Raw genomic sequence first — 277,675 nt, 5'->3', positions numbered from 1 at the left:
ATCTGCATAGGCACCTGCAGAGCGCTCTTGGTTTGTCTGACCTGTGGTACCCAGAAAAAGGGAAATATGCCCTACTTGTCAGCTTTTCTCCTTTCTTCCCATCTTTGTTTTGTCCTGAAATGACCAAGAAATGAAAGGCTTCCTGTGCCCACACACATTTCCCAAGGAAACAGATTCATATTGTTAATCCATGTCCTTGCCATTCCCCACCACCACTGGTAACTGGAGCCCAGCGAATCGATAATGCACAGGTTTTTTGGTTTTTAAAGATTTATTCATTTTCATCGTAAAGTCAAAATTTACAGACGAGAGAGAGAGTGAAAGATCTTCCATCCACTGGTTCAATCTCCAAGTGGCTGCCTTGTGGCCAGAACTGAGCCAGTCTGAAGCCAGGAGCCAGGAACTTCTGGGTCTCCCACATGGCTGCAGGGTCCCAGGGTTTTGGGCTTTTCATCTACTGCTTTCCCAGGCCACAAGCAGGGAGCTGGATGGGAAGTGGAGCAGCTGGGACATGAGCTGGCACCCGTACGGGATCCCAGGGTGTGCAAGGCGAGGACTTTAACCAATAGGCTACCGCCCCGGGCACCTGATAATACACAGGCTTAACACATTTTTTCTGTCAGATCAACTGTCTACCAGGTAGAAATACCACCAGTGTTATTTTTGTTGTATTTTCTAAGCAGCTGGAAGTGAAAAGGTTAGGAAAACCCTTTACTCTAACTTTGGTTAACAAGCTAGCTCTTCCTACCTTAAAAACCAAGCCGGATGGTACTAACCTTAACTATACTGTGAAGGACTTCTGTTACAAGTAGCCCCAACAGTTACATCATAGTGGGAAAACTCCAGATGCAAGAAAAAGCTGTCACTGTGGGCTTTCCTGGGAGGCCAGTCTTGCACCTGCCCTAATGAGCACCTGAGGAGCTGATGGTTCTTGCTTCGTGGACTGCACCTGTAACGGCCTCTCGGGGAGCAGTCCTAGGCATTTATCCCAGCCAGTTTACACTGACAGAGCTGTTGAGTAGGAAAATGCCTGTCATTTAAGGTAAGTGCCTGGGGGTCAAAAACAGACGTGGGAATCCTGTAAGACACAGACCTGGAATGTCGCTGTGAAGACAGCACAAACACACGGGCAAACACTGGTGGGAAGGTGAGAGGGGCAGGGAGTGGGTAGTCCTACCTGAGCAGGGGGGTGAAGCAGAGGAGCGCCCGTAGCCCCATCTCCAAGGACATAACATTAGCCATCAGCTACTGGAAGGACCCACGTTTTTGCCAGGCTTGCCGCCCAGCAGGGAGAGCCACCTGTGATACACTGCAGTTTGCTGTTTTCCCCTCACCCTCGGGTCACGGGCTGAGGGCAGGCTTCTCCAGATTTGTGCCTGGTTCCACAGCTACACGGTCGTGGAGAGCAGCACACACCTGACTTTCCCAGACTTGGGCCACGTACTGCCATGACCTTGACTGATGTCCGCAGGCGCTAGATCCACCTGCTGGCACTGAAGGAGCCTCCTTTGCTGGTGTGGCTCCCTGCCACCGATCCCAGATGATACTTGAGCATCCAACCAGAACTCACGCCAAGGGAGCCTACAGAGACAACTCCGGGGAAAAACCCACTTCTCGAAAGAAGAACTGACTCAGCAGTTAGCAATTCTGTGAGTTGATTATAGGGAAGTAAGCCAGTACATGACAGTTCCCCACCTTCATTAACGGACAAGGTACCAAAACACCCACCCTCACCGACAGACACATCAGAATTCAACTAGAGACCAGATGGACCGTGGAGACCCACAGAGCACGGCGGCCAGCAGCGGCAGGGTGCACATCCTCTTTGCCCTCGCGGGACACTCCAGGACAGAGCACATAGTAGGCCACCAAACGATTCTCACATTACACTAGCAATCTAGTGCCCTCCTTTCTCATAACATGCTTCTAATCATCTATGATGAGAAAAACTGAAACCGTGTCAGCAGTGATGCACCGTAGAGTAAATATGCTGTATTAAAGGTGCCACCACAACGGTCAGAACGATAAAACCTAAACAAGCCAAATAAAAAACAAAAAACACGTTTGATACTGGTCTGTTCAGTGAAACTTGAAAAATTCATATTCAAAAATCAGCAATGTTTATATGCATCAATAATAAGCTCGCAGAAAACTTTTTTTAAAAAGATTTATTTATTTTTATTGGAAAGGCAGATATACAGAGAGAAGGCGACTCAGAGAGAAAGATCTTCGGCCCACTGGTTCACTCCCCAAATGGCCACAACAGACGGGGCTGAGCCATTCAGGAGCCAGGAGCTCTTCTGGGTCTCCCACGCGGGTGCAGGGTCCCAAGGCTTTGGGCCGTCCTCGACTGCTTTCCCAGGCCACAGGCAGGGAGCTGGACGGGAATTGGGGCTGCTGGGACTAGAACTGGCACCCATACGGAATCCCAGCACGTTCAAGGCGAGGACCCCAAACACCACATTATTACGTTGGGCACTAAAGACTAATTTAGTATTAAAATGTCCAAAGTATCCAAAGTGATTTAGATATTCAATGTAATCACCATCAAAATGCCAACACTTCTCACACAAGCACAAAAAACACAATCCTAAAATTCATGTGGAAGCACAGAGATTCCAAAAGCTATAGCAATATTCAACAAACATAATAAAGTGTAGGCAACACAATACCAGGTTTCAAGACATATTACAGAGTTATAATAACCAAAACAGCATGGTAATCATGAAAACACATATTTAATAGTGAAACACAGTACACATCCCAGAAATTAATCCATGCATCTAAAGTCAACATATTTGACAAAGATGCCAAAAATACACCCTGGAGAAAGACGAAGCAAAAGAAAATGAAATTACAATATTAAAGAGGTACCTTCACTGTTACATTAAGGGCAGTACTAGTCACAATAACCAAAATAGTAGATAAAATTAGTTGTCCTTCCATCAATGGGCAAACTGATAAAATGTAGTGTATCTCTACAATGGAATATTATCCAGCCAAAAAAAATATGAAATCATGGTAAGTGCAGAGAAAGATGGAAACAAAAATCATGTCACGTGAAATAAGCCAAAGAACTGCATGTCCTCTTTTATACCAGTTTAAAAGTCAGTCTAAAGTTATAATAATGTTTACTAAGGATTGCCAAAGCTGGAGAAAGCAGTGACGGAAACAATTTGGAGAACAGGTACCAAAACAGAGCTTAAAAAATGCTACTGTTCCAGAGAGGACATTCACAAAACTGTGTCACAGTCCACAAAGATGTGGCAGAGGGGAACTATTAAGTAAGCTACAACCATAGAAACAGGAATATAGAAAGGCTACTTGCCTGGTTTAATCTGTGTATGGTAAGCACAGCTGTAAACACTGTACGACATTCCAGGCCCAGCACAGTGGCCTAGCGGCCAAAGTCCTCACCTTGAATGGGCTGGGATCCCATATGGACACTGGTTCTAATCCCGGCAGCCGCACTTCCCATGAAGCTCCCTGCTTGTGGTCTGGGAAAGCAGTCGAGGAAGACCCAAAGCCTTGGGACCCTGCACCCACGTAGGGGGGTTGCACTCACTTGGGGAGTGAATCATCCTATGGGAGATCTTCCTCTCTGTCTCTCTTCCTCTATATATCTGCCTTTCCAATAAAAATCAATCTTTAAAAACAAACAAACAAAAAACCACTGCACTACATTCCATAAAAAGTACGAATATTTCATGTTGAACTTTTTTGTAAGTTATTTTTCATGTTTTGTAAATTATTTTTCAAGATGTTTACATAGTTGAAAAGGATGTATGCCCATGTAAACCACTATACCTATGTGCTTAGGGCAGGGAGGGTCCAGGTATGGAGAAAAGCCAATGAAAAAATTGCTTCTAAATTTTTTTCTGCTGTCTGGGGGAGAGGGACAAGAGAAGGGGAAAGGGCCACTCCCGGCAGCCTAGCTTCCGGATGAGGAGTGTGCTCTGAGGGCACTGGCTAAGTGGTTTCAATAGTTCTGAGATGCTGTTGGTTTTGCAGCTCCAAGAAGGAGAAAATCCTTCCAAAGTTCATTGGCTGACAGTCTACTTTAGAGTCTCCATTTGCCCAGATACTTGCTGTCAAAACTTGGCTAGAGTTGTTCAGTGCTCTGTCTTCCATCCTCTGCCATGGTGCTGTCACATCCCCCATGTGCACCTGGACATGCCCTCCACTGCACGGGCTTCAGCAACCGAGGAGGCCCAGTTCTGATACATGCATTCCAAGGTTAGAACACAGATTCTCTATTTTCCTCTTGGCCAGAGTTTTTAGTCCAGTGGTCTAGTTGGGGGTTCCCCAAAGAAACTTCATCTGTGGTGAACCCTGATCTGACTCTCGTGTGTGCCAGACAGTGAGAGATCTAGCTCAGTTCATCACCCACATCAGCCTACAAACACACTGCAGCTTATACTTGGCTGGTCAGTTCTGTCACCAGCCTCATCTCAAACACCTGCTCCCAGCCACAGATCTTGCATAGGCAGTGGCTGCTCTGACCCAGCCCGGCATGACCCATCCTGTCTTCCTTCTGCCACTGGATGCTGCACCCTGGCCTGGCCCAGCCCACTCCCTGTCCCAACACTTGCTGGTGGATGCTGTAGCCTAGCCCTGCCCAGTCAGCCCCCAATCCCCAGTTCTCATGTAAATAGTCAGGCACAGAAGCCTAGCACAGCCTGACTGGCACCCTGTCCTGGCTCCCATGCAAGCCAATGTGTGCTATGATTTGGTCTGGTCTTGCCTGGTCTGCCCCCCAACCACCCTTCCTCTCCCCAGAGCCAGCCCACACACATGCTGAGACGTGGGACAGACCTTCCTGGTCTAGTCCACATCCAGCCCCAACTTAAGTGCTCACCAGCAGGAGCTATAGGCTAGTAGGGGAGTTCCCCACGTTCCCCCACCAGGCCCACTCCCAGACCTGGATGTCAGGTGTCATTAGGTGCTAGGATCCTGCCCAGCATAGTCCACATCCCAGCCTAGGCCTTTGAATGTTGGTGGATGCTGCATCCCTGCTGGCCTCCACCCCCAATTCTTGGGTACACCTGCGGGTACTCCAGCTTGAGCCAATCTGGCCTGCTCAGACTTCTGGTTCCCATGAGCATTGGTTAGTTCTTTCGTCCTGCCTAGCTTGGCCTTCAAAACTCCAGCTCTTGTACAAACCAGTGGGTATTGTAGTCCCACAGGGATGAGACCACAAATTCCCCTCAAATCTCTTCTCCCAGAGCCAGTTCTCATTACAGGCCAGTGTCATGGCTCACCACCTGCCCTCACACTTACTGGCAGGACTGTGGCCTCATCCTACCAGGCAGATGCTCCAGCTCTAGTTTTCATGTGTGCCAGAGAGCTGTGACCAATGCCAGTTAGCCCAGTTCTGGACTTCCACGCAGGTAGGTTTCCTTATGTCAGACATGTCCTCTGGCTTCTCCCTGTCCAGGCCACCCAGTCTCAGGCCCCTTGTTTACCTGCAGCTGCAGCAGCCCCGTCTGTTTCAGTCCCCCAGAAGTCATTCCTCACCTGTACTGTACTTCCTCACTGCTTCACGCACACATCCCTTAACTCCCCTCCTAGGACACCACATCCACAGCCAAGTTGGCATGGGTCCTGGGCCTGTATTTTGGGAGGCAAGGGCCACAATGGCCTGGAGCACTGCCCAAAATGTGTCTCCATGTGTGTGTGAGAGAGATAGAGAGTTTAATAAGGGAAAACTTATAGTGACATCGATGACCTTTAGTTTTTGAACAGCTTTAACTGCTAAACATTAGCAAACACCTAAACACTCTTCCAAAGGCAGTGCAATAGACGGGTATACTGACAAAACACTATCAGTGCCAGAAAGCAATAATCATTCAGAATAAAGTATTCTCAAAACATTCCAAACCCCTTACCTCTTCTCAACTGATCACCGTGTATGACTGTTAACACACACGAATCTGCACAAAGAACACTCAGAGTTTATGCTATGCTGTGGGGGTGCAGTCTGTGCTGTGGGGGTACAGTCTGTGCTGTGGGGGTAGTCTATGCTGTGGGGGTACAGTCTGTGCTGTGGGGGTGCAGTCTGTGCTGTGGGGGTGCAGTCTATGCTGTGGGGGTACAGTCTGTGCTGTGGGGGTACAGTCTATGCTGTGGGGGTACAGTCTGTGCTGTGGGGGTACAGTCTGTGCTGTGTGGGTACAGTCTGTGCTGTGGGGGTACAGTCTGTGCTGTGGGGGTACAGTCTGTGCTGTGGGGGTGCAGTCTATGCTGTGGGGGTACAGTCTGTGCTGTGGGGGTGCAGTCTGTGCTGTGGGGGTACAGTCTATGCTGTGGGGGTACAGTCTGTGCTGTGGGGGTACAGTCTGTGCTGTGGGGGTACAGTCTGTGCTGTGGGGGTACAGTCTGTGCTGTGTGGGTACAGTCTGTGCTGTGGGGGTACAGTCTGTGCTGTGGGGGTACAGTCTGTGCTGTGGGGGTGCAGTCTATGCTGTGGGGGTACAGTCTGTGCTGTGGGGGTGCAGTCTGTGCTGTGGGGGTACAGTCTATGCTGTGGGGGTACAGTCTGTGCTGTGGGGGTGCAGTCTATGCTGTGGGGGTGCAGTCTATGCTGTGGGGGTGCAGTCTATGCTGTGGGGGTGCAGTCTATGCTGTGGGGGTGCAGTCTATGCTGTGGGGGTGCAGTCTATGCTGTGGGGGTACAGTTGCCATCTACAATGACTGCCTCCCTTGTGCACTGCTTCATGTCCTAGCTATTCCACTTCCATTCCAGTTTTTTTTTAAGTGGGTTTGTCTTTTTGGTATGTCCACTTTTTAAAAAGACTTATTTATTTTTATTGCAAAGTCAGATATATGGAGAGGAGGAGAGAAAGAAAGGAAGAACTTCCATCTGATGACCACAATGGCCAGAGCTACGTTGATCCAAAGCCAGGAGCCAGGAGCCTCTTCCAGGTCCCCCACGCGGGTACAGGGTCCCAAGGCTTTGGGCCGTCCTTGACTGCTTTCCCAGGCCACAGGCAGGAAGCTGGATGGGAAGTGGGGCTGCCAGGATTAGAACCAGCACCAATATGGGATCCTGTTGCATTTCCAAGGCTAGTACATAAGCTGCTAGGCCACTGCACCAGGCACTCCAATCCACTTTTGAAGACCTGGGGAAAGCAAGAGAGTTGAAGTGCTTGAGCTGGTCGTGACTCCTGGGGAGACCTGAGGAAGCACCAGGTTCCTGGCTTCGACCCAGCCCAGCCCTGGCTACTGTAGCCATCCAGGGAGCAGCAGGTGGAAGACTGATCTCTCTGCCTCTTTTCCCCAATAACTTTGACTTTCAAATAAATCCTAAAAAAAGTCACTCTAAAAAAGTGACAATGAGAACAAAATAAAATTATTAAATATCCTAATATGGGGCCCAGCACATTAGTGTAGTGCTTCAAGTCCTCACCTTGCATGGGCCGAAATCCCATATGAGCGCCAGTTCTAATCCCGGCAGCCCCACTTCCCATCCAGCTCCCTGCCTGTGGCCTAGGAAAGCAGTCGAGGACGGCCCAAAGCTTTGGGATCCTGCACCCGCGTGGGAGACTCGGAAGAGGCTCCTGGCTTCGGATTGGTTCAGTTCCAGCCGTTGTAGCCACTTGGTGAGTGAACAATTGGATGGAAGATCTTCCTCTCTGATTCTCCTCCTCTCTGTATATCTGACTTTCCAATAAAAATAAATAAATCTTTAAATAAAATTTTTTTAATCCTAATATGAATTACATAATTATTGATATTAAAAAATCCAAACAGAACTGAAAAATTCAGAACAGAATGAACCCAGAATAGAATTTCTGACAGGAAATTGAATCAAAGAGAAAAACATCTCTGAAATGAAGATAATCACAAAACAATGAAGAAACAGACACTCTAGCTTCCTGCTAACACAAGCCCGGGAGGCCACGGTGACAGGTCACTGGGCTTCTGTCACCCAGGTGGGAGAACTGCACTGAGTTCAGAGCTTGCAGCTCTCCCCTGACCCTGACCAGAACTGGCTGTCCCACGTTTAGGGGGCCAGTATTTAGGGTGAGAGTGCAGGTGGGATGGAGTTCTCACTTTCAAAAAGAAAAAGCCACAACATTGAAAGAACTGAGAAAAAAACCATAGGAGGCTGGTGGTTAAATGCTACCTTTATAAATTCAATGAAAAGGTGGTATTTATTAGGTATTTTACATATCGTCTTCTCTCAAAAGTTATCATCCATCTTGTCACAAGCCTGTAAGCAACTGTGCAGCTTCCGTCTGTACCTAAAGTGGAAAAATACTTGTTAAATAAACCACACAGACTAACTTGTGAAATTTGTTAGTTTGCAAAAACCAGAACAGAGGAACAGAGTACTTCAGAACTGCCTGACAGTGACAGAATACTCGTACTTTAGTACGCATTCTAGATACACATGTCACACAAGAACAACTCCATAGCACTGCTGGCGACTCAACACATACACTGGGACAGATACTAAAGTCTATCTCAAAATAAATAGGTCAGTGAATTCCCATATGAAATGGAATGCATCTATACAAGCACACTGATTAAAAAATCCTAAATTCAGGGCCAAGCACAGTAGCCTAGCAGCTGAAGCCCTCACCTTGCATGAGCCGGGATCCCATATGAATACCGGTTCTAATCCTGGCAGCTCCACTTCCCATCCAGCTCCCTGCCTGTGGCTTGGGAAAGCAGTCGAGGACGGCCCAAAGCCTTGGGACCCTGCACCCGCGTGGGGGACCTGGAAGAGGTTTCTGGTTCCTGGCTTCAAATCAGTGCAGCTCTGGCCGTTGCGGCCACTTGGAGAGTGAACCATCAGGTGGAAGATCTTCCTGTCTCTCCTCCTCTCTGTTTATCTGACTTTGCAATAAAAGTAAAATCAATATATATATTTTTTAAAAATTCACCTTTATTTAAATTCACCTTTATTTGCTAGTGCTTCGCTGACAGTCCCTCTGCCTGACTTTGCGGGTGATGGTTTACCTGCTTGTCTTCCTCTGTGTGCGCTGGGTAGTCCTTGGCCTTCAGGAGCCACAGGGCAGCAAGCTTTTTGTTGTGTAACTTCAAGTATGTTTTTCCTAAAAGCAGCAAGTTTTTGCTGTAGAAGTTTGGGTCCACTGTATAAAAGAAAAAAACAAAGTAACTCAGATGAAATAGTGCCGCTTTTATTTAGGAAAGTGTTTACTTACTGATCTAAATTCTAGTAATAAATGTGGCTTGTCAGTAAGGAAAAAGGCCAACTGGAATTTTCTTTTGTTTGGCGACTCACACCTCAGACATCTGTGAAATATGTACAACCGGAAGTCTACTCTATGCAAAGCATCATACCACATATTTCTTATTCCACAATTCCATAAAACATGTACCTCTATTTTACAGAGGAGAGGCTGAGCCTGCCAACAGTATATAAGCATAGCAACAATGACTTCGTTTTAGTTCTCTGGTCTCCTACTGTAACCCCAAGTGCCTAAAACAGTGCCTGGGACAAAATCACTCCGCTTCACACACACAGGCTTGTTCTTCGTGCTTTGCCCGAAACAAAGAATGTTCCCCGTCTTTTCTCTTAACATCCTGCTCGCTCACTGACTTGGGCCAGGTAGAGTCTCCCACTGGGAGTCTCTTTTTCTTCTGCTTTCTCATGGGATTACGAAGTTTATACATTTACTGAGACATTCTCTTCATCCTTGTGTTACGCTTGTGTTCATGTTCTTTCCTTTCCACTAGAAATTCCCACAGAGCAGAAGCTGTTTCATCCTCTCTCGCTGTGGTTAAGCAGAACCTGACACCCAGTAAATAACCAGATTTATATAAGCATACACCAACAGGATACATTCCTTCATCCGCAAATTCACTCCGTGCCCTGCATTTCCAGGCATCGTGGAACAGACTGGCAGGCAGCAGCCAGGGACAGGGGCACGAGGGGCGGGGATGAAGGCAGGTGGGATCACTATGCCAGCAGCTAGGAGGAGGAAGTCCTAGTGCTGTACGGCACACCAGGAGGGCTACGGCTGCAACAATTCATTACATGAAAGACCTGCCGGTGTTCAAAGGTTCCGAACACAAGGAGATGACAAACAAGGAAATGGGGGCGATGTTCTCAAGTTACCAAACACTGCATTCCAGAAATAAATACAACCATTTCAAATAAATCCTAAAAAATTATTTCGTGTCAAAATTGTTAAAAATTAGAAGTCTACGAATGAAAGCCTAGAACTCTCTCACTAGCTTCCATTCTTCCACAGCTTCCTCTGAACAATCTGAACTCTCCCAGCATATGTTTCCATGGATAAAATTTACTCCATTTGCTGTAACCCTCATTACGCTATCTCTTTATGTGAACGCACTTTTACAACGTCTTGTAGACACACTTAGGCTCCCCTGGGTTCAGTTTGTTCATGCACGCCTCCATTGCTCTGTTTACTCTGCGCATGCGTTTGTCCAGCTCTGAGTGAGGCATTAAGCATGCATCTGTGAGCCACCTTCCCTGAGCTGACATGTTGAACCCGAGCAAATACTGAGAGTACAAAGTGATGAAGTCATAGCAGGAGAAGTAAAAATACTAAGACGAGGGATTTGCATTTCAATCACATTTGTCCCAGAAGAAAAAGCTCCCTTAAAAGAAGAGCCTGCTGAGTTAGCACCTGAATGACTGCAGAACCAGAACCTCCTTTCTCATCACAGGACAACACCTCATCAGCACCCCAATCCTCACATCTCTCAGATCCATGTCTCTCTGACATGACAATGGCATTATGAATCCCATAGAAAAATTAACTCCTAGATTTATATCCATGGCATACTAAACAGTATGATAATGACAGGATATCAAGTAAGGCAATGCCAGAGTAAATCAGAATTTAGAATGGCAGATATAGTTCCTTTAGAGAACACGTTTAGAAACAAACTTGCCTTGTTACCATTAAAGTATGTGAAGAAGTGATTATGTATAGTACCTCCAATATATAAACACTCCCTAATCTTTGTTGAATTTCATAAAAACATGTGCACAGTATTTTTTATTGTGCATTTGACAGCATGCTTGTCTCTTATTCCCCACTAAGTGTCACTAATCTTAAGTAGAACAAGTTCAAGGTAGGCCAACAATAGTTCCTCAGGGTTGGTCATTATGTTTTCCAAACAAGAAAAACAAGAAATACTTTCTCATAAATGATAGTTATCTGCAACAGAACAAAAATTAATCTGGTTTAAGACCATGATTCCCATTTACATGCCTCTAATTAGCTGTGTAATCCTAAATAGGCAGTCAAGATTCCAGAAACTCCTCTCAAAAATGAAGTCCAACTACAGCAAATGAAAGTCCACTCTACAATTAAAATGTTATTTCTGTAGTGGCCCCTTCCTTCCTTTATCCCTCCCTTCCTTCCTTTTCTTTCTTTCTTTTAATGATTTTTTTTTTAAATTGGAAAGTCAGATCCATAGGAGAGGCAGAGAGGAAGATCTTCCATCTGCTGATTCACTCCCCAAGTGAGTGCAACGAAGCCAATCTGAAGGCAGGAGCCAGGAGCTTCCTCTGGGTCTCGCACGTGGATGCAGGGTTCCAAGATCTGGGGCATCTTCCACTGCTTTTCCAGGCCACAACAGCTGGGAGCTGGATAGGAAGTGGGGCTGCCAGGATTAGAACTGGAGCCCACATGGGATTCCCTGGGCAGGCAAGACGAGGACATTAGACACTAGGCTACTGTGCAGGGACCCATGCCTTATTTCTTATTCAGAATATCTTAACTAAAAGAGAGCACTGCTTTAAAAATTCTTAATACATTGGAGCCAGCGCTGTGGTGTAGTGGGATAAGCCACCATGTGTGATGCTGGCATCCCACAAGGGTGTCAGTTTTTTTTCCAGCTGCTCCACTTTTCATCCACCTCCACGTTTATGGCCTGGGAACGCAGCAAAGGATGGCCCAAGTCCTTCCAAGTCCTTGGACCCCTGCACCCTTATGGGAAACCTACAGAAGCTCCTAATTCCTGGCCGCGGACTGGTTCGGTTCCAGCAGCTGCAGCCACTTTGGGAATGAACCAGCAGATGAAGATCTGCCTCTCTGTATACCCTTCCTTCTATAAATCTGCATGTCCAATAAAAAATAAATAAATATTTTTTTAAAAAAAGAAGGAAGCAAAGATGGAAAGGAAAAGGAAAAGGAAAGGAAAGGAGGAAGGAAGGGAGGGAGGGAGGGAGGGAGGGAAGACCCTGCCACCCACTTGAGGGATGCAGACATTCCTGGCTTCAGCCTGAACCAGCCCTGGCCAGTGAGGTCATCTGAGGGATGACCCAGTGGATGGAAGATCTCTCCTAGCTCTGTAACTCTGCCTTGCAAATATGTCAATTCTTTAAATTTTTTTTATTATAAAAAATTCTTATTATATAGGTAGCATTTATGCAATTTTAACTTATTAGTAAGTGAAACAAAAAATGTTACCTTGTTCTGCCCTGTGAAAATAGCCTAATGCCTGTAAAAAAAACAAAAAAAACAAAACAAACAAAAAACAGACACCAAGCATTATGAAAAGGATTACAATTGACTCAATATTTTAAAATATAAAATCTTTTTATATATTAAATATATGCAGAAGTATTCTCACTTAAACTATGTTATAACATCACTGAACGACGTATTTTAGTCTATAAATTTGTTACAGTAGAGATGACTGTATTCTTTTCTCCTTGGACTGCATTCTTTAACAATATTATCAATTATATTATTATTAACTTTATTACATTACTAATAATAACATAGGTGGTCATTTCGCACAGGGATTAAGGAAGGGCTTATGATACTCACAACCCTTTTGAGTGAAAGGTTCTGCTTCTACTCCAGTTGCTTCCTAAGCTGGCACTCTGTGGGGCTGGGATGGGGCAGAGGATGGGGGTGGCAGGTCGGGGGGGTTGGTGAGCAGCAGGTAATGGCTCAAATCACTGGGATCATTGATATTAAGTTTCTAACCAATGACTTTCATATGGTCTAGCCCAGGAAACTATATGCATTTGGGGAATAAATCAGTAGATGAAAGATTTCTCTGCCTCTCTGCATTTCAAATACATTTTTAAAGATTGATTTATTTTCATTGGAAAGTCAGATTTACACAGAGAAGGAGAGACAAAGATCTTCCATCCACTGATTCACACCGTAAGTGCTGCAATGGCTGGAGCTGAGCCAATCCGAAGCCAGGAGCTTCTTCCAGGTCTCCCATGCGGGTGCAGGGTCCCATGGCTTTGGTCCGTCCTTGACTGCTTTCCCAGGCCACAAGCAGGGAGCTGGATGGGAAGCGCAACAGCTGAGATGCAAAGCAGTGCCCATGTGGGCTCCTGGTGCATGCAAGGTGAGGACTTTAGACACTAGGCTACCATGCCAGGCATTCAAGTAAAATTTTAAAAATCTACATTAAAAATATTATCCAACTGTATTCTAAAAGATGCTGAACATTAAATTCTATACTACAGTTTCCTAGAGAGCAGGGAGGCTAGGAATTCGTTTATGATACAAGTATTGGGGATTTGTTTCATTACCTATGTCCTTACTCAGAAAACCTGCTAACCCAGAAATCCTTTTTGATCTTTATTATTTTTCTTTGAGAAGCAGGGGTGGGAGGGAGGACTCTCTCTCATTGTTGGCTCATTCCTCAAACATCCACAGTAGCTCTTGGAGGAAACAGTGAAGATCTGGGAACAAAATGCAGGTTTTCCTGGTGGGCAGAAACCTAACCACATGAGCTTTCCAGGGTCAATATTAGCAAGAACCCAGAATGAAAGGCAGAGCCTGGCATGGAAACTAGGCACTCTAGGATGCGGTATAACTAGTATCTTAACCATGAAGATAAACACCTGCTCCTCAATTTTATTCTTTGGCCAGCACCATGGCAGTTAGGCTATTCCTTTGCCTGTGCTACCAGCATCCTCTATGGCCACTAGTTCGTGTCCCGGCTGCTTGACTTCTGATCTAACTCCCTGCTTACAACCTGGAAAAGCAGTGAAGGATGACCCAAGTGCTTGGAACCTGTACCTGTGCAGCAGACTTGGAAAAAGCTCCTGGTTCCACACGTCAGATCAGCTCAGCTCCAACCACTGTGGCCATTTAGGAAGCGAACCAGTGCATGGAAGATCTTTTTGTCTCTCCTCTTTGTTAACTCTGCCTTTCAAATGAAAACAAATAAATCTGTTTTTAAAATGCATTCTAAAATATGGAACATGAGCTTTTACTGTTCTTATTTAAACAGCTGCTTCCTTTTTCTAAGTAACTGTATCATTGTGTGGAACACACTTAAAACATGCTGAGTCCCAAGAGCTGCTATGTTTCTTCTACCTTTTTGTTTTTATGGTATCAACTTCAAACACAAAGTTAAAATAGATCTCAGCCATGAGTTATTTTAGCTGATTATGTACTAGAATTATTAGTCACTCACCTAAAGGAAAAACAAGGAACACTCACCAGTCATGGACATAAAGCATTAATTCTCTGGATTAGCTCATTAGAAACTTGCACAAGTCCCTCACTGAATCAGCTCCCTGTGTGGACACTGGAGAATGGAGCGGAAGTTAAGAAACCGGCACTAATTTAACAAAGGACATCACAGTACCTCCTCATAGGTGGAACTAGGAGGAGTTGCAAATAGCATTTTAGCAATTCTTCTTTGATACCAAGGCATTTCAGCAAATGTATAGCACCTATAGGGAAACAAAAGAACATTATACACTCAAAATTACGCCTTCTTTTATCCGAAGACTGATATCCATCAGCAAGGGTATCTTCCAGGTTTCCCATTGAGGGCAAGGGCCCAAGGACCTGGAGCTATCCTCTGCTGCTCTCCCAAATCACAGGCAGGGACCTGGGTAGAGCAAGGCGCAGCCAGGATTCAAAACACTGCCAAATGTGGCCCCAGTGCTGCAGACGAAGGCTTAGCCTACTCTGTGGTGGCGCCTGCCCCAGCTGCTCCACTTTTCATTTAGCTCCCTGCTATTGCACCTGGGAAAGCACTAGAGCTGTTCCAAGTGCTTGGCCCCTGCAGCCACTGGGAAACCTGGAGGAAGCTCCTGAGTCCTGGCCTGGGACTGGCCCAGGTCTGGCTGTTCTGGCAGTCTCTCGCTCTCTTAACCACCCGGGGGAGGGGCGGTAGAAAAAATAAACTAAAAACAGTTTTAAAAAAACTTCAGAAAAATGTCAAAACTAGACAAGATATGCATAAATAACAATAGCACCCAATAATTTAAGCTCACATTTTAAAGGGGTAAAGCAAGGGATTAACACCCATAGATCTTTACACCTCGCGGAATGAAGTGTAGGAGAAGGCTTAGATCTTTGCCTAGTCTCTGAACTCTGAGGCAGACTGCTTCTCCCACGTGTGGACTTACTGATTTAGTGACTGCTGCTCAGTTAAGGTCAATCCTCAGCAAGCATTGGTTAGGTTACCAAGTCCTTTCTCCTCTCCGGAAAGATACCTAACTTCTCTTATACTGGACAGTTCATATTCACGTTTGTAGGTGACAATAAATATTTAGCTCTATTATCTAAACTAAAAGGAAATAGTGGCCAACTCATCTCCAAAAAGACTAATAAGCCAGCAAGATTAACACACTAATGTATTGACATATCGACAAAATAATGCTCTATATTGGACACAGGAACATATGAAAATGGAAAGATACTGAAAAATCAATTATATTGTTTCTCAGAGGAATCAACACTGTATTTGATATGCTTCAGACATGAAGACCTGGGGGCACCTCAACACTTTACAAAGACTAATCCACCTGCATTTAGCATGGCAAATGAAAACAGTCTTGTCCAAAAAGTGTGAAGGCCATTTGAGGCTAAGTACAAGTTCTAAATGGCCTCAGTAACAATGTTTAACATAGTCCCAAATTTAGTATATACACACATTAACTGCTTCTTTAAAATATATATAATTATTTCTTTTCTTTTTTCCCCTGGATAGAGTTATACGCCTAGGGGAACATGCCACTCTCTTTCCCTTCCTCTCGTCCCTACACCCCCTCTTAACATCCGTCCCCAATGCCACAGACTTGATTGCTGGTATATAAATTTATTATAAATGTAGCAGAATAAAGTAACATAAAAGTATAATTAAAATGATTAAAATTCTCTTATTCAAGAGTAAAGACACATGCTGCATGCTTTATTCCTGTTTTTTAACAGTATGCTAATCTCCCTAGTAGAGTTTACAGTTTTTATACATGTATAAATGTAAGTTAATATTTAAACTCTAAACTATTGATTATTTTTAAACATTTCATTTTGTTTTTATACATCACAAAGCATTTACATGTACCCAAAACATGATCATAGTAAAGACCTCTTAAATAAAAGTTCTCTTACCAAATCCCCATAAGATGAATTGAAGTAGCATCCTTAGGATTCAGTGCAATTGCTTTCTATCAAGAAATGAGAGGAATCAATCACTTCTTTTTTTTTTTGTAACATCTGGAAGTGTTTTATTGTATTTGTTAAAGAACCCAGGATTATAAAAAAAAAAAAATCCCAGTCCTATGTTTCAATTTTTCTGGTAAGGAGTATAAACTTTCTTCCTCCTGTTTCTTTACTGATTACATTTATCTCAATACAATAATAATGATTGGTACTAAGGTTGGTGTTCTAAGGGACAGAAACAGATGGCAAGGCCTAAGAGGGTGAGGAAAAAAAACAGACTCATTTTGAAAAAAGCAATTAAAAAAAAGCTCCTGGCTCTTGACTTCAGATCAGCTCAGCTCTGACCACTGTGGCCACTTGGGGAGTGAACCAGTGGATGGAAGATCTTTCTGTCTTTCCTTTTCTCTGTAAACCTGATTTTCCAATAAAAATAAATAAATCTTTAAAAATGCATTTAAAGTGTACATTGATAGCTAAAACACTAAGCAACCTTGCCAAATTACAGTTCTGCAATACTTCTTTTCTCCCTTCTAAGAATGAGACTAGAGTCAGCAGCTCTCCAGATGCGCGGGAGAAAGTTAATCTGTCACATAATGAGTGTCTTAGGGTCCAAGGGTTGGATGTCCTTATGAGAAGGTTTTGAGAAGGGGAACTTAAAAAAAAAACTTCCATCATAAGCTGCTCCCTTTCAATATGTCTTTCCAAAAACGTAAATCCCTACAAGTAACAGCTGCATTCAAAATACAAATGTTACAATCTTTATATCAAATATTATAGTATATAAATACAAAACATAATATTTAGCATACTTTGCCATATTGATTTAAAAGCACATAAAAATACTATTGCTGTTTCATATAATCAATAGCCTACACATTAGTTTCCTATAATTTTTCATTATTCACATTCCATATCCTGAAATAATTAAGCTATTTACCTAGTGAACTGCAGTATTTCAACCTAAATTTTAAAAGTGGTGTTTCACACCATTATTGCATGAACTAATAAAAAGAAAAATGCCACTTATAATATAAGGGATCAATTTCTGATTTCAAAATCTGAACATGTAAAATATGTAAATTACAAAATATAAAAAATGTACATATATTTCTATTGGTGCTTAAGTAAGAATTAGACCCACAAACTCCAAATACCCCTTTTTACCAATTGTTACATAAACTAGAAATTCAGACTATAAGAATAACATTCTTGCAAAGTCAGCATATTCAGAACTATATCCGCAGCTTCCCATTCATTGCTTTCTCTTTGTATTTTTGGATGAGTTCCAATACGAAGGAGAAACAGAAATGCTGGTTTCATTGTGGCAGTGTGTATTAAGGATGAGTAGCATGGATAGTATAAAATCAAGACTCCTACACAATTTTTAGCAGCTTAAGGGAGAACTTGCTGTGAAACAGCAAATGAACTTCAGGGAAAAATATTAGCATACAGTACATACACAGAATATAAAAACAGATCATAATGTGAAGTTATCTGGACTGGTAGGTGAAATGTAACATAAAACTGTACAAAATCCTGTACAACTGAATCCTTCCAAAAGAAACTGGGCTAGCCCCATGACTGTTTAGGGCAATGCTGTGTTATCAAGTGTGATGCCGTAGACGGTGGGTGGAAGCTGCACACTGGACTTTTCAAATGTTCATTCTGAAAAACCAGTTAACACGCTGTGATGAAGCCAGAGGACTGAGTGGAAAACAACAGCTGGGAGAGCAAAGGCCGTTTGAACATCTAGGCTCACTTAAGGATCCAGGTGAATGCAACCGTCAGAATGCTCAAAAGCAGAAGCGCTACTGTGCTATCAACACACAGAATGCTCAGCAACAATGACTGGCACCGCTCTAGGCCGCTAAGTGCCCGCTGGTTTGTTAAGCAGTAACGGATAATTAAAATCTGTTCAGAAAAACATCCTTCAAAATTCACAATCTTTAATCATTCAGTAGTACCTCAAAATGCTCCTTGATGATGTAGGCATTTGCAATTTTAGCCTTGATGCCTTCGTAATCTCCAACATCACTAATGCAGATGGCATACCACTAAAAGAAAGAAAAGGCCGAAGATAATTCACTCTTTCAAGTTCCATGCAATATAAGAAAACAGTGTCCACTCTTCAAAAGTCATTCTCACTCAATAAAAAGACTCTGCCATTGTCCATGCCTGCAATGATGGACATATGACGGTGTTTGAAGAACTATACTCTGGTAATGATATAGAAGAACTAGGTGGGGGGATTGGGGAGGGGATAAGGGAAATGCCAGGAGCCTATGGAACTATATCATTAAGTGATGATAATAATAATAAATAAAAATAGATAAATTTTTTTTTAAATTTACTTAACATAAAAGGCCACATGAAATGCAGCGGATAATATAAAGCAAGACGAGCACGGTCCTTCCGCCTCTCAGGAACATAACCTGCTTATGCAGAGGAAGTAATGTAAGATGGAGGGGAGTGAATCACCCCAACTACCAGCATCGTGAGATAATGAACTATTTTATGATCTTAGTAAAAAATGTAGACAAAACCTGGACTGAGTATTATTTAACCTTCCAGGCTCTGTTATAGGAACTCCCTAACTTTCCGCGGCTGCTTTGTTACAGTAGAAACAACCACATCGGGTGACTGTGACCTTGTCCTCAGAGCCACGTTTGGACAGCAGGCACAGATTTAGACAATCTGAGCTTAATTCCCAGACACTAAATTTAGGTTTAATTTTTATCACTTTGCATTTCTGCTTACATTCACGTAGAAGTAACAGTTTACAATACATACTGACAACGAAGACACGGAGGTATATGATTTTTCCCATGCAACTCAGTTTCTGGGATTTCTAAAGGATTTAGAACAATGTTCTGGGCTGGTGTGGCACAGCCAGATAAACCTCCACCTGTGATGCTGGCATCCCTTGTGGGCACAGATTCAAGTCCTGGCTGCTTTACTTCCAACCCAGCTTCCTGCCAATGTGCCTAGGAAGGCAGTGGAAGACAGATTACTATCTGTAGTAAGATGCTTCAAACCCCCTGGTGCTGTGGGAGAGCACTAGAACAGAAGGGAGGAAAGAGTTTGCTGTGACAAAGATCCGCAGCTGACAACAGAAAGAACAATGATGAGGCCTCTTCACAAGTAAATCAATGCACCTTTGAGGTCTACGACATGCAACAGGTGCTCCAAATAAATGTCCCCTCCTAAATGTCTGAGTTGTTCCTGGCAGAATTCTAGTAAACATAGCCAGAATGACCTTAACAAACACAGTTTTTGTTTAAATCCACTGTCCACCAAAGTCTTTTTCATGGATAGGATCACTGGAAATAAGTAGTTCCACTGTTTTCTTCATGATTTCTTATTTTCTTTTTTTTTCCTTCAGCAACACATTCATCATTCAGTAACATGTTATTAACTTCATGTTGTTCATTTTCTATTTTCCTGTGGTTGGTTTTATATTATGGCTTTTCATGTAAGTGGATATATAGTGACTGTGTAATAGAGACTATCATATCCAGATGTGAAGATACACGCAGAGTGCATCTCTACTTCCATATCAAAGATGGACTCCCAATGAAATTGTTAAATATGTCTTGAAAATAGGAATTTGGACTCTGCCATTGTCCACATCTACAATGTCAGGAGACCCTTCAATAGCAGGATGAAGGACTTAGCACTGCTTAGGAAGCACTATGCTACTGTAATAATACAGAGAAGATTAGTGGAGGGGAGGGGCTTTGGAGAGAGGGAAGGGACACCCAATAGTCCAGGGAACTGTATCATAAAATATTAAAAATAAATAAATAGTCTCCCCCTTGCCTCTTTTTCACACACACACACACACACACACACACACACACACACACACACACAAACTGCAAACTATACACTCGTTTACACTGCACTGACAGTTTGCAGTTACACAGCACAGTTGACTTACGGGGTTACATGGCGTTTCCAACTTGGTATTGTGATCTCATTCAATGTACTAGAGCTCGGGATAAAATCATCCCTTAGACATGAACTGCTATATACACACCAAAAGAAACCCAAGGTCTCAGACCATACAAGAGTACTACAAAACACGGGGAGGGGACGAGGGCACAAATGGTGTGAAAGGGGAAATCACAGCATCATGAAAAAAAAACTACTTCAAAAAGTTCATGAAAGATGTAGTTGACAGATTTTGGTACGCGGTCAAGCACGGTAGCCTAGTGGCTAAAGTCCTCACCTTGCACTGGTTTAAAAATAAGTGTGAGCAAAAATAATTTCATCAAATACTAAGGATGCCAAATTAAGCTTAAGAATGCAAAAGAATTCTTTTGAAAGATATTATAAAAAGAAATCTTTCCTTCTTTTTAAAAATAGAACAATTTTCTTCCTCACACATATTGCAGACCATGTACCTCTGAGTGCACGATAGCTAAGTTCCTTTAAGAAGCTCACCTTATGAGCTGCAGAACTAGACTGGTTCTTGTCTAGTGCTCTCCGTGCATACTCCAGGGCTCCATACACCAACAGCTTTTTCTCCTCCTCGGAGGTTCCGCTGAGCTGAGCCACGTCACGTGACGCCCGTGCCAAACGCCAGAGTAACTCTGCGTCTTCACTAGTTGGAAATAAAAAAGCAACCACTTTAGCTGGGCTCTAAAGATTAGTAAATGACATCTCACTAATATATCCAGCAGGAACTCTGAGCTTAGCTCTGAAACAACAGGCAGCAGGGTATCCAAAATCATTACACACGATGCTAAATTTTTTTTTCATATACAACTTTTCTTTGGGAAAATAAGTTATTCACAAACATGAACTTAATCTATAGTATCCAAAATGCACATGTCTTAGAAGGTATCTCTGCGCCTGGCCTCTGAATGCCTGAATGCTTGTCCTTGCAAATCCGTACGTAATCTCAAGGTTGTCCTGGCACAGCTCACTTACCCTTCATAGAACACCATTACATACAGACTCTATAACAAACCCCGATCCTAAACAAACAAATCACCCAAACTACTGGCACAGAACAGGTTAATGATAAACATTAGCTAATCAGTGGATGAATGAATATAACATAATCTCCAAGGAAATCCTGGGAGTGAACGCCACTGTCCTGACGCATGGCTTATTTCAAGAAACAGCACTGCACACACTTTAAATATAATTACATAAATATATTTACATAATTAAATATAATTACATAAAAATGTCAACAAAATAGTAATCAAAATTGAACATTTTTAAAAACGAATCTTGTATTCCTTTGTACTATACGTTTTTAGCCTGCTTTATATTTTTTTTACAAATATTTTGCATCTAAAGATTCTGATAATATACCTATTATTTAATGTAAAACTGAAAGTACTGTAAAATGTCAAGTCTTTTCAAGTTCCTAAGGGGAAAATGCAGAGGGAAACACTGTCTTTTACATAACTGTGAAGTAAAATTGAGTCTTGAGAAAAACCTAGTTTCAGGAATAGAAGAAAATTAGCTAGAAACAATCCAACATTTTTCGTTTAAAAGATAAGGCAGATTAGTGATTTGGCAATGCCACTTAACCTGATTTAAAATAAACATACAGCTGAGTTTGCCATGAACCCATGCTCAAAACAAAAACAAAACCACACACACAAAAAAATAGCATTATTCATTATGCTTATACCGCACTCAGCATGGACTCTACTATCTAAAATAGAAAGACAGTTCCGGTTTATCTGAAACATTACACTTCTTAGGTGACAGTTCCCATCCAAAAGGCACATATTCACTTTCTCTTCTTTTTTTAAGATTTATTTTATTTTCATTACAAAGTCAGATATACAGACAGGAGAGACAGAGAGGAAGATCTTCCTTCCGATGATTCACTCTCCAAGCGGCCACAATGGCCGGAGCTGTGCTGATCCGAAGCCAGGAGCCAGGAGCTTCCTCCAGGTCCCCTACAAGGGTACAGGGTCCCAAGGCTTTGGGCTGTCCTCGACTGCCTTCCCAGGCCACAAGCAGGGAGCTGGATGGGAAGTGGAGCTGCCGGGATTAGAACCGTCGCCCATATGGGATCCCAGCACATTCAAGGCGAAGACTTTAGCCACTAGGCCATGGCGCCAGGCCCACATGTTCACTTTCTAACCCAAGTGAATTCATTTAAATCTCATATGAAAAGGAAGTTACTTTAAAAGGACTAAGGAATTTACATTACACACAGTTGGGATAGACATAGCCAGTGACTACTTGTATGAAGCAATGCAAATGGAAACTAAAAAATGCAACATTCCACTAGATTGGGAACCACTTTTTTTCTCTATCAATGATACCTTTAGCACTTCCCATTTGTTTAATCCAAAAAAGAAATAGCATACTATGAATAAAATGCTAACAAGTAATAGTTTTGGAAATAAAAATTAAAATGACCCATTACGAAAACCTCAAGAACCAAGGATGATTCTAATTATTAATAACACAGAAGTTAAGGAGACTCCCAAGTCAGGTCTGCCTACCTTTCCTTGTACTGCGTTAACAACTGGTAAAGTTTTTCCGTTTCTCCACTTTCATACAGGTAGTCTGCTTGTTCAAGAATATCCTCAACTTCAAAGATCATGAAAGAAAAATAACAATAAAGTAAGTCACTCCAAGTCAGATGGATTCACTGCTAAAAAAACACTTTCATATATAAACAAATGAAGTCAGAAAAATCAAGAGTAAAACCTCCGAGCAATCGAAATGAAAGTATAGTAAAAATGAGTATAAAGCTAACACGAAAAATGATTTATTGAAACCATGAAAAACAAAAAATCATAAAATGTATTCTAAATGTGTCAGACTTTTCAATTTAAAAAAAAAAAAACAACTGCCTTGCTGTGAGAACTGCACCGCCGACCAATGCCCTGGCAGATGAAATCTCTGCTGGTGCTGGAGTACCATGCATTACCGACACGCACGACTCAGCACGGACCAAAACACGGGGCGCTGCTAGACTGTTATGACGTCACCTGTATGCACAGCCACTGTGAAGACAATGACGAGCTGGCATCAAGCACTGAGGGCAAGTTAACCACACCAAGAATCAGGTACCCAAGTCTCACTGGCATTACAATTCACCCAACTCAGTACTTATGTGACTATAAAACTCACAAGCCGGGTCCAGCATGGTAGCCTGGCGGCTAAAGTCCTTGCCTTGTACGCCCCAGGATCTCATATGGGCGCCAGTTCTAATCCCGGCATTCCCACTTCCCATCCAGCTCCCTGCTGGTAGCCTGGGAAAGCAGTCAAGGATGGCCCAAAGCTTTAGGATCCTGCACCCACATCGGAGACCCTGAAAAGGCTCCAGGCTCCTGGCTTCGGATTTAAAAAAAAAAAAAAATTTAAGATTTATTTTTATTTTTATTGGAAAGGCGGATATACAGAGAGGAGAGACAGAGAGGAAGATCCTCTGTCCGATGATTCACTCCCCAAGTGAGCGCAACAGCTGATGCTACGCTGATCCGAAGCCAGAAGCCTCTTCCGGGTCTCCCATGCGGATGCAGGGTCCCAAAGCTTTGGGCCGTCCTCGACTGCCTTCCCAGGCCACAGGCAGGGAGCTGGATGGGAAGCGGGGCTGCTGGGATTAGAACCGGCGCCCATATGGCGTGCAAGGCAAGGACCTTAACCACTGCGCCATCGTGCCGGGCCCTAAAAAAATTAAAACCTAGTTCAGCCAAAAGAAAACAATACTTGAAAATAGAAATGACCATATACGTGAAGTATCTTTTAAACTTTTTTTTGAAGATTTATTTATTTTTATTGGAAAGATTTACAAAGAGAAGGAGAGACAGAGAGAAAGATCTTCCATCTGCTGATTCACTCCCCAGTTGGCTGCAACAACTAGAGCTGAGCCAATCCGAAGCCACGAGCCAGGAGTTTCTTCTGGGTCTCCATTTCCCAGGCCACACAGAGGGAGCTGGATAGGAAGCGGGGCAGCCAGGACACGAACCAGAACCCACACAGGAGACCAGCACAAGCAAAGTGAGGACTTTAGCCTCTAGGCTACTCTGCCAGGAGCAGTATTTTTTAAATTTATAACACAAAAATGATAGTAGCCAAAAAATAAATATTTTTCTCCTCTTAATGCTACTTGAATGTGATCAGGTACTGCGGAGCTCAGTAATACTCAAAGCAGCTAGTTTTCTAAAGATTGCTTCAATGGATTAATTGTATATTTTTGTATTTTGGCTGATTCTCCCAAGTTTGTATTTTAACAACTCAAGACTGTTACAAAGAATTAGCAGTAGCTTTAGCATCCCTTGTAGGTATTTGTGACAAGCCAACAACGGCCCCCAGAGATGTCCACAGTAAATTATCCTGGATTTTCCAAGACAAATCCAAGAGGAAGAGAAGCTATGACAAAGCAAACAAGCTCAGGAGGAGCCGGCTGGCACTGAACACGGGGCGAGGAACAGGACTCTCACCCAGGATGGTGGGAGAGGTGTTCAGTGACCCGATCAACACCCTGATTCGGCTCCCGACCCATTCCACACTGCTGACCTACACAACTGCCAGTGTAACACGGGCTGTGTCAGCACGCCGACTCAGCGTACAGGAGACACTGGCTCCTCCGAATGCGGATCACGCTGTACGCACTCTGACTCCCTATGACTGACTACTACTTGTAGTGGAAACTCTACTCACACTCACATCATTGAAACTAGAAATTTAGTGGGTCTTTTGTATATGTTATTTTATTTTTAAAGATTTATTTAGTTTATTGGGAAGGCAGATGTACAGAGAGCAGGAGAGACAGAGGAAGATCTTCCGTTTGATGATTCACTCCCCAAGTGGCCGCAGCGGCCGGTGCTGCGTCGATCTGAAGCCAGGAGCCAGGAACTTTTTCCAGGTCTCCCACGCAGGTACAGGGTCCCAAAGCTTTGGGCCGTCCTTGACTGCTTTCCCAGACCAGGCAGGGAGCTGGATGGGAAGTGGAACTGCCGGGATTAGAACCGGTGCCCATATGGGATCCTGGTGCGTTCAAGGCAAGGATCTTAACCATTATGCTATCGCACCAGGCCCTGTATATATTCTTTTATAGCATCTCAAGTTATTAAGCTTTTACAATGCCTTTATTCTGCAGCATAGCACTATACAGTATCTAGGCCGTGTGCATTTATGTAAATATAGATAGAAATAATTTATTTTCCTGATCCCAAATTTTATAAACCATACAACGTGCAACTTTTTAATAGGAAAAAAAATACACTTGCTATGGTACTACAGACTTAACAGGCACTACATGGGAACACGCAGAACTCCACAGACCTGCAGGTTGGCTCATGTTTCACTTAAGACTCTGCACTTTTTTTATTATCATTATTTCATTTTATGACACAGTTTCACAGGCTCTGGGATTTCCCCAACCCCTCCCCAAGCCTTCTCCCCATATTGAATTCCTTCATATTGTTACAGTAGCACAGTTCATAACCAAGAGTCTGAACTTTTTTTTTTTTCATCTTTTGGCCATTAAAAATCAGGTTTATTCACACTTGTAAATGAATTAATTTTGATATGCACATCAATTGTACAAAAAAGAAAAAAATGTTCAATATCTTCTTTTTGAGGCTAAGGAGTTTTTTTTTCTTTTTTGATTACATTGCATTATGTGACACAGTTTTATAGGCACTGGGATTCTCCCCTCCCCTCCCCAAAACCCTCTACCCCCCATGGTGGATTCCTCCACCTTGTTGCATTACCACAGGTCAAATTCAGTTGAAATTCTTTCCTTGCAAGCATCTACAAAGCATAGAGTCCAGTATCTTATTGTCCAGATAAGTTCAACAGTTTCATGGGGAGACAGTCTCTGGTCTGAAGGTAGAGCCAACAGAGTATCATCCCAATCAATTAAAAGCCCTAACATTACATCAGTAACGATTTATAACATAATGGAATTAGTTGACATGGTATTGTGTAACCAGCATGTTACAAGAGAAAGAAAAAAAAAAGAGAGTGCAAGTTCTGAACCACATCCTATGACTTCTACATTGACATTACAATTATTTGTTTATATACAACTGGCTTCCATACACCTTAAAATGGCTATACATTACTATTCAGCTGTCTCATGTCTATTTTAATTTTAGTATTTAGCAGTTTATAGCGTAAGCAGGATTTTGCAGAACCTGGATATTTTTCGGGTAGTCTAACTCTTTAACTCTAACAAGACATATGTCAACAGTTTAGGTGAACAGTTTTAGGAGGGGTTGCACTTTTTAGAAATCATTTTAAAAATAAGCTGTTACTGACATAAAGAGATACACTATATAAAATGGATGGTAGTTTCAACTAGAATAATGAATAAATAAATGAATAGCTGTTTCTAAGGTAACTTAGCCTTTACAGTAAACTGCAACTTCACATTAACAGCTTCAATTTAACCTAAAATGAGTGTCTATAAGATGATAATTCTCAAGAATACAGGAAAGAAACGCTGATGATGTCATAACTTACTGTTTGTTCACCAGCCTTGGGTGGTTTTTTTAGTAATTTTTTTTTTAACTTTACTCAGCCAAGGGAGAAGCATCAGAAAAAACAAAATTCCCCTTAGACATTCCTGTGACAAGCAGAACTCTTCTTAAATTTTTCTAAACAGGATTTGAAAACGAGAAAATTCACAGGACCTAGATGTTAAGTAGCAGCAACATTATCCAACACAAAGCACACCCTTCACGCCAGCCCAGACGTGTGCCGCAGGACCACAAACGAGCACGCGGGAAGGAGCACGCAGGCCAGGCCTGCAGGTCGGCAGCAGGTGGATTTTTAAAGAAGTAAATGAAAAACAAGACAACTCAAGTGATGCAGGATCCTCTTTGCTCAGGTTTGGCACATCTAAGTTAACTAATCCTTTTTAAAAAGTATTAATTTATGTATTTACTTATGCAGAAATTCAGACTTAAAGAGAGAAAGAAAAACAGAAAGATCTTCCATTTGCTGGTCTACCTCCCAAGTGGCTGCAACAGTTGGAGGTGAGCCAATCTGAAGCCAGGAGCCTGGAGCTCTTCCAGGTCTCCCACATGGATGTAGGGTTCCAAGGCCCTGGGCCGTCCTTGATTGTTTTTTCAAGCCACAAACAGGGAGCTGGATAGGAAGTGGAGCAGCTAGGACACAAACCGGCAACCATATGGGATTCCAGAGCATGTAAAGCAAGGACTTCAGCCACTGGGCTACTGCACCAGACCCAAATTAACTAATCTTTTAAACAGTTTACAAGGAAACACACACACACACACACACACACACAATGAGTTACAGTAAATGAATCCACATATAAGGTTTTTTTTTCTGAAGATTTATTGTTATTGAAATTCAGATTCACAGAGAGGAGAGATAGAAAGATCTTCTGTCCACTGGTTCACCCGCCAAGTGACCACAAGAATTGGAGCTACGACCATGGATTTAATGTTCACCTGTTTTGAAAAAGTAGTAAAATAATTCCTAAGGTTCTGGGGCTGGCGCGATAACATAAAGGTTAAGGTTCTTGCCTTGAACGTGCCGGGATCCTATATGGGCACTGATTCTAATCCCGGCAGTTCTGCTTCCCATCCAGCTCCCTGCCTGTAGCCTGGGAAGGCAGTCGAGGACAGCCCAAAGCCTTGGGACCCTGCACCCACGTGGGATACCCGGAAATAGTCCCAGGATCCTGGCTTCAGATCGACGCAGCACCTGCCACTGTGGCCACTTCAAGAGTGAATCATCAGACACAAGATCTTCCTCTCTGTCTCTCCTGCTCTCTGTACATCTGCCTTTCCAATAAACTAAATAAATCTTTTAAAAAAAACAGTAATAATAATAGTTTATAAGGTTCCTTTAGTTATTGCTAATAAGTGGGTATGTGACACCATCTTGTGGTCACTACAGATATTACTAGCTAAACAACTGCATAATACCATTTAGTTGGAATGGTATTATACATTCATTTCAGTTAATTTTTTTTTTTTAACTTGCAGTTTAGGGGTTGGCACGGTAGCCTGGTGGCAAAAGTCCTCACCTTGCACCTACCAGGATCCCATATGGGCGCTGGTTCTAATCCCAGCAATCCTGCATCCCATCCAGTTCGCACTTGTGGCCTGGGAAAGCAGTCAAGGATAGGCAGCCCAAAGCCTTGGGACCTGTACCTGCATGGGAGAGCCAGAAGAGGTTCCTGGCTCCTGGCTTCGGATCAGCTCAGCCCTGGCCATCGAGGTCACTTGGGGAGTGAATCACCAGATGGAAGATCTTGCTCTCTGTCTCCTCCTCTCTGTGTATCTGACTTTGCAATAAAAATAATAAATAAATAAATACACTTGCATTTCAAAATGCAATCTAGTGCCAGGAGGAAAATGTTTTACGCCAGTTTAAATGAACATGAGACAAATTTAACGACAGACTACGGAGCTTTTGATGAGTGAAACTGAAGAACAACTCATTAATTACACAGCAAACGGGAAGAGAATCATACACAAAAGCAAAATTTATCAGGACAAATAAAGTTATATTTTGGAAGAAATGTCAGCTATTTTCTAAATTTAAAAAGAATGTGGGGCCAGCATTGTACCGCAGTGGATGAAGCTATCGTTTGTGACACTGGCATCCCACGGGGCACTAGTTAGGACCCAGATGCCCCATGCCCAGTCTGGCTCCCTATAAAAAGCAGTGCAAGATGACCAAAGCACTTGGGCCCCTGCACCCACGTAAAACAGAGGAGAAGCTCCAGGCCCCTGGCTTTGTCTTGGCCCAGTCCTGTCTTCCCATCCAGCTTCCTGCCTGTGGCCTGGGAAAGCAGTGGAGGACGGCCCAAAGCCTTGGGACTCTGCATCCACATGTGAGACCTGGAGGAGGCTCCTGGCTCCTGATCGGCTCAGTTCCGGCCATTGTGGACTCTTTGGGAGTGAACCAGAGCATGGAACATCTTTCTGTATCTCCTCTCTGTGCAGCTGCCTTTCCAATAAAAATAAATATTAAAAGTAAATTAAATTCTACCACTTACAACAAATGGTATCAACTAGAAACCATTATATGCTCAGTGAAATAAGTCAATTCAAAATAACAAATATCATATATTTTTTCTGATACAACATAACTTTCATGCAAAATACAAATCAACCGATATAGAGGAGAACATTTATAAGCACACATTGTCATAAATGAACCGCGTGATGGAGACCAGCACACCAGGGAGCGAAGACACACTGCAGTGTGCATCTCTACTCCCAATAAAACTGCTACACATACTGCGAAATAGTATAAAACTCAGCCCTCAGCTTTGTCCTTCTTCGTGAAAATGATGTAATTGAAAAAAAGTAGCTTTCATTTATGTGCATAATATTTGTCAAGCTGGTGCTTTGGCATAGCAAGTTAAGCTGCTGACTGCGGTGCTGACACCCAATATGGTTGTCGTCCTGGCTGTTCCACTTCCAATCCAGCTCCCTGTTAATGCAGCTGGGAAAGCAGCTCCCAGACGAACTAAGGTTCTGGGCTCCTGCCACCCACGCGAGACACCCATGAGAGACATGGCTGATGCTCCCGGACTCAGCCTGGCCCAGTCCCCATCACTGTACCATTTGGGGAGTGAACTGGCAGATGAAAGATCTGTACTTCACATTCCTTCCCTCCCTCTCTCTGTAACTGCCTTTCAAATCAGTAAATATTAAAAACATAAGTTGTGGAAAAAATAAATCAGACACGTAGCTAGTAATTCTTAATAATATCCTTAAATTCTTCTTCGAGTAAAACTTTAAAAAGACTAAGCATTCAAAATAAAATTTCTCCTTCTTTTCACAATCACCTTCTCCTTTATATTGAAAAAAGACTGGGAAATCAATAAAGATTAACCAATATATTTAAATGGTCTCTTTACAGTCTACTGAAATTTTGGTTCTGTTTCCTAGACAACTGGCTTAATTACGTTCTTTTTGCTTTTAACCAAATTGACAAGTTTTAACATGTTAACTTATCTGTATAATGCCAAATAAAATATCCAAAGGAACTTTTTTTTCAATTTTCAACCAATGTTTTGATATCAAGCTGCATTCTGTTTGCAAATTAAACCTAATATCTCAGAGTACTCTTTTTTTTCACTGTATCACATAGAAATAAAATCCCCATTTTACAATTATGAAGCAGATTTCTTCTACAAACGGTAGTCTAATCACTAAAGTCATTGCCATGTATGCACCAGGATCCCATAAGGGCGCTGGTTCATATTCCAGCTGCTCCACTTCCCATCCAGCTCCCTGCCTGTGGCCTGGGAAAGCAGTCAAGGACAGCCCAAAGCCTTGGGACCCTGCACGCACGTGGGAGACCCAGAAGAGACACCTGGCTCCTGGCTCCTGTCTTCAGATGAGCTGAACTCTAGTCAGTGCAGCTACTTGGGGAGTGAATCACGGGAGAGATCTTTCTGTCTTCCTCTCTGTATATCTGCCTTTCCAATAAAAATAAATAAATCTTTAAAGAAAAGAGTATTGAAAGAACAAGTCTTTTTTTCTTTGTAATTACAATCTCTCAATTTCAAGTTTTTAAAACATAAAAAAACATTTTTAGCTTATGGGTGCCATAATGAACTAATAGAGTATTTTATCATTAAAGCAGTCCTAGTTTCTAGAAAGTACTATGAATATGTACATGTGTATAATGTGTGTGTGTATATATACACACAAACACAGAATAACAAGTAGAAAAAAGGCAAATACAATCTAGACCACAGCAATCTTAATTTCTTCACTCTGTGAAAAACAATCAAGTTATTCACAAAATAATGAACAAAACCAGTTTTCTAGACGTTTAGTTCAGGCTTACCTTTAGCTGTGGCATGAACCACAGCAGTCTGAGAGAGAACTTGATATGTTTCAAAACCCAAGACAGACAAGACAGAGAAGAAAGGGCCTCTTTTTAAAAATCCTGGATTCCACGCAACCTACAGAAGCAATATGATCAGAATAAAAATCAGACAGAGACCATTTTAACAAAGTGCTACACAAATATTACACCAACTCCTCCCACGCCCAAAGCAATCGACTATAATACTGGAAGTGCACAAAAATCACCATCATGCTAGCAAGATCTGGTTGGAAACTCTACAGTTGACATGCAGAGGCCTGCACGATGCAAGCTGTACGGAACAGGAGCTGGTGGGTGTCTGAACACTGGGATGACCATGCACCCCAAGAAGGGCTTGGCTCCAGGCCAGCTTGCTCCTGGTATGGGAGATACTACTGTAACTTCTGCCTTCACTCTGGCACAGCCTGGCTGCTGTGGGAATTTGGCAATGAGTTACTGGACAGGAGATCCCTTGTCCTTTTCTCCACCACATAATTATATTTTAAAATATACACGGTTTCAAGTAAAGATATCTTCTAAGGTCACCCAGGAAACTCAGGGTTTTTAAGCAAATAACATAAAAAGTACATCCAAACAGATCTGGAAGTTAACTTTTATAATTCTGGGAGAGGGAAATCGATGGAGAGAATCTCCCTTCTTATACAATTTTTCTTACATGGCATCGCTTCTCCCTGTTGATGCACTCATATCAGCATAAAAACAAGCCATTCTATCTTTGCTGGAAAACAAGCTGTACTGTATCCCTTCAGAACAAATAAAAACATTTCCACTTGACCTCATAGCTCCTCCAATCTTATTTCCCAACTTTGGTTTCCCACAAAATCCTACTCGTTTTTTCTAGGCTGTAACATCCTCTTTCACATTATCTCTTGAACCCTCCCAAGTCATGCTTTATTCCCATGACTCCACAAATGGTGTTCATTAATGTTAACAAATTTGTTGCTACGTATTGGGAATCCCTTCTAAAATGCTTTGGACTGGAAGTGTTTGAGATTTTTTTTTTCAGATTCGGGAATTTATGAATATGACATATTTTAACATTCCCAAGTATAAACAAAATTAACTCACATGTCACATATACCTTAGGCTACAGTAATTCTGTGAAGCCTGAATTTAGCCTATTAGTCATTATGAGATTGGACATATGAATTTCCTGCAGTGCTAAAATTGTGCGCCAACATTTTAAGGCTTTGGAGCTTTTTGAATTGTCACATTATGATGCTCCATCTATGGTCCATTCTGACCTACCATTTGACAACTGACTACTTTTTAAAATAAAACAAGGAGAGGATGTTTAATTATTTTTAAAGATTTACTCATTTTTATTGGGAAGTCAGATATACAGACAGGAGAGACAGAAGGATCTTCTGTCTGATGATTAACTCCTTCCCAAGAGGCCACAAATGGCTGGAGCTGCGCCAATCTGAAGTCAGGAGCCAGGAGCTTCCTGCAGGTCTCCAACACAGGTGCAGGGTCCCAAGGCTTTGGGCAGTCCTCCACTGCTTTCCCAGGCTACAAACAGGGAGCTGGATGGGAAGCAGGGCCACTGAGATTAGAATTGGTGCCCATATAGACCCTGGGGCATGCAAGGTAAAGGCTTTAGCAGCTAGGCTACCACACTCGGTCCATGTGTAATTTTTTAAAAACAGTATGAGATAGGGCCCAGTGTGGTGGCGCAGTGGTTAAGGTCCTTGCCTTGCATGCCCGGGATCCCATATGGGCACCGGTTCTAATCCAAGCAGCCCCGCTTCCCATCCAACTCCCTGCCTGCAGCCGGGGAAAGCAGTTAAGGACAGCCCAAAGCTTTGGCACTCTGCACCCTTGTGGGATACTAGGAAGAGGCTCCTGGCTTCAGATTGGCTCAGCTCCAGCTGTTGCGGCCGCCTGGGGAATGAATCATCGGACGGAAGATCTTCCTATCTGTCTCTCCTTTCTGTATATCCGTCTTTCAAATAAAATAAATCTTTAAAAAAAAAGTATGAAATAAAAGGCACTATGTGAATCTATAAAACCATCATGAGCACCACAGTCATGATCATACACTTTATCAACCCCGCACTCTTCCTCTCTATGAAGCCCTTGCCCCAGCACTTAGAAATATTCCTCTCTTTGCTTCCACAATGTCACTCTGCCAGATTTCTGTCTGACTAGAGACAGAACTCTACTGGTTCCTCGCTTTGAATATCTCATTTTCCTGGTTGTGTTCTGGGCTAGTTCAGACCTTTTTTCTACTGGTCACATTTCATTTTATGGTTTGAAACTCTATCAACACCCCCAAACACCCAATCTCTAGTCTAGATGGTTCCTCTAAACATCACATCCAACCATCTACAGTGGCTAAATGGAGTCTATTACTACCTCAGGTTTAACAGTCAACAAAGTTCTTTCCCCCAAACCCACTCCTCCCAGCTTTCCACAACACAGCCAAACAGCAACTCTGTTCTTCCAGTTATTCAGATTAAAACAATAAACAACCTTGGAGAGGCCAGCCCTTGGCACAGCCGGTGAAGCCTCCCACTGCCACCCCGGCACCCCGTAAGGGCTTGGTCCACCCACCTCCCTGTGAACGCGCCTAGCAAAACGCCGGCTGAGGATGATCAAAGTGCTTGGGGTCCTGCACCCATGGGGGCGGCGTGCTGGAAGCTCACTGAGGACACACCAGGCATTCTTTCCATTTCCTATGCTTGTGTCATCTATAAAGTCTCACTCAGCTATGACAGAAATAACGCCTTATGATCCTTCATATCTCCTGCCCCAGAACAACTCTAAAATGTCTTAACTGAGCGGGCAGTTAAAGTGTAATTTAGAGCTACAGGAAAGAAGGACGTAGTTCAAGTGAAATATATCAGATGTCGTTGCCCATGCTCACCCCCAAACCCCTTTCAAGTGGCCCAGGGAGAAAAGTGCTTTTTAAACATGATGCAGATTTTACAAGCAACTAGAATATAATAATCATCATCATCTAAAGTCGCTGGGACCTTCAAAGTCACACCAGCACCTTCCCTGACAGCCTCAAGTGCAGCTGCTGGGCACAGCGGAGCTGATTCCCCGGCCCCGCAGGCTGCGCCCCACGCCGGCTCGCCAGGTTTCGGGGAGCCCCAACCCCGGGCTTCGTGCGGAGACGCGGTGCAGGGGAGCCCCGCGGCACCGCCGGCCGGGGTCCATGCCTCAACTCCCTCTCGGCAGCGGAGGCGCGGAGAGCAGCGGGGCGCGGGGGTCGGGCAGGCCGGGGTACCTCGACACCGCGGGCCCGCCAGCGGCCGCACCGCGCGCAGCTCCCCGAAGTCCTGGTCAGCAGGCGAAGCCCGCAGGCCGCTGCCCGTCCCCAAGTCACAGAGCGCCCAAGGCGAGCGGCCAGCGCCATGGCCGACACCTTCCCGCCCCCTCAGCCCGATCCCGGCGACCCGGGCGGCCACTTCCGGCTCGGCGCGTCTCGGCTCGGCGCGTCTCGGCCCGGCCTTCCGGTCCTCGGTGAAGCGGGCGGATGGGGCGGCCGTAAGGCGCATGCGCCCTGACACCCGGCCGGGAGGCGCTCTCTGTTATTGCGCTCCGGCTCCCGGGGACCCTCGAGTTACCACAACAGAACGGAAAGCTCAGAAATAGACCCAAGGAAGCATGTATGCAAGAGAAGATTTGCTATTTGTGATGGTGTGCTTCCTTCCAAAGTATGGGGAAACCTGGCGCTAGAGGCGCCCTTTTGGAAGTAAGTAAGAGACCGAGACTGGAGGCCGAGAGGAGCCAGAGACTAAACCAACCTGTCCTAGCAAAGCTAGTGGGAAATGGCCTTTCAAGAAGTGGATTCGTTTATTAACGTTGTGTGTTCCCCCTCACTATCTTCCTATGGTCATAAAGTTCTTGTCAGAGTAGTTTCTTCCAGAGGGAATGAAAAGGCTTTCACTCCCTCTTCGGGACTGAAGTCTGCAAATGAAGTACTTGCTATAGAGACTACAGTATGTCATTTTTAATGAGCATTCGGGGAAAGTAGACAGTGTTAAACAAGTCATTTTCATTTATCTGGTACTTTTAATAGCGCATAATGAATTCACACATGCTTGTATTTCCCACTACCTTTTGAGGGAAAAAAAATGTTTTCCCAGGGTTCCAGACAAATTCGCCACATTGCAACTCAAATATTGTTGATTTAAGCACACGCAGCCAGGAAATACGACTATTGTTAGAATATTGGAATATATGTCTTCTGACACCGAGCGAAAGCAGCCGCCTTCCTGCAGGGTTATGTCAGTGAAGGCTCTGTTTGTACTTCTTCAGAACGCTAGCTGAGCCTGAATTTTTTCCCAAGACTGGCTTCTCTGATCCAAAAGATTCACATTTCCTCACTTGCTAGACTCAGGAAGTTTCTCTATGCCACTATTTAAGATTTCTCTGTTCTCTGCAGTCACCTTTATGTAAAAAGCATAAAAATCAATGAAACTCTGCTAGGTTTCCTGAGAGAGTATGAACTGTGTATCTTACTGTAATTATGACTAGTTTACTTTTTTGGTCATTCACAATATGATTCTCAAAAAATATTATTTATGTCTGTTAATGAAGCATTGTTGGCCACAGATGTAGGCAGCTACATTGTACATAGGCAAGTGTTACTAGGAGAAAAGCAGCCTTTAGCTGGTGGGCATTCTGAATCCGGTTAATGCCAAAAACGTGTTAACTATACCAGTGTGCCAGCACAGTTGGTTACTGAACTATGGGGAAGGCGAGGAATTCTGGGCCAGAATGTGCCACCCTGACCTCCAGGTTGGGGGAACTGCAGATTGCCTGAGAAGGTCTTGGGATGTATTGGAATGGAAGTAACTGAGGGCATATTTGACCAGGAAGGAATAACTTCTAGAAGTTTCCATGGACTGGGCCACTGCACTCACAGATAGGCAAGGAAGCAGAGACAGAAAAGGGGGAAAACTGGAGGGCATATCTGGGTCAGGCCGAGGCATCCATCTGCAGTGTCTCCCCCACAGATTCCTTTAGTACCCTGTTACTGGAGGGGATGAGCCTGCTGCCCACCACCCAGCCTCCAGGCCCCACGAAAGACAAACAGATGGACAGGGGTTCTGTCTAAGCAGTTCTGATTTATTGGGGGAATTCAATTTCTTCTATAGGGTAAGGAATAGCTTCAGGCCAGGAATTTCAGGAATTCCAGGAGGAGAGAAACTAGGAGCCAATTACTAGGAGAATGACTGCGGAAGCCACCTCCCATAGGCCAGGGGTAGGTGAGCGAGATGGCCCTGGTCAATCAGTATTTCCTTGGAGCTAAGTGACTCCTGCCTGGTTCATGCCCAGGGCTCTGTCCTTGGCCGCCATCTTGCCCGCCAGTGACCTGGATTGTTAGTCGCCAACTTGTTGACTCAGTGACCTCTTTGCCCCTGAGCCCCACAACTGTCCATGTGGGAGACCTGGGCTGGGCTTGGTAGCATTGCCCACCACCCTCAGCAAAAGCTGTGACTGTGTGGGCCATGCCTGTGCTAGGTCACAGTAGCCACCTGTGATTTTTGGGGAAGGGGGTGGACCATGTCAGGCAGGGCCTCAGAACCCACAAGAATGCAAAAGAACCAGATTTGGGGGGAAAATTCTATAGGAGAATTATGGCCTTGCCTCTAGAGGACTGAAGCACATATTGGCTTACATAGAGAGCTGGGATTGGTGATGGGTCAAGCCAGGCTGGACCACCGAACTCACCTGAGAGGAACCCACCTGATACTCACCGGGGCTGGGAGAAGGCCAGACAAGGTCTGGCTATAGTACCCACTGGCACATGCAAGGGCCAGGACTGAGGGCAGATCATGCCAAGTAGAGCTGCTGTTGCCACCAGCATACATGGGATCTGGGTATGGGAGCAGACCTGGAAGGGGATCCCGGGGAATTGCCATATTAGTTTATAGCTCCCGCTAGGGAGCATAAGAGCTGGGACTGGGGACAGACCAGGCCAGGCCAGGCAAATCTGAAGCACTCATCAGCATTTTTGTGGGCTGGGTCTGGGAACAGGCTGGGCTAGACCAGGCTCAGCATCTACTGGCATGTAGGAGACCAGGACAGGATGTAGACCATGTGTGCCTGGGATAAGCTGCAATGCCCACCAGGTAGAGCTGAGACAGCAGGTAGGCCATGTAATGCTATATGAAAGCACTCAGCATGCAAAAGACTTGGGGCTGAGAACAGACCTGATAGAGGAACTCTGGAGAATACCCTACTGAGCTGCAGCTCCCATTGGTGAATGCAAGAGTTGGAGCTATGGACTGACAAAGCTGAGCAAGGCTGCAATACCCATCAGCATGTCTGTGGGCTGGGTCTCAGGTTAGCTAGCCTGGACTAGACTCCAGCATATGCTGGTGGCAATTGTGAGAGCCAAAGTGGGTGTGGGGTATCATGGGCTAAGCTGTAGTGCCCATCAGTGCCAGGACAGTGGGCTGATCATGTCAGGCCGGGTAACAGCACTTGCTGGCACACATGAGATCTGTTTCTGAGTACAGGCCTGAGTCTAGTTCATGTCTTTGCAGCCCTGCTTCCCAACTAGCTCCCTGCTAGTGGCCTGAGCTTGTCAAGGACAGCCCAAAGCTTTGGGACCCTGCACCCACATGGAAGGCCCAGAAGAAGCACCTGTCTCTTGGCTTCAGATTAGCTCAGTTCCAGTCGTTGTTGTCACTTGGAGAATGAACCAGCAGATGAAAGATCTTCCTTTCTGTCACTGCTTCTCTCTGAATATCTGACTTTCCAATAAATAAATAAATCTTTTTTTTTTTTTAAGGTAGCTGAGTTACCTAATTCTTTATCTTTTTATTCTTTGGTGTATTTGAATTTAACTGTCCCAAGTGATGGGTTCGTATGCTGCTATCACTTGCTAGCCTGACTTAGGTCACAGCATTTTATGTGTCTCGGGGACGTCTCATGTGCTTTCTGTTGCCTTTATTGATTCAATTGATTTAAAAATCTGAGTCTTAAAGGAGAGCAAACTTCATTTAGTTAGATCCGGCCCACATCTTTGGTTGAAAAGTTCAAATCTAACTTTTGTATTAACCAAAATGGTTTAAATCTGACAATTCTTTGACATCTAAAGCTCTAAAATGGAGTTCTTTACCTTGAGGCTTCTTGCTGGATCCTTGGAAGTCTCAAGTGAGGAAGCTCTCAATTAAGAGAAATAATAGTTGTTGAAGTTCATTTAAATTGCGTAAAATATATTGTTGTGTTCTAAAACAATGCCAAATTTATGCTGTGCTTACATAAAATTCTGATGTTTTACACAGTGGTGTTAATGGGACACAGTTTGGAAGGGACCGGTCCTGCATGGCCTTCTACCACACAAACTTGTCCTATGTGTTGTGGTGATTATGTGAGGGTCTGGGGCTACTCTTGATCCTAGCTTCTGTGACTGTGTTGAGGGACAGCCCCCCAAAACCAGACCACCAAATGTCTGAGGACCCCGAATCTCAAACATTTTTGACAGAAGACTAAAAATTTTGCAGGAAGAAAACTTTCTACTGAGGTTACGGGTCACCTTGTTGAAAAAGCGCACCTCGATAGGTGTGAGGCATCTTCATTGTCATCTTCTTTCTGTTATGGCCTGAACTTAGCTGATTACTAAGTTTTGTTAGATTCCTTTCCTAGTTTGATCTGTTTGTTTACGGTATTTGTTCCTGTAACTCCGATTTACTTATCCTGTTGCCTGAGATTTGGTGATTGTTTTCCAAATTCCTTATGATCTATCATTGGAGTAGCTTGCATGCTATTGTTTAATTAACTAGTAACTTTTATGTATCTGCTTGGCCTGCAAAAAATTGGTATAAGTTGCCCCAGAAAAATTCAATAAAGTGTGCATTGGTTCATCTCACCTTTGCATACCCTGTATCCCAAATTTTTGTTCAGCACAGATGTCACACCTCAAGTCCAGGTCCCCACTGGAGGGACCCCTAAGAGACTGGGTTGGCACTGGAATGTGAAGCTGGCTACACTTCCTAGCAACATTCTAACCCACAACCCTGTTCTGTTTATCCTCTTTTTAGTCAGCCAAAGCTAGTAGAGGGAAAATGTGCTGGTAGAGAGTGGTGAGGGATGGGGTGGGATTACATTTTTTTGTCCTACCTCAACCTGCCAGCCGTTCTTTCTGTTTGAATCAGCCCTCATCCCGGTACATAAAAGTAGTACCCTAAAATTAGATAGATGTGCAAAAGGAAAAAAGTGACTGACATGTTTGATTCTATTATCTGAAAGTATTAATAGATTTTTAGTTGGTAATTTACTACCCAAGAGACCCAACTATATGGAAGAACCTAGATGTTTTCTGCTTTTCTGATTTCTGCCTTACTTGCTTGGCTGGGGGCTGTGTGAACTCCTGGCCTGACAGTGCAGGACACCTGGCAGGTCATGTAGGCAGAGCACTCCTCAGGAAGGAGGTACCTGGTGTTTGACAAGATTCACTGCCCTATAGATCATCAATTTGTACTTTTTGAAAGTTGCTTGCTTCAAACCTACCAGTAGAAGCCTGCCACTTGCTCTTTTTGAAAGTTAACAGTTAAACTGACCAATCATGTCTATAATTTTTAGTCTGAAATGTATAAGAACCCTGTGCTGTTCAACCTCGCTCTCTTTTCTCCGCCCTGTTGTTCCTGCTGGGCTGGCAGGGATGGCTGGGAGACCTAGGTTAACCTGAATAAACTGCCCTTTATGTGTTAGCACTGACTTCAGACTCGATATTTTGGGGATCTCAAACTATAGCACAGCAATACCAGTCCACTATCAAAATTGTTTTGGGGCGAAAGAAAGCCAGGGCAATGTACAGTACAAACAGCTGCCAAGATAAACCCATCCACTGCCAAAAACCTGGCCACTGGAAGTGAGACTGCACTGGAGGTCTCAGGAACCACAGATCAGAATCACAAAGCCCATGGGTCTTGCTGAAGAAGCTCTTCATGGTCTGGGGTCCTTGTGGGCATGACAGGTAGCACTTCAGTCCTATTGGAATGAACCCTATTGAGTCATTTTAGCTACCGTCACTGTTAAACTCTCAGGCTCTCCTGCATAGATTTATTTGTCCAGATCAAAACACCTTGATTCAAGAAGGCGACTGGAGCGCATGCTACTCCTATCCCTTGGCTTTATGATGCTGTTCCAGAAGACTCAGAAGACTGCTTGCAACACCATGAGATCCCCTTCCCATGTCTGATCTTGGACATTCCATGGATCTTGCCCTGGCCACTCAAAGCTGCCAACCCTCCCCATATCCAGTCAAAACAGAATGTTTTGTTTTCCTGTGAGATTATTTCTTACAAGACATTTCATTGAGTGTATTCGTGAATGTCTCTCCTCCCCCACTTTAGGTCGTTCTACTTATTCTGGGCCCTAATGGCCAGAAGTGATTGTCATGCTATTTGTCCTCACTACTGTCCAGCCTCCCTCCTGTGCAGATCCCCCTTGCTCACCTTCTCACTTTTAAATAACACAAGCACCATCTCATAAAGGGTTGCTGGCTACGTCTCTCTCTCTTACTCTCTCTCTCTGTTTACATCGCAGTCCTTATCCTACAGTTAGCCAGGATTAACACCATAGCATAATAGTTGCTAAGACAGAAAAAGGGACAGTATTTTCAGATCTAACAAGGTTTCTTTTTTTTTTTTTTTTTCAAAAATTATCCTGCAGCCCAAGCCGACTGAGCCAGGAGACTGTGTTGTGGGTAATCACAGTCAGGTCTCTACCTGTTCCCTGGTGGGTGTAGCTTAGAGCTCACCTGCCCTGGCCTGAGGCACAGCTTCCAGCCCTGCATTGTGGAACTTGACCTCTGACATGACTGGAAAGTTAAGGGGAATAGACATACCCTCTAGCCAATCCCAATGTCATTATTGGGCAGTAGAGGGAGGGGAACTGCCCGGAAGCCCTCTTGCCCCTCTTCCTTTATCTTTAAAACTTGTAGCTTGTGCATAATAAAGCAGACATTCCTCACTAGCTTATCTCTGTGCATCCTAAGGCCAAAGAACACCATGGCCTCACCCTAAGTGACTTGGGGTATGCTAGCAGATTTACACCCCGAGATTGTGTGTGCTGTATCACAAAATTTCCTTATTTCAAAATCTCCATGGCCCAAAAGATCTGTAATCTTATATTTGCAGCAGCACAATCTACAGTAGCAAAGACATGGAAACAATCCAGATGTGTGTCCAAGGAAGAGTGGTTAAAGAAACTGTGGTACATTTATTCCATGGAATATTACTCAGCTAATAAGAAGAATAAAATTATATCATTTGCAACCAGATGGTCCCAACTAGAGGCAATTAGGCTCAGTGAAATAAGTCAATCCCAAAAGAACAAATACCATATGTTGTCGCTAATATAAGGAAACCATCATTCAAAGTGTAATTTCAATAACCCATTCCATAAATTTTTTTTTTTTGCTGCATCCCATGTGTTTTGATTTTTTTAAATTTCAGTCTCATTTCTTCCAAATACTTTCTCTCTCTTGTCGAATTAATTGCTGGCTCATGCATTACACACTGGCATCATTTTTCCCAAGAGACTTTTGTGTTTCCTTTTGGTCACCCATGTGTCAGTTATACAGTGGCACGTTTTTCCGAATCCATGGTGCTGTAATTTTATTCTTGTTGTTGTTGCTGCTGCTGTTGTTCTAATTCATACCAGTTGTTGACCTTATTTCATGACTTCTCATTTAAGGGAATGTATAGTGATGGAGTATTAGAGACTATCACATCCAGATGTGGGGATACAATGCAACATGCATCCCTGCTTTCAAATCAGAGATGGACTCCCAATGAAACTGTTGGAAATGTGTAGACAATGGAATGCTAGAGAGTCTGACATTGTCTGTACCAGCAATGTTGGGTCACACTTAAATAACAGACTGACAGAATTTTGACTCCTTATGAAGCACTATACTATTGTAGCAACGTGGGGAAAATATTTCGGGGATGGGAGTTTGTGGGGGGGAATCCCAGTCTATATGAAATTGTACCATGAAATTCAAAAATTCAAGATAAAATTTCACAACAACAACAAAAAAGTGGTGGAATTCCATCTGGGTACTTGATTGTGTCCCAGATGCTCTGTTCCCCATTCAGATCCCTGCTTATGGCCTGGGATAAAGGATGGTCCAAAGTCTTGGTTACCTGTATCTATATAGAAGACCTATTAAAAACTCCTGGCTGCTGGCTTCAGATGGGCTCAGCTTCAGCCATTGCAGCCATTTTGGGAGTGAACCAGAAGATGGAAGATTTTTATGTCTCTTCTTGTCTCTGTAAATCTGGTCAGCCTTTCTAATAAAAATAAGTAACACCTAAAAAAAATAAAGAACGGGCCCTGCGGCGTGGCCTAGCGGCTAAAGTCCTAGCCTTGAACGCTCCGGGATCCCATAGGGACGCCGGTTCTAATCCCGGTAGCTCCACTTCCCATCCAAGTTCCCTGCTTGTGGCCTGGGAAAGCAGTTGAGGACGGCCCAAAGCTTTGGGACCCTGCACCCGTGTGGGTTACCCGGAAGAAGTTCCTGGATCCTGGCTTCGAATCGGAGTGAATCAATGAACAGAAGATCTTCCTCTCTGTCTCTCCTCCTCTCTGTATAGCTGACTTTCCAATTAATAATAATAATAATAATAAATAAAAAAAAATAAAATAAAACCTTCCATCCTTGGCCAGTTATTAACTAACTCATTCTTAGCCAAGGACCCCTTTTGCACAAGAGCCCCCTCCTGAATCTGTTGTACAAACATTATCCTGTCTCTTCACTATGTAAATTTACCTTTCAAATAAAAATAAATAAGCTTTTTTTAAAGAAAAAAAAAAAGATGTGTGTTTGTTAGAACATCACGCCTGAACCCCCAGGCCTAATGAAATTGGGTGCAGATAGCCAATCTGAAAGGCTAATGAAATGTTTACTGCTCTGGAAAGCTCCACACCTGGGGGGATTCCAAACTGCTGAGACAATGCCTTGTGAACTTCACAAAGGAGCCATTCCCTACATTTCCTACTCAGCTTATCAGGGTCCAGTGGTACTCCGCACTTGTTCTCACAAGTTGCTTAAGAAGGGACTCTGCTGCCTGCTAAAGTAGAATGAAGCCTACTTTCTAACTCCTTGTTTTTTGTCCAGGCAGGATAAACCCCTATTCTCTCTTTACTTCCCTTTCTAAAATTTCTTAATGTAGAGAAAACTCACTAACCTTTGAATCCTGAAATCCTGAAAGCTAACATTATACTTCAATTCTTTTTTTTCTTCCTACTGTTATCTATTTTGAGTGTAGATTATAGATATCATGACTATTTGTTGTTAGAAATAGTTCTCAGGCCAAGATGGAGGAGCAGGCTATGTGGGGCCAGGGCCTAGCATCTGCTGGCATAAGTGAAATCTGGGTCTGGGAGTGGGCTGAGTGGGGGAACCTTCCGAGTAGGGGAAACTTCCCTAGTGGGTCATAGCTCCCACTGATGAGCATGTGTTCCAGGCCTGGATGTTGGGCAGGCTGGGTAAGGTAGCTCCAATTGTTGGCTAATGTGTGGGTTGGTTTTGGAGTGGGGACAGACTGGACAGGCTGAGCACACCTTAGCTCAGTGGCAAGTGCAGAGACCAGGCTGGAGCATAGGTCATGCTGGGCTAGGGTGTCACACCTGCCAGCTTGCGTGAGGCAGGATGGGAGCAGACTGAGCAGTTCCAGGTTGCAGCATCTGCCAGTGAGAGTTGGGACTTGAGGCAGGCTAGGTCAGGCCAGGCTACAGCATCCAAAGGCAAAGACCATGACAGATGAGGGACTATGCCAAGCTGGGTTAAAGTGACCATTGGCACATGTAAGATCTATAGCTGGGAGAAACTTGGTTGGGGAGCTAAGGGGACGCCTTGGCTGAGTTGTTGGAATGAGAGCCGGGTTCTGGTCTGGGCATGGCTTCGGTGTCCCTTGGTACAAGTGTGGACTGGGGCTGAGTGTGCAGGACTGTGCTAGACTCCAGCACACACTGATGTTTGTGAGAACGAGGGTAGATGTAGGAAGGGCTAGGCTAGGTCTCTGCCCCTGCTGAGCCATGTGTGAGCTGTGTCTGGGTGTAGACCAGGCTAGGCTAGTTTGTAACTCCCAACAGTAAAAACCAGAATGGGTGAAGGCCAGTCAGGAAACGGCACTGTTCCTGCTAGGACAGGAAGTAGACTAAGTAGGGCTGGTCCATGGACCCACTGATGTATAAGATATACGGCAATGGGAGAGATTCTAATGGAGGAGCTTGGGGAACTCCTGTGTTAAGACACAGTCCTTCCAGGTGAGTGCAAAGCCCACGATAGAGAGCAGCCCAGACCAGGCCAGGGAATAGTACCTACCAGCATATATTTGGCCCAGGTCAGGGGTGAATCAGGTTGGGCCAGTTCACATTACCTGCTGGTGAATCTGAGCACCAGAATGGAGTATGGGTTGGGCCAGGTTCAGTTGCATCACATGCCAGTTCACATGAGGGCCAGGACTGAGGGCCAGCTGGTCTGGGCTAGGCTGTAGTCCCCATCATCATGACCTAGAATTGGGGGTGGACTGGTCTGGGCTAGGCTACACCATCCACTGGCAAAAGCTGAGGTGAGGCAGGTCATGCCCAACTGGGTCACAACACCCAAGCAGCAAGGGCAAGGGGGCAAAGCTGGTAGTAGGGCTGCATGGGGTTTGCCTGCTGGACCACCATTACCACTGGAGAGTGTGAGCTGGGATGAGGGCAGATCAGACTGGGCAGATCTACAACACCTGTTGATCTCATGTGGGCTGGATCAGGGGCAAGCCAGGCTGGGTTGATTGTTCCTATTGGTGCAAGCATAAGTCAGAGTAAATGTGGGTTGGTTGGGCTTTGCTGCAGCATCAGCTGCTAGCTGGCATGGAGGGCAAATTCTATTAAGTTACACAACCACCTGGAGACTGTATGATCCAGCAGTGGGAGTGGGCCCAGTAGGGAAACAGTGGGTATCTCCCTCTTGGTTTGCCACTCCCACCAGTGAGCATGAAACCAGAACTGGGGCAGGCATAGCTAGACAGAGAGTGGCACCTGTTGGCAGGTGTGTGGGCTAGAGTGGGGCTGGTTGGGTTGAACTAGGCTTCAGTGCCCATTGATATGTATGAAAGCTGAATGGGATGTGGGACAGACTGGACTAGTCTGCTGTATGTACTGGCAGGCATAGGAACTAGGACGGGGGCAGGCCTGGTGTGGGTTTTTGTGGGTCTCTGATTAGGCTGCAATTCCCACTGGTTTGCATGAGGGCCGGGTGTGTGCTTGGCAGAATCCGGCTGGGCTCCATCACCCATTGTTTTGTGTAGAAGATGGGGCTGGAGGTAGAACTGACACAGCAATTGCAACCACCAGCATATGCATAGGGTAATTGGGGAGATGTAGTATGCCAGAGCCGGTACTGGCGAGCACATGCAAGAATCAGGCCTGGGATCACCTCAGATGAACTTTCTATGGGGATCCCCCTAACTGAACTGCTGAATGCAGAACCCCAATCATGAAGAGAAGTGCAGGTTCCATGGTCTAACCGTGAAGTACATGTGTCAAAGCTGAGCTTCCTCAGAGGCTCAGACAGAGCAGTGCACAGCATATCCAGATGCATATGGAAGATATGGCAGTCCATCAGAACCTGCAGAGGACACCTGGTACCACAAAAGAGGACAGAGGACAGAACAAATCAACTACCCTAGCCAAGTGTTGGCAGTGGAAATCTGGGCAAGTGGAGACGCTAAAGTGGACTATGTCAGCCAGTGGATTCTGAAGAGATTTCATCATGCTTGGAATGGCAAGATCGGCAGCAATTCGAAATCGTTGAACTATCGAAACCACTAGAGCAGTGCTCTCGGAGCATGCCCCACATCAGGGACCTGGGATTGTTTAGAGATTGGGTGTGGTTTCTCCCTTCGCCTCTCCGTTTCCCAAAGTACCTGTAGGAAAAAAGAGAATGTGGAAACAATGGTGTTATTCATTTTCCTGTATCCCTTGACCCCTTGAGCCCCTTGCTAATCAACTATGTAAAGATCATCAAAATTAAAAAATGTGCACGTGAAAAAAATCAATTGACATATAAAGGAGTGCCAATTAAATTGACAGGAGACCTCTCATAGGAAATTCTACAGGATAGAAGAGAATGGAGCCACATATTCCAGATTGTAAAAGCAAAAAATTGTTGGCCCAGGATAACGTGCCCAGCAATGTTTTCCTCTGTCTTTGAAAATGAAATAATATTCTTCCACAGTAAAGAAAAGTTAAAATATGTCTCTTAAAAACCTGTCCTACGAAGGATATTTACAGATATTCTTTTAACAGAGAAGAGGACTAGCACCCACTAAAACCAAAGGCAAATGTGAAGAACATCCCAGTAAAATAGCAACAGAAGACTAAATTAATGAACAACCTATTGCTAAAATGACAGGAATAAATTACCACCCATTCATATTAACCCTGAATGTAAATGGATTAAAATCATCAATTATAGATTAGTAGATTGAATTAAATAAACAAAACCCATCTATCAGTTGCCTACAGAAGACATCTCTCTCTTTTTTTGTAATTATTTTATTTTGACAATCTTTACATTGTTGATTAGGGCACAAAGGGTCAAGGGCTACAAGAAAGTGGGTAAGACCTTTGTTTCTACGTTATTACTATTGTTATTATTTTTTTTCTGTGTGTAGAGTAAGGAGAAAGAAAAAGGGAGAAGCCCCACCCAGCTTCTAACCCATCCCAGGTCCCCGATGTGGGGCATGCTCCGAGAGCACTGCTCTAGTGGTTTCGATAGTTCAACGATTTCGAATTGCTGCCGATCTTGCCATTCCAAGCATGATGAAATCTCTTCAGAATCCACTGGCTGACATAGTCCACTTTAGCGTCTCCACTTGCCCAGATTTCCACTGCCAACACTTGGCTAGGGTAGTTGATTTGTTCTGTCCTCTGTCCTCTTTTGTGGTACCAGGTGTCCTCTGCAGGTTCTGATGGACTGCCATATCTTCCATATGCATCTGGATATGCTGTGCACTGCTCTGTCTGAGCCTCTGAGGAAGCTCAGCTTTGACACATGTACTCCACAGTTAGACCATGGAACCTGCATGAAACCTTCTCTTTATGGTTGGGGTTCTGAGTGTGGCAGTTCAATTGGAGGGATCCCCATAGAAAGAATCTTCGTCTGAAGTGATCCCAGACCTGACTCTTATGCTTGCCTGTACAGCATCCGGCAGAGTCATTGCCTCAATCAGCTTATGTACATGCTGGTGGTTGTAATTGCTGGGTCAGTACAGAAGACATATCTTACCAACAAAGATCAGTGGAAACTATATCTTACAGATTTTGATTTTTTTTTTTTTTGTTACTTTCACCTCTTCAAAACATTTGCTTCTGATTAATTTTTTCAGTGACTCATAGTTCATACAGTAGCATCATTTTTTCAAGAAGGTTCTTGATTTTTTTTTCATTTCTTCAGTGACACATTAGTCATTCAGTAGAGTCATTTTTTTTTAAAAGATTTATTTATTTATTGGAAAGTCAGATATACAGAGAGGAGGAGAGACAGAGAGGAAGATCTTCCGTCCAATGATTCACTCCCCAAGTGAGCGCAACGGCTGATGCTATGCCGATCCGAAGCCAGGATCCAAGAACTTCTTCCGGGTATCCCACATGGGTGCAGGGACCCAAGGCTTTGGGCTGTCCTCGACTGCTTTCCCAGACCTCAGGCAAGGAGCTGGATGGGAAGTGGGGTCGCTGGGATCAGAACTAGCATCCATATGGGGTCGTGGCGCGTTCAAGGTGAGGACCTTAGCTGCTATGCCATAGCGCCGGGCCCAGTACCATGTTATTTAACATCATGGTGTTTCAATTTCTTTTTTCTTCCTGTTGTTGATTTTCTTCTGTGGCTTTTTATTTAAGGATGTACAGTAACTGTGTAATGGAGACTGTCACACCCACTAGCATGCTATTTAACTTCATGGCATTGTAAATTTCTATTTTTCTTCTTGTTGTTGAATTTGTATTGTGGCTTTTCATTTAAGGGGATGCATAGTAACTGTGTAATGGAGACTATCATATCCAGATGTGAGGATACAATGCAATATGCATCTCTACTTCCAAACCAAAGATGGAGTCACAATGAAACTTTACTATATCTTGACAATATGATGTTGTACTCTTTGCCATTGTGCATGCCTTCAATGATGGGCATATGACTGTGTGAAGAACTATACTATAGTAGTGATATAGAGGAACTCAGAAGGGGGGAAACTTGGAGTGGGGGTAAGGGAAATCCCAGGGCCTATGGAACTGTATCATAAAATGACAATAAAATAATAAAAGGTCTATAAAAAGTAAAAATTGAAAGAAGAAAAAAGTTCTGAAGGTCAGGTATAGACTATGCATTCTTTAATTTTGAAACATGGAATCAAATTAGTGGTGCCAGAGAAACTTCATTTGAATATAAAAATGGCATACAAGTAAAATCATCCATTTCAGCAAAATAAAAAGTAAAATATCCTCTCACCTTCCAATATGCTCACCCTCATGCAGGTTTTGTTTCTCTAGTTCAAATTATTAAATTTCTTCTTGCCTTTGTCCCTGCTATCATTCTCCTGCTCCCATATCTTTGCACGATTGGTTCCTTAGTTTTTATGTCACAGATGAACTATTACTACTCTAGGGGCCTGTGGTGACTTCTGATCCAAACAGACCCCATTACTCATAGCTCTCCATCTCCTCACTGTGTGCCAATTTCCTTATGGACTTAGGACAGCTTGAATCCCCTTTTGTCTATAGTAATTCGTGTACTATTTCCTCCTCCCCTTGGATACAAGTCACTTTCTATTTTGCTCACTGATTTATTATAAGCCTGGAACAGTGCTTGTCCCGTAGTTGGTACTCAGGATCTATTTGTAGGATTACTGAATAAATCCTCAATTTGCAGCAATATAGGTGTTTTTAAAAAGGATAGTTTGGGGGCCTGCATGGTGGCTCAACAGGCTAATCCTCTGCCTGATAGTGCCAGCATTGCACATGGGTACTGGCTTGTGTCCAGCTTGTTCTACTTCTGTTCTGCTCCCTGCTTCTGTTCCGGGGTAAGGCAGGTGATAACAGCCCAAGTCTTTGGGACCTAGAACCCATGCAGGGGCCCGGCAGCGTGGCTTAGTGGCTAAAGTCCTTGCCTTGAACTCACCAGGATCCCATATGGGTGCTGGTTCTAATTCCAGCAGCTCCACTTCCCATCCAGCTCCTTGCCTGTGGCCTGGGAAAGCAGTCGAGGATGGCCTAAAGCCTTGGGACCCTGCACCTGTGTGGGAGACCTAGAAGTTCCTGGATCTTGTCTTCGGATCGGCATAGCATCGATCGACCTTGGTGCTCACTTGGGGAGTGAATCATTGGACAGAAGATCTTCCTCTCTGTCTCTCCTCCTCTCTGTATATCTGACTTTCCAATAGAAATAAAATAAATCTTTTTTTTAAAAAAAAAAGAACCCATGCAGGAGACCCAGAAGTTCCTGTCTCCTGGTTTGGGGTTTCCTGAGCTGCAGCTGTTGTGGCATTTGGAAGTGTAAATTTGCCTTTCCAAAAATAAATAAATCTTTAAAAAAGGAAGTTTCCCATTTTAAAAATAAAATAATTTAAAAAGTTTAGTTTGCAGTTTTTGGAATATGAGTGGTTTTTTTTTTAATTTTTTTTAAGATTTATTTGCTTTTATTGCAAAGTCAGATATATAGAGAGGAGGAGAGACAGAGAGGAAGATCTTCCATTTGATGATTCATTCCCCAAGTGAGCGCAATGGCCGGCAGGATCTGAGTCGATCCGAAGTCAGGAGCCCAGGGGCTTCGGTTAGGGCCAGTGCTGCACGGGCGGGGGTGGGGGGAGAGGCTGGACATGGAGCCGCTATCACTATTTTCATGTTGAGAGGTTCTCTTGGTTCAGATACAGTATGAATGTCCTCTGTTATTTAAACCACTTTATATCGGCATTGTTGTAGTGCAGTGAATTAAAGCTCTGACTGCAATCTCTCTCTCTTTTTTAATTATATGATAGCTGATTAGGGTGATTAGGGTCAAGGGCTACAGGAAGGTGGATGAGATCACCATCTCCACATTCTCATTTTTCCCCCTTTCTGTATCTGGGGGAAGTGGGGAGACAAGGAGAAAAGCCAAACTCAGCCTCCCAAATGCCTCTGCACCCTGGGATGGACAGCTACCTAACAGCACCCCAGGGCCCGATGTGGGGCATTCTCTGAGGGTCCTGCTCATGAGATTTCCATAGTTCAGCACTTCTGGAGTACTGCCAATCTTGCCATTCCAAGCACGATGAAATGTCTCCAGAATCCACTGGTTGACATAGTCCACCCTAGAGTCTACGTTTGCCCAGATATTCACTGCAATGTCCTCATCCTATGTGGGCACCGGTTTAAGTGTCTGCTACTCTGCTTTACATGCAGCTCCCTGCTCATGACTGGGAAAACAGAGAAAAATGTTCAAATGAGTTGATTCTCTGCCACGCGAGAGGGAGTCCGGGAAGGAGTCTCTGAATCTACAGTGTGATCATTTGGAAAGTGAACCAGCTGGTGGAAGAGCTTTTGCTCTGTCATTCACTCTCTTTGTAAATCTGCCTTTAAGCTATAAAAATTACTTTATGCTTGGCTCATTTTCGTGTTTTTCCCCCAAACCGATATTAATGTCTGAAGTCAAGTTCTAGTTTTCGGTAAGCGAGTGACCCCTACTGCATCCCTGAAGCATTCCCAAGCCTCTGCCTGGCTGAGGCTAGGGTGGGCGCAGCTCCGCGCGCCCGGAGCGGGCTGTGCGCTGCAGCCCCTGGCCCTGCACCCCGTCCCTGGCCTGCCCGGTCCCAGCACCCCGCCCCTTGCTCTCCCAGTCCCCAGCACCCCGCCCCTGGCCCTCCCAGTCCCTAGAACCCCGCCCCAGCATTCCGCCCCTGGCCCGCCCAGCCCCTTGGCCCCGACTGCCCCAGGTTCCTGAGGATTCCGGTCGGCTCCGACGACCCTGGGAACGCTGGCGGCTTCGTCCCCACCCTCGCTGGCCCTACATCGGAAGGCTGGCAGGTGAGTGCACGACTCGGCCTGCCCCGTGAGATGTGGCGCGGCCTGGGCACCCGACTGATTGCCCCGGGGCTGGAATGCAGTCCCGGCTGGGAGAATCTGGGCCCGGCGGCTTGGTTCGGGCTGGTGCTTCACGAGCGATGGTGGGGCGGCTGGACGTGCGGCCGCCGCCCCGCATGGCCGAGGCCTGGTGAGGCCTCCAGGAGCAGCGGCGGCCCGGAGCCCGAGGTGGGCCGCGGCAACGCCCGGGCCTGGCGCTCCTGCACCTGGGCTGGGGGTGCCCTGACTCGCCGGCCTCCCCGGGGTGGGGACCGGGGATGCAACGGCGCGCTGCGGGGGAAGTGAGTGCTGGAGGGCGCGCGAGGAGGAGCCGCAGGTAGGCTGAGAAAGGGTGACTTCCGAGTAGACCGAGAGCTTGAGAGAAGGCGTGCCCTCGCAGCTCCTGTTCCGGCTCCAGCTGCCAAATTCTTCTGCCCAGCGTTTTGGGGTGTTGCGTTAGTTTTGCATGCCAGCACCTCCCGGACGTATTTAAACCACCGTTAATGTTGCGCTTGGTAATCACTGGCAAAATTTGCTCTTCTTTATTGCCGTTTCGGGGCTGCCCTTGTATCTGCTCATCAAATGGAGGGAAGGGTAGCACTGAACACAGTGGTTACTAAGTACAACGCACCTCAGCAACTGGCCTAGACAGTTTTTGTATATTAGCGCACTTAAGACAAAATCACACACTTCAGAGGTTCTGTTATTGCGTGTTCTGACTCAGGAAGCCAGACTGAATAGTTTATCGTATCAACAAGTGGTCGGGATAAGGTTAGAGTTAGAATTCAGGTCTGTATGATTTTAGGGGACAGGCTTTATGGATTAATGTAAAAGACCATTATTCTTAGGTGTAAGGTGGAGAGCTAGGTTTCCAATTGGTGCTTGGAAGTTGATGGGTTGTGTGACTTTCAGACCACATCTAATCCTTTCAGAGTCTTGTTCTGCGTTTGTGAACTGAACATAAAAATTGGATGTCATGGGCCCGGCGCCATGGCCTAGCGGCTAAAGTCCTCTCCTTGAATGCTCTGGGATCCCATATGGGCGCTGGTTCTAATCCCGGCAGCTCCACTTCCCATCTAGCTCCTTGCTTGTGGCCTGGGAAAGCAGTTGAGGATGGCCCAAAGCTTTGGGACTCTGTACCCGGTGTGGGATACCCGGAAGAGGTTCCTGGTTCCTGGCTTCGGATCGGCGCAGTACCAACCGTTGCGCTCACTTGGGGAGTGAATCATTGGACGGAAGATCTTCCTCTCTGACTTTCCTCCTCTCTGTATATCTGACTTTGTAATAATAGTAAAAAAATTTTTTTTTAAAATTGGATGTCACAGGGCTGTGAGGAGGATTAAATAAGTTCATGTTTGTAAATCGCTTAGCAAGGCACCTGGCGCCTAGTGGCCAGCTGCGTCTAGCTACATGCTTTGTGCTGTGGTCATTAATTGGGGGTCAGCTGGCTTCAGCTGTGGAGTGCTGCCAGGCAGAGCCAAACAGAACCAAGGCTGACCTAACACATAGGTAGAGGGAAGTGGCAGAGGACAGAGAACATATGCTGGCACTTGGAGGGATGCAAAGTCTGACTACTTTTTGCCTTTGTGAAAAATTTTGTGGAAAGGCAGTTCCTTTTGACTGGTGAGCTGGGAAAGTGCAGCCCAGCCACTCTGATGAACTTCATAAAGACAGGTCTCTGGCCCTAGACCCCAATGAGGCTCCTTGAAGGTGAAGGGAAACTGAGTTTCTGAATCTTGCAGCTTGAAAGGTGCCTGAGAGAAACTTCACACTGGACTGTGTAGTTTTCTTGCAGGGTTTCTCCTCTCAGGTCTGGCCCCTGAAGTAGAGATTTCATGAAGGGGAAAATAATTTTTTGCCTAATGACCAGACAGCTCTCGTGATTCCACCTGCCGCTGTGAGCACTTTATAGAAAATCACCTCCGTTCCACATACGCTTAAAGCAACTTCACTGTTATGCATTTAAAAGATGTTTCTGTAAGCCACAAGGCTGTCATGACTGCCCTATTTTGCTTGTGGTGCCTGTTAAGATACCCCATTCTTACTGTAACCAGGCTCTGTCAATTGTTGCTCCAGCATTATCCTTGTTTTTCTTGGCCTTTTGTTTAGGTGTCATTATTAGGGCTTTTTTTCCCCCAACTATTAGAATTTTTCTCTTCTTTTGTACATATTCTTTAGTCAGTGAATGTAGGCCTGTCAGCAAAACTAAGAACATTAATTTATATGTACAATGTGATTACATGACATTTTGACCTTCTGAGATTGACAATGAGCCACCCCACCGAAGTGCATCACAGCGTGGTATTTCAGGTAGCTCTTGGCAAGGATTAATGCCACTCTAGGTAGTTCTCAACAAGCATGGGCATTCCTTTAGCACACCCACTAGTGTCTTTACCCTGAAGTTGGATCTCCTTCTCACCAATATTTTTCTTTCATGTTCTTGCTTCTGTTGATTGCTAACCAGATTAAAATACAAAAAAACAGGTGGCATCCTAGTTGAATATTTGTCAGGAGATTGGTTGGGAAGGAGGTTTAAATTGTCACTTGAAAGTACAGTATCATAGATTCTATTTACCTACATTATATAAGTTTGATAATGATAATCAAAAGCTGATTATATATATATACATTTTGATAAGAGTCTGATGACCACATTTAGCTGATTATAATGTCTTAAATATATTTGAAGAAGGTTGGAGAGGAAATGTTATTGATGTTTTTGGAGATGCAATTAATTCTTTTAATATTTAACAAATACCAGTATGCAATCATAACTTTAAAATCATTAAAATTAGTCTGTGTAATTATCAAATTTGCCAATATGCCTTAGGTAGATAGCATTTTCATATACTCTTGCAAAATAGCAGGAAATACTATGTAATCTATTTAGTCAATAATTTTGAAATACACTTTTCCTAAATGGGTGTGTTATTTCTGGTTCCTGTGAGAATTGCTAAAGCAACACTGTGGTTGCAATATGCACTGTCATCAAACAACCTTAAGTTTTTTGAGCTTTTATGGTCTACATTCTCCAAGCCTGTGAACTTGAAGGTGGCAGGTCATAAGCGTTAAAACGGATATCTGCAACCGGAAAGAGGAACTTGCTTGTCCACATTGTCATCTGTTTAGGAGTCAAAATTTTTAAACAAGAAGTGAAAATCAAAAACTTGTTTCCTGATGGTGTTGTCAAAGTTTCTAAGTATCTAAACTTACATCCAACTTCACAATTTTTGGCTTCCTTGTGCTGCTTTACTTTTCTCTTTAGCCCTCACTACCACCTAGCATGTTATGCTTCGCTTCTCTGTTTTTCTTGCTGTTGATCTTCCCTCGGTGTAACCTGGAGAAGGCAGGGATGTTTATTTGCTTCATGGTTCACTCTTGAGAACTTTAGAGTAGTCCTCGGCCCCTAGTGCATGATCTCTAAGTATTTATTGCATTGATGTGGCAAGTGAATAAACACTGCCAGTAAACTGTTCATGATTGGGAAGAGGGTTTGTCAGAAAAGTAAAGCAGTTGAAATATATGAATTTAATAACCATGAAATAAATACTCTTGAAATCAGAAGATGTCCCAGCTTCCCATAGTCTTTGCTCAATATGTAATCTGCAAATCCTGAGAACAAGTTGCAGCTCAAGAGAATTGTTCATCATGAGCTAGAGAGGGGCAGAGTACCAACATGTGAAATGATTGTCTTGCCCAGTTGAGTAGTGTAAGAGAAGAAAGGGAGCCCTGTTTTGGAAAGCATGTGGTTAGAGTTGGGTCATAGCAGATACTAAGTCAGGTGAGACGTTCTGAAGACACATGCAGTTCATTCTCTGAAAGGGCCTTGAAGGGGTCCGAAGGGTGTGAGACCCCTGAGGGACTTCAGTCACAGCAGGCTGATGTGCTTGAATGGACAGTCCAGCCCGCTGCCTGTACATGGTCAGCAGCTTTACTGACTGCTTTTCAATAGAGCATCCTGAGACTTCCCCTTATGGGATGCAGCTCTGGTTTTAATTGAAGGTAAAAGATGCTTCATTTGGAGATGTATTTTATAGCCAGCTTGGCCAAATGCATGTGTGTTGATACACATTACCAAGCCTTTTGGAGAATTTAATAAGAATTCCAAGCAAAGGTACCCAACTAGTGAAAAATATTTTTTCTTGATACTGGGAAAGAGGTACTGAATTTGGAAAGATCCTTTTATTGTCTGTTAAGTATTTTAAGCCTGCTTTCCAAGGCACTCCAGCAGGAACTGAATCAGAAGTAGACCAACCAGGCACTGAACCAGTGCTCTTATGGGATGCTGGTGTTGCAAGCAGAGGCCTGACTCGCTGAATCACAACTCAAACCCTTAGCACCACTTTTTTTTAAATTCCACATACAATATAAGTAAATTAGAGTCACAGAACCTTAATTTGGAAGAGGTTTCAGGAGATTCTTAAAAGGATTGACCCAAAGCTTAGATTGAAGTATTAAAGAAACCTTAGAGAAGTTATAAAATTTGTCCACATGCCCACCCTTGTTCTGTGTCTAATGCAGAACCAGAGTCTATTTAAAAATTTTTAAAGTTATTATTATTACTTTTTGAGAGTCAGAAATAGAGAAAGGGCTGCCATCCATGGGCTGTTACCAGATGCCTGCAGTGGGCAGGGTTCGGAGAGGGTCCATGCCGGGAGCTAGGAAGCAAGCCAGGTGTCCTATGCAGTGGCAGAAACCCAACCACTGAGCCAACACTGTGCCTGCATGCGTTCTCAGGAAGCTGGAATCATGAACCAGACCCATCAAACCAAGTCTTCTGACACACAATGTGGGCATCCCAATCACCTTTCTAAACTATCCCAGCGCCCAGTCAACTCCTGATTCTTCCTTTCACATAAAAAAAAAAGGTGATGGGCCCGGTGCGATGGCGCAGTGGTTAAGGTCCTCACCTAGCACGCCCGGGATCCCATATGGGCGCCGGTTCTAATCCCGGCAGCCCCGCTTCCCTTCCAGCTCCCTGCCTGTGGCCCGGGAAAGCAGTCGAGGACGGCCCAAGGCTTTGGGACCCTGCAACCCGCGTGGGAGACCCGGAAGAGGCTCCTGGCTTCGGATCGGCATAGTATCGGCCCGTTGCGCTCACTTGGGGAGTGAATCATCGGACGGAAGATCTTCCTCTCTGTCTCTCCTCTCTGTATATCTGCCTTTCCAATAAACAAATAATAAAAATAAATCTTTAAAAAAAAAAAAAAAAAAAAAAAGAATATTGTCCTCAGTGAATTAAACCAGTTCCCAGAAGATGAATATGCTTTAAAAAAAAAAAAAAAAGGTGTTTTCTGTTTTCTGTGCTGTTTTTTTTCCTTCTTTACCTAAGTCACTGCCTCTATTTCTAATATCTAAGAAAAAAAGAAGAAAATCTCCATTCTCGAGGTCATTTTCTTGCCAAGTACAGGACAAGATCGATTGAAATCCCTTTAATGTGTTTGTTTTGGTTTCAGAACCTGGCTGCTCAGTGCAGTATGTTCCTAAGAGTGAATGTTAGGACTTAAAGATGGTCCTAAACTAATCACAGGTTGATCTGTGTTTGGAGACATTCCAGCAAAGAGAAGATGCTATCTTCTCCTTTAGTAATTTACCACCTAATGGGCTACAGTGCAGGAGGAGCTGCTACGAGGTAAACAGAAACTATTCCACCTCTTCCACTTCCATGACAAACTCCTCTCATTCTGCTTCTGATGGATTACCATGTGCGGCCTCAAATTGTAAAAGTCCCATTTGATTATTGATTTATGTCAGACTGAATATTACGTTTGATACACTAGGGAACAAGCCCAAGAAGATCAGCTAGACAATGTTTCTGTTATATACTAATTGTTACTTACAGTGTTTAGCATCCTCAGGGCACATTGATACAAAGCAACAAACCTGGTCTCTTGCCTAACACTGCCATTTACTAGCTTGATGATGTTGGGTAAGTAATTGTTTTTTGAAACACTCTTTTTCTCTCTCCTAATTGACACCATTCGTTGTTTTTTGATAAATTAGCAATGTACCAATATTATCTATAAATTTTTGGGCAATCAAAGCAGATACTCGAGTGTTTAACATTAGAGTCATACTTAGGACATGAAACAACATATTGTAATCCTTGTCTTGCCCAACTCTCAGGATTTTTGTAATTTTCAGAGATAATCTTAATTAGGAACTGCAAAAATTGTAAAGAAAAACATCACAGGTGTAAATTTAATAAAAATACAAATTTATTTCAAAGAGTTACAGGGAGAGAGAGAGAGAGGGAGAGACAAAGACAGAGAAGGAGAGAAAGATAGCGTTCATCCACTGGTCCATTTCCCAAATGACTGATTGCCAGGGCTATGCCAGCCAAAGCCAGGAATCTATGCACTCGGACCATCTTTTGCTGCTTTCCCAGGTGCATTAGTAGGGAACTGGACAGGAAATGGATCAGCTGAGTGTCAAGGTACCTGGGTGAGATGCCTGTATCGCAGGTAGTGGCTTAAGTTACTATGACACAATGCTGGTCCTGTAGAAACTGTCTTTTCTTTTTCCCTATTTTTCCCACTCCTCCTACTTCCTTAAGGACAAAAACAAAGCCACCAGTCAGTGGCGACATGGATATGAATCTTTTATGATGAAGTATAATCTTAATCTTCAGTAACAGTACAATTCTGTTCCAGGAAACTCTTCTGCCTATAAATGTAATTTTATATGATTATTTATTTGAATGTATGCACCGATAGCTGAACATTTGTTTTGCTTTTGCTTCCCGTGCTCTATTTTCTTTTTTAATACCTAAAAGGTAGTCATTAATAATTATTCAATGAATGGATCGTCCCAATATGATGACATTGAGCACCAAGGTGTTTTATGGCTCTACTAACCTTCCATAATAATGGGTACACAGTAAGACATACGCTGTGCACTTGACTTCAGACCTTTCAGTACATGGCAGCTCTTGGCTTTGGGGCACATTGTTTTTGGAAGGGCAGGTCTGTCATTGTTCTGAGAATACTGTTTGGGAAATCCTGCATATTGTGTTGACTGCTGCTGTTGCTGGGCCTACTCCAGCTGCCCCAAGGTTGCCCGGGCTGACTTTCAGCTGAGGCCATGCAGGATGTGCTGTGAAACAGCAGCTGGTGAGTCATGCTGTAAGAACCAAAAGGAACCTCAAAACGTGTTTATAAATGTAGACCAGCTATCTCGTTTGGTTGCTGAAGACCAGGAAATTTACTAAAGGTAGTACTAGGTGGAAGTAAATTTTTCCTCTCAAGTGTCTTAGCATAAACAATGAATCACAGACACTAGTGTCATCAACCTTTCCTTTTGCATTAATGACACCAACCAGAAAGATAAACAAGGGGCCTGTGTTGTGGTTGTGGTGAGTTAAACCTTGCCTGCATGCCTGAATCCCATAAGAGAGCTGGTTTGGGTCCTAGCTGCTCCGCTTCCTATCTAGTTCCTTGCTAATATTGTTGAGCCCAAGTCCTTGAACCCCATACCCACATAAGATACCCAGAGGAATTTCCTTGCTTCTGCCTGGCCCAGCTCTAGCCATTCTGGCCCTTTAAGGGAGTAATGCAGTCCTGGGTGATCTCTTTCTCCTTGTCTATCTCTGTAAGTCTTCCTTTCAAACAAATAAATAAAACCTTCAAAAAGGGGAGAAAGATAAAAACAAGCCTTTGTAAAGGAATTTAGGAGATTTTCTGTAGTCTAGGCAGACTATTTTGCTGAGTTAATTTTGTGTAAATCCAAAGAAAAGTACTTTATTTTTTACTGCTTAAAAATAATCTATTCTGAGACAGACAGTTGTTCAAGCCCCTGGATTATACAATGGATGGGGAGTATGTGACACACAGACACTTGTCAGGTACCTTTGTGCTCCCCATTGTATAGATGAGGAAATTAGTTTTTGTGTCATATGTTTTTCCAGGGAGGCTAGGGGTAAGTTTGAGTGTTCCTATGACTTCTAGGCTTAGCTTATTGCATTATCCTAGGCCCTGGGGAAGCGGTAATTTGTTTACTGCTTAAATTTGATAAAATCATGATGTGATTAGAGAAGGAATAATAGGAATGGAAAGACCCATTAAGGGATTATGAAAATAGCAAGTGGGAGATGGGAAGGCCTAATGCGCAGTAATGACTCTGAGTGTAAGGGAGGGTCTGCACCTCCAAGTTTGAGAATTGAGGGTATAGTAGGCAGAATCTCTGTGACAGATTTACTGAATAAATCTTAGAGCAGGTTGAGTGTTTAGAGGATGATGGAAAAAGAGGAAGGAGACCTGTAGGATTTTCAACTAAGGTGACCCTTGTTCTTCAGTTTTGTACATCAGACCCCCCACTTCATATATTGTATTGATTTTCAATTTCTTTGAATTGTTGATATTATAATGTTGGCTCAGAAAAGTTAGGGCGATTAATTTGAGCCCAAGGTTCTTCAGCCAGTCATCTACACTCTAAGGAAACTGCTGCCTAATCTAAGGACCATTTCTATCCTTTCCTACTGTTAACCTAATCTTTATTATTTTTTGTATTTGGGAGAGGGAGAACACTCCCATATTCTGGCTCACTTCACAAAAACAGCAATGGAGTGGACTGATACAATCCAGCTCTCCTTCATGGATACAGGGGCTCAAGCACTTGAACCATCACCGCTGCCTCCTCTGGTTTGGGTTAACAGACCTGAGTTAGTATCTAACCCAGGCACTTCCAAGTCAGACTTGGGCATCTTGAGAGCTTGTTTGGAGGTTCTAGCAGGGGAGTACAGCTACTCATATACCCTTGACCCAAAACCGATCCTCCTCCTCTAGTGGGGATGGTGGTCCTCTTTCAACTGAGCGCACAGCTTCGGGATGGAAGCACATGTAGCAGTGAGGGAGGAAGGGGATCCCTGAGTGGCCAGCCAGATCAGCTAAATCAATCCTGCCGATCAATGGAGTGACAGATGTTCCAGCCAGATCTCCCTCACATCCAAGACTTGGGCATCTTAATCCAGGTCTTAACTGGCATGTTAAGTATCTATCCTGCTTCCTACCTTTGGGGGACCAAAATACATAGAATTATTTTTTAAGATTTATTTATTTTTATTGCAAAGTCAGATATACAGAGAGGAGGAGAGACAGAGGGGAAGATCTTATGTCCAATGATTCACTCCCCAAGTGATTTTAATGGCCAGAGCTGAGCTGATCTGAAGCTAGGGACCAAGAGCCTCTTCCAGGTCTCCCATGTGGGTGCAGGGTGCCAAGGCTTTGGGTCGTCCTCAACTGCTTTCCCAGGCCACAAGAAGGAACTTGGATGGGAACTGGGGCTGCTGGGACATGAACTGGTGCCCATATGGGATCCTGGTGCATGCAAGGCAAGGACCTTAGCCTCCAGACTGCCACACTGGGCCCTAGAATCATTCTTTCGGCCTCATGCATTCACTCCTGCCCCTGGTCACTCATTCTAGTAAAACTTATTTCTTATTTAAAAGCATACAAACATGTTTTATTTCTCCCTTCTAATTTGTGGATAAGATATTCTTTTGCTCATTTTTTAAAGGAAAAATTGCATGTCATGCACTGGAAGATTACATAGAGAATGAAAAGAGCAGCTTCACAAATGTTGCTTTTGACAGGGTTCCAAACTTGGATGTTTATGTAATTTCTTCTTGCATTCATGCATAAAGGGTTTCTAGAGAAAAATGAGGCTGTAGTCAGAGTCATCTTCAGGGAGGAATGCGATTAATAGAATTTATTTCTTGGCAGCAATGTAGTAGTATAATTATAAACAATTTGCTGTGTAATCTGCTCTGCCTGGCACATTGTTTTGGTAGCTTTTGCATGAGCATTTTTAGGCAAAAATAATGCTTTTGTGGTACTTTATGTCTCTTTGCTATGAGAGTGATTTTGCACGTAAAGATCTACATTCATTCTTTAATTCCCCTCATCGTTGGAAATGTAAAGATTGCTGGTTGCAGGTAGAGAATTCTTGACATCTCATTCGGCAGGAACTTCAGCAATCCTTACTCAATCGGAGTTGTTTGCTGGTGCTCTGTCATGGTTGCTGCTGCTGACATGCAACGTAAGAGAGTTTAAACTACCTTATGCAAATGAAAAAAAAGCACAACTCAATATGTATTCTACTGATTATCTGTATTAGATACAAAAAGTAAGATACCTGACACATAATAGCTGTAAAGATTTACTTACAGTATCTCTACTTGTACTAATGAAGAAATCAAGGCTTGGGACATTGAAGTTGTTGATATGTGGTCACATGCAGGATTCAACCCAGATTGAATCACTATTCAGAAATTGATCTTGTTCTTCTACTGTGGTATCTGTTAATGTTAGCAGAAATACCAAGGAACTGCTTGGTATAGGAAATTAGGAAAGTTGCCTTGGGGTAGATTAGTAAGAAATATGAAACAGGGATAGATAAAGGGAGATCAGACTCTTAAGGCTGGTAGCTTGTAAACAGTCATTAGGGGGAGTCCAGGTAAGTCTGCTCAGAGGTGCGGGTGTCTGAATCTCCCAGCCACGTGGCTGTGGCTGGGAGAACCTGTGCTTCCCCAGACTTCCTGCTGCGGATCCTAGCTCCCCGTCCGCTGCTGCCAAGCAATGGGCAAATCCTGGCCTTGGAGGCAGGCTTCACCTGCTGGCCACCTGGCAGCGAGCTTTGGGGTATTGGTGGTCTGGACATCTATGGATAAGGACACCAGTGGATAAGGCCACAGTACGCCTAGGTGAGGAATGAATCCTGAGGAACACTCAATGACAGAGCCACTATACTTGCAGGGAAGTGAGTGAAGTTAGGCCTGGTTTGGAGGGGAGAGACTGGAAGATCTGTATGAATCAGACTCATGTACCAGTCCACATGGAAATCCAGAGTAGGGCTTGTTAGCATGGAACATTGCTGACCATTACATGCCAGCCCATGTGAAAGCTGGGGCTGTGGCCCTTTCTAGCAGGACTAGATCCTAGTACCTGATTAAAGGTCAGAATAGGGAAATGGATCACATTAGGCTGGGCCATGATACTAACCAGGATGCGTGAGAACCAGGTCTGTGGGGGATTTGTGGGCCCAACCCTGTGAAAATGTAAGTCCTGCTGGTTAGCTCAAGAGTTGGGGTGGTAATAGGGCTGAGCTAGGGGTGACCATGGAATGCACCAACACTCATGGATATAGGGACCGAGAATACTCTGGGCAAGTCCAGGCTGCAGCACTCACATGTGCATCCTAAAACAAGGTGTGAGGTGGACCAGGCTGCAGTATTCACCAGTTCATAAACAGGCCAAGATGGAGGAGCAGGCTATGTAGGGCAAGGGCCTAGCACCTGCTGGCATGTGTGAAATCTGGGTCTGGGAGTGGGCCGAGTAGGCGAACCTGGGGAACTTCCCTAGTGGGTCATAGCTCCTGCTGGTGAGCATGTGTTCCAAGCCTGGATGTTGGGCAGGCTGGGTAAGGTAGCTCCAGATGTTGGCTAATGTGTGGGTTGGTTTTGGAGTGGGGCAGACTGGGCAGACTGAGCACACCTTAGCTCAGTGGCAAGTGCAGAGACCGGGCTGGAGCACAGGTCATGCTGGGCTAGGGTGTCACACCTGCCAGCTTGCATGAGGCAGGATGGGAGCAGACTGAGCAGTTCCAGGTTGCAGCATCTGCCAGTGAGAGTTGGGACTTGAGGCAGGCTAGGTCAGGCCAGACTACAGCATTCTAGAGAGATTTCATCATGCTTGTAGTGGCAAGATCGGCAGTAATTTGGAACTGTTGAAGTATGTCACCCACTTTCCTGTAGCCCTTGACCTTAATCACCCTAATCAACTATGTAAAAATAATGAAAAATAAAAATAATAATAGTTAAAAAATAAAATAGTCATCAGGGCCAGTGCTGTGCTATAGCATGTTCAATTGTTCCCCCCATTTGCTAGCATCTCCTATGGAGCTCTTACTAATGCGCCTGGGAAAGCAGTGAAAGATGGGCCAATTGCTGGGCTCCTTAAGCCATGTGAGAGACTGCATGCAGTTCCTGGATTCTGCCTTTGGCCAGGACAGACCTGGCTATTGAGGGGGGTAAACCATTTAGGGGGGTAAGCCATAGGGTGAAAGATCTCCCTCAGCCACAGTCTGTCTACCTCTGCCTTAATAAGAATAAATGCATCTTTATAAAAAGGATCATTTTTATAAGTGATAGTGGTTTTGATACATATTGGAACTGTTACTGTGCACCAGACTCTGTTTAACTCTGTTATTTGTTGCAATCCTCACAGTCAGTTTTTGAGGGAGGTGGAAACCCTTCATGTTGTGAAAGGAGCCCCAGAGGAAGCAGGGAGGTGGAGGAGCTTACCTGAGCAATACAATCTCGAAGAGAACGCAGGCTGTTGCATCCAACAGCCTGTGATATGGGGCAGTTCATAAGAAGGAGCAAGTCCAGAGGGCCAGGATGGAGTTGCTGGGGCTAAGTAGATGTGAAAGAGGGGAAAAAAAGTGATTGCATACAAAAGGTTTGGGGGTGAGAGATCTGGAGATAAGGATTTGAGGAGTATTAGCTTTCTATCAGATAACTAAGGCCTAGAGCTTGAAGTCAGAGAAGAAGTGAAAGTGGTGACAGAGCCTTCAGAATGCTCTTAGGTTTTCAAATGGAATGGGTGATCTAAGGAAGAAGGGATTGAGAAGGAGGTTCTGGTATCACTAGGGTAGTGATCCCACGAACACTGGCAGCTTCTGATTTACTGTCTTTTCCGTGCTTCTGTGTTTTATGTTCATCTTTTCTTTGTTTCCTTTTTTGTTTCTTTCTTTCTTTTTCTCTTTCTCTCTCTCTTTTCTTTCTTTAGATTTATTTATTTGAAAGGCAAACTACAGAGAGAGGGAAAGAATCTTCCATCCCTTGGTTCACTCCCCACATGGGCACAGGGGCTAGAGCTGGGCCAGGTGAAAGCCCGGAGCCTGGCTCTCCCATGTGGCTGGCGGGATTCTAGTGCTCAGGTCATCCTCCACGGCTTCCCCAGGTGCTTTAGGAAGGAGCCGCATCTGCAAGGGAGAAGCTGAGCTCCTAGGGAAGTTGGCCTTGTAGACACCGACTTAACAGCCACATCTTAGTGCCAGAGCTCGAATGGATTCCTCTTTTCCTGCCCTTTTTTTTTTTTTTTTTTAAATTGCGTCTTATTTGGTTTTTGGCACTCTAGTAACACAAATTCTCTCTGATATTGTATGTATGTACCTCAGAAAAGTAATAGCTTTTTTTTTTTTGTTTGGATGCTTTGCAGACCTGACTTTTTAAAGTTATCTGTAGCTCTTGTATATTGATAAGAGAACTTTTAGATATGTCTTACAATGTTCTAACTTGTAAAGCATTATAGAATTAGAAGAGGTTTTATAGGTGATTTTTAAATCTTAAATATTTATTTATTTGAAAGGTAGAATGATAGATGGAGAAGGAGAGAGAGAGACCTTCCATCCCGAAATGGGGGATCTTCACTCCCTAGATGGCTGCGATAGCCAGAGCCAGGCCAGGCTGAAGCCTGTTCCATGTGGGTAGAAGTCTCAAATATTTGGGCCATCATCTGCTGAGTTGCAGGTACATTAGCGGAGTGCTAGCCCAGACACAGAAAAACCAGGACTCGCGCTGGTGCTCCAACATGGGATGCTAGCATCATAAGCAATAGCTTATTCCACTGTGCTAGAGTGCCCCTCCTGGGAGGGTGACATTTAAGAAAAATTGTTTTTTTAATTTCAGTTATTAATTTTTTTAACATTTATTTATTTTTATTGGAAAGTCTGATATACAGAGAGAAGGAGAGAGAGGAAGATCCTATGTCTGCTGATTCACTCCCCAAGTGATTGCAATGGTTGGTGCTGAGCTGATCCAAAATCAGGAGGAGGAGCCTCCTCCAGGTCTTCCACGTGGGTGCAGGGTCCCAAGGCCCTGGGCTGTCCTTGACTGCTTTTCCAGGTCACAAGCAGGGAGCTGGATTAGAACTGGAGCCCATATGGGATCCCAGCGTGTGCAAGACAAGAACTTCAGCCGCTAGGCTGCTGTGCTGAGCCTAAGAGGTGACCCTTTAAAGTGAGCCACTTCATCTTATTATCCCTAACTTGATCACTCACCATAGCACTGCGTTATCTACCTGTAAAGTCCTTCTGGCTTGCTATCCACATATGCTAAATTTGTCTCCACCACATGTCCACTGTGATGCATGGGGGGGAGCTTGTCTCTCCTCCTCTATGTATATCTGACTTTGTAATAAAAATAAGTCTTAAAAAAATAAAATAAAAATGTATTTCTACATACTGCTCAGTCCTGCTTTATTATTCTCAGTCTCCATTCATTTAAGAATCTTAAACACTAGCATTGATTTTGTTTGCTTGTTTATTTATTTGTTCATAGTTTTTGTTTGTTTTCTTTTTTTTTAAAGGTTTATTTTTAATTTTTGTTGGAAAGGCGGATATACAGAGAGGAGGAGAGACAGAGAGGAAGATCTTCCATTTGATGATTCACTCCCCAGGTGGCCGCAACGGCTGGAGCTGAGCCAATCTGAAGCCAGGAGCCTCTTCCGGGTTTCCCACATGGGTGCAGGGTCCCAAGGCTTTGGGCTGTCCTCAACTGCTTTCCCGGACCACAGGCAGGGAGCTGGATGGGAAAGAGGGCGGCTGGGATTAGAACCTGCGCCCATATGGGATCCCGGGGCGTGCAAGGCGAGGCCCTTAACCACTGTGCCATCGCACTGGGCCCTGTTTGTTTGGTTTTTTTTACAAAGTAATTTTATTTTTTTTAGAAAGATTTATTTATTTTTGATTAGAAAGTCAGATATACAGAGAGGAGGAGAGACAGAGAGGAAGATCTTAGATCTCATGGTTCACTCCCCAAGGGGCCACAATGGCTGGAGCTGAGCCAATCCAAAGCCAGGGGGCAGGAGCCTCTTCTGGGTCTCCCACGTGGATGCAGGGTCCCGAGGCTTTGGGCCAAACTCGACTGCTTTCCCAGGCCACAAGCAGGGAGCTGGATGGGAAGTGGGGTCTGCCAGGATTAGAACTGGCACCCACATAGAATCATGGTGCATTCAAGGCGAGGACTTTGGCCACTAGGTCAGCACAGGGCCCTTTATTTTTAATTTTTTTGATTATTTTTTTAATCTACTATTGATTTTTGACATAGATGATTGTTACTATTTTGAAAGAGTAATTAAAAGAGGTTCTGTGATAGGCGTTTTTTTGGACATTGCCAGGTCACAATTGTACTGCCGTGTACAGGATGGATTTTGGATATTTTCCTGTTGTCCTAGAATTTCAAGTATATCTCAGTGGAGCACGTGATTCAATATTGCACATTTAAGGAGGTAGTGACTACCTGCACAGTCTGTTCTACCACTCTGCTTGCATTTACCTGTGCTTCTAGAAGCAAGCTAAGTGGGCATCCAGCTGCAACACAATGCCCTATGTCAGTTTCTGGTGGTATCTGTACTCCCTTCTGTTTCGTTAGGTTTCGGAGAGGAAAGCAGCGTGGCCTCAGTGCTGAGTGCTTTTACGAGGAGGCAGCCTCCATGAGGAGCCCATCCCTAACCTCAGCCCTTTTCATGCAGTGATTAGAAGTTGGAGAAGTGTGGGTCTTGGAAGTGAGGTTTACCGTAGCAAGTCGTGAGAGAGGATGGATACACTTGTTTGCAGGGTATTCTCTTCAAAAGAGTGACTTTGGCAATTTTGTCATCATAGAGAATCTTCCAAGGAGTTGATGCCCAATTTGCATGCTAAACCAGTTAAATTCAATCTCTAGTTGGGAGTACAACAGTAGATTTGAATCTTCCCCAGGATGAGCCCCAATGAGCTGGGCAGACTGAGAACCACAGATTGAGAAGACTGAGGTGCAGAATTAGAGGGAGCCAACCCAACAAGGGGGCATTTGGGGAGCCTTCATTATCCAGGTTTGAGTCTTTACCACAGTTATTGGGGGAAAAAATCATATTTGTTATTAAGTAAATGAGTAAAGAAGGTAATGCTTCAATGTTTTGTTTTGCCTCATAATGCACCTTTTAGTGAAGAATCAATATTATACCTGGGGTTTTTCTAAATGGTACAATGTATGGCCAACTTAAAACTGGTGTGTCTCAGCTGTCGCCTTAAAAAAGTCATTGTGTTGTCATTTAATGAAGGAGTTTTATTGAAATAAGAGTATTTGACTAAAGCAGTATCACCAAGATAAGCTACACGCATGTCCCCAGGAGACAGAGCAGTGTCATTCCAGCAAGTTTTCACTGTCTTTTGTGGCACTTTAAGTATCCAGCTACTTCCATTAGGAACAAGTGTGCTGCTGCTTTTTGTGTCAGAGGGAGGGAGAGATAGAGAGAGAAAATATGAGAGGGAGAAAAGCCACTTCCATCCATTTGTTCAGTTCCCATAAGCCTTAGTGTCCTGGGCTATCATTGAGGTCTAGGCTGGAAACTCAGAACTGCTGCCTCCCGGAGTCTGCATTGGCAGGAAGCTGGAGTTGTGAACTGAAGGTGGAAAACCAAACTCTGATGTGGGTATATGGGGATCTTAACTGCTACGCTAAGTCCTGCTCAGAAGGTACTTCTTAAAGACACAATTTCACTTGCTTTGTTTTCTTGGTTTTCTCACAGCTCCAAAGATGGCTGCCCAGTGTGTCACGAAAGTAGAGCTGAATATTTCCTGTGACAACCTTCTGGATACAGATATAGGGTCCAAGTCGGACCCTTTGTGTGCGCTGTTTTTGAATACAAGTGGTCAACAGTGGTATGAGGTAATATTAAATACCTTAGGTGAAGAATGAGCTGACTTGTTTTAACAATGTGAGGAATTTATTAAAATAGTAAAAATAACAACATCCTTTCTTCTACTACTGTAACTTTTCTAGCAAGTTTACCTTTGCTTGTAGCATTTTTTATGCAGGTAGATGCTGCCTTTAGTTTTCATATCTATACTTAATTGCATTTAGTATAAAGATGTTCAAGTTCAAGCATACCCTTGATCTGAGGAAATTTCTTTTTCTTTGTTTTGGGGTCTGAGTACAGGTTGAACGCACGGAAAAAGTTAAGAATTGCTTGAATCCTAAGTTTTCTAAGACATTTATTATTGATTACTACTTTGAAGTGGTTCAGAAACTGAAATTTGGAATTTATGATATTGACAACAAAACGGTTGAGCTGAGCGATGATGATTTCTTAGGAGAATGCGAATGTACTCTCGGACAAGTGAGTATAAACAGCTGCTGTATTTGTTTGTTTCTTTGTTTGATAGTAAAAGTTGAAAGGCATGTGATCACCTCAAAGTCTGAGTTCATCTATTGGAATAGCTGGCGTGAATTTGTTTCCCTTGTTCTTCATTAGGACAAGGACTATGCTTATGACAACTCCTGTTAACTCTTTTGAGTTAGGGGTATTTAATGGGATGTTTCCATAAACAGTGCTGCTGCTGTAGCTCCCAGAGTTCAATAGAACTTTGTCTTTATGGTAAAGTCATAAATTTTGTTGAAATAACAGCAACTTCTCTGATATTTTAAGTGTGATGACTTGCAGCCCTTGGCCCCCAATACCCCATACCACCCACCACCCCTCTACTTGGCTTGCTGTTGGTCAAGCTGAGGTGTGCTGATTTCAACCTTATTCCTCCTGTAAGCCTTCTCAGGTCCCCTAGGCTAGTTTGGAGCTCTTTCTTGAACTCATTTAATTCTCTGTACCACTGTAGAAACACGTGGTGAAATATGCTCATTGTAGTCTTCACTTCTCGGGGTAGGTGTGTAATGGCTCACCATTTTGTTCCTAGTTCAATATGATCTATAAGCAGATAGCATGAGCATGTATAAAGATTAGGAAGGCTTCGTGAAGGAGGGTAATTTCTTTTTCAGTGTGTAGCATTTATCACTAAAATATGACCTTTATAGCTTTAATTTTCACTTGAACCCATTTTAAGATCAGGACGTTTGCTGTATCTCAAGGGCAATATGGAATGCCTAAAACTTTGATAAATGATATCAAACAGAAATTTATGCAATTATTTATCCTTTAAAAAAAATCAGCACAGCAAATTCTAAATAATTTGAGATTTGCCATAGACCGATCTGTTTGAAAGTCTCTAGAGGGGCCCAGCACTGTGGCCTAGTGGCCAAAGTCCTCACTATGAGCATGCCGGGATCCCATGTGGGCGCCGGTTCTAATCCTGGTGGCCCCACTTCCCATCCAGCTCTCTGCTTGTGGCCTGGGGAAGCAGTCGAGGATGGCTCAAAGCCTTGGGACCCTGCATCCGCATGGGAGACCTGGAAGAGGCTCTTGGCCCCTGGCTTCAGTTCAGCTCATCTCTGGCTATTGAGATCACTCAGGGAGTGAATCATGAGATGGAAGATCTTCCCCTCTGTCTCTCCTCCTCTCTGTATATCTGACTTTGCAATAAAAATAAATAAATGTTAAGAAAAAAAAAGTCTCTAGGGGAACTGGCCCTGTGGTGTGAGGGTTAAGCTCCCAACTGTCATACTGGCCACTTTTGTGAGCTCCAGGTTAAACCCCAGATCTCCTCTTCTGGTCCAGTCTCCTGCTGATGCGCCCGGGAAAACAATGGCAGATGGTCCTAGTGTTTATGCATCTGCATCTGGTGGCAGACCTGGGTGGAATTCCAGGTGCCCGGCTTTAGCTTGGCCATTGTGGTCATTTGGGGAGATGTCCAACAGATACAAGATTCCTCCCTCCTTCTCTCTGCGATTCTCCCTTTCAAATAAATAAATACATAATAGAAAAAAATATCTAGGTGTACTTTATAAGGACGCATAAAAAAGTCCTTGGAAAATTTATATTATGTAAATATTGCGTAGATTGGAGATTTTTACATCAAAATTGTCCTTTAGTTCATTTTTCATGAACTATTTGAACGTATTTCATGAACTCCATTTTAAGCAAAATCATATTTTGTAGGAGTTGGGTATTGAAGTTGTACGTCAGTTGGAAAGTTGAATCCTGCTGAACAACTGTTCAGTGCTCCACGTTTTATTTACAGGGTTTCAGCTCAGTGGTTTGCGCATTTGATGAAAATCTTCTCTTTCTATTATTAGGAAGAAGTTAAACTTTGAGGTAGTTCATAAGGAACTAATAGGTATGAAGACTGTAGGTATAGAGGCATGGGCCTCTTGGAAATCTTTTGCAATGAGTTTAAATGTATAGATGCACTTTGAGGGTCTTTGTAATCTCTTTGTCTCTTTTTTAAAGATGAATTTATTTTTTATCGGAAAGTCAGACATACAGAGAGGAGAGACAAAAAGGAAGATCTGTTCATTTCTTCACTCCCCAAGTGACTGCCACGCCGGAGCTGCACTGATTTTAAGCCAGGAGTTTTTCTGCGTCTCCCAAGCAGGTGCAGAGTTCCAAGGCTTTGGGCCGTCCTCAACTGCTTTCCCAGGCCACAAGCAGGGAGCTGGATGGGAAAGAGGGCTGCCTGGATTGGAACCAGCACCCATATGGGATCAAGCCACTTTCAAGGGAATGACTTAGCCTCAAAGCTACTGTGCTGGGTCTTATAATCTCTATATCTTTAAGGCATGGACTTAATGTTTCTATTTCTGATGACTTTAAGTGAACTTTATTTTCCTTTTTTGAAATTATGCAGTTAAAAAATTTGCATGTTGAAGTAAAGTCGCCGTTTTTTATTACTTCCCAATTTTAACAGATTGTATCCAGTAAGAGACTCACCCGACCACTGGTGCTTAAGAATGGCAAGCCTGCAGGAAAAGGGAGCATTACGGTAAGGATAGGATAATTGCCTTTTGTCTCAGAGATGAACAAAATAGGATATGCTGAAATTGTACATATCAGTTGCTTTATCATTTGATATCAAATGTTCCATTTCATCTCCTCTTACCTTATAGGAATCATACCATAGAGTTCATGTGGACAATGAGTGGGGTCAAACAGGAGAACAATGCATGTGACAATTGCTTCTTTCAGTTTAAGTTGCCTATAGTAGTCAGGTGTAGTTTTTACAATACTTGCCCCTCCTCCATGGAAGTGACAATTCTCAAGTTAGAAATTATGTAATATTCTGGATGGATCACTTTGGCACTCAAACTGACAAGCACTTTTCACAGTGGATTTCTTTTTTTTTAATTATTAAAGATTTATTTATTTATTGGAAAGTCAGATATACAGAGAGGAGGAGAGACAGAGAGGAAGATCTTCTGTCCGATGATTCACTCCCCAAGTGAGTGCAACGGCCGATGCTATGCCTATCCGAAGCCAGGATCCAGAAACTTCTTCTGGGTATCCCACACGGGTGCAGTGTCCCAAGGCTTTGGGCCATCCTCGACTGCTTTTCCAAGCCACAAGCAGGGAGCTGGATGGGAAGTGGAGCTGCTGGGATTAGAACTGGTGCCCATGTGGGATCCTGGCGTGTTCAAGGAGAGGACTTTAGCTGCTAGACCACGTTGCCGGGCCTCTCACAGTGGATTTCATTCCAGGTGGAGGTTGTATTATGGCATGATCTTCAAGTCTATAAACTCTTTAGCCATCATTTTTGTTTGTGTATGTTTGCATTTTGCTGCTCATCTTCCCACAGATTTTTAAATTTCTGACTTCCTGGCATGGGCAAACAAATACATGTCCTATCCTGGTTTACATTTCTAGTTATTTAATGCTAAGTTTTTCAACACCTCGTGTTCTAAAATTCCTGTGTAGGTAACCATTGCCTCGAGTGGTCATTTTCTAACTTTAGCTCTCTCCTGAAGAGATACCTTCTTGAGATGTCATGTTTGAGGTTCTTGTGAGGATCCTTTTCTCTGAACAGCCCAAGAATATTGGCATTGTTGCTGACTTGGAGGGCAGAGAGCTTTATCAGTAATTAGCTTGATTGCTCTTGGAACATGATAATCTGGAATTTAAAGTGCATTGAGTCTTTCCTTGGATGAAAAATGTTGATCTGATGTTTCAACTTGTATATTTCCGTAGATCTGATTAACTCAGACTTCCCGGTGTTTGGGAGCTGTGATGCTCATCTTGGGAAGTGAGCTTCCATCCCTCCTCCAGGGCTTTGATTTTTCTCTGGAATGGAAAAGATAGAGTTTGGGCAATTTCATTTAAAAACAATTGTATAACACAGACGTGGTATACTTTGGGGACATATTTTTTTCATATGTAAAAGAAATGCTAGTAAGTCTTTTTTAGTGGCACTGTTTTCTTAGTGAGCCTTTTAGTATACATTGATGTTGGGATACACTTTATATTCTGTTAAGTACTTACTTCCTAAATTATATCAGAATCCCTAACATGTATTTCCTTTTGTTTCCCTTATCTGTTTATAGATTTCAGCTGAAGAAATAAAAGATAACAGGGTGGTTTTATTTGAAATGGAAGCCAGAAAACTGGATAATAAGGTGAGTAGATCATGCCAATGTCAAGAAGTATGTCATTTTACTTCACATTTTCCTTTTTGAGAAGATAAAACGATATTGTGAATGTCATCATCTGCACATCACAGAAAGGTTTAATTACCTCTAAATTCTACTATTTCTCTGTGTGTATATGACAGTGTGTATGTATGTCCATTTTTAAGTGGATAAGCAGAGCCTTTTCTCTTTACTTCTCTCAACACAGGGGTGGGGATTATCTCAACACAGGGGTGGGGATTATCTAGCCAGCAGCCTGTGGAATCATTTGGTGTGACTCTGCCAAGGCATCTGCAGGTGGTACTTGAAATTAGTACATCACGGGGTCAGCATAGTGACATAGCAAGCTAATTATCCACCTGCATGTACTAGCATCATGTATGGGTGCTGGTTTGTGTTCTGGCTGCTCCATTTACGATCCAGCTCCCTGCTTGTGGCCTGGAAGGGCAGTAGAGGATGGCCCAAAGCAGAGAGGAGGAGAGACAGTGAGATCTTTTGTTTGCTGGTTCACTTTCCAACTGGCTGCAATGGCTAGAGCTGAACTGATCGTAAGCCAGGAACTAGGGACCTCTTCTGTGTCTCCCACATGGGTACAGGGACTTCCACTGATTTCCTAAACCATAAGCAGGGAGCTGGATGAGAAACAGAGCAGCTGGGACTCAAACCAGTGTCCATATGGGATGCCAGTGCTGGAGACAGAGGTGTCTCTCTAAATGCATTTTTGAACAGTTAATTTTTCTATCTGCAATAGTGTTGTTAGTTATTAGTGTGCTAAAAAGAGAAGCTTATTTTACTTAGCAATATTTTTCTAAGAAACATAGTTATTCATAGTCTTCATGTTTCAACTATACCAAATGTGCGATTTCCTTGACATTAAGCTTTATACCCAAAAGGAAAATAATGCTATGTTAGTTCTTAATATTGAGGTGAATTTAGGACTAAATCTAGTAAGTTAGGGCTGTTTAGTATATCTGCATATACTATTGTAGGATAATAATTTAATGTATCTTCACAATTTAGTGTATCTTCATATATTATTGTAGAATTCATATATATACTTTCATTTTAAAATGTAGGAAGTAATGTGAGGAAGTATGTAAGTCAAAATGAAGGTAAATAAAAATAAGAACATCAAATAAGAAAATCAAACAATCTATAATCTTACCTGAGTCTAGCCTCTGTGTAAATCCTTCCAGAATTTTTTCTCTATGTGAACGTGTCTGTGTGTGTGTGTGTGTGTGTGTGTGTGTGTGTGTGTGCACAGAGGATAGTAATGAGGCTATTTTTGGGGACTAACCATACTTGAACTTTGTAAGAAGTGCTATGTTACACACAGGCAATAGAAGGTACAGCTTGTGTTTAAGTATTTGTGAAATTTGCTCCATTTATCTATTTCCATTCCTTTGTATGCGTAAAGAAATGCATGGTATTAGTGGAAGGGTGTTAACTATAAGAGTAAGTATGAATTCAAGGCCTAGGCCCATCAATTGATTAAATACTGGACTTAGGGAAAGTTATTTGATTCCTTTAAATCCATTGTCTCTCTGCTAACTGCCTTATTTTAGAGTCAGTATGGTTAATATTTGGGATATAATTTATATAAAACTATTATTGCTATGTAAATGAAAACTATCAACAGTGAAAAACAGTTGAAAACATATTTTATGGTCCATTTGATCATTGTACTTTAACACCATGTTGTACTTGAGAAGTAAAGATATGACATTCTGGATTAGCAGCATTCAACACAAATGCCTTCAATAGCTAGCTCTTAGTAAGACAGCGTGTTATAAGGCGGTGAGGACAGCGGTGGCATTTGTGCGCACTACATTTGCACTTACGGGGTAAACTTGAGGTAGTTGTTCACATGTGTAAAGTATGGTAATGCATGGTTTCACAGGCCTTGTGCTTTTCCTTTGCTTGCTTACTTTACCTAGGATCTATTTGGAAAGTCAGACCCGTATCTGGAATTCCACAAACAGACATCTGATGGAAACTGGCTGATGGTTCATCGAACAGAGGTAAGTATCTAAATCTAAAATGTAGGGTGCAAGTTTCCTTGGTGGTGGGGGGGGGTGCAATCTGAATCTTAAAAAGTTACAAATTTATAAAAATATTTATATGAGTTAGGACCTAAGGCTAACATATACCCATTTATACTGTCATGTCCAGTTATTTTCATTTTGATAAAATTTAAGCCCCCTAAAGAACTACATATGTATCCTTTGCCTGATTTCATCGCCTCATCACATCTATACACACTTGTGTTCTGCCATTCACGCACATGCATATGAATTTAGGCATGCATACACCCCTTTTGCTAAACCATCCTGATGTGGGATGCAGATACAGGCTCTTTAGCTTTCACTGCTGGAGCAGGAATTTCTCAAGAACAGGGACATCCTAAACAGCCACACCTAAGAAGACTACCATTGATTTAGCACCAGCTTTAATATGCCATTCAGCTTTAGATCTTCTCAGGTGCCCCCTACATGTTTTAGATTGGTTTTGTTTTCCGATCATCTGGCTGTTATATTTCAGGTAGCATATATGTTCTCCCTGCCTCTCGTGCTTTATGCCATTGAATCTGTTGGTCAGCATGGCCAGATTTCTATTTCTCACCACTGGGTCCAGATTAAACCTACATTTCTGTCAAGAACATCATCAGGGAGTATATGGAGTCAGCCTGCTCAATATGGAGATGGCAGATCTCACTATCAGAAAGTCCATTTTTTTCCCCAATTGTAATTAATAGATAATATATATTATGATATTTTGAGGTTGAATGTGTTACCCGTTCTGTGGCATTTTACATATTGGTTTTAGGATCAGTTGATTATTTCCTAAATCAGTTACTATAGTGGAAGCTGTGAAATAGTGATCCCTCCCCCAAGTCTTTCATCCCTATTACTCAGATTAATAGGAATTCCTTGTCTCTTCTCTCACTATTTCCCTTTTGATATGTACTATCGTTGTAAACTCAGGCATTGTTGGAACAGTGTATAATAACACAGTAATTATTCATTATTGTCATTCTTCATGTTCAGTTTAATTTGTTTAGTTCAAGGACACCTCCTTCAAGTGACTCTAGGGTTATTTTTTAACATAATCTTACCAGTATTCAAGCATTCTTTTTTCCTATGATAACAGATATCCTCAGTTTAGCTTTACTTTAACTTTCCTTGTCTCAAAACTGGAATATGTTATTTTCCTCAAAGCACCCATTACTATAAATTGGAGGAGTAAAATTTAGACACTAAGATACAAATATTAGACGTGTCCATTGCTACTATGATGTCATTGCTTTTAGGCTATTTCAAGGGACACAAGTGGAACTGTGTCTATTTTTGTCCTTCCATTTATTATGTGTGTGTATATATTTATGATTTTCAATCACAAATTTAGGTTTATTTTTCCAATTCAGATCTAACGTAACAAGATTCTTCCTTACTCTTTTCCAGTCCATATTTAAATCAAATATACTGTGTCCTACAGTGAAACCTCAAGTTCTAAAACACAACAAGACAAGAGTAAACCCCATAATCTGTAGTGTGTAAATGCCCTTTATGATAGTTTTATGGATTTTACACATAGTTTTTCTCTTTCATCAGAATATTCCAGAGTTGGACAATGCATTATATTTTTCATGTGACAGTTGTACAATGTTATCTTAGCTTTTCATTGGAATATCTGATTAAGAAAAGAAATGAGAGATGACTGGGGAGAACGTAGCAAGAACAAGGAAGGGCAAGTACAAAGTGTTGTGAACTGAAAATTTTTCTAACAAGCCTTTGAACCTTTCTTTTTATAGGTTATTAAAAACAACTTAAATCCTGTTTGGAGACCTTTTAAAATCTCTCTTAATTCCTTATGCTATGGAGATATGGACAAAATCATCAAGGTAATTTGGAATTATATACAGGCTCAGCAATTTACAATGGGGTTACACTCTGAAAAATTCATCCTACATTGAAAGCGTCCTGAGTCGAAGTACCTTTAGTACACCTCACCTTCCACGTAGCTCAATTCCAGCAATGTAGTATATTGAATAGAGTGTAGTTGTTTCTCCTGATCGTGTGGCTGTCTGGGAGCTGTGGTTCACGGTCACTGCCAAGCACTGTGAAAGTATCCAAGTTTATATTAATAGCCTAGAAAAAGATCCAAATTTCATACTCAAATAGCAGTTTCTACTAAAATATATACTGTTTCCTCACTATCATAGAGTTGAAAAATCATTAAATCAAACCATCATAGATCAGAAATTGTCTTAATATGCAAACATACACATACAAAATGCATGTGTTGACCTATTTTAAAAGATTGCTTATTACTTATTTATTTACTTACTTATTTGAAAGTTGGGAAGAGGAAAAGTGAGAGATCTCCTATCTGTTACTCCCATCACTCCTTAATGTCTGCGACAGTTGAGCCTTTATCAAACCCAACCTAGGAGCTAGAAATTCTTCCACATGGGTGGCAGGGTCCCAAAAAACTTGGGTCATTGTCCAATGACTTGCCACGCGTATTAGCAGGATGCTGGATTGGAAATAGAGCAGCCAGGACTCCATCTGGCATTTAGATATGGATTGCCAGCATTGCAAGTGGTGGTTTAATCTGCTGGACAGCAGTGCTGGCTCCTGGAATTGAGCTTTGTATGTCTTAATGTACTAAAATAAAAAAAAAGTTTCTGGCAAAAAATTGTCATTTTTTTATTAATAGGCATAAGTGGTTAATATGTCTCTCTAAAATTTAATCAGTTGTATAATATATTTCATATCGAACTAAAATAGTTTTCCTTTTGATAAGGTTTCTTTGCTCTGTGGATAGGAGACTGTAACTATGATCTCTACCTTTAGTGTGTTTCTTGCAAGTAAAGTTAACATTACCTGATGGGAAGGCAGGGAGCCCTCTGACCCTTAGCAGAGGAGCCTAGTGGTGACATTTCTGTTCTAATTTTACAAGATGTAATTCTTTGAAAACTTTTAGAGATTTTAGTTTTAGAGAGCTAGGGAGGTGGAGTAGGAACAGGGAAAATCAGAAGTGCCTTTTAAAACAAAATGTTTTTTAATTATAGGCATTTACAAACTTCTAACTCCCATACCCAAACACGCAGCCATACACATGCAAATACTTGTGTAGTCAAGACACTTTTGTTGTAGAATCGTTGTCTTTACTTGATCTCTGTCTTTCTCCCCTTCCTTCCTTGCTTCAGTTGTACCTTCCTCCCTTTTATCCTCTTCATTTTGTATATAATTGCTGTGGTTAAAGCAAGAAGGCAGGTGGTGCTCTGCAGTAAGCATGGGAGTTGTAGTCAGACCACAGTGCAACTCGAAGTTCAGCTGATGTAGGATGTGTGATCACCCTGTTTCTTCAAATGTAATGGAAATACTATGTTCTATCTTAGAACAGTAAAAATAAGATGAATGAAAGTGAAAAGCTTATAAACTATTTAACACAGCAGAGATGGTATTATTATTGAAAACTGACTTATTTCTTAGATCCGTAGAATTATTTTTAGTTTGTAGAGATTACCTTAAAAATTAATATAAGTATGATTTTTATGGTGTTTCAGCAGTGAAAATCTAGGTACAAGATTATTGCTGCATAGTAGCTATAAACATTGCTTGCTTTTTTTGTGTGTGTGAAGACAAATCCAGAACGTCCACTTTTCACATTAAAACTAGGACACATTATTAGAGTTGAGAAGTCACAAAATCCTGGGCATAATGTGGCCCTAACTATTTAATTGTTGTAATTGTGTATTAACAAGCAAACAATGTTTTTACATTTTTTTACTCACAGTGGCATGCCTACAGAGCTATTTTATTATAGTAAGTAAACTGAGTTTTTGAGAACTCTCTGGTGAATGCCTTCCATTCTTCAAAGTTTCTTGATTTCTCCCTAATGTTACATACCTTGGTTTGCCACGTCATCATTCACTTCATTTCTTCAGTTCTGCATCTCTTTGTGATATCAGAAACTCATGCATCTGTGATTCTTGTGCTGTTTGAAATTGGTTTGATATACTGTAAATAGTTGTGGAACAGAGTACAAAGTAAGCATCTTAGTAGTTTCCTGGCTGCAATGTGTTGTCACTCTGGCGTGTGTCATTTCCATAAGATGGAATGAGTCAGAAGTAATGCTGCATGCTGCCACCTGACTTCAAATGGGAATGTCTAACTGGATGTAGTATTGCCTGATGTGTGTGTTCTTTTACATATATACAGATGGATATATGTATGAAATTTAAAGATATGCATTGTACATATGCATATCTTTAAATTTCACTAGCACTGTGATAATATTGTTTAGACATCCCAGGGCACTAATTTTCTGTTCCTTAACAAGAAAGAAATTAAAACATGCCATTCATCTTACCTCAAACTGTATTTGAGCACATGCTGGTATTATCAGTGTAATGTCCGTCTCCAAACAAGACAAAGCTTTTAACCATGTATTCGTTTCAGTGAGTCTAAACATAGTTATAGGGATTTTTTATTTTTTAAATTTAAGGATTTGTTTATTTCAAAGGCAGAGTTACAGAGTGGAGAGAATGAGTTTTCATTCATTGGTTCACTCCCCAAATGGCCACAAAGGGAAGGACTGCGCCATGCTAAAAACCAGGGGCCTGGGACTGCACTGTGGTCTCCCATGGGCAGCAGGGATCCAGACGCTTGAAGCATCTTTCACTGTAGTCATGGCTGCTAGTAGGCAGCTGGATTAGAAAGAGAACCACCAGGACTCCAGCTGGTGCTCCTGTGGGATGGTGGCATCCCAGGAAGCAGTTTGACTTGTGCCACAATGCCAGCTGTGCAGTTACCCTTTTAATTTTTCAAAAAATTTCTAAAAACAAAATCTTGATGTTTTCTTTTTTTTTTTTTATTGTTATTAACATTGTATTATGTGATACAGTTTTATAGGCACTGGGGATTCCCCCCCCCCCTCCCATACCCCCCCCCCAGGGTGGAGTCCTCCACCTTGCTGCAAAACCACAGTTCAAGTTCAGTTGAATTCCTACCTTGTAAGCATATACCAGCATAAAGTCCAGCGTTAATTGTCCAATAAGAACAATCCTGAAAGAATAAAGAATTAGCAGGGAATCACAATTTCCCACCTCTGACACAGATAGACAGTGTTAGCAAAACAGCCGGTACTGCACAAAGACAAAGGAAGATCACTGAATAGAAAGAAACACCAAAAGAACCACACAGAACACGCCAATTAATCTTGACAAAAGACACTATATTGAAGAAAAAAAAATAAAAATAAAACTCAGTCCAACAAGTGGAAGGCCTCTTTAGTAAAATGTCTGTTGGGACAACTGCAGATACCTGTAGAAACAAAAAGATAGACCCACATCCTATCACCATACACTAAGATTCCAATCTACATGGATAAAAAGCTAACCTACAGTCCTAAACCTTCAAACTCTTGCCAAAAATGTAGGAAATACCCAGCAAACCTAGAGTAGTCCCACTTTCTAAGAAGGACAACCAAAAAGTCAATAGCATTGAGAACAGAATATACAAAGGGACCTCATCAAACTAAATGCCTCTGTACAGCAAGGGAACCAATCAACAAAGTAAAAAGCACCCCCAAAGTGGGAAAGATCTTGCCCACTATATAGGCGATAGGGGGCTAATTTCCAGGATATACAAAGAACTTAAACAACCAAAAAACCAAAACAAACAAGCCACTCAAGAAATGGGCACAGGAAATGGGCAAACATTTCACAAAGGAACAAGTCCAAATGGCAAATCTTGACGTTTTCAAAGCATGACTTATTTTAGATGTAAACTGAATACACATTTTAAATATCAAGTTGTTTCCCATGATTCAAAGATGTCTCCTAAAATCCATGCATTTATTACAATATTAAGGGAGGTATATATATATATTTTTTTTTAACCTTAATAGGGCTTATTTTTCCTTGGGAAAAAAATCATTGAAAGTTTAAATTCTATTTTTCTTTGACACATGAGAGTCAGCTGAGTCACTTTTGATTTTCTTTCTCTCTCCTCTCTCTTTAAAAAGATTTATTTATTTCTATTGGAAAGGCAGATATACAGAGAGAAGGTGAGACAGAAAAAAATCTTCCATCTGCTGGTTCACTCACCAACTGGCCATAATGGCTAGAGCTGAACTGATCCAAAGCCAGGGGCCAGAAGCATCTTCTGAGTCTCCCACATGGGTGCAGGGTCCCAAGGGCATCCTCTCCTGCTTTCCCTGGCCACAAGGAAGGAATTGGCTGGGAAGTGGGTCTGTCAGGATTAGAACTGGTGCACATATGGGATCCCGGCGCTTGCAGGAGGATTAGCCAGCTAAGCCATTATGCTAGGCCCATGGCCTTTGGGTGTAAAATTGGGTATTTTATATGTAAGTCAGGAGTCAAAACTGTCAGACTTAGTGATTAGAATGCCTGAAAATAATTTCTTTAAAGAAATAAAATTCTTGTTCTTACTTAAAATTCATTTTTAGATCTTGCCTGGTTTTATCAACTGATTGATTCTTTTGGAATTCAGTTGTGATAATAATTGAATTCAGAGAACTGAAAAGAAAAATACTCCTTTGTCACGCAAACATGTAAACTACCAAGCATTTTGCTTGGTGATGCACACAACGTTGTGAAGGATAATAGCAAATTATTTTCCACGTACAGGCTTCTGTTTTAAAGAACAGGCTCTAGAAAGTGTCTGTAACAGAGCTTGCTTTACCTGTGTTGGTTGCTACACAAGGTATATTGTCTAACTTTTGATTTAATTTCTCCACATTTTAGGTCTGTAAAATGGAGATAATGATGTGATTTCAATGCTGTGTGCCTCACAAAACTGATGTGCATGTAGTGCACATAGTAGGTCTTTTCAGGAATGAATGATTGTTGTGACTGCAAAGCACTAAAATCATTGCTTTTGAATGTTCACAATCATTGTGTAGCTTCCCTTGGATAACTCTGCTAAGAGTTGATGCCACCTTGGTTGATTCCCCTTTGGAAACAATATTCTAGTATTATGGTGATTATTTATTCTTTGACTACCTCTGTCAAGTTGGCAGAAAACCACATGCAAATCAAACATGCTCCCACCTTGTCTTCTCTCTGAGAGAGAAGGCATTTAATAAGAACCAGATTCAAGACTCACCTTATCTTTTTAAAATTTTTTTAAATTTTGATAATCTTTACATAGTTGATTAGGGACAAAGGGTCAAGGGTTCCAGAAAAGGGGTAAGACCATTGTCTCCATATTTTTTTGTGAATATATCTGGGGTAAGGAGGGAGGTAAAGTGTGAAGCCTCACCCAGTTTCCCACCCTATCCCAGGATCCCCCATGTGGGGCATACTCCAAGGGCACTGCTCAAGTGGTTTTGATAGTTCAACAGTTCTGAATTGCTGCCAATCTCGCCATTCCAAGCACGATGAAATCTCTCCAGAATCCTCTGGCTGACATAAGACTCACCTTATCTTACATGGAAACAGCAAGGAATATGACGCAGGATATAGAATCTTTCTTAGTAGAAAAAGAAGTCTTTGCCCTGGAATTTTTCTTTCTATTTTAAGAACTGGATCTTCATAATATGGCAGTCTTGACTTAAGTATGCCTAAGCCTTAGCACAAGCCCAGCCTCGGCACATAGCCACTAAGAGCATACATTTCCCAATTCTAAATATTCAGGATTTACTGATACTATCATCAGCTGCCTATGGTACGCACTTCCTTTCGTTTTCCAGATAATGTTTTTTTAGCCATTGATAATAAGATCAAAAGATGGACGAGAGAGTAATACAATTCCAGTTGGCTTGTGCTCAGAGCACTTATGCTGGTCCTCATAGAGTATCTGTGAACTGCTTAAAGTGGAATTTAACAATATTTTTGTTTTTTATTTCGCTGTGATAGGTCTTAATGTCAAATTTCTTTTTAAAAAAAATTTTATTTATTTTTATTGTGAAATCAGATATACAGAGGAGGAGAGACAGAGAGGAAAGATCTTCCGTCTGCCAACTCACCCCCCAAGCTGCAGCAATGGCTGGAGTTGAGCTGATCTGAAGCCAGGAGCTAGGAGCTCTTCTGGGTATCCCACGCGAGAGCAGGTTCCCAAGGCTTTGGTTCATCCCTGACTGCTTTCCCAGGACACAAGCAAGGAGCTGGATGGGAAGTGGAGCAGCTGGGATTAGAACCGGCATCCATATGAGATCCTGGCATGTGCGATGCGAGAACCGCAGCCACCAGGCTACCATGCCGGGCCTTTTAGTGTCCAATTTCAAGGATAGCTGGGGTTTAAAAGGTTTCAGAATTGCTTCTCTAGGAAGTATAGATTATCTATTAAACGTGTTCATATATTCTAACTAAAACAGCAATTCTCAGAAGAACACATTTATTGCAGCCAGTGCTTTTAAATAAAGTTATATTTATTATTATATTAATTACAGGTAGAGTGTTACGATTATGATAATGATGGGTCACATGATCTCATTGGAACATTTCAAACCACCATGACAAAACTAAAAGAAGCCTCTAGGAACTCACCTGTAAGTTACATCTTTGTGTTTATGTATACTTGTAGTTTAGATAGGAGTTAATTCTTTTTCCCATTGACATGGTAAATAGTTTGTTGTGATTTTACTGTACATTGAAATCTATGTGTTTGACTTGTGTTGTGATCAAGTAATCCAAACTTTGTTAAGTTTTGTTGAGCAGAACAACATGTCATAGTGACCAACGTCAGGTAAGGCCTCCAACAGCGTACAAGAAAGCAAAGATTGTAACAGTGAGGAGAGACAGAAGGCTGACTCCATTATAGGCCTCAGTCCCCTGGGCCAGTTCTCTGTTAGCTGACCCAGGGCAGTTGCTCTAAGTGCAACCAGCTGGTGCTGTGGTACCAAGACCCCGCCTCTCCCCAGAGGATCTGATACACTAAAGGGGTGGGACTAAGGACTAGTGGCGTGCAGACTTATTAGAATCTTCATCGAATCTGAAACTGGGACAGATAACTCCATGCAGAAAATAATCCTGACACAGACTTGTGGTCGGCTGGTGTTCTGGGGCCAGGTGTCCCTTGTGGCCAAGCCATGTCAAAGACGGTAAATGTGAGAAATTCTTTCTCAGAAATTTACATTTAATTTGAAATTTTGGTTTACTTTGGCTTAAGATAACATGTGGTTTTACAGAAAGAAAGCCAAAAGATTTATCCTTTATCACTTTCAGCGTTTTTTGGGGGGTTATAATGTCAATGACACTAGGAAGATATGTGGACTTTAATTTTGCATACTTTTGTTTACTTTTGGGTGGATTTTCATAACCTGTTCTCTACCTCTTCTCTCTGACTTATCCTTTCCCAAAGTTAGAACAAAAACTTAGTCCACAGAACTTCAAATTATGCAATATTAAGCTGCCATCTAGTGGCACTTATTAACATCATTTGACTGCTGTAAATACATTCAGTTAGTTACTCAGCATCCAAACATATTTCTTCTTCTTCTTCTTTTTTTTTTTAAGATTTATTTGTCTTTATTGGAAAGCCAGATTTACAGAGAGAGGGAAAGACAGAGAGAAAGATATTGCATCCACTTGTTCACTCTCCAAATGACCACCATGGCTGGAGCTGCACTGATCTGAAGCCAGGAGCCAGAAGCTTCTTCCAGGTCTTCCATGCGAGTGCAGGGTCCCAAGGCTTTGGGCCATCCTTGACTGCTTTCCCAGGAACAAGCAGGGAGCTGGATGGGAAGTGGAGCTGCTGGGATTAGAACCGGCGCCCATATGGGATCCCAGCGCGTTCAACGCGAGGACTTTAACTGCTAGGCCACAGCGCCGGGCCCCAGCCACAATTTTTTTTATAAGACTTATCTATTTTTATTGGAAAGTCAGATTTACAGAGAGGAGAGATAGAGAGAAAGATGTTCCATCTGCTTCTTCATTCCCCATGTGGCTACAACAGTCAGAGCTGAGCTGATCTGAAGGCAGGAGCCAGAAGCTTCTTTCAGGCCTCCCACGTGGGTGCAGGGTCCCAAGGCTTTGGGCAATCTTCGACTGCTTTCCCAGGCCACAAGCAGGGAGCTGGAAAGGAAGTGGAGTAGCCAGGATATGAAACAGCTCCCATATGGAGCATGCAAGGTGAGGACTTTAGCCACTAAGCTCCTGTGCTGGGCTCCCAACCACAGATCTTGCACATGCTAGTGGTTACTCTGACCCAGCTTGGCATAGCCCATCCCTTCTCTTGGCCTTTGCCTTTGGATGCTGCAGCCTGACCTGTCCCAACCTTCCCCCAGTCCCAACTCTGGCTGGCAGTTCCTGCAGCCTCGCCTTGTCCAGTCTGCTCGCATTTCTGGCTCAAGCAAACTGGTAAGTGTAATAGCCTAGCCTGGCATGATCCACACTCGAGCTTGCTCCTGCACATGCCAGTGAGTCCAGCCCAACCCAGTCTGTCCTGCTCCAGAACCAACCCTCACACTGGCCAATGGGTGGAGCAGCCTTGCCTGGCCTGACCAACACTCAGTCCTGAATCACAAGCTCATCAGTGGGAACTAAGGCCCAGTGAGGGGGTTTCCCAAGTTCCCCCACCAGGCCTATTCCCAAACCCAGATATCACATGTAGGTGATAGGCTGTTATAGTCTGCCCCTGTCCGAGCCTTTGTATGAGCTCCTAGATGTTGTGGCCTTAGCTGCCTCTACACCCTGATTTTGGGTGTGCCCTCAGGGTCTGTGGCATGGATCTGCCTGGCCTGCTCCAAACACCAGTACCCATGAGTGTTGGAGAGTACCATGGTCGTGCTTGCTCAGTCAATCACCACCACCCCCCAATCCCTGCTCTTGAGCACACCAGCAGAAATTGCAATTTCACATGGGTGGGCCCACGTATCCTCCACAGAACCTGCTTTCCCCGACCTGGTTCTTTGGTGTGCTGGTTAGTGTCAATGGCCAAGCCTAATGTGAACTGTTCCCTGTTCTGACACCCACTGACAGGTACTATGATCTAGCACTGCCAGATGGGCCCCCAGCCCTAGCTTTTGTGTGCACTCAGTGTGAGGTGGTGGTCAGTGTGGTTGATGTGAACTAGCCCAAATCTATTCTCTCACTTGAGCAGGTGCATCAGTGTGACCATGAAAGGTCCTCTGGCGTCCCCCCTCCAAACCGCTCATGTCAGCAGTCTTGTTTACCTGCAAGTACAGTGGTCTTGCTGGTGGAAGTCCTCCAGATGTCATTCCTCACCTGCAACATACTCCCTCCTTCCTCACATCCCCATACCCCTTTCCCTGAGCAATCCAAAGTATCTGTTGCTGGGAGCATATGAGTTCCCCAGGGCAGCTTTCCCAAGCCCAGTCTGCTGGTGCGGTGGGTGGAATGCTGGTGTGGAGCTCTGCCTGCTCACCAGAGACCCAAGATCATAGATGGGTTCCCAGACCTGCTCCTGTGGCATACGTACAGGTCTGGGACGTTATCTCTCCACTCACCTGGGACACAAGTGCATGAGAGATTCCAGGCCTGCCCCATAGGCTATGGGGCCTTTCCCTCCCATCTCCCAGGACTGAAACGTGTGTGATATTAGACCCGCTTCCATAGCCCGCATTGTGGGTTTCAAACTCTAGAGCTCATGGAAGAGAGAGAGAAGATGACAGTGCCTTTGGCTCCACGTTTCTTATGTATTTCTAATATGTCTTCCCTATGGAAAGTGATGATCTTTGGATTCGTAGGTTTTGGTTTCATATATTTCCACACTGTCACATTGAGTATTCTCCATCTTTTCTAAGTAGCGTATTTTTGCTTTGGTAAACAGCTGAAAGTAATGTTTTATCTCCTTTATCATAAACAGGAAAGATTGTTACTGAGGACATATGTAAGGAAATTACTTATAGAAAAAATTTGTACTTAGAAACCATTTTAAGAGGAATACCATTTTTAGAGTATCTTAATTGATGGAAATTTAGCTGGTAAATATTTAACATAAGGTGGTATTGTACAGTTGTTTTGGAGTTGCCTTTTGTAATAGAATTTTAACAGTAGTTTTCTGGTACAATGTCATTTAAACTGACATCAGCATTTCTGATATTATTAGTGAAAATTAACATTTTCTGTTCTCTTCCTACAGATTGAATTTGAATGTATAAATGAAAAAAAGAGGCAAAAGAAAAAAAGCTACAAGAATTCAGGTGTTATCAGTGTGAAACAGTGTGAGGTCAGTGAACCTTGGATGCTTATCATGTGATGAAATGACATTTTGAGTTCTTCTATTAATATGAATTACTGCCAACAAATGTATGAATTTTAGGCAGTTGAAAAACCATATGAACATCTGGTCACCTATATGGAAAAGGGAATAGCAAGCAATAAAGAAATCTTTCAAGTAACTTGGCTTCCAAGGCTTGAAAATTTTTATGTTGCATGTATAGTTTTGAAAAGTATTTGAAAGAGTGGCTGGAAAGAGAGAAAGAGAATGAACTTCAAATCACAGGATTATTCCTCAAATGCTCATGACAGCTAGGCCTGGGCTAGGCCAAGCCAGGAGCCTGGAACCCCGCACAGGTCTCCCAAGAGGGTGGCAGGGATTTGAGTCCTTGAGCTGTGACCTCATGCTTGCCAGCAATGTGTTAATGGGAAACTCTGGGTAGCAGGGTAGCCGGGACTTGAACCAGGGACTCCAATTTGGATGTGAGCATTGCAAGTGGCAGCTTAAAACTGCCATGCCACGTGCCTGACCCAGCTTGAAAACTTTGTAACAAAGGAATATCTGTAAGAAATATTACTGTTTTTATTAACTGAGGAGCTATGGGACATCACGGTATTTTCCCGGCTTATTTATATAAATGGCGTGACTTGGCACACTTGTTCTGTCATACTCCGAGACAGGATGTCACAAGGATAGGGAACAACTGGAATTTTATTTTGACATTTTGATTATTATGGCTGTTAAATATAAATGTTAGACAAAACTTAAAATGTGCAATTGACTGTATGTCCTCTTTGGCTATTAATATTCTAATCTTAAAATTTCTACAATTCTTTTTGAAGATTTATTTGATTTGGTTTTACTTGAAAAAAGTTATGGACAGAGGGGGAGAGATAGGGAGCTGGATAGGAAGTGGAGCAGCCTGGACTTGAACCAGCACGCAGGCAGCAGACTTACACATAGTAGCAACCCTCTAATTTTTTTGATGTCAAATATTACTGATTTATGCCAGGTAGACGGTATAGGAGCACCTTGAACTCAAATGCAGTAGTGATTTCCACCTGTTTTTAACATGTGCTGTTCAACTCACAACTCTTAAAAAAACATACCTAGAAAAAGAGCTTGTTGTTGGTTGTCTGCAAGGAGAATTTAGGTTTTAATGGCTTGATATTTACTTTTAGATTACAGTAGAGTGCACATTCCTTGACTATATCATGGGAGGATGTCAGCTGAATTTTACTGTAAGTAAAAATATCTTCCATGTTACAGTATTCTTTCTTTTACTGCTAAGCTGACTTTGTGATAAAATTTGTAGTCTGTTGAATATGGGCTCCTCCGAGACCTTGGATGAGTTGTTGAGGTTCATCATGAAGTTTTGGCTTTATTCATGTAATCTTGTTCTTCTAAAGAAAAGCTGATACTTACAGACTGTGGTTATCCTATGGTGATTTAAGGGATAAGAAGTGATAGTTAAATACATTTGCAAGAAGTTATACTGAAGTCATGTGTATAATAACTCATGACTAAAGAAAGCTATAATAATAGGGACAGGAGGTTGTTTTATATTGAAACTGTGCTTGTTTAATTGTTGGGGGAAATACTGGTAGATAATGTGTAAGAAATGGCAGTAGCAGGCTTGAGGATGAATGCATCCCCTGCTATAATTTTCTTGGGTATCAGGGCTGTCATCGTTATTTGGCAGGTGGGAGTGGACTTCACCGGCTCCAATGGTGACCCAAGGTCTCCGGACTCCTTGCATTATATCAGCCCCAATGGTGTTAATGAATATTTGACTGCTATCTGGTCTGTTGGACTGGTCGTTCAGGATTATGATGCGTGAGTATGACTTAGGGAAAACTAAAATGCTCCTTTTCCTAAATGTCCAGAAAAGGCCTTTTCTGTTCTTTGCTAGTACTCTGCTGTAGGTGGTGGGATAAGAGTGTTTTAGTTATTTATTTCTTTATAAGAGAAGCCTTTACGTTTTGATAGCTTTTCATAGCATCTAAGCACAGTTTTCAGGCAAATGCAAATGAAGCCGAAGCAATGGGGTCCTTTGTAGTAGCAGGCAATAATTGCTAAATATATTGAAAAGTTACTGTGTAGAATATTTTGTTACATGATTCAGAATTATTTTAATACTCTGTTATTTAAGAGACCCAAATCATTTTCAATAAAAATAACTGTAAATGTAATAAACATTTCAAAGTATAACAGTAATGGGTTTCCTTTATAAAAATAATATTTGTAAAATTACTGTCCCAGACTGCCACTTACAGTTAATAACGAAGGAATAATGAAAGAAAATTAATGGTGCCAGCATGGTGGTTTATAGGTTAAACCTTTGCTTGAGTCTCTGGCATCCGATATGGACACCACTTGAATCCCAGCTGCTCAGTTTCCTGTTTAGTTCCCTGTTGGAGGATGACCCAAGTGGTTGGGCTTCTGTGCCCATGTAGGAGATCTTAAAGAACCTCCTGTTTCTGGCTTCAGACCAGCCCAGCTCTGGCCATTGCAGCCATTTGGAGAGTGACCTAGAGAACTGAAGATTTTTCTCTTGTTCTCTGTCTCTCTGTCTCTGTCTCTCTCTTTAAGATTTATTTATTTTTATTGCAAGGTCAGATATACATAGGAGGGAGAGACAGAGAGAAAGATCTTCCATCTGCTGGTTCATTCCCCAAATGACAGCAATGCCCAGAGCTGAGTCAGTCCGAAGCCAGGAGTCTGGAGACTCTTCTGGACCTCCCACATGGGTGCAGAGTCTCAAAGGCTTTGGGCCATCCTTGACTGCCTTTCCAAGCCACAAGCAGGGAGCTGGATGGGAAGTGGAGAAGCTGGGATTAGAACTGGCGCCCCTATGGGATCCTGGCGCATGCAAGGTGAGGACTTTAGCTTCTAGGCTACTGTGCTGGGACCTCTCTTTTACTTCCTTTCCATCTCTCCCTCTTCTCTGGAATTCTACCTTTCAAATGGAAATAAATAAATCTTTAAAAAAAAAGGAAAAGAAGAAAGTTAACTGTATGGAAATCAAAGTACTCCTAAGTATCCCTTAGATCTAAAAAGAAATCACACTGCAGTAAAGGACCATCTATAAATAAAGAACAAAGAGAAGACTGTATGAGGTTCTGGCAGCTTAGTTGCCAAATTAATCCAAGAAATGTTTCTTTGCTAGTTCAATAAAACTTAGACAAGCTTTTGTCCACACTGGCCTCCGTGGAAAGGAAAAAAACATATACAGAGTTCTAGTTAAGAGAGAGCGACTATAAGCACAGATTCAGGGATAAATAATTATAAAAACCATGCTACTACTTTGTAAACTTTTATGCTTTTATATTTGGAAAATCGAAATGAAAGGATTATATTTTAGGAAGCAGTAAATTACAAAGCTAACTCAAGGGCAAAAGACCAGAACAGAACAGGAACACAGAAGGAATGGAGCAGGAACTCAAATGACCATTCTTCACTGAGCCACCAGGCCGGGACAGTTTCAAACAGAAGTTAACAAGCCTAAAAGGAGTGGGTTGAAATCTGAATGTATCAATGGGAAAAAAGCAGAAAATTGTGAAAGTTTAGAAAGGTGGATAGAAAATAAGAAAACACAAAATAAGAAAGTCAGCTTCCCACTAACCAAAAAAGCTGGTATTCAGAAAGATTATAGTGAAGTCAAAATTAGAAATGGAATAAAATTAAAATGAATTTAGTAAAAAATGTAGGATCTTTTGTAAGTAAGACTTGAAAACTGTACAAAAAGACAAGGAAGAAAGCCTGTTTAAATGGAGAGATACACCACCATTTCCAGACTGGTAGATGCCATGATAATGCTGTAAAATGTAGAAAGTTTTCCTGGACACAATAGCCTGTTAACTAAAGTTCTCGTCTTGTATGCACTGGGATCTCATACGGGAGCTGGTTTCGATCCCGGTGTCCCCGCTTCCCATCCAGCTCCCTGCTTGTGGCCTGGGAAAGCAGTTGAGAACAGTCCAAAGCCTTGGGACCCTGCCCCCATCTGGGAGACCTGGAGGAGGCTCCTGGCTCCTGGCTTCGGATCAGCTCAGCTCTGGCCATGTGGCCAGTTGGGGAGTGAACCAGCAGATGGAAGAGCATTCCCTCTGTTTCTCCTCCACTCTGTATATCTGAATTTCCAATAAAAATAAAATAAAGATTTAAAAAACAATAATTGGAATTAAAATTGCTATACTCCTGCAAGATGATCTAGAAATGATCTAGAATGAACAATGAATGTGCCTAGTTTAAAAATTTTTAAGAGAAAAAAAGGGTCTGCATTGTGGCATAGTGGATTATGCTGCTGCCTGTGACACCAGCGTCCCATCCATACACTGATTCAAGAACTGGGTTCTCCATGTCAGTCCAGCTCCCAACAAATGTGCCAGGGAAAGTTGCAGAGTAGGGCCCAAGTGCTTGGGTCTCTTCACCCTAAGGTGATGCAAAAAATCTGTTTTCTGGTTTCTGCCTGGCACAGTCTTGCCGTCCTAGCCATTTGGGGAGTGGGCCAGTGGATAAAAGAGTCTCCCCCCTTCTCTCTCTCTCTCTCTCTCTCTTTCTCTCCTCTAATACTGCCTTTCAGATAAATAAAAACTTTTTTTTTTGGGGGGGGGGAAAGGAAGGGAAATTGTTCTAGCAAATATTGACACAAACTTATTTAAAGCTAGAGCATGGGGCTAGTCCATGTCTGAGGAAATCAATCAAGTTGTCTTTTTTTGTTGTTGTTGTTGAAAATCAAGCTGTTTTGAAGTAGAGATACATGGGGGAAGGAAAGAATGGATGCTGGCAGAGAGCAGCACTTTCTGCCTCGCTCATTAGTCCAAAGCATTATCCAGATGAATTTACAGTCATTAATGCTGAAAACAGTGGAAGAAGAGATACGTTAAAGACAGGCTACATAGCAAAAAGTATTTCTGACATGAGGTCGGGTTTAGCTTCAGTAAGATTTAATACACAGGAGCAGGCATTTGGCCTGGTGGTTAAGATGTCTACATCATGTTTTGGTGTGCTTAGGTTTGGGTCCTGGCTGTGCTGTTGGTCTCACTTCTTGCTAGTGCGTGTCCTGGGAGATAGTAACTGATGGCTTAGGAAGTTGGGTCCCTGCTTCTGTCCCATCCTGGGCTATCTGCCTTTCAAATAATAATAATAATATACTCGGAAAGAATTAACAAAGAATATCCCTAGTAGAGAAAACTACTTTTGGTGTGTCATAATAATGGACCGTTGGGGGAGAAAATACCTATAGGTAATACTTAGCAGCCATTCCTATGATGTCACGTTGCGTATTAGGGTCCTTAGTCCTTATCCTTAAACCCTTAGATCAAACATTCATATGTTTTGCTACACAGTTAACACAGTTGTCCAATCAGATGATGTGCATCATTTAAAAATGTAGGATAGGAAAACATGAATATAAATTCTGTTTTTATAAAAATACGTCTGGAGAAGGACGTTTTTCTCAGTGTACAGAAAAGTGATTAGAATGAATGTTGTCAACCAGTAAGATTGGGTCTGTGGCAGTTACCATGGGTAATCTTTTTTTCTCTTAATACTCTTCTAGAATTTGAGACTTGGACAGAAAGGAATTCACAGTGATTTATTATGAGTGAAGATAAAGCTGTTTTCTATTTAAACAAAAAATAACGTTTTCCCATTTTTCCTTTCAGTGATAAGATGTTTCCAGCTTTTGGATTTGGTGCTCAGGTGCCTCCGCAGTGGCAGGTAAGAGACGAGCTCGTTTGATAGCTTGGCGTCCTGGAAGAGCAGAACTGGTCTCACGTGTGCTTCTTTTGTGACAGGTATCGCATGAGTTTCCAATGAACTTCAATCCAGCCAATCCTTATTGTAATGGTAAGAAGCATGAGGAGTTTAAACTGAAAGCCTTGCTGGTCATGGTTATTTATTTATTTATTTTCATGATTTGAAATCATTCAAATGCAAGCTTCCTTTTGTGAAGTATTTAACTTTCTGTCATAAAAGAAGTTGTATGAAGTTGGTGCTTAGGGTGACAATGACAGTTGATTGTGACAGAATCCAGTGCCGAAATATTGAAGGTTAGAGGCCAGGTTCTTTAGCTCCTGAAGTTTAATAGAAAAACAGTTCTGTTTGGGTGTATATCAATACAAATATTCATATATTGAAAGTGTTTTCAGGTATAAGTAGATGTAAAAATAAGCCTTCATTAAAATGAGTAATTCAATACACAGATCTTTTAGAAGTTTTGTTAGATTCTCACTCTGCAAAGGAGAAGTGTGCAGCATTTAATTGCTTGTTGCTCATGCAGTGTTCTGTAAATGGTGTGAGCAGCCTTGCTCTGGGTGGAGGGGATTCGTATGCCTTGTTACTTTTCTTCTTTAACCTCAAATACCCGATTGCTCCCCCCTTCTTTACGATGTTGAACAATCAACCTGACATGCCAAGTCTCCCACCATAGCATGTGAGACTGAGAGGTCTGGAGGAGGGAAGGTAAATGTGGAGGCAGAGGTAATTGAAGATTCCAGACAGTAAGCGCGTTGTCTGTGAAGGGCCCTTTTGAGCTTTACACAACGTATAGTTTGCTATCAGAAGCTGCTCTTTTCTCCTCTTGCTAGGCAGTATGCATTCAGCAGCAGAGCCTGGGGCAGTGTGCACTGGCCTGCTCTCCCTGAGGCCCCGTACTTTGTGCATACGATGCAGCAGTCTCCTGAGACACTTCCACTGGCTGGTACCAGCTCCTTTTCCTGGCCCTTGGACCCTGAGCATACTGTTCATTTCAGAGAAAGGTGCTTTGTGCTTTTGGTGAACTTGGAATAACTTTTGGGATGTAGTTTGATTAGCTTTTATTTACATAGATGGCATAGTTTATGTGATAATTCGTCTCAGAGGTTCAGTTACCTTCCGAGTAATATGTACATGATTTTGGGCTGCTCATTAAGTGTGATTTTTAACTTTTGATTTATAGTCTTGGGCTGCTCATTAAGTGTGGTTTTTAACTTTTGATTTATAGTCTAAAAAAAGATCCACTTTAGATTGTAAAAAATGAAGAGAGACTACAGAAAAATGTTGCAGCTTTATTTTAAAGCACGGAATTTTGATCCCCATTTCTTAATTATTTATTGAAATTAGTTACCTAGAGATAATAAGTCTCACATGCTCGTTTAATTCTAAGGGAAGATTTCAGCATAATGCAGTCTTTTTTTTTCTCTTTTTATTTTAATTTTTTTTGGTAATCTTTCTCCACATTTTATTATTATTGCAATCATTTTACGATACAGTTCCATATTCCCTTATCCCCTCCCCAATTACCTCCCCCCCCCCAGTTCCTCCACATCATCACTAACACATAGCTCTTCATACTCAGTCATATGTTCATCTTTGCGGGCAAGGACAATGGCAGAGAGTCCAGAATCCTATTGTCAAAATATAATATAAACAATTTCACTATAAGTCCATCTTTGTCTGGAAATAGAAATGCGTACCACCCTGCATCCTCACATCTGGTTATTAGTCTCCATTACATAACTACTGTACATTCCCTTAAATGAAAAGTCATGATACAAAATCAACAACCGAAAGAAAAATAGAAATTCACAGTGCCATGAAGTTAAATGACATGTTACTAGATATGACAATCTCCACTACACTACTACTTTACCTTCCCTTAAATGAAGAGCCACAAAACAAAATCAACTTCCGGAAGAAAAAAGAAATTAACAACACCAAGAAATTAAACAACATGCTGTTAAATGTCCAACGTGTAGCTGAAGAAGTGAAAATCAAGAACCTTCTTGAAGAAAATGATGCCACTGTATGATCTACGAGTCATTGAATGATCCAGTCAGAAGAAGGTGTCCCGAAGAGATGAAATCAACAGAAAACAACAAAACCCATGTGATAGAGTTTCCGCTGATCTTTGTCGAAGGTGTCTCCTCCAGACAATAAACAAATGGGTTTTGTTTTTTAATCCAGTCTACTATTCTATGATGTTTGATTGTGCTTAAGCAATTTATATTCAGAGTTTAATACACATAGGTGGTACTTTGGTCCTGTCATTTTAGCAATGGGTTGTTCATTGGTTTAGTCTTCTGTTGTCATTGTACTGGGATGTTCTTCCCATTTGCCTTTGGTTTTGGTAGGTGCTATTCCTTTTCTCTCTCAAGAGAACATCTTGAAGTATCATTTGTAGGGCAGGTTTGGAAGAGGCAAATTCTTTTAGCTTTTCTTTACTATGGAAGAATTTTATTTCATTTTCAAAGATGAAAGAAAGCTTTGCTGGGTATGTTATCCTAGACACACAATTTTTTTCTTTTAGAATCTGGAATATGTCACTCCATTCTCTTCTTGCCTATAGAGTTTCCTGTGAGAGATCTCCTGTGAGCTTAATTGGCCTTCCTTTATATGTCAATTGATGTTTTTCACGTGCACATTTAAGGATCTTTTCCTTATGTTCAATTGAAGAGAGCTTGATAATCATGTGTCTTGGTGAAGATCGCTTTTGATCAAGCCTGTTAGGAGTTCTGTGTCCCTCCTGGATCTTGTTTCCCAATTCTTTCTTCAGATTAGGGAAATTTTCCTTGATTATTTTATTAAATACATCTGCAAACTCAGCTTCTCTTTCTGCACCTTCCGGGACTCCCATAACTCTTCTATTTGGCCTCTTAATAGTGTCTTTCAATTCTTGAATACTCTTTTTGGTCTGATCCAGCTCTGCTTCCAGCTTTTTGTTTGCTTTCCCCTGGTGACAGGAGATATCTGCCAATTCTGAGATTTTTTCTTCTGCTTGCTTCATTCTATTTTGGAGACTCTCCACTGTACTTGTAATTTGCGCTACTGTGTTCTTAATTTCTGATATACCAGCCTTGATTTCCTTTACTGCTTCCTTAAATTCTTTGAACTCTTGCATGAGCTTCTCATTTTTGACCAGAATCTTCAAAATGAGTCTTATGGATTCTGTGTCCCCCATTTTCTCGATGTCTTCCTCAGTTAACTCTGAGGTTGGCATAGGGTTTTGCTCCTTTGCAGGGGAGTGCTCAGTAATATTCATTGTGCCTTTGTCTCTTCTTTTGCTCTTGATCATTGTACTTCTGGTTAGCAGAGTCTTCTTCCTGGGGCAGGTTTCTAAGCTGTGTCACCCACAGGTGTACAATGCGATTTTACTTATTGCAGTTGGCACACAACTTTTTGCTTGCAGCCACTTGTGCCACAACCTCCAGCAAGTTTCAGGTCTTGGTTCTTATGTCAGATATCCACCGTGGTCTCCACAGCCACAGCTCTTGGCTTACCACTCTCCACCTCTTGTGATACCATGCTGAGGCTGCACTGTTGTCTCTGCAACCTTTCTCCCACTTCTGGTTGGAGTGGGTCCCAGGATTAGAGAGACACCAAGTGTCCTATCTAGTTAGGTTGTTGGTTGTTGGTGGTGCTGATCTTGTCGGAACCTGTTGGACGTTAGGTCTGGGTGCCACACAGACCTGTTTTGACCGGTACAATGTCACAGTCAATATTATTTTCCTGTGAGACCTCAGCAGTTCACTGTTGTCCCCTGCAGTCCCAAAGCTATTGCCACAGTGCACAAAATGGCACCCAACGTGCTATCACAACAGTTCTTGATCTGCTGGTCGTCAGATCCGAGGGCTACCCAGACCTGCCCCGGATGGAACCCGTAGAATGCCACGTCGTTGCAGTTCGCTGAGTCAGAAATGAGCTCACTTCCTCTCAGAGCATGCTCAGTCCTTTCCCTTGCTCTTTCCTCCTTAGGCAAAATGGCGCCCAACTCAGCTCTTGGGGACTGACTGGGCTATGAAATTCACTCTGTTCTCACACAGCCTGAGATTTACTGCTCTGTCTCTGCTCCTGGTCAAATCAAATGGACCAGCAGGACAGACAGTTCTCCATCTGGGTTCACCTCCCAAGCTCCCAGTGACAGTCCTTTCCCACCTGGTTGCTGGTGGAGTTCCAGCTGCTATTGGAGTTCAGATTGCCGTGCTGGAGTATCGTTCACTGCAATTCCACACTGCTGTGCCCTCTGCTTTCCTGTGTCTGTCAGTCTGCAGGTACCTCTCTGCTGTTGTTCTGTCCTTTCCTATTTCCTGAAATATGTCCTCTCTGCTTCATCCTGATTAAATGTTTCTCCATCTGATTAAACGTGTCCTTACCCTATTCTGCCATCTTCGTAACACAGCATAATGCAGTCTTAATTGAGGAATTGAAGGCTAATTCTATTTGTGAAGAAATCTATTTGAACTTTCAGATTAAAAAATAAGTTAACATGAAGAAAAAAAATAAGTTAACATGATAGAAAGGAAGAAAGTATTTCTGTGAGTTTGGGCTTCACTTAGGACACATTTCACTGCTGGCCAATGCTGTTGTGGCTAGTTGTGATGCTGTTGGACCGACTGCTGGTTCAGCATCACCTGCTGAGCAGCACAGCACCTGTACATGCATTAGGCATGTTCTCCAAGGTTGTTCATATAAGTGCATGTTCCTAAGTCTTAAGTGACTAGTGGGAGTTGATTGGAACTTAAGAGAATTGTATGAAGCTAATACCAAATATGTGCTGCTCTTTCTTATTCTGTGTTTTCTATTGGGTGTTTTTGATATGAGTGACCTATTCTAATTCATGCCGAATTGGTGTGTGTGTGTGTGTGGTGTGTGTGTGTGCGGTAGACATCTCTGCTGATCTCACACAGTGTGATGAGGAACCCACCTTCTTCCTAAACATGTGTTATTAAGGCTGCGCTTCAACGAGCGTGTATAGGGACATGCATTTCATCAGCAGTGCTTACCTGCAATGATCATCAGCTTTCACTAGGTTGTGCTGTTGTAATGAACAATTTCTTGTTCTCAATGGTTGATCATGAAAACAGTTACTTCTTGCCCACTTTACATGGAACGCTTGCCCACTCTTATGTAGAACAAACATGGAGTGTTCTGCTTCAATGGCAGAGGGAAGGAACAAGAAAGTTGGAGAAATAGATTTTTTTAATATCTGTTCCCACCTGGCTGTCATATCCATTGTCATGCCTAGGTTACAGCTGGTCAAAAGGCCCTATCTTTGTCAGGAAGCACTTCAGCTGATCCAGGGGCAGCACCCCATAAACAAGCACATTAGTGATTCTGTAGTAAAATGCAGTATCTGGGAGCGAATATTTGAAACGAATACAGCTTACCAGTTGAATATGACACAGTTCATGTCAGGCTTAACTTTTCTGTTACTGAATTAACATTTAAATCAATTAATTAGAATTCAGATTAGGTTTATAGCCAAGCAGTTTTTATAGACATGCTGGATTTATACACAAATACTGTGTTATTTTATCAGCAGCTTTTTCATTCACTGTATCATCGATTCTATAATGCAGTACTTTTTTCATGGTTCTTTTTCCATTCGTATCACATTCAGAGTCACATCAGAATTAAGCAGAAATCTTAACAACCCTGCTGTGACAGGGTAATCACTTGATTGAGAAGAAATGCCTTCTCCTGCAAGAGGGCAGAGTTTATACGTTTCTGCAATGAAGCATAGTAATGGAATTTTTTAGTATAAAGCTTAGAAGAACTGCCACAATGGGTTGTTTGATTACTTAAAGCACTAGATACTGATATGGGGTATTTAATTAGCCAATATTTTTAACACTACCTTTTCTGATTTAGGAATCCAAGGCATTATAGAGGCATATCGGGCATGTCTTCCCCAGATCAAACTCTATGGACCAACTAATTTTTCTCCAATCATCAATCACGTGGCCAGGTTTGCTGCTGCAGCCACCCAACAGCAGACGGCTTCTGTAAGTGCTCCATGGCCAGGGGACAGGAAGAATGGGGATTGGTGATTGCTTCTGGGACCATTTTCTTTGTTAGTTGGTCTGTTGGAATATCATGGGAAAAAAATCATTCTTGGTTTGAGCATTAGAATAAGACATAAAAACAGTGCGTGTATTCATAAGTCTTTCTGTCTTGAATAAATTTTTTTAGGGAGGTTCTACCAAAAATGATAATCATGTATCTTCTTTTGAAAGCAAGCTTAAAAAATGAAGGTTTGATAAGATGTGCACTGATTCTTGTTGCAAGATAAGTTACCATGCTAAAGAGACTTGAATTAGCTGCCCATTGTCTAATAGACCTACAATATCAACTCTCCTTCAACTTGTGTGCACTCAGAAGCAGTAAGGACTAAACTACCTCACACAACAAAGTTCAATCAGGTGATTCATGTAAAGTGTGCAGTGCCTGTGTCAGACTTAATACTCAACACACAAAATTACAAAATTGATTCCTGTTCTAGGCTTAAATGGCCCAGTAGATGGTTGTAACAACTCTATGGAATATTTTTCTATTTTCTAAAACATTTTATCAGAGATTACAGAATTTACAGGAAGATTTCCCTCTTTAAACCATGTCCATTTTTAAAAAAGTTTATTTTACTTCTGTATTTTTTTTAAGATTTATTTATTTATTTATTTATTTTTATTGGAAAGTCAGGTATACAGAGAGGAGGAGAGGCAGAGAGGAAGATCTTCAAGCCCTGGTTCACTCCCCAAGCGGCCACAATGGCTGGAGCTGTGCCAATCTGAAGCCAGGAGCCCAGAGCCTTTTCTGGGTCTCCCATGTAGGTGCAGGGTCCCGAGGCCTTGGGTCATCCTTAACTGCTTTCTCAGGCCACAAGCAGGGAGCTAGATGGGAAGTGGAGCTGCCAGGATTAGAACCGGCGTCCCTATGGGATCCTGGCACGTGCAAGGCGAGGACTTTAGCTTCTAGGCTATCCTGCTGGGCCCACTTCCATACTTATTGGATCATTTGTGTGGATTAATTGATTGATTGCTTAATTAGTGATTTAAGGGGACTAGAGAGAGAGACCTCTCTTGTTGCTTTACTCCCTAAATGCCTGTGATGGGATTTGGACTGTGTCACAGACGGGAATGGGACTGAATAAAGGTCTCCCACGTAGGTGACGGGGACCCAAGCAGTTCATGCCATCATTACTGCTCCCAGGTTCTTCATTAGCAGAGAGCTCGAGTTAGAGCTAGAGCCAGGTATCAACCTCAGGTACTCCAATAAAGGGGAAGATACCTTAATTGGCTTCTTAATTACTAGACCAAGTACACACCTTGCCTGATCTTTTGAGAGTGGAGTTGTCACTCTCTGCCTTGATCTGTGTTTCGTCATACTTACTGTTTCAACTACTTAAGTGCTTATTCCTTCGTGTAGTAAAAGATAAATTTTCTTTAGGCATTTAGATGCCTTGTTTCCAAGTTATTTTGCCAACCCTATTCTGTGGTGTCTGCACTTTTAATGAACCTTCAATTTTTCTAAGAGCCAATTTCCTCGGCAACAGAGAGCCTTAGCATCATTTACGCAGATGGTATCCTGGGTGAAGACTGGCAAGAAAATGAGCCAGAAAGATGCTGAACGACTCATCAAGCTGGAGATGTCATTAATCATATCTTATTGTTTGGAATGTTTGACCTGCTTAGTGGATGTATCTTTTTTTTGTTTGTTTTGGCAGCAATATTTCGTGCTCTTGATCATCACTGATGGTGTCATCACAGACCTTGATGAAACCAGACAAGCCATAGTCAATGCTGCCAAATTGCCCATGTCCATCATCATTGTGGGTGTGGGAGGAGCTGACTTCAGTGCCATGGAGTTTCTGGACGGTGATGGTGGAAGTCTCCGCTCCCCATCGGGGGAGGTCGCCATCAGAGATATTGTCCAGTTCGTGCCTTTCAGACAGTTCCAGAACGTGAGTACCAGTCCTCGTGTGTCTTTTGCAAGCGAGAGCTCTGATTGGATTTGACATTGCCGTATCAGCATGTGCGCCTGTGTGCTTTCTACAGTCTACATGATGAGTTGTTAATTTGATATTGGTGTAGAGGTGTATTTGTTACCTTAGTGATAACAGGGAAAAAATCAATGCAAGATATGTTGAACTTTGCAAGCTGCACATTGGTTTGATGAAAATCTCTCTGAGGAGTTTTTAAAACTAGTTTTCTCCAGTGGTAACATTCTATAAAAACTGTAGTGCAAAATCACCACCAAGGTATTTACATGGATGGGCTCAGGGTACAACACAACAGCAGTAGCTCAAGCTATCCTCCTGTAGCCACACTCACCTTCCTTCTACCTATATCCTTCCTTTAGTGCCTGTAGACCACTAATCTCTTCACTTCTATGCTTTTCTGATTTCAAGAATGTTCTAGAAGTGGAATAATAATATGTAACTTTGGAGGTCTGGCCCTTTTTTCGCTTGGCATAATTCTGAGTCACCCAAGTCTTTGCCGGTATTCCAAGGTTTGGATGTATCACAGCTCAATCAACTCCGCCACTGAAGGGGAGCTAGGCTGTTCCCAATTTTTGTCCATGACACATGACAATGCTGTAAGCCTTGAAGTGGGAGTTTTTGTGTGAACATGTGTTTTTATTCCTGTGGGATAACTACCAGGGCAATTGTCAGATCATATGCAATCGCATGTTTAACTACTAAAGTAACTGTTAAGCTTTCCCAGGGTGGTTATACCATTTTATAGTCCCATCTTCACTGAGAGGGAGGGAGAGTGTGTGTCTTCGCAGTGATGTAATAGTTGTGTATCTTCCTTATTGTGATGGTCACACAGGTGAAGTTGCATAGGCATGCACAAATGACTGAAATCTGAATAAGATCTGTGAGTCTGTTTCAGTGTCAATTTTCCAGTTTTGATATTGTCCTGTAGATATATAAGATGTTACATTTGGAGGAAACTGCTGAAGGGTACTTGAGACTTCTTGGTGTTATTTTTGTAACTTTCAATGTATAATCCTCTCAAAATCGAATGTTTTTCTTTTTAAAAAAGTTATTAAACAAAAGGAAGGAAGGCTCTATATTTGAAAGCTAAAGAATAAAGCAAAATCATCAAACGCCAAAAAAGGTCTTGGTAAGACTTAGCAGGGAAAAATATAGCAGTCACAAAGAGCATCGGTTACTTCTCTTCTTCCATATTTGGTGGACTTTTCTGAAGGAATGACATAAACCTAAAAATAAGGAATTACTGCTTTTTAAATGGCAAGTGGATTACCACCTCCCCCCCAAGTCTCAGCAAAAAAGCCAGTAGAGATTCAGTTGCTAATGGTGATTTTGGTTTTGTTTCTCACAAGGCTCCAAAGGAAGCGCTTGCTCAGTGTGTCTTGGCAGAGATTCCCCAGCAGGTGGTGGGCTACTTCAACACATACAAGCTCCTTCCTCCCAAGAAGCAAGCTGCAGCATAAAAGGAGCTGTGCCTACCTCAACAGAATCCTTGCGCTATGTGGAGCAAGGGCATCTCTCACCCAACATCGTAATCTGCTGTGCTGCATGCATATCACATGTTACGCTCTCAGCATTTGCAGTTCTCTGTATCGTGTCTGTTACATAAATTTTGTGCTTTCTGGGGGGACGGTGCGAAATCCACCTTTGCTGTGAATTTAATGGTTGCTAATGATTTATGGTAATTGCAGTGAGACTATTTGAATGAGAAATTAGTGTGGGGAAAGCTGATTTTGTTGCTGTTGACTTTCATAGGATGAAAATGTTGGTTTAAGATGTTTCCTAGTAGAAAGAATGCAATTCCTGGGATGGTGTTATTTGCCACATGTTATTTGCAGCGAATGTTTTATGTGCTGATGTCCATACCTGATTGTGAGAGCTTAACATTGATGCCATTTAACTTGTTCTTTAATCTTGAGTCTAGTCCTTTTGTTTTGGGGGCAGAAATTGCTCTTATATGGTACTTGTTTGGTTGCCACAATTTAATCACTGCACAGTTTATAAAATGATATGTACTCAGTTGAGATCTCATGAAAAAGAAAGGCGCAGGCAGACTTTAAAACACATAGTCAACAAGTAAAAAGCACCTCATTTGAGGAAGCCGCTTTCTATTGCCTTTCTTGATCTTTCATTTTTATTACGATTCATTTAATTGGCTGAACGCAACTCTTGGTTTTCTGTAGATGAGTGTATCATACATAGGTTGTCATGAATTCCACATTATTAGATTATTTTAATTGCAGTTTGTTAAAGTGGTTCAGACTGCTTTATCCAAGAAAGCTGCAAGAAATGAATTTCCGAGTTCCATTTCCTTCTAATAATGAAAGATTTACTTATAAAATAAACAGTTTCTATCCATTCCTTGCTAATGTGCCATACAAATTTAAATATGTTCTCCTTTATAGAAGAGCAGGGTTTTTTTTTTTTTCTGATTTTAAGCTCATAATACAGGTAATCTACTAATAAAAGTGATATTTTATATTTTGATAATGTATTGCTTTCTACATGCAGATGTATTCTAATAAGCATACCTGGTGTAACTACAAAAAAAAAAAAAAAAAGAAAAAAAGAAAGAAAGAAAAGAAAAAGCTAACAAAGATCAAGACCAAAAACCCTTTTCCAGCTGTTACGGTAGGATACAGTGGCTTCATTATGCTTTTTTTTTTTTAATTTTTTCCTTCTTATTGTCTAGGACATATTACTAAGTGAACATTGTAGATTTCATAACAGATTTTGTAACATTTTATTGGCCACCTGTGGGAGCCAACCCTGTGCATATGCATATTTTGCTCAATTCTCATTAACAATTTAGCAGGACGATTGAGTGTTTTATCGCGTTTTCTGGAGTGAATGCACACAAAAACCCGCATTATAACCCACGCCTCTTGGTCTCTGCTATGACCAAAGGAAGTGAGCTGTGACCCATGAGCAGCTTTCATTCTCCAGAAGCAGCTGGTTGCCAAAGTTTGACTCAGGAGGGATCTCCCTGCCACCCTGGCTGCTTGGCCCGGGGGAGCAGTTGCCACTTCCCCAGTGGACCATTTAGCCTCTGAACGTATGCTGTCCGACTAAAGACACCTAACTAGCAGTCTGCTCCTGCAGAGCGTGGCTTGCTAGTCATTGTAATAGTGTCAGTAGAGGGGTAGAACACTGAGCAGTCCTGCCATTGTTTGGAGCTGATGCAGTCCCAGACGTGCCCATTTGATGCCCTGAATGCCTGGAAGCAGCTTGAGTAGGTTGCTGTGATTTTCCCAGTTCTCTTTTTATATACCCCTAACATTTAAGAAAATGGCTTACGCATGTTCTCAAGGTGTGATGCAACAGATTAGACGCGGAGTTCTTTCTTTGCTGCTGGGGCAGGTGTCGCTTTGCCTGACCCTGTTTATGCAGCTCCTCTGTAGCACTCCTGACTCCTGCACAGGGCCTTGGGAACTGCTGCTCATGAGCTGTTGTTTTCTCTTGGCCCCATATGCACCTTGGTGGGCTTGGTTTTGCCTTCATAATTGTATGTTCTGATTTTGCCCAATTCTTCCCTTTTGAAAAGGCGTTTTGTAAAAAAAAAAATTTATTCAGCCTTGATCAGGTTCATAACTAGATGTTATTATTCATAAGAGCTGTGATTCTAGGAAATTAGGATAATTGTTGCCCTTTCCTCAGTTTTGAATGAAAGCATTTATAATTTCTAAATCATCATTTAAAAAAATTCTTAGAATTTCAACACTTGACCTTATCACATCCTGATCTGTTTTTAAATTAAAATAATCTTTTGCCACCATTCATTCAACTGCCATTTATTTTTTTAAAAACACTTAAAGGAAGTTTAACCAAATTGACTTTCACGTCTCATGTAATGAGATGTATTACAAATATATATTGGAGTGACTATACCCTGGAAACATGTAATGTTCTCACATAACCTGTACTGAAAAAGTGGCACACCAGCTAGTTCAGTTCTCAACTTATGGTTAGATCTGAAATTGTAAGACCATGAAAAATGTTAAGTGTGATTGGGGATTGACACCTGTCTGTTTTGGCAGTACCTTGGGCAAGGCAGCTTTCTGAGGTGCTTTAATCCCACTGCTGCTTATGATATATTATGACTGCACTTTGCCTCTGAATTTGCAAATTTCCTGGACCGTCGTATTAGGTAGGTCTCACCTAGTCTCAGTAAGTGCATAGTTGACCATTGTGGAAGGGACACACAAGCAAAACCATAAATTTGATGAAATCATGAAACTCCTGTGTCTAAATGAATATCATACTTGACAATACATGCATGTGTTACTAATATATGAACTTATATTACATATATCTCCCATTTGAATTCCCTCTGTATAAAGTGATTTCTTGATATGACACAGTTGTCTCTTGGTTGTATTTTCATTCTTTCTTTACATATTATTGGAAAAATGGAAAAATTAAAAATAAAGTGTCTTAATTTGTTTTTTGCCTCTGTAACAGGATACCGCACACTGGGTAATTTATAAGCAAGAATTTGGGTTACAGTTTGGGGACTGAAAAGTACAAGCGCATAGCTCTGGCATCCAGTGAGGGCCTCTGTGCTGTTAGAGCATTGTGACACGCCAAGTGAGCATGATTAAGACAGAAGAAATTGGGCTGAACTTGACTTCTTTTTAAATCAGGAACCTGCTCCCCCAATAACTAACCCTTTCTAATGATAGAGTATTAATCCATTCCAAAGGCCTCTGCCTAATTACTTCTTAAAGGTCCCAGCTCTTAAAACAGTTACACAGTGGTTACGTTTCAGTGGGAGTTTTGGAGAGGATAGTCAAACCATGGTGTAAAGTACATATGGTATCTTAGGAGGTCCACATTCCTTATTTTGCTAAGTCAAATCATTTAGGTGATATTATTTTGGGGGGGGTATTTGTTTAAAATCTACTGAAAGTTTCAAAATTATTTTCTGTGCATAGTAAAGGAGAAATTCTCAGGTATAACTTGAATAGCCTGAGATATACAACATTTACATTTGGTTGGTTATGTGATGCAGGACAATATATCTATGTAATTTTAAGAACATTGCTAGAACTGCTTTTGTTAGATTCTGGTCGTGGAGTAGGACCTTGGAAATCAAGGCAGTCATGGTTACTGCTTTCATAGAAATAATGGGCTAAGGGGGGAAAGGGAATATTAAAGAGGGAATTACAAGGAATGGGGCAGTGGCCTAGTGGCTAACGTTCTCACCTTGTATGTGCTGGAATCCCATATGGGCGCTGGTTTGTGTCCCAGCTGCTCTACTTCCCATCCAGCTCCCTGCATGTGGGCTGAGAAAGCAGTCGAGGACAGCCCAGAGCTTTGGGACCCTGCACCCGTGTGGGAGACCTGAAAGAAGCTCCTGGCTCCTGGCTCAGCTCTGGAGGTTGTGACCACTTGGAGAATGACCCAGTGGATGGGAGCTCTTTCTCTCTGTCTCTTCTTCTCTGTATATCTGCCTTCCCAATAAAAATAAATAATTTTTTAAAAGATTTATTTATTTTTATTACAAAGTCAGATTTACAGAGAGGAGGAGAGACAGAGAGGAAAATCTTCCATCTGATGATTTTACTCCCCAAATGACCGCAATGACCGTTGCTGCACTTATCCGAAGCAAGGAGCCGGGAACTTCCTCCAGGTCTCCCACATCGGTGCAGGATCCCAAGGTGTTGGGCCATCCTCAACTGCTTTCCCAGGCCACAAGCAGGGAGCTGGATGGGAAGTGGAGCTGCCAGGACTAAAATCGGTACCCTTATGGGATCCTGGCTCGTTCAAGGGGGTGGGACTTTAGCTGCTAGGCCATGCTGCCGGGCCCTATTTTTTTTTTTTTTTTTAAGAAAGAATTACAGAGATGTGAGCTGGGTATGAGAATCAGCATACATTTAATTCATTGAGAAGCAAAGAATACTTTTCTGAGTAAGTGCTGTTTAGGTTAAGATTTTAGAGTATGCTGGTGGAGAAGTTTAACAGCACTTCTGAAGTTGTCGGGGCAACAGTGGCTGTGAATATTCTGGGAATGAAAAGAAGTCTGAATTTGTTAGAATATAAAGAGTTGGAGGGAAAGTAGTGAAAGAAAGGAAGGAGAAGTGGTGGAAAGGTTGTTTGATTTACATCTGAGGAGATTCAGGGATCAGGGTAAGGAGAACAGTATGGCACAAATGGCTTTAAGCAAAGGAACTGTGTGATTAGATTTGCGTTTTTGAAAAAAAACTGAAGGGCATTAACATTTTTAGGCAGACTGATGGGCTCAGAAACTTTCTGAGTCACCAACTTTCAGTCTAGCCACAGTGGGTTTGGCTTGGTAAGGTCCAGATGGTAGAGTTGATGGTGGTCACATCTGATAAGGACCAATTGTTTGGTCACACACTTGCTAAATATCTGATTCCAAAACTGTTTCCAAGTTTAACGATTTCCTTACCACAATCCTACCTCCCTATCAAATCTATTAGTTCCATGTCGTTAACTCCTAGGAGTACACAGGCCAGCTCGCACCTGGTGCTAACATTGATTTCTAAGACTGCCAAGTTTTTGCTTATAAGCAAGACAATCACTTTCGTCACCTGTTCACAAGCTCTGAGATGTTTGGCAGATCCCTCCCTCCCATCCAAAACATAGCAGGTGTGCTTGGAAAATGACACTCTGGCTTGTTGTTTGGATTCTTTCCTTCTCCAGAAAAATATCATGCAGTCCAGGAAGGGCTTTGGTCTTTCCAGCAATCTTGCCAAATGACAGCTTTCTGTGAACAGCACTCTGTTTTCTAAAACGAGACTTAGAAAAACTGTAGAAGTTGGGTAGCTCAACAGGTTTCCTCAAAGACTGAGTAGTGAATAATTGCTCTTTAGGAATCACTTCTTCTAGCTAGCAAGAAATATTCAATTGTTCTTTACACAAATACTTACTGAGTAACGTAAAACTGGCCACCAACAGGCAGTTTCAAAAGACCATGATTTGTAACTCCAGAGCTCATGATCTAATATGGAAAAGAAGACAGTATAGGGTGCTGACATGAAACTGGAATGAGCAAGGTGAAGAAATCCTCTATGGTTGTAGTACCACTGTCCCATCTCATTTTGGAATCCATCATCATGAGTAAAGAGGGGCTCTGAACATTGCTTCTGGAAACATGTCTTCCTGCGCCTCCTTCCAGCATCTGTCGCTCTCCACCACTGTGCCCTGAGCGTCAGAACTATCTGTGGTGGTCCTCACCAGAAGCTCAGATCGTTGGCTTCCTCTAATTGTCAAAAGACACTTCTACTCAGTCCGTTACTGATGGCATACCCCATCTCTCTCCACTAGCAAAATCCCAAGTATCTGTGCTTTTCCTGAACAACTTCTTCTCCATTGTAATCAAGTTAAGAGAGAGAAAGAGAGAGAGCTTTCATCTGTTGGTTTGCTGCCCAGATAGCTGCAATAGCTGGAGATGTGCTGGTCCAAAACCTTGAGTAAGGAGCTTCTGGATCCTCCCATGTTAGGTGTGGGGTCCAACGTCATGAGCCACCTTTTCTACTATCCCAGACATTTTAGCAGAGAGACCGATTGGAAGTGGAGCAACAGGAACTGGATCTGGCACCCTTATTGGAATGCAATACTAACTGGAACTTAATATATTTGCGAAGATACCAACCCTTCCTTGGGCATTTAAAAAAAACTGTGCCTCTTTAGCGGGATATTGCTTTGGTGCTGCAGGTTAAGCATCTTCTTGCAATGCCAGCATTCTGCATCACAGTGCAGGTTCAAGTCCTAGCTACTCTGGTTTTGATCCAGCTCCCTGCTGATGTGCCCGGGAAAGCAGCAGAAGTTAGCTCAAATGCTTGTGCCCCTGTATCCATACCACATGCTCAGATGGAGTTCAATGTTCTTGTCTTAGGCCTGGCTCAGTCCTGGGCATTATGGCCATTTGAGCAGTGAACCAGTAGACAGAAGATTCTGTTGCTCATTATCTGTCTTCTGTATACCATTCCGCCTTTCAAATAAATAATATTAAAGCACACACACCCCCACCCCCCCCAGGAGCCTGCACTGAGGTGTGATAAGTAAAACCTCTGTCTACAATTCCAACATCCCATTTTGGGGTCAGTTTGAGTTCCAGTTGCTCCACTTTAAAAAAGTCTATATTTTTGATGATGTTTACATAGTTGATTAGGATGGGAAGGGCCAGGGATTAGGGGAACGTGAGTGAGACCATTGTTTCTAAATTTTCTTTTTCTTCTTGTATCTAGAGAAAGAGGGGAGGTAAGGGGAGAAGCCATACCCAGCCCCTCAATCACTTGTCCCCTAGGATGGGGAATGGCCACCCAATGTCATCCCAGGGTCCCCGATGTGAAGTATGCTCCAGGGCTTTGCTCAAGTAGTTTTGATAGTACCGAGATGCTGTCAATCTTGTCAATCCAAGGATCAGAAAATCCTTTCAAAGTCCACTGGCTGACATGGTGCACCTTAGAGTCTCCATTCGCCTGGATATTTGACTGTCAGTGCTTGACTGGAGTAGTTGGCCAATTTGTTCTGCCCTCCTTCCTCTGCTGTGGTACCAGATGTCCTTTGCAGGTCCCAGTAGACTGCCATATCTTCCATGTCCATCTGGGTATGCTGATCACTGCTCCACCTAAGGCTCTGAGGGGGCCCAGTTCTGACACCTGCACTCTATGGTCAGACCACAGATCCTGCGATTCTGCCTCTGGTTGGAGTTCTGTGTCCAGAAGTTTAGTCAGGAGGATCCCCAAAGAAGCTTTATTTGAAGTGATCCCAGAACTGACTTTTGAGACTTTTGAGTGTATTTGCCAATATGGGGTCTGCATCTGTCTGTTACCCACATCAGCCTGTGCACACACTGGTAATTGCAGTTACTGAGTCAGCTGTGATTCCATCCTTGTCTCTTATGTAAGCCAATGAATGCTGTGTCACAGCTCAACCCTGCCCACCACATATTTGGCCCTCATGTACACCAGCAGGAACTGCAGCCTAGTTGGGAATACCCTAAAAACACCCACTACGTTTGCCCGCTGCCATGGTTCCTGTGCTTCCCAGTATGTGCAATGGACTGATGCAGTCTGTTCCACATCCCAAGCAGCTCTTGTGCTCATAAATGGACATTGACGCCTAGCTCCACTAAACCAACCCCACTATCCAGCACATACCCAAGCCTTCGGTGTCACTGTCTGTCTAGCTAGGCCCATCCCCAGTCCTGGTTCTCATGCTCACCAGTGGGAGTTGAAACACATCAAAGAAGTGCCCACAGTTTTCTTACTGGTTTTACTCCCAGTCCTGTATCTTGTACTTTCCAGATGGTTCTGCAGCTTAGCTTGACAGGACTTGTCCCCAGTCCCAGCACCTTTTGTCAAATCTAATGAGTTTACCTGTGAATTCTACTTTACTGCACCTCCTAGTTGTTTGTACCTGTTGCAATAAGACCTTGCAATGTAACCCATTAATCAATCATCCATAAGAGACTGATTGCTCATAATCACCTGAGATTGTTATTGTCCTTTCCATCACTGTTTTTGCTATTGCCCAGAAGTAACGAGGATCTAGTCCTCGTTGTACCTTCATTAGTGCCTTGGGACACATGCTGACATTTACTCCTACATGAAGATGCTGGACACTTTTTCACTGCCCTAGTGTCACATTGATACCTTTGTTATATGTTCGTTAACTTCATGTGGATGAAGGTTCACTATTTTTTTTCTCCCTGTGGTGGACTGTACTCAAGGGAATGCATAATGGAAATGTAGTGGAAATTAATATGTTCAAATGTAAAAACAGAAAGAAGTAAGTCCTCATGCATGCACTACAAGGATGGACTCACAACGAAATGACTGATAATTTCCTGCATTGTTGGGAGACACATCAGTGGCAGCATGATGGACTTCTGAAAATTCATGAAAGAACCCATTGTAAGACTGGAGGGGCAGATAGAGGGGAGGAGAGGGAACTTGGAGAGAGGGAAGAGAGAACCCAGTGCCTATTAAACTGTATCATAAAATAATTTTTATTTTAAATTTTTTAATTTTTGAAAAAGATTTTTTTTTTTTTATTACAAAGTCAGATATACAGAGAGGAGGAGAGACAGAGGGGAAGATCTTCCGTCCGATGATTCACTTCCTAAGTGAGCGCAACGGCTGATGCTATGCCGATCTGAAGCCGGGAACCAGGAGCCTCTTCGGGGTATCCCACACGGGTGCAGGGTCCCAAAGCTTTGGGCTGTCCTCGACTGCTTTCCCAAGCCACAAGCAGGGAGCTGGATGAGAAGTGGAGCTGCCGGGATTAGAACTGGCGCCCATATGGGATCCCGGGGCGTTCAAGGGGAGGACTTTAGCCACTAGGTCATGCCGCCAGGCCCCCATAAAACAATTTTTAAAAAAGCTTTACAAAATCATACACACACACACACAAAAAAAAAAAAATAAAGAAGAAATACAGGTATGTGGAGGGAACTGCTGCTGGTCTCTATATGGCAAACACAGCATGTTTCTATATGTTCCCAATTAAAATGAAATAAAAATAAAACCACATGTATTTGATTGAAATGAAACAAATAGACAAACAAATAAGAAGTCAAAAAACCAACCAGCCTGCACTTACTCTGGCCTATGCAAGCTCCAGTGGGTACAGCTGGTTGCAGACCAATAGATGTTGTAGCTCTGCCCAGCCTGGTCTGTCCCCATCCCAGTTCTTACACTTACCAGTGGGAGCAGAGACCCAGTAGGAGAGCCCCCCCCTGCAATCTCCCTACCAGGCTTACATCTTCCCCTGTCCCTGTCAGTCTAATGTGTCTGTATGGTCCTCCTCACCTTGGCATTTGCCATTGGGTGCTGTAGCCTAGCCCAGCCTGGTCTGCCCCCAGTTTCAGCTCACGCTGGTGGGTGCTGCAGTCTAGCCCAGCCTAGGCAGTCCCCAGTCCCGGCCCTAATGTGAATTGGCTGGTGTTATGGCTTGACCCGGCCTGTCCTGCACCCCATTCTGGTTATCAGATATGACAGTTTGTGTTATGAGCTTGCCCAGCCTGGCCTGTCCCCAGATCTGAGCCACATGTATGCCAATGGGTACTACAACCTGGCCTGGTCTAGGCTGCTCCCAGTCTTGGCTCTTGGGCTTACCTGCAGACACTGCACCCTGATAGAGGAATTTTCCAAGTTCCTCTATCAGATCTCCTCCCAGTGGCAGATCCTATGCACATTGGTGAATCCTTGGCCCAGACTTAGTCCACTTCTTGTCCTGCTGGGAACAGTGCTCTTGCTCAATCGACCCACACCCACTCCTCTTTTTACTGTTGGGTGCTATAGCCCAGCCACACCCGATCGACGCCCTGACACAGCTCATACGTGGTTTAGCAGGTATTGAGATCTAGCCTAGCCCATCCTACACCTTCTCTGGCTCTCATGAGCACCAGTGAGTGCTGGAGTCTAGCCCAGTTTGGTTTACCCCAGACCCTGTACTTACCAATGACAAGGGACACTGCAGCCATGTCAAGCCCGACCACCACCCCAATCAGGCTCTTGTACTCACCAGTGGGAGCCATGGCCCAGCTTGGGTGTCCCCTTAGCTTTCTAACCAGGCCTTCTCCCAACTACAGATCTTGCATGTGCTAGTGGTTGCTCTAACCCAGCTCAGCATAGTCTATCCCCCATCTTGGCCTTTGCCTTTGGATGTTGCAGCCTGTCCTGCCCTGACCCTCCCCCAGTTCCAACTCTCACTGATGGGTGCTGCAGTCTAGCCCTGCCCAATCTGCTCTCATCTTTGGGTCATATAAAGTAATAGGTGTGATAGTCTAGTCGGCATAATCCACACACTGCAGCCTAGCTCCTACACATGCCAGTGACCTAAGGTTGGCCCAGCCCTACATAGTTGGCGCCCCTTCAGAACTAACCCTCTCACTTGCCCTGTCTGGCCTGCATAGTTGGCGCCCCTTCAGAACTAACCCTCTCACTTGCCCTGTCTGGCCTGAACAATACCCAAGCCTGAATCACATGCTCACTAATGGGAACTATGGCATACCAGGGGAGTTTCCCACGTTCCCCCATCAGACCCACTCCCAAACCCAGACTTTACATGTGCTGATGGGTGCTAGACCCTTACCCAGCATAGTTTGCCCCTTCTGTCCAGGCCTTTTTATGAGCTGGTGGATGTTCTGGCCTGGCTAGCCCTATACCCTGTTTTGGGGTACACCTGTGGGTTCTGCAGCCTGGACCAGCCTGGCCTGTTGCCAACTCCCATAGCCATGAGTGTTGGAGAGTTCCATGGTTATGCCTAGCTCAGCATGTCACCACCCCTAACTCTTAAGCATCCAGTGGAAATTATAGTTCCATAGGGGTGGGCCTCTATATTACCCATGGAATCTGCTCCCCCCACCGTTGCTCAACTTCTAATCCAGCTCTCTACTAATGGCTGTAAAAGTAGCTGGAAGATGGCTTAAGTGTGTGGGTACCTACACTCATGCAAGACCAGATGAAACTCCTGACTCTTAGTTTTGTTATGGCACAGCTCCTGCCACTATGACCATATGTGAATATTTATGATGTCTCTATACAATTATGTGTGCCAAATAAATAGATCTTTTAAAAAAACTATGAAAAGGTTGTACTACTTTGTCAACACTTTAATTTTTTTTATTAGTAGAATGTCTACATTTTGAATCCCTCTTTTTAATTTAGATTTTATGTATTTCATTTTGTGTCCTCTTTTATTGAGTAGAAGTTACAAGCAATCAAGGAGTTTTGTCTGTTCACTGTTTCATGACCCTAGTACAGAAGATATTTGATACTTAAGATTCAGAAAGAATAAATGAAAATAAAATTTATTCTACATGGGAAAATATTGAAGTTTATAGTAGGATGATTTTTTATTCAATGCAAGGAGCAGATAAAGCAGTGGAATGATATAGAAGAGCTTCATGGACGGCTTGGTATCTCATCTGAGATATTAGGGATGACAGAGTTTTATGCCACATAAAAAGCCTTGCAGACAAAATACCATTGTCAATAATGTAACGTCGGTAAGTAGCTTAGGATGAGCAACAATGTTGGCACAAGGAAGTGAATGTGTTTGTGTTAATTTTTTGCTCCATAAAAGAATCTTACAAAGAATGTTATCAGAATTCAGACTACATAAATCTTTCACTGAAATCTGGCTAGTCATTCTGTAACAGACAATTCTGAATCTTTAAGATTTAGAATGTAAATAGGTTACGAATATGGCATATTTGATCATCACATAACCCTATGAAATGTTACAAGATGTACTTATTTAGCTGAAAAAAAAATTCTTTGGATGGATGCTACTTTTATCAAGTTAGGCTGTGTGTTGTCTTTGATCTTGAACTCTGCCATGCTGTGGTGTGATCTTAGGAAAAGGATCTTGTTCAGTGTTTTGTAACAACTAAAATTCTGCTTTTAACAGCAGTGCTAGATTTATTTAAAGCTGGATTTATGGAACTGTAGCATGAATCTGGCTAATTACCCTTAGTATGCCAGTGCACTGAATTTTGTAATACTTGGGCTTCCAGGAGAGAGGGTTTTCATAAAACTGTGGCATAAAATCTTTGTGTGCAACGGGCAGAGCTGACTAGATGTGCAAAGGGACAAGAAGAGGGGCTGTGATCTTTAGGTATCACTCCCTTTCCGCATCCAAGGGAGTTATTATCTGGAAATGTCAGGTTGTATTGCTTAATGGTGCACATTTATTTGACCTTTGCACCATCACTCCTAGTCACAAAAGTTATGGTGGGGAAAAAAATACAGCCAGTCATGAAAACTCATAGAGAAAAAAAATCAAATTGTCCCACTGTGGAGGGGAAAGATACTTAAAACACGAATTTCAAATATCTTTGGTCTGATTAGGTACAATAAATTCTAGAACAGCATAATGATTAACATCTCCTGAAAAATTTAAAAATTCCTCAAAGGAATGTAAATATAGAATAGATCCACGTTATGGAAAGTACAGACTCTTCTCTTATTGGCATTCTGTGTGACGGTTTTTTCACCTAATAAATGAAATGGAACTGTCTGATACATATGATATATATATTTGTCTGAGATATAAAGCTAGAGGCAGAAAGAGGTACATACAAAGTGAGATGGAGATACAGAGAGACAGGGAGAATGGAGCGTAGATCTCCCAGCCATTCGGGCTGAGCTGGGACCAGAGATGGGAGCCTGAGATGCGAGCTAGGTACCCCATGTAAGTGGCAAGGACTCAGTTACTTGAGGCATCCCTGCTGAAGTGAAGGTTCTACTTGGGTGGAAAACTGGAGTCAGGAGCTAGAATCCAGACTGATGTGGGATGTGGGTGTTTTACCTGCTAGGCTAAATGTCCATTTCCAGTCTCCAATATATTATTATAGAGATTTTTTTTATTATTATTACCAGTTGTAAACCAGAAACAGTCCTTAGAATTGTGAAATGGGGGAATTTACTCTGTCCTTGATGCACTTAGAACTTTTGTATCATTCTAACACATTTGATGAAGTTGTGTACTTTAAAAGCAATTTCTAGATCAAAACTTCTATTTTAGATAAATAGAGATTTTAGTTATTTATAACATGGTCTGTGTGTGGGATTATGAGATTTAACCAGCAAAATTCAGGACCTCAAGTTATAGTTGAGGTTAAGAAAAACAGCAGTTTTTAGTATATGGGAATTGCCCCAAATATGGCACAGGGCATATCTGTACTCAAAAATTATTTATTTACTTTGTTTCCCCATAATTTCTATAACTGCTCTCTTTGGGTGATAGATTACAAAAGGGGTCATGATTCTTCCCTTCTCTCTAGATCTACACCTTTTGCAATGAGACTTTATTGTCTTTCTTTAAGAAGTAGATTTTATTTCTTATCCTTTTTCCATGGTTTGGTCATGATTTGGTTCCCAAACTCATGAAAGAGTTTAAATTCTTAGACCATAAATTACCACGAGGGTAGAAATGGATTCTAATTAAGGTATTGAAGAGGTGGGCCTAGTGGGGGATCCCTTGCTCACTGGGGATATGACATGACCCCTGAAGGTAATTCACCCGAGAGGACTGGTTATCAAAGCTGAGTTGGACTCACCCCCGCTCTGCTTCCTGGCTCATTTTATGATCAGTCTGCCACAAATGTACCATCATGACCTTCTGCTGACCTCATCAGAGGTCAAAACAATGGAGCCTGCCCAATTTTGGGCAATGTCCAAAGTCCAAAGTCTTGAGCTAAATAAGCTCTTCCTCTTTACCAGTTTGCTGTTTGAGGTATTTCATTTAGAGTCATGGAACGCTGACTACTAAACTTTTGAATTTGGCTGGTTTTATTAGCCATGGCTAATAAAATGTGCTGAAAAGAATGGGGTGCAAATTCTGAGCTGTTTTTGTCAGCTGGAATCCTGTAAAGACATCAAGCTCAGGCTAATATTTGGGAGGATGGAAGATCACAAAGATAAGAAACTGTTTCACTTGAGACTGTTCTGGAACAGCCAGCCTGCAAACAACCCAGTGGCTGAGTTTATGGCAAATATTGGCTGATGTTTTTTATATCAAATATGAACTGCTAATATCAAACCAAACTGACAACGTAGGGAATGAATGACCCACATTTTAAGTCATTAGCTAGCAAAGGCAAAATGATACAGTCCGGCCATTACAGGGGAGCTGGGCATTTGGGGGGCATTCTTTAAGAATAGTGACCAGTTTCTATGTTGTGCTGTATTTTGACGGCCACAGATGAAAGCAGAGGGAGAGGTAATTTTTGTAATCAATTTTGAGCAAATAACACTTGGAGATTGCGTCAGTGAATCAGAGGAAATTGCTTGTTGAAATAAATGCTTGTGCCCACAGAAAGAATTTACTTCTATAAAAAGATGTTGTTTTGTTAACCATTCGCTGTTTAGAGGGTAGATCCCCTTTCACAACACTGCTTTCTTTTTCCGTTGATTATACCTGGGACACAGCCTTTTAGTCTGCAGCGTATTGCTGATGATTTGTTACTGAGGTCAGATCTGGATTCCCTCTGTGCATTATCCAGTAGTCAGTTGAGCCAAGGGATTAATGAACAGACTTTAAAGTCCAGAGGAGAGATATGGGAGTGAACAGTAGCAGGCAGGACCTGGCACAATGCCTCAATGGTAAATCCTCCCTTGCAAGCACAGGATCCTGGACAGGGGTGCTGGTTCATGTCCTGGCTGCTCCACTTCCTATCCAGCTCCCTGCCTGTGGCCTGGGAAAGCAGTCAAGGACGGCCCAATGCCTTCGGACCCTGCACCCATATGGGAGACCCGGAAGAAGCTCCTGGCTCCTGGCTTCAGATCAGCTCAGCTCTAGCTGTCCTGGCCATTTGGTGAGTGGATCAGCAACTGGAAGATCATTCTTTTCGTCTCTTCTTCTCTCCATAAATCTGATCTGCCTTTCCAATAAAAATAAAGAAATCTTAAAAAAAAAAAAAGTAGCATGCAAAAAAGGTTTAACAAGGACAATCCTAGACTTTCTCTCTTGTGGACCCTGGCTACCTCCCTGCTTGGCTTGGCTACAAGGGCAGGATTTTTGATGTAGTGTGTTTTTTTGTTTATTTGTTTTTGCGTGTGTGTGTATTTTAGATTCGTTTTATTTTTATTACAAAGTCAGATATATAGAGTGGAGGAGAAACAGAGAGGAAGGTCATCTGTCTGATGATTCACTCCTCAAGTGACTGCAACGGCCGGAGCTGAGCTGAACCAATCCGAAGCCAGGAGCCAGGAGCCTCATCCAGGCCTCCTACGCAGTGCTGGGTCCCAAGGCTTTGGGGCATCTTAAACTGCTTTCCCAGGCCACAAACAGGGAGCTAGATGGGAAGCAGGGCTGTTGGAATTAGAACCAGTGCCCATATGGGATCCTGGCGTGTGCAAGGCGAGGACTTTAGCCACTAGGCTACTGTGCTCGGCTCTAGTGATATTTAAAAGCTAAACTGTGGCGACTTGCAAAGTCACTTTCTTTTTTCTCTCTCTCTTTTAAAAATATTTATTTATTCCAGTTAATAAAGCATATTTGCAGAGAGAAGGAGAGATAAAGATCTCAATCTACTGCTATCTACTGTCCTTCCCCAAATGACCCAATGGGCAGAACTGAGCTGATCTGAAGGCAGGAACTTGTGCTGGATCTCCTATGTGGGTGCAAGGTCCCAAAGCTTTGGGATATACCTTGGCTGCTTTCCCAGGGCATTAACAGGGAGTTGGATAGCAAGTGGAGCAGCCGGGACACAAACTGGCACTCGTACGAGATCCTGGTGCTTTTACGAAGAGGATTAGCTGGTTGAGCCATAGCACTGGCTCCCCATCACTTTCTTTTCTGAAGGTTTTATAACGGCATCACTAGTTATCTCGCCTTCATTACAGGCTTAGAGTTTCTAACTGGGAACTTCTCTGAGTTCTCCGGAGGAGAAATTCCTTACCCACATCTTGATAGTTTGATTTCGAGACAGAAGGTGGTCAGATCATCGTTACAGACAGGGGAGCTGGCCCGTGGGAGAACAGATGAAACCTGTTTGCCTGCACTCTATTTTCAACTACTTTTCTTCGCTGTAGCTAGGTTGCTGAGAACTTGCTGTTGGCGATACACTTAACAAAAGAGCTGATAAAAGTTGATACAACTTAAGGCTCTAATTCTGTTCCCATAGAGTTGCTGTTCCGACAGCAATTATCTTAGGATCTCTCATTACTGCCTCTTGAATCCTCATGGCTACTCCTTGTCTCCTTTTGCCCTCCCTTCTCTGCAACTTCTCACTCAACAACGGAAACACATGCGTCACGGAAGGAAGTTTACCAGTCTACTGGGATCCCAATGACGAAATGACCGTAAAGGCGCATCACTTCACCCACTGAGAGCGAGGTAGGTGCTGCAAGGGTCGGTTCCAGCTCTTGCCTCTCATCCTGGCTCGAAGACAGTAGTCTTCTTGCAGTGTGGAAACATTGCTTTTGCTCTGTGCATGATCATTTGTGATCTCCCTCTTCCTATAAGCAACACGTCTTCTGGAATTAGCATCCTACCCTTAGCTACCTCCGTAATTATACTGGGGCTTAGGGTTTCCTTACGAGACTTTCAGAGTGGGATAATTGAGCCCATCCTACCAACCATTTTCAGTAGTCTTTGCAATGGTCAAGTGGAGAGTTGTCTGCCTGCAAAAGAAAGGCCTCTTGGGCAGGCTAGGCTTTAGTTAGGTCTCTCTGTGCCCCAGGGACTGCCTCTGTGATTGGGGAAACCCAGAGGGAAAGGATAGATCCAGGTGCTGCTAGAGTTCTCACTTCTCTACTAGTTTGTTAGGAAAGGCAGCACCTGAAAACCCAAGTGCAGGCTATTGAGTCATGTACTTCTCAATTCCTGGCGCTCTATCAGGCCTGGTTGCTGTTGCTGTTTCATTTTTTCTCAGGTCAATTATTTCAGGTGTCACTTACATTTTCCTCTCTACCCTCCTGTCCTTGATCATTATCTCTAATTTATCTAACATAGTTCCTTAGACACGTGTATACTTCTGAAAGGCATGTGATACTTTGTGTTTTAAAGCCTGGAGTCTTTTAAACTGCTGTTGTTAATCAACCAAAGGCTATAGCACTGGGAAAACTTGTTCTCTAGAATCATGGATTGCCAGAAACCATGCAGTTTGAAATTTTTTCAGTAAGACTGAAACATGCCACATTTATTTGGAGGGTCTGGGTCATTTTCGCCCAGAAAATTTGCAGGCAGGTGCACCACTTCAAATAAGAGTCACAGCATTCTCCTTATTTTAACGTAGTAGTTTCTTAGAAAATAGAATCCTGGGTCTACTTGGCCCAGACCTGATGCTAACCCCTTTACATCTGGTCTTGCTTTAATCTGAGGATTACATCAAAGGATCACATTGTTTAAACCAGACGTTATCACCACCCTTTCCCAATATCTTATAAGAGCTTAGTTCTTTCCTGTGCTTTCTGAGGCACCCTTAGTTCAACAAGTTAATTAACTTGGTTGATCGAACTGTAGTTTCCTTCCTAATGTCTTTCCCCAAAAAATATATACATGGTTGGTATAACTGAATATTTCATTACTTTTTCTTTTTCAAAAATTTATACCAGTATTTTAAATATTTATTTACTTGAAAGGTGGATGTATCTTCCATCCTTTGATTCACTTCTAAGTGGCTGCAATGGCTGAGGCTGAGCCAGGCTGAAAGCCACAGCCAGGAACTCTAGGTTGGTCTCCCACACAGTTGGCAGAGACCCACTATCTAGGTGATCTTCCCCTGCCTTCCCAGGTGCATTACCAGGGACCAGGATCAGAAATGGAGCTGCCAGGGGCAGCTGAAGCCTGTACCTGTGACTCTGGCATCCAATGTGGGCACCTGTTCACATCCTTTTCACTTCAGATCCAGCTCCTTGCTAAAGTGCCTGAGAGAGCAGCAGAAGATGGCCCAAGAACGGGGATATCCGTCATGCACAGCGGAGACCCGTGTGGAGTTCTTCGCTTCTACTTTTGGCCTGACCCAGCCCTGGCTGTTGTTGCCATTTGTGGGTTGAACTCATGGATGGAAGACAGCTCTTTCTGTCCTTCTCTCTCTGTAAGTCTGTCTTTTAAATCAATGAATAAATGCATTTTAAAAAATAAAAAGGAAGAAGTGATATAACCTACACTGAAAACAATGTGCCAATAAGGCACACTGGTGTTGGAAGCAGCTGCTTAACTTGCTGTGCCACAATGCAGGCCCCAACACAAATATTTTTTAAAAGTCTATCTATTTTGCTGTATGTTAGCTTAATTCATTACTTTCAACTACAGGATAGAGCATCATCCTTACAAACACATCCATACTCTCACATAACGTATTTTTGTAATCTTTTCTCCTAGAGGTTGTCTCTAGTTTCCTTTGTGTTACAAACAATACTGTTATGCCCTCAAGCATTTGCTTTTATGGATCTGCTTGAAGAATGGTTTTGGAATATGATATACTCTAAAATGACACTGCTGAGTCAAGACATGATTCCAGAATTTTGTTAAGTATTGCCATAAAAGAAGCTCCAATTTACATACTTCCCAGCAATGGTATAATATATTATCTGCTTTCAAATGCTTTCTGATTTAGCAAGTATAAGGTGGTGCATCATTTTTGGTCTGATTTTTTTTTAGCACAAGGGAATTAAAATCTTTTAACATGCATGGCTCATTTTATAGAATATAGTACAATGTTTTAGCATATATACAGTGCAAACTGTCAGTCACCTTTTCCATCTCAGTTACCTATTTGTTTTGTTTCTCTAAGTAGTCTTCTCATATGTCTCTCACATGTTAATATAGCCTTCATTTTTAGATAATTGAAGTATGAGAGCCAGTCTTGCCTATTATAATAAGCACAGCTAGTTTACAACTGAATGAATGAGAGAACAATAAAGTGTTGTATTCATGGTTCCTCCTGAGAGGGCAAAGCCCTATTCCTTGGGATGGTTCTGTCCCGGGTAGATGCTTTCACAGCACTTGAGTGTGGTAAAGCTTGAGGGACACTCTTCGGACTACCACAAAGACTAGAGAAGGGCAGGGGGCACTAGTGAAAAACAAAGGGCCAGGCTGAATAGAAGCTGTGTTTGAGGTGGTGTTAATTACATCTGCATAAACACAATTTCATTGGTATGGGGACTAGTCCGTTCCTGTGACGGTTCATTTTATTCGTGGACATGGCAGAGCTGTGGGATGCCCAGACAGTTGGTAAAACATGATTGCTGGGCTTGTCATTGAGGATGGTCTTGATGAAATTAGCAGTCAGATGGACTGACTGAACAAAGTGGATTGCTGTCAGGATGATTGGGTTTGTGGGTGAGCATGAATGAAGCTGTTGAGGGATTGAATGCAATGCAAAAATAGCAGAAGGAAGGATTTGTTCTCTCCTTCCTCTGAAGTAGGGCACTAGACTTCTTTTGTTTCAGATTGGAATGTATTCCATTGACTTCTTTGCTCCTTAAGCCTTCGACTGACACACAGATTATTATACCAGCGTTCCTGGGTCTCTAGCTTGGAGGCTGTAGATTATGGGACTTCTTGGGCTTTATAAGTGTATGAGTGTTTCCTGATAAATCTCTTATGTGTAGTAATACATAAAAATATAATGAGTATATAATAAAACTCCTTAATATGTATTATTTATTTTAAGCCATTGATTCATGAAGGTTCAGAAAGCAAGTCAGAGACCAAAGGAAGCCAATTCAAGTTCTGAGTTCAAAGTCTTGAGAACCAAAAGAATTTTTGGTGAGAGTTTTAGTCTGAGCCGATGTCTGTTAGTTTTGTTTCTTGGAAGAATTCAGAAGAAAACTGTTTCTGAGTGGAGAAATAACATGATCAAGTGTGCTATGGTTGGGAGAGCTAATTTTCTTATAGCAGAGAGATTGAAAAGTAGACCAATGATTAGAAAGACTGACGGTAAAATGGCATGTTCATTTCGACTGAACGGAAAACATGTACTTAGTGTTAGCATTGAGACTGAGGAAGGAACAATAATTGGACTAAAAATGAAGCAGGATTTGATGGTACTATATAGGCAATGAGAAAATTATTACTTTAGGCATTTTGTTCTATAGATGGGAAATAAGAGAATGATAATTGAACTAACTGCGAAGGAGAAATAAGAAGCAGGGAAAGAGCATTAGTTGGAATGCTGTTACATTGTAATTTTATTTAATAAGTTACTGGATGTAAGTAGAGAACATATTTTTTTGCACGTTTAGGATATCCATCCCTACCACCTCTCCCCCTTTTCCGGTTAGATTCTTTTCAGGCCCTATTTCTGTCTTTTCTTTCTGAAATTTTCTAGTCATTCTTTATACTGTAAACCCACATTTATCAAGTAAGTGCTGTTTAACTTTTAGCTTAAATCCTGAAAAAAAAAAAAAACGCCAACCAACCTTTTGTAAAGCTTGCCAGGTTTTGTCATAAAGCATATAATAAAAAATGGTGACTTTGCACAATGATATATTATGTTATAGTGGCGGATCAGTCTATGGGTTGCTGAATGCCTCTACATCATGGGCTTTTTTAGTTAATGCAATTTGTTGAAATCCTCTCAGCAAAGGGTTGTTGCAGCGACTGTCATCTGGGACCTGGAAATAGCCTTGTTATACAGAGCCCTGTGTTACACACTGATGGCACTTATTAGAACGGCATGCTATATGTTTTATTACTTCCGACATCAGCCTGGCTTTTTTAGCTTCCTCACAGCATGCTACTTTGGTAATTATGCTAATGCTAGCTGATTCATGAGGACAACTTCCTAAAGTGCACTTAATTAACTAGGAGATTTTGTAAACAGCTGTACATGTAGGTTCCACAAATTGTGGGAATATGTCAATCTGACAAGTGTACAGTCTGCCTTCCTAACTTTATCACTTTTTAACTAAAGCTTCAAAGAACAAGGAAAGGGCAGGCATTTGGTGTGGTGGGTAAGATGCTCTCTGGGGTGCCCTCATTTCATACAGCAGTGCCTGGGCGTGAGTCATGGCTCCGCTTTGGATTCCAGCTTCCTCCTAATGCATGCCCTGGATGGCAGCAGATGATGGGCTCAGGGAGATAAGTTAGGCCCCTGCCACTCTCTTGGAGTCCATGACTGAGTTCTGGATAGGAATGATCTGACTATTCCAGTCTGTTGATGCAGATGGGTTAGAAAGATTGTTTGCTTGTTGGCCCTTAAGTTGATGTAAGAGAAAATATTAAGACTTTATTTTCAGAGGATAGCATTTTTCTGAAATGTTGCTGCCATGTGTTTTTGCTTGCTTGTGAATCCTGCTGACTAACATGGTTCTTCAGGGATCTGTTTTGAAAATCAGATTTCCCATGCCAAGGGATCTCCAGTTTCTGTTTCACTTCAGGCCCAAGCTGCTGGGTTGGTTCCATACCTCGGTGACTCAATAACTTTGGCTGAATGGGAAGCAACTCACTAGTGAGCTATGGATCTATTTTACTAATAATCTTGTTGTCTCTATACTTGTAAGTGGTAAGAGTCATGCAGTTGGGAGGTGGAGCCAAAACCAAGCTAGTCAAAATGGAAGGAAGACACATCATCAGGAAAGAAATGAGAAGAGAATATATGATTGATATATATATGTATGTATGCATATGATACTGAATTATAAAACAAAAGTAACAACTGCACAAAACTAATAACAATGGAAAATAGGGATTTTTAAAATTATCTTATTATTACTGTATAAAGATACACACTTGGATAAGTCCTAAAATTTAAGCTAGGGATTACTTCTGGTTTCTCAAGGAGACTGGTGAGGTCATTTCCCTCATTAATTTAAGCTGCAACCCTGGGTACCAGGTCTTTGGGAACTAGCTAGATTACACCTAAAGATATCAAACATTTATTGCTTAGCCTTTTCCTTGACTTCAATAGTCAGAATCTCTTCCCCGACCTCAGCAGAATGAGCCATGCTGATGATGAGTGACCGGCCGCTAGTTCCTCGGGATAAGACCGCCTTTCTCATTGATGGGGGTGTTTCCTCTGCTGAGCTTGAACTTGCCCTACTTTTGGATCTGTCTGGGGATTTCTCTGCCAGCTTGATTTCTTTATTTTCATCCTCATTTTCTTTATCTTCATGCTCTTTTCCAGCACCCTCTTCTCTTCCGAGGTTTTCATCTTTTTTCTGAAAGAAGCAGTCACAACAATTCATATTGAAATCAGAGTCACAGAGATTAGACTCTTTTAATTAGCATGCAGTGGGTAAAATGACTGCCAAGGCAAAATGAGCTGAGTATGGAATCGGGTCTGCCGTGCCTCCCGCTGTCGTTGGGCAGGATTTGCTGCAGAACGGCACTGTGACTTTGGCTCACTGGATCAATCTGGATTAAATTTTTTTTTTTGTCCCTTTCTATGGGTCCTCATCTATTTTTATCTCGGTCTAAACATCTCTAATTGTTCATGGGAGCTGGTGCTGTCATTTTCGTAAAAGAAAACATTTTGTGTTTTATATTATCTATAGAAATGTCTGTAATAAAAAATATACTCTGTTCTTTCCTGGTGATGCTTAACACGAACCTGAGAGAGGCTTTGCCCGAGGTACAAAGGTGCACAGATAAAGAAGGTAGAACCTTCTTCTACCCACTGACTCCTAGCTTCTGAAGACTTCATATTTTTTTTCTGTAAATCATTCATTTGTTGATGTAAATGAAGTATTTTGCTTTACGCTATATCCCGAGGATTGTGTGTGCTGAAAAGGGACAATCAAGTCTCAGTCTCTTGCGTGCGATTGATTTTATAAGGCTTTGTGTACTTATTTTACGAAAGGTGTAGTTATTCATTTGTTGCAGTTTCTGAGAGAATGTACTGATTAGGTTCAGACAGCAGAAATTTCTGTTTATTTTGTTTGTCAATGTCTTATGACAATCTAAGTACCATAGACCTCTCCTACATCAGGAAAAAAATGTCTCCAAAAAACAGAAAGGAGAGAGAAACAATGATATCTTGAGTTTCTAGCTGGGTATAGGCCTGACGTCTGAACACCTGAGCAGCAGGTTTTCTTGTCCTGTGACTGTGATCTTATATAAATTCCTGAATTTGGGTCTCAGTCTGTTCTTCTGTAACATAAAGAACCTGGATGTTATCTGTAAGGCTATGTGTAATATACATGGGTTAAATTAAAAAGAAATGTTTCTTACTGACATGTTGGTGAAATCAGGAAATCTTTACAGGTTATCCATAACCCTGGCATATACAGCAAATGCTGAGGCATTGCTCCAGGGGGAGGACAGGGTTGGATGCTTATATGCCTGTATCACATCTTTGTTAACTGATCAATATATAACTTTGCCACATTTTTGTTTAGACACACCTTGTTTAATTTGGCGTGTTACTTAATTTGAAGAATTAGTGGCTGATTACATTGGAACCAGGGATAAAAATACTGTAACCAATGGCTGAATGAAGCTTATCTAACATATTCATCTATTTATTTTTGTGAGGCACATCACACACTTTTCTGCTTATGAACATGAGATTGTATGTCAGCATTATGGTTGGGGGCCATTTTAAACAATACCGTCACTTAGGCAAAATAAATAAATAAATAAATAAGGCTACAAAGGATCATTTGTTTACAGGTGAGATCTGAAGCAACTGTCCTTTGTCCAACCTTCGCTGCAAATGTATGCATCAGCCAACTTAAATGTTTTGTCCGTCATCATGTGCTTGTTCTTGAATGACCACCACGGCTCCATGAGTATTAATTTGGGGGTTACAAAAAAACTGCATTGATTAGGTTGATTTGTAAATACAGAATCCACTAATAATCATGGAGTATAGTTTATAGTAAGAAATTATATTTATAAGGATATATGTATATATATATATATGCCATCTGTAATAGACCTGGAGGATTAAATGTGATAATACATAATGATTCAGTTCACATGAGAAATGTTATGTAGAAAGCAGTAGTTATGAGCACCAGATTAATCTAGATTCTGCCAGTGTCTACAGCAGAATTAGAACAGGAGACTGTCTGCTAAAGCCAGGGCTCTGTCCATTACGATTTTCCATTAGCCCTTCCTTGTTACCTGAGCTTGTTCGATTTTCAGTTTGAGTAGTCTTGCAAGATCTGCTGTTCCAGAGCCTCCCAGGAGAGCTTTGAACATTTTGGGTGTTTGTTGTTTTGGCGGGAAGAGAAAGGCAAGTCCTTTTCTTGGGGGGCTTGGCTCTGTGGTCCTCCCCGCCTGCTTTAAAAGCACTCTGTGAACAGGAAAGAAAAGCAGTGTTAGGCAGCTCAGGGAGATGTCCTGCAAGATCTGTGATGTGACAGTGACACCTGCATCGATGATTCTTTAGGCAGTGTATCTCATGGAGGGATTGCCATCGTGGTGCAGAACGTTAAGCTGCTGCTCACAATGCCAAGTTCCCACGAGTCCAGTTTGAGTTTTTGCTGCTCTGTCTCCAATCCAGCTCCCTGTCATGCATCTGAGAAAGTAGAAGGTATTCCAATGATTAGGTCCTTTACTACCCATTGGTAGACCCAGAGAGTGTTCCAGGCTCCTGCCCTTGGCCTGGCCCAGCGCAGGCCACCTCAGCCAGTTGGGAATGAATCAGTGGATGGAAGGGGTTGGTCTCTCTGTCCTCTCTCATTTTCTCTATCACTTCATCTCTGTAACTCCTTTTCAAAAAATGCATCTTTTTAAAAAAGTGTATCTCATGGAGAAAATGATTATGATTGAGCTGCTCTCAGATTTTATAGGATAAAATCAACTTGTTTCATCTCTTATGGGGTTTTAAGGGTTATACCTGGCTTTCTTCATGAGAAGCTTTTCAGAATCTGGATAATTCACTAGAATTGATTGCAGAGTCTTTTTGTCCAGAGTTAAGAGATTGGCAAACCCGTGGGCCACCACATTGGCAGTTCGGCGGTTTCCACCTCCTGCTGCTAGAAGGCTGTGTGAGAGAAAAGTGAGTCATTGCCACAGCTTCACCTTTCATCATGGAAACCCTTAAAACAACAGATAGCAAATGTGAGCATTTGTGAGGCCTCCGAGATGGTTCAGTGACAATGAGGATTTGGGTGTTCATTCAGAGCATTACGGCAGTAATGGACATGGCAACTATTGCAGCATGTTTGTTTCTTTTATTATTATTATTATTAATTACATTGCATTATGTGACAGTTTTATAGGCACTGGGATTCCCCCTACCTCTCCCCAAACCCTCCCCCCATGGTGGATTCCTCCACCTTGTTGCATTACCACAATTCAAGTTCAGTTGAGAGTCTTTCATTGCAAGCATATACCAAGCATAGAGTCCAGCATCTTATTGTCCAGATACATTCAACGGTTTCTTGGGGAGACCATCTCTGGTCTGAAGGTAGAGCCGGCAGAGTATCATCCCAATCAATTAAAAGCCCCAACATAGGGCCTGGCGGTGTGGCCTAGCAGCAAAAGTCCTCGCCTTGAACACACCGGGATCCCATATGGGTGCTGGTTCTAATCCCGGCAGTTCCACTTCCCATCCAGCTCCCTGTTTGTGGCCTGAGAAAGCAGTGGAGGACGGCCCAAAGCCTTGGGACCCTGCACCCATGTGGGAGACCTGGAGGAGGTTCCTGGCTCCTGGTTTTGGATTGGTGCAGCACTGGCCATTGTGGTTACTTGAGGAGTGAATCATCCGATGGAAGATCTTCCTCTCTGTCTCTCCTCCTCTCTGTGTATCTGACTTTCCAATAAGTAAATAAATCTTAAAAAAAAATAAAAGCCCCAACATAACATCAGCAACAATTTATAATGTTATGGAATTAATTGACATAGTATTGAGTAACCAATATGTTAAAAAAGAAATGCAAGTTCTTAACCACATCCTGTGACTTCTTCATTGACATTTCAATTTTAGTTTATATGCAACCTGGTTCTATACACCTTAAAATGGCTACAGGTTACTATTCAGCTGTCTCATGTCTATTTAATTTTAGTATTTAGCAGTTTTTAGTGTTGAAACATGATTTTGCTGAACCTGGCTGTTTTTCAGGTAGTCTAACTCTATAACTCTAACAAGACATATGTCAACAGTTTAGGTGCAGAACAGTTTTAGGAGGTGTGTGCAGAGAAATCTTCAATACCCTAGTAAGGAGTAATAATCTTCGTGTCCTACCTAGTAACGTATAAGTGAATCCATGCTGATTCCTGTCTGGTTCTAAGCTTTCCTTGCTGTTCTCCATCTATTCTAGATTTTTTTGTTTGTTGTTTGTTACTTTGTTTTGAGGGGTCTCTGGAGCGATCCTGATGGTCATTGCCAGAGGTGATGGGGACCCAAAGTTGGAACAAAGCGAGGACCAGAGAGAGCTCCCCTCCCTAGTCTCGAAGGAAGTTTACTGTTCTTCTGTTTCTGTGGACTGCTCAGGGCTCCTGGCTGTTGTTCTGATGCCCTTGGACCCTGCGAGGAAGGATTTGGACTTCTTCCATTCCATGTGGTAGATCCAAGCAGGAGTGGATGACCTCAGAGTTCTCAGCCTCCAAAGGCACTCCAATTCCCCGTGGCCTCCTTGTAGTTGGGATGTAGTCCTTGGTGCTTGTACTGATAGTTCTTGGTGAGGATCCGGGAGTCTTCAGGGTTGGGATACAAGCCTCCTTCTGTCCCCCTGCTCCACTCTGTAGTCCCCCCCCCCCGCTCTGTGCATATGATCTCCTGTTAAGAGGTTGTCAGGATCACTTGATTCTCCCTATATGTCTTTGTAGTTTAACTATTGTCTAATGCTGATTTGAGTCTGTTGTCTATGAGTTACCGGTTATGATCCTGGTAGGTTGTGTTTCACATCTTCCTCACACATTCTAGGGAGATGGAAGATTTCTCTGTTCTCCTGCCCCATTACAAAATAGCATAGGGTACTAAACGTATATTAGGTTTTACAGTTCTTTGATGTAGATCATAAGCAGTCTGACTCACATTGATTGTTGGTTCATTGGTTACTTCACAATATCTTATTGCATGTGGGATAGGTTATTTGAGGTTGAGATAATATTACATTTTACAGGTACTATTTTTCATATTGACATCATTTCATCTTACATTAAGGCAAACATGTGGTATTGCACATGTGACATGCAGTTAGGTGGAGTCCCTATTGGAATGTCTGTTGGAATGTCCAGGCTTATCACAAGACCAAAAAAAGAAACTGCCATTTACTCTCTCCTGATGGCTTTTGTTTTGAGCAAGCTAGATAGGATTAGATCCTGGCTGTTTGAATATCCTGTTCCCACCTTCTCATTATTAGCTCCTGGTTTGCTTTTCCCCCCAAAATTGTGCATTAAAAAGCTCACTTCAGTCAGGTATTTGGGTCTTCCAGAAAGTATCCAAATTCTTACCAAATGCTTATATGAGACAAGAAATTTAAAAAAAAGGTTTATTTACAATTTGTATTGGATAGGGAGATATACAGAGAGAGAAAGATCTTCTCTCCACTGGTTCACTCCCCAAGTGGCTGCAGTGGCCAGAGTCGAGCTGATTCAAAGCCAGAAGCCAGGAACTTCCTCCAGGTCTGCAGTGCGGTTGCAATGTTCCAAGGCTTTGGGCTGTCCTTGACTGCTTTCCCAGGCCACAGGCAGGGAGCCGGATGGGAAGTGGGACTGCTGGGGTTAGAACCAACACCCATATGGGATCCTGGCACTTGCAAAGTGAGGACTTTAGCCACTAGGCTACTGAGCTGGGCCCAAGTTTGCATCATTTTGCTGTAGCAAAAGGACAGGGAGAGCCTCTGATCATTAGGAGAAAGAAGATGAAAGGCTGCATGAGGCCCATGCCTGAAAAACTGTATCAGATGGCGAGAACACCTCTTCCTATTCTTGTAGTGAGAAGAGATTCCAGTTGGCTATTAATAGTTAAGAAAAGCTAATGAATAGTTTCAGCTCTAATATGTCAAAAGGTTGGAAGTCATTGATCCTTTTCTTTTAAGAAAAAACTGGGACTGCCACAATAGCATAGTGGCTAAAGTCCTCGCCTTGCATGCTCCGGGATCCCATATGGGCACTGGTTCTAATCCCGGCTACCCTGCTTCCCATCCAGCTCCCTGCTTGTGGCCTGGGAAAGCAGTCGAGGACGGCCCAAAGCCTTGGGACTTTGAACCCACATGGGAGACCTGGAAGAACTCCTGGCTCCTGGCTTTGGATCGGCTCAGTGCTTGCCATTGTGGCAGCATGGGGAGTGAACCATCCGACGGAAGATCTTCCTCGCTGTCTCTCCTCTTCTCTGTATATCCGACTTTCCAATAAAAATAAATACATCTTAAATAAAAAAAGAAAGAGCTGATGCATGAAAGATTCGTTACTTTTCTTGGATCCACTGGAGAACTCGGATCACGGGGCAAATGGCTATCTGAAAATCTGGAGAGATAGTTCAATGTATAAAACCGCAGTCAGGTCTGTGGGCAGGGCAGAAGCCTCTGCAGTCCCAAGTTTTAAGTCCCCTTGAGTGATAATTATCATGATTTGTTGGATGCTGAGTGTGGCTCTTGGGGTCCACACTTAAGGGAATGCTCATACTTCCATGGCTTTTCACTGCCATTAATCCCAGTGATTTTTTGAGGTGAACAGGTAAGAAATGGTCCCTGCTGAGACCAACAGGGGTAGAAAGGCTAATCATTGTGAGATACACTCCAACACAGCCACAGAATTCACAAAAAACATGTTGTCACAAATTTGTTCTACTTGAGGGATGAAAACTTTCCTACTGTAACTTCTCAATCCTTCCTGTCCAACCTGAGGGCAACAGAGGACAGCCCAAAGCCTTGGGACCCTGCACCTGCATGGGGACCTCACGAGGAGGCTCCTGGCTCCTGGCTCCTGGCTTTGGATCGGCTCAGCTCTGGTCTTTGCAGCCACGTGGCAAGTGAACCAGTGGATGCAGGATCTTTCTTTCTCTCCTTCTCTCTGGAAACCTGCCTTTCCAATAAAAACAAATGAATCTTTAAAAAGAGAAAAGAAACTTGGGTGAAGGTTACAACGTAAGCACCTATACCCGAAGTGATCCAATTTTAGCGATTGTGGATTTTCTCTTTCTACACCTCACCAGTGCTGACAGGCCTATTGCGTAACAGTGGTTTATAGCTGGATCCATCCAAAAGGTGAAGACTTTATGAAGAGGAATATTTAGGGAAGCCCAAAATTGACAGAGGAGAGAAAAACAGGAACCCAGGAGGAATTTGAAGCTGTTGGCACCTATAGTTAAAACAGTAAACATGACCCAACTCCTAGCCAAATTAGCATTAAAATTTCACACGAAATGGCTGTTTACTTCCCTTCCCATTTTTAGCAATTTCAAATTTTACAAGAAATGCTAAAAGTCAAGAATGAACACAGTGTGGAGACAAAAAACTAGCAACAGGAGTAGATTGGAGGTATGACATAGATGTTTTAATTATTAGGCCAGGAGTTTTAAAAATCTGACTCCAGCGTTAAATAAAATAAAGGGAAAAAGTAAGAACATGAAAGAACAGATGATGTACATGGAGAGAGAGAAATTTTCAGAAAGAATCCAAAAGAAGTGCTAGAAATGAGTATCGGTGTAGCATAATCGAGCAAACTTTTGATGGGCTCATCCATAGACTGGGTAGGCCCAGGAAAGAAAGAGGCAGGGCTACACTGTGCTGCTGGGAGTTCAGCCACTGCCTATGCCAGAGTCCCACACCGGAGTGCTGCTTAAGTCCCTGCTGTTGTGCTTCTGATCCAGCTTTCTGCCATACTCCCGGGAAGGCAAGCAAAATGGCCCAAGTACACGAGCCCCTGCAGCCCCTGTGGGAATGCTGGATGCAGTTCCTTGCTCCTGGCTGCTTTTTGGTCTAGACCTGGCTGCTGAGGAATGTAAGGAGTGAATCAGTAGATGGGAGATCTCTCTTTTCCCTTCTCTTCTTTCTCTCTCTTTCTCACTCAGCCTCTTCAAGAAACAGTGAACTGGAAGATGTATCATTAGAAACATTCTAGACCGCAATGCGGAGGAATGAAGGGAACTGATCGTGGGAAACGGCACTAATGTTGAAAGCAACATACGTGTAGTCAGAATCCGGAAGGAAGGGAGAGCAGATGTGGAAACAAGATTGTACGGCATCAAGTGGGAAAAGTAGCCCACATTCTTACTGCAGGAATCCAAAGAGAGAATTTAGAAGGAATCCAGAGGGGGAGGTGAGAGAATACTCCAGGAATAGACATTGAAAAGAATTATGGAAGATTGTTCCTCAGAAATCATGCAATCAAGAAAAAAAGCAAAACATTTAAAATGTTGTCGGAAAAAATTACCATCCTTAAATTATGCATGCAGTAAAATTATCCTTCAAAAGTCAATGAGAGGGCCTGGTGCAGTAGCCTAGTGGTTAAAGTCATTGCTTTGCATGCACCGGGAACCCATATGGGTGCCGATTCTAATCCTGGCAGTCCTGCTTCCCATCCAGCTCCCTGCTTGTGGCCTGGGAAAGCAGTTGAGGATGGCCCAAAGCCTTGGGACCCTGCACCTGTGTGGGAGACCCAGAAGAGGTGTAGGCTGCTGGCTTTGGATCAGCTCAGCTCTGGCTGTTGTGGCCGCTTGGGGAGTGAATCAGTGGATGGAAGATCTTTCTCTCTATCTCTCCTCCTCTCTCTATACCTGGCTTACCAAAAAAAAAAAAAAAGTAATGAGAAACTCAGAAAAGGAAAACTCAGAAATCCATCACTATAACACACTTACCTTGAAAAAAAATGTTAGAAGCAGTTTTACAGGGGAAAAAAAAAGTTATAACCTACATCTCCATAAACAAAGGAGGAAAATCAGGCTAAATGATAGCAAAATAATACATACATATATATTTAATTGACATGAAAGGTATCTTTTTAAGCAACAACAGGGGACCAGAACAGTTGTATAGTAAGCTAATTCTCAAGATGTGGAAGCAACAACCCACATGGATGCCAGTTATAGTCCTTGTTGCTGTACTTCTGGTCTGTCTTCTTGCTAATGCCCTGGGAAAGTAACAGAGACTGGCCCAAGTCCTTGCGCCACTGCACCCCCATGGGAGACTTGGAAGGAGCTCCTGGCTCCTGGCTCTGGACTCAATTGCACCTTGGAAGGTTTCTGTCTCTCATGCTCTCTGTAACTCTGACTTCCAAGTAAAAGAAATAAATCTTTTAAAAAACAGTAGCAATATATTGGGTAATTAGAGCATTTGGGGAGGATGAAATGAAAGACAAAAGTATAATAAGGACCTGGAGGACAGCACTGGGAGATTCTGTTACTTGTACTACATGTGAGGTGGTTGAGTGTTGTGTGAAAGAGACCTTAAAGTCGTTGAACTTACACCTTGAAAACCTTTGGGCAGAGTTTAGGAGGGGTTCGGGCCTTGGGGTTAGGGGTATTCGCTGCTCCCTGCAGTGTGGCGACTGTGGAGGATGCCCCTGCCGGGTCTCGGGCCCAATGCTGGGGACTCATGCCAAAGACAATGCCACAAGGCAGTGAACGAGTCCTCGGCCTCCCCCAGGGCAGCCAGTGCATCAACTGGTGTCAGGCTTTGCCTGCTGGCCACCAGGTGGCGAACTCTGGGGTTTTTAAGATATGTAGTTGCTGCCTGGGGACACTCATGACTAAAGCCAGTTTGAGTGTAGGCGAGAAGTGAATTTTTGGGTATTCTCAGTGACAGGGTCATGAAAGATTCAGGCATGTGTGGGGACCAAGACCTGGTGGTTTGGAGGGAAGAATCCAGAAGATAATTTGAGTTAGACAGATGCAACAGCTCAATTAGGAATACAGAGATGGGCTGTTAGCATAGAACATCACTGATCGCCACACACTAGCCCACACTAAAGCTATTGATGGTAGCCTCTTTGGCAGTGTTAGGTACCATTACCCAACTGGGTGCTGGAGTTGTGGAGTGGTCACATTTGGCAGGATCAAGACCCTATCCAGCATGCAAGAGAACTTGGTCTCGGGGTAGACTCTGTGGGGTTGTGTGAGCCCAACCCTCTGGAATACAAGTTCCCCTAGTTAGCTCGCAAGCTGTGGTTGCAATGGTCTAAGCTAGGTGTGACCATGCCACCTGCCACCTGCCACCTCTCATGGGTAAAGGAACCCACAACAGTCAGGGTAGGTCAAGGCAGCACCACCCGAATGTGCATCCTTAAAGAGGATGTGGGGTGGGCCGGGCTGCCACTGGAAGGGGGCAAAATGGGCAGGGCTGAACAAATCTTAACTCACAAGAAACAACAGAAATCAGGTTGGAGCACAGGTCATGCCATGTAGGTCCTTGCACCTTTTGATCTGCGTGAGGCAGAGGCACTAAGCTACAGCATCCAAGGGGCCAGGACAAGTGAGGGGCTCTGCCAAGCTGAGACAGAGCAACCTCCGGCCTGCACATGATCTAAGGCTGGGAATAGGCCCAGTTGGGGAACTAAGGGGACACCCTAGCTGGGTTGAGTTTCCTACCAAGGAGTGCATGGGCTGGAATTGGGGCTGCATTCTGATCAGGATACAATTGTAATCTCACTTGGCACAAGTGTGTATTGGGACTGGAAGCACCAAGCCAGGCCAGACTCCAACACCATCTGGTGCTCTGGAGGACCAGGGAGAGATGTGTGACAGACTAGGCTAGGTCTCAGCCCTTACTGAACCATGTGTGAGCTGTATGGGGGTATAGACAAGCCATGGCTAGGCTGAAACATCTAACAACAAGAACCAGATTGGGTTGAAGGCTAGTCAGGAAAAGCCACTGTTCCTGCTAGGACAGGAGGTGAACTGAGTAGGGCTGGCTCATGGACCCACTGGTATGCACAAAAACTGGCATTGGGAGAGGTTCTGATGGAGGAGCCTGGGCAACTTCTCTGGCAGGACACAGACCCTGCAGGTAAGCGCAAGAAGCACAAAAGGGAACAACCCAGAATAGGCAATGGAAATTATCCCACTGGCATACACGTGGCATGGGTTGGGGGCAGACCAGGCTGAACCTGTTCACATTACCTACTGGTGAACCCGAGCACCAGAACAGAGTGTGGGTCGAACCAGGTTTGGTTGCAACACATACCAGTACACAACAAGTAATGCCAAGGTGAGATGAGCCATACCAGATGTGATTGCAGCGCCCAAACAGCACATGTGATAATCACGGGGAGGAGGCAAAGCCGACAGGGGAACGTGGGCTCCCCTGCTGGACAACTACTGCCACTGGAAAGCATGAGTCAGGATGGGTGCAGATCAGACTAGGCAGGGCTATAACACCTGGGGGCCTCATGTGAGCTAGAGAAGGGAAGGGCCACGGTGGGCTGACTGTTCCGGCTGGTGCAAGCAAAAATTAGAGTGGTTGAGGGTTGTTTGGGCTTAGCCGCAGCATTAGCTGGCAGAGGCTGGTACTGGGAGCTAATTCTGTCAAGTCAAATGCCAGAAGCACCTGGAGACTGCATAATCTGGGAGTGGGTATGGCCTCGTAGGGAAATAGTGGGCACCTCCCTCAGGGTTACCACCCTCACTGGACAGCATGAAAACCAGGATAGGGGCAGGGGTGGCTAGACAGAAAGGCACCTGCCAATGGGTGTATGGGCTGAATAATAGGTTGGTTGGGTTGAACGAGGCTTCAATGTCCATTGACATGTGCGAGAGCTAAATGGGATGTGGGACAGACTGGTCAAGCCTGCGGTACATATTGGCAAGCATGGGAACCAGGGTAGGGGGCAGAACTGGTAGAGGTTTGGGGAGTCACCCCAGCTAGGCTGCAGCTCCAACTGGTTTGTATGAGGACCAAGTATGAAATGGGTAGGATCGAGCTGGACTACAACACCCATTGGTTCAAGTGGAAGACAGGGCTAGAAACAGAACGGACCCAGCAATCGCAACGACCAGCATGTGCATAAGCTGATTCGTGTGATGGACGGTGTTGGAGTCTGTACTAGCAAACTCACGCAAGAATCAGATCTGGGATCATCTCAGATGAAGTTTCTTTGGCGATCCCTCCAACTGAACTGCTGATCTTGGAACCCCAACCATGAAGAGACTGTCAGCCAGTGGACTCTGAATAGGTTTCATTGCGATTGGAACTGTGAGATTGGCAGCAATCCAGAACTGATGAACTATCAAAACTGTTTGAGCAGGACCCTTGGAGCATGCCTCCTGTTGGGGATCGGGGATGGGTGGGAGGTTGGGTAGGGTTTTCCCTTTGTTACTGCCCTAACCCCAGATACAGGGAAAAATGATTATACTAGCATGGAAACAATGGTATTACCCACTAAAAAAAAAAAAAAGAAAGAAAGAAAGAAAACTTTTGGGCAATTACTAAACTTCTGAATAATTGTTAGGCTAAGAAAGAAAAGCCTCAATCATAAAAATATGCAATTAAAACTGAAGCAGGAAGGAAAGGACAGGAGAGAAGTTAATCTAAAGTCATTGCACAGCATCAAACTTTGCCACTTACTTTATATATTTGCACTAAAGGTGAAGGTGGAGGGCTGTAATCAAATGGTGCAGTTACTCAATATCTAATCACATACATTTATTCTCCAGTCTCCTTAAGAACGGACTCACCCCTCCAAGACAAAAACATGTCTTTGGACTTCTTAAGGTTGGCTGTGTTAATGCTACTCATCTTACTATGGAAAAAATCTGCTGTAAGAAAGAACTAACACTGAACTTTTACCATGAAAAACCTATTCAACATATTTAATGTTTGACGATTTTACATTTCAGTTTTTTGTTTAATGATTAGAAAAGCTATTTATTTGATTCTTTCCTAAGTTCTGCATTTGCTAGAGAAGACAAAAGAAGTGACCTTTGACCTGTGTATGTGTCTGTCTCCATGTATGCATTGAGTGTATCTATACATCTATCTAGTGATCAGTGCAATCATTTTTATTTTTTACCCATTTCTTGTTTGCCTATCCCTCTGTGAAATGGGTGTTGCTATTTCAAAAACAGTGATTGGATGAATCAGTTTCATTCACATTCCTGAAGCCTTGGATACAGAGTAACCCAGGAGTGAGGCACTGCTGGATGGCACTGAAGAGCTTGATTTGAACCTGAGGATGCCTGTGTCTGTCAGACTATCAGAGAAGAACAGAAATAACATATTTAAATGTCAGGTTATTTGGAGATTTCTCAAGCTTTAATTAAACTTGCCTACAGGTTACACATTTGGAGTGCTTGATGAGTTTTTGAACGGAAGAAGCAGTCAGCCAGATGGAACTTGCCCAAACTCTCTCAGCAATGTTTAAAATAGCATCTCCCCTTCCCCCTGCCTTCTTGTCCACAAAATGCTTCTCTAGCATTCTACCAATGGAAAGTTCCACTCATTGCATAGCTTAGTAAAAAAAGGTCCTTAAATATTTCCATTTCCACATAGGATTTCTGAAAGGGTCATGATGGAGAACGAGTTGAGGTTAATGTTACTTGTCCACATGTCCAAAAAGAGGAGTGAATAGAGCAATGGCCTGGGAAACAAAAGAATCTGTTCTAATTCTAGACCCCCATTTATTTGCTGTGACCTTAGGCTGCAGTTCAAGGACTTTTCTGGTTTTTATTCCAATTATGTAAATATATAGAGACGCCTACCATATGTTTACAACAGTGAGGAGAATTAGGGGAAAAGGAAAATCAAGCACGAAGATATTTTGAAAGAATGCAGGCTTGGTAGGCAGAGGATTCTAACACTGCCTGGGTCTGTGAACAGATTGCTGATCTCTTCTGTAGGAAACAAGGTCATCTTTTGTACCGAGTACAGGCATCTTTGAGAAGAAATAGCGGTTAGTAAACTCCTGAGATTCAATTATGAAGAAGGTATAATTAGGGAAGACCACTCGCTGAGCAGTTTTAAATTTTAATTGGTTGTGTAGAACTGGTTATTAAACCACTCGCTTTGTACTGGTGTGCCCGAAGTGGGTGAGTGAACAAAAACAGTTGTGTGAATGTCACAGACAGTATACTCAGAGATCATGTGTGAGAAAAAGTATGTGCAAAATTCTGTAAATGTCAGGAACAAATAGCAACCTAGAGCTTTACATATGCAACTATATATATATATATATATATGATACTGCAAAATGTGGAAAATGGAATTGAAACATTTTAGTGCAAAATAATTAAAATCCATTTCAGAGATGTTCAAAAACTCTGTGAGAAGTATATATCATGAATAAACTATGTCTGAATTTCAAAGGTCTTTTTCCTCTGTGGCAAAATAAACTATTTTTAAATTCCTTCTACACAAAGTTTTGAAAAGTAATTTTGTGTAATGCACACACACATATGATAGCATATATAACATATGAATATATGTATTAGCATTTTTTTCCCATTTTTTTTCTGTAGTCAGAATATCCCCAAGCTTTTTCTGGGGCTGTAATACATGCCATTACAAATTGTATGCTGCAAAAACTACCTATAATGTACTTAAAGCCCCTTAGATTTGTGCAGAGTACAACCTGCACAGCTCTTTGTAGCTGAGTTACTGTATTGAGAAAACATTTCTAAAGGCAAAATATAAGAGAACCAACTGAATATAGGACTACACAAGAGCAATAAGAATGGGGCCAGTAAGCAGGGCTCAAACAAAAAGGCAAACTTTACCATGGAAGATTTCAAATTTGGCTTAAGGTTTGAAAGACTTTTTTTAAAGTATAAAAAGATTTCCATAATATGAAAATAAATCCATTCTTGTGTTTTAAACACAGTCTGGCTAGTGCTGTGATGCAGTGAGTTAAGCTGCCACCTGTGACACTGACAACCCGTATCACAATGCTGCTTTTAGTTTTGTTGCTCCACTTCGGATGCAGCTCCCTGCTAACTTACCAGGGAAAGCAGCCCGAGTGCTTGGACCTAGACCTAGTTGTTGGGGTCATTTGGGGAGTGAACCAGCAGCTGGGAATTCTCTCCGTCTTTGCCTCTCTCTTATTCTGCTTCTCACATAAATAAATAAAGTTGAGCCAATCCAAAGCCAGCAGCCCGCAGCTTCTTCTGGGTCTTCCCCGCGGGTTCAGAGTCCCAAGGCTGTGGGCCATCCTCAACTGGTTTCCCAGGCCACAAGCAGAAAGCTGGATGGGAAGCAGGGCTGCTGGGATACAAGCCAGTGCCCATATGGAATCCCGGTATTCAAGTCAAGAACTTTAGTTGCTAGGCCACTGTGCCAGGCACACAAAATCTTAAAAGAAGCATTTCCTGAAAGACTTATTAAGAAGCTATTCTGTGATATGGTAGAAAATGTCTCATTTTTATTATGGATACAATTATTCAAATAGCATCCCTGGTAGGGGCTGTGTGAGCCACTTTCAGGTACGGTTCAGAAAGAGTTGTTGGATGGATAGAGAAGGAAGGACAAATCAATGTATTCTAGATGTGGAACTTTCTTGAGCATTGCATTTCCCAAGTGGGATTTTATAGATCTCTTGTTGTCTGTGTGTTTGTGTGTTCTGGACATCAATCATGCATGGAAAGATAATTCACTGTGAAACCAAGACAAAAAGGGAAAAAGTTTCAAAAGGAGCTAGGAACTGGGGTGATGATGATTCTGGGGTTGTCAAGATGGTGGTTATCTCTCTTCAAGTTGTTTGTAACCTAGGAGTGGTGTTGTGTGGGATATCATGAGGACAGACAGATCAACAGAGAGAGGATGGGCATCACTACTCTGAAAATCAGCAGTACGAAACTGTCTTGAACACCAACATGATACCACAGTGGAAAATTCCACACTTAACTTCAGCTGATGGATCTCAGTCAAAACGAGGTACACTAAAAATAGTGGATAAAATCACCTTCAATCTGTGTGCATAAAGTAGATAGAAAACTTAAGCTTTGCTTTCAGAATTGGGGCACCTCTCCAAGACAGCTCATTATACATCTACAAATCTTTTAAGAAATGTGATGTATATGAAATATTAGTCCAAAGGATTTCAGTTAGTGGACACTGTATGACACAGAGCTGCCATTGTGACACGGCGGGTTAAGCGGCTTCCTGTGATGCTAGCATGTGCTGTGGGTGCCAGTTCAAGACATGAGCGCTTCAGTTGTGGTACAGTTTCCTGGTAATACACCTGGGAAAGTGGCTGAGGACCGGCCAAGTACTGCCACCCATGGGGGAGACCGTGATAGAGGTCCAAGCTTCTGCCTTCAGCCTTGCCTAGCTCTGGCTACCATGGCCATTTGGGAAATGAACCACCAGTTAGATAACCTCTTTTTCCCTATCTATTTTTCTCTGTAATTTTGTCTTTTAAGTACATAAGTACATATTTAAAAAATAATAGCAATAGAAGCATGATAGTTATTGATAGTGTTATTGATATTTACCATCAGCAAGGTTGTTTTCTAATTTCTATTACTATACATAAGGGAAGATGCAAATGACTGGAGGCACACGTAGGAGGTGAGATTGACAAATCTTGGAGGTGAACTGACCACAGAGGGTGAAGTAGAGGGAGATATCAAACATGTCCTTTACTTCAGCAAGATTTCAAGTCTAAAGACTCTGTTGTGATCAAGCAACTCATGGCAACATAGCACAGAGCAAGTGGCCTGCCATCACAGATGGTATTCTGGCACAGTTCTGGGGGCCAGAAGTCCCAAATCATGGTTGTCCTTGCTGGAAAGACTATGTCAGGAAATCCTTTCTTGCTTCTAGCTTCTGGAAGCTGCAAATATTTCTTGGCTGCAGCTGTATAATGGTAATTTTAATCTACGTCTTCATCTGATTTTCTCTTCTGTTTTTCATAAGGACATTTGTCATTGGCTACGAGCCCTTTCCAGATAACTCAGGATGATTCCATCTCGAGATCCTTATAAATATATCCAGGACCTTTTTCTTTTTCTCTGTTTTTTTTTAAAAGATTTATTATTATTATTATTATTAATTGGAAAAGCAGAAAATTACAGAGAAAAGGAGACACAGAGAAAAATCCTCCACCTGCTGGTTCACTCCTCAAATGGCAGCAATGGCTGGAGCTGAGCTAATCCAAAGCTGGGTACTAGGAGCTTCTTTCAGTTCTCCCATATGGGTGCAGGTTCCCAAGGCTTTGGGCTGTCCTTGACTGCTTTCCCAGGTCATAGGCAGGGAGTTTACAAGGCGAGGACTTTAGCCACTAGGCAATGGCACTGGGCTCCAACACCTTTTTCTAAATAAGATATATTCACAGGATCTGGGGTTAAGATATCTACAGACATTTGTAGAGCATATATTTTGCCCAACTATAAACCTTATATAAACAATCCTTCATATGCCACACTGAAGTGGCTGCCAGGCCTGATGGGTTTTTACAAGTTATCATATCCCACATTATTTAAGTAGCACTGATGATTCTGTTTTAGGTACCCGGATAGTTTCAAGAAGTTGCCAAACCCAACAGCACAGTGGTCCTTGTGAAACTTTTCTGCTTCATGGATTTCTCTGCCTATGTCCTTGCATGCAATCTGTACATTGAATTCCATGGTGTTAAAGTTCTCTGCTTATTATTTGTCTTGTTTTATAAGGACCTTAAGAGAAGCCGTTGTTTCTTGTTCACCATTGCACCCTCATGATGAGCACCGAGCCTGGCCGAGGAACAATGCATGGCTTTCTTTGAGGCCACTGTATTGTAGAGGGTCCTCAGCAAAGCTTTGTTTTTACCTAATCTCATCGATTTTGGTTAACTGACCATTGCTGAATCCCTTCTGCAAATCTTTCCTCCGTAAGCTGAGAGGCAGAGAGAAAAAGAATGATACAGAGAAAAAAAAAGAGTCTTCCCACTCATCGGTTCACTTCACAAATGCTCCAACAACTAGGGCTAGGCCAAGGCCAAAGCTGGGTGGGGACACACTCTAGGTCTCTCGTGGAGTGATAAGAACACAGTAACTGCTGCCTGCCACCATAGGCATGAGCAGGAGGATGGAGCGAAGAGCAAAAGCCAGAAATAGAATCCATATGGGTCATGGGTATCTTGACTGGCATCTTAATCACTTGGCCAAACACCTGTCCTTGAAAACTATCATTGATGGGAACAAAATGTCAAGAAAAATAATCACTTACTGTGTAACTCTGGTGCTATGAAGAGGGGCACGTTCTAGTTGTTATATTTTAATGACTCAGTCTGGTGGTTAGACCAATCTGAGCAGATGAATTATAAGCAGTCATTCCTGTAACGAAGGCATGGATGAAATACTGCAGGGAGTTGACTTCCAGGAAGCAAGATTTGAATTGGATTTTAAAGAGTGAGTAAGATTTTTTTGGGGGGGAAATATTTTAAAGAGAGATGATATTTACATCTAAATATTCAGCTGTGTTTCAGGGACAATTATATTTTAATGCATGCATGAGAAATGAAGTGCCTAAATACTTTTCCTGAAAAGATTTGGTTTTAAATGTACATTAAGAAAAATGAAAGAGTCAGACACAGCAATGAAGATCTCCTCAGCAGGCCGCGGATCTCTTTAAAAATCAGATGTATTCTGATGTCTGTCATGATGGTTAAGACAGTGCTTGAGACATTGTCATCCTGTATCTGCTGCCTGATGTATGTCCTGATCGCTAACCAACCAAGGGGCTGGTTCCATTCCAGACCTGACACATCGCCCAGGCTTCAGCCTGGAACAGGAGGGCCACAGGAGCCAGTTATGTCACCGGACTCCTGGGATTCCAGCTGACCAATGACACACCTGAACAGACATTCCTTACCTAATGAAGGCATAGACAGCCCCTTTGCCAGCCACCGTGTCCAGAGGGGTAAAAAACTCCCCAACACACATCTCAGCCTCCTTCTTCCCTCGGCTTTGTGCGAAGGAGGCCCAGGAGAGGATTTTCCAATTAAGCTTTCGTTACAACTTTGGATAACTTGCTGATGTTATTCCACCAGCAGGCGGTTAGCAGTCATCATTTAACAAGTCCCAGGTCTCTACTTCTGAGACAACCTATGTCCCTGCCACCCATGAGAAAGGTTGGGATTGAGTTCTGTGCTTTCGGTGTTGGTCTGGCCCAGCCCTGGCTGATTGGGCCATCTGGGGCTGCAACCAGCAGATGCAGTGCTTTGTCTTTCTGTCTCTGTTGCTCTACTTTTCAAATCAATTTAAGTAAGTAAAACTTTAAAAAACAGGGTGTATAGGGGGTTGGCACAATGGTACATCAGGCAAATTCCCTGCCCTGTGGTGCCAGCATCTTACATGGGCACTGGTTTATGTCCCAGCTGCTCCTCTTTCAGTCCAGTTCTCTGTTTATAGCCTGGGAAAGCAGTGGAAGACAGCCCAAGTGCTTGGGACCTTCACCCACATGAAAGATCCAAAATAAGCTCCTGACTCTCAGTTTTGGGTCAGCTTACCTCTAGCCATCGTGGCTGTTTGGGGAGCGAAGCAGTCGATGGAGGATCTCTATCTCTCCTCTCTCTCTGAAATCTGCCTTTTGAATAAAAAAATAAACATTTTTTAAAAGCCTGATGCATTTTGGGTAACCTATATATAGTACTGTTAATTTCACTAGAAGGGAAGTTTTCAAAACAAGACAAACAGGATGTTTACACTCTTTACATGTTAATTAGAAATGTGGCTTTGGCTTTCTCCATGACAACAAGTATATCTACATTGTGGCCATGGCTTTGCTCTTTTGGATTAATATAGAATGTCCTTGAAAGAACTTGACTTTGTTTTTTCTTTTTTTCTTTAGAAAAAAAAAAAAAAAGAAGAACATGAAAAAGCTACACAATAGTGCTGGATTTAGCTCTTTTTAACAAAGGTCACAGCATTTCTGAGTAGTAAACACTATTACCAAGTCTTTCCAATGCCTGGATGTTTGGCAGGCCTGCTTCCAGCTCTGGAATAAATGACTAGAGCTGCAGGGGCATAGGACAGCTGTGGGCCTGGGAAGCCAGTTTGTATCTGAGAAGAGGCAGATGTATCCTATTTCCCTCAACCGCAGCCAAGGCAAGAATCAAGGCAAAAAGACCCCTCTGGCCTGAGCAACTTCAGTGTTCGGCCGACTGCTTTCAATTTGGTCTTAGAGAGCGAGTGGGTAACAGGAGAGTTCTTTGAGAGGCTGCTGGCAGGAATCTAAGATTACTTTCAGTTGCAGCTAAGCAGCACCTGGTTTCTATTTCTAGGGTATTGCCTCCTTTGCTGATAATATCAGAAATCAACATGCTTGTATTTATAAAGCTTCATTCTTCGGGGAGTATTCAATCCTTTGGAGAGATCAGCTAATACATTTCATTGTTTCAGATTAGGCCATTGTATGTTTTATGATTTTGAAGATTATAGAGACGATTAAATCCCCCCGATATTAAATCACTCTGGCAAGGCTCTCGCTAAGAAATAGGAAAATACCTCAGATATGAGATATTCTGACAAGGGTTTTTATGACTGTCCCAGAGCAGGACCCTCAATGGAGTACCCACCCAGTTGTTAAACTAGGAGAAATTAAAGAGAAGCCACATTTTGCTTTTCATTTAAAAATATTTTATTTTGCTTTACGATGTAGTTTCATAGGCTCTGGGGTCGCCTGCGTCCTTCCCCAGGGTCCCCCCTACTGCCCCACTCCTTTATTTCCCCTCTAGTTTTACAATGGATGTCAGAAACCACATTTTTTTAAAAGATTTTAAAATTTGCTTTAAAGGCAGAGTAACAAAGAAAGAGGGAGGAATCTTGCGTCTGCTGGCTTAGTACCCAAATGGCCTCAATGACCAGGGCTGGGCCAGTCTAAAGCTAGGAGCCCAGAGTTTCTTCAAGGTCTCCCACACTGCAGGGGTCCGCAGACTTGGGCTATCTTCTGCTGTTTCCCCAGGTGCATTATTAGGGAGCTGGTCTTGAAATCAGTGTCCATATGGAGATGCTGGCATCACAAGTGGAGGCTTAATCTGTTATACCAGAGTGCCTATCTAGAGAAGCCACATTACTATTAGAGAATGAACATGCCTCAAGTTTCCTAGGAAACCCTGATTATGCATTATGCTAATAGTATGCTAATATAAAGTCATCTGAAATTATCCGTACCTTTGGAACATGAACAGAATTTAGCACACGAAAAAGTTAAGGTTTGAATGAATGACTTTCATCTGTGCTCTGGTGTGGTGGGAACATCACTGGATTCTGCTCCATGAAGACACTTGCTCAAATGTTATTCACATCCCTTACTAACTACCTGATTGTCAGCAAGCTACTTGCAGCTTAGATTAGTAATTTCCTTAATTATGAAATGAATATATTTATGCTTGACATTGTATTCTCTTTCTACCTTAAGAGTCAGCATCCTGGAGCCAGTATGGTGGTGTAGCATGCTAATCCTCTGCTTGGGATACTGGGTGCCAATGTGAGTCCCAGCTGCTCCACTTCTGATCTAGCCTCTTGCTTGTGTCTTGGTGTCAGGCAGCGGAGAGGAGCCAGTGTAGGATGTACTGAGTCCTTGAGCTCCTGCACCCATTTGAAAGACCTGCCTCCTGACTTCAGATCGATTCAGCTCCAGCTGTTGTGGCCATATGGGCAGCGAACCAGTGGCTGGAAGACGGACCTCTCTGTCTTTCTCTCCTTCTCTCTCAAATCTCAAATAAAAATCAATCCTTTTTTAAAAGAGCATCCTCGTTTGAGATATTACCATCAATGATTTGAATCATCTTTCATTGCAACTGTTTCCGATTTGTCTTCTCTTTTGCTCTAGTATTTTATTGTCCATGTATCTGTTGGAATGGTCTTGTAAAATCCCCTTTCAAATTGTGTCATGTTTTTGAACCTAAAGCCTATTGGTTTCTATTCCTAAAATATCTAGCATACCCTGGCCCTTGTGGTCTTTGGTCTCATGTCCTTCTTGTCCTTATTCACTGTACTCCAGCTGTACTAACCTTCCTGTAGTAACCACGCCAGCTTGCTTGACCTCTAGGCCTGTGCACCTTCTGTTCAGTGTCTGAGAAGCCCCTCCCCTTTTCTGAGTAGCTGTACTCTGACTCTTTCAAGTCTCATGCCAAATATTAGCTCTCCAGAGACATTGTCCCCGAGCCACCCTATGTTAAGTAGCATCTCCATCACTTTCTAACGATACTTTTGCCTTCGTATTAGTGATTACCATGTGAATTTATTGTAATTTTTCCTTGTCAACCTCCTCTCAGTAGAGTGTGAACTCTGTGACAGGTGTTAATTATTTATTCTTCTTCCATGTAGTTTCCAGAGCGTGGAGCAACGAATGACAATCTGGCATGTACTAGAAACTCAGTATCTGCTGGATGAATATCCAGTAAATCCAAGTGCAATAACGCACATAGGAATGTTTAGTTCACAGAATACATGTTCTCCTGATTTTCTTACTCTTGAGAACTTCCTTGTTCTAGGCTAAATTCCTGGCATTAGGAATTAATGATAACACTAGTTAACATCTAATGAGATTTTAATAAATTCTGAACTCTGTTCTAAGTGCTTTTAATGGCTGAAATAATTTATAACCTTCAGGCCCTATTATCAGCCCAATAATTAAGATTAGAGAATGGAGGAACAGAAAGGTCAAGTAACAGAGCGAAAGCGCTAGTGAGCGACGAATGCAGGAATTAGCACCAGGAAATTTGGTAACCTCACTGGACAAGTCCCTTTTAGCCGGCCATTGGTGTTTTCCCATAATCCGACAGTAACTGTGTCTCCCAAGCTCTTCTATCACTATTCACTCGCTCATTTGCATATTCATTCAACACATATTGAGCATCTGCCTTATGTTAGGCACTGGCTTGAGTCCTGGGATTCAGTTGTTTCATGACCATATTTCTTTCCTCCTTCTTTTAGACAAGAATAAATAGAAAAGTGAGCATCCTTTTTTTTTTAACCAGCATATTAAAAACCTTTGATAAATTTGAGCAAAAGCATTACTTATCTTACAACCTAAGGATTTTCTTTATGGCAAATGCTAGATTTCAGTGTTTACGAGGTGTTCTTTAGGTACCTGATTTCTCCAAACACCGCTCCAGCTTTCAGAGTGACCAGAACCTGAGCACCGTCTGAGCCCCCAAGAACCTGGACTTCTCCATGCTTGATCACGTACATTTCCTTGCCGATTTCCCCCTGTATGCCACAAAGAAACAGCAATCACTTTGTCAGTAATAATTAACCTCGAATTAGAAATGAAATAAAAGGAGGCAGCAAGGAACATCAAAGGAACAGTGATTATCTTTGAGATCTGAGGCAGCACTCACTGCTTAGACATATGACAGCAAAGGAAAGTCTTAGAAAGAAGATACATCCAACATCGGCATTATCTGTGCTCCAGCTAGACACATGGAGATATTTCAGATCAACCTGGTGCTCCAGAAATGTGCATGGGCTCAAGAACAACTGGCATGATCAAAGAGGCTTTGGCAGCTACTGCTGAATTCTGAAAAAAGTGTTTGTTTTACTCCAAGAATGTGGAATGCATCCATTGAAAGATCAATTTTATTTGTCTCCTAGGCAAGTTTGCTTTTAGAAATTGCAACATAGGGGACCTTTAAGGTGTTTGTATTCCATATTGAGAGGACGTATTAGTGGAGCAAGCTGTTTTATTCAGTGCTTTTTTTCTTTTTCTTTCTATTTTTATTACTACAGAGAATCTATTTAGTTATTACTTACCTTTGGATATTCTTGGAGCCAGTGATAGATCCATATTGAAGTCCTAAAGATTAAATTTTTGGAATATTCACATAGTCATTAACTAATGATGTTTATATATATATATATACACATATCTTAGGTGGTGTGGCAGTATATCCACCAGGCTGTCAGCATTGTTTAGTGTAAATTCAAAGATGTGTGACGTGCACCTAGTGCCAACTTTGACATCTAAACAATGGCTGGTTATGTAGCTCCATGATTAGTTCCATTGGGAATATCTGAATTCAAGACTCCATTAGACTTCATAAGATGAAGATAATTGGCTTCTGTCTGGGTGAGCACTGGAAAGGAAGGAATTAGGACATAGGGAGTCTGTGATTGATTTCTCTAGCCTTTCTCGACGTGTGTCTTTTCTTGCTGTTCCTCTATTGCATCCTTTCTGGTAATACATATTAAGCCCAAAATGCTTATTTGTATTGAATTGTTTCTACAAATCACTGAAGTAGTGGGTGATAATGAGGTCCTTGGAACAAGTCTTGGAACTCCAATTTCAAAAAAGAAAGTATACATCTTAAAATAGAGACATAAATGGCATTTAGCTCATAAAAGGCTAGGGGCTCTAAATAAGATACTTTACATAATATTAGACAATGCATTTGAGTAACAGTGTGCACATGTCTGAATGATCGAGGTCTTGACCGCCTTGAGCTACTGCTGTATTCTGAATGTATTGCTAAAAATTTATGTGTTTAAAACTTAATCCCCTAATTCATATGTTAATCGTGTTTGGATGTGAAACCTTTGGGCGATAATTGGGTCATAGAACTCTACTCTATGAATGGATTAATTTGTTCACAGGTTAGTGTGTTAATGGATTAAAGCATTAGTGGATTGTCATGAGAGAGTGGCTTTGTTATAAAAACAAACTTTTTGTGATATTTTCTGTCATGTTATAAAATAAAAAGCCTATCACCAGATGCTGAGCACTTTTATACTCCAGCACTTTGAAGCTCTCACATCATGATCTAAATGGACGCTCTGCTTTAAAAATTATCCAGTCTGTGGCATTCAGTTACAGCAATAGAAAATGGACTAAGACAGCTATTTAATGAACTGGCATGGATACAGAAAAATGTGTTGACTTGATTTAGGAAGAAATTGATTTAAGAAAATACTCTTATTTTATTGTGTTTTAATCTTTGAGATAATAAACTGAAGATTAGATAATATTGGCTGCAATTTTTGCTTTGAGTTGGCTGAGATAATGTTTACTTTGTGTTAGTTCTCAGCCCAGGTTTGATGTGCAGTGAATGGGCCCTTACTTATGAATAGGGAAATACAACTTGCTGGTTTCTGGGAAGTTTTGAAGTACTTCCATACCTTGAGTTATTTTCCCAAACACCGGGCATATCATAATTATCAAGTTGAATTTAAAGATATTGGACTTACTTAGTTCATATATGGTAAGTTGAAATTCTAATTTTGTCTCCCAATTTTCGTTATAATGAAGGTAGAGTAAGTGAGTCTTATTCTAGAAGTACTGTGTCTTACTCAAGACAGATACGTTAGGTTAGCTGAGTAGGCTACCTGCCACGACTCACTGGCTGGACGCAAAAGGAAGCCATAAACCCATGTCTTCAGGCAGAGTGGCACGATAAATATACCTGACTTTTTGTGTTGTGCAAAAATATGAATTATACATTTATACTTGAATACAGATCAAAGCATAAATTTGAATGTAGATGAATCTTATAGTATTTCATAGTATCAATGCTAATAATATTTTACCTTTGCGTGATACTTTAGCAAATAGAATATTTAACATTGACACAGCTCTTTGTTTTATTTTCCATATTTGATCTGTCATAGCATGTTACTTTTTAATGGCAGAGCATTTCATAAATATTAATTTCAGTTAATTCATACAAAAATAGGGCAGGCGTCATTAATTTGACTTAAAAAGTTGACTGTATAGGCTTATAAAGGTGTTTCAAGCAGAGTTACAAGGCTGGCAGGAGACAGCACGGGGACCAGCAAGCTTATGTAAGCTGACCATATGTAATACACAGGGATGGATCACATATAACAATGACTCCTATTTCAAGACTGTAAAAATAAGGCAAAGTATCTGAAAATTAGTTTTCCAAGAGATACTCCAGGAAGCAATGATGAAAGCTGAGTGATATTCCTTATTCTTTGCATGAAATGATACTCAAGGAACTAGGATACTTTTCAAAGGCAGTTATTACAACTGACTGGAGGTAGAAGGGCTTCATGGGTACTTAAATGTAGCTCAGCATTTTAATTTTTTCTTAATGATCATTTCAATAATTTTCCAAGGAGATCTGGCATAATCAACGAACCAAAACTTCCACTATTATGTGCAGTTTTCTAGGCTAATTTAATCCTTTTCTGCAAGTTTAATTAGCATTCAAATGAAGCTTCTCAGAGACACATGAGCGAAATAAGATCCAAGCAAGCTCCTTGGCTGGGTGTACGTCCTGACTTGGAGAAGCTTCCACGTTGAATGAAGCCACCCTTCTTGGGAAGGCATTTCAGCATTTCAGGATTTCTGTGTACAAGGATGTGTGCAAAGACAGTAGGAGCACCAGGAATCTTAAATGTCCCCGGCAAAAAGAGCAGTGCTGTTCAACAGGTGTCAGCCTCACTCAGCAGCTTTCTGGAGGGGCAAGTTCTCTGACCTGGATGCAGAAGTGTTATATCAGAATCCCCGAGTGGGCGTTTTTAGAAGTCCGTGCTTTCACAGGATCCACAAGTGATTCCAGCATGATCGTAGGGAATCCTGAGAAAAACCCTGATCTCTGCTCCTCTCCCAACTTGAGACCCATTTTGAGGATTGGGAAGGTCAGCAAATGCAGTCCCAAATCCTATCATTTCTTCAGATATTCAGATAATGCCAAATTAGTCACGTTTTCTTGTCACCTTTTCTGCAAGATTTTGTGGGAATGATAAGCAAAAATGCAGCTCAGTTCAGCTCTCTGAAATCTAGAAAAATAACAGCCTTCCTTCTCTGTCAGCATCCACTCTCATGCTAATTTCCTCTTAAAAATAAAAACAGAGAATGTGAGCTGCCCTTTTACTGTCTTTTTATTTCTGCATCTTCTCTTACTTTTGCTTTATTTCCCCGTTACGTTTGTGTTCACTGATATGACTTGGTTGTTCAGTGATAAATGTGACCTGGGGAGGAAATTAGCAATGAGCAGGCTGCATTTCACACTTTGTTAAGCAAATTTGCACTACTCAAGGACATGAGTGCTAGAATTTCTATGATTTATCCTTCTTTTCCTTTTTAAAATAATTTATTTATTTTTATTACAAAGTCAGATATACAGAGAGGAGGAGAGACAGAGGGGAAGATCTTCCATCCGATGATTCACTCCCCAAGTGAGCCGCAACAGCCAATGCTATGCCGATCCAAACTCGGGAACCAGGAACTTCTTCCGGGTCTCCCACACGAGTGCAGGGTCCCAAAGCATTAGGCCATCCTCGACTGCTTTCCCAGGCCACAGGCAGGGAGCTGGATGGAAAGTGGAGCTGCCGGGACTAGAACCGGTGCCCATATGGGATTGTGGAGCTTGCAAGGTGAGGACTTCAGCCACGAAGCCAGGCTGCTGGACTCTACCCTTATTTTCAGTGCCTGCTACTCTTGAAACGATTTGAAAGTCCATTTTGGTGCATTCAGGCAATGACACTGTGATGCTTCACTGACTTAAATTAGGGGTCTTTAAACTTTGCTGTGGTTGTGGTTCTCCTTTTGATGAAAATGATCTCCTCTTCTCAATCTATCTGTTCTAACAGACTAATCAGTGTGTGACTGTGCAGTCTTGGTTTCTGCGACATCATGATATCTCCTCCATTTTTCCTATTTATTTATTTATTGTAAAGTCAGATACACAGACAGGAAGAGAGACAGAGAGATCTTTTGTCCGCTGATTCGCTCCCCAAGCGGCCACAATGGCAGGGGTTGCGCTGATTCGATGCCAGCAGCCAGCTTCTTCTGGGTCTCCCACACAGGTGCAGTGTCCCAAGGCTTTGGCCCATCCTCTACTGCTTTCCCAGGCCACAAGCAGGGAGCTGGATGGGAAGCAGGGTCACCAGAATTAGAGCTGGTGCCCTTACGGGCTCCTAGCGTATGCAAGGTGAGGACTTTAGCCACTATGCCATCCCATTGGGCTCTCATATTTCCTCTTTTAGCTCACATCTCCTCAGTTGCCTTTTCTGATTCTTCTGCACTGACTTGCTCTAAAAGCACTGGCATTCTTCAAAGTTATAGCCACGCCTGAGTTTCCTTCTATCTTTCCTTGAGCTTCACTTGAAGTCAGCTTCCATATATTCCAATTTGAAACACTTCCAGTTCCATTTTCTATCGTTAGACCAATTTTCACCTGAGGCCTGGTAGTATCTCATGCAACATTTGAATTTATTTTCACCATTATCTCAGCTGTTTAGTTGCTTTTACTCCTTGAATACCCCAAATGCAGTTGTGTCTCTTGGTGCCTGGCTCCAAATCTTCATCAAAAATGATTTCCTCTTCTCTCTTTTTTTAAACTCAAGAAGTATTTCTCTGTAGATTTTACAAAGGTCATGCCTGACATCCTGAGAAATCTCCCTCTCCCAACCTCAAATCTAAATTAAGTGCCTTTGCCACTACAAACTCTCTTAGTAACTTCTATTTCACCTTTTAAAAACACAGCACATTTTAGAGTTGTCTGTGTATTGAATTTCACTTGTTGCTTTTCTCTAACATGAGACTACTGGTTGTCAGCATTGACTGCATTTTAAAATCATATGGGAACATCAGAAAAATTCTAATATGTGGGCTTCATCCAGTCTAATTGAATTACTGGAGGTGGGGCACAGATTTCTATATTCAAGTCATTCTGATGTAATCTGTAAACTTGAGTCTTAGGGAACTTTTCTGTAAACAACTGGAAAATGACAATTTTTTTTTCCTGGCTCAGGAATAGTTCCAGATACATAGTACTAAGGAATAGTAATTGAGTTTTTTTTTTTAAATAAAAATATAAAATGATTCTAACATTCATCTTGATGCTTGTATTCTGCTTTCAGAAACAGTTCTTTCCTATTTGCCCTTAGCCCATGCAAGTTCTTTCCACATCTCAGCATTCCTTTTTCCTTCTTGATTCATTCCAATTCGTTTCTCAAAACAGCTTAGACAGATCTTCGCCAGGACACCAGCACACACAAGGCACACGTACCTATCTCATGGCTGCCACAGCTCACGTGTACTTCGGTCACAGCAGTTTCCATGTTATCTTGGAGTATTTTGGGCTTCTCTTTCCTGCTTGCTTGTGCCTGTTTAAGGTCTTAGATCAGCTTCCATTTCTTTGAACCGCTCCTCTTTCTCTGTATTTTTTATTTTGATTATTGATTTCAGCATTGATTCAGTTTCTTGTTATATAAAAGTTAGAGTTATTATTCCTTCTTTCCACTTACGTCCGTGATTATTATAATTCATTCATTATTATTGTTAAAGCAATTGTTTTTTATTTAAAAGATATAAACTTCATATATTTTAAAAGATTTATTTTCATTGGAAAGTCAGATTTACAGAGAGAAAGACAGAAAAAGATCTTCCATCTGCTAGTTCACTCCACAGGTTGCTGCAATGACTGGAGCTGAGCTGATCCAAAGCCAGGAGCCAGGATCTTCTTCCTGGCCTCCCATGCAGGTACAGGGTACCAAGACTTTGGGCCATCCTCTACTGCTTTCCCAGGCCACAAGTAGGCAGCTGGATGGGAAATGGGACTGTTGGGATATGAATCAATGACCATATGGAATTCTGGCACATGCAAGGTGAGGACTTTAGCCACTAGGCTACCATGCTGGACCCACCTGTTTGTGTTTCATAATGCTATATGACAAAGCAAATTTCAAAACATGTTGGATTTGGTATCAACTTTATAAAATAAACTCTACCTTTCTATATAAAAGATGGACCAGAACACATTCATAATGGTTATTTCGTTATGATGGAATCTTAGTGTTTCATGTGTCTTTCATTAAAAAAATAGAAATATATTATTCTTATATAAACTACATGCAAAGTTTTGAAAACTGACGTATCATTCATCCATTAACTAGGTGGACAAAACTGAGGTTGCTAACAGCTTGATGAAGAGCAAAAGTATGCAGGACCACCTACTACTTCTGAAACTATTGTCTCTGCTTTAATGTATGGAATTAACCAGGTGTGGTGCTTGATAATGAACATTTACATAAAGCAGCGTTTCAGCCCATGCATTCATCTTTAACATAAGTAATGACATCTGGGTTGCCTTATTTCATTTTGGACTCTACGGTACATTATTTTTTTTATAAAATTATAGAATACCATTTATCATAATTATTTCCATACAATGGAAAAATTTTGTTTTAGCCATGTTCTTTAACCTCTGCTTGAACTAATCAAGTGCATTGCAAAGATAATATGCACTCACCTTTTTGCAGACAAAGTCACCAGGTAAGTAGATGGTAGATTTCAACCTTAGCAACATGTCATACAACATCTGTGTGTCACAACCCTATAAAAAGAGGAAAAACAGTCTTACAGCTAAATGCTAATACTCCAAATGAATTTAACATGCACTGGAAATAATATTGTCTGTGTCAACAATAAAACATTAGTTGCCAATGGATCTGGACTGGTCTTGAGTCAAAGTTCAGAAAGTAATTACATATAGCTTAAGAGTTTCAATCTTGGATCGCACTGATTTGGGTGTGAATTCTGACTTTACCATTTATTGTTATATGTAAACTCACATGCCCTCAGGTTCCTGATCTATAGAGTGGAGATTTAAAAAAAAAAATAGGACTAGTGGGGCTGGCATATTGACTCAACTGGTTAATCTTCCACCTCTAAGAACTGGCATTCCATACAGGCTCTGGTTCATGTCCTCGTTGCTCCACTTCTTATCCAGCTCCCTGCTTGTGGCCTGGGAAAGCAGTGGGGGAATGGCACAAAGCCTTGGGACCTGGCACCCATGTTGGAGATCTGGAGAAGGCTCCTGACTCTTGGCCTCATCAGCTCAGCTCTGGCTGTTGCAGCCATTTGATAAGTGACAAGTAGACAGAAGAGCTTTCTCCGTATCTCTCCTTTCTGTAAATCTGTCCTTCCAATAAAAAAAAAAAATGTTTTTTTAAATGGAACTATTTAAGGGAAAAACAAAGAAGATGGTAATTGTAAACAAAACAACATGATACTTAAGACTACCTAATGATTGTGTACTTTCATATATTATAGTTAATAGTATATTAGAATCAACACAGATCAAAGTTTCTGCTAAATAGAGTTCTTTGTTCTAACACCTTTCATTTCACCATTAGGTACAATGATTTAACTTGGAAGTTTATATGACTTTTCTACTCCAACTGAGTCTTCCTATTCCTTTTAAGTGAGAAAATGTACATAAACAAACAGGGTTTGCTGAGTGAACAGCATTTCTGCTTGTTGGTATATATGTGCAGATTTTAATTTTGTCTGGTGATATTTTTCTGCATGATGGGCTAAAGACATCTACAGGAGTTTCAAAAGCTTTACACTTTACATAGACGTTTTGAATTTTCACTTTTACCAAATATTTGTATATTTTTCCTCCGAGAACAGCTATGATGCAGCCACTCCCTTCTGGGTGGTTGTCCTACCCACTTCTTAGAGGGATTATGGCTTTGCAGGGAAATCAACAGCAGAGGAAAGAGGAAGAGAAGCAAAAAGGCTGGCCCTGATGTGTAAATTAGATAATGATTCTTTTAGCAATCATCAATTTTCAAAAATGGTTTCAGTAGCAGACACTTGACCCAGATCCATGTGAAATTTAGACCTCAGGGTTGCTTGACTGATAAGAAAATGACAGATTGTAAGTGAAGTATCTTCCAGTAGCATTGGTGAGAAACATTCAGCTATTTTTTTTAAAGAATTTAAAAAACTGATTGGAAAACATACAGTTTTTGGTTCTCTAGAATAGGAAAAAGTTAAAGGCTCGAAGGAAGCTTTCTTAAAGCAGTCTGACATGTATTGATGAGAAACTTTTGAGTAAGAATTTGTATGGTGTCCCTGGAAGAATTAAAGATGAAAAATAGTGTAAGTGGGACGATGCTATACATAAATAGAAAATCTGAGATTGAAAAGGAAAGATAATGATACATAAGATATCCCCTATAAATAATTATACAAATTTAAGAGGAAGGGATTACCTTTGTTTAGGAGTAAGTTGGAACAAGGGGAAGGATAAAGAAAGTGCTATATGAATAAGAAAATTTGAGTCATTTTAGAATGAATATGATGTGTACTTAAAAAGATAGAAATGTACCCTTTCTCTCATCATGTAGTTTTTTCCCCTTAAAAGGTGTATGGTTGGGGTCTCAGGACGGGGTGTCTCATGCCTGGATCCCAGCTGACAGCCACCATGTGCACATGGTGAGCAGTTCCCGGGCCTGCCTGGGCTCTGGGGGCTGCTCCCTTTGGGGTGAGTAGACTGAGGGGGGAGGCCTCCGGGAATGGGCAGGTCCAGGACTCACCCACCCGCCACCTTCATTGGGCAGTGAATGTGATTTGGGAGGGGCACGACCTTGGGCCTGGGAAGTTAAACTTCCAGCAGCCTCTTGGCTGCTGGTGTGTCTCAGGACGGGGCGTCTCATGCCTGGATCCCAGACAACAGCCACCATGTGCACGTGGTGAGCTGTTCTGGGCCAGTGCACCATTTGGTGCCAGGCTCCACCTGCTGGCCGCCCGGCCGTAGAGTTCTGGGGATTTGGTTCTTTGAGTCGCTGCTTAATAAGCTCCAGGTTGAACCCATTGTGCATCTAGGATGTGAAACATTCGTTAAAGATTCCCATTGGCAGTAACCCTTTGTAAAACCTGTAATCACTGAACAATGCTGACCACCAAATACCAGTCCATGCAAAAGTTATGGCTTCGGGCTTGTCTTGTATAATTATATCATGTTACCTGTCATGATGATGGATCAGGAGAAAGGTCATATTAAGCAAGCCATTACATTAACTAGCACTCAAGAACCATAACTGGGGGTAAATTTGTGAGGAATGTGTGGGCCACATCCTGTGAAAATTCTAGCCCCACCGGTTAGCTCAAGAGTTGGGGTGGTGATGGACTAAGCTAGGTGTGACCAAGGCGCCTGCCATCAATCACAGGTAAAGGAACCCCCCAATAGTCTGGACTGGCCTGGGCAGCAGCACCCAAATGTGCATCCTGATTAAGGTGTGGGGTGGGCCATGCTGCAACAGTCACCAGCTCATACAAGGCCAAATGCAAGGCCAGACTGTGCCGGGCACTGGCCTAAACAAAATGGCATGTATGAGAACTGGGTCTGGGAATGGATTAAGTGTAGGAACATGGGAAACTCCCCTGGCGAGTCATAGCTCCTGCTGGTGAATATGTGGTCCAGACCTGGGGGTTGGATAAGCTGGGAAAAGTACCTCCAACAGCTGGCAAATATGTCAATTGGTAATGGAACAGGGTAGATCAGGCAGGACTGAGCAAACCTTAGCTCACAAGCAAAACTAGAGACCAGGAGGGAGCACAGGTCATGCCGAGCTAGGCTCTTGTACCCTACTTATCTGCGTGAGCCAAGAACACTAAGCCACAGTGTCTAAGGCAGAGGTAGGGACAGGGGAGGAGCTGTGCCAAGCTGAGTCAGAGCAACCACAGGCAGGCAAGTGATCTATGGCTGGGAATAGACCTGATTGGGGAGCAAAGGGGACAACTCTAGCTGGGTTGAGGTTCCCACCAAGGGGTGTGCGACCTGGAATGGGGCCTGCGTTCTGGTCGGGAAACAGTTGTAGTCTCCCTTGGCACAAGTGTGGACTGCGATTGAATGCACCAAACCAGGCCAGACCCCAACACCCCCTGGTGTCCTGGAGGACTGGGATAGATGTGCGATGGACTAGGCAAGGTCTCAAACCCCTACTGAGCCATGTGTGAGCCATACATGGGTATAAACAAACCATGGCTGAGCTGGAACATCCAACAGCAAGAACCAGATTGGGTGGAAGGCCAGTCAGGAAAAGCCACAGTTCCTGCTATGACAGGAGGTGAACTGAGTAGGGTTGGCTCATGGACCCACTGGTAAGCATGAAACCTGGCATTGGGAGAGGTTCTGATGGAGGAGCCTGGGCAACTCCTCTGGCAGGACACAGACCCGGCAGGTAAGCACAAGAAACATGATAGGAAACAGCCCAGAAAAGGCCATGGAAAGTTACCCACTGGCATACAATTGGCATGGGTTGGGGGCAGACCAGGCTGAAACTGTCCACGTCATCCACTGGTAAATCCAAGCACCAGAACAGTGTGGGTTGAGCCTGGTTCGGTTGCAACAAAGACTAGTGCACAATATGGAATGCCAAGGTGAGGTTGCCTGTACTGGAAATGACAGCAGTGCCCAACCAGCAAGCGTGAGAACAAGGGGGCAAAGCCAGCAGGGGAAAAAGGGATCATTCCTTTGCTGGACAGCTACTCCTGCTGGAGAGTGTGAGCTGAGATGGGGGCAGACCAGACTAGGCAGGGCTACAACACCTGTGTGCCTCATGTGGACTAGATCAGGGAAAAGCCAGGCTGGGCTGATTATTCCTACTGGTGCAAACAAAATTAGAGTGGGTGAGGGTTGTTTGGGCTTAGCCATAGCATCAGCTGCAAGAAGCTGGCACTGGGGGCTAGTTCTGTCAAGTCAAAGCACAGGACTATCTGGAGAGTGGATAATCTGGGAGTGGGAGCGACCTGGGAGGGAAATAGTGGGCTCCTCCCTCTTTTTTTTTTTAAATTGCATTGCATTATGTGACACAGTTTTGTTGGCACTGGGATTCCCCCCCTCCCCTCCCGGGCTCATCCCTCTTGGGTTACCACTTCCACAGGAGGACATAAAACTAGGACAGCCGCTGGGGTGGAATGGGGTGTGGGACAGACTGGATTACTGCTACACATACTGGCAAACCAGGGTAGGGGACGGGCCTAGTGGGGGTTATTGTGGGTCGCTCCAACTAGGCTGCAGCTCCCACTGATTTATGTGAGGTCCGAGTATGTGCTGGTCAGAACCAGGCTGGACTGCAACACCCATGTTAGGCTGTCTGCTGGGATGAAGTATGTCTCACTGTATTCATGTATAGCCAAACCCTTGCACCCACTGGGGCCAAGCTAAAGTTTATTGACACTCTGAAGAGAGAAAGACTCCAAGACTAGATTGGAAGAATCACATCAGTGTGGCAGTATGATTTGCAGTATAAAACATTCGAAACAATACTGTGGGCAGTTATAGTATGGAATGTTTGTAGGTTGGAACAGAATAGAGTGCTTAAAATAAGCCATGATTAAGCTCAACAAACAATATGGTCTGAATAAAAGCAAAGTAGGGAATATATTCCACATAATTCCAAGCTTGAAAAACTACACAAGATATTTCCTGGAAGTAAAATAAGATTATAAAATTGAAGATTGGAAAGATATCCTTAAAAAAATCATTTTAGTGGCCACCCCTGAGGTGAGAGGAAGAATAGAATAAGAGAAGACTTGCAAAAACTGCAACTTCAATGTCTACAATTTTTAAACTTTAGTAGAAGTAAAAATTTCCCCTTTTGTGGAGACATACATTTAATCTTCTACACTTTAGACGAGCTAGTTCACTGGCAGAAAATGCTATGCGAGCAAAACAAATCAATGGGAAGAGTTATACCAATATAGGAGATAAGCTCTAGAAAAGATAAGAAAACAATGAATGGTTTTCCTAGTAGGCATATGCTTCACATCACTTGGACTTCTTTAGAAAAAACATGTCAGCCATTGTAATATGAATTTTGTAATGTTCTTGGATACCACGTAGACTTGGTCATGCAAACTGAATATAGCGGCTGTGTTCAGCAAAACTTGGAATATAAACCAATTACGACACTCTGCACTTGCATGATGGAATAGTGCCACTTACTTTGGGGTAGCTGTGCTTTAGGAACTAAATCCTGCTCAGCTGGATTTAGGCTTAGTGAAATGAAGTTTATTATTATATGATGTATTTGGAAATTATATTTTAATTTTTTCTTCAGAAAATGATTATTATCTTGAGAGACACTGTGTTCCATTACTGAGTGATTAAAAAGAATTAGCTCCTGGGGCAAGTCTTTCCTTTCCTTTTTTTCTTTCTTTTAATCACTACTGCTTTTCTTTGAAAACAATTTTCTGATTTATAGGAAGCCAGACCATAGCTATTGTTTCAAAACTGTCATTTTTTAAATACAAAATGAAAGTACCTGTATAAGAATAAATATTAACATTATATTGAAGCCACTGGGTAGGTTCTGACCCAAACTGAGTAGTGTCTGTCAGAGAAAAGAAAACTGGACACACCAAGAGACGGCAGGTGCACAGAGAGAACGTGACAGGAGATAGGGAGAAGGCCCCCATGTGTACAAGGCCAGGAGAGAGGCCTGGGAGGAGGCATGGCCCTGCTCACTGCTGCGTCTCAGACCTGAAGCACCAGGGCTATGAGAACACAGCTCCTGCTGTGTAAACCACACAGCCTGGAGTGTTCTGTGATGACAGCCCTAGGAAACTAGTACTCCTGAGACTCAAGCTGTACTAGTTGTACTGCGGTTGAAGACAAAAGTTGTAGTACTTTCTCTTTTCTACGAAGAAGACAAAACAGTTTATCTGGTTGAAGTCATGCAGCCCTAAGCAACAGGACAGAGTCTAGACACCGTGTTCTTACTCCACCACAGGGTTCTCCCTTACAGTTCCCCAGGAACCTTATCTGGACAGCTCTTAAGAAGGTGAAGATCCAGGAGAAATTTTCACTGAAGTCAAAAACTGAACTTTAGACAGTCTTTCCTGGACCAAAATTGGAATGTAGGCATGGCCCGTTTTTCAAGGCAAGAAGACAGCATCTCTCTGCCCATTGTTCTGCCGAAAAGTCAGAAGCGCCCCTAACAGGTCATCTTACTGGGCTCTGTGACTCGTTGTTTGTGACTATGTGGCAAATAGAGCCTGGACAGTAAGAAGAAGGAAGGGAGGAAAGGAAGAAGCAGTTTGCCTATAAGTGAAAAATTGAGTCAGAAATGGAATGGGAGGGGCTAAATAATTTCCACCACTTGCATGTGGAACTGCATCAGTGGCACTGTATCTAGCCAAACTGTCATGGATTTGCTGCCCAGGGCTTGAAATCAGAGTGCTACAGTAAGATATCTATCTATCTATCTATCTATCTATCTATCTATCTATCTATCTATCTATCTATGTCAAGATAGTATCAATAAAATACTGTTTCTGGACTTTTTTTTTTTTTTAAAGATTTATTTTTATTATTTTTTCATTGGAAAGGCGGATATACAGAGAGGAGAGACAGAGAGGAAGATCTTCCGTCCGATGATTCACTCCCCAAGTGAGCGCAACGGGCCGATACTATGCCGATCCGAAGCCAGGAGCCTCTTCCGGGTCTCCCACGCGGGTGCAGGGTCCCAAAGCTTTGGGCCGTCCTCGACTGCTTTCCCAGGCCACAGGCAGGGAGCTGGAAGGGAAGCGGGGCTGCCGGGATTAGAACCGGCACCCATATGGGATCCCGGGCGTGTAAGGCGAGGACTTAACCACTTGCGCCACCGCGCCGGGCCCGACTTTTTTTAATATAAAATTTATTTTGATATTCTTTACATAGTTAATTAGGGTAAGAAGGTTCAAGGGCTACAGGAAAGTGGATAATACTAGTATGTTTTCCATATTGTTACCTTCATGTTTAAAGGGGGGTATTAGGGGAGAAGGCCCACCCAATTTCCCACTGTCCCAAGCTCCCAGATGTAGGGCATGCTCTGAGGTTCTTGCTCAAGTGGTTTTGATATTGCCACAGTTATGAATTGCTGCCAATCTTGCCACTCCATGCACTATGAGATCTTTGAAAATTCTACTGATTGACATAGTCCATCATAGTTGAGATGGTTGGTTGATCTGTTCTGTCTTCTCTCTTTTCTTCGTTAGGGTTCTGAGTCCAGCAGTTAGATTAGGAAGATCTCCAAGAAAACTTCTTGTATGTGCTAACAACTACAGGGCCTGGCACCGTCCATTGCCCCAATCAGCTGGTGGTTGCAATTGCTGGGTTGGTTCTGTTTTCACTCCTGACTTCCACTGGAACCAATGGGTGTTGCAGTCCAGCCTGGTTCTGACCAGCACATACTTGGCCCTCACATAAACCAGTGGGAGCTGCAGCCTAGTTGGAGTGACCCACAATAACCCCCACTAGGCCTGCCCCCTACTCTGGTTTGCCAGTAAATGTAGCAGTAATCCAGTCTGTCCCACACCCCATTCCACCCCAGCCACTATCTTAGTTTTATGTCCTCCTGTGGAAGTGGTAACCCAAGAGGGATGAGCCCACTATTTCCCTCCCAGTCCTCTCCCACTCCCAGATTCCAGTTGATGCTGCGTCTAAGCCCAAACAACCCTTGCCCACTTTAATTTAGTTTGCACCAGTAGGAATAATCTGCCCAGCCCGGCTTTTCCCTGATCTAGTCCACATGAGGCGCACAGGTGTGGTAGCTCTGCCTAGTCTGGTCTGCCCCCACCCCAGCCTATGTTCTCCTGTGGAAGTAGCTGTCCAGAAAAGGAACCCTCCCTTATTCCCCTGCCGGCTCTGCCCACTTCCTTTCTTGTTCTCAGGCTGGTTGGGCACTGCAGTCCCTTCCAGTACAGGCAACCTCACCTCGGCATTCCATATTGTGCACTAGTCTTTGTTGCAACCGAACCTGGTTCGACCCACACTGGTGCCTGGATTTGCCAGTGGATGAGGTGGACAAATTCAGCCTGGTCTTGCCCCCAAGTCTGCCAATTGTATGCCAGTGGGTAGCTTTCCATGGCCTTTTCTGGGCTGTTTCCTATCATGTTTCTTGTGCTTACCTGCCGGGTCTGTGTCCTGCCGGAGGAGTTGCCCAGGCTCCTCCATCAGAACCTCTCCCAGTGCCAGGTTTCATGCTTACCAGTGGGTCCATGAGCCAACCCTACTCAGTTCACCTCCTGTCATAGCAGGAACTGTGGCTTTTCCTGACTGGCCTTCCACCCAATCTGGTTCTTGCTGTTGGATGTTCCAGCTCAGCCATGGTTTGTTTATACCCACGTATGGCTCACACATGGCTCAGTAGGGGTTTGAGACCTTGCCTAGTCCATCCCACATCTATCCCAGTCCTCCAGGACACCAGGGGGTGTTGGGGTCTGGCCTGGTTTGGTGCATTCAATCACAGTCCACACTTGTGCCAAGGGAGACTACAACTGTTTCCAGATCAGAACGCAGCCCCCCTTCCAGGCCACGCGCCTCTTGGTGGGAACCTCAGTCCCGCTAGGGTTGTCCCCTTTGCTCCCCAACCAGGACTGTTCCCAGCCATAGATCACTTGCCTGTCAGTGGATGCTCTAACTCAGCTTGGCACAGCTCCTCACCTGTCCCTACCTCTGCCTTAGACACTGTGGCTTAGCGTCCCTGGCTCCCGCAGACCAGTAGGTACAAGAGCCTAGCTCGGCATGACCTGTGCTCCCTCCTGGTTTCTAGTTTTGCTTGTGGGCTAAGGTTTGCTCAGTCCTGCCTGATCTACTCTGTTGCATTACCAATTGACACATTAGCCAGCTGTTGGAGCTACTTTTGCAGGACAAGCCCCAAGCCATAGCTTCTGCATGGACTGGTATTTGGTGCTCAGCATTATTAGTGATTACAAGTGTTACAAAGGAAGAGTTACTGCCTGTTTCAGGTCCAAGAAGCACAATGGGTTCAACCTGGAGCTAATTAACCAGTGACTCAAAGAACCAAATCCCCAGAACTCTACGGCCGGGCGGCCAGCAGGCATAGCCTGGCACCAAATGGCCCACTGGCCCAGGAACAGCTCACCACGTGCACATGGTGGCTATTGTCTGGGATCCAGGCATGAGATGCCCCATCCTGAGACACACCAGCAGCCGAGAGGCTGCTGGAGTTTTAAATTCCCAGGCCCAAGGTCGCGCCCCTTCCAAATCCCATTCACTGCCCAATGAAGGTGGCGGGTGGGTGAGTCCTGGACCTGCCCAGTCCTGGAGGCCTCCCCCCTCAGTCTACTCACCCCGAAGGAAGCAGCCCCCGGAACCCAGCAGGCCCGGGGAACAGCTCACCACGTGCACATGGCGGCTATCCGGGATCCAGCTGGAATTATTAAAGTATTCCGAACTGTGAGTTTCTAAGCTGGATTAACCCCATTCAACTACACACTCTGAGAGTTATTTTGTCTAAGGCATTGAGGATCCTTCAGTGATTCTGCCCCAATTGCGCATGCTCTTCAAAACGTACAACAGGCTGGGGACACTGCAAATAAATGTGGTTGTGTCTCAAACTGCATAAAACACTGTTATCACCAGGTACACAGAAGATGCTGGTTATTATTAACAAAGAAGTAAAACTGGTACAATCAGAGGGGAGTTTGTGCACAGCTACACAGGTGATTCAGGCAGTCCTGACTGACCATAAGGTGAACTGGATCTCTCCTTCACACAACCAATGACTTTCCTCCTAGGCTAGATTACACTGATGCTCCCAGAAGAATAGAATTATTATCAGTTCTCAAGAAAAGCTTAATGAATATGACTGGCAGTTTTTGAGTGTTTGCAATTATTGAGTAAAACTCAACATGGCCTTGTGTGTTAGCGTAGCACCTAAAGTTCTTACTTTACACCCTCTGGGATCTCATATGGGTGCTGGTTCTAATCCCGGCAGCCCTGCTTCTCATCCAGCTCCCTGCTTGTGGCCTAGAAAAGCAGTAGAGCACATCCCAAAGCTTTGGGACCCTGGACCTGTGTGAGGGACTCGGAAGAAGCTCCGAGCTGCTGGCTTTGGATTGGCTCAGGTCGGCCATTGTGGCCACTTGGGGAGCGAATCATTGGACAGAAGATCTTCTCTGTCTCTCCTCTCTGTATATCTGACTTTGCAATAAAAATAAATAAATGTTTTTAAAAAACTCAATATTGATATATTATGACATCATAGCGCCTTGTAAATTGTTTATCACATTTGATTTTGCCACTGCCAACAAGGTTTCAGTCAGCCACATGGGAAACTGAACTTAGAATCCCCTGCCCGACAAATATCACTCTTAACTTACTTGTCTAATGGGGATGAAGTGTAAGATACAACAAAACATTTCCTTTTACCATAAATAAGTCCATGATGGAAAAACACCTGAAGACCATACTATTTGTTATTGAGGGTTAAGTTCATAATGAGTTATAAATTACTGATATCATAAGTTACATTGTAAAAAAAGCGGAAGGGGGCTTAGAAATGAATAATACCAGACTGTAAGAGTAGGACTTTAAGAAATAATTTTTTCCCACCTTCACAATTATATTTGGAGCTTGCCACTATTTAAAAAAAAAACGCCTAGGTATAGGAAGCACCATCTAACCTATAGGCTGTATTTTCAGCAGAACAATGGACATGAGACACTGTTTTTTTTCCTTTACAGACAGGTCCTGCACTCCAATTTTGGTGCCTCTGGGTCCATGCTTTTGTGCTGTTATAGCTGCTTTTGTTTTAATGGATGTATTATATTCTAGCCTCTAGGTGGTGCAGAAGAGCTTTTATTAACATTTCTTCTATTTCTGGTAATGTAGATGAGGCAAAATGTGATTATCCTGGCATTTAATTTGATAAAGTATATTTAAAAATCCAAATCCAAATAATAAATCACAGGAAAGGAGAGAAAATTATCCAATAGCAAAGAAAAGAATTGCTCTCTATTGGCTTAATACTTGTGCTTAGGCCTGAAATAACGTAATCTGTACAGAGGGAGATACAGTTTTATGAAACATTTAAAGATTAAAATGTGAATATTCATGTCTGAGATATCTGAAAATGTTGATAGTCTCATGTTGAGGCAGCAAATATTGCTCATTAAGCAAAGTTGATTGAAGCAAAGACTTAATGAACATCTTTGACTCTAATTCTACCTACTTTGATTAAAAGGGAAAAATGGTTAAGATTCAGCATCTATTTTTAGTGTCAGAGGAAAAAATAGTGTGTAACTTTATGTACCTATTTGATGTTCCAAGTCTAAGTCTGTGAAATGGTCCAGGAAAGATTGTCTGAAGTTCGGTTTTTGACTTCAGTGAAAATTTCTCCTGGATCTTCACCTTCTTGAGAGCTGCCCAGATAAGGTTCCTGGGGAACTGTAAAGGAGAACCCTGTGGCAAGCTATGGAGTAAGAACATGGTGTCTAGACTCTGTCCCGTTGCTTAGGGCTGCATGACTTCAACCAGATAAACTGTTTTGTCTTCTTCGTAGAAAAGAGAAAGTACTACAACTTTTGTCTTCAACCGCAGTACAACTAGTACAGCTTGAGTCTCAGGAGTACTAGTTTCCTAGGGCTGTCATCACAGAACACTCCAGGCTGTGTGGTTTACACAGCAGGAGCTGTGTTCTCATAGCCCTGGTGCTTCAGGTCTGAGACGCAGCAGTGAGCAGGGCCATGCCTCCTCCCAGGCCTCTCTCCTGGCCTTGTACACATGGGGGCCTTCTCCCTGTCTCCTGTCACGCTCTCTCTGTGCACCTGCTGTCTCTTGGTGTGTCCAGTTTTCTTTTCTCTGACAGACACTACTCAGTTTGGGTCAGAACCTACCCTGTCACTTATTTTCAATTAAACAAGCCTTTTAAGTTACACACCTCACAATATTTTAAAACACCATTAATATAATTTAGCCTAGTGGCTTTTGGATGTTTTTGACCATAATCTACAGTGTAAAAAACCCACATTTTGTTGTGCATTACCTACATAATTATATATTTGTGTATTTAAAAATTGTGCAACAGAAACACATTTCCACAGTAATGACCTTATTAGTGTATGAAGCATTTCGGTGTTTTCTATTTTAATTGCCCACTGTGACTCATTTAGCTGGAGTCACAACATCCCTTCTGCCAGCGGATGGCAAGTTGTATTTTAAGTGACATAAATCAAGCACAGAAAAAATACAGCATTTTCTTACATGTATGAGCTAGAATGTTGGTCTCATGGGAGTACAGACTAGGTCAGTCGTTACGAAATCCTAGGAAAAGTGTATGGGTTTGGCAGGGAGAATACCAAGGATGGGAACAGGGGGCTAACTGGATAGGAGAAATAAATTCTAATGTTCTTAGCATAGGATCATGACTGCAGTCAACAGCCATTCATAAAATATTTCAAAATATCGAGTGGGGAGCATTTTAATACCCTCAATACAAAGAAATGATGAAGATCTTAGGTGAAGACAATTATCCTGCTCTGATTTTACTGAATCTATACATGTGCTGAAATGTCACACTGTGCCCCATAAATATGTACAACTGCTTTGTCAGGTAAAAACATGATTTATGGGTCCAGAACAGTAGCCTCGTGGCTAAAGTCCTCTCCTAGCACACACCAGGATCCCATATGGCACCATCTCGTGTGCCGACTGCCCCACTTCCCATCCAGCTCCCCAAAGCCTTGGGACCCTGTGCCCGTGTGGGAGACCCGGAAGAGGCTTCTGGCTTCAGATGGGCTCAACTCTGGCCTTTGCGGCTGCTTGGGGAATCAATCAACCGACAGAATATCTTTCTCTCTGTCTCTGCTTTTCTCTGTATATCTGACTTTCTGACAAAAATAAATAAATCTTTAAAAAATACACTTTATTTAGAAAATCATTTATCTAGAGAAACTTATATAGAAATCCCTTTCATGGTCTTTCTGATGGAAGATCAGAACATTCTTGCACTGTGTCAGAAACCGTGTTGTGAACTATAGATACAAAGAAAGGACCAAACCTTGTTCTCCCAGGAGGTTTTACTCTGGTTCAAGTGTCTACTGCTTAGAAATACAGTTTATAAGCTCTTATTTTGATGCATAATAGAGTGAATTTCATTCCTTTAACCATGTAGTATTTGTTAGCATATGAAAATTCTACTGCCCTTGAATTAATTTTTTAGATGGAAGAATAATTTGCCTGCAATGAAATCCACAGATCTTAAGAATCAATTTGATTCTTTTTGACAAATGCAATTTGTAATTTGCAAGTTGTAATGCAAAATGTTGTTTGTGTACCTTCCCTAGAAAGAAAACATTCCTAGTCCGCTACATTTCTTATTCTTCTTTCTAGTCAAAGCTTTTATCTCTGTTTTCTACTAGAATCATTTAGCAGTGTGATTTAAAATATCAGAAATAAATTTATAAGATTATTATATTATTATATTCTTGACCTACTACTCAGCTGACTTTTACATATTCAACTAGAGGATACCTTAATTTTTCAAGATCCTTCTTAAAACTTTATTTGCAATGTGGTATGTAAATATAGATGTTGTTTAAAAAAGAAGAAAACCATATTATCTTAAGATTTAGGGCAATCTCATACATAATTTTGGACTGAGAGTAATTTTTGGGTTAGATATGGTAAATTTAGACCTGGTAAAGTTCCCAGGTCTAAAATATATCACTATAAACTAAGTGTGCTTTGATCTTTTTATGGATTTGTAGTATTTTAATTTTGGATACAGTTAGTTCTATGCTTGCCAAAGTTCACCTCTGGCTGTTTTCATTGTTCAAAAGTGTTCAGTTCCCTTTACATTTTATGATCAGCAGATTTTAAACCAATCCTTCCTGCTTTGTATCATCTGCCATTTTGAAAATCATCCCACTGAGATCTTCATCAAAGTCCTGATCTACGTATTGGAACATGACAGGATCAAGCAAAACATGTTAGGATCCTTAGCACTGCCCTATGGAGTCACTGGTCCTGGGGTGAGTAATTATATGCCTATAGGGTGTATAAGTTCTATGAAATCATTTGATTTGGCCCCACTACATGCAGGACTCGAAATTCAATAGATCTATAGCAAGCTAATTTTTAAGTCATTAATTTTGGATAGCCTATAAATGATGCCAAGTATCTACCTGGTCCTTGGCTGCAGAAATGTTCTTGGAACCTAACTGATAGGAACTCTGTCCAGCCATTCTACCACATATTTCTACCTTTCCATTTTGTCCCCATTGGTATGGTTTATGTATTTCATGGCATATCCTTTGTGCTTTTCCATTTGTACTTTTATTAGCGGTGATAAAATTAAACACCATAGATTAAAATACTCCAATCTGCTGACAGATTCACGTTTATTGCATTAGCAGGACCTTTTCTCTGAACTCATGCTCTAAGCTACTTGGATGAAATTTTCTCCTATGTCTAAGTTACCTTTAACTAATACATCTTAGTCTATTTGTCATATTACAAGCAAATATCACAGCTTGGATAACTGTAAATAATAAACATCAGTTTCTCATGATTCCTAAGGCTGGGAAGTCCAAAAACAAAGGTGTCCTGTTGTTTACATCTGGTCTTGTCTTCTAAGATGGCAACTTTGCGGAATCCTTGGAGGAGAGCAATGTGTGTCCTGACCCAGCACAAGAACATTCTTTCAAGTTCAAGCCTGTTTACCGGTGTGCTAATCACATTTATGATGGCAGAGCCCAAGGAAAGGCCTCGTTTAGGATTGGTACATTGGGGATTGAATTTCAACATGAATTTTGGAGGGGACAGCACCATCTAAACCACAGAGACATCTAAAAAGGAAGAGTTGACTTATGTTCTCCTTAACCTATGCTTTAAAATTTTCTGTTTACAAATGATATTTCTGTCCTTATTGTTTCTCAGAGTTAAATCTCTGCAGAGGTCCTGGTGCTTCTCTGTGTGTCACTGCTTGAACGCAAAGAGCAGTAACTGGCTTCATCCTTTAAATATGCCCAATATTTGGGACCTCCTCAATAATTCTGCTCTTATTACACGGGGTCTGGTTGTCATCATTTTGTCTGTAGATAGTTAATTTACATTTGATCTGCCTGACTTCTATCGTTGCTTCCTCAAGATTATTCTCCACGGAGCATGAAGGATGACTCTGTCACACTGATTCCAAAGAGCTCACCGTCTGCATTGGGCCTCAAGTGTCTTTACATATCACAGCAGGATCCTGTAAGGTCCTCAGTTAACTTACTTTGTTCTGCAGTCTCCCAATTTTGTGTCTCGGCTATCCTTCCTTTCGCTCCCTGTGCCTCTATTGCAGTGGCTTCAGCTTCCTTGTATGTGCCCTCAGCACAGGCTTCATCCTATTAAACCTCCTGTAACATTCATGCACCTCCCACTCACACCCACCTGCATAGCTCACTCCTTGCTTGCAGAATCCTCTACTTAGATGTTCCTCATTAAAGAGGTTTAAATGGCTGTATCTCCCCCATCCTTTTTTTTTAAATTTTCATTTCATTTTATGACAGTTTCATAGGTTCTGTGATTTCCCCATCCCCTCCCCATACTGTCCCCCCCACCCCCATGGTGGATTCCTCCACCTTGTTGTAGTACTGCAGTTCAAATCAAGTCATGATTCCTTCATTGCAAGCATGTACCAGGCATAGAGTCCAGCATCTTATTGTTCAGATAAATTCAACAGTTTCTTGGGGAGACTATCTCTGGTCTGAAAGCACAGCTGGCATAATATTATCCCTCCAATGAAAAGCCACAACATAACATCAACAACAATTTGCAACATTATGATGTTATCGAGTGACCAATATGTTAGAAAGTGCAAGTTCTTAACCACATCCTGTGACTACTTCATTGACATTTCAATTTTAGTTTATACACAACCGGCTGGTACACACCTTAAAATGACTATAGGGTGCTATTCAGCTGTCTCGTGTCTATTTTCATTTTTATATTTAGCAGTTTATAGTGTTGAAGCATAATTTTTATTGCACTTGGCCAATTTTAGATAGTCCAAACTAGCTTATAACTCTAACAAGGCATATGTCAACAGTTACCCCCTCATCCTTCTTAACCTGCTTACATTTATTCATGTCATTATCATGTCTCTATACATGCTCTACATTTATTTCTAATTCCCATTTTATGTCTTTCAAGTTCCACTTGTGGAAGTTAGTTGTGAGTTGCTGTATTCCTAGTGGCTAAAATGATGTCCAAAATGTATTTGGAGTTAGCAAGTATTTGTTGAATAAACTGACTAGGTGAATCATTGAATGACACAAAGAATTAAATCTTAGGTGAGAAAATTAATGTGGCATGCAATGAATAAAGAAGAGGGGCTACTCAAAAACATTCTGAAAGCTTAAAAAATTTCTTTTTGAAAAAATGAAAGCCTTTAAATTTTAAATATGTCTATCTTTGCATTCCAGTTTGAATGCAAAGTGTTTGCAACGGAAGTCATGCTTAGGCATGATTCTCTGATGCGCAGGGCAATCTAGACATAATCTGGAGCTTGATCTGTCATGCAATGCTAAAGCATATTCATAAACCGAGGTGATGTTCCAACTTGCAAAGACACAAATCTGTACAGTTTAATTATATTTAAATTAATGCAAGAAAAAAATCTAAAGAGTGTATCTTCATTGACCAGTTAAGAGTCTTCTAAAAAGTAGGTTGTTTGCAGAAGAGAGACCTATAATTTATTTGACTCTCACAAATTCTTTTGGACTTTGTAAAAATATTAGGAAAGGAAAAATGATCAATTCCATATAAAGCAAAAGTTTAAGTTTCACAGAGTAATTATATCATGCCTTTCTCTTAGTAGTCAACATACTTGCCTTGAACAAGTCGACTTTGCTGATGATGCTGAAGTTCATGTCAACGGCGAGGGACAACTGCATTGTTTTTGGCAGGTTCTCCAGCAAATCGGACTCATCTGTGTGAAGATAAACACATCATCCCCCAACAAAGAATAATTAAGACACACCCTTAGTATTTTTTTATACCTAAGTATAAGATGAAAACTTTAGAAAGTTTCTATAGTTCTGTTTCAATTTTGAAATAAAATGGAAGTATGTAGCATTCACTGTGTAAAACAGAATTTCCTTGATTTGAGGGCTGTTTGTCTATACTTACCTCTTACACTGGAGCGGGATTGGTTCGGAGCAGCTGTAAGTGCATCAGACACAGTCCTGTTGTTTGGTCACTGGGGAAGAGAATCTAAACATGATCCCTTCTGTTCTTAGAAATGTTTTGAAAAAGTCATTGTGATTTGTGCTTTGGAGATGGACTATTTGTTGTTGTTTTTTACTTCTCTGTGGCACTGAATCCTATTATTATTTGGTAAGAAACTAATCATTAAATTTGATTGTTGCCAACTGGCACATGCTCTTGAACTGACTTTATATGCTTTAAGAAGGACTCTTTTTAACTCAGACACTGTAGTGCCACTTGTGGACAATGTCAGTTACTAAGGATCTCACAGAAGCGACTCTGTGCTCCAAAAGACTGCAGCTCTTTTTTGGATTGAGTCTTGTAAGCAGACGATATCTCAGAGCAAGAATTTGCAGAACAGATGTAGGTCCAAGTTCCAATCAGGCCTCTTATGGTCTCTGTGTGTGTTTAGTCATATTTCTTAGCTTTTTTTTTTCCTGTCTCTTTAAGGGATTGGTGATACGTAATTTTCCTAATTCATTTTTGGCGATATGAGGAAAAGTATGTAATATTTGGTTTCCAATAGGTGATGCATGTAACTTAGCCTTTTGTTTTTCCTGTCAAGGTTTATTTTACCAATAAAATATGGCTCTATGTTTTAGGGAAAAAATTCTGAGGCATTAAATTAATACCTTAAAGAGCATTTAATTTTTCCCTTAATTTCTGTGTTCAAATCCAACTCTACTTTGATCTTACATAATTTCCATAACACGACAAAGCTTCTAGGAATTTAATCAGTAATCTCTCATACCTACCTAGCATTCTTTGAGAATCCCATGTATATTCAAACCATGTCCGTACCCGATTCTGCACACTTTTAGGAATGGAGTAAGTGTTCATGTAGGCAGTGGTTTCATCCATAGACGAGCGGAAGTTGTTTTGATTGGCTGTAGCTGCCCCAATTACATCTCGCATCTAATACCACAAATATGGTCATTTTAACAGCCAGCAGAGAAACTGGAAGACATGCTAAAATCCAGTTGAATTACATCATGCATTTTCTTCCTCACATTTCTGATTTTAATCTAATTGATATTATTTTTAATTCATTTCATTTCTAAAATATTGGGAAAATCATATACTCTCTCTGACCTAAAGAATAATAACTATCAAATCTAGCATGTGAGATTTTTGAGTGTAATTGGTTATATGATGCAGCTACCTGCCTACAATTGTTTTTTTTTTTTTTTTACAAACTTGATACTAATGCAGAAAAGTTAATATATCCAAAGTTTTACAGCTTATGCTTATGCAAGGTATGTGCAATGAAAGTGAGCAATTACCTGGCAGAGTGGCTAGTCCATTCTGGAGTCTCACTCTGAAAGCATCCTTCATAGATTAACCAGTGTGACTGGCAATACAGACTCCATTCATCATGAAATTGCAAACTCTGTGTTTCCCTTTGTGTTGTTTAGACACAGAAAATCAAATCTCATAATGCTTAAGGCATAGTACTCAGCAGAAGTTGAAATGTGTTGAAATTACTGAGGCATCATCTACTGCTGTGACAATACTTAAGCAACTGTCAGGTTTTAGTTCTTGGATGTTTATGACTCAGCCATAAAAACCCACTCTAGGTTAAAAGCTGATCTTTAAGGTCCCAGCACACAAGAGATATATAGCTTGACTTCCTCTCACATAGAGAGAGTGAAGTGGTTGTAAATTTGCTTTGACTGTGGATTTATAATAGGTAGAAAAACTAGGACTTCACTTTCACACTCATAAGACTTTGCTTGTTCTTTCTAGCACCTGCTAAGTCTTTTCTGATTGTAAAAAAACCTACTTACTCATAGATGTCTGGGTATTGTGATACTTCCCTCAGTTTCTAATTTTACCAGTTAGTATGTTCTGTTTCTCATTTGCACCTGCTGAAGGGCTGTGCAGGTAGTCCAATAATATGTATTGTTTTGAGTCTCTAATTTACTATTCTGTGGCTCCTCCAGATATTTCCCACAAACTCATTTCCTGGATCTCCCTTTTCTATTCTGTCTTGGCATATGACCTAAGTACGCAATCATCTAAGTCTAGAAGGAGGATACTTAGGGTTTAGAGATTTAATAGAAGGTTACATTGGGAACCAAAGACAATTACATCCCCCTCCACAATTTTTAAAAATCTTTATTTTGTTTTTATTTGAATGGTAGAGTTACATTGAGAAGGAGAGAAAGAGAGATGTTTCAGCTGCTGGTTCACTCCCTAAGTGTCTACAATGGCCAGGGCTAAGCTAATCCAAAGCCAGGAGCCATGACTCTCCTCTGGGTTTCCTATGTGAGTGCAGGGGCCCAAGGTCTTGAGCTCTCCTCCATTGTTTTCCAAGGCCATAAGGAGGGTACTGGGTTGGGATTGGAATAGCTTGTATAAGAACTGACGTCCATATGGGATTCCAGTACCAAAGATGGAAACTTGGACTATAAAGCCATGAGGCCAGCCCCAAACTTCCAAATTTTTAATGCTAGTCACCTGAATGGTTTGTGTGCAGTCTTTCAGCAATATTGGGTTTTGTTGATGGAGGAACTGAAAATAACTTATACAAACGGTCTTCAAAAACTTAGCAAAAAAAGTGTATTATGCTAAAGCTATGCAGACATTTCTTTCTTTTTTCCTTTTTTTTTTGATCCAGAAATATTTTTAACTCAAAATTTGTGCAGACTTTTTATAGTCCCCTCATATTCTACAATGTGTTTCACACAAGGAAAGTGCATAGAAGGTATGAGAAGAAGAAAAAATGTCAGTTTCTATGAATAGCAAAAGGTAATGATCTTTCCAGGTGTAGTCAATGAGTGGTATTTACGGAACTTTTGAACAAGTGGGGATGTTGTGCTAGGCTCTCTTTGATTTCGGTCTGTTCTCTGAGTCACATTCATAATGAGAATTTAGGGCCCAAATAACTATCTCCAGCCTCAATCTTTTTCTTGAGCTCTAGTACCACGTTTTCCGTGATGAGATATTTCTTGTTCCTCTTAGAATCTCAAAGTCAATTTTAAGGCAGGTGTGGTGCATACAGCAGCATTTGTCAAACTTTCATGTGCATATGAATGACTTAAGATCTTGTTAAAATGCAGGTTCTGAATCAGTAGGTCTGAATAGAGCTTGAATTCTGAATTTCTCAAGTGGTACTGCTACTGCTCGTAAGACTATGCTTTGGTGAACAAGAGAATTGAACTGGTGTGATATACAGCTTTTAGTCCTGTGAAATTACTTTGCATGTATTAAGTGTTCAGTGCATGTCAGATTTTGTTATTATCAACATTATTATATGGGTTTGTCATATGACCATGACCTAAATAAATTACATAAGGCACATATGTAGATTATATCAATGATTTAGGGCTGCCTCTTAATACCTTTAAATTGAAATTCCATTATCTGCAAAATTGAGAATATATGAAACCTGATGTGATGCCCCATGTTGATTTTATGATAAATTATTTGATTTTTTTTCTATTTATATTCAAATAGATTTGAATTGAATTTATTCTCAAACTAGTTCCATATTTTAGTTTTTATTAACACAGCTTTCCCAGACATTACAATTACAGTATTTTATAGTTACAGGAACTAGATTACAAATAGAGTAAATCGGAGTTAATACAACATTCTAATATGGAATATCAGCATTGTGAATGACTAACATTTGGCACATAATGAAAATATCATGTATATGGGGATTTAGACTCAACTTACCTGACCAATTAAACTGGAGAATACAAAAACTCCAGAAAAAAAATTCAGGAGTTGGAAACTAATTTCAAATGTAGTTTGTGGTTCTGGAAGTCCCCCGATAGTGATCAAAGTCCGAACTGCCCAATAATAACATCTCAGATACCTGTAACAAGAGAATATATCCATTTTTGCTTTTTTTTTATAACAGTGGATTACCAGTATACATTAGAGTATAGGTTACTTGTTGAATTTTACGGAATTTACTCCTGATCAAGATTTTTTTTCAATAAGTAGCAATATCAGATGTCGTCACCTGAGCTAATGTAAACATAACACACTCAAGCATTTACTAGTGATTTCCAAAATTCAATGGTCTAAACAACCACCACTCTATCAGTCTCATAGTTTTGAGTCAGATACATGTGAAAGTGCAGTAGAGAGAATTCATGTTTGTTCTATGATGGCTGAACCCTGAACTAGATTGGCTAGAATGACTGGCAGTTCTGGCAAGGCTTGCTTGTGACAAATGGCTGCAGCCTTGATTCTGACTATTGGCATGACTGTTCTCCTTTCTGTTATGCTTACTTGAAACACATCCCTCAACATGTCTGGCTTGTGGGCTGAGCTGGGACAAATGGCACAGCTTGAGCTATGTGGGTGTCTACTCCCTCTGCATTGAATCTGTATGTGGCTAGCTTGGCTTCATCATAGCATGACAGACTCAGGGCAGACAGACTTCACACATAACAGCCATGACAACTGATTTCCACCAGTGCTATTACAGCCCAGACAAGAGCTGCCAGGCTTCCTACAATTCAAAAGTCTTAAAATACGTTATTCTGTATTCTTGTTTAGATTTATTTTTGATGGTTTGAAAGACCGAGTTACAGAGAGAGAGAACGAGATAGAGAGATCAAATGGTTGCAATTGTCAGAACTAGGCCACTCTGAGGTCAGGATCTGGGAATTCCATCCAAGTGGGTAGCAGGGCACAGAAGCACTTAGGCCATCTTTTGCTGTTTTCCTGGTGGATAAGCATGTGCTGGATCAGAATAGAACAGTTGAGAGTTGAATAGGTGCTCATATGGAATATCAGTCAGTCACTGGCTTAGCTCACTGTAACAATGCTGACCCTAAAGCCTTCTTTACTTTTCTTTTTCCCTTTCTTCTCTAATTTATTTTATTTCATAAGAAGGAACTAGAGAGCAATGCAGGGACAAAGACCAAATGATCCACCTCTGTCTCACTTCCTCAACAGCTGTAATTTCTGGTGCTGTATTAGGAGAAAACCAGGAGCCTGGAGCACACACACATACACACACACAGTCTGGGGTCTCTGTTGATTCAAACTTTGATAAAAGTACAAGAGCAGGATTGGCCACAGCAGGAACCAGGATTTAATCTGGGTCTCCCACGTGGGCGCCAGGGACATAAGTACTTGGATCATCACCTACGGCCTCCTTAGGTATTGCATTTGTAGGAAGCTGGTATCAGAAGCAGAGCCAGAAGTTGAACACAACACTGTCAGATAGGATGTGGGCTGCCCAAGGAGAATCGCAACCACTACAACCAATACCCATCCCGATGTTTTATTCCTGTGACAGTCTATTTGTTAAGCAAATCATTGAAGCCAACCTTGACTTAATGGAAGGGAAATTTGAATTCTCCTCTCAATGAGAAGTATAGGAAAGAATTTCAGACCATCTTTAAATTGCTTCCCTAGTGAGTCGTGGGGAATAATATATTTATGTATATTTATGTAGATGGAAAACTATTCTACAGTTTAGGTTCAGTTTTTCCTTCTAAGGGAAAAAAAGAACAGGCAAATATTTCCTCTATCTTTTCCACCAACATTTTATTATATTATTGATTATAATTGAGCTCCATCTTCATTGGGGAATTACTTTTGTGTGTAACAGTTTATTTGTTTAGAAATTTAGTGTTGAAAGAGACCATTTACACCTGATAAAGATTCTGTAGTTGAGTAATTGCAAATCGGGTGGTTAAGATAATTACAACTCAGTTCAGGAAGGGATATAAAAAAGATGGAGAAAAGCGCATAATATTCATCGAGCTCAGCCTGGCTGGGAGTTTTGGAATCCGAAATGAGACGGGGATGAAGGTTTTAGTACTACCACTCCATTGTCTCTGTATGTTCAGTCATTGTTTTTCACATTGTTTTATAATATTTGGTATAGTTCAAGTAGCTTTACTCACATGATTTATGTCAGGCATTTCACTGAATCTCTAAAGGAATTTTGCACATAAGGGGCATCTATTGATGTTGTTATAAAGGGATATCCGAATGTTGTGTCATGCATAGCTATTCTAATACCTGAGGTAGACACAGAAAATGAGCAGTTTTTATAGAAGCTAGCCCCTTATGAGGGTTTTTTTCAGATGGACCATATATAATGTTTGATAGAGTTTGATCATGGTGCCACGAGAATAAAAGTATTACCACAATGTAACTCCTTTCTTGCAGACTTCCTTGGTCTTATTATATTAAGCTCTATATGAAAGAGAACCACCTTGAACAAGGCCAGAATTTTTTTTATGAATTGTGTGTTAAATTTTCAGATTTTAATTTAGAGTTTCCCACTGCATGATTTATTGATCACAGGGTCCTAACCCGTGATCTCTTTAAATTAAGGGAACTTATCACACCCAAAACTGATCAAGATGGGAGGAACCACCTTGCCTTCCTACATGGTAGGCTCCGTTAGGCCCCCTCCAAAATCCCTGTGGTGGTAACAGAAGTCATCATATGAATTATTTGCTCTCATTTTTATTTATGAATGTTAAAAAAAATAGCAATCAAATGTGAAACTTTGGCATTGATTTTTCAAATCCCAAGAGTTAGCTTTGTAATTTTTTTTTTTTGTTAAAATAGTCTGCTATGTTAATTGGAAGTTTTACGCACTGCTGCTTTGAGGTTTACTTTGGGATTCTTTTCTCAGTTACATCTTACACCCAGACATACACAACCAGAGGTAAGATTTGTAATTTAATTAGATGGCATTGTATTGATTTTCTAGGATTAGGCTAATTAGTCAAGTGTGTCCATCTCTAATATCTTTACCCCAGGCAGAGAGTTCCTTTCAAGGAGATTCTGTGTAGCTGATTTAATACATGTACTATCTATACAATACACAACAGTAATAATTGCATATTTTTGCATGTACCTTTTTACAAAAATTATAAAGCTTAAACAGTTAATGTGAAAATAGTAATTATTCCATGAGTATATATGAAGCAATCTCAATAAGAAAAATAATGATAATCATAACAAATAATACAATTTGAAAATGGGGGAAGTTGTCTGAATTTCTCAAAGAATTATGCATAAAGAGCCTCAGTAAAGATACATGCTTAGAATTTTTGAATTGTAAGCAGGGCTATGTTCTAAAAGGAACTATCAGATCTTTTCTCAAAATGGTTTTATAATTTAAATTCCTGCCACCCATGTATGAAAATTCTAGAAACCCTAATTCATTCTAATGCTCAATGTTGCCGTTCTTTGTGACTTTAGCTGTAGTATGGACTTTAATAAGTGCCCCGTGCACTCATTCTGATATGTAGATCTTGTAACTCCTTCTGTCCAGCTTGCTTCATCGCATCTTTAGATCTGTTACTGGAAACACTGGCCATTAGGTGAGAAGAATGCAGCCAGTACAGTACAGGTACCACAGAATCAATCATTCCTCATACACCCACTCGCACACAAACTTATATTTGCTAATGAGCATAAGTGAAGGAGTGATGGATTGTGCAAAGCCAGACTAGCTGAAGTAAAAAAGAACTCTTCCTTTCCCTCCCCTTCCATGATGCCAATTGGTCTTCATTTTCCTTCTGGTCAGCAGAAGCATTAATTTTATTATGTTTTTCTTACCTCCCAAAGATGTTCTTCCAGGTATTGTGAGACATCATAAAACAACGATTATTCTTGTTATCTCTGTGCTTCTCCTTGTCTGTCTCTCCTGTGGCCACAGACTAATCTCAGAAATTTGGGGACCCTGAATAGATACTTCCCAATGTTTCCTCACAAACTGCCTAAACTTCCTTAGCATTACGTCACAGTAATTCTGATTTCTTTCTTATCCTTTCTTTTCCTGTCCAAGGCCACTGGTTCCCATGATGGACATGCTTGCTTCTCTTCTTTTTTCCTTTAAGGATCTATGTCTAGGGATTGGGAATGTGAACTTATCAACAGAACCCTGAACGTGGGGAATTTATGTGGGAAAATAAATAATATTGGAGTGCAAATGGAAAAAGTACTTTGGGGGACATTTTTTGGGTACTAAATAATTCAAGCAGTTATTTGTGTTTTCCCCTTGAGCTAAATATTTTCATTTCCTTTCAACATTTGGTCAAAAGAAGGAGGTCATTCAATTCAATATAAATGAAAATAACTTCTTGCTGCCTACTGAAATAAATAGACATTGTTATTCTGGCAAGAATTGTTCTCACTAGAACAAAGTTCACAAATTAAATGGCCTCTTAAACAGCCTTCACTTTAGTGGATATCAGAAACCATCTCAAGGGATAAGTAAAAATAACACTTTCTGTAATTATTTTAAAATTTGAATTACAAGGTCAAAGGGAACCAACAGAAGCAACGGAAGAAGCAAATGCTATTTAAAAACTGTCTGGAAAATACTAGTATATTAACAACTGCTACGTTCAAATGAAGTTAAGAGGTATTTGGGGGTGGTGGCAGGTTTTGATGCAGTGGCTATGATGCTACGCTGAACTCTGGCATCCCATTGTCATTGCGGCTGGTCCAAGTCCTGGCTCCACTTTGAACTGCTTGCTTTCATATACCTTGGAAAGCAGCAAGTTAGATCCCAAGCATGGCTCCCTGCCACTCACAAGGCAAATCTGGATTCAGTTGTAGGCCGCTGGATTCTGTCTGGCCCAGGCTCTAGCTCTTCCCGGCACTTCGAGGAAAGAACCAGTGGTTGGAAATCTTTGGTCCTCCCTTTCTACTCTTCCTTCTTGCCTTACTCTGTTCCCCCATTACTCCTTTCTTTCTTCCTCCCTCTCTTCCACTACTTCCCTTTTCCCTCTGTCTCCCTCTTTCTCTCCTGTCCTCTCTCACTGTCTCTGTTTCAAATATAAAGAAAACAAGCCCGATTTCCTTTTCGAGGAAGAGCATTTGTACCCTGATAGTTTTGAGTGAGACTTGTCCTGTGCACCTGAGCAGAGTAGAGCTGTTAGGGAATGTTTGTTGTCTTTACAACTAGAGAATGTAGATTGTCAGATAGCAATGCTGAGAAACTTACTGTGCCTTCTGTCATGGCCTAGGAGTGGTCAGTTTTGTGCAATTTCCCAGGAGTGAATAGGAGAACAGGTAGTTTCTAAATTAAGGGTGTAAGATTCTATTTGTGGGCCTGGTGGCGTGGCCTAGTGGCTAAAGTCCTTGCCTTGAACTCTCTGGGATCCCATATGGGCGCTGGTTCTAATCCCGGCAGCTCCACTTCCCATCCAGCTCCCTGCTTGTGGCCTGGGAAAGCAGTCGAGGACGGCCCAAAGCCTTGGGACCCTGCACCCGTGTGGGAGACCTGGAAGTTCCTGGATCCTGACTTCGGCATAGCATCGGCCGTTGTGCTCACTTGGGGAGTGAATCATTGGACAGAAGATCTTTCTCTCTGTCTCTCCTCCTCTCTGTATATCTGACTTTCCAATAAATAAATAAATCTTTAAAAACAACAACAAAAAAGATTCTATTTGTATTTATCAAATTACGCTTGTTAATTGGGCCCTGAAACCTTTTTATGTGTTTACTAACTGATTTTGGTTACTTAACCAATTATAATTCTATTTGACATTTCACACCTTAATGGTATATTCATACATTTGGTTTCCTTTCACTGATTTTTGCATTATGAATTTCTTTAGGTATGTGTAAGTATTTTATTAAGTGCATCCACACTTAGAAATGGGGTACCTTGATTATTACAGAAACTTTTACCATTCTAATATGTTAGTCTTTTTCTCTAAAATGGTTTTCAGTTTATTTTGACCAATACCAATCAATGATCTTTTTTGGCTGATGACTTTAGTCTCTATCAGTTTCCTTTGTTTATTGATGTATTTTAAATTGTTTCCCCTGTTTTTGTGCTTTCCATATCTCCTTTCTTTTCTGTATTTCTCCCCACAACTGTGTCTTTTTATTTCTTGATTTCCTAATCAATTCAAATGTCTGCTACAATGAATTCTAGGCTGAGATTGGAAGCTGGCAGTTTACTCTGTGCTGTTACATGTGAGGCAGGGACACAACTACCTGAGCCGTCACTGCTGCCTTGCAGAGTGTGAATTAAAAGGAAGCTGGAATCAGGAGTGGGCCAGCACTCAAATCCAGGCAGTTAGCAAGGAATGTGGCCATGCCATGCAACATTTTAACCACTGTGCCAATCTATTGCCCTGAGTTCATTTTTAAGTTTTGTTTTTCAGGTTTTAAGAAGATAAATTTACTTTTAATTGGAAAGGCAAATTTACAGTGAGAAGCAATGACAGAGAGAAAGATCTCCCATCTGCTGGTTCACTTCCCAAGTGGCTGCAATGTAGCCAGTCTGAAGCCAGGAACTTCTGAGTTGCCCATGAGGGGTGCAGGGTCCTAAGGCTTTGGGCCATCTTTTGCTTCTTTCCCAGGCCATAAGCAGGAAGCTGGATTGCAAGTGGAGCCTCTGGGACACGAAACGTTGCCCATATAGGATGCTGGTGGTTGGAGGCCAGGGATTAGCCGTTTTCAATTTTTTATTTGTGTTCTTCAGTAACCTCACACTTGTCTCCTACCTTACTCCAATCTAAATGAAGACACACTTAAAATTACTCACTTATTATCTGAGAAATGGAGAGAAACACAGAAATCTCCCTCTCATTTGTTTACTCCTCCAGTGCTCACAATAGGTGGGGCTGGCACAGCCATGGGCAAAGGGCCATGAACTCAGTCTATATCTGCCATGTGGGTGGCAAGGACTGAACGACCTCAGCTGTCACCTCCTGCCTTCCAGGGTGAGCAACGATAGGAGACTGAAAGTGGAAGAGCCAGGACCCAAACCTAGGCACTCTGGAATGGACTGCAGGTTCCCAGGCTGCATCTGAACTGCATGCCAAATGCCCACCCCATCATACACCTGTTTTTCATCCTTCAGAGGGGTTTCTTTACATAGGACTCAGCAATCATAAAAACATGATGTAATTAATCTACAAGTGCATTGCATGACATCAAATGTACAACACAAATAGTTTGTGTTATATTTTACAGGGGAATATTAGGATATCTGGTTTATACTATAGCTGGATTTAGACATCTAAATCACCACCATGGTTTATTTATATTTCTTATGGTTTAAAGATGAGATTTAATTCATCTTGTTGTAACAAATATTTGATCATTTCTCATCGCTTGTCTCTCCTCTTACTTTCTTTACATACCAGTTACATGTTTTCTGTTAGATACTTAACACTGTCCAAGACCCTGGAAACAAGTTAGATTTCACAGAAGCTCTGCAGAGAAGTACCCAGGTACGGAAAGGAAAACAGCTTTACTTTTTTTTTATATGGAAGATGACTGACATAATCTGTGTTGTCTTGCTAATCTGATATAAATATTTATCAGACACAGTCACCATCACTTCTAGGTGATATCTATTTTTTGTGATATCTATTTTTTGATACAAATTTGTTATTTATATCAAAGCAAGCACAAACTCACAGAATTATTTTTTAGGTAGTTATAAACCTATAGTTTTGGCTATGAATTTTCATGAGATTTTATGTGTGTATATACATATGTGTATGTTTTCCCAATCAATGGTTTTCGTACTTCAAATTCTTTAAAATCAGTTCTGCTTAAAAGTTTAAGAGCTGCTGTTAATCCTTTACATTCAAATCATTATTGGTAGTGTGTAATGTTGTAAAACATATTTCCTTTCTTTTCTGTGGACCATAATTGCTCTACATCCCAAGGCTGTGGAGTAATGTAAAATAATGCTGGACATTCTTTTCTCTTTCAGGAAAGACATTGCCTTATAATATGTTCAGTGTCATTTCACTAAAGCAGGAAGTTCATGGAGTCTATTTTATGTCAGATTCTTGCATCCAGCAAAAGGAAAATCCACCATTAAAGAAAAGTTGCCATTATTTGTCCTGATTCTATTTCACTAAAGTTTCAAGTGGTTGCCTTTATTCCAGCGACATTTGTACACCCAACTGTCAACTTTAATTTATGAAGCTTGTTACTCTCTAAATGTTTAATTGAGTTAGTGGTTATAGCTGATTGAAAAACCCTGCATAAAACCCTTCAGTAGTAAACTAATTAGCCACTGCACCTGCCCTTTAAATAATTAACATTGTTCATTACTAACAGTTAGCGTTAGAGTTATTAAAAGTTGCGTTGCTCTTCAATTGTCTAAAACAGGGGTTTCTTGGACTTCAATTCAGGGGAAGATGTACCTTTCACTGGTCAATAAAGGATACACACACATGCACACCTCCTTACCCCTTCGCACTCTACACAGCTCCTCCATCAGACACTTCTGATATTTTCAATTCTAGTCATTTTCACTTAAAATGTGCTGACCTACTGAAGAAATGTCACTGCATATGAGTGAGTTGTATGGTGAGATGTATGGTTGAAAAAAAAACCAGTGGGTTAAGAAAATTCACACATTGAGGCAAAAACTTTAAAGAATCAATAAAAACTGTTCTTCCAAATTAAAACTTACTTGTTTCCTTCACCATTATATACCCACTTGGTAGAACCAATTCCTTGATAGTTTGAAGCCCAGTAATAAATACAAGCATTAATGTGTAGAATAAACAGCAAGTATCCAGTTGTTCGAATGACTCTGTTGGTGAGATTAAATACAAAGTAAGGATTCATGCTATTTCTGGAATATAGCCTATTTTAACATTTTCTTTTCCTTGAAGTCTCCATTGGCCTCCCTTGCTGTAAATTTGCTGTTACCTCTCATTAACCTGGCAGAAAGCGATGATGCCATTGTGTGTTTTTTAATTGCAGTGTCTTGACTGGGACTGACAGAAAGAAGAGAGAGACAGAGACAGAGAGAGAGATCTTTCTTTTCACAGATGGCATGAGTCAACTTTCTGAAAGGTATGCCTCAAGGGTCCTCTTTCCATTTTGAGCCCCATAAACTAAGCCATGCTGATTAAACTGCATTTCTGTGTGGAGCTCATGGGACTTCATGCAATGATGCACTGTGACTGGTGATGCTGTGCCAGGGACGTTCAGAAGAGCAAGTAAATGAAATTCAGATTAGGAATGAATTGGCATGATTGAGATGTAAAATCGACTTGTGAAAGGGCATGTTTGTCTCCTCTCATTTTGAATGAAGCATTTTGTAAGTCTTACTTTTAGCACAGCTTTCTTCTCAAACATTTAACTCAAAATACCCAACTCTGCTTTAATGCGTCCCTGTGCTTCACCTAGTACAAGTCTGAAATTACCCCTTTTCCTTGAATACAGCGGTCAAATCTCTGTCAGTTGCAACCTAAAATGTCTTCCCTACGCCCAAGGATGCTCAGGGTACTTTACCTGTAGATATATGCTTTGTCCATTATAGACTCTAGGTGATGATTAAACTCAAAAAATGAGGTGTACTACATGGAAAAGAAGCAAAAGAAATCCAAAAGTGCATTAGTCTTACATGTATCTCTTTAAATTAAACTATAAAATATGTATTTTTTACTGATAATAATTTTATTTATTTTTGATAAGGAAACAAGTTTCTTTTTTATGGTGTTTACCTCTGCAAGCCATTTTACTGCAATGCCAAATTTTTTGGTTTATTTTATTTCTACCTTCTAGTTATACCCTTACTTGTGATGTTGTAGAGAGTCAATGTTAAAAAATTATTGTCTTCTTCTTTTTAAAAACACACACACATATATATATATATAACTTTATTTAATAATACTAAAATCTCATTTGCCTTAAACCATTAGGAACAGAGGAAAAGTATAATAGACTGCAGTCATAAATAGGTGTTAAGTCCATTCTGTAATTTTTCTTAATTATTAAGCTAGTTGCAATGAATGTGCATTTGTTTCAACAGAATATAAAATCCAGTAAATGTTTCCATGTGTCCCTTCACAACAGTGAGATGTTCGGAGAAGTGCAATGCTGGGTGATTTCCATGTGAAAATATCATATAGTACTTCCACAAACTGAGATGGCAAGGGTTACTACACAGCCGAGCTTTTGGGTGTAGCCAGCATTATATTTGTGGTCTATTTCTGATTGAAATATTGTTCTGCTACACACGATTATATTAGCAAGATGCCATGAGTTAATGTTCAGTTAATCCAGACTTGCTATTTTCTTCAAGGATTTCAATTGTTTACTTGTACTTTTATCCTCAATCCTGTTGACTCCATTTCCTTCTAGTCCCACATCCGCTTGTATTTCTATAGGCAGCATGACGTAGGAGTGAGAATGTGAAATCCAGAACCCAAGGTCAGTTCTAGCCATATCACTGACCTTGGAAAAGTCTCCACTGCCTTATATGTAAAATGGGGACAGCAGAACATGGCTCCTGCAAGTGTCCTGTGTGTATATGAGTGATTACACTGTAACATAATCACAGGGTTTTACATATAGGAAGGACCTTATTGATACTTCATAAATATCATTCAGTGTAAATATCACTGTTTTAGTACATTTGAGATTAAAAGTAAGATATGTAAGAGTGATGATTAATTACATAGGAAAAAGAGAAATATGCACAAATATTTGCTTTTCCAGAATTTTTGAGTAGCAAAAATTGTCCCTCATTCAGATTACGATTATTTAAATTTGTGGTGGTTTATCTAATGTGCTCTTGATGGACATTTGCATAAAAGCATGCTTTAAAATTTAATTTGTGCTCACTCAAGAGAAAATTTATAATCTTAATTTTCTTTCACATTTATAATGTAGTGAGAGCTGATAAATACTTACCATGGAGAATTGTGTACTACAGTGACACCCTTACAAGTAAGTGATATGACTGGATTATGGGGCTGTCAGGAGAAGTTCAAGTTAACTTTCAGGATCTCCATTTTAAGAAAACCAGTAGATATATAAAGCTTTAGATATCTTTGATATACAGGAACTAGATACAAGGAGTTGACACAAATTTTAATTATAATCTTCCAGTGCAATCCACAATAGCAAGACATGGAAACAATCCAGCTGCCCACTGAAAGTGGAATGGTTAGACACTGATACTGAAATACTACTCAGCCACTAAAAAGAATGAAACTCTACCATTTGTAACAAAATGGTCTCAACTAGAGGCCATTATGCTCAGTGAAATGAGCCAATCCAAAAATGACAAATATTGTATGTTCTCTCTGATACAAAGCAGATTTCATATAAAATACAAGATCAATAGATACATACATAAACATGTATATACATATATTCATCCAGAGAAACTGTGTAATGGAGACTAGCATACTGGGAAGTGAAGACACATGACAGTATGCCTCTCTCCTCCCAAATTAGTGGAGGACTCCCAAGGAAACTATGAAATACACCTTGACAATAGGATATTAGACTATTTACCATTGTTAATACCTATCACTCCACGATACACTACTTAGCAGAACGATGGATTTGTGACTGTTTCTCAAGAAGGAAAACCGTGGCAGTGCTGTGGAGGAGGAAATCCCTGTGCCAAAGAACTGTACCATAAAAAAAATTAGAATATTTCCAAACTGATAGGCATCTGTATTTATAAAAGCTGGTTATTTCTGGGCAAATGCTGTCTCAAATTTCTATGAGACCAGAAATCCGATGAGGGCAACAGCCTACCCACTTGGCTTCCTTAAATGGTGTGTTCTGCCTCAATGTATACTTCTGCAGGACTTAAGAGTCATACTGAAAGTTTCTAGAGTGGTTGTGAGAGTATGGAAATATGGAGGTAGGACCCTTGGAAAAATTGTGAGCACAGAAGAAAAGCTGTTGCAAGCTAAGGCTGATCTGTTGTAACAAAGAATCTGGAATCAGAGAAATGTGTGATATATTCCAGTTACTTCCATTTGTCAGCAGTGTGACTAGACAGAACTTTTTCACCATGAAGTTGTTGTTTTTTTTTTTTTTCCATCACGTGCTTTACCTCTAAACTGCACTTTTTGGCAGGAATTATTGAAATGAGGATGTATGTAGCCCCAAGTGTGTATTCAGTAAATTACAGCTATTAAAGTGCTTATTGCTCTGTGTATGTGCCATGTCCTCAGGTTGTGCTGGCTTGTTTTTCCAAGTGGCAGAATAGTCACCTTAAATTGAGTATATGCTACAGCCTTTGTGTTACTTAAAGAAGGTTGCCCTTGAAAATACTAGTTATCATTACTAAAAGATGTATATGAAATTTTATATTCTGACCTCCTCTAATTCTTTTTTTGGTAGGCAGTGCACCCATGAGTTATAAAATATGCATGTCTTGGAATCTTTTTGAAAAGATAATATATTCAAATAGTTCAAAATAAAAAACTAGTACTCTTACTCTTCCTACATCTCTACTTTCTTTCCCAGCTCAGGTAAGCCACTTTTATTAGTTCAAAACTATGTTTGTGTAAATCCAGGATAATGGAATGTTTTCCCCTTTCATAAGATAACATTGTTAATAAACTGTCTTGTAAATAGCTTTTTTCTTTGTTTTAAATTAGCAATTTGTCTTAGGAGTCTTTCCACACCAGTACCTTAAATAGTTCCTCTTTATTACTTTTTAAAGGTACATGGTATTCTATTATGTAGACGACTCTCAATATACCTAACCCTTTGTTTCTTGAATGTGTTAATTGGATCTAAGTGTGTAGGCAACTTCTTGCTATAAAACCATAGGTACACTTTCTAGAATTACTGACTTTTAGATGAGTGAGACAACCTAGAGATCCATTTAATTATTATTTCTACAGCCTATAGGCAAAGCGTTCAGTAAAGTATAAAAAAGAACAAATGGAAAAAATTATAAAATATTTGATTTTAATGATGGTTACTTCAAAAAAGTCTAAAAATTTTTATTTTAGATTATAAAAATATCTGTTATGAGAAACAACAAGAAATGACTTCTATGAGTATTGGCAATAGTATTCCTTCATTCATTTTAGATAATTCACAGTATTGATAAGGTGGAAAAGCAATTTGGGAGAATATTAGGAATACCAATAGGTTTAAGGTATCAAAATTGATTTAAGATTTCCATGATTGATTGTGCTGCTATGAACATGGTTTAAGGTATCAAAATTGATTTAAGATTTCCATGATTGATTGCACTGCTATGAACATAGGGGTGAATGTTGATTTCTCGTGTAACAGGTGTTTTGGATATATTCCTAGGAGTGCTATTGCTGGATCATATGGTATGCAGATTTTCAGTTGAGTGTTCTCCATACTGATTTCCATAGAGGCTTTACCAACCTGCAGTCCCACCAGCAGTGGAGCAAGGCTCCCTTTTCCCCACATTCTTGCCAGCAAGTGTTGGTGGTGGGTTTTTGTATGTGAGCCATTCTTACTGGCATTACGTGGTACCTCATTGTTGTCTTCATTTGGATTTCCCTTATTGCCAAGGAACTGGAGCATTTTTTCACGTATGTTTGTTTGCCATTTGAGCTTGTTCCTTTGTGAAGCGTTTGCCCATTTTCCGTGCCCATTTCTTGAGTAGTTTGTTTTGGTGTTTTGGTTTCTCTGGAGATCTTTGTATATTCTGGAGATTAACCCTCTGTCACCTATGTAGTGTGCAAAGATCTTCTCCAATTCTGTGGGTTGTTTTTTTTACTTCGTTGATCGTTTCCCTTGCTGAACAGAAGCTTCTTAGTTTGATGTAGTTCCATTTGTTTGTCTTGGTCTTGATTGTTATTGCTTTTGGTGTTCTTTTTAGGAAGTCAGGGCTTACACCTAAATCTTGCAGGGTGTTTCCAACATTCTCTTCCAAAAGTTTGAAGGTTTCTGGATGTAGGTTTAGGTCTTTTATCCATTTAGATTTGATCTTAGTGTATGATGAGAGATGTGAGTCTATCTTCTTGTTTCTGCAGGCTATTAAACAGTTGTCCCAACAGCATTTACTGAAGAGACCTTCCCATTTGCATGGATTGTCTGTTTTTTTTTTTTTGTCAAAGATTATTTGGCTGTATCTGTGTCGGTTCCCTTCTGTTGTGTCTGATCTACTCCATTGATCCTCCTTTCTATCTTTGTGCCAGTACCAGGCTGTTTTGATAACCACCGACCTAGAGTATGTCCAGAGGTCTGGCACTGTGATTCTCCCTGTTAACTTCCTATTCTTCAGGATGGTTCTAGCTATTCGTGTTTTTTGTGTTTCCAGATGAACCTTTGTATCATTTTTTTTCCAGCTCTATAAAGAATGTTTTGGGCACTTTGATTAGGATTGTGTTGAAAGTATATATTTCTTTTGGTAGTATGGACATTTTAACGATATTGATCTTACCTATCCAGGAGCATGAAATGTTTCTCTATCTTTTGAAGTCTTCCTCAATTTTATTTTTGAGTTTTTTGTAGTTTTCTTCAAAGAGGTCTCCTACATTTTTGGTTAGGTTTATTCCTAGATATTTCATACTCTTCTCTATTGTTTTGAATGGTACCCTGCTGGATAGATCTTTTTCCATTTTGGGGCTGTTTGCATACATGATGGCTGTTGATTTTTGTTCATTTATTTTATACCCTGCCACTCTACCAAACTCTTGTTTAAGTTCTAGCAGTCTCTGTATTGAGTCTCTTGATTCCTCTATGTAAAGGATCATGTCATCTGCGAATAGTGAAAGCTTGATTTCTTCAGTTCCCATTTGAATTCCTTTGATTGCCTCTTCTTGTCTTATGGCCACTGTGAGTACTCTAGATCTATGTTGAATAGCAGTGGTGATAGTGGACATCCTTGTCTTGTTCCAGATCTCAGTGGAAATGGTTGTAGTTTTTCTCCATTCAGTATGATGCTGGCATTGGGCTTAGCAGCACAATCAATAATTGCAAAAACTTGGAAGCAACCAAAATGCCCATCAACAGAAGACTGGATAAGAAAGCTGTGGTTCATTTACTCCATGGAATATTACTCAGCTACCAAAAAAAAAAAAGGAAGTTCTTTGTGGCCAGATTGGCCCAATTAGAAACCATTATGCTAAGGGAAATGAGCCAATCCCAAAAGGTTAAATACCACATGTTTGCCTTAATTTAAGATAAAATGATGTTAATTTGAAATATAGTACCTATAAATTATAATATTATTTCACCCTCAGGTAGCCTGTATCAAATGCAATGATATTGTGATGTAACCAATGAACCAACAATCAATGTGAGTCAGACTGCTTATGACCTACATCAAAGAATTGTAAAACATTATAATTTTAAGACCCTATGTTACTCAGTAATGGGGCAGGAGGGCAGAGAAGTCTTCCATCTCCTTAGAGTATGTGAGGATGACGTGAAGTATAATCTATCCGGAACAAAACAGGTAACTCATAGACAACAGACTCGAATCAGCATTAGACAGTAGTAAAACTACAAAGACATATAGGGGGAATCAAGAGTGATCCTCACAACCTCTTAACAGGAGGTCATATGCACAGAGTGTGTGGGGCACCCGAGTGGAGCAGGTGGACAGGAGGAGGCTTGTATCCCAACTCTGGAGACCCCTGAATCTACAAGAAGGATTATCTGTACAGGCACCAAGGACTAAATTCCAACTGTCAAAGAGACCACTGGGAATTGGAGTGCCTTTGGAGGCCGAGACCTCTAAGGTTACCCTCCCACCCCTGTTGGGATCTACTATATGGGATGGAACAAACTCAAATCCTTCCTCATAGGACCCAAGACCATTGGAACAACAGCTAGGAGTCCTGAGCAGTCTGTAGACACAGAAGAACAGCAAACTTCCTTTGGGACTCAGGAGAGGAGCTTTCTCTGGTCCTTACTTAGTTCCAACTTTGGATCCCCATCTTCTCTGGCAATGATCATCAGGGTTGCTCCAGAGCCCCCTCCCCCAAGACAAACAAGCAAGCAAACAAACAAACAAAATCAAAATAGACAGACAGAGAACAATAAGGAAAGCTTAGAACCAAACAGGAAACAGTCAGCGTGGATTCACATATACCTTACTAGGTAGGACACAGAGATTAGATACTCCTCACTGGGGAATGGAAGAATTCCATGCACACCCATCCTAAAACAGTTCTGCACCTCAACTGTTGACATATGCCTGATAAGCTAGTTTAGACTATCCCAAAATCCCCCAGGTTCAGCAGAATTATGTCTCAATGCTATGGACAATGCTAAATACTAAAATGAGGATAGACACGGGACGGGTGAATAGTAACCTATAGCCAATTTAAGGTATATAGAAGCTGGTTATATATAAACTAAAATCAAAATGTCAATGAAATAGTCACAGGATGTGGTTGAGAACATGCATCTTGTAACGTATTGGTTACTGAATACCATGACAATTAATTCCATAATGTTGTAAATTGTTGTTGATATTAAGATGGTGCTTTTTATTGATCAGGATGATATTTTGCCAGCTCTACCTTCAGACCAGAGATGATCTCCCCAAGAAATCGTTGAATGTATCTGGACAATTAGATGCTGGACACTTTGCTTGGTATATGCTTGCAATGAAAGACTCTCAACTGAATTTGATTTGTAATACTGCAACAAGGTGGAGGAATCCACCATGGGGGGAGGGTATGTGGAGGATTTGGGGGAATCCCAGAGCCTATGAAACTGTGTCGCCGTTTCGGTTGAGCTGAGATAAGGGCCGGGTGAGGGTGGACCTGGGAGTCTGGCAAGCTGAACCTCCGCTAGCCTAGCTGAGGGGGCTGTGGGACAGGATGGCTGTCTCATGCCCACTTCATATGAGCCGCAGCTTCATACATGTGGTGAGCGGCTACCAGGTGGCCAGAGCACCATTTGGCACTAGACTTCGCCTGCTGGCAGCCTGGCCAGGGAGCTTTGGGATTTTCATTCTTTGATATGCTGCTTAGATAGCTCCTAGCTGAATCCACAGTGCTTCGGGGACATTAATTAATCCTAAAGATTCCCAAGGACAGTAAATCTCCCTTGGATAAACCTGTAATTAATAATGTCTCAACCCATGTGTTTTGAACAACTTTAAAACCTTTTATGGATTTCTTTGCACACCCATCCTAAAAAACTGTTCTGTACCTGAACTGATAACACATGTCTTGCTAGAGTTATAAGCCAGTTCTGACCATCCGAAAAACAACTAAGTTCAGCAAAATCATGCTTCAACACCATAAACAGCTAAATACAAAAATAAAAATAGACAGCTGAATAGTAATCTATAGCCATTTTGAGGTGTATGGAATCTGGTTGAATATAAACCAAAAATTGAAATGTCTATGAAGAAGTCACAGGATGTAGTTAAGAACCCGCATTTTCCTATTAACATATTGTTAATCAATACCATGTCAATTAATGCCATAAGGTTGTAAATGGTTTTTGATGTTATGTCGGGGCTTTTAATTGATTGGGATGATACTTTGCTGGCTTTACCTTCAGACCAGAGATGGTCTCACCAAGAAATCGTTGAACCCACTAGGATTATAAGATGCTGGACTTTATGCCTGGTAAATACTTCCAATGAAAGAACCTCACTGAATTTGAACTGTGGTAACGCAGCAAGGTGGAGAAATCGATCATGGGGAGAGGGCTCTGGGAATGGTGGGGGGAATCCCAGTGTCCATAACACTGTGTCACATAATGCAATGTAATTAATAATAATAATAATAATAAACCTTTTATACTTTCAAAACCTTGTGCTAATCAGAATTGGGGCGGGAGAGCAAAGACATCTTCCATCCCCTTAGAATGCATGAGGAAGAATTGTAGTGTAACCTATCAGGAAAATGACAGGTAACTTATTGGTAACAGATTCAAAACAACATTAGACAATAGTTAAACTACAAAGACATACAGGGGGAACCAAGAGCGACCCTGACAACCTACAAACAGGAGTCATATGCACAGAGCAGGGGTGGACCCCCGAGTGGAGCAGGAGGACAGGAGGAGGCTTGTATCCCACACCTGGAGACTCCAGGATCCCCACCAAGGACAATCAGTACGGGCACCAAGGACTGCAACCTAGCTGCCAAAGAGACCACGGGGAACTGGAATGCCTTCAGAGCCTGAGAAGTCAGAGGGCATCCCCCCCGCTTTGGATCTACTACACGGGATGAAAGAAGCCCGAAATCTTCCACGTGGGATTCACGGTCATCCGAACAACAGCCAGGAACCAAGAGCGGTCCTCGGAATCAAAAGAACAGTAAACTTCCATCGGGACTAGGGAAAGAAGCTTTCTCTGGTCCTTGCTTAGTTCCAACTTTGGGTCTCCACCCTCTCTGCAATGACTATCAACACACACACACACACACACACACACACACACACACACACACACACACAAATTAGAGTCGATAAGCAGAGAACAACAAGGAAAGCTTGGTCAGCATGGACTCACACATATCTTACTAGGTAGGACACAGAGCAAGTACTCCTCACCAAGGTACTGAAGATTTCTCTGCACACCCTCCTATAACTGTTATGCACCTCAATTATTGAAATGTTAACGGAGTGGTCACAGGATGTGGTTAAGAACTTGCATTATTTTCATTATATTGTTTATTCAATACTATGTCAGTTAGTGCCATAACATCGTATATTGTTGCTGATGTTATGTTGGGGCTTTTGATTGATCAGGATTTTACTCTGTTGGCTCAGCTTTCGGACCAGAGAGGGTCCCCTCAAGAGTCCATTGAACTTATCTGGACAATGGGATGTTGGACTCTGTGCTTGGTATATGCTTGCAATCAAGGAGTCTCAACTGAACTTGAACTGTGGTTATGCAGTGGGGTGGGGGAGCCCACCATGGGGGGAGGGTTATGGGAAGGGTGGGAGGCATCCCAGTACCTATGGAACTGTATTACATAATACAATGTTATTAATAAAAAAAGCTAAATATAAATAAAAGTAAAACCTCAAAAAAACTGTGTCATATAATACAATGTAATTAAAAAAAGATTTCCATTATTGTAATGTAAAATAGATGAAATATAGTTATCTTACCTTTAGCATCCTGTTTGTTCTAAGTATTGGCTTAAATCCAAAGAAGAGGTAGAAAATGTCAAATGGTATTACCGACGCAACATCCAACTGTTGGAGAACATATTCACAATTAGGTGGTGTTTACATGCTTTCTTGGGCATGGATGAATTTACAATTTGACAGACTTTTACACCATCGTGTTAAAAGTGGAGGCTAGAATTCTGTTGATAAGCATATATCTTATACTCCTTCATTGATGTTTAAAACGGAATTTAAATTTTGTCACTTACTTATTATGTTCTACCCATATGTTGGATTACCCTTGTGTACATACAAGGGATTGACTAAGGATCAAAAACTTCACATCTGTCATTGTCCCAAATATTTCATGGGAATGAATGTTGTCACATAAGAATGTAACTTACTTGTACATATTTATAGATGACACTTCAAAATAGTAATGGACTATGTTACAAAATTATTTGTCAAAAAATAGAATTATTACAAAATTATTTGTCAGGTACCCACCTGAAATTTTGTAGAACTCCTATAGTGTCTCTTTAGCTCATCTGAATCCACCTAAAATATATTTTGGTTAAATTTAGTCAGTTTCTTCCAATAGTTTCTCACTTGAAAATTAATTATAATAGCTCTTCCTGAAGGAATCAAGATGGCAGAATAGGGTAAGGACACGTTTAAACCAACAGAGAAACATTTAATCAGTATGAAGCAGAGAGGACATATTTCAGGAAATAGGAAAGGACAGAACAACAGCAGAGGGGTACCTGGAGACTGAAAGATACAGTAAAGCAGCGGGCACAGCAGTGTGTCGTTGCAGTGACTGATACTCCAGCATGGCAATGGGAACTTCACCAGCAGCTGGAACTCCACCAGCAACCAGGTGGGAAGGGACTGTCACTGGGAGCTTGGGAGGTACACCCCCAAAGAACTGTCCGTCCCGCTGGTCAATTTGATTTAACCAGGAGCAGAGACAGAGCAGCAGATATCAGATAGGCAGTGCGAGAACAGAGTGGATTTCATAGCCCAGTCAGTCTCCCAGAGCTGAATTGGGCACCATTTTGCACAAGGAGGAAAAGGCAAGGGATAGGACTGAGCATGCGCTGAGAGGGAGTGAGCTCATTTCTGACTCAACGAACTGCAATGACGTGGCATTCTATGGCTTCCACCCGGGGCAGGTCTGGGTAGCCCTCAGATCTGACGGCCAGCAGATCAAGAACTGTAGTGGTGGTAGTTGGGCGCCATTTTGTGCACTGTGGCAAAAGCTTTGGAACTGCAGGGGACAACAGTGAACTGTGTATGTGCTGAGCTCAGGAGAACTCACTGAGGTCCCGCAGGAAAATAATACCGACTGTGGCATCATGCACGTCAAAATAGGTCCATGTGGCACCCAGACCTAACGTCCAACAGGTTCCGACAAGATCAGCACCACCAACAATCTAACTAGATAGGACACTTGGTGTCTCTCTAATCCTGGAACCCACTCCAACCGCAAGTGGGAGAAAGATTGCAGAGACAAGAGTGCAGCCTCAGCATGGTATCACAGGAGGTGGAGAGTGGTTAGCCAGGAGCTGGGGAGGTGGAGACCACGGTGGAAATCTGACATAAGAACCCAGACTTGGAACTCACTGGAGGTTGTGGCACAAGTGGCTGCAAGCAAAAAGTTGTGTACCAACTGCAATAAGTAAAATCGCATTGTACACCTGTGGGTGACACAGCTATGAAACCTGTCCCAAGAAGAAGACTCTTCTAACCAGAAGTACAATGATCAAGATCAAAAGAAGAGACAAAGGCACAATGAATATTACTGAAGACAATCCTGAAAAGGAGCAAAACCCTTTGCCAACCTCACAGTTAACTGAGGAAGACATTGAGAAAATGGGGGACACAGAATCTATAAGACTCATTTTGAAGATTCTGGTCAAAAATGAGAAGCTCATGCAAGAGTTCAAAGAATTTAAGGAAGCAGTAAAGGAAATCAAGGCTGGTATATCAGAAATTAAGAACACAGTAGAGCAAATTAAAAGTACAGTGGAGAGTCTCCAAAATAGAATGAAGCAAGCAGAAGAAAAAATCTCAGAATTGGCAGATATCTCCTGTCACCAGGGGGAAGCAAACAAAAAGCTGGAAGCAGAGCTGGATCAGGCCAAAAAAAGTATTCAAGAATTGAAAGACACTATTAAGAGGCCAAATAGAAGAGTTATGGGAGTCCCGGAAGGTGCAGAAAGAGAAGCTGAGTTTGCAGATGTATTTAATAAAATAATCAAGGAAAATTTCCCTAATCTGGAGAAAGAATTGGGAAACAAGATCCAGGAGGGGCACAGAACTCCCACAGGCTTGATCAAAAGTGATCTTCATCAAGACACATGATTCTCAAGCTCTCTTCAATTGAACTTAAGGAAAAGATCCTTAAATGTGCACGTGAAAAAAATCAATTGACATATAAAGGAAGGCCAATTAAGCTCACAGGAGATCTCTCACAGGAAACTCTACAGGCAAGAAGAGAATGGAGTGACATATTCCAGATTCTAGAAGAAAAAAATTGTCGGCCTAGGATAACATACCCAGCAAAGCTTTCTTTCATCTTTGAAAATGAAATAAAATTCTTCCAGAGTAAAGAAAAACTAAAAGAATTTGCCTCTTTCAAACCTGCCCTACAAGTGATACTTCAAGATGTTCTCTTGAGAGAGAAAAGGAATAGCACCTCCAAAACCAAAGGCAAATGTGAAGAACATCCTAGTAAAATGACAACAGAAGACTAAACCAATGAACAACCCATTGCTAAAATGACAGGACCAAAGTACCATCCATGTATATTAAACTCTGAATGTAAATGGCTTAAGCTCAATGAAACATCATAGATTAGTAGACTGGATTAAAAAACAAAACCCATTTGTTTATTATCCATAGGAGACACACTTCAACAAAGATCAGCGGAAACTATATTGCATGGTTTTGTTGTTTTCTGTTGGTTTCATTTCTTCAAGACACTTCTGATTAAATCATTCAATGACTCGTAGGTCATGCAGTGGCATCATTTTCTTCAAGAAGGTTCTCGATTTTCACTTCTTCAGCTACACGTTAGTCATTTAATAGCATGTTGTTTAACTTCTTGGTGTTGTTAATTTCTTTTTTCTTCTGGAAGTTGATTTTGTTTTGTGGCTCTTCATTTAAGGGAAGGTAAAGTAGTTGTGTAATAGAGACTGTCATATCTAGTAACATGTCATTTAACTTCATAGCATTGTAAACTTCTATTTTTCTTTCTATTGTTGATTTTGTATCATGCCTTTTAATTTAAGGGGATGTACAGTAGTTGTGTAATGGAGACTGTCATATCTAGTAACATGTCATTTTACTTCATGGCATTGTAAATTTCTATTTTTCTTTCTATGGTTGATTTTATATCATGACTTTTCATTTAAGGGGATGTACAGTAGCTGTGAAATGGAGACTAACATCCAGATATGAGGATGCAGGGTAGTATGCATTTCTGCTTTCAGACAAAGATGACTTATAATGAAACTGTTTACTATATCTTGACAGTAGGATTCTGGACTCTCTGCCATTGTCCATGCCCACAATGATGGACATATGACTGAGTATGAACAACTATATGTTAGTAATGATATAGAGGAACTAGTTGGGGGCGGGGAGGGAACTGGGGAGGGAATGAGGGAATATGGAACTGTATCATAAAATGATAGCAATAATAAAATAAAAAAAAAAAGCTCTTCCAAACCTTATCTTTAAATAGGCACCTTTCTCTCACACTGGGAAAAAAAAAATCTTTCTTAGCCTTTCTTTGGTTTTTGCTATGGCCTGTTTGTCAGCCACGCTGCATAATAGTCACTTGCATTGCTTTAGTCCTTCTCTTATAGTTATCTTCAGCCTATGGTAATTTAATGACAATTGGCTTATTTCCATTTCTCTCATTCCATCACCATCAACAGTATAAAGGCCAATAATAACCTCTTAATAATCACACCCAGAAAACTGTACCACTTTTAATCTGCTATGACACTCAGTGTAAGTTGAAATGATACATAGATTTCTCATATGATCTGTGTAAAATTGATCTACTCAATTAAATAGTAATCTGGGGAATAGACTGATTCTGTTTAGAAACTATATATTATTAGAGTATTAGAGCATATATTATTAGAGTTCAGTAAATATTTGTGAGTAAATAAATAATCTCAGATATAAATAAATCCTTCAGAAACGTTTGATGCTTGTGTAATCTGTCCTTGAATTTTCTGCTGTTAAATAAGCTGTAATACCATGCTTTGTTTTTGTAAAGATTTATTTATTTACACTTATTATTTAATTTATTGGAAGGTCAGATATATGGAGAGGAGAAGAGACTGAAAGGAAGATCTTCTGTCCACTGGTTCACTCTCCAAGTGGCTGCAATGGCCAGAGCTGAGCTGTTTTTATTAATAGTGCTACAAATAAAGTGATAAACTGAGCAAAATCATATAGCTCCTTTAAAACTTATTTTGGAGAGACAGAGACCTATTTTAAGCACTAAGCTATTAAGTTAGTTTACTACTTTCCATCCCTAACCTAGGAAGAATGTAAATGGTACCAACATATACTAGATTAAATGAACTATCATCTAGCTATTTTAAAATTTCCTGTTTTAGCAAAGAAAATAAGTTTATCCTCATTAGCATTACAGGCATCAATATGCTCCTGGGTAACAATTAATCACTTAATTTAAATTTGTCGGCCAATCTGAGTCTCCCTCTGTCTTTAAACATTCCTCATTGTGTGGGCAACTCTTCTTTAGGGAAAGGTTATTTTAGTAAGGATATGCTAACTGCACCTGAATCCTTGTCCTATGGATTTTAAAAATATACTCTACTCAGGTGTTAGCATATTTATTCCTTATTCACCTCTTTTGCTAAACAGATTATTGATTTTACATAGAATAAAAGGATAAGCAGTAACACCTAAAACCTAAAATGTAGCTTAAAAAATTATTCAAGGAAAGAAAATCTTTGAACAAAGATTTGTGCTCATATACTTTTATAAAAATAATGCAGTATTTTCTGAGTTCCTAGCTTAGAGAGTATTCCTGCTTTCAAAGACCTATTATCAAGTAAGAAAAAGAACTACATACAGATAGAGACAAGAGAAAAATTCTAAAGCTGTGGGCATCCATTTAATTCATTTGAGAATTTACTTTGCCTCTCGTACTGGCTACGTGTTGATACTGCCTCATGAAGTTTTCATAACTGGTTAATAACATAGGTACTATTTTTTAATTTTATGGATTAAAGGAGGTGGTTCAAGTAATAGCATATTTTGCAAATATGTTTTATGATACAATTCCACAGGATCAGGAATTTCCCCTCACCCTTCCCCAAAACCCCTCTCCCTCACTGATTTCCTCTATATTATTACAGTAGCATAATCTTTCAAAACCAGTCACAAATTCATCATTCTGCTATTTAAGTGTGTCATGATATTTTAGGTATAGACACTGGCAGAAAGTCCAGCATCCTATGGTCATGATGTATTTAACAGTTTCTTTGATTCAGGAGTAGAGATGCATAGTTCACTGCCTCTTCGCTTCTCAGTGTGATAATTTCCCTTAAACTGTTACTCTAGATGAGTATATGTGCATACCTGTTTACCTAAACCTCTATTTGTTTTGTATTTTACACAAAGGTTGCCTTATATCAGAGAGAACATATGGTATTGTCCTTTAGGGATTGGCTTATTTTACTGAGCATAATCATCTCTAGTTAGGACCACTTTGTTGCAAATGATAGAATCTGATTAATTTTAATGGCTGAGTAGTGTTTCATACAGTAGGCTAGTACAGAGACTATGTAAGTCAGTATGCAGAGTGCTAAAAGAACTGAAAATTAATCTGCTGTATGAGCCAGTTATCTTCCCTCTGGGAATGTACCCAAAAGAAATGAAATCTGCATATGAGAAAGTGATCTGTAGTCCTATATTTATAGTAGCAGAATCCACAATAGCAAAGACATGGAAACAACACATGTGCCCATCAAAAATGAGTGGATAAATATACCGGCATATATACTCCATGTTCATGTAATATTAATAGATATCAGAACTGGAATTTGATCCTGACCATTTATTTTGTTTTGTTTTTAGATTTATTTATTTATGTCAAAAATCAGAGAGAGAGAAAGGGAGATACTGACCAGTAGCTAGAAACTTCTTCTGGGTCTCCTATGTGTCTGACAAGACCCCAAATGCCTGTATTCCACTGCTTTTCCTAGGCTGTTAGCAGGGAGCAGTCATGGAAAGAGCAGGGACACAAACCTTCATTCATACGGGATGCTGGCACCACAAGCGGTGTCTTTACCCACTGTACTACAATGTTGTACACTGCTTCTCTTATGTCATCATTAGCTTAGCCATTATTTAATAAAATTAAGTCACAGAAATGTGAGTGAAATGTATGGACCACAGAGTTAACAGTAGTTAATTTTCTTCAGTTCCATTTAGACACCAGTTGAGCAGATTAAGGACCAAAAGCAGTTGACCATGCAGGAAAGCTTAAGTGATATTGCACTAGAGAGCGCTGAGGGTTTTATGGTACCTGCAGCATTTGGATTTAGCAAAGAGTTTTGGATGTGAGCATTTTATATTTGAATAATCATACTGCTTTTTCCCAGAACATTTTCTTCTTTTAGGAAATTACAGAGTGGTGAGCTTTTCCATTGATCATGGGCTCAAAATTCTGTCCTCCCTTAAGCATCACTTTCAGCAGACAGCTTTGCCCATCAGGGCTGTGGACAGCTCGTAAGCACTCCTCATTTCTGCAGTTGGGGCTGTTGTGTGTTCCCTTTTTCCAAGTGTTAAGAAACTAACATTTCTACTCTCCAACTTTGGTGCAGAAAATATTAGATAAATGAACATTTGTAGTAGATAAGTATATTTCTTGGCAAGTGTAGGTGTTGAATAAATGTATGTTACTAAGCAAATGAATAATTTGATGCTACACAGCAAATGTAGAAACAATCATGAAACGCTGTGAGACCTTCATGTTGAGTATTCAATGTGCATAGCTAGGGCAAAATGTAATCAAATTTCAAAGGCTAAAACTAACTACTCTACATGAAAGAAACCATTAAACTTCTTTTGAACAAACAAAGCAATTAGTTCCTGCTCTACATTTGTAGTTTGTGATAATGCATTTTAAATAGAGCCCGTTGAATGAGTTTTTATTGGTTATTTTTCTTGGTTTTAACACTCCATTGTGAGTAAAGGCCTCTCAGAAAATTGGAAATAAAAGTCTGCCCTTACTTATTTTGTCATTTTCCATTTGTCAAACATTGATTTTCTCCCCTCTTGTGCATCTAATGGAGGTTGAAATTAGTGCTCCTTTTTGTGTGCTGTTTACTTCTTATTGGTGCACCATCATCATCATTCATCAAGCTGCCAGTGAGCTCTGGGCATGGTGCTGGTGAGTTAACGAATGCTCTGAAGTCCACATGAATAGCATTTTGAATAGGATTTTGCTACAGTTACGGTTCTTGATTTTATTTTTTGCTAGCAAATATAGAGGTCATTCTTCAGAAAAAAAAACCATACATATTTTTTTAAAAGACAGAAATAACTGCACCTACTACCTTCAGCTTTTGAATAGTTTAAGATCAAAAATAATTTTCAAAAGAAAACCTTTAGAAGATTAAAAGATTTGTCTGTCTCTTCTAAAATATATATATATGACTCTAAGGTTCTGGATGCTCAGTCTGCTCTTCTGATATTGGTACACATGTTCTGTTCCCTTCATGGGACTTGAAGAGGATGTTATGGTGGACATCTGTTAGAAAGGATGCCTTCTTTTAATTGGCTAAGTGAATAGGGGCGGGTGAGTGCTATAAGGCTAGAATATGAGCTTGTGCAAGCATATTTTTCCTGTTTCTTTGATTGGATTGACGCTGGAATTCTAACACTTAGAATAAATTCAAGAGAAGATATTTTCTCCTAGGGTCAGGAATGCTATTTCTGAGGTGGCTTATTGCATGTGATCATGGGAAATGAGTTGTAATAAATTAAGATGGTGAAGAATGAAAAGATAGGCCCATAGATATCATATTAATTAAAGAACAACACAAAGTGAAACAAAGCAATGGGGGTGGGTTTTCATGTACATCTGCAAGGTGCACAGCTTCTTCTCTGTGGTGTGGGTCTGTTGATGGAGATGCCAGTGACACTCTGATCCCTCCTTCTCCTTTAGTTAATTTAAATAGTGTTTTGTAGTTGTGGAAATCTGCTCTGTCCAATATGCTCATTCATTGAGCAGAACATCCACCTTTCCCAAACTGATTTCCTTACCTGCAATGGGACTAGTCAATCTTCATTGAAACCTTACAGTGAGGCTGTATAGATAAATGAACTAAAACATTGAGCGTTAACATTTCCTACTGAGTCTCTGCACCTGACACACCTTTAGGCCATGCTTTCCCTGAATCAGTGCATTTCATCTCTCTTCCCACTGTGAAGGTCCCATTGTCACTCCCATGGTAAAGATAAAGGAACCAAGGCAGAAAGTGATGCATGTTTGCTGGCACAAAGTGGCCACCAAGCCATAGTTCTGGTGTTATTGCATTATCATGGTTATTGTTACTGATGTCTTCCTGTGATCAAAATCACATCCATGGGAGGTAACTGATCAAGCATTAAATCAAACAATATTAATACAAATTTACCTTTGTATCCAATTAACACTCATGGGGAAGTTTCTGCTGTTTCAGAACTTTACTTACTATTATTTCTCCTCCTTTCACAAACTGGAGTCTGGGTTGGATTAGTGTCATGTCACAAAGATAGATGAGATCGCACAGGATGTCTGTAATGAGCCAGTACCCTATGTTGTCCGGTGTTTGATAAGGAAAGAACAGGCGCAGTGGTATAAGCCAGCAGTTCCAGTTATAGGCCAGGGTGACTAGCAAGAGCCACAGGAGGTAGAGTCGATCTAGGAAGACAATAACCGGAGTTATCCAAACCACATGGTATAAACATGAAAAGAATGATCTTGTTTAGTTTGATAAAGCTGATGTGCCACCCTCTGGAGGGAAGCAATTTGTGTTAATTAGTAGTAATTAATACTACCAATAGTCAACACTAATTAATTAGTACTAATTAATACTAATTATTGTGAATACTAATTATTCAGCACCATTCTGTTTTTAGAGCTGGACATGCTGCATTGTACAAAGGCTGTAATGTGATCTTAACTCTTGAACAGTGGTCCCCTGCTTGCCTGTCTCCCCGACATTCACTCGGAGTCTGCCCCTACCTTGCACTTCAAGGAATGGATTCAGAATAATGATTCACATTCATGACTTACAGCCCAGGGGTCTTGATCTAAGTTTAAACCAATGGTTGAATAGTACCTGTATATGGACCTATGCTTCTTGTGTCTTATGGAAAAAAATTTGCATGGATTTTAAATTTCCTTTTGCACCTAATCTATTTTCTTGAAAAATATGGAAAAAGAAGTACAGATTTTCTTATTGTGCCTAAATAATTTTTTTTACCTTTTGATCTCATTTTCCATGAGTTTGTGAAGCCCCCTTACATTTGTGTCAAGAAAGGGGAAACCCAAGAGGTTGAGGGGTACCTGCTCAGGCATGTCTGGGGCCCCTCAGTAGTGAAGCTGCAGGGCGCCCAGGGCAGCAAGGAAAAGGCCACCTCCTGCTCTGGGCATGGAACCCTGAGGATGCAGAAGGAGCATAAGCCCCTGGCATGGTCCAGGATCCTTCATGTGTTTTCTGCCTCTTGCCCAGGAGGCTGTAAGAGGGGAATTGTTCAATTAGAGTAGTTAACAATGTGAAGTCATGAAGACTAATATTTGTTTTCTTTCACAATCAGTGTACCCATTAAAGAGTACTTTGGGGCCTTCTCTTTAAAGGTAATTAGGCACAGGATAGGCCCTGGAATGTCTTCTTAATATAGGTGGGAATATTTTGTATCTTTTCTTTATTGGAGAAATACAAACGAATCTATGCAGACTATATAGTTTAAATTCTGCTTGCTAGTTGGTCTCACAGTAGCGGATGGAGAAAACAGAAATCATTCACGACTTAAGGCCCAGGGTCCTGGTGACAGCCAGCCTGCCCTTAAGAGTAGACCACATGTCGAACAGTACCTGTGTATGAATCTATGCTTCTTGGAAGTCTAATTTGCTTTAGGCACTCTGTCAGAGACATTTTCTGAAATTTGCAGCACAACTTGCCATTGTAATGCTCATTCTTAAGCTTAGCATCACTCTCCTGTGTTGCTGCTGTAGCCACGGATTTTGCTTTTTCTGGAAAAAAAAAAGAAGAAGAAGAAACTCTTTAAGGAAGTTAGCCTGATAAACAAAAGGCTTAGGTTTCTTGAAGTCAGAATAGTTGAGAATCTTCTCTCAGGCAGGTGAAATGAAACTTTTTTGTATTCATCAGCAACATTGATTCCACTATATATATATCAAAACATCATGTTATACACATTAAATAATAACAAGAACATAAGACAAAATTAAACAGTGATGCTTAATATCCAGATAATGAAAACACCAGAAACTAAAAGATACTCATGAAGACGAGATATAAAGCTCTCTAATAAGGTGTCACAAAATTGTTACCAAGAGGGACAGGCACAGTGCAGACAGTCCGGTGGCATAATCCTAGCGGGAGAGGAGGCCCTTGGTGGTCAGCAGCAGCACCCTCTGGGAACTTGGTGGTGTGGACTTACATTTGGCTTAGCGGATGGCAAGGGCGCGGGGGAGGGGCGGGGGACAAGCAGAGACCTGAGGGTTTGTGACCAGGTGAGGAAAGAATTTTGACAGTCTTCCACAGACAAGACAGTTGTCCACAGTGCAAATAGGAATAGGGAACTTGAAATCTGAAGCTGGGCCATGACACCAACCAGTATGTGAGTGAATTAGGTCTGGGACCAGAATCTGGGGGAGCATCTGTACTCATTTGGGTGGAGCAATAATCTTCTTGGCATGCACAAGATCTGTGGCTGGGAACAGGCTTGGGAAGCTAAGGGAATGCCCTGGCTTGTCCCGTCCAGCAGGACAGTCAACGGGGGTTGCAACCAACCTAGGAGAGAATGAAGGGACAAGAGACATGAAGAATGGACAACAAGAGAGGATATCTGATCAAGCTGTCAGTTTATTGATTTTTTTTAAAGATTTATTTATTTATTGGGAAGTCAGATATACAGAGAGAAGGAGAGACACAGAGGAAGATCTTCCGTCCGATGATTCACTCCCCAAGTGAGCGCAACGGTCGATGCTATGCCGATCCCAAGTCAGGATCCAGGAACTTCTTCCAGATATCCCACAAGGGTGCAGGGTCCCAAAGCCCTGGGCCGTCCTCGACTGCTTTCCCAGGCCACAAGCAGGGAGCTGGATGGGGAGTGAAGGTGCCGGGATTAGAACCGGCACCCATATGGGATCCCAGCGCATTCATGGCGAGGACTTTAGCCACTAGGCCACGCTGCCTGGCCCAGTTTATTGATTTTAATTGAGGGTTTTTATATTCTTCAGTAACTAAGGCTCAGGGAGAAAAGGAGAAACTGAGATGCAAGCCATGGTCTCAAGACCGATTGTTCTTGAGCAGCCACCATGTCAACAACAGTAACCAACATATCAATAATAGTGTAGGTAACCAGTACAGGATGTCGACAGGTACAGCATAAATCACATTCTGAAACAGTTGCTAGAAACAATTGAAGCTAAGCGTGTGATTAGTTTCATAACTTCTTTCCCAAGCATCTAGCCGGCTGGGGGTTTTCCACTGGCCCATAGTTCTATATTCAAAATGGCTTCAGTGTGGATTCCCACTGTTGAGCATGAGAGCCCAAAAGGAGACAGCAGGCTGGGCAGAACATGGCTGTAGTCTCTCTTAGCGGGTATCATTGGGGACTGGGTCTAGGGAACACCAGGCTAGGCTAGCCTCCAACACCCACTGATGCTTGTGAGAGCCAGGGTGGGTGTAGAATGGGCTGGCTAGGTCTCATCTTCCACTGAACCACATGAGGGCTATGTCTGCATGTGGACTTGGTGTGGCTGGGCTGTAACACCCAACAGTAAGGACCAGATTGGGTATGGGCCAATTGGGTGAGGACATGTTCCTGCCGGAATAAGAGGTGGACAAAGTCAACCTGGGCCAAGGATCCACTGCTATGTGTGCAAGATCTGCCACAGGGAGGTGACCTGTTAGAGGAGTTTGAGAAACTCCTTTGTCAGAATGCAGTGTGTGTATGAGTCATTGAAGAATTTAATGGGAAGAAAGTATTTTTAAGAGATGAAACTAACAACAACAACAAAAAATCAAACTCCATGAGATAGTTTCCACTGATTTTTGTTGGTGAAGTGCCTTCTGTAGGCAACAGATAGGTTTTGTTTTTCAGTCCAGTCTACTAATCTATGATGTTTGCTTGAGCTTAAGCCATTTAACATTCAGGGTTAATATGTATGAGTGGTAATTTGGGCCTGTCATCTTAGCAATGGGTTATTCATTGTTTGACTTAGTCTTCTGTTGTTATTGTGATGACGCTGCACTATTGTCTGTACAACTATGCCATAGTCGGTATTATTTCCCTGTGGGACTAGTGCAATGCACTCAGCTCAGTGAGTTCACTCCTAGCTCAGTGCATGTGCAGCTCACTGTTATCCCTGCAGTCTTAAAGTTTTTCCACACTGTTCAAAATGGTTCCTGATGTACTACTAGAGCTCTTGATCTGCTGGCCGTCAGCTCTGAGGGCTACCCGGACACATCTTGGGTGGAACCTGTAGGATGCCATGTTGTTGCAGTTCACTGAATCAGAAATGGATTCACTCCCAGCTCAGTGCATGCATAGTAGTGTCCATTGCCCTTGCCTCCTTAGACAAAATGGCACCTGATATGGCTATAAGATGTGGACTGGGTTGTGAAATCCACCCTGTTCCTGCACTGCTCATCTGGGACCTGCTGCTCTGTCTCTGCTCCTGGTCAAATCAAACAAACCAGCAGGATGGGCAGTTATGTTTGGGTTCACCTCCTGAGCTCCTGGTGAACATCGCTTCCCACTTTATTGCTGGTGGAGTTCTTGCTGCCACTGCAATTCAGATTGCCAATTTCTGAATGCCACTGAGACATTGGTCACTAAAGCACCACACTATTATGTCTGCTGCTTTTCTGTGTGTGTCAGTCTCCAGGTACCCCTTTGCTGTCATTCTATCCTCTCCTATTTCCTGGAGTGTGCCCTCTCTGCTTCATACTGACTGGTATTTCTGTGTGTTTAAATGTGTCTATACCCTGTTCTGCCGTCTTGATTCTCTACAGATACCTTTTAAGATATGGACAAATAAAACTCAAAAGAGCATTTTTAATATTTAGTTATCAAACTGTAATGATAATGGCTTAAATGTATATCCTCTTCTGTTGGATCCTGTGTGATAGCTAAGTGGTTCAATCTCGGCTTGCACCCACCGGGTCTCATATGGGTGTTGGTTCTTTCCAGCTACTCCACTTCCCATTCAGCTCCCTGCTTGTGGCCTGGGAATGCAGTCAAGGTTGACTGAAAGCCTTGGGACCCTGCACCCAGGTGGGGAACCTGGAAAAAGCTTCTGTTCCTGGCTATGGATCAGCTGAACTCTGGTCATTGTAGCTGCTTGGGAAGTGAACCAGTGGGCAGAATATCTTCTCTGTTTCTCTTTCTCCCTTTAAAATCTGACTTTCAAATAGAGATAGCAAATAATCCTTAAAAATATTTATCCTATTCTCTTTAAAAATAAAACGTTAAATAAATAGCTTATTTTAAAAATTGGCTTTCCCTATACAGCACTGTAAGGAAAACCTTATCTCCACACCAAGCAATAATCTGTATTTATCTGCTATCGAACAACCAAACTTTCTGTTTCCTTTTCAACATTTATATCAGCATTCTACAAAGATTTTTGCCACTTTTATTTTCTATTTTCTTATAATTATTTTCTTGAAATCATACTTTGGTAATTTCTAATAATGTTAATTTTCTTTCCTCTTATATAATTAGTTATAATTATGCCCTCTGCTGTGTTTGATATTCAAGCAGTGTTTTTCACATTTTTGTAATATGTATTTTGGCTATTCTTAAATAATGCACGCAGAAAATGTAGCTGTAGCAATAATGGTAGGTAATCCATGCTTATTCCTTGGTCTTGGAAGTCACGTTCAGAGAGCTCCTGGTACCCTTGGTGAGGGCATGTTTGCTTAAAGTGCTGAGGAGGTAGAAAAACATGCCCAACGTAAACCAGCTTCACCCTCTTTTGTTAGAATATCCCTCAGCAGTGATTCCCACAGCTTTTCACCTGGATCAAACCCTAATCATCCACTCTAGTGAGCCTCTGATTGATGTATTTACACTGTCATGACACTCTCTCATTCCCTGAATTACATTCAAAACAAGCCACTTGTCTCTAGACCACTTCCTTGGGTCTTCCTGTTGAGCAGCCCAAGATGATGGTTTTGTAAAGCCTGTGTCCTACCCATAACTTTATTCTTTCTAGTGCTATGAGGGAGCAGTGCTTACCCATTTGTGGGCTGGCTTCAGGTGAGGAAAGATCTCCCTCTATTAACTTCCTCTTGTAGAGAGCAGTTCTTTGGTGCATTCTGTTCACCAAGTTCTGCAGTTGAGCGTCAGCATACTCATTGACAACAGGGACTCCAGGTAGCTTGCACTGTGGGCTAAATGAAAAGAAAAAATGATGATGGAGATTGGCCCATGAAGAGTATGGACAGGGAAAAGCTGCAGTCTGCTCACTTTCCTTATATATTTAAACGTATTAATTACAATTGACACCTCTCACAATTGAATATAAATATTAACTTTGATGGAGATAATTCTCATAAAAATTAGAACCCACAAACAGCAAATTGCTTGTCTTGATTACATTGGATCTTGATGACAGTGATTTGCCATTACATTGTATCAAAAGAAGTAAAGGTGTAATTGGATTAGCAGGCAGAAATCTATGATGGCCACACCATACCTTCCCTGTAGTATGTAAATCTTGCACAAATATAGGGAAAATGGGCTAAATCCAATATTTAGTGCATATTACATGACATTGTTGACTTCAAGCTAAGGAGGTTATTCAGGTAGATTTGCCCTAGTCACATAAGCAGGAAGTTAGAAGTCAGGATCATTGCAGCTGATATTAGAACTCAGAGATTTGAAGTACAGGAAGAGGGAAGGTTTTACTTGGATGAAATACTTCACTGCTGACTTTGAAGAGCAGGTCACACAAGAATTGCATGAGGCCTTTAAGAAGCTGAGTGGTCCCCTTGCCTGAGTCACAAGAAAACAGGAGTCTCATTACTATAAGCATAAGAAGTTGATTTTTTTTAGTCAATAATTTGAATTATTTTGGAGGTAGATTCTTTCCCAAAGTCTTCAAATAAGAGCTTCACCTGTCTTGGCCAGGATGTTGGCCAATGTTATTTCAAGGTTGGGAGACCTGAAACAGAGAACCCATTCAAGTCCACTTAGACATCTTTATTATCCATGAAATTCAGGAAAATCCAAATGAAGTATGAGTGTCATTTTAAGCCACTAAATATGTCAGTTATTAAGGAACAATATAGAAGTATGCAGCTGATGTGCTTGCATGACTATCTTCTGAGGAAGCACCCAGATTAGCAGAGCATAAGCCAGTATACTTCAGAAAGACAGAAGTTCCCTCATTGGTTTCCCTCCCAGCTCACAATGTCTTCCTTCTGACATCTGACTCCCAGGTACACATAGTCCACATAAGCATTTTCAGTTCTCATTTCCTCATCTCCATGTAGGTCCTTTCTGTCTCTCTTCCAAACTGGAGTCCACAGGATTGATATTTGTACTGGGTCAGGTGTGGTTCCCATTTCAGAGGGCCTTTTTCTGACCCAGCAACATATCCCAGTGATAACTATTTGTGGATTCCTAAGCTATTGGTGCATTTTCTCATGTCCCTTATGATCATAGTGTAATTTCTTTTTCTTTCAAGGGTCAATGGCAAGGGTTATTGGCATCCAGATTTCTCAGGTACGTTGCACTAGGTAAGTCAATTACAAGCTTGTTTAGTAATGAAGATGAATGGGCTGCAGTGGAAGACAATCCAATACATCTTAAAGAACACAAAAGGTAAACACTAAGTCCATAAAGCCAGAATAAACTTGTATTTCTGATTATGAATGATCAACATAGATCTCATTTCACTGATTCCTTCTTAAAGTTGTAGCATGCTTAGCAGTTCACTTACATAGCAAATGATTACCAAGGTTCAATTTTATGTGTTGCGAAGAAAAATGTGAATTAGAGAAGACCAATCGATGTTTATAGTTTGAAGTGAAAACAAGGATGTGAATAATAGCTAATGATACATAATGACACTTACAATGTGTCAAGCTCACACTGACCTTGACCTGCGATGGCAGGAATGGGGTTTTCAGATGAAGTTCCTTAACTCTAATGGGCAGAGAGAGAGAAATGGCAGATCAGCCTTCTAGGCTTCCAGAACAGTATAGTCAAGGACAGGGAAGAATCAACCAAGTGTTTTGGTGTAGATGCAACAGACTGTGTATTTGGAAAGGGCCCGGTGCCGGAAGTCATGGTGAATGTTCCTGGAAAGAGAAGGTGAATAGAACCAGGGTAAGTCTGATCCCAGCTGGCATGTATAGGAATATTGACAGGAGGATGTATCAACAAGGAACTAATACATTGTATTAAGGAAATGAGAAGAGTGAGTAGATAGGTTTTATTTTAGAGAAGTAGCAATAATAAGAGAATGAATTGAAGAGGAATGGCATTAAAGCATGAACATAAGCAAGAAGTTGCTCTGATGGGTCATGACTATTGAGAAAAAAGAAAAGAGATTTAGAAAATCTTTTCATTTATCATATTTCAGTTTGATTTCTCTTCAAAATCTAGAACTCTCAGCTCAGTTGTTCACTTGTATCATGAATGGATTTCTTTATTTGGTTAACTTATTTCTCTGTATTTCTGAGGATTCTTATGATTATCTTTGATTTTTGCGCATTTCATCAGTCTCATCTTCACAGTCTAAAATTGTGTTTTCCTTTTGAGCTTTTTTTTTTTTTTTTAGCAATTTAAAACAGAATTTATTTGCAAAACTGGAACAAAGGTAACTGCTAGACTAAATCAAGACATTTCAGCAACTTCGTTGTGCTTGGGCCCCTGCCACCCATGTGAGAGATCCATATGGAGTCCCAGGATGCTGGCTTCAGCATGGTGCAAATCTGGTCATTAACGTAGTATACAAACAGGTGGGAGATCTCCTTGTCTCTCTTTGCCTTTCACATAAGTAAAATTTAAAAATTATAAAAAAATTTCAAAACCAGTTTCCAAAGCCCAACATCGTGACTCCAAGTGTTTTCTGCAGTGTGGCACTTTCTCGATTACTCAAACCAACACCACTACCCAGGCACCTTGGGTGGTTATGTTGTCTTCCTTGTTCTTGCTTCCTGTATTTGCATTTATTTTTAGGCATTTGTGGGAACACTGGTTGGCTTTCTCCTCTGAAGGCTTTTATAGTTGAGCTATGCTCTGTGCTGTAGTGGAGTGACTGCTCCTTCAGTGGGTATCCAGAGATGTGCTCTGGGTAGAGCCAGCGATCTGTGGTCAGCATCCAAGGGTGGCAGGAAAGTCCAAGTTGCCATCCAGGTAGGGTGTGGTAGCTCCCTCTATGGTCGGTACTTTGGGAGGTACAATCATGTCTGTTAGCAAAATGACAGCCTCATCTTTTTCTCTTCTGAGGTGATTAGTGCCGAGGTTGGCTCACAGTGGCTATGATCCTCACTCAAACTGGCACATTCATCAGACAAAAGAGCTATACAGTTCTCACTGTGAGCACAGAACACTGCAATTATCTATGGATGGCAATCAGTAATTTATGAGCCTCTGAAACCAGACACAGTGATTGCCAGTGACACAGTTACACACCAAGCCCTTTAGTCACAGAATTCCTAGAGTCATAAGGTGAGGCTTCCATAGTAACAGGATGAAGGGGATTCACTCGGCTCTGAGGGACTGCCCGTCCATGGAGCAAACACAGGCATTTCTTCAGGCAGACGCCTGCATACACTCCACCTTGGCAGATCCTTTAATAGGCATGGGGTGGGGGGGGCATGTGCATGCCTCACCATGCAAAGAGGGTGCCCAGACACCTGCCAACCCTCACAGTCAGAGAGGAACATGTATGTACCCCTCTAAAACAATCCTCTAGTTGCATGTGCACACAGGTGCTAAAGCTGCCACAATGCAACCTTATTGGCTTTAAGATGATGCCATCTTCCTGCTTGTACCAGGTCACCTTTGTACGGGGTTGGGAAGAAAGAGATGTGCTCTTTCTCTATGATGACACATGGGTAGTCTGTGCTCTGCTATGGCTGCAGGCCAATGCAAAGTCAGCATGGTGTGCAAGTTCTACTTGCAGCAGTATTTCCAGTGACACTGGCTGCGCAGTCTGTTCCCACCACATTCTAGGAAGTTGATGTGTCCTCTAGCCCCTGGCCACAGGCGTCACTGGAGGTATTCCTGCCCTCCACTGCAAGCTTGCACTGCCCACACCAGTCCACACTGTCTCTCTGCAGAATTGTTACCTTGGGCTTTAATTCTATTTTGGGAATGCACTTCCTCTAGTTTCTTCTGCTAATTCTTATTGACCAAAATCAGCACATCTTTCTCCTTTTCAACCATCTTGGAATCTTGCCGTGCCACTTCTGCTTCAGCTCCCTGCTGCTGGTGCGGGTGAGAGAGGGGAGGATAGCCCAAGTGCTCATGGGGGAGACCGAGATGGGATTCCTAGATCCCAACTTTGGTCTGGCCCTGTCCTGGTGTTGCAGCCATTCAGGAAGTGAGACGAGTGGATTGAAGCTATTACTGCCTCATTCTGTGTAACTCTGCCTTAGAAATAAGAAATAAATCTTTACAAAACAGCAGCAAGAAAATATAAATATTTCCTGAAATAAACAAAAAGATTAATGGAGACAAAAGAGGGAGTCTATGTATTTTCAATACAATTGTGCTTCATTTGAACTGTGTTTGATATTTTAACACATACTACTAAGTTACCATAATTCCATGATGTCAATTTTGATAAATGATAAATTATTTGAAATTTTGAATCGCTGGATCAGATATTTTGCATGGTTATTTAAGATAATGATTGAAATACTGCATCCTGCCTTATGTGGGAGTTTAAGCCATGACTTGCTTCCTGATCACAGGGCCTGATGGCGTGGGCCCTGGGAGGTGGCTTGTGATATCTCCCTGTTCCCCAAGTGTGAGACCCAGGAGTTCTAGGCATCTGGCTTTAACTTATTTCAGGCCCTACTGAGGCAGTGGCAGTGAGCTCCTAATCGTAGAGATATCTATCTCTTTTTTGTCTTTTGAATAAGTAAGAAAAAAAATGAGATTTGTTAAAAACTTGCTTGATAAATGAGCTTAGAAGGAAATATTCAGTCATCACTGATATATAAGAACTTTTAAATACAGAGAAAATCTACTTAGAGAAAATCTGATGATGAAGAATGTCATGATTGTATTTTCAGTTCTTTAAATTCAGATAGGCAAAAACCAAAACAAAACATATAATCAACACTACACCCTTTGCTTGAGTGTGAAGAAATTTTGTCCATTAGAGCAATGCATCAAACTAAGATTGCGAGTCAAAACAGGCTTTCCATTTGGAAAAGTGGGGGGAAAGGCCACTGTGAAGAGAGACAGGAAATTAAACTGGTGATTTAAAGGTATACTCAAGAACGCCACTTTTAAGAGGGAGCACATAACTGTATATAAATGTTGAAACAGAATTTTTTTAAAAAGATTTATTTATTTTTATTGGAAAGGCAGATATACAGAGAGGAGGAGAGACTGAGAGGAGGAACTTCCGTCCAATGATTCACTCCTCAAGTGGCTGCAGCTAAGCCAATCCAAACCCAGGAGCCAGGAGCTTCCCCTGGATGGTCCATGCAGGTGCAGGGACCCAAGGCTTTGGGCTGTCCTGGACTGCTTTCCCAGGCTACAAGCAGGGAGCTGAATGGGAATTGGGGCTGCCGGGATCAGAACCGGTACCCATATGGGATCCCAGGTACACTCAAAGCAAGGACATTAGCCTTTATCGTGCCGGGCCCAGAAAATGAATCTTTTAAACCATCTGTGCTTTATCAGTACTCACCCTTGGAAAGTTTTCTGGTACCTTCTCAGGATAATATTTCCGGTATAAGAGTTTTGCTTTAGTATAATACAGAATGGAAGGCTAATTTTCATAGGGATGAAAAAATGTTGGTCAGGAACTAGTTCACAAAGGGGTGATATTTGAGTCAGAGCTTAAAGGATAATTGACACCTTGACTATGTAAAGGGAAGGTAATAAGGCACCAGAAATAGCCTGGGACAAAGTGTGCTGGTTGTTGCCCTGTGGAGTACAATGAAGGCTTAAACGTATTAAGACAGGATTCCAAATCTTCTGTAATTTGCTTTGAAAGACAAGTTAAGGTTGTTGGGAAAGAAAGGCATGGCAGATTCTAAGAAGAACAGGGCCACAATGAACTATGATTTAAAAAGATAATTAAAGAGAAAGGACATAACTTTGTATGGAGGAAGTATGATTAAAGAAAGGAGAGTCTGGGCCCGGCGCGGTGGCGCAAGTGGTTAAAGGTCCTCGCCTAGCACGCCCGGGATCCCATATGGGCGCCGGTTCTAATCCCGGCAGCCCCGCTTCCCTTCCAGCTCCCTGCCTGTGGCCTGGGAAGGCAGTCGAGGACGGCCCAAAGCTTTGGGACCCTGCACCCGCGTGGGAGACCCGGAAGAGGCTCCTGGCTTCGGATCGGCATAGTATCGACCCGTTGTGCTCACTTGGGGAGTGAATCATCGGACGGAAGATCTTCCTCTCTGTCTCTCCTCTCTCTGTATATCCGCCTTTCCAATGAAAAAATAATAAAAATAAATCTTAAAAAAAAAAAAGAAAGGAGAGTCAAGTTAGAAAATATGGGTTATGAAATTGCCAGTTTTGTCAGTTCACTACATTGAACAGTTATCTAAAATTTATGATTATTGGGAGTTTTTGGAATATGACCTATTTAGAAATAGGGTCACTATAGACTAAACTGATTTTCGATGGTTTAATTTGATGGACTTTTGACTTGTTGAGTTGTTGACTTTATGAAAGTGTGGAAGTGATACGCATTCAGTACAAACTGAACTTGGAATTTGAATTTGGATCTTTTCCGTGGCAAGGTATTTTCCATACTCTCATGCTGTCGCCCAGTGGCCAAGTGCTACAGCTGCTGCCTAACCAGGCAATCGCAAAAATAAACAACCCAAACTCTCTAGTGTGCTGTGTTACTGAACTTCAATGTTTGGAAGATGAACTGTATTAACTGTATTTTTTATTTGTACGGGTTTCCTGGAAATAACTCTGAGTTGAAGATAATTTACGTGTAAGTTGAATTGCTGCAGGTGTTCTTGCATACAGTGATTGGGGTCCTTATGGGAAGGGCCACAGGAAGACAGCGAGGACACATGCAGGAAGAATACCATGTGACAACAGAAGCAGAGATTGAAGTGATGGATCCCAAGCCAAGGTTTGCCGGCACCAGATGCCAGACGAAAAGCATGGGCAGCCTCTCTTATAGTGCTTTCAGAAGGGCCAACCCTGCTAGATGCCTGGGTTATGGATTCTAGCTAACTTCAGAACTGCAGGGGTCAATTTCTGTGATTTCAAGGCAGCGAGTTTATGATCCTTTGTTGTGGCAGCCCTAGGAAACTAACAGGTTCCCTCCAGGGATGTGGATAATTGTGATATCACATGGGTAACTCAGATGGAGTTGCAAGAGCAAGATGAATACTTTGTGTTCAGTAGCTGTTAAACCCAAGGTTTAAATTTAGAATCAAAGTCTTTGAAAAAAAACATACATTCACTCTAGGAGGCAGTTGAGAATTTGGGTCTGGGAATCTGAAGTGAGGGCCGAGCAGGAGATGCTGAGGGAGGAATCACTTGTCTGGAGCGCATGGTGGGGTCACACAGGCATTGAGAGCGCTTGGGAGAACTGTAAAGTACAAGAAAAAATTAGGAGGACACAACCTTGGAGTGTGCTGACATTTAAGGAGGAGCGTAAGAAAAAGAACTGCGAAGTAGCAATTAGAGAAGTAGGTCTGAGAAAGAAAAATGTCACAGAATCAGAAAGTAAGTGTTTGAAAAAGGAGGTCAGTGGTGTCTCACGCTGAGATCGAGGGCTTGAGGAGACCTTAACTCAGCATGTGTGATTTCACTGGTAATGTTTAAGAGAATTGTTAGGGAAAGGTATAATGTCATCAGATTTTTGTCATCTTCTCCCCATTTGTCATAAGTATATTGTGAAAAAAAACATTGAATCTTCCTTTGTTCTATAAATGATATTTTGAAATCCCATTCATAACTTTACAAACTCATTTGAAAGTAATATTTATTTTCTTTAATAAAATCATGAATAAACTGGTTTTTGTAAACATTACTTTGACAAATTCCTCAGTTAAGGATTAATTCATTTTTCAGCGACTAAACTCATTTTTCAATGACTGAACTCATTTTCCAAAAATATCCATTGGATACATTGCTTCTAATCCTGCTATTTCTATCTTTTGTTATAATAGCCAAGAATTAGGCAAGAAATATTCTATTCTAATTTGGGAAGAAGTCCTGAGGGGAAGGAGTTATAGATCTTTTGGGGGGGCATACTTAGGAAGTAATTAATATGTTGCCCCCCAAAGTTACATTCAGGTAAAAGAAAGTGGCATTGGATAACAGAACATTGTTGCAAGTAGTTTTTTGAATAAAAGCATAGTTGAAAATCGATTCAGTTAAAAAAAACTTTAAGCTTAAATGCCTGACAGTCTGCTGCAAAACCTACAAATGTTAAGTAGGTTTGATTAATATAGTTAGATCACAGACAAGCCTCTTAGTTTTTTTCTCACATTTGCCCCTAACTTTTGGAAGGTTTTGAATTGTTCATCATGTCTCACTTGTGCATATGGTATTGTTTATGCACATTAGTCAGTACATATGATAACATATTATGATGCGGAATTTTCTAACCTAAATTCTTTTTGATCTGTTTGGACCATGTTACAATTCATTCTTGACTTCAGAGTTTCCCCACCCCTTGTCAACAGCCTGCTCTTTCAAAATGTTCTTCTGTTAATCTGAAAGTGCTGGAGGTTGTCTCTGACATTTATTTTTGTTGATGAAACATTCTTTTTTTTCTTTTAAAAATAATTTCTCATTGAGTGATTTTAACATAGTAGTAAAATGCACATTATGTATTATCAAGTTTACTTATATTTATAACTTGATACGAAACTGAAAAGGCAAGTATATTTTTAAACTCCCAAGGAACTTACAGAATTATATATATCCTAAACATTTTAAGTATTACTTTACTGTCAGAATAGAACATTGGGAGCTAGTGCCTTGGTAAGCCTCCATCTGTGGTCCCAGCATCCCATTTTAGCACCAGTTCAAGACCATCTACTTCCCCTTTGATCCAGCTCCCTGCCAATGTGCTGGGAAATCAGCAGAGGATGATTAAAGTCCTCGGGCTCCTGCAACCACTTGGGAGACCCAGAAGAAACTCCTGGCTTGAGATCTACTCAGCTCTGACTGTTGTGGTCACTTAGGGAGTAAACCAGCAGACAGAAGACCTCTCTGTCTCTCCTTTTCTCTCCAGAACTTTGCCTTTCAAATTAAAAATAATAATAGTATGAGTTTTGGGGAGCTAGAACTTGTGTGTGGTTTACTGTTTTTTTTTTCTCTGGGATAACCCTAGCACATAGTAGGTGCTCATTAGATATTGGTGAATGGTGACAACTGCTACTACAAACTTCTCAGCTTTCATAGTGTTTCCCCTGGGCTAACCCCTTGAGACTGATGAAACATATTCTAATGGTACATAAATGTAGTGCTTACTAACCCTGCTAAAAGCTAAGCAGCTATTTTAAGGATGAAGTGACAAAAACATTTACAGAAGTATTGCCACGTTGTGAATTTATATCATTAGCATCCATATGCACACACAGACTGCCACGCATACATATCCTAATACACATAATAAATAGTCACCAAATTTTAAACCATCAATCACGAATAAACATATGGATATGAACATAAAATAGTGGTAGAACAAGACATGCATTTCAAAAATGTTTTATATCTCCTAATCATTTCATATCATCTAATTATTTGAATCTAGATGAATATTAAGTAGCAGGACTATGCTTTGAACAGTTATCTTATAGTGTATACCCAAAGAATAAAAAAATTCATGGTATTCCTGAAAATTGTCATTTTAGGAGAAGTTTTGAGGTACACTTGAACATCTCATTCATTGATTCAGCAGATTTTATTATGTAATAACTTTGAATCATAAAAGATGACATATTTTAATTCACTTTGAAAATCTTTTAGTTAATACACCCATGTTTCATTTTATGTACATTCTGACATTCTTACTTCTTAGCTTGTTTAGAAAAATCAATGTTTTATTTGCTTAAACATTGCCATAACAGAATATGTAATGAGTTGCATTGTGTCCCCTTTATCTTCCAATATCTGATTGTATTTGGAGATAGGACTTTTTTAGGGAGGTTATTAAAATTAAATGAGTTCACAGTGTAGGATCCTAATCCAATAGGACGGTGTCCTAAGAATAGAGACACCAGAAAGTTTTTCTTGCACATATACAGAGGAAAGCTCATGTGAAAATTTAGCAACAAGGCAGCCATTTCTAAGTCAGGAAGAGAGAATTATTATATCATAATACCAGAAACCAAACCTGACAGCACCTTGATGTTGGATTTGTAGTCTTCAAAATTATGAAAGGCATATTGCTGAAATCCCTTAGTTGTGACATTTTGTTATAACAGGTGCATATGACCACACACAAGTTGAAGCAAAGCAAAGTGGGTGCATTCAGTTTTGGAAGTGGACACAAAATTAAGTCAAGTTAATGTGTTGAATACTTCCACTCTCTAGCAATGGAGAGAAAGACTTAAATATAATGCTATAAAATAAGACGTTTGTCCCAATAAAGCAGAAATTTGTCAAAGACACATGGGTTCATTGTCAATTCCCTTAATGCTCTCAAAAAATGTAGTGCTCAGTAGAGGATTATTATTAATGAAGAAAACCACTTCACAAATATTCACAAGAGATGCTTGTTGCAGATTGCAGAGTGGGTACAAAGGGCCAAAGGGCCTAGGGTCTATAATTAGGGTAATTGTGTTGTAACCTCATTTGGAGGAGTGAAACTGAATGTGCTCCTTCCTATTAAACCTACACAGAGAAGGAAGCAGAAGCAGGTGCCTCCAGACAGTGAGAGGACATTTTAGACTGAGAAAGGAGATATGTCACTGACACAAGACAAAAGCAATCAAAAGTAAAGGCAGGCTGCATGGCTATCCCATGAGTTAGGGCTATACTTCTAGTGTGAACGCTTTCTTTGTAATCTCTGAAGGAAGCATTCAGCATGTAGAACAGCATCCACTGCAAAGGCATGTGGGTGGAGGAGTGAGGTGGCAAGTGGACATAGAGGAAGTTTGATAGGAGTGATCTTCCCCAGTGCAGACAGTACATCAGAATATGATGCATAGGGAACTGAAAATGAACATAAAACAACTAAAACTCAGTTATCTTTATATCACCAGATGTCAAGTACTTACGAGTATTGATGATAAAATGCTTGCACCTCAAATGGGTAGGACACTGTCATTCTCCCCTCTTTGTATACTACTGATTGACATAAGTTACAGGAGATTTCAAATACAAAGCAATCACATAAGCCAAAAGTTACCAAATAATTGCAAAAAAACCCCAGTACTATCAGGAGCACTCAAGAAATCAAAAGAGAAAAATTTGTGAGGAAACAGAACAATGAACAAAATGAACAATAATTTTTAAAAAGTTACTATCTATAGAGATGAGAGAGAATATGTATTTTATATTAATTGGGATAAATTACTGCAAAAGAAAATCAGTTAAAGACTTGGAGGTGAAAAGTTTGATTAACAACAAAGGTAAAACAATAGCAAAAATCAAGACATTATGTATTAGCTACGGACACTGCTGAAGAGTTAGTGCCCAGAATTTTCCCAGAATGTAGCACCAAGCGACAAACATGTGCAAAGAAACACAAAAGAAAATGGATATTATGACAAATAGAAAAGGCATTGAAAATAGGTGTAAAAGTGCTAATACTTGTGCAGATTCCCAAGGAGAAAGTAGAGGTACAGGCTGAAATAAATTACTCAAAGAAACTATAGAGGAACATGATTCAGAAATGCACATGTGTCTGGAATCGAGAACATCACTAAAGACAAGTAGCTGAATCAGAGAAAGCACTAGTCAAGCACACTGGCATCCACCCCTGAATGCTGGAAGACAAACATCTTTCAGAAGTGGAAGGAGCATCATAACTCTATAAATAACAAACTATTATGGGCATTGCCAACATTGGATTCCAGAAACTAACAAAACTGGGTCTCAAAATTCGAAGGGAAAATGAATTTTCCTTGAATTTCATGCTGCTAAAAACCTTGTACAAGGTCACCACTTTGCTTTGCTCAGGGAAACATTTCCATCCAAGTACAATTCTCTGTGCTTAGCAAGGAGCAAATTCAATTTTTGTGTCAAGTCAGTGGTAGACTCTCGGTTAACACTAGGAATTTAACAGGCAAATGATTTTAAAAAGAAGCAAAATGGAGGAGTGTGGGTTTTGGTTAGTGAAGAAGCTAGAGCTCTCATAAAAGCTGTGTTGAGAAACCCAGGTTTATGTTAGAGGGCAAAAACCAAGTAGACATATGTGTGCAACACACACAGTCACAAGTGAGTACAAATAAAACTGGCTTTGGTCTGGCCCAGACCTGAATGCTGTAACCGTCTGGGAAATGACATCAGCTGATGGAAGATCTGGGTAAGACTGGTGGATTATCAGTGTGATAATGCTGATAACCACATTGCACTGCAGTTAAAGAACTTTAAAAAAAGAAAGTAAAGGGCTTAGGATCTTTCTACAAAGCGTGTCAATCTTCGATGCTACACAAATTAAGTGTTTGATGTTGAGAAAGTCATTACTACGTGTTCAGTCAGGTCTAGCTCTCTTAGGTGGGAAACCTGACTTATAACCGTGCTGCTTCAAGTGTGTTGCAGAGACTTGTGATATGTGTATCTTCTGAGCATCTGTAGGGTGTTACCACGACCTACTCCAGACGCATGTTGTTAGAATTCACTTTGCAACAGACTCCTTGGATAATTTGCATGCAAATTAAACTCTGAGAAGTATTGTTTCCTTAGAGTAGTCTTGTAAGTTTAAATCAGCACAGTGTCGACTGCAGCCCCACGTTTTTCTAAGCTTCAGCACCTGTTCTTTTTTCTTGGGGAAGAGTACAAAGTCCCAATTTTCTCAAGTGCCAGATTTGTTAATATGACACATCATGATCATGAAACATGGTGAGCGGGACTTTATTAAACTCTCTTCAGATGAACTAATTGATGTCCAGCCTATGTGACTGAAAACTCACCAATGCAAATAGGTGATAGAAGATCACAAGTAAACGATAACAGAGCAACAGAGGGAAAAGATGAAAAGAATTAGAAGCCAGTATTTGTTGACCTTTAAAAGAGAATAACTTTGGGGTGGTCATTTTGGTGCAAAGAAGTAAGCTACTGCTTAGGCTGCTTGCATCCTGTATGAAAGTGTCTACTCTGCTTCCATCCCAGCTTCCTGTCAATGCACCTGAAAGACAGTGGATGATGGTGTAGGTATTTGAGACCCTGCCACCCACTTGGGATACCTGCAGGGAGTTCCGGACCCCTACCTGATCTACTCCTGGATGTTGCAAACACTTAGCGACCATGTTGATGAAAAAAAATCTCTTTTTTTTTTCTTAGAACTAATTTAATATTTGAAAGAAGAGACCAAGCCAGTCTTAAAATGAATGTTTTCTCTTAAAAAGTGAGAACTCAGGGCTGGTATTGGTGTGCATTGGATTAAGCTCACTTGAATATTGGTCCAAGCCAAGTTAGAGCCCTTACTACTCTGAATTTCATTTATTGCCTGTTAATGTATCTAAAAAGGCATCAGAAGATGGCCTAGTACGGGGATCCTAGCCTCCTATTTGGGGGACCCAGATGGAACGCTTGCTCCTGGCTTTGGCCTGGCCCAGACCTGAATGCTGTAACCATCTGGGAAGTGACATCAGCTGATGGAAGATTTGCTTCTTTCTTTTCTCTTTTTCTGTAACCCTGCTTTCAAATGCATTCATTTTCTGAAAAGTGAAAACCCTCAGAATATATGGCGAACAAGTAAATGATAACATGCAAAGTCTTTGAAAAGTTGATGGAAATTGTGCGTTGTAAAACACCGTGCATGGATTTAAAAAATGTTTTTACACCAAAATAAACATCTTTAGTTTTATTTTTCATAAACTTTTACGAGTACTCTTGTGTGACTACTTGTTTCATATTTTATTCATGTATGGTATTAACTAAATTTGTAAAGAGGTAAATGCTAACCTTTCTTAGAAGAGAATAAAATAATGAGCAATAGAAGGCAATATGATAAACTACGGGAAAACACTTGAATCTTCCAGGGGAAAATGGAAAACCAGCAACACTCAGGTTCTATAATCCAAATTTCTAAGGCTTTTCAGAGAGGTTGAGCATCCTCCTGATGAACACTGACATCATGTTTTATAGTTCAAATTATTTACCATGTCCTGTGCAAATAATTTGTATAACTTGTCACATACTGTATTATACTGAATTTTCAATTTGGATACCTCAGTTTCTGAAGGGCACATTAGCACAAAGCTGTGAAACATATTCATAAATCATGTGGCATGGTTGAGGGAGCCCACCATTGGATCTATTTGTAGTCAATGCGAATCTTGGATGTGCATCACAGATTTTTATGTAAATCCAGGACATCTATAGTCATATAAATTTGCATGTGCAACTTGATTCCTCGTAGTGAGTTTGACAGAATCATTCTACTGGCCATGAGCATACTACAGAAGCAATGTAAAAGAGATTACATCTGTAAACCGTTGCAGGCCCGCTCTGGATCTGGCTTTTTAAAAATTGATATTTGAGAAGGAAAAGCCATTGTCAGTAGAATTGTGTCTAAATCTTTTTGGAAACTGAAATTTATGTTTGGCTATTTTGCAGTTACACGAATATGAGGTATTCTATGATAAGAAGCTCAGGCTGTTATTACTACAGCCGTGTCACCTGCAGTAATAGGTTTTGAACTTCTTAGTCAGGTGTCAGCATATTTGTCATAAAACTTTAAGTGGGGTCTGATGGTGTTGAGGTTAGTGAGAGTCCACAGCACTGTAGCTGGAGACAGATGTTATCACTGCTGTGTTCCTCGACAGTAGATGCTTTATTTGCCTGTGTGTAAGGCAAATTCGTGTTTTATTCAGATTGAAGAAAAAAGGGTATAAGTTTATGAATTTTGATTTCAGCACAGGGTCTTCATGGAGAGACTCTGAAATTTAAAAATGTATTAATTTCATAGTAAAGTGTTAAAAATGCAGGTGTTAAGGATGCGTTTAAAGCAGTTCAAGGTTTCAAAAATCTACCAACCAGAAATAGCACTTCATTCCATAAGATAACTATCCCTTGAGAAAAGCATACATAAGCATTGACAGGAATACGGAAACATTGGAACTCCTGCAAGCCTTGATGCATTGTTGGAATGTAAAGTGCCTTTGTAGTTTTGGATAACAGTGTTGCAATTTTTCAGAATGGTAGCCATAGAAATATTATGCAATTTCATTCTTAGATATGTATCCAAAAGAATGGAAAACAGATGCCTATAGAAGTACCTGCTCATGTATGGTCATCATGCATCATAGCTGATAGTGTATTAATGGATCAATGATAGAGATTATCATATATACACACAATAGTATACTACTATTCAGTCACAAAATAGGATGGAGTGCTGATATTGGCTGTGCTATAGATTATCCCTGAAAACATGCCAGGCTGAAAAATTCACAAATTATGTGGTGTGACTCATTTATATGAAGTATCCAGAATAGATAGGTTTAGGCAAACAGAATGCACATTTGTTCTTTGCTCTGAGAGAAGCAGAGAAGGGATGGAAATTATCTATTGCATGAAAGGGCTTTTTTTTTTTTTTACAGTGATAGGAACACTTTGGAACTAGATAAGGGCGGCATTTGCAAAGTACTGTGAATGTAATGAATGCTATCAACATGATTTATTTTGTTATATGAATCCCCTTTAAATCAGTTAAAAATTCACCACTGTTTCACTTACTCAAATGTGTTGATATATCAGGCCTTTGCTCAGGAGCTGGAGATAATAAAGCAGGAGATCTTGTCCCAGAGGGGCACAGTTTCATGCAGCATAACTTGGATGACAGTGTGCTGAGTGAGCTCCAAGAAGCAGCGAAGAGGCAAGGGAGCACATAGTATGAAATGGGCATCTGGATATACTACAAAGGTGTCACAGCTATCTCACATATTTGTTAAAGAAACAACAACAGAGTTTTATAAAGTTTACAATCATTGGTAAGAAAGGAATTTTCAGAAAATCTTCAAAAAACAAAGAGAGCTTGAGGTTATTGTGAATTTAGGTAATAGGAATAGAAGCATGGAGATATGAATGAATTTACATTTCATGGGATCTAAAGAAAGGCCTTAGTAAAGAAATGCTTGGGATGGTAATTGTCTTTGTTTTCTTAACTGGGAGGTTTTTTTTTTTAATTTTATTCATATATCTAAGGTAAAGGGAATATTGAGGGAGAAGCCCACCCAGTCTCCCACCCACCCCAGGTCTGCGATGTGGGGCATGCTCTGAGATCCTTGCTCAAGTGGCCTTCATAGTTCACCAGTTATGGATTGCTGCCATTCTTTCCACTCCAGGCACTATGAGGTTGTTGAAGAATCCACTGATTGACATAGTCCATCTCCATTTGTCCAGCATTTCGCTGCCAACATATAGCTGAAGTTGTGGATTGACCTGTTCTGTGCTACAGGGTTCTAAGTCTGCCATTTCGATTGGAGAGATCCCCAAAAGAAACTTTGAAGTTTTCCCAAACCAGATTCTTGTGTGTATTAGCAAGTATAGGGTTCGCTACAGTCCATCGCCCCGACCAACTGGTGATTGCAATTGCTGGGCTGATTTTGTTTTCAGCCCTGACTTCCACTGGAACCAATGGGTGTTGCAGTCCAGCCCGTTTCCACCCATAACACACTCCGTCCTCACACAAACCACTGGGAGCTGCAACTCCATCAGAGCTACCCACAATAACCCCCACCAGGCCCGCCCCTACCCTGGTTTGCCAGTATGTGTAGCAGACTAGTCCAGTCTGCCCCATATCCCATTTGGCTCTCGTACATGTCAAAGGGTATTGAAGCTTAGTTCCATCTAACCAGCTCAACTATCCAGCCCTCACAGATGTTGCTGAGTGCCTCTCCGTCCAGCCACCCCAGCCTCTGTCCTAGCTTTTTCCTTAACTGGGAAGTTTTTGTAAATAATTATTTTAACAACTCATATATATATATATATATATATATATATTTTGTGTGTGTGTGTGAGAGAGAGAGAGAGAGAGAGCGATCCCATCAACTGCTCCTTTCCCTAACTGGCCACAAAGCCAGATTTGGGCCAGAACAAAGCCCTGGCCAGGGGCTGGGGACTCTATCCTGGTCTACCCACGGATGGCAGGGCTCCTTGCATAGCCTTTCTGGGATCATGATCAAGAGGCCTGGCAACCAGCATCCAACCAGTACTCCAATACGGGGATTAACCTTTCACAACACCATCTCCAACTGGGAAGATATTTCTCATGAACCTAAAGTTACTCTATAATGTTTGTACCTTGCCCCTCAATCTGTTTTCAGAAGTTATCCAGCACAAACCTACACTGCTTTCCAACCAGTGGAAAATGATCTGACAACAACCCCTCTTACCATAAGCCTTCCTCTTCTGCATACTGTGCAAGTGATGTGCTTTCATGTGCATTTGATTGAGGCCCCCTTTACTCTCATCGTGGGTGCGTTGGCTGGAAGCATTAGATTTTCTCAGATTTCTTTTAGAAGTGATATGGCTAAGCATGCAGGATACTACTACGAGGACTTGATTATGGCCAATGAAAGCAGCACTCTGCATTCTGTGATTATTGTTGCATTTTGTTCTGGATGAGTTAAATCCCAAAGTTGGCTCGCTTTGCCTCATTTTTATCAATCAGGTTTTTCCCTTCCTCTGTAGTTAAGCAATTTGATATTTTAAACCTCTATTTAGAACTCCATTTATTGCTTGAGAAAATTCAACCAACATTCCCAAGGTATTTTATAACTGCCAACGGTTTCTGTTATTTTTATCTCATTTGGATCTCACACGACTCCTGGAAGAGGCTGCTCCAATGTGATTATCCTTTTAGATGAAAAAACTGAGGTTCTAGCAGGTTGAGAGGTAGGTCTATGTTTGTGTGGACAGTAAACAGAAGAGTGGAGAATAGAATCGATCAAGCTCCTTCCATTTAATTGTTTCCATATATCATGCCAATCTATTTTTCTTTGTATCTTATTACAAATAAGTGCGGATAAGCTACTGTATCTTGGTTCATTCTGTTTGTGTGGATTTTGGCTTAACGTCATCTATGACTTTAGATCCTCATCACTGACTAAACTTGATGAGCTGCACAGCATAAAATATAGTGTGTAGTTAAATTACCAGAGATTAGGTCAACATTCGCGTGTTTATTAAAATTCAGCAGGTACGTTTGTTCAGCTGCTTATAAACTCATGGAATATATTTCTGCATTGTGTCTTACACTTGTAATAGACTTCCATACTCTTTTTAAAAATGTGGTTAAAAGACTTGTTTTTAGCAAAACACATTTGCCATTCAGAGACCACCATTTTATATTTTTAAATGTTCAAAAAACCATGCTTCATAACTCATCCTAGTCAAGGATCAATATAATGTATGATCTGAAATTTCCAGATTGTATAGCATGTCTCTAACTGTAAATCACTTCATTTGCTCATTTCAGCGCTATGGCTTCAATTAATTCATGAATGAAGATTGTTCTGATGTCTTTTGATAGTCAAATCTAAATGTCATTTTCCTCAGGACAAAATGATAATTTTGACTCTGTGTGTGAGTATTATTATGATTGTGCAGTCTAGGATAATATTCTTTTTAATGAGCAGAACTGAAAGTATATTTCAGTCTTGTATTTGGTAGAGACTGTTCAAGTGCAAGGATGTCTTTATACACAGATAGAGAAAACACCTGTCTATGAAGTGTGACCTGTTCTGTTCCCCACTGACACTTACCCCACATTGAAAATTTTCTTTAAAGGGGAAATCGTTACACTGTGCAACTAGAGATAGGTGTCACCTGGCTTTTGAGAAGGTTATTAAGCAAGAAGCTGCTGGACCCAGTGTCATGGCATAGCAAGCGAAGTTTTTGCCTGGTGTGCTGGCATGCCCTGCAGGCTCTACTTTCAGTCCAGTTTCCTGTTAACGCACTTGGGAGAGCCGTGGAAGATGATCCAATTACTTGGGTCCTACACCCACATGCAAGACCCAGAAGAAACTTCTGGCAGTATACTAGCTCAGCTCTGACCATTAAGATCATTTGGGAATGAACCAGTGGATGGAAGATCTCTCTTCTCTCCTCTCTGCCTCTCAAATAAAAATTAATAAATAGATTTGTTTTAATAAAAGAAATAAGCTCTTGTGAGTGTCTTACTCCCTGAAGCAGGTTTAGGTGATAGGGTAGGAGCAGGGCCTGATTGGTCGGAACAGGAAGGGCAGAGGGAGTAACCAGAGACTGTGGCTTTTCAAAGTAAGAAACAAGAAGGATTGAAAGTAATTTTAAAAATACTAAAAGGGAGAAGTCAAAGCCCTCAAAGGCCTTGAAGATAAATTGTGACTGCCTCAGAGTTCAACGCTCGATCCCATCACAGTGCAGCGTATGTCCACTGAAGGTAGTTTGTCGGTGATTTCTGTTTTCTGTTCTTGCTTCTTTTCTTCCCCTGAAGTTTTTCATTCTAGGCTTTTGCACCTCCCCGCCGACTCGCCCCTGCATCAGTTTATAACAAGTGTTAATGTCATAAACTCCTTGAAGACAAAGAGAAGGTTGCGTCTCTTCAACTATTTGGGCATTCGGCTTACTTTCCTGGGGACTGGTTTAATAGCAGACTCTTCAAGGCAGCTGATTAGGCATATACATTTTTCCTTTTTGAAGGTTGCTGGAGTGCAATACTTCCACCTTCTCTTGAAGGTGAATCTTTCAAATCCATCACAGTTTGAAACCTCTTTGCCTGCTCCATGGATTGCACCTTACAATCATGCTGGAAATTCTACAGAATTTCAAAATCTTCTCCATTACGATATTATCGTAATGATTAAAAACTTAGAAGTAAATGAGTTGATCCTAGTTTTACAAAAACAGCAACAGAATTAAGACTACTGGATGCCAGCACACTGTGCACCAGCACTGTTTTCATGGAAGCACAAATTAATATTTGGACAAAGAGTTTCCTGACATGCAAAGGTCAATAAAAAAGAAAAAGTGCTGCAAGCTTTTAAATCTCTCATTGTCTGAAAACTGCAGTTAGTTCAGCTAGAAGTTTCGTTTCCCAGTTTCAATCCCATCGTGTTAGATTCCTTCTCCTGAATATATAGGTTTGTCAGAGAGTATTTTATTTGAACAATGCTGATAATCTTCCAGTCTCAGCAGGTAGTGAATCCTTTAATCTTTCTGCTCAGGCTCTCTAACAGGAGAGTCAGTGGGAGCCGCAAACACAGCTTATGTTCTCGGCTGCTCTCTTTGCTTCTCCTTTCCTTCCAAAGCTTTCCTGGGCCCCGTCCCCCGCCCGGGTCTCTCAACATTCCTTCTTTTGCTTTCCTCCTGCACATCTCCTCCCTTTCCCCCTTCTCTTTTTATCTGAATCCAAGTCAGATAACATTGCATCATTAGTAGATTCAATTTGTTGTTTCTATAACACAGATACCGCATGTTTTTCATGTAACTGTAAGAAAAAGGAAGACTAAAAAGTTCCAAAACTGACTTGTACAGAATCTGAGTGACAAACTATGAGAATCAATGTGTTTCATAAATTTACCTCCTTTTATGAGTCTGAAGCTCTTTCATGTTTGTCAGTGATGAACTCAGTGCTATTTGAGGTATTTATATGCCAAGTCAGAAATAATTGCAGCTTATTACCTGCCATCATAAGCGTCCATGCCTTTTAATTACCGTTACAGCATGTCTGTGAGTGTATTTTCAGATAGTCGTGTGTAAACTGGAGTTACTGAATTAGTAGAAACTTTTCCTCTAGTAGGACTTCTCTCTCTGATATCGTTTTCTGTATTTCAAAGTTCTACCACGATTAATTTTAGCCAAATTAAATCGCTCAAATTCTATCTCCTTTTCTCTTCCACCTCAAATGCTTGCAATACTCTTGGTTATGCTATGAACCCAAACCAGTCACCGGTGTGAGTGAATTGCAGACTGAAAGGTGAAAATTGAATTTGAATAGCTTTCAATATTTATTATTAGCTTCTGGATAACTGTCATGCTCAACAGAGTGTAAAATGTGATAAAATTTCAAGTAAGAATTTTGTAAAACGTACTAAAATTCCTGCCTCTCCAACCCAGGTTTGATTCTTAATTTTTAGACTTTAGCAATGCATGCAAGTGAGCTTTTCAGTTTCTATTTTAGAAGTTTCAGGTTTATAGCTGTCCCAAGTGGAATCTACACACAGGATCCATCCATTCTGCCTCTAACTCCAGCCTTTCCTTGATGGCAGAAAAATCTCTTGGGCGAGCAGGCTAGAGGGCATGTAGACAGAAACTCCACATTCATATGTCTAAATCAATAAAACATTATCTTTGGTAATTTTATAGAATTCGTAGAATTTCATTTCTTTCAAAGTGCCACCTGACGCACATATGAATTATTTTTTGCAAAAAAAAATAAATGTTTCATTTAAAAAAATTTTTAAATATTTTTAAATAAAATATTTTTAAATATTTTATTTGAAAGGCAGAGAATGCTCATACACTGGTTTATTCCCTAAACGCCCGACAGCTGAGAGTGGGTTAGGCTGAGGTCAGAAGCCCAGCCAGGTTTCCTGGGTAGGAGCACTTGAGCTCCTTGATCAGGAATACCGCTTCCCAGGATGCTGTTAACAAGATCTTGACATTGGGAAGTGATGGGGCTGGCACTTGAACCCCTGCTTCCTTACGTGGCATCCCGAATGGCATCCTATGCCTGCTCGGACTGCCCAGATAAACTCGTTTTTACATTCTTTCCCTCTCCCCAATAACTTGTGGAAATACCCTGATTTAGATGATATTTTCTTTTACTATTCTATTTTTTATATAAATATTTATATAAATATTTATTTCGCTATTTCTTTCCTTAGAAAACTGCCCATATATTTCAGGGAAATATTCACTTTAACTTTCAAATAATTCACAGTATCTGATTTTATTCTTAATTTCATCCATCTGAAACCTATTCCGCTCCCAGGTATGATGTGAGGTTCTAAATACACTTTTCTTTCTCTCAAATAGTTTGCTACCCAACAGAGGTTTCAGTCTTCTTTTCTTGTGATTTATGATGTCATCTTCATTTCCTTTACGGTGTTCTTTTTTTTAATAATTAGATTTCTATTTCAAAGAGGACTAATTCATCTTTCATATACATACAAAGTTCACAAGTAACATATACTTCTCTGAAGCTAGTTTTACCGCAGGAATCCTTTTCTTTCCATAGACAAATGTGATCAAATAAAAAAATAAATCCTAGTGCGTTGTATTGGTTAAGTGGTCGGAGTGTGGAGGGGAGGTAAAAGAGATTTATGATATTTTACTTTTCCCCAAATAAGAATTCGCTGAGTGCACACTATTTAATTCCTTTTCTAATCATTTCCTTCTACCCCTGGGCCATTCTGTCCTTTGATCTCTGCTTTGCAATTACTTCATGTGCTGCCACAGGACATCTTGTGGATGGACACTAGAGGGCAGTATCAGTACATTTTAAAAAGATTTTAAAATTGTTTAATTTTTTATTTTTATTGGAAAGTCAGATATGCAGAAAGGAGGAGAGACAGAGAGGAAGACCTTCTGTCTGATGTTTCACTCCCCAAGCGGCTGGAGCTGCGGCAATTAGAAGCCAGGAGCCAGGAGCCCCTTCTGGGTCTCCCATGCAGGTTTAGAGTCCCAAGGCTTTCTTTGGTCATCCTCTACTGCTTTCCCAGGCTATAGGCAGGGAGATGGATGGGAACTGGGGCCACTCGGATTAGAACTGGTGCCCATATGGGATTCTGGCGCATAAAAGGTGAGGACTTTAGCCGCTAGGCTATACTGCAGAGTCCAGTATCAATGTTTTTTTTTAGAAAGATTTATTTGTTTTTATTTTATTATTTTTTTAACAGCAGCTTTTCATTTAGTTTCATTTTATGACACAGTTTCATAGGCTCTAGGATCCCCCCACCCCCTCCCCATGAGTATCAGTGCATTTAAAAACACTGCTAGATGTCAGTTCTGAGTTCAAGATTCGTTGGGATTGACTGCTACTGTGCCTCTTTTTCTTAAGTTAATCCATACTGCAGTTTTGGCAGTTCACTGCACAGGAAACAGTGTTGGGGAAGCTTTTAAAAATTGCTTTATTTTATTTATTTGAATGACAAATATGAATATATATGAATATATGCACACACATATATATGTATGTATATATATATATATATATATATATACACACATTGAAAGAGAGAGAAAAGAGTGTTGGAGCTCTCCTCCCAGTTGCTCTTCACTATTCAAATGTTGGCAACAGCTGGGCTGGACCGGGCTGAAGCCAGGAGTGTGGGACTCAGTATGTGTCTCCTACATGGGTAATGGACCGGAGTGTTGGAGCCATCATTGTACTGCCCACAGGGTGCGTTTTCAGGGAGCCTGGAAGGAAAGGCAGAGCAGGGAGTCCTACCAGGCACTCACACAGGATGTGGCATGCCAAGCAGAACCTTGACTGGCATGCCAACTGTCCTGGACAATATATTACATATTACCAGAGATCTGGTATTACTAAGTGAAACCTCATTTAGGTCTTAAAACTATCCATTCATTCATTTGCCTTTTTCAACAAAGAGCCAGTAGCTAGAGTGTTGCATTTGGATATTGGGGCAATGATTGACTTGCACTTTTATTCTGTACTATTTTTTTTCAGTGGACGTGCAATGTATGAGATTTAATAAACACTATAAAGATCATCATCTCCTTTTGTTTCTAGCAGTTAAAACTTATTGCAAATTACCAAAGGGCAGAAGTGGGGGTGTGACTCCATAGTATTATTTCCTATACTTTTAATCAGGAATGATGGAATTTTATGATGAAGAATAAACATTTGAATGCGTTGGTAAAGAAAGCATGAATGCTCAGAGACCAGTCTTCTTGAAGCTGCCTGGATGGGTATTTCTGCCTCCTTGAGCTCCTTACCCCATGACAGTTTTTTTGCTTCTCCCAGGACTTGACCGTGAAGGACCTTCTGCCCAGGCTTTGGGAATCCCATCAAGGACCTGGAGGATTCTCGCTGCCTGTTTGGCACTCGGTCCTCCCTGGGGGAGCTTGCACCGTGACATCCATGTGGTGTTATGTGCTGTAAGTTGGAACTCAGAATACAATTTTTTTACAGATAGCTGCTTTTGTTGAATTACTTGTCTTAGGTAAAGTATGATTGCAATTGAATTTCATTGTTCTATCTTGCCATTTGTCACTTTTTATTTGGTTACCATGGAAAGCATGTATCAGTAGTTTCAAGCAATCAACGGCTTTCAAAATACATATACGTATATTTTCTTGTGGTATTGTTCATAGGTTATCAGTCTCCTTCACTCCAGCCACTGCTCCAGCTCTGGAAATAGCAACATGGTACTTGCAGTTACATTTGAAGACAGATAAGAAGTAAAAAGTAGGTTTGAAAGTAATGTAAACTAATCTGTATGCAAACATGTAAAGCTATCCACTGGGAGTAAACAGCACTCTGTCTCTCAAAAGTCTGTTGGAGGAAACAAATGGTCTTGAATTGCCTTGCCAGTATTTCATTTTGAATGGAATTTTCATATGTATTTCTGTTAGTTAGTGGGCAGCTTTCTTTGACCCACTAAACATGGTATTGGGGCATATTCATCTTTGTTGTTGTGGTTGATTTCTGTCTTTCAAATTGTTTATGGCTCTCAGGTAATATTACCATATCCAAATGTCCAAATGGATCTTGGCAGAAAACAAGGTTCCCACCCCCAAAAAGCAGAAAACGTCTCTAAGTCCAATTTGGAGAGGTGCTTTGGACAAAACAAACAAACAAACATTTAAAAAAAGCAGGCAGTAAAACAGTAGGTTTCTTGATCTGCAGAATTCATATTTGCCCAATACATGGAGTTGAGTCAAATAGTGGGATCTTAGTGAGATACAGAAAAAATATAGTGGGTGATCCATGGGGGCCAGATGTTGATCTTGTTCAATTAGAGTTTAACCAAATGACCAATATGGAAGACTTGTTAATCTCAGAGGCTTCTTTATGGAGGATTTCTGTTGCCCATGAGCTAAGTGTGATAATTTAATTGTAGTTACTTGTATACATTAATATATTAATAACCGGAACACAGTTCCTTTCATATTGTGCTTTATATTCCTCAGTGAGTCTTTTAGAGACCATCTTTATAAAATGGTGAACGAAGTACTGTTTCCAATCTGATTGAAATCAAGTATCTAATCTGAGGAAGGTAGATTGATGGTTGAGTAGCCAATGTTTTGCCTAAAGAGGTACGCCAGGTAAACAGCCCCGTTTACCCCTTAGATTAATGTCTGAAGAAGGCCTATGGAAGTCTACATGGACCATATGTTTTATTTTTAGTGTTTTTCAAAACACATGTTGGTACAGCTTAAGCAAAGCATTCATTATGTTAAAAAATACCCTCTGCTACTAATTTTAAAAGCATGTGACTAAACGCATTGCTCGTTACTGTGAGTAAAACACTGCTTTGAGTTCCAACTAGGTAAAAGTTCAACAGCCTGGAGAATTCTTTCATGAAGCTACCATTTGTACCTTATGTCTGGGTGAAAAACAGAACCTTTATCCAATTAGCTTTGCCCTCACTACAAGATTTTCTGTGTTCCACAGATGGGTGCTTTTGTTATCTGGATGGATGCCTATTGAAGTCCAGACTCAAACCATTGTTTTCTTTTCATTTGGTCTTAAATGATGCCTTGACCTTTGAAGGTGGGCATCCAGTGCAACCACTGCTTGATTACTGTGTTTTCTCCAAATCTGGCTATCACGTGAATCATTTGAATAATTGCAGTTGAAACCAGCAATTGTCAAAAAGAAACTGAATGTCCAACTTCTACTCCCTGTATTTGTGGAATCAGTTAAAACAGTAGGGTTCACTTTTGTTCTTGACTTCAAATAGCTTAGAAGTTCATTAAATTACAAATTTGCTATGAGCCTTTGGAAAAGGCTTGGTGGTTTTGTGATCAACTGTTATGAAATCAGACGTGTATAGGAAAAGGTGATTTACACTTCCACAGGATCCTCTGAGCTCGTCTGCTGAGTACAGACCATGGCAGGACAAAAAGCAATCAGATAGGAGGTTCTTGAAGCAGCCGTAAGGAGATGATGGCTACCATGTACCATGTAACAGTAGAAGAATGAGACGTGGCAGCTTCTGGATCTATGCTAAGGGAATAGCCAATCAAAGTCACTGCATGAAACAAAGAACTAGATGTATTTTGCACATGAGTAGAAAAAGATGAGGATGCCTCGTTGTGAGATGAAGATATTTGGAAGAGGAGAAGGCAACTGTGTTTTGAACATTGACATCATGGTATGTCTAATCAACACCAAAGTGGAGATAATAGGGTTTGGGGGAGAAATCCAGATCAATGTTGTAAATTTTGAAGTCATCAAGGTGTCAGTGTCACAGAGACACAACTCAATAACGTCACATACCAAGACACTGGAGGTACAGAGGGTCTGAGGAATATGATTCAGCCCTCAAAATGTAGAGGTTGGGAAGGGAAAGATGGGCCATCAGTGAGCAGGAGGAAGAGCAGCCAGTGAAGCAGGGCTTCAGCCAGAAACTGGTGTCTGGGCAGGAACTGAAGACTGTTTCAAGGAATGAGTGGGGAATCTAATGCAAAAGTCAGAGTGGCCCCTGGCTGAGTGTGCAGAGGGCACCGAAGATTGGTAAAACAGGACAAAAGCCAATAAAATCTTTCAAACTAACATCAGATACAACCGGTCCAGGAAAGCATGGGAAGAGAGGAAGTAGAAGAAAGTGAATACAGGTGTTTGATCTCAGATTTTCTCCAAAAAGGCATAGAGAAATGGGATGTAGCTGTCTGCTCATAGGGAACTAGCTAGTGCATACATTTTTATTAAACAATAACATATATGTTATTGTTTAAACATGGACAATGCTACAGCTTGTTTCTATGCTTATTGAAATGATCCAACAGAGAGGAAAATAAATAGGTGTTGTAGGAGAGAATGAGAAAAGTTGCCAGAGAGATGTCTGTGAGCAGACAAGAGAGGATTCCCACAGCAGCTGAAGAATTGACCTTAGCCACACAGTGCATGTTTTCATCGCACTAGGAGGAAAGATGATGGAATAGATACCAGTACAAACATGTTACAGTTGTGGGTGACAGCATGTGGAACTCTTGATTGCTCCTTGATTTTCAATTTGTCTTCTTGCTGCTTTTCCTGTGGCACAGTGAAGCACAATTGTTGTTCCATTGTCTTTCAATATCTTACAATGGTCAGAGGTTGGCTGGGTTCATGTAGTCCTATTTCTGTGAGCTGGTTGCCCAAATCAGGGCCTAGTGTACAGCTGCACATGGACAAACACATTGAAATGAAGCATGAGGTGATGTAGAAGCAAGCTACCTACTTGATTTTTGACACATAAACTAATTGCTAGGTTATTCGGAATTATGGTGAGTACGCATTGGTATAGCATTACTAGATGCTATCAGTTTTATGTTTTTGTCATAGTATATAACAAACTTTCCTGATAGTATAGGATGCTGGGAAATTTAAAAATGAAGCATTACCTTTTATATAAAGGAAGATTTGACAAGATCTCTCAGGGTTAGTAAAAATAGTAATATTTGAAAAAAAATATTTTATGTATGGGCTCGGCGTGATAGCATAACGGCTAAAATCCTCGCCTTGCATGCCCGGGATCTCATATGGGCACCGGTTCTAATCCAGGCTGCCCTGCTTCACAACCAGCTCCCTGCTTGTGGCCTGGGAAAGCAGTTGAGGATGACCCAAAGCCTTAGGACCCTGCACCAGCATGGAAGACCCGGAAGAGCTCCTGGCTCCTGGCTTTGGATCAGCTCAGCTTTGGCCATTGTGGTCACTCGGGAAGTGAACCATCATACGGAAGATCTTCCTCTCTGTGTATCTGCCTTTCAATAAAAATAAATAAATCTTAAAAAATATTTTATGTAAAATGAGAACTATATTTAAGCCAAAAGCTATAACAAACAAATTTTTATCAGAAACAATATATATGCACATATATATGTCCTCACTTTGAGACTCTCATTTTAGGAATAAAACAACCAACAGTTTATTTACCAAGTGCTTACCTCAACTAATATGAAATACCAGACTCTTCTAAATATTTAAGATAAAATGGACAATGCTTCTGGCAGTTGGTTACTTTAGGAAATGAGTAACTCTTCATACCTCTGTTTGATGACTTGCTGAAATATTCAATTCTTTCTCTTGCTCAAAAAGGCACAAGAGAGGCGGGGCTGGCACTTTGGCATAGTATGCTAAGCCTCTATTTGTGCTGCTGGCATCCCATATGGGTGCCAATTCGAGTCCCAGATGTTCCCCTTTCTGATTCAGCGCCCTGCTAATGCACCTGGGAAAGCAGCGGAATATGACCCAAGGGCTTGTGTCCCTGCATTTATGTGGGAGCCTATTCTCTTGACTCCTGGCTTTGGACTGGCTCAGTTCAGGCCATTGCAATGCTACAGCTATTTCAGAAGCGGATCAGGTGGATAGAAGATTTCTCTGACTCTCCTCTCTATGTAAGTCTGCCTTCCAAATACAAATAAATAAATCTTAAAGGGTGTCTTATCAGTTCCCCATTTAATTTTCACAGATCAGCTTTTAGATCATTTCCCTCAGTTTACCTGAATAATATTGTTGTTGCTTCTTGGAATTTTAAAAATCATGGTGTTCCTTGCCTGCAGTTATCGCTCACTGCTTGCTCATTTCCCACAAGACTGGACTCCGTTGTTTGCTTTTGTCATTAGGGAGGCATTCCCCGTCCTACCCTCACTATCTCCTCTCTCTGTCTTATTTCCTTCTGTTCTGCCTACCCCGCCCGGAGGATAACAATTTTCAGATGTTTCATATTTTCCCACTTAATGGAGAACTTCAACTTTCCCATTTGTTACAAGATCTTTCAGCTTCCATTAGCTAATTAACTCTCCAGTAGCATCAACCAAATCTCTTTTCTAGTTTCTTGGTTTTGACTCATATTTGGACTATTATTAATGCAATAAAGTGTTTGGCCACAAAGCATCCTATTACCAGGAAGATTGTTTTATTAAACCATGTCTGATGAAAACATCTGAAATGCAAACCACTAAAGTACAGTATATGCCTAAAACTTAAAAACAGTAAAAATAAAGTACAAAGGAAAGAGTTATTTAAAACACACAAAGTGTTCCTATTTTTATTCTATATTTTATGAAAGCCTTGTATTGGGAACAAAATTAATGAATGTTTTCCCCATAGACTACACGTCTAATTTTTCATGAGATTATTGGATAGTTAACCTATTAAGGACTCATCTGTCCTTTCAAGGCAGAGATGGTCAACAGATAATCTGTAATGCTTTATTTGGCTATAATTAATAAGATTTCAAATAGTTTTAGTGGTATTCAAAATATGGACTTCTAACAAATGGGATTTTCTTGAAAAAAATATCAGAGGATATGGCATCGTTGGACCTCCTCTTCCACTGGTCCAGCAAGGTTGGCTTTCTGTGTAGGAAGAACTGCCTCCTCTTCTACTTTGTTTTATCACCAGGTATGCTCTATTGTTTTCAAGTCCCTAATGTTCTTTATTCATGAATTTTATCTGCCATTTTTACTTATTTACTCATGTACTTTTCAAGAACATTTACTCTGTCATCACATCATGTTGCTTCTAAAAGTTAGTGGAAAATGTGTACTGTGAGAAAACCACGGGTCTAAACATTTTTAGTACCCAAATAAACTTATTTTTTAATTCCATTTTGCAGTAACTTTTTGAAATTCTGGTTTCCCTTACTATACAAGGTGCACAAAAGACCTAATTTTTGAAAGTCAGAATTTAAATGCCTTAAAACAATATGGATATTGTTTTCTTTCTATGCCGAAGGAAAGACAGTAGAAAGAGTGGTTCAGTTTGCTGTAGTTTTCTATGGTAACAAGCACCTGGGCTGTCACTCTCCATGATAGATTGTAAGGTAGTTTAAAAGAGGAGCACAGCCCGTGGCTTTGGCTGGTTCTTTTCAGGGCCATTCTCTTCATTCAGAACATCTTTCCTGTTGTCTGCTGAGTCATGTCTAACTGCTTACCAGGAAACCATCCTGTTGCTTCTTATACTAGCCTGCTGCTCTTTCCATATATTGCACCTAATTTCGTGTAACATTACTCATGATTATTTTTAAAGTACAAAGCGCCAAAATAGGTTCTAGCAGGTCATTCATCGCCTTTATATGATCATCACATTATATGACATAATACATAGCATATGTACAGTATATACTTAGATATGCTTCACCATTAATCTTTTGTTTTGGATGGAACTTTATGTTGTACAAAGTAGTCCGTTCAATGTTTTATTCTTATGATATACTGGTTTATTCTAGGTTATGGTAGTCAATTTTGAAAAGAGAAAAAGAAATGTAAAAATGACATCAAATTAACTACATGTTTAACAATCTTAAAGTTTCTTAATGCAAAACAATTTAAACGTAATCAATCTCGAATAAAATGATCAATCCCAAGAAGAAAGAATTAAAAATGTATCATATAGGCGTATGTTTCTGACTTTATTTTGCTTGTGATTTTTCTAATGTAGCCTTTTAAAAATGATTTATTTTAGTTATTTGACAGGCAGGGTTACAGATGGAGAACAAGAGAGGGTGAAGCACAGGTCTTGTGTCTCAGGGTTGTGTCCCAGATGAGTGCTGTGTGTACTTTCTTGTACTTTTAATTCTCTGGGACCTTGGGAAGTTATACTGTGGTGAGGTATGAGGAACATATGGAATTTGAATTCCCATGGTTATCTAGTTATTTTAACACTACTTATTTGAATCCATATTTTTATTACTTAATATGTATTTATGTCTATTAATTATTACTATTATTTTCCATGTTACAGTTCTGTAGGTCTGGGAATTCTTTCCTTCCTCTCCCTGTTTCCCTCCCCTTTTTCTCCTCACACTATTTTCCCCCTATAGTCCTTAAGTAACAGTTAGAAGTTTAATATTTATACCAGTTATTTTCCAAGTATATATTTTTGTGTATATACATAATTATGTAGTGACTTTCTCCATTTGTATCTATTTTTTTTAAAAATCTGTGTTTGCATGTTTTCTTTTTTTAATTTTATTTTTGATGATGTTTATATGGTTGATCCGGGTAGGAAGCGTTGAGGATTGGGGAAAGTAGGCGACACTTTTGCTTTCAGCTTTTTGACATAGTGGTTGGAAGACATTCAGTATTATATGAAATCTTTAATATTTGCCGATAGCTATTTTATGTTCTGGAGAAATGGTTTTTCTTCTAGGTCTGTATTAGAATCACCCAAGAAGCTTGTAAGATGTGCTCTTGCCCACTGCTCACTCCACCCAGAGGTAGAACCCAGACCTATGAATTTTAGAGAACTTCTGAAGATGTTTTACAGTGTTCCTCAGGGATGGTACATGGATAATTGTATTTGTGTTCTATGTAAATTTTAGATAGCAGAGATGCTATACCTACTGGTTCTATAAATGTCTCTTAGATTTAATTTATTAATTGTGATGTTCAAATATACCATATATTTAACGACTCTACTTGATCTATTGGTAGAGAGAATTTTAAAATTTTCCACACTAAGAGCTTGGGATTACTTATTTTATTTTGTAATCAACAGAATTACATTCATTCTCATTTTTTATAATAAAATTTAAATCATGTAAGTTTGATCTATAGAGGTTAAAACTATTTTAACTAATCTAATGTCTTTCCCTATCATTAGAAACCCCTAACATGGTGGCAGAATGAATGCAATTCATGAATCCATACTGACATATCGATATCATTCTATATTTCATAATTTATACTAAAGCTCCTGTTTGGTCTTGTATATCCTATGTACCAATCATTGATATTATATAAAGTGTTTTACTGCCTTAAAAATTCCTCATTCTGCTTGCTTGCATTCCCAGTTCCCTAACCTAACTGTAGCACAGTTTATGATTTGCTAGCAGACATATTTTTGGTTACTTTCAAGTTTTGGCTTTGAAGCTAAGGATTCTAAAAACATAACATGCAGGTTTTTGTGTGGCTGGGTGTTCAACTCCTTAGGAGAAAGTGTAAAGAGTATGAGTACCAAATTACATGGCTTCTGTGTATTTGACTTTGAGCAAACTTGCCAAGCTGCCTTTCAAAGTGTCTACCATCTGTCATTGCTGTCAGCAATGAATGAAAGTTCCTGTGTCGCACATTCTTATGCACACTTGATAAAGCCAGTGTTATGGATTTTGACATTCTAATAAGTGTGGAGTGGTATCTTCTTTTTAAAATGTCTCTGTCCCTGATGCTTTGTGTTGTGCAGTGTCTTGTCATGTGCTTATTTGCCATTTGTATTTTTTTTGTGAGTTTTTAAAAGTCTTTGATTCATTTTAATTGGGTTGTTGTCTTATTGTTGAGCTTTTTTATTCTTTAAATTTTTATTTATATTTTATTTGAAAGGCAGACACACATGGAGTGAGTGAGTGAGAGACAGAGGCAGAGAAATAGAGATTTTTCCCTGATTGGTTTACTTAGCAAATGCCTGAAACAGCCAGGACTGGGCCAGCATGAATCTAGGAGCCTGGATCATCATTCAAATTTCTCATATAGTCATTCTGTCTTTCCTTCTCTTTCTCTAAGTCTGCCTTTCAGATAAGTAAATAGATTTTGAAAAAGAGATGATCTCTCACAGGGGCAGCAGGTGCTCAGTTATTTAAGTCGTTATGTCTCGTCTCAGCACAAAGTGAATGAGAAGCACAACGGTGGGGACTTGAGCAAGACACTCCAATGGTTGTGGTCATCCTAAGTTGGGGTCTACTCTGTTGTACTATGCACTTGGCACTGGTTGCTGAATTTTCAGAGATCATTGTATGTTTTGGATACTCATCCTTTATTGGATTTATGTTCTGCATGTATTTTCCCCCCTATTCTGTGGTTTGTTTTTATGTTCCCTTGACAGAACAAAAATTTTAATTTTAGTGAAGTCCAGCTTATCAAGTCTTTTCTTCTGGGACTGTGTCTTTAGTATTGTAGCTAAGGTTGCTAAAAGCAAATGCAAGCTCTCTTAATATTTTCCTAAGCTGTCTTCTAGCACTTTGTGATTAGGTCTGCACTTCATTTTGAGTTGATTTTTACAAAATAAGTAAAACCTAAGCCTAGACAGATAGATTGTTTGCATGTGCATATCCAGTTGTCCCAGCACCATTCGTAAAAGATTATATTTTCCTTTAGGAAATAGATTTGCTCCTTTATCAAGACTAGTTTGTTAAAGACCAGACTCTACAGGTTCTTGATTACAATAGTTGTAATTAGTAACCCATGAAGTTGTAGAGTGTCACTTCTACAACTTTGTTCTTCTTTAATACTGTGCTGCTAAAATGGGTCTTCTCCATATAAATTTTAGAATAACTATGGACATAAAGGAATTTACAGGTCTACTATGTGTTCTATCAATGCCCATATAATCGGAGATTTGGAATTGGGAAGAGCTGTGCAACTTATTTATCTTTGGTGGGCTGGATCAGGGATTTTCAGAGGCAATAGCAGCTTCTTGAACTTCTGAAGAATCTATGTTGCATGGACAGTCTCCAGGCTAAGAATTAACGGGTTTCCTTGTCTCTGGAAGCTACTTTATTAATTTCTGATAATCTCTATTGCTGAACTTTCCCTCCACACCCCTAATAACAAATTTAAAACTGCATGCTTTCCTATATTTAATCACTTTCTGTTGGAAATATTTAGAGAAATTATTTCTCCTAATGGAGCCCTGAGTAATGCAGTCTGGGTTTTTCATCATCTCAGATTGTTTTGCTTTTTAAGTAGTATGTTTAAAACTCCTGAGGTGCTGTTCATTTTCACTTGACTTAACAATGCATGTATTTTACTCTCATTCTAAAATATGAGATATTTCTGTGTGAAAGAGAGACCTCCCACTTGTTGGATCACTCATTTAGTTGCTGCAACACCCAGGCAAGGTAGGCCAAGGCTGCAGCCAGAAGCTAGGAACTCATGGGATCCGGGGACCCAAATGCTCTGGATGCCACTCCAGCCACCCAGGGCCTGCACTCTGGGAAACTGCTGTCAGGAGTCAGAGCAGAATATTAATTAATAATTAAGCTAGAACTAGATTAGAAGTGAAACAGCCAGCATTTGAGCTGGCATTTATGTGGATTACCAGTATTGCAGTGGTGACCTAACCTGCCTTGCACAAGGCTAGCTTTATATTTTCTTCAGTTTTAAAAATTATGTTTGCTCTCAGAGGATTTTCTACAAACATTCAATCTATCATATTGCTGGAAACAGAAAGTAGCAATTAATATTAAAAATAAATAGACAATCTGTCGTTCAAAGTGTAAGCATTGCTTAACAATAAAAGTGTTGCTTTCCATAGTGGGAAATTTTGATTTGGAGCTAAAATTAATAGTGCACCATTTTTATTATGCATCACACAAACTGGAAAATGTAGAGTTTCTTTTCTTTTTCATGCTTTTTAAAATAGCTTATACATTATTGAAGGAGAAATTGCATTTTACTTTCAAAAACTTGATAGCTGATATTTCTACTTCTACTCTCAAGTCACACATGGAGTTTTAAGCATCTTTATTACAGTGATTCCTGCTTCTTCTAAGCGCAAGACAATAAACGTCGGTGTTTATGAGTGCTGATAAGATTCTGAATTCTATTCCTGGTCTCATTGTTCCTGCTGTAAAATGATTTCCTATTTTAAAACCACCCAAATAGAGACTGATTGCGACTTTGAACAAGAAAGACTATTCATCGAATCAACCTTCCTTCTCTGCATTAAGGCTTGTAGTGGTGATGAAAAGCCATCCACAGCACTGTAAGAGTCACTGCTGCAGCTGACCCCAGCTACCACACTGAAGGCTTTACTCACCTGCTTGTGCATCACTTAACCACCTGACTCGTTAGTCACCCAACTTCGTCTCTTTTCTTAGACAAAGCTATTTGATGTTTGCAGGCAAAAATAGCTTTTCTTTGGGTTTGATAGTCATTAAGATCCATTGAAATATAATTTTATGTTAAAAATAAGGATGTACTGAGACAAGGCCATAAAGAAGTGTTTTTTTTCTTTGTAGCAGACAAATGGCATCAATGGAAGTTTCCGGGGGTGAGCCCAGTGTGGTTTAGAGCTCAGTGATTCGTCTGACAAGATGATGAATTGGTTGCTTTAGGGGAATATTTGCAAAAGATGTCTTTCCCCAGCATGGACAATTCAGAAAATGTTGTGAAAGGACATACACAAAAAAAGGAGACAAACGAAGTTAGTTTAATATAAATGAACTCTTGTCAGAAATGTGGATGTATAATACAATGGGATATCATGAAAATATCTTCTCCTGAGTTGATAGGTGTTTAAGATAAGTTTTATTACTGTGGGCAGAATTTAGCTTAAGGTTATATTTAAAATATTAGTGAGAGATGAATAAAAAGTATAGAAGTGAGTTTTGTTATGAAATTTATATCTTTGTAATGTCAATATAAACTTTACTTCGTTTTGTGTTTATATGAGTAAATAGCAAACTGAACATGTTTAGATACATACTCTTTTAGTCTCAAAAAAAAAAAACAGTTGAGACAAGGACACAAGGAAATAGTTTATAAACTGAGTGGTCAGTTGTTCCATAGTTAGCATTTACTTTTCAATGTTCAGTGGCACTTTCACATCAGAAAATTCAAAGGCCTGCACACTCTTCACTGCTTAATATGCCAAATAGAGATGATGTGTTGATTAAAACATGTGTATCAACTCCATCAGGACACAGTGTGCCCACATTTTTGGTAGAACACTTTTTTGCATGTATTTTTGAGGGTGCTATGGATGGACAAACATTTAAACCTGGAGACCGAGCACAGCAAATTGCTTCCCCTCCTGCCAGAGGACCCCATCCAATCAGTTGATGGCTGATTGTTGAACAAGACTGACCCTCCCAGGAGTGCAGACTTCTCCAGCCTGATGTTTTGGGCCTGGACATTGGTGTTTACCTGCTTTCAGTTTAGACTCAAACTGAAACATGTAAACCATTTTCTAGTTTCTAGCATACCAGCATTTGAGCCACAATTTATGCCATTTGCTCTTGTGGCTTTCAGGCTTGGGTTGGAATTCCATTACGTTCTCTGAGTCTCCAGCTTGTTGACAGAAGGTCCTCGCACTGTTAGCTCCCCAAGTCTGCTGAGCCATTTCTTACAATAAACATGTTTCTCTGTATATGAACACGTCCAGTTGAACAAGCTTGTCTGGAGAACTCTGTGCCTGTGTTTCTCTTGAGGTCTGCCTCTGTCCATCTTTGAGCTAAGGGACAATCTATACCACACTGTGTTTCTTGTACAGGAACAGAAAACTATTAATAAACTAACATTTTCCAAATGAAAAAACTGAGGTGAGAATCAGTCAATCGTATTATGCTTAAATGTAATGCCTGTAAAATTACTAAGTCTAAGACAAACAGCTTTTTGAAGCCTGACCTTATCTGATTTAATTAGTTGGCACTATATCCATGTGTGGAAATACATGTACTATGTTCTAGAAAGTGCACGTATTAATCGAAAGATTTCAAAAATAGAGGAAAAGCAACTGATTTTGCCCAAGGTTAAATATGCTGATTTTTAGAGAACTGCAAATAACTCTCAGTAGGCTCAGTCTTGTTTTTCCACAATCAGCCATCAACTGATTGGATGGGGTCCTCTGGCAGGAGGGGAAGCAATTTGCTGTGCTCGGTCTCCAGGTTTAAATGTTTGTCTCATCTGTAGCACCCTCAAAAATACATGCAAAAAAGTGTTCTATCAAAAATGTGAGCACTCTGTGTCCTGATGGAGTGGACACACGTTTTAACCATCACATCATCTCTATTCGGCACATTCAGGAGTGAAGAGTGTGCAAGTCTTCAGTTTTTCTGAAAGGGAAAGTGCCTCAGAACGGAAGGTGTTATAGAATAACAACTTCAGCAGAGAGTGATTTTATCTTTGCTATTCTCCAACATTGAATTAAAACTTGGCTCTCCAGGGATGGGCATTTGGTACAACAGATGAGATTCCATTTGGGATGCCCACATTCCATGTCAGAATGCCAAAGTTTGAGTCCCAGCTCTGCTCGAGATGCCACGTGTTAATGTGTGCCCAGGGAGGCCATGCTGAAGCTCAAGTGGTGGAACTTCTGGCCACCCACGTGGGAGACCTGGGCTGTATTGCTGCCTTTGGCTTCATCTGCGCTCTGTTCTGCCTATTGCGGGCATTTAGCGGGGGTGAACCAAATGGGTTCTGTTCTTTCTATGTCTCTCTCTCTTCCTTTCAAACAAATAAATACAAATAAATACCTCCCAAATAAGTAAACACAGTGGAACCAAAAGCAAAGATTCCTCTTTCTGGGGTTGTAGATGTGGTACCAATTTTTATCCATGAGACTAAAACAGAACTTTGGTTAATTTCAACATGGCATTGTTGCCTTGGGATGCCCCTCAACTTTACTCAAAGTATCAATGGAACTTTCAGTGCCCCCTAGAAGTTACTCCTTCAGTGTAGCTGATTTTACCCGATTCTGAGAACAATGTGATAAGAAAGCAGGACTCTTTCGCTAACTTGTGTCTGCTTAGCTTAACAATAATTCCCATCGTATTGCTGCCTATATTGCAGAATGAGTTGTTGGGAAGATAGCAGAATGTTCTAGAAGTAAGTAATTTTGCCTGGCATGATAACTATAATAATGAAAATCTGTGTAAGTCGAGTAAAAGTATAATTGAGGACTGTATCTTCCCTGAGACCTTTGTTTCAGCCCCTGCACGTACCTGCTGTCATCAAGATGGTGAGTAGGAGGGGCAAGTCCTGCGGATTCCCTGGCTTTCATGCTCTGCTCCTGAAGAAGTTACACAGTTTGTAGTATGTGGATGTTCTAGAGCATTAAATTCCATCTATTTAGTTTTATCCATTGCTTCATTTGAGCAAGGTTTATTTTCCATATGCCACTTAGGGAGGGTGGGGAACGAATGGGAGCTGATTGAGGCATTGGGAGAAGAAAGAAGCAGAGAAAGCAGTATGTGCAAAAGCCTATGATAGGAAGAAACATGACAAGGACAATAAGCTGAAGTAGCATAGGCATGGCTTGAACAGAGGGGTAGGACACAGGGGAGGCAGTGTCTGCTGGTAGATGACAAAGTGGAAACCTCTGAGAGGCAGGTAAGATGTGGCCTTGCAGCACATGCCAAGGAGATGCATGCTTTTGGAACATACCAATTCAGCTAGTTTCTGAGTAATAGGAAGATTCCCAGAGCAGATGTAAAATACCAAGATGGATATGGGTTAAGAAAAACATATCCCCTATTATATTATTTATGGCTTAAACCTCAGTCCTTAAAAATCTGTCACAACCGGCTAATGCAAAACAATGAATTCAAATAAATGCTGTGAAGGGAAATCAGCTAGTAAGTTTTAAGCTTTTGATTAAAGAGGAGTGTATAGATTAGAGGGAGGAAAAAATTCTGCTGAGAAATTCAAGTCTTTTTGAGCCTAGTCTTATCGGGGCTAACCCTATTACTATAGGCGATCTAATTAACCTCTCTGTGCCTTGCTGGCTTATCTGTGAGTAAAGATAACAATGACCCACTAATAGGACTGCAAATCATTCTGTAAATACCAACAGTTACATAAACAATAGAAATAATTCTTGCATAACATTTTAGACATTACCTCAGACTTTAAGCATCTCTCAGCTTGAACAACTATGTCAAATTTTGTTTATTTATTTATTTTTTAAATAGCATTTGTGTGTGTTGAGTGAGCTTGTATGTTTTTTTCATACATGGCCAAATTTGTGCTTATTGAAAATATACTCTTTCTTTCTGATACGTATTGCTCAGTTAGCAATAACCAGAGGTCCTAGGTAACTATGGGAGCTGCTGTTGACAGCAGATGGCTTACCACAGGGTAGGAGCCACAAAGAAGGGGGAATGGAGTAGGATGCAGGAATAGGTAATCTGTTTCTCTTAAAATAATGCTCTTGTCTGTTAAATAAAAATATTTTGCTTTTATTTTTGTCTTCTAAGTCTATCACTGCTCTACTAAATTCAGGTTAGCAACTGGAATTGGATCAGCAGGAACAAAAATTCATGACAAGAAGTGGGAAAACAAAAGGATTTCTATTTGAATTCTGTTGTGGATTAACTGATTCCCACTTATGCTGCCATTTTTTTTTCATGATGCTTTCAATATAGTTATGGGAAATGTTTTTGAAATTGCTAGATGTGTTTATAAAATGGTATTTACTCAGCATAGAAAAGATTACCCATTTCAATAGCTAGCCTGGTTATCATGCCACACATTTTTTTTTTTTGGTAGATGAATGAAAACTATAATCACTCTTTTGGAAAAGTAAAATATTTATGAAGTTGGAAATTGGAATAGCTATTAATTTGTTCCTGAATATGTTCTTCCATTTTTCTTGTTAAAATCTGTGGTTAGTAAAGATATTTCCAGGATGACATGTGACTTAGACATGTGATCACAATTTTTGTTGTTGTGACTTTGCACCTAAAAATCTAGCTATCTTGGTTGGTGGCCACGCCTTAACAGTAAGGCACAATGAGTTAGAACAACTCATTATAGTTCTGGGCCAGTTCCCCTATACAATGTAATAATGTAGTTTTCTTGCCCCTTTGTTCAAAAAAAAAAAGGGAGAAATAGACGCATGAATATTTTAGTGCAGAATAACCTTCTCTAGCACATACTATGTGTCTGATTATTCTCACCTGGTTGAGCCATCTTCCCCAGTCCTTGTATCCTCCTGCCCTGGCGCTGCTCTGATTGGTTCTGCTGGAACTCGAGGGTCAGGGTTTGTAGTCACATCTTTGGAAGTATTTTTCTCAGGGTCTTTTTCTATGGAAAGAGAATAACACATCGATAGGAGAACACATGCCACTCTGACACAGGTGCATTTGAGAACAGGCTGTGGAGATGCCATCTGTCTGCCTCAATACTCCTCCAGGGACTGCTTCCTCCAGAGCTCTGGATGAGGATCTAGGAGCTCACACAGACAGGGATAACCTGTGGATGCCTCCCAGCCAACGACAGTTGTATTTAGAGCTTGCGTACTATGTAATAAATATTGAAAGTGTATTTTTTGACATTAGCAAAACTGAAGATTTTGTGATTTAAAAAGCATTTTTAGTTTCGTGAAAGTATCCATAAATCATGGCTGAAATGAAAGTGCTATAGAGTTTAGAAGAGTAGTGTGGCGCTTGAGAAATGAAAAAACAGATGGAAGGCTGACTTTCTCTCATTCATTCATTCGTTTTCTGTCTGTCTCAGTGAGCCCAGGGGTTAAGATGCCTGTACCCTACAATGGACTACCTATTAGACTCCTGGCTCCAGCTTCTGACTCCTCTGGGAGGCAGCAGTGATAGCTCAAGTAATTGGGCTGCTGCAACGACACAGAGATCTGGATGGTATTCTTGGCTTCTATTTTTGGCCCTGCCCATTCAGTTTCAGTAGTTGAATGCTGCTGGGGAGTGAACCAGTGGGTGGAAGCCGTTTATCACTGTCTCTCTGCCTCTCTAATAAAAAGATTTTAAACAAAACAAACAAACAAACAAAGAATTTAGAAGAGTAAAATGTACAGAAAAGATGTTAGTGACATTCTTTTAGAACTTTTCTCCATTTTTCTGGTTTTGTTATCATGAAGAGAAAATATTGCATGTAATTAATAAATACAATTATAAGTATGTAAGCCGCCCCCTTCCTTTCCTTTTTCTCAATAATTTTTATGATAGTAAGAATTATATGTTTTAATTTACTTTTGTAGTCACAGGCTTAATTATGTACTATATAAAAAGCTCAACAAGTAAATAAGTAGAAAGGTCACTGTTTTTCAGGGAAAGAGACCAGGTCCATTAACAGCAGTGGAATCTCAGGATATCAATTTCATTCAGAGATATTACATTTTTTTGTACCCTACATATTAATGACTACAAATCACAGAAAACATGACATTTGTGTTTTGGTTCTGGATTATTTTACTAAGCATATGTTGGCCAGTTGTACCATTTGATTGCTAAAGACAGGACTTCTTTTTTTTTTAATGAAAAAAAATTTTTTTAAGATGGGATGGGAAGTGGGGCAGCCGGGATTAGAACTGGCGCCCATATGGGATCTGGGTGCATTCAAGGTGAGGACTTTAACCACTATGCTATTGCACCAGGCCCATTTTCTTTTTTTTTTTTAAATGGCTGAGTAGTATCCCTTTGTGTATATATGCAACATTTTCTTTATCCAACCATTAATTGACAGACTAGGTTGATTTCATAGCTTAGTTAATGTGAATTGAGCTACTAAAAACGTGAAGATACAGGTAATTCTTTCATAAGCTGATTTCATTTCATGTCGGTAAATTCTGAGGAGTGCTATGACTGAATCAGATGGTAGATCTGTATCTAGAATGCCATGAAACCTCCATACTACTAACTTTTTTTCAAAAAAAATCTATTTATTTTTATTGCAAAGTCAAATATACAGAGGGGAAGATCATCCATCCACTGATTCACTTCCCAAGTGGCCACAATGGCTGGAGCTGAGCCAATCTGATCCCAAGAACCAAGAGCTTCTTCCGGGTCTCCGACATGGGTGCAGGGACCTAAGGCTTTGGGCCGAACCAGGACTGCTTTCCCAGGCCACAAGCAGGGAGCTGGATGGGAAGCGGGGCTGCTGGGATGCAAAACAGCGTCCATATGGCATCCTAGCGCATGCACAGCAAGGGCTTTAGCTGCTAGGCTACTGTGCCAGGCCCTAACTGTTAATGAACCATTTTTTTTTTTATTGTGGTTTGATTGTGTTATCTAGGACACTGTTTTTCAAAAAGTAACCTTTTTTTCTGTTGTCCTCCATGCCTACAAATGCAATTTTTAATTAATATACTTTTAATTGTATTGGCAAATATTTAGATTATAGAGAAAATTTTATTGAAAGCGAATTACTTAATGTTAAAATATATAGATAGGGAAAATAAAAAACAATATAAATTAATGCTTATTATCCTAGCTCAAATTTATTTTTAATTGGTTGTATTATATTTGGAAAATTGAAAGCAAGATCTAAATCATCACTTTTATTATATGCCATAAATCATGCTTTAAATTTTAAGAAAACCAATATTGAAAATCAGGGAGAGATTACATTAGAAAAATTTTCACTGTTTAAGTCTTTAATATGACATTTTGTATGTAAAATTTTTTAATGTGCTCTACTTTTCAGGAGTAAAGTGTATCATCTCATTGCATCACCACCTCAAGTTTTAAAAAGCTAATGAACAATAAAGAATAAACTCCTGGAATTTTGGACACTAGCCACTTTTTAAACTTGGGATCATGGTATTTTGGCTAAGAGATACACACTGTGGTATTATATATGTATTTGTTACATTCGAATGGAAGTGAGAGTACAGTTCTGCAATTTACTACAGCACAAAGTCAGTAAGGGCTGTAGGATAGGTGAAATATTGCTGTGTGTGTGTGAGATCACAAGTCCACGAGAGAAGCTGCTTTCTGCGCATGTTCATGTACGCACCAAGTAGCTTATATTTTAGCGCAAAAAAGAAAATCTCACTTTGAACCTGTTACTTTGTGCTGAGAAGTTTCTAACAGGAATGAGAAAAAAAAGATGTCTTCCCTGTGTGCTTAGGAAAGTGATATTTCTCATTGCTCATTATCTAGCAAAAATTATTTTTCACTGACAGCATGCTATGTTTTATTGCTGCCTAAGAATGTATCAGCCAAATCATTTTTCCTTCTCCAGAATCTGTAAAATAATTATGTTAAGACATATAAGGCAAAGTTTTTAATCTCTGCTCATGAAAGTTCAGAAGATTTACAGTGACCCTTGAGGTCGGAGGTTGCATAGACTTTTGTTTTATTTTTGCTTAAAGAGAAGCTGGACTTAGATCTTTACCCATGAGTCTAGACCAGAAATGTTACTGATCTTTATATATGTGTGTGTGTGTGTATCTAAATGTATGTATATATGTGCACACATATACATATATCACTGGAACAGAACATGACACATGAGTTCAAAACCTCATTCATATCCTGAATAAAAAACATAAAACCTATAAAACATTATTCTTGAGCTTGCACCAATGCTCTTATGAAGTCACTGAAAGAGCAGCAGCATCATGTGCTCTTCCAAGCTGAAGCATGCGTGTTACCGTCAGTACCGCTTCTCTGCCAACGCCGGTCAGATGGCTGACTGTCCTGCTGATGGTTCTCTCATTTTGTCCCTTAGCAGTCTTTCATGGACATTACTTTGCCCTTTTAAAAGACATTGCCTCTGTTAGCAGGGTAAATCTAGGATGGTTAGAGATTAAAGACTCAATTGATTTGTGAATAGCATTGAACTACAAAAAGTATTTTATTAATAATTCATTGACGAAGATGAGAACCCTCTTTTTGTCTATTTGTGAATTCAAAGCAGAACAGCACTCAACAAAGAAATAACACACATGCGGCCTTTAGGAGAAGTATCTCCATCAACTGCAGTTCAACATGGGTGTGTTTTTATCCACAAAACATTTTATTTGTGGCAACAGATGGTCAGAGCATTTGCCTCATCCTCATCGTGAGAGAGAAATATAAGGCAAATCTCACCTCGCATCTGGGTGAAGCTTGGTCAACTGCACATTGTACTTCTTTGAATAACACACATGGGTAGCAGGCTTCCCTCTCTTGCAGCTGCCAGAATGAATACTGTGAGTCTTTCTGCCAACTCTGTCTGCTCCTTGCACATTGCGTGGTCATGGCAAGAGATCTCTTCAGTACTTGTGATGAAATTCTGTCCTGGAATGCATGTCTATGGCAGATAGTGAAATCTGGAATCAGTGTTCCGAAATGGTTGCTTTTATTGAATTTACAGAAATAGTCCAATTGAGTTTTCCCTTACACACTTGGCTGAGTCTGTCTTCAGGTTGGCCACATCATGCTCTGGGCCTATGAAATACACTTCAAATTTGCGTGGTCATCTTGTAGCAGCACATCATGCAGACCAGGGCAGGTGTGAAACGTCTGCTTCCATTACAAGTGATGCAATAAGAGATGCAGAAACACCTTCTGCATTTTACCAGTGGTGTTAGGTAAATGATGGAATAGGAAGGATTCAAAGAAAGAACCTAATATTACATTCAAGTGGCTTTTTTAGAGGGATGGACATGGAATGGAAAACAATGAAAATGCTTCCGTTGTTTGGAATGTTTGGTGTGGGGGTTAACATTATTTGCTTACATTTTGCATTCTTAAGATACTGTAGTATCTGTCTCAAAAATAAATCTCCTATCAGAAGGAACCAATAGTACCTGAAAAGCTAGATATTTCCTTAATTAACAAAAAATAACTCTAATTTGACTAGATGCATAAATAATGCTGTTAGTTTAATTTTAACAAATCAATATTTTGACTTGAAGTAAGAAACAAAAATTTTAAGACATGTCTGACTGATTTTTGATTATTTTCTGGCACCCAGATTGTATTTTTGATTCAGATGATCGTTAACGTCATAGTTGCTAGAATATACAATTTACTTATACTGTTTTTAATTATAATACTTTGATCAAATTCTAAATTTTACTGTATTTTATAGACTGTCAAATGACTAGGAGCACGAACATTGCAGCAATGCACAAAAATGGGATTTGAAAGTGCTGTGAGATGTTATTTGCAGCAATAAAAAAGTTGTATATTTATATTAAAATATAAATGATATCCTTGCAAAAGTACGGAGGACAAGGAATAAATGGTGGAAGAAAACTATAGAAACCATTCTGGATGAGCGATAGTATAAGGAATTCATAATTTTAAGCTAAAATATTAGCTATTGGTAACCCAATAGTTTGAATTCTTTGAAGAGCTGTTGCATAGAAAATAGATTTGTTTCATGCATTCTAAATGGCACAAGGACCCCTCAACAGAATTTATGAAACAAATACACGAATCCTGTAAACAGTCTGATAATAGTCTAAGAGCACATTTATTTTTTTGTGAGTGAATGTCCTGTTGCCGTGGATTTTCAAGATAAAATTGGACTCTGTACTAAGGGTGACAGGATATAGTCTTTGCATGGGGTATAGCTTCGATGTTTCTAAACTGCCTGGCTAGGAAGTCCCAAAGGGATCTTTTCAAAAATTACTGACTTCAGGATGCATCATCACAGGAAATGAAAATACTACCAATAAGAACACGGATCCATCAGACTCAGTTTTAGTACTAAGGCAGGCTCAGGGTATGCTGTCCTTTCTCAATGCCATGCTTGGCTTCAGAAACTTTTAAAATTGAGAGGAATTCATCTAGAAACCACATTTTATGTGCCAGTATTAAGGAATGTGGTGAGTTGCCAGTTGTGGATACCAAATAGATGGCTCTAATCCTTACATCACTAATTCCCTGGGTGACTCTGGATAAGTTGCTTTTCTATAACAGTTTCCTCATCCATAAAATGAGAAAAACCTCTGTCATGGGGATTTCTGTGAGGATTAGATAAAGACTCTATTCGAGAAAAAATGTAATATAAACACAAAGTACTCCTCCTGCCAGCCTGAGGTAAATTGCTTTTTCTTTTCTTTTGAAAAAAGATGTATTAACTCTTTCATGTGTATATAGCGCTATGTACATGGGGCATCTGATACTTTTCAATTCCTTAAGAGAGTCCCATTACCAGGAAAATAATGTAATGTCTCACAAATCAACTATTTTCTTTGGCAGAGAGAAGTCTAAAAGCAGTTAATTGAATGAACCAAATTCATGTAAATCATGAAAACTACAAAAAAGGGTATTTTAAAGAAAAGAAAACTCCTTCCACACTGACTAAAGTCTTGAGTCTTTAGTTTGTAAAAGAAGTACTCATGGTAATTTTATCGAAGTCAAGCCTTCCATTTATTTTTTAAAATGGAGTCAGATTTCTATGTCTAACATAGCTGGCAAAATGCTTTCCACATTTGTGCTCTATTGTATTGTGCACACAGCTGCACACCTGACTCGCTTACAGCTGGCTGGAGACTGTGGTGGTGTGAAAGGCTCTGCCCGATGGGAACAGCGACTGTTGGTCAGACCTCTCTCCCTGGAACCTAGACCAGGCAGTGAGACACAGGAATGAGAGCAGTCCAGGGTAGAGATGCAGGCAAAACACACTGGCCATGAAAAACGAAATCACTCACTATAAGCGAGAGGCTGAGAAAGGAGTTAGATCGTAGAGCTGCCCCTTTCCCTGAATGTCTTCTGGGTTCTAGTTAGTGAAGGATTTTCTTATGAGCAGCTCCTGCTGGGGAAGGTAACAGATTGTTTCTCTGTCCTTTGCCAAATGAGCACAGTGAGGAATTTTTTTTGTCATTTCACACTAGAAAGCACCTTCATATTTACCATTTTTTCTGGATTAAGCTTCCAGAAATATCCCATGCCCTGTTTATTCTTTTCTCAATCCTCTGCTATATTACTATAGCAAGTATCATTTTGAATTAATACTTCTATTAAAGTTATATAAATCTAACTTTTTGTATATAAGACTTTCTGTTTGGATGCAGCAGAGTCATGCTTGAATAATTCTGATGAAGAACTTTGTGCTTAAAAAAATATTCTGCCCTTGTCTCTGGCTGGTGAAGAGAACGGACAGATAGAGGGTTTGGACTACACTGCTATAATTAACTAAAGGCACACCTCCCAACCATGTGAGCCTTGCACTATACACAAGCATACAGAGATTTCAGAGATGTTACATATCTTGGCTGAACAGTCAAAGGCAGCAGCCTTGTGACTTGAATTCAAATGCTGTTTCTAATATAACAAACCCATGATATATTTATGATCATAAGAAATCTGTTTTACTTTGTAATGATCGCATTTGTATTCAAAATTGTAATTTAAAAGAACATAGAATCTTAATTTTAAATGACACATAAAACTTAAACAAACTTATGGGCTGTATGTGGTGTTTCACTTCATGTGTACCCTATGTGATGTAAAGTGGAGATGTTTTAAAACCATGTTTATTAGCTTTCTATTGCTGCTGTAGCAAAGGACCACATGCTTAATGATTTTGCAGCAACGTGAGTTGATTCTTTCACAGTTTTGTAAGTCAGAAGTCTAAGGTGTGTCTACAGCATGGAGTTTCTTCTGGAAACTTCAGGAGAAAACTCATTTCATTGTCTTTGCCAGTTTCCAGAAGCTGCCTGCTTTTCTTATTTGATGGCTCTCCTCTTCACTCTAGAGGGCATCAATTCCACCTTCACCTTTACTGTTATATCACCTGACCCTGATTCTGTTTTTCTTCCTGTTATCAGGGCTCTTTGATTGCTTTGGGTTTATCTGACTATTTTAGGATTATCCTTCCACTTTAAGATCTTTAACTTAGTAATGTCAGTAAGGAGTTTTCCAGGTTGGGCACCAGTTTCATAGATTGGAGAATTAAGATATCAATAACGTAAAGTGGCCATTGATCAGCCTACTGTATCACATATGATATATAACTCAAATTTAAACTGTTTTCGTATGAATCATGTCACTTTAAGGTAGCATAATCCATTAGATAAATCATTTACATGCTTTCTACTGGTACCAAAATGTGTTTGAAAAGCATTTAATGTGATATAAATAACGTAGAAACTCTAGAAGGATGACTATAATAAAATAAGGACATTAGTAATTTATCTTTATTTAAAACCAAAATGTGTTGAGTTATCATTTCCACGGCAGATATAAATTAAACCACACTCCACAGAAGATAAGAATTCTATAATCAGAAATCAACATCTGCAGATTTTGTGACATTGCACCTGTGTGTTTTGAAGTGAAGAACATAAAAATACCAGACACATATCAGAAGCTATCTTTAAACACAAATAATTTTGCTATTTCAAGGCAGAAATATCTTAAATGTAACTGTTACTGCTATTAAAGTCTTTGAAGACATGCTAAGTCTGCAGATTTAAATGAAACTATTTTCTTTTTTACTGAAATAGCTCTTCTGTTAGATGAAACTTCCACAAAGGCATTTTATTGCCAGCTATGAAAAATTTAAGCGTGGCAACGCATTTTGAAAACAATGTAACAAGATGACAGTAAGTTTGTTATGCTCAAGTACTTAATGCCTACTTATATCCCATCAAGGCCACATTCTATACAAAGAACTATAATGTGAATCTGTAACTATTATAAAGTAATTCATTGTAAAACAGGATAGTAGCTTGAATTATTCTGATAAATTTGTAGTATATTCTCTCTCCTCTCTCTCTCTCTCTCTCTCTCTCTCTCTCTTCTCTCTCTCTCTCTGTCTCTCTTACCTTTCTTTGGCTTCTATCGTAAATTGTTTCTCTCTTCAATAACTGCATTTGTTAATCAGATTTCAGCAAATGCAGTGTGGTCTTGTGTGATTTGATTCCAAAGCAAAGATTGATTAATAGTATTTATCTGCTGATGAGAAAAAGGCAAGCTCACATATTTCACCATTTCTCTTGGTAAGTGATTTTTCACATCTGCAGTGGTTTCATGTTTGAGGACTTTGATCAGAAAAATAGGCCTATCGTAATCAAATGATTACCTTTCGTCGACACAATATACAATACACGTTAAATCAGAGAATTTAGTATTTGAATAGCTATATTTTAGTTATCAGCTAGGGAGTGATATTACATTGCACTCACGTTGAAAACTTTATTGCTGAATACTGACTTATTTTTATTTCCCCCAGACAACTAATTACTGACCAGTTATTTAGCAGGTACTATTTTCCTATTTTTTGGCAGAGATAAAATGCAGAAGGAAGCTAGTGGTAAAACACCTGGTGTTTGTAAGAATAATTTAGCATACACTACAGTCTTATTTGAGTAGTAAAGAACCCAGTTATTTTTAAAAATCAGGGAACAAAAGTAAGAATACTAAGATGAATTGCTTCCTAGTTTAGAAAATTATACTGGAAGCCAGGTTGTAGGGGAAAAAAAAACAAATTAATTCAGTGGACAAAAATCAAATATTTTATAATGTTATCTTCCAAACTGATAACTATTATTTCCTTTCAGTTTTTCAAATTCACTGTACATTTTTCTTAAAGGTCAGTTACTGTCTTTCCTATTTTTCTAAGTCAGAACAGCTAAGTGCGGTAAGAATGGGGCTCTTTGTCTAGAGTGGTGCTTTGGATGATGGACTCTTCCTTGATAGGAAATACCTTTTTGCAACATTCTTGTGATTCATTTCCTTATATAAAGCCTTGATGGAATTTCCATGTATTTCTTTTGTTTTTCCTTCTTTAGATGGGAAATTTGACTAGTCAAAATTGAACTCTGCTTCATTTCAAATATTTGTTTTGGTGTAAATAGAAAGCCATTAAAATTATTAACACAAATTTTGTGTAATGGAAATGTTTGTCTAGAACATTTGTTCTAGTGATTGCAGTCGTTTTATGTTTTCATTAACATATTCTGTTTCAATGTTTTCGTTGTTTTTAGTAACATATTCTGCTCTGGGGAGTTCTCTGCGAGTTTTGCATTTTCTTGGTGATGGTAGGACACAGGACAGAGACTAGAAGAGGGACTGGGAGTAGGTCCTGCAAGGTCAGGTGAAGGAATTTAGATGTTGTCCTGCATATGCGTGAGATCAGATTGGTAGGTAATGGAGAGCTATACGCTTTGTGTTTGTGGTGAATGGAAAAGGAGAGGTTGGGAGAAAAAAAAAAAGAGTCCTAAAGTGACCTAGGTTTGGATTGATGTGGGCCTGTGTTTCTGATAAGGACCTGAACTAACATGGTATTGCTTGTCTTCGAAAGAAAGCAAATGTTTTTGAGGAATTATTATACAAGGCGAATTGGGGATGGATTTCCTGTTCAGAACCTCCTGGGTAGAGGTATAAAGCATGAATGAGGTTTTGTGCTTGGGAGAACAAAAGCTGTAAATGAGGAGAAAGTTAATCTAAGAGGAACGAGGGGTTTCCATTTTAGCCATGATTTGGAATGCAGCCGGACATGGAGGTGGATATGTCCAGTGGTGATGTCAGGCAGATAATTAGACACGAGTGACTGGGCAGGAGGTCTCCTCCTTGTGTGAAACCAAGGTTCCTGGTCTCCTGACAATTCCTACCAAAGATTATCCACTCAGCAGTTTAACTTGTGGTTAAGGTAGGGTATACTAATAAAACAGAAGCTCAGCCAAGCCAGAAAATTCTGGTTTATAGGCACATGAGCAGGTAGTTTATGGATATGGACCTTCCAGATGTCAGTCACAGATGCTAATCATACCATTGGGGCCACAGCTGTAATGGATATCCCTCATAGTTTAGGGATGAAAGCCCCAAACTAGGAAGAAGGATGCCAGATGTGCTTTTGGCCCATCTGCCTTGAGATGCACTTTCATAAATTTCACTTTACTATCCCTGGAGGGGACCGTGCTTTTCTTTAAACTGGCCTGTTCTTGTTTTGGAGTGCATTTTAATATACATTGCTTCTTATTTCTAGTTTCATCTCCCCGAATTGGAATTCATCACTCTGTTGGTTAAAAAAAAAAAATGAGACAATCTGTTGCTACTGGTGACAGTTGTAAAACACTGGGCAGAGTCTTAGGAAATTGACTTGATATGATTTTATGATTCTCATGTAGTAATGAAAGTGGTAACTTTACTACAAATGAAATTCCTAATGGAATTTGCATGGAGAGGAACACAGTTATGAGCCCAGATCCTTAACTGCATAAAACCCATGTCTGTTTTACTGTCTTTATGTCCTTTTCATGGCTTGAAATTATATTATTTGTTATGAATGTGCTTGCTTTTCTATGCTCCTTCTTATTTTCTGCATATTACATTACAGCCTTGAGCGATGTGGTATACACCATATGTCCTGGCTGTGTGACAGGATCTAGCACATGTAAAATGATTAAGAAAAATCATTACTTGATTGAATGCATGATTGGCTGCATGAAGAAATAATGGCTTTGCAAATATTCAGATCTTTAAATAGTCTCACTGTGACCCTAGATAATTTGCCTAGTCAAGGACAAACATTTCATCAGTGAATACATTTTAGACAAAAACACATTTTACTTTTTTTTTTGTTTTTTTCTACAGATCTGTATTCTGACCTTGTCTTTTGCCGGGTGACTCTTCAAATGTGTCTGCAGTTGTGTTGGTTTGGGAAGATTTATTTTCACTTTCCTTTTCTTCCTTTGAAAAACAAAATGAGGTCACATGTGATTAACTTACATAAATATGAAGTTGAGTATAAAATGTAGCACTTTTTTCACTTCAGCACTAATCCAGTCATTAAAATCGAATATTTGTTTATGAGGTACTAAAACCAACGATTTTCTTAAATAGGTATTCTTTACTATTGAATTGTGGACTTCCACCTCTTACCGGTTGTTGACCATTGAATCCTATGTTATTTTGAGTGTCTGCTTGGTTAAAGTTTCTCGCAGTTTTGGTCTTCCCCTACAGCCTAGCATTGGCCCCAGTCCAGGTCTTCAATGGTAGAATTTTAATGGTGGTGATAAGAAGGCAGAATAGCTCCTTCACTCATGGCTGTCTTCTCTTTCTACCCATGATCTCATTTGCTTCTTCAACATTTGTATGAGAATATAAGCTTTCTTTTCGAATGAAGTTATGCCAGTTTGGGCATGGCCAGTGTGCCTGAGATTGCTCCATTGATAAACATAAAGAGGTTGCCTCACAAGATGGATAAGCTCAAGAAGATATTGTAACATAAGATAACTGTTTGCAGAAGATAGACTGGGATGAGTACTGACATCGATTCTATTTGAGTAGAAGGGAAAGGAAGGACTTTACTAAAAAGGAACAGGATCTTGATTTTACATATATGAGATTGTAGATTTCCAGGTGGATAAAGACATTGAAAATATTCCATGCAGATAATTAAATGTTTAGCGAAAGCCTAAATTGTAATTGTATATGAGTACATGGAAACTACAGTGGAAATCATTGGAAGTAGAAGACAGTGGGGCTAATGAAGTAGTTAGGGAAAGGAAGTTGAGTGTCATCTGTTTCATAATATGGATTTAAAAATTGGTTTTATTTTATTTGAAGAGCAGAGATGGGGTTGGTACAGGTCACTGCCACTGGTCACTGTCACTGCCTTTAGGACTGGCATTTCATATGGGCACTGATTTGGGACCTAGCTGTTCTGCTTCTGATCAAACTTTCCTATGCCTAGGAAAGCAATGGAAGATGGCTCAAGTCCTTGGGTCCCTGCTGCCCATGCTGGAGACCTGGAAGAGGCTCTTGGTTCCCAGCCCCTGGCTTTGGTTCGGCCTAGCCCTGGTCATTGCAACCTTCTGGAAAGTGAATTGGCATGTGGAAGATCTCTCAGTCTATTCTTTCTCTTCTGTAACTCACCTTTTAAAGTGAATAAATAAGTAGATAAATATTTAAAAAGGAAAGCAGGGAGAGACACACACACAGATTCTTCAATGTGCTGGCTCACTCCTGAAATGCCCACAATAGCTGGGGCTGGCCAAAGCCAGGAGCCACGAACTCAATGCTGGTGTTCGATGTGAGTGAGCAGGGACCCAGGAACTTCAACCACCACCTGCTGCCTCCTGGTGTACCTTTGTAGGAAGCTGTGTCTGAAGCAGAGCTGAATCTTGGGCCAGACACTCTGATGTGGAATCGAGTATATCAGCCACTATATCAAATGTCTGCCCCTAAGATACAATGCTTTGTCTTAATTTCTATGCATTATACACCTTAGAAGCATTTGAATCTGAGTAAATTTGTTGATGAAGCCATTTCTTTTAAAATAAATTAGCTTCATTTTAGCATCACAGCATTCCAAATCCCTATGGTGGATAGTAGCCTTTATTATTATCACATTATTGAATAGAAAATTGAGTGACTCATTCATATGAACACAGCTGGAGAGACTGTTCTAGGTTTACCTATAAATAACAACAAAGCATTCTGGCTTCATTCAAGAGCTTTTGCATAACTCGATGCTATTTACATCATAATCATAGTGTCTATGGATTCTTATATCAGTATAAACTAAAGCTAATAGCGTCTTATTCTGGGATAAGAGAAAGCTTGTGTTATTCTGAATTTGCGATTCTTGGTTCTTGGTAAGTAGGAGTTACTATATTTTGGTTTTTAAGTGAACTCTAACACTTCAAAAATGATGCAAGCAGATATTTTTCATTTCTAGATATTTTCTTGTAGGACTCAATTTATTTCAGAGGATTATTTCATCTCTTAAATGACATTTTGAAAGGTTATATACTATGGAAGAGAATAGAGTTTTAACTTTCTGTGATTTTTAGCATTTAGCATATAGGAAACTGGAGAAAAAAATATTTTTTTACACCCACATGTTCTCAGGCAGAATAGGTACAATAATTTCCAAACCTGACTATGAAGATACGAAGTGATGCCAGGAGTCTCTGATTAACACACATGTATTATGGGTGTGGGAATGGTTCAGAATATATACAAGGATTTGTCTACCTGTGTCTACTTCTCTAGTATTATTATTTTGGGAGTAAATGTAGTACTTTGAGTTTCTTTTATTTCTTCCCTTCTTTCTAACATCCATTTATCCTGTAGCACAATATCAGGAAGAGTTGACGTAACTAATATTCCTTCTGCTCTAAAGTGGTATAGCTGGATAAGTTAGTATCAGGTGCTAAACTCAGGTGGCACAGAATGTGTCATTTATTGGCTAAGTGTGTGCAACAAATTATAAAAGGATCTATAACTCCTGTGAGGATTAAATACAACATTAAATGGAAAGAGGTTAGCACTTTGCTTGGCACTTAGTAATTGCTATTTAGCTATTATGTTCTTCAAGATAATCATAGTTTTAAATATTCTGTGAGAAAACAATCCTGCGAGGTAAGGTTTAAAATGTAGTGACTTTCCTGAGCAAAACACAGAGAATTCCCTGCCCCCCCCCCCAAGTAGTTGTGACAATTCATGAGTTTTAAACATATAAACTATTCTGAAGTGCAGGGTTATTTGACATGAGATTTCGAGGGTATTCTCGTGAGCCAATGAAAGGCACACCCTCCAAATTTAGCCATGGCAAAGACAGTCAAAGTTACAGAAAAGGAATGTAATCTTTGAAGAGATAATGCTATTTAAACGTGGTGTTGTCCATCTCCTAGCTGTATGTTAAACCTCTATTGTTGGACTGTGCTGCTCTAGTCTCTATGCTACACTCCTATTTGCATTTGTTTTCTCTCATCCAGCTCTTTCAGACTGGAAAATAACCATTTGTCTGACAATCTGATGTCGTTCTTTTGGAGGATTCTAGTAAGTCATGGAAATTATTTTGCAGGTAATCATGGATTGTTTTTTGGAAATACCGTTTGGAACTTAAACCAATCATAACACACAGACTGTTGATAATGATAATAATGGTTGCAACTTGTAAAATCATTACAGCAGGCTTTGCTTTAGGTACATGGTGTTTATGATTCTTACAACAAGGCTACAAAGCAACTATTGTCTTCCTTTTACGTTTGAATAGACTTAGAACTTATGAAAGATTTTATCTAGAGCAGGGTTCCTCTACTTTGTCAGCACTGAGGTTTTGCAGTGGATAATTTCATGTTCCCTGTACATTCTCAAATGGTTACAGCATTCCTGGGCTTTGTCTTCTAGATACCAGTAACATCTCCATTCTTGAGCTATGACAGCTGGAAGTGCCCTAGGCTTTTGTTCTCTATTGAGAACTAGTGGATTAAAGAATATAGCTTGTTAGCATTGGAATGCTACACATTCTTTGTTGATACCAAATTACATAGTCAATTTGACATAAAGGGGTTTCAAAAAGTTCATAGAGATGCAAAAGTTTTAAATCTGCAATGTTGCTTTTTTTCTCATTATATACGTTTTCCACCAGCATATTGAAGACTTCTTATATTTGAAAAGTGATGCCCTTTCTATTTTGGCACAAATGCAAATCGGCAATGCGAAGACTTTTTTTTTCAAGCCTTAAAGTAATACCCTAAATAGTTGCTATTCTGTTTTAAGCAAATAATTCCCAAATAGCACACAATTCATATCCTATCAGGTAAAACTGCTAAGCAATCTTATATAGCAGGTGTTTGTTAACTTCTGTTAGCAGAGAAGCAATGATGATATGCCAGACTGGTTTAGGCATGTGAAGAGCAACATACCTTTGTTGGGGCTTGCGGAACCTGAGAGCTCGCAGGTGACCCTTGTTCCTTCTCATCATTCCGTCCTACAGGCTTCACCTTGTTGAATTTTATTGTCAGTGATTTAAACATCTTCTCTCAGGTAGTGTGAGAACCTTTGCTTTTACTACCGACCGTGTCTTGAGGTCGAGAAAGGTATTTTGTTTTGCTTTTCATTAGCAGACAAGGCAATTAGTTGTTTAATCAGGATTTTGTTCTCGTTAATTCCTGCAGGCAACTCCCTAGCTAGTCAGGGCTTTGGCTTAAAAGCAACAAATTACTTCTGCTTGGGTGATTTCCACTCAGCTGATGGACTTTCTAGAGTCAAAAATGCCCTATAGTGAATAATTTATAAGCAGAGAACTAAATGAAACTTCACGGTTTATTTGAATTGTTTAAATGTGATTACATTGCCCACTGGCTAGTTTTCTTTCTTTTTAATTACCCCACCTATATCTATCTGTCTAATTTTAGACAATGTAATCTGTGCAAATGGTTACAAAAGAAAATGTACATGAAGGTTTTTCATATGATGCAAATACTGTCATGTGTCATATATTGATGTGCCTTCAATGGCCCCATAAAATAATATAAGCTGTATTTGTAGTAAGTTGTGTATATGTAGTAAGTTGTAGTAAGTTTGTATAAGTGCATTAGTTCTATTTTAAAGATTTATTTGTTTTTATTGGAAAGTCGGTTTTATGGAAAGACAGAATAATCTTCCATTGCTGATTCACTCCCCAGGTAGCCTCAAGGGCTGGAGCCGAGCTGATCTGAAGCCAGGAGCCAAGATCTTCTTCCTGGTCTCCCGTGTGTGTAGGGTTCAAGTCTTTGGGCCATCCTCTGCTGCTTTGTCAGGCCGCAAGCAGACAACTGAATGGGAAGCGGAGCAATAGAGCACAAGCTGGTGCCCATAAGGGATCCCTGTTCTTGCAAGGCGAGAATTTTACCCACTGAGCCTTTGAGTCGGGCCTGTGTACGTGCACCTTAAAATGTGCAGTGTAACTCCATCCCAAAACTGCCTATCATATGATGTAATATATAACTTTTCTGTTCTTCTGGTCACTGATTTCTACATTGCTAAACAACAAAATAAAGCCACCCCCCCCAACATCGCCTACTCATTATACTCTGTGTGTGTGCGTGTGCGTGCGTGCATTATGCTCCCCCTTGCTGTATGTTTTTGTTTGTTTGTTTGTTTGTTTGTTTTGGTCCCAGACCAAGGCCTTTGAGCAACAAGATTATCCTCTACATCCTCCACAGCAAAGTAGCCCTCAACTCAATAGTATCAACTCAATAAATAATTACCGACTCCATATTTCTGCTATCTTGGGATTTTTTTGAAATACTAGTTATACATTTTAGGAGCATACACATTATAGCTTATGCAGGAAAGTTTTATGTACTTTTTTTCTTGAAGTGCTTTAAGTACATTTTGTTTATTTTTAAAAAGTAAATTAGAACATAGTAGTCTAGTGGCTAGGGTCCTTGCCTTGCATGTGCCAGGATCCCATATGGGTGCTGATTCTAATCCCAGTGGCCCTGCTTCATGTCCAGCTCCCTGCTTGTGGCCTGGAAAAGCACTCAAAAGTGTCCCAGTCTTAGGACCCTGAACCTGTGTGGGAGACCCGGAAGAAGTTCCTGGCTTCTGGCTTTGGATCACCTAAGCTCTGGCTGTTGCAGCCACTTGAGGAGTGAACTATTGGACAGAAGATCTTCCTCTCTGTCTCTCCTCCTGTCTGAATATTTGACTTTCCAATAAAAATAAGTAAAATCTTTTTTTTTAAAAAAAAGTAAATTAGAACTTTTGATTTTGCATTTAACAGTTTTATCAAAAGGAAACTTATCTAGTCAGTATATTTCATGGCTATTGATTTGACTTATATGCCCCGGAAAGTTTTTTTTTTTTAAGACATTTTTATTTTTTATGTAATGGCAGATTTACAGAGAAAGAGTTTCATCTGCTGGTTCACTTCCCAAATAGCCTTCATGGCCAGGATTTATCTGATTTGATCTGATCTGAATCCAGGGGCCAAGAACTTCCTCTGATTCTCCGGCATGGGTGCAGGGTCATAAGATTTTTGGCCATATTCTATTGCTTTCCCAGGTCATAAGCAGAGAATTAGCCAGTTGAACCATCCCCTAGGTCCTGGAAGCATATAGCTACTTACTTTTGTTTTTCCAATTAAAAAAAAAAAAGCTTTTCTTTAGGTAACTGTTTGTTTTTGATTTTATTATTGCTTCAAAGATAATTCTGCCTAAAGTGTTAAGTATGTGTGGGGTCATTTTCTTAATTTCTGAGACAAATCACAATGGATTATATTTTGAACTCAACTGATGAATGAGGAAGCCAAGTCATGAGAAGGGAAGTTGTTAATGGCAGGCCTGTGAGTGTTTCCTTGCTGGGGACTCTCAATGAGTAATTACCTCTGCAAACCCTCTGGTCGATCGCATGGTGTTCACCAGTGGAAAGACACCAGAAGTCCCTAAACATGATGTTTGCTTTGGAAGACTCTTCTGTTTGTCTAGGTTGCTTACTGTAAATATTCCTAGAATTTATGGACCCGAGAGGCAGCAGCATTGGCTGGAGGATAACAGGCAAGCTGTGTAAGGGAATATAAACATGTTCCCAACTCAAGCTGTCTTCCTTTTGTGACATGTTTTTTTCAAGTACTGTTTAAAAACTTCCAGTAAGCCCAAAACTGACTTGTGCTAATTTCAAGTTAAAATAGACAGTCTATGTCTGCTGACTTTGGGTTATTTCCCAAAAGGGATGTTTTGTAGCTGCTTGAGGGTGACCTATCCCTTGGACTAGGAGTGATGTTTGGTGCTAAGTAAGAGCTGTGAATCTGGGGTCTGTTGTGATGATACAGTCTTTAGGATTTTCACAGGTTAGAATATGAGTAATGTATATATATATTTATATAAGTGTGTTTAGAAATCACTTGGAGCACTTAAAATATATTTATTTTGAATGTCAGAGTTATACGGCAAGGGAGAGACAGAGAAAGCGGAAGAATCTTCCATGGGCCTGATTCATTTTCTTGGGCAGCTCAGGCTGAAATTAGGAGGCAGGCGCTTCATCCGAGTCTCCCACATGGAGCAGGTGTCCCCGAACTTGAATGCTGTCTTCTACTGCTTTCCCAGGTCATGAGGAGGGAGTTAGATTGGAAGTGGAACAGCCACAATACCAACCGATACCCATATGCTATGCTGCCATGACAAGCAGCTCCGTTACCTGACCTGTCACAATAATGGATCCTCCTGCTGAGCTGAAAGTCTTGTATTTTTGTTCCGCAGAGGAGTCGTCTAATCAGCAAGAATGGAAGGAGATAACTTCCTATTCTGGATGAACTGGATTACTGGAATCCATTGTTATTATCATTATTGGTTTATTGTCTTCTAAAAATAGATCCACCCTCCAATTTAAGGGGAGAACTTTTGGTTGTTTCCCTTCATGCTAACTGTTGTTAACCTGCAGCTGTATGCCCAGGGCTTAGGGCATAGGTCAAGCAGACCCAGATAATAATAGGTGGGAGAATATGTTGGGGTCACTTTTGGGTCTATATCTTTATTCATATTTGTGGTGAAAAATATACATGAAACTTGCCCCTGATGGCAGTGGGGCCAGTGGGAATATCCAATTTCATGTCTGTGGATGGCAGATACATACCCAGACACAGAAACTCATCCACACAGATCTACTTGGAGACACATCATTCCAAAGTCAACTGCAAGTGTCTACTGCATCCAACAGGCAGCCACATTGAGCCATGCCCCACAGTGGCTCACAAGGGCTTACAGATAAAGTAGCCTAGAGTCAAGCATTGTGTAACAGACTTATGGACAGTTAGATAAGCCTCTGGACCTGTGGGTTACCATGATCCCAGCACAGAGACATGGGTAAAAGGCATAGAAACTTAAAAACTTAACTTACCTAATTCATCTCTTCAACAGTAGTAATTAAATGCAAACAAAAGCTGGAAGGGAAACAATTAAAATTTCCCTCCCTTTTTGGGTTATGGGTATTTTCAGAAGATGGTAAGCTATTAATAAAATTGAATACTAAGTCTTGGTAAATTTCTCAGGCTGAATACATTCTATTACTCATAAGGCAAGAAAATATAGGATTAAATTATCCACATATTTCCCCAGTCATTTACTTAATTATAAGGCTTCAGATAAAAGTACAGTAGGTGAATTGTCAGGCAAGCTTTGACCTGGATTAGAACCTGCATTTGTAGAATGGAAGCTAGAAAAACAAGTTCTAAAGTGTTTGGGAGAAAAATCAAAAGCTAATCAATAAGATAAGATATAGAATTAAGTAGTACAAATTAAGTGCTCAACAAATACTTGTCAGTTACTTGAATGAAACAAATTGTGCTTCTGGAGGTCCTGAAGTTTAAAACACTATTTATTGAATCATATTAATTTATTGAGCAGCTAATATTTTTGAGGGCTTTTTCTAAACTTCCGGAGATCAACAGTTAGGGGTATACAGAGATAACAACACGTGGCACTTGCCACAAGCACACTCAGTCTTGAAGGGTAATGATGGATGTTTAAACACTCACAATAAAACCACTGTCACAGTATAGAATTACAGCTGACTGAGTATGCCCTTGTGTAAGCTGACTGTAGAATGGAGGCTAAAACTTTGCAGAGGAGCTAATGCTCATGACAGAGTTGAAATATGTTCTGTGCCGATGTGGAAAGGTGAGACATTGAAAAATCAGAAGCAGCATCATGATTATTAAGGTATTACTCTAGATAGAGGTTTTTCTGGCTAGTAGTGTCTTCAGTAGGTCCATAATAAAGATTTGCTATACTGATGTTGAATATTAACAATGATTATAAAATATGTACACGAACATGTTTATATTATGTTCTCATGCACAGATGCTAGAATTTCTAAAGGTAACCAAAGCCATTGAATTATGTTCGTTTGATTTTTTTATAGGGTTAGCATAATGCTAATGACTTGAAGAAAAGTACATTCAAGGAAATCTTTCACATTTTTCTGAAGTTGATGACATTAAATGCATATTTAATGATCTTATGAAGTGGATTTATAGCACCTGCTACTTAAGGAAATTTTGCATTATAAAATATGTATAATGCTATTTAAAAATATTTGCCTCTGTGATTTTATGTGATGATAAATATGGAGTATTTTTATATTTTTTTCAGTCATCTGCAGGTGTAATGTAACTAGATGTAACCCAACTTAGCTGACACAAGGAATTTTTGAAAGTAAAGTGGTTTTAAATATACCTTTTCAGTAAATAGAAATACTTTATGTTTCATTGATTGCAATATTTGTATTACTCATAATTTATAATTAAAATTCATGAGTAGCAAATGAAACAGATATTAAGAGCAAAAATGCCTTCAGAAAACTGTTAATAACTAGTGGCATCTGTGACTAATGAGTGCTGTATTGGCTTAAGCTGTGACTAATGGAATAAATGTTTGGAAAAAAAATCCTTATGTTCATATTTTATAAACAGTAATCAAGTTGTGATGGATTTGCTTTGTGCATGTGAATGTATTAACTTGGAGGAAGTTTTCTTATTTGTTATATTGTTTTACAGAGTTAACTAATCTGCTTCAGTATTTGGTTCCAATTATGCACTGTTACTACTTCTTTATATTTTATTATCTAATGAGCTAACTGAAAGCACTTCAGTTAATTGAACATCTTGATCTACTGTTGTGTAAGAAGATTAATGGTGCAATTCATGAAGGAGATTGTCCACATACAAACCAGCTTCCTAGCTAGGCTGCTTTTAACTGCATTTGTTTCTGTAGTCTATATTTATCTAAATCTGTTATTAGCTATTATTATTCTGGTCATATCAAAAAACTGATCATTACAAATAATACACTTGCAAATTACTAATAGTAGTTACTGGCTTATGAATAGTATCTAATGGATATCTCAGTAATGAAAGTGGATGCAAAATAGGTTAATCCTTGACTCAAAGAAAGAAGATTACTCTCAATACTCAAATTTACCTATGGTAAAAACCTTATTATTATTATTATTTTTTAATATGAGACACGAATGTACTACTTATCAACCTCAAAAATTTTGGAGAGTGGATTGTTAGTGTTTCTTTAGCAGCCAGACTCCTATAGTTTGTTGAATATTTAACTCAAAATCCTTGTAATCACTTTATAATCAAGCTATTTAAAAATGATCATATTTGCTACCAATCAAATAGATTTTTCTGACTTTGCGTTTGCTAATGCCTGAATCATTCCTTTAATTTCCTTCCTTTTTATGTGCAGTAATTATTTGCTTCATTTATTCTTCCTTTATCAAGCATCAGTTCTTTATCCCTTCTTCTTCATTCCTATTTTCACCAACATGTCTAAGTTCTTAGAGAATGCTTTAGTGCTGAAATAATGTGTAGTTTGGCTGGTGGAAGTTATGAGCAATGCACATGGCGTGCAGCTGCCTGGCTGAGTGCGTGAGCTAGAAGCTCACTCAGAAAAGCTCAAGGAGTCCAGCGGAGCACTTGTTCGAGCAGTGTTTTCTGTTGTTCTGTAACATCAAAAGAGATTTCAGCGAATCCAAGTTCTGAAATTGATTTGTATTTCTCAGGTTGACTCTCCCAATATACTTGTTAGAATTAAAAAAAGACTTGTGGAATAATAATAAGATTTATGGAAGGTTGCAATAACGTTGCAAATAAAATGAGTATGTGTTTCATCAAGATTCTCCAGTGAGAAAGCTTTTAGATTATATTACATTTGTGTTCTCCCATGTACTCTCTCTTTACACAAGGGTGCTAACTGAAAAGGTTGTTTTCTTAATCTTTGCTGTTTATTTCAGGACATTTGAATATAATTTTCAGCATGGATTTGCTTATTATTTATTATGGAGTACCAGTCACTTATTTTATAAACACCATGGTGATCACAATGACATATTACTACTTATCCACCCAAAATTGCTATGGAGCAATGGGACTTCCGTATTATAGAGGGGCATGTAAATCATAAAACTACTTCATAGACCTGCTCAGCAGTTTCTAATGTAAATATGTATCTATGCTGTCTCAGCACTTCTACTGCTTGAAACATCCAGTAGAAATGAATGCTTAGGCTATGGAAAGACATGTCAAGTAATTTCAGAGTGGCTTTATTTATAATAAATCAAACTGGAGGGAAACCACATGTCCACCACAAGGAAGACAGTGTGTTCTGTCCACACAAAGCAATATCTTGATGCAACCTAAAGGACAGACTACGGACACATGCAACGACAAGATGGTATCTTAGAAACATTGTGTTAAGCGAAAGAAGCCAGATGCAAAATAAGATGTAGTGAATGTTTTCATATATATGAATGAAAAGAACATACTCTATACTGATGCACATGAGAGCAGAGGTTATCTTTAGGTGATGTGGGAGGGGTTTTGGGTGTTGGGGGAAAGTTGCTCAACAAAGAGAAGGAAGAAGCTCTCTGGAGTGATGGGAGAGTCTTGGCCTATGTGATGCTTACAGGGACTGATTTGTTTGTCAAAATTTAGTGATGTCTACAGGTAAAACTTATGCATTGTATTGCATGTTGTTTATAATTCAGGAAAGTTCTGTCGATGTTAAAATGTATATTTTAAGCACTTTTGCATGCTAGGCATAATTCTATGTGTGGGGAAATCACAAGTCCTCATTCTGAGAGGGTCGGATCCTGATGAGGGAGTCAGAAAGCAGGTGTTGATACTGTGAAAGGAGGCAGCCAGGGGCCTGAGGCGCTCTGGACTTTGGAGCTCTTATGGAAAAAGCTGAACCTATCTTACAATGCAAACCAACCAAAACTCAATTTTCAGTCTTCAGTCAGTCACCAGAGCTGTGCAAAGGATCAGATCCCCCCAAATAGGACAAATGCCTAGTTGTAGCCTATCCACGAAGTTACTTTGAGGTTCAGCTTCCCCCTCATACTGTGAGGTAGGGCTTTCAGAACCTCTGTTGCCCAGTTCACCAATCATGATTTTTAACTTAAATAAGCTCTAATTTGTCTACAGTTTTCTTTCAACAATCCATAAACACACCAATGTTTAACACATGCATGAATGCAGTACAGAGAAAGCACAAAAAATGGAACGAGCTATCTGTCACATGCTGGTTTCAGAAGGCTTTCCAGATTCTCGAGACTTGGGTAGAACTTTCTGGAGCGGACACAGCAGCCAGAGGGAGGAGGCGGGGGGGCTCAGTTGGGTGGCAGCATTCAAGGAGCATTCCAGAGCAGAGAAGGTAGATAAGATCACAGAGTAGAAGAGACTGAATTAATAAAGAAATTCTGTCCTCTAGAATTTTCTTTTTGGAGCAATGTTTCTGTTTTTGTTTTTTTTTTTTCCTTCAAAACTAAGAAAAAGAGTTTACATTTTTGAATTATTATCTGCTACTGTGAGGAAAGATCAGTTTAGCACTTAGTATCTTCAAAGTTCAACCATTTGATTTGTTTCACAATTCTGTGGGCCAGTTTCACTGATGCTTGAGTTCTGCGGTTCATATGTGGCTCGGTGGCACTGACAGCTGGTGGATTTAAGATGCCCTGTGGTTGATAGAACTTTGGCCTGGATTCTTGATTCTCATTCATGTGGCTTGTCATTTTCTCTAACCTGATCCTAAGCTTTTTATTTTTCCTTTTTTTTTTTTTAACGTAATGTGCTCAGCATACCAGGTGCAGCAAGAAATTAACCCTTAATATATAAATACCTTTCATGTGTTTGTAGCATTTTTATTAATGTCCCATTTTGTCAAAGCAAGTCAAATGTTCATCCCAGTTTCAAAAATTAGAAAGGTAGTCTGTATTCAAAGACTTGCCTTAAATAGCACTTCCTTAGATGTATTATTTTTTTTTTTCCCAGAAAACATCTTTTAATAGGACTTCTAGGCCAGGTAATTTGTAAAGAGGTGGTTAAATAATAGCATCAAGCTGTGCTGTGGAATTTAGAACAGTTTTATGTGAAAAGCCAAGAAGAAAAGGGAAGTGAGGAATGGAAATTTTCAGATTTCTACAAGGTAGAAATAAGCCTCTAATCAGTATGTTAGGAACTTTTGCTGTTCTTAAATCAATTTTCTCAGGATTTCAGAGAAAGGATCCAAGTTGAACATAGCTTAGTGAAAAAGGGACCCATCTTCCGTGGGTATATGAGTCACTTGGAGGTTCCAAGGACATGTCAAGTTTCTGCTCCAATTGTCTCTTCACACTGATATATATATTTTTTCTTCTAATCATATATTTACATGACACAAAATTGTTAGAGACAAGTTACATTTCAGATTCCTGGCAAGAGAAAGTATAGCACAAAAGGCGTAAGTTGTGGGTAAGGACCACAGCCTTGCCCCAGTCATCCGGAGATTTAGTTTGCTGTAATTTAATCAGTATTTGAATAGTGAAATGTAAGAATTTAACATTTTTCAATTTTAATATTATACTACTTTTATTTTAGATATAAGTGAAGTGTGATATTCGATGAACACAAAAACACAGGTTGTAGATACTAAAGCTTTCCAAATTCTAGCCCCTTACTGCTTTGATTCTTACTCCAGCAAATGTTTGCTGAATTTCCTTTGAATTATTATGTTTTTTGGTTTTCTGTTTTTTCACTCAAGGTGGTAGAAAGAGGAAGAAGGAGGAACAAGGGTGAGTGAGTAAGTGAGAGAGGGAGAGAGAGAAGAGGGAACGGATGGACAGGCTGTGGAGAAGACACGAGCAGAGAGGGAGGAAGAAGACAGGTGGGGAGGCGAAGGAAGAGGCAGGGAAGAGAGACGGGGAACTCATTCCTTGCCCTGCTCCCCAAATGTCCACTATGGTTAAGATTAGGCTGGGATCTACAACCGGAAACTAGCACCATAATCCAGATCCCCCAGTGTGTGACAGGAAGCCAATTACTTAATCCATCACCTGTTGTCTTCCAGGGTCTGCATTATCAGGAAGCTGGACTAGGGAATCAAGCCCCAGCACTCTCATATGGAATGTACAAGATTTATTGTATTTGAAAGATCCCAGGTGCATTCAAGGTGAGGACTTTAGCTGCTAGGCTACTGCGCCGGGCCCCTAAACTAAATTTATTTTTAAGCACTAGGCCACATACCCATTCTTTTGCAAGTGTGGTAATAATAATAATAATAATAATAATAATATAAACAGAAATGATTTGACTAAAATTTGACTAATCATAATATTTCTTTTATATATTACAACTGAGTCTTGAAAAAGCAGGACATTAGGCAATGATTATCTTTATTTTATTTACAAGGCAATCTGATTAAGAATTGGTGAATAACTTACCAAAGAGAGTAAAGAAAAGAACACGATTTGAATTAAGCTCTGTCTTCATAACTACGCTCTCTTGCAAGGATAAGTATAATAATCACTGTGTAATGAACCTCTACTATTTGCCCAAATCTGAATTGTTTCTTTCTTTTAGCAGTGTCAGACAATGAGTACCACTCCACTTACCTGTTAAGGTAAGAATTTCTAAAGCCACAGGGTAAATTAATGGAAGATTCAAGAAGAATACCCAGGAATCTTGGACTTTAAAGACTAATTTCTCTTGGCAATCTGGTACTCCAATATTTTTAGTGAGGCATCTTTCCATGTCATGATGCATTGTTAAGCATAATATTATTTTAAAAAGATTTGAATAGCCATTCAATCGTTTTCTATTTTATTCTTGTAATAATTCTGATAGCTGGATGTTGGCATCTTTTTTGTTGCTAGTTTCATTTTTTGTAATGGCTGAGTAGTAGTCCATGGATCAAATGTACCCGTTTTTTTTATTCCTGTTTGATAGTATCTGGGTTGTTTGCAGGAGTGACATTTATCTTGTGGGTGGAAGAGACGGAGTTGTTTCAAGACACAGAATTTGCCATCGTTGGATTGATTAATAAGATAGCATGTTCAATAATTGTTAACTGTATTTCTGCAGTGATGGTTTTTTCTTAGAATGCTCTGTTTAAATAAAGCCTAGTTGTAGTTGAAGCAACAATGGTTTATGAGGATATCCGCGGTAATATAACTTTCAAAGAACACTCTATGTATAGATGTGTATTGATTTGCTTTGTATTTCTTTTTCTTTTATTTTTATTGGAAAGTGAGCTTTACAGAGATAAACAGAGCCAGAGAGAAACATCTTCCATCTGCTGGTTCACTCCCCAAGTAGTTGCAATGACTGGAGCTGAGCTGATCTGAAACCAGAAGCCAGGAGCCAAGGAGAGTCTTCCTGTCTTCTACTCAGGCGTGGGGTCTTAAGGCTTTGGCCCCTGACTGTTTTCCAAGGCCCAAAGCCTTGGGAACTGGATGGGAGGCGAAGCAGCTGGGACACATGCCGATGCCCATGTGGGGTCCTGCTGTATGCAAGGAGAGGCTTTATCCACTAGGCTATTGTGCTGGGCCCCTGTTTTCCATTTCTATAATGAAATATCTTCAGAAATGTGGATGATCGGCCCCAGGCGCCGCCCACCTTTCTGGAGGGCGTGGTTTAAACCTAATCTTCCCCTTTGCCTGAGGCGCAGCCTTCAGGTGTGGAGTGTGATCTCTAACAGGGCTACAAGGGCAAGGGGAGGAGACCTGGAACATGACCTCTGACATCACCGGAAGATCTAGGGAGATTGAGGTGTCATACAGCCAATCACAGCGTCGTTGGTAGGCGTGGGGTCTGCCGGAAGGCTCCCTCCGGCCCGCCCCTTCCTTACCCTTTAAAATCTGTAACCTGCGCACAATCCAGCGGACGTTCCTCACCAGTTTGTGTCCGTGGTTGTCGCGGCCGAAGGCCACCGTCTCCCTCACCCTCGGTGAGCTCGGCGCCTGCTGGCAGGCCTAAACCCTGAGACAGAAAAGAAGTTTGGAAGCTGAAAGTTCAAACAGCTTAGTGCTGATTCTGATGTGAGTCCCGTTGGCTGCTTTATTTCATGGAGAGTCTGTGTTTCAGCGGCAGGAGGGTTTGCTGGGAGAGGCAGGCAGGGCCAATAGCTGCACGTGTGGGAAGGGTGGGGGAATAGGCAAGGCCTGGAGTGACTGCTTAAAATTCCCGGCCCTCTTAACATGGCCACAGGGAAGGCACCTGACACACGGCTTGGGAAACTAATCATGTTGAAATTTTCGTCACCTGTCTTTCTTATACACTCATAGCAAAATTATACAGCACGATTTGACTGGTACACTTTGAGCAGCCTGCTTTGTGTCATTGCAAAGTTATGGCTTAGGGGAAAAAAAAAGTAATAATATTCTGCTCGACACTTTCCAGGCCCCCAGGTTTTCCGTTGCCAGATTATCTTAATTCTCTGACCTTCTTTCATGCAGTCATTTGCAGTTAAAAGACCACATTTAATCAGTGTAATTGGGTAGGCTATTTGATCCTATGTGAATGTGGCGATTTGGCTTTGTGAACGAAGGCAAGTTGCAGGAGAGGGGTGTTAAAAACATTTTGTTAATTTATAGTATGCATACTAAGAAATGCATAAAAAATGTACAAATTCGTGAGGTTTTTTTTTTTTTTTTTTTGGACATCTAATAATGCTCATAAGTAAGTCTAGTACAAAGCAGTTAAAGCCCTGTTGGTACTCCAAGGGTCCTTGCATTTTTTTTGCCCTCATTTTTCTTTTAAACACATGAAAAAAGTATATGCTAAATAATGTGGCATCTGCCATTATAATAATCTCTGTATTAACCACCACCAGTAAGAGAAATATATGTGGTATTTGGCTTTTGGGGATCATTTCACTTAGCATGACGCTCTCTTGGTATATCCACTTTTGTTGTAAATGTCAGGGTTTCATTCTTTTTTCTGGGTGAGTAATATTCCATCCTGTATTTTTTTAAAAAAATATATGTATCTATCTCATATTGTCTTTATATAAATATGTCTCATATTGTCTTTAGTCATCACCTGGTGGACATTTCAGTTTATTTAGTTCATTTACATTCAAGGTTATTACCAGTAAGAAAGGACATGGTCCTGACATCTTCCCATAATATTCATATTGTCTGTTTTGGAGTTCTTTTGTTTACTAGGTGGCTTTCTGCCTTTATGTTCTATTATGATGTAAGTTACTTCTCCGTCTCTGTGTCCTTGAGTATCAGTGGTAAGGCTGGCCAGGTGGTGGTACATTGTGTTAACATTGGCCTGCATCGTGTTCCCCTTGAGTTATGAATGCGAGTGTTGCCGTGTAATCTGGATTGCCAGTTTCCTTCTTGCTGGCTTGCTCTCGTCTGTCCTCTCCCGGCCTGTAGGTTTCCTATTGTTAAATTTGCTGTCAGTGGGAGTTCCTGTCAGGTAATCTGGCATTTCTCTTTTGCAAGCTTTACAATATCCTTTTTGTTTTGATTTTGACATTTGGACTATAATGTGTTGAGGTGAGGATTTATATTGGATCATGTCTATTTGGAGAACCACTTTTTTTTTTTAAGATTTATTTTATTTTTATTGCAAAGTGAGATATACAGAGAGTTGGAGAGACAGAGAAGATCTTTTGTCCGATGATTTACTCCCCAAGTGAGCACAGCAGCCAGAGCTGATCAGAAGCCAGGAGCCAGGAACCTCCTCCAGGTCTCCCACGCGGGTGCAGGGTCCCAAGGCTTTGGGCTGTCCTTGACTGCTTTCCCAGGCTACAAGCAGGGAGCTGGATGGGAAGTGGAGCTGCCGGAATTAGAACTGGTGCCTATATGGGATCCTGGCATGTGAGAAGTGAGGACTTTAGGCTCTGGGCCACCAC

The 277,675-nt window shown here is 40.9% G+C and overlaps 3 protein-coding genes across 6 annotated transcripts; 1 reads left to right on the top strand and 2 right to left on the bottom strand.

Annotated features, from left to right (window-relative positions):
* Window positions 1-8,111: 8,111 nt before the first annotated feature.
* RMDN1 (regulator of microtubule dynamics 1) lies at window positions 8,112-34,606 on the bottom strand. Of its 3 annotated transcripts, XM_040993591.1 has the most exons (10): window positions 34,441-34,606; window positions 31,164-31,281; window positions 22,865-22,952; window positions 20,829-20,988; window positions 18,347-18,436; window positions 16,332-16,387; window positions 14,575-14,662; window positions 12,420-12,450; window positions 8,968-9,101; window positions 8,112-8,246 (listed from the first exon to the last, which is right to left on the bottom strand). In XM_040993591.1, exons 1-10 carry the CDS (start codon window positions 34,567-34,569, stop codon window positions 8,208-8,210), a joined length of 933 nt encoding a protein of 310 aa, XP_040849525.1. In that variant the 5' UTR covers window positions 34,570-34,606; the 3' UTR covers window positions 8,112-8,207. The 3 variants fall into 3 exon arrangements, with proteins under 3 accessions (XP_040849525.1, XP_040849533.1, XP_040849543.1); XM_040993599.1 differs by lacking the exon at window positions 18,347-18,436; XM_040993609.1 differs by lacking the exon at window positions 18,347-18,436 and having other exon boundaries at window positions 8,968-9,062.
* A 144-nt stretch (window positions 34,607-34,750) lies between these two features.
* CPNE3 (copine 3) lies at window positions 34,751-104,926 on the top strand. Of its 2 annotated transcripts, none has more exons than XM_040993581.1 (16): window positions 34,751-34,908; window positions 67,829-67,968; window positions 68,240-68,419; window positions 70,878-70,952; window positions 72,505-72,576; window positions 74,526-74,609; window positions 76,400-76,489; window positions 83,011-83,109; window positions 86,664-86,750; window positions 87,923-87,982; window positions 88,444-88,577; window positions 92,408-92,462; window positions 92,540-92,591; window positions 98,373-98,506; window positions 100,225-100,461; window positions 101,850-104,926. In XM_040993581.1, the coding sequence occupies exons 2-16, from the start codon at window positions 67,837-67,839 to the stop codon at window positions 101,958-101,960; spliced, it is 1,602 nt and encodes a 533-aa protein (XP_040849515.1). In that variant the 5' UTR covers window positions 34,751-34,908; window positions 67,829-67,836; the 3' UTR covers window positions 101,961-104,926. The 2 variants fall into 2 exon arrangements, with proteins under 2 accessions (XP_040849515.1, XP_040849507.1); XM_040993573.1 differs by lacking the exon at window positions 34,751-34,908 and adding an exon at window positions 51,112-51,227.
* Window positions 104,927-123,803: 18,877 nt separating this feature from the next.
* On the bottom strand, window positions 123,804-277,092 carry CNGB3 (cyclic nucleotide gated channel subunit beta 3). Its single transcript, XM_040992883.1, has 17 exons — window positions 277,015-277,092; window positions 275,657-275,787; window positions 208,708-208,862; window positions 204,311-204,463; window positions 202,926-203,134; window positions 194,680-194,730; window positions 194,173-194,259; window positions 184,636-184,700; window positions 183,806-183,928; window positions 175,096-175,237; window positions 172,167-172,326; window positions 171,036-171,133; window positions 153,889-153,972; window positions 146,763-146,881; window positions 126,713-126,859; window positions 125,995-126,166; window positions 123,804-124,085 (listed from the first exon to the last, which is right to left on the bottom strand). Exons 1-17 carry the CDS (start codon window positions 277,090-277,092, stop codon window positions 123,804-123,806), a joined length of 2,256 nt encoding a protein of 751 aa, XP_040848817.1.
* Window positions 277,093-277,675: the final 583 nt, after the last annotated feature.

This window comes from Ochotona curzoniae, unplaced genomic scaffold, assembly GCF_017591425.1.
Source record: "Ochotona curzoniae isolate NIBS_2020 unplaced genomic scaffold, NIBS_Ocur_1.0 contig_1071, whole genome shotgun sequence".
In the NCBI taxonomy this organism is placed as follows: domain Eukaryota; kingdom Metazoa; phylum Chordata; class Mammalia; order Lagomorpha; family Ochotonidae; genus Ochotona; species Ochotona curzoniae.
The sequence above is the reverse complement of the archived record's forward strand: the minus strand, read 5'-3'. Positions and strand labels throughout refer to the sequence as shown.

Bases quoted from the DNA above. Each gene is read 5' to 3' on its own strand.
- CPNE3 (XM_040993581.1), top strand. From the start codon at position 67,837: ATGGCTGCCCAGTGTGTCACGAAAGTAGAGCTGAATATTTCCTGTGAC. The intron at 67,969-68,239 runs GTAATATTAAAT...GTCTGAGTACAG, and splicing joins GTGGTCAACAGTGGTATGAG to GTTGAACGCACGGAAAAAGT. The intron at 76,490-83,010 runs GTAATTTGGAAT...TATTAATTACAG, and splicing joins ATATGGACAAAATCATCAAG to GTAGAGTGTTACGATTATGA.
- CNGB3 (XM_040992883.1), bottom strand. From the start codon at position 277,092: ATGCAGGCCAATGTTAACACAATGTACCACCACCTGGCCAGCCTTACC. The intron at 208,863-275,656 runs GTAAGGAAGGGG...CTTTTCATTTAG, and splicing joins CAGGTTACAGATTTTAAAGG to CCCACAGTGCAAGCTACCTG. The intron at 175,238-183,805 runs GTAAGTTTTAAT...CTCTTGTTACAG, and splicing joins TATAATGGTGAAGGAAACAA to GTATCTGAGATGTTATTATT.
- RMDN1 (XM_040993591.1), bottom strand. From the start codon at position 34,569: ATGGCGCTGGCCGCTCGCCTTGGGCGCTCTGTGACTTGGGGACGGGCA. The intron at 18,437-20,828 runs GTGAGCTTCTTA...TCTTTCTTTTAG, and splicing joins CTAGTTCTGCAGCTCATAAG to TGGTATGCCATCTGCATTAG. The intron at 8,247-8,967 runs GTAAACCATCAC...TTTCCACTTTAG, and splicing joins ACACAGAGGAAGACAAGCAG to GTACAGACGGAAGCTGCACA.